Source organism: Haemorhous mexicanus, chromosome 3 (genome assembly GCF_027477595.1).
Source record: "Haemorhous mexicanus isolate bHaeMex1 chromosome 3, bHaeMex1.pri, whole genome shotgun sequence".
Classification (NCBI taxonomy): domain Eukaryota; kingdom Metazoa; phylum Chordata; class Aves; order Passeriformes; family Fringillidae; genus Haemorhous; species Haemorhous mexicanus.
The window spans coordinates 108,710,467-108,998,824 of record NC_082343.1 but is presented as its reverse complement, the minus strand read 5'-3'; the positions used below and the strand labels follow the sequence as shown (position 1 = coordinate 108,998,824).

Genomic DNA, 288,358 nt, shown 5'->3' with positions numbered 1-288,358 from the left:
GTTACCGCAAAGAATCCTTCCATGTACTCCTCCTGCCTTCCTCCCCCTTTGGGAAAGTGGGACAATGTCCTTTGAAACCAGTCCCTCAGCAGGAGATCCTGCTGCCTTGCAGCTTCTGCAGCATTTAAAACCCAGGCAAAGTAGGTGAGAAGTGCTGCTCTCTGGACTGGCAGTTTTTTACATTCACTCAGTTTGCATGCAAATGGCTAGAAGGGGCTGGACAGTGAAGGAGCAAGAGTTCAGAAAGATTTGAGAATTTGACTACAAACCAGGCAGCCACCCTGCTCACCAGCAGCCCCCAGATGAACTGTCAGCCACTGCAGCACTGCCTCCCTCCAGATGTGCTGGTAAATTGGGAGGAGCAGAGTCAGGGACAAACACAAGACAGTTGACTATCAGTGGCCTACTTGGGTACCAATTTTGAAAATTACATGCCACTTCATTTTCACTTTCTAACTCTAATCTGGTATTTCACTCTATAGGTAAAGCCTGGAATGAAAGATCAATTCATCCTCTTTTGTGATCAAACACCACCAATGCTCCTGCACTCCTACAGCACCTGCCCTGGCCACTGAAGCCTCCTTAGCTGCTCTTTGTCCCCAGCAATGCTCAGCAGGGCTCCTTGCAGCCTGGCAAGCACCTTGCCCTGAGGGACAAGAATACAGCTGACTCTGCTCAAAGGTGTTTCACAAAATAGATACCACTCAGGGAGATTTTCCTGCAGTGTTTAATCTAGGAGGAACCATGTGGCTGTATGTATGGTTCTGTGTGTATATATATTTATTTATCTACTGGTATATATTGTGTATATATACCAGTACTGTAAGCAGCACCAACACACTGGCATATGCAATGGCATTCAAACAGCTGCTCTGTGAATTTATTAGGGTACTTCCTGGCATATCTATAGCCCAGGTCATCTAGCACTCTCATAAATTTCTGGGCATGCTCAGGAAGTTAGTAAAAGCCAGGAAACATTCCCAAAATGCTGTTTGTATCTGAAGCCCTGTTCAATAGAAAGACAGAGCCAGGCTGCCAGCCCCTGCCCTGTTGTTTTTATAAGCTGAGGTGTAAACTCAGAGCTCACCTACAAGACAAGAATCTACAACAAAAAGTACAGACCAAAATCATTTGAAAGAGACAGAGAGGAATAACTTTCATTCTGCTCAATCTCTTAATGGTAGAAAATGGGTAGGGGCAATGATCCTTGGAGGATGGGAATGTGCACTATACACCATAGGTGTATAGTCAGCTGTAGGGAATCCCTGCTCAACCATGGTCCCTCCTAGCATAAGACAGTGTGAGATCCTTTATGCAAAGGGGCTTAAATTCACTCATGCCCACTGTAGATTCACACAGCACCTGATTTTTTTACATCACTTCTCAGTGGAGGAGAAGGGATTTGAATCTGTCACACCACGGTGTCCTGATCTGCTGCAGGAAGGAGGGCACCCTACACACATCCCACTTCAGGAGCAAAAACCCCTCTAATTTGTCACTAAAGCCAGAGAGAGAGCACTGTTTCACCAAAGACAACCAAATTATAGATCCTGAAGGAAGGGACTTACGTTACTAATTTTAGAAACATGCAAATGTTGAGCATTTGGCAAGAAAAGGCACCTCAGAGTGTCACAAATCAGGGTCCTCACCCCTGAGCATCACTCTGCAGCATGCCTGGGCACCTTCTCCAGGCTCTGGAGCCCACTCAAGATCCCAAGCTCCTTCAGGTGCTTTAAGAGCAAGAGGATAGTGACAATCTTCTATGGTTCTTAGGCCAAAGCTTATCTGAGATCCAGTCTTTTCTGCAAATATCTCCTAACCCACTTGGATACCCTGCAGCTCCACATATTTCCATAACACATGCTCTAAAAAATGAAGGTCCTATTTCTTTTCTCATTTATGTGCATCTAAATTTGGTGCAACTTCACTGAAACCAGTGACTGAAACCAGCAAAGCAAAACAAACTATAGGAAAAATCAGGCTCTGCATTTCTTAGTTTCAGTTCTTGTATGTGACAAATGATTCTGGGGCCCTGTTTTGGGAGCATCTAACTTGAAACAGCTTTGCACACCAGAGTACTTAATGCTGTCTAACAATCAGTCTTCTGCAGGCACCCAAAAGTGAAGTCTCACTATTGCAAGTCACTCTTAAAAATCTTGGCCATTTTTTCAAAGGATGTGTCAGGGTCTCAAACAGATGCAAAAGCAATGACCACTCAAATAGTTTGGTGTTTACAGGTTCATCAATCAAAAAGAAACACTTTGATCACCTGACATGATTCAAACAACATACTTGATATCTGATACCGGACCGAGATCATACAGATCTAATAAACTTTTGGCTCCTGCAAATTTCTTTTAAAAAATATAAAAGAGGATCAGTATAGAGAAGTTGATTAATATGCACTCTGTTCAAACAGTCTTGAACATCTGTGTATTAAATTCATTTATTAAATTATACCAATCTGTATTTTAATGAGTAAAAGATACTTATTCTGCCATCCATCAAAATAAACTCAGGAAATACTTAACATTATAATCATTTTTCTTGTTTGAACATGAGTTATGAAATATGAATCCCACACTAAGAATGCTGTACTTGCCATTATGATCAAATATGTTTTTACAGGTGCACCAAATATTGTGTTTTCATTTCATTCTCAAACTGTTGAAAATATAAACCATGTTTTATATTTCTTTGGTAGGTAATATTGCCTTTTTCCCCCCACATGGCACCCATTATTAGTGAGTTATTACCATGCCTTTTTTCAAACACACACTACATATCCTAAAGTTGCTTAGTAATGAAAATACAAATTTATGTAACATCTAATATCAAATAACATTTAGGGCACACTTTGGCACTGAAAGGTTTGGGGCACTAATGACTTTCAAGTGCATGTTAATATTGCCAGATAAGGTGTATACAATCTGTTGGGTTAAGTTCAGCCTTTTACCACTTTGCTTTTTTGGCCCAAGGAAAGGTAACTTTCAGGTACATCAGGGTTTAATACATGCATGCACAGAACTTTTCTTTCTTACTGTTCTAATAATTGTGATTTTGATTTCCATTTTCTTGCTCTCCTTTTATTATTAAAAAAAAAAAAAAAAAAAGAGGAAGAGGAAAAAATCCTGGCAGACAGACAGTGAGCACAGCTGGGACAGCAGGTGAGCTAAATTGTAAATTTCTTCCCAGTATCAATTTGACACTATATCAAACACTAAGTATAGTAATTTAAAAAATTCCTTCCTTCTATTTGTACAGAGTGGATATTCTCAAAGAAAACAATATTTGGGAAAGCGCAGCAAGAAAAAGCAAGATATGACTGCAAGGCACAAAGCTGCTCAGCTGGAACTGACTCCACACCCCTCTGGGCACTTCCATGGAGCTGCAATCCAACACAGAGGTTTGGCACTGGGACTGTGATGAACAGGTAAAACTCACCAAATTGGGAATCCAGTCTACAGTGCTACTTTCAGTGCAGAAGTGAAAACCTCTCTGACTTCAGCAGGAGCAGGTACAAACCATGAAAGAACACATCAGCAACAGAGCCAGCACTTTAGAAAAAAAGCAGTCACACTCTGGAAAGCCCATGTAATCACACATTAATCTGGTTTTTTTTGTAAAACATATCAAGAGACTAGGAAATAATCTGGCATTTTTTTGGCAAAGGGGGAAACCCCTTCAAGGAAACCATCACCTCATACAGGTGCTACCACAGCAGAGGTTACCACCATGCCAAAATTACAGCTGGGGCAATGTTAACCCTTTTCACAGGTATGTGGAAACCAGCTGGTACAAGGAAGTTCTATGGTGAGTGACAGGGAGTAGTAATTTTGTCATAGCTGATTGTGTCCAAACATGGCACTAGGAATGAGAAAATTTGCCACTTCTAACTTTAAACTGGTATTCAAAAAACTAATTTTCTTAAAAGACATCATTGTCACTGCATTTATGATTTTTAACTCCCTGTCTAATTAATCCATCTCATATACAGCATTCTAGGTAATTTCTTGTTGAGGAACCCACTATTTTTGTCCTGTACCAACAGTTTATGAAAATTCAGAAAGTAAAGAAAAGCCACTGGTCTGAAAAATAAATAAACAAATAGGCCAAATAACTAATGCATTGTATTCTTAACTACTGTTTGCCTTGACATTCTCCCCCTTGAAACAGCATTCAGTCATGACTGAAAGACTTACAATGATGCAAAGAAGCTATCACATCCTGACGTGTGTTATTACAAATATTAATTGTGGGCACTGAAGAATTTTCCACATTATTTTTAAGCACAATTCATCTAGAATTGTATTCTGAATACTAGATTCCACTGAGAACACGTCAAAGATAAGAAAAAAAGTAAAACACATCTGACAGAAACATAACCACGACTTGGTCTACCAGAAGTATCTGAAAATCAAGCAAGTTCCTATCTATTCCACATCTATTGGGAAAAATAAAAAAAATTTAAAAAAAAAAAAGAGAAAGAAAAAAGGGAGCAGACTAATCCCTCCAGCTGGCAAAGCCTACAAAGCCTAAATCCTTTTTTGGCTATTCTGTACTATAAAAACTAAAATATGGACATATTTAGTTGTGTAAAAAAACCACAAACAGTGGGGTTTTAACCAGAGAAACATTTTTCCTGACTTCTTTTGTTATTATTTGAAAAGCACCTTCCTGGATTGCATTCTATGGACAGGTTGGAAATATTTGAAATGTCACATTTATTGTCTGGTTGGGATGATCAATAGAGATTCATCATTAAATGTAAATAAATAGTTAATTAACTTTTCTCTCCATTTTACTACTTCTAGTCAATGCATCAAGAGGAAAAACTTTGAGTTGGTGGAATGATTTCTGCAATCCCAGATGATTCTAGGAGGAATCCCTACCAACACAGAAGTCACCTTTGTCAGCAACAAACAGGGTTTTAACAGGCATGATTCTTATAAACTTCTCATCAATAAACATATAAAAAAAGAAATGTGCATTAAGAGGCAACCAAAAATCAGTATAGACTGGGCATCCATCAGAGACAATACTTAGTTAAATGCTGAACAAAGCTCGTCAGGAATATTGAGGACGTCTGAAGTTAATTACTTGAGCCATGGAATTATTTCAGGGAATGTCTTTCATTTGTGATCTCTTGTCATTCAGCTTCAGTCTGGACCCTCTTTTTCAGGCTTGCCACGCATCTGAAAATTTGGCAATTCTTTTATTACAAAGCATGAACTCATACTCTTGTATAAACTTGGAAAAGATTGAATAGTTTGGTAATTTCTCCTCCTTGGCCCCCACCCTGATTTGTGAACCAACCAGCATAAACCAACATAACATTTCAGGCTAAACCAGTGAAAGAGTCAGTAAACTATTCCTGGACTATTTCTTACCTGACCAAAATCTGGAAGTTAAATTCTCTACCCTTACTAAAGAGGTTGCTCAACCTTCTGCCATCCTAAGGAAACTGAAATAGTTTCCACGTGTGTGTAGCAATCCTGCTCATATGAAAAATTGGCAGAAAGTTTTTTCTTTCTTTTACTCATTAAGAGGCCAAATGGCTGCAAATGGCTGCAAAAGGTTTTTCATGAGAAGAATTTGTTAATTTAACTAATTTTAAGAGAAATAAGAGAAGAAAATAGCAGTATATTATTCAGTGTTCCACAGAAATACGAACTTCAGTATCTACAAGCAGAGGGATAACACCGGGGTCTAGCTCCTAGTCCCAAACATTCTGACCCACCCAAGGATGCTGATAATAGTATTCAGAATCAAAAATGTGTTTTTCTACTAGTAAGCCTTTTCCTTTGCACTTTATAGGCTATTATAGGTATCTATGAGATATTTTTGTATCTAGTGGTCAGGAAGCAAATGCAAGTTTTGAGTAGAGAGAAAATACAAGCTAAGACCCTTAAGTGAATAGTCTACCACCAAACTATTATTGGGGTTGGAATCTTCTGATGCTGCTGATTATTTTTTTTGCCAAAGAGAATCCACCTTCCTGTGTCCTAAAAAATCCTTCCCCAGACTTCAATCCGAGGTCTTTGGAGAGCAATATATTACTCAAGTTTTCTAATCATTATATATAAATAATAAGTTTTTCAAGACTCTGAATGCATATAATTAACCTGAGGGTGTAGACAATAAAATGCTAACAGATAAAAGATTACTTAGCATGGAAAAACCCAAATCTCTTAGAGAAAATAACAGAACAGAGCAGAGACACACTGTTCAAATTGAAGATACCTAGCAAGAACTAATGCTGGAAAAACTTGGGTATAAGACGCAAATGTAAATTCAGCGCAAGTTCACAAAGTTCTATGGCTTTTATAGAGGCAAATATATCTCTGAACTACATATGCAGGAAAAGGAATGGGTTTTTTCTTTCATCTCCTGGACTCTGCCTTGGTCCTTTCTACCTCAGTGCTTGGAAGCTATTGATAAATTGGAGGGATTACACAGGAATGTACATGAATTGTCCAGTGTTTTATAGCAGTTGATTTAAATGAATACATGAACTTCAGAAGGCTAAATGCTAAGCAGAGAATATAAAAACCAACACATATGTTTTAAAGACCAAAACACAGACCTGTTTAACTATTCTGGCTGGGTAAGTTGCAACTTCTTTTGTCAACATTGGGAGACATCAGTGCCTTACCATTAAAAAACTTGGTTCAGGTGTTCAATTTCTGTATGTTTTCAGGTGTAGAGCTCCCAGAGAGCAGCAAAGGTGATGCACATCTGTGAATCAGCTGAGCTGCACACGCATTACTTCCTCATATCTGAATCAAGGATTCCTGCTGGTTTTGAACCAGCACACTTACCATACATATGTTACCCAGTGTAAGTTCACCCAGAAGTCCCTGAAATTCCTTAGCTGGCTGTCAAAGATGATGTCTGAGATGTCTTCTGCTATTAGTAATTGGACAGTTAACTCCTGGTTGCCTTTCTCTTCCAAAGCAACTTTAGGGGATACATGCTTTGAAGTAACCTCAACTACTTCCTAACCATCTTTCTTCAAGAAAGCCCTCCCAGCTCTGATGGCAAGGAACATTGCTATTGCTGCAGTAGATCAGTGGAAATGTTTATTTTTGTTTCTAATGTCTATCAAATTTACATCTCTCTCTCAGAAGCCATATCTTGTAAAATCTGTCTGCTAATGAGACTATTATTTATTTCCTGTGTGCTGTCTTTTTAAAATACCACAATGAGAAAAGCAATTGACCAAGAGCAGACGCAGCAAAGATAATCCAACTGCTGAGAAGATAGCCATAATTAAAAGCTATTATTTACCAATTTACCATGAAAAATATTTTAAGTGAAACATAAACTGAAATTTTCTCTTGGAGATAGCTGAAAATAGTCCCTTAAGACAAAGGAGTAAGAGATTGTTTATAAGGGCTGGTTCTCAGCAGAGGTTTTGGGAAGGAAATAAGCATTCTTCACCAGTTGCACAGTATATTGCCTTAGGCAGAGTACATTGATACTAAAACAGTTTGTCTTATTATTCATCTCTGTTCATTTCTGCAGTTGGTTTTGGTGTTGACATGAAAATAAATGAATAACAGAGTATCTAAACAAATGTTTTGTCTAATGGAGATCTTATAAATGACATGCCAGTTACACAAAATGTCAGATTCTCTTCTGTCGTTGTGTTTTGCATCAAAACAAAGTATGTGATTTATGAGAAAAACAATTAAATACAACCAAAAGTGCATGGAAAGACTATTTCTAAATTCCACAGAGCTTCAAAATGGATTTTTTAAAAGAAGAAATAAAATTTACTGACAAAAAGCTTTTAACCTCAGAAGGCCCATGGGAATATTAAGAAACTTACACTACTCTGAAAAGAAAGACCAAGGGGAAGTTCCACAAAGCACTTATAGAAGGGGATGGCAAAGCGGCAAAATCTAAAATAAGACATGTAGAATATATTTAGATTAGATTATAGTAATGTAATCCATTAATATTTGGTACACAAGACTACAGTTCCCATAAACATACAAATATAAATGTGAAAAGTTTAAGTGACCAGTGTGTCTACTTCCTAAATTGCATGTTTCTTATGGTATCAACAGAAGGGAATAGAGACTACCCCAAAGAATGCCTAAATGAATTTTCTGCCCTAAATTCTTCAGCAGAGTCTAGAGAAGTACTTGAAGGAGCATGGATTTGCAATGCCTTGTCCAATTGCTTATTCCTCTTGCAACAGCTACAAGAGTAAGCACCCCTGGCTTTTCATAGATTGGCCTAAACCTTTTTGGAATGGTTTTCCCTTCAAATACTTATCAGATCTGAGGTGGAATGGTGCAATTCCCGGCCCTATTTCTTGCTGACTGCTCTTCCCAGGTCTTAATTTCTGACTGGCCACCAGCTGCCCTTACCCACCACTCACTACGGGTTTTACTGATACTCCCAGAATCCTACTCCACTGTGACTGCCCATGGTGCAATTTATCCATTGATTAATCACTGCTTCAGAGGACATTTCCAATTTTTCCACTCTTTTGGGGACTCATGCTTGCCCAGACACCTGAATAGGCTGCACATGATGCGTGTTACAAAAACGTCACAAAACTTGGTGCCTATAGTTAGCTGGCCTGAATTCCTGCTGTGTGAATAAAAAAAGAAATAATCCTGTTGGACAAAACTGTAATTGTACCTACAGATACGTTTGGTTTGTGCCACTCAAGGCAAAGCATACATTTCATTCTGATAAGCTCCTCTCAGGCTCTTTAAAGGAAGAGGACAAGAAGGCCACTGGACCAAGCCAAGAAAACATTCTAGACCAAGTCAAAAAATGAGATCAAGAAACCAGATGCTGGTAACTCTTTTGGGGATGAATTAAAGACTGCTGATCAATACTTCCGTTGGGGCAAATATCCTAGGTTCAAATGTGACTCCACACATCTGGAGTCAGGGTCCTGACTGGCCTCACTTGGGGCTGCCACATTTGCCTCCTGCCCATGGGCCCTGCAGCCCCTGCTCAGGCTGGAGCCTTCACCTCCTCCATGAGCCATATCATAGGTGCACCTGCCTCTGTTTCTGGCCACAGATCCTGTTGGCTTGGACTCAGACCTGTGGACCCAGTTGCTGACTCAATCTTAGACCAGCCTGGGGATCAGTGGACTGTCTCTAATTCTACTTACCATTACCAAAGCTGACCCCTGTCCTGACTCATGCTGTGTCTCTACCCTGGCCTTCCCTGTCACCATGGACTAGCAGGTGATCTGGACTCCTGGCCAATCCCAGCTGCCATCTTACTCCCTTGTTTGGAGGCAGTGGGATGGGGCTGGCAAGGCCTCTGCCCTGCTGGCCACAACTCCCATCCACCCAGCCCTTCGGGAGCAGCTGACCCTCACTTGCATCCCAACACCTGGCCTTGGAAGAGTGATCCCACCTTCCCAGCATAAATTCCTGAGTTCCTCTTGCTCCAAGCTCCAGTCATGGTGCTAAAAGCAAGGTGCTCTTTGTACCATTGGTCAATGGAGCTGTATCAGCCTCCCCCATGCCCTACACCCTGCTTTGCCATACGCAGAATTGCCTTCTATGGGAAAAATCTATCCCCATGTAAAACTCAAGGGGGCTTGATGCCTTTAATCCTCTGAGTTCCAAGTTATCTCCTCTCAAGCAGATTGTTCAAAATTTTCCAAGTCAGCCTTGGAGCTAATTCAATGTACAACCAGGGATGCAAAAGTGCCAAGGCCAGAAGGGCAGAGGAGGGGTGAGCAGTAATTCCCTTGGCAGGGGCACATGTGGGGTACCAGACCCAGTCCCCCAGAACATGCATTGCATAAATGGATAAAACAAATGGAAGGGATCCAGACGTCATCTGTGCTCCCTCTTCCACTCACGTTCTAATAACTAGATGAAGATGAAGATGCTGAAGATGAAGATGCTGAAGATGAAGATGATGAAGACGAAGACAAAGGTGAAGGTGAAGGTGAAGGTGAAGGTGAAGGTGAAGGTGAAGGTGAAGGTGAAGGTGAAGGTGAAGGTGAAGGTGAAGGTGAAGGTGAAGGTGAAGGTGAAGACTGCGTTTGCCTATTTTTTTCTCAAGACATCTGCCCTCATAACCACACAGCCAAACAATTCCAAATTACTTCAACCCTAAGAGGTGAGTTGCCTAAGAATTATAAGACTCTGAAGGACATTCCAGTGACTTAAGAAGACTTTGAGTACCTCTGTTCTAGGAATGGTTCACATGCTCCACCTTCTAAATAACGCTAAGAACTGTAGTTGCATTCAAAGAGAGATGACAAAAATTGTATCACACAAATATAAGATGATGGCCTTCCACACACCTTTAAAGTAACCTGAAACTGCTCCTCAAAGGAAAGAGAATCTGAAGGTTATGTAAGAAGGTGTGGATTATAAATTAATGCATTACCAGCTGTTTCAAAATTTTGTCAAATCAAACAAGAATTATACCAAAATAAATTTGAGTAAATTGCTGGCAGTTATACCTTCCAGTGAGTTACACTGAAGGCAAACAAAATTTAAAAAGCCAAATATAGAATAATTTTTCATCACAAAGTCAAAATATGGATTTGTTTAGCTGGGGAAATTGTGTCATATTGTACTGTAATCACTCAACAATAATGATATCTATGAGGTTTCTAGAAACAAGGTGGTTTTCTTCTTTAGTAATTTCCAAGAACGTTCATTTATTCTATAATCATATTGACCAGAAGGCTTTAACTAAACTTTTAGTGAGCAGCTACAAAATACTGAATACCAAATAAATATGCTATATAATCTAATAACTAGACCTTAGAATAACTGTGGGATTTTGTGTGTAGTGGGAAAAAAATCATGTTTGTGTATTCTTTCTGTGCAAGAATGTTAATTTAAACTGATTTAAGTAGTTTCAATTTCTAATCTTCTGTCATAATACTTTCCTTTGATTGAAATATTTATGGGATTATTGACAGTCCCAAAAAGTCTGAGCACAGTAAAGACCTGCTCACAAACTGAATAAAAATCTGGATGGAAAAGGCCAGATTTCAAATTTCATTTTAGTTCAGAATTCTATAGAATCCGTATAAATACACTTTTGAGCCCTATTATTTTAAGTAATTTGATTTACTAAATGATGTAATGTAAACTAAAAAAAAAGGCCAAAATTTGCTTCATAGTCCTTTTATTTAACTTTAAATTCTGCTTTGAATTCACCACGTTTCAAGTTTCTTTAGTTTCAGAGCAAGTAAAAATTCAATAAATTCTTAAGAAACATGTTATGGATATTTACTTTATTAAAATTCTTGAAGCAGTGGGGGTGTTTTTTACTGTACTTACCCTAATATTTGCCCATTGCACACATGTATACTATCATCTTTTATTTGAATCCATAATTCCTCTTTTTTTGAGGCCTATATATTAAGGAAATAATATTGTTAGGCTCATTTCCACAATCAAAATATACTATATTCCCATTAGTTGTGCATTTCTTTTCTCTGCCTGGATAAGGATTTTCAAATTACCAAAAACATGAAGCAGAGTTTAACAACAAAGTTGTTGTGTATGTATTGTGTATATAAGGGAATCGTGTATTTAAGGGAAATTCACTGTATTTAACACAGTGCCCTGTGTTGCAGAGTGCAATACTAGACTCTTTAAAAAGCTTTCTTACCTATTTTTCTAACAGTACCATAAAAAACTCAGTTACAATTCATCATTCCAAAGAGGTGACCCATACTTTATGGAAACACAAGTAATTATATGGAAGGATATGTTATAGAAATAATAAAATTCCAGTATAAAGGTCAAGCTATGTGAAGCATAAAGCTTTTATTAAAGAACCTCTAGTTCTGACCTGGAGATCCTCAAAATTATTATGATCATCCCTACCTCTGTTAAAATTAAATGGTTAGGTCAAGAAACATATTTTAATATCTTCAGCATAACTTTTACTGAGAACGCCTTGTTGAAAGATCAGATTATTGCAGTATCATGAAGATATTTGAACAAAATATCAGTATTTATGAATAGCAACTGCACCAGCCCATCATTTACTTAATTTTACTCTTCCTTGTACCTCTGGTTCTTTACTTTTAAGGGCAGTTTGGGGCAATATTTAGTTTAGTCTTAGTCTAAAAATTAATGAAATAACTTCACTCTGGAGTAGTGTTTTATATACTGTTAGAGCAGATAGCAGTTCCAACTTTGTCAAACAGAATACCACAAAAAATCTTGTAAAAATCACAGTAACTGTACCAAAGAGCACCTGTCTGAGGCAGCGGATGATAAGTTAATGAGTCCAAAAGACGTTAAATAATAGTGAGAGAAGTATGGGCAGCAATTGCTCAGTGACCATTCATGACTGATCTGCAAAACAGCATGTGATAAAAATAAAAAGGGACCCAAATGTATATTTGAAAAGAACAAAAAATGAAACAGTTCTCTGAGTACAAAGGACAGCACATTGCACACTGTGATATATTCTACATGATTTTACTCCCTCCAATGTCAACTCTTGTGCAAACTAGTTTCAGACCTTTTTCTTAGCTATTATTTTAAATTTTCCTGTTTCACAGTAAAAGGCAAGGTGAAAATATTTGCAATATAGGCTATAAAAATTAAGACACTTGCTACAGGAAAGTGTTGTTCAAACATGATGGACGATGCTGAATGAGGTGGAAGCAAGTGGGTAAGTGAAGAACTGTGAACTTGTACTCACTTTTTTGTTAAGCTCCTCGGAAAACAATATTGTTTATGAAGAAAGATGGATGCCAATGAAGCACACACTGATCTGAAATAGATGTGGAAAATTCAAGGCTAGAAACTTTGACCATCTACTAAAAGGTTCAATGGGTGATGAAATCAATGGGAAATTCTTGCCTCATTTTCAGAACAGGATTTGAAGATAATTTCTTTAAAAGTACTTTTCAACTGGGAATATGAAGCATTTATATGATGGAGAATTAGTCTTTCCATGTTTTCCTGCAGACCTTCCAGGCAGAGATAAGAACATCCTTCCCTATTTTCCCCTTCTCTGAATCCACTTCATTCTTCTCTTCAGTTCATAGACATTTTTTATTAACCATAACCTTCAATTTTTTCTATTTTTTATCTCTACTGCTTACTGTATTCATTAGCAGGTGAGCACATATTTTTATAGAGCATCCATGTATAAAAATAACATCAAAAAATATTTTAAAGTTATATGCAGAAGTGAGAGCATGGCAGAAATAAGCTTGCCCATGCAACCCCAACTGATTTATCTTGAGAATATGCATTTTGATACATGCCTTCATTACATGATCATTAACTTTTTTTTTCCATTGCACACCAGCCGTTTCAGTTCTCAGAGTGGATGGTGTTTACTTAATGAACAGCTGTTCAATATTTACTTCATTGTTCAGTACATGGTCCCATTGTTCAATGGATGGCCTCGTGCCATCTTTGTTGCACACTATTCAAACCCTTCTCTAAGGGACATTAATTAACCTCCCCATGAGTTTTCTTTTATGATGCTAATCAGTATAATTTTGAAAGCTTTACAAATATTAATTATATCCACAGTATCCATGTGAGTTTTATGCACATCCTACAAACACGAGACAGAAGCAGGGAGAATACACTTAATAATAATCCATGAATTTTGAGTATCCTGTCTGACACACCTGGGGTTTGATTTCATTGACCAAAGCTGCAGTCAGGAGTCTTCAGCACATCTTCCAATATGTTTCCACAGTCTGAATCTGTCTACCAAAAATATGAAATACATTTGTTTATCAGCAAAATTTGCAAAGTTTGTTTTAAGTTACTTCCTCAGTAACATATCTAGAGCTGAGATGGGAATTCAGGGTCTAGAATTGTATTCAGTCTTCTTAATGAGGCTCTCCCTTTCTCTTACTAAAATCTTTTGCTCCAGCTTTACATTCCTTCCCAGTTCATCAACAAATGGGTGATGAAGACAATCTTATCTGTGGTACAAACTCCAGAAAGGTACTCTCCATCCTCTCATGGGGGCAGAGATCCTAGAGGTAAAAACATATGGACCTCTAACTAAAAGTTGCCATCATACACAGGAAAATCTTTAAAGCAGAATTCCCTAGTCTTTGATGCCTAGAATTTTAAATGTTCCTAATGTCTCGTTTTACACTTCTGCTTTTCCCTCTTATTGATTCCATACCCAGATAATTGCCCAGTGGAGAGAAACTTGGGAGTGCTGGTGGCTGAGACTGGACATGGCCCAGCAATGTGTGTTGGCAGCCCAGAAAGCCAAATGTTCCTGGGCTGCATTCCAAGCAGTGTGGGCAAGAGGCAAGGGGAGATTCTGCCCCTCCAATCTCTGGTGAGACCCCACCTCCAGTGCTGCATCCAGCTCTGGGGCCCTCAACACAGGCAGGACATGGAGCTGTTGGAGCAAGTGCAGAGGAGGACACCAAGCTGATGAGAAGAAAGGCTGAGAGAATTTGGATTGTTCAGCCTGGAAAAGCAAAGGCTTCGGGGTGACCCAATTGTGGCCCTACAGTACCTTAAGGAATCCTACAGGAAAGAAGGAACAAGGCAATTTACAAGGTCCTGTAGTGACAGAACAAGAAGGAATGGGTTCAAATTAAATGAGAGTGGCTTTATATCAGACATTAGGAACAAATTCTTTTCTGTGAGGATGGTGAGGCCCTGGCACAGGTTGCCTAGAGAAGCTGTGGGTGCCCCATCCCTGGGAGTGCTCAAGTCGAGGCTGGATGAGGCTCTGAGCAGCAAAGACTTGTGCAAAGTGTCCCTGCCCATGGCAGTGGCTTGGAACCAGATGGTCTTCAAGGCCCCGTTCCAAGTCAAACCATCCCATGATTCTATGATTTTCTGAATTTCCTCTCAAGTTTTTTGTTTTCCTTTAGCTCTCCCTTACATCCCTAAGTTCTTGTTTCTTTAGATATATTGTTTCAGTCCAGCCCTTTTCTTTCTCAAATTTAGCTATTGTTTCTTTTGCATCTGAGCACAATTCCTTCTTTACATTTTTGTGACAGAACAAGGTTTATAGCTGAAAACAGATAATTTTCATAAAGAATATAATGTCAGACCAGTTCCCTGCTCTCATTTTAGTGACCATATAAATGATAAAGTCCACCATTTTTGTTACCACTATCAGCTGAGGCACGCTCAGTTCTGTGGTGAGGGATGGTGCCTACTGAGCAGAGAAAGATCTATGGACAGTCAGGCACCTGAGGATGCTTTGGAGCTTTTAATCCATAAAACTTAACGTTTGTTCTCTGCATCTTCACTGAAGCATGAAAATAACCACTGAGGGCATACTTATATTTTACAAACCAGCACCCTGAAAATTTTAATCTCTCTTGCCCTGAGTATAGGGGCACTGGCACATTTCAAAGCCTGGATTTCAAGAACTTCAAGGACATTGGCAAAAATACTTTTTTTTCCTTGCATCATTCCTAGAAATGGCAGAACTGTTTTGGCAGGAGCTTTCCAGAAAAGTACAGCTTGGGACAGCTACTTGGCATGGAAAACTTCAGTCAGAGCAGTTACAGTTTGGCACTATTATAAGTAGAGAAAATCAAAGTTTCATAATAGGAAGTATTAGGTAATTTTAATAATAGGCAGTTCTATCACCTATAAAACCTTTAAACATAAAAAAATATTATTTGTGTAAATAAATATCAAGAAAAGTCCTTTTAAAAAGTGTCCTAGTGAAAAGGAGTAAAAACAAACATACAAAAATGTGAAATATCACATCCTGACTCTGAAAAATAAAGACACATATACTTCTCCACCTTAACACAGCATGTGTCTTGAGCTTTCTTCACCTCAGTCCAAAAACAGAAGAACAAAAAACATAGCTTTAATCTGGCAGAAGATTTTTAAAAAGGGTAAATATTAAGTTAGAGTCCTTGAGCTTCCTTGCTTCCCTGTGTTAAAGTATGGCTAGTCTAGGGCCCAACTTCTGATATTTTCCCTTTAATTTAATTTAATGAATCTCCAAATAACGTATTGAATTTTCTGTGTTCTGCAATCTGGTGAAGCCTCTTTTTTCATCTCTCTCTCATTTTTCCATTCTGTCAATAAAAAATCTATGGCCCTTGATTCCAGTCTCATGGGCCAGGACCTACCTCAAAACTTTAAAATGTCTTTTACTAACTTTTGAACAAATTTATTACAAAGCACTGTCCTGGAATTAAATACACCAGAGATATTTGAGGAATATCAATTGGGAGGGCCTAAGACAGTTGAAAATCACATTTATTCAATAGTTCCTACTTTCTAAAGTCAAAGAGGGTTTTTTGACTGCCTAATCAGTCTTGGATAACATTCTATAAATCTTCCACCATAATTTCTGGAATATTCACATAATTTTTTTACTTGCTAGAGAACATGATTCAGAATCATATTCACTCTGGATGTAAAATCTTCATGTCATGGCAAATGTACCTCATCTTTGGAACAGGGAATTTAGCCATGAAAACCAGACAATCCAGCACCAGCCCTGCATTGAAAGAAAACCCACAAAATCTGTTCTGTTGTACCGAGGGCAGCAAAGGATTGACTTGAATAAAAGTGATCACAGGCTATGTGGATAGTTCAGAATTCATATCAACCAGCAGAAAATCCCTGGGATAAAAAGAGTTATCTAAATTAAAGAGTTATATAGATATATATGATACAATATTACTAGTATATATTGCTTCTATTGTTTACCATAATCCCAGGCAGTAAACTCACAGGACCTTGCTGGTTTAAATAAAATGCAAGAATGGACTGACTGAAGGGTACATTTTAATAGCCCTCTGTCAGAGAGAGTTAACACACTTGCACTTCTAACAACAGCATTTTTATTAAATCTTTATTATGTTGTATTAAAAAAAGTCCCCTTAGCCCTCAGGTAGTTGGTTGATGCTGAGTTTTCAAATGAAATATTTATGAAGTTCTTTGTTTAGAAGTTTAATTGTATCTTTAAATGACTTTCATATGTTTATATGCTTTACCCTCCCATATAAATGCCATATGATGCTCTATCATACTGTCCGGAATAGTCATTATGCATTTCACCATCACAACTGTTACATAACAATAAGCAGAAAAAAAGGACAAAAGGATAACTAAGTTAAACCAGATCTTATACATACTTATTTTGTTGGTAACACAGATTGTATCTCCAGCAAAATGTGTTTCTAATCATGTAACATAGCATAGTGCTGTAACACTTTCCATATTTAAACTTTTGGTCAATGTATAATACTATAAAAGATACTAAAATGTACTCTGGGCTGACCTTTCTATTTCTCTGCCATGGGCAGAGGGAAGGAGAAGACTCTTATGAGAATGGGGCTAGAATGAGAAGACCTAAGGAGTACTCTCTAAATGAAATTCAGTTTTGCTTTTACAAGAGCTCTGGAGATCTATCACTCCTGTGATACAATATTTAAGGAAAAAGCATGGCTTAGAAGCATTCTCATCCTTCCAAGAAATGAATGACAATTTTCAAAACACTTTCCGGATTTATCAGCTAAAAGGACGTTTTCTAAACTAAAAGCACACCAGTGATTTTTGTCACTGCATGTGAATGCAGTGCTGCATTAAATCTGACCCCACTGTTTTCAACAATGCTATTCAGGTGTCTTCTGGAGAGCAGATTTTGGACATCTGGACCAGGCAGTCTCTACTATTATTCCTCAAAAGGTCTAGGCCTGTTAGATGACATGATGGGAGATCTCAAATAAAGGTGTCCACAGCATTATACATGGAAGACATCCACCCATCCACCTGTGCAGCCCTTTTCTGACCCACAGATAGGAAAGGAGATCATGAAACCAACTCAATTTATTGGGAAAAGTGACACCCTTCTCCATGCCTTGGGCAGGCTGTAGAGTTACCACAAGATTAAAGCAAAGGAAAGAAAAAGATCTGAGAGAAATTTGAAGGAATAAAAGGAAATTGTAAGTTCATTACTTGGGATGCTTGCTTGTAGCTGTCAGAAAGGATGGGGAAGGGTATGATATCTGTGGTTTATATGAACCATACATTACTATTTTGTAATCACAGGTTTTAATACAGCTTTAGCTCACAGCACTACTCAAACACCCTCTGCAGATTTCATATTTGTTGTCAAGTGCTACAGAAAAACCCTTTGAGGAAAGTATAAGTTCATGGCTTATGAAAACCAGTCCATTTTCAAAACTGGTATAAAAAATTTCCTGATGATCAAGAGGGCTGTCAGTGCATGACTGAGTAACATGCCCTTTCTAAAATAGCAAGTACTGTCTTGCTATATTTGTCCTCTTGATGACAACTTTCATTGTAACAAATGGCCCCTAAGCTCTGTCTTTTCCATGTAAAGAACCTCATCCAGTTATTATACCAACAGCCAATAACTTCTGAGAAATAATCTCTCTTATTATTTAAGGTAGAAACCAGTGTTTTCCTATATAATCCAATAGAATAGATCTCTGTGTGCAGGAAACTCTAAACAGGAAAAGCTCTGAAAAGTATCTGTAGGGATGGCTGATTTCAGAAGCTTTTTTAAAAGCTGCTGCCAGTCTATAGAGAAGACCACCTGCAAGAACTGACAATTTTGCAAGTTTTGTATAACTGCTCCAACAATCATGCACATAACTTTGAAGTCCCGCGTGTTAACTGCACCTGCTGAAAATTTATGGAACTCTTCTCATCAAAATGCCTATCTTGAAAAGACAAAGTTATAGCTAGATATGATCAAACATGGTAACCTTTTAAGTCACATTAAAAAAAATCAACTGCTGGGTTTTTTCTAATATTTTATAGTGTAAATATAATTCTATGCTATAATTTTGCACCCAATTAACAATAGTATCTCACCAATTTCAGTAATTAGTTAGTTAAATGTATCACACATAAAAGAAATATTTTTTCAATATTTTTCCAATATTTTGTTCTCATACAAAGGCTGGATTTTATTCTAGTCTCATTGATATAATTCTCTTTACTTCACAGTCATTACTTATTAGACCAATGGGAAGAGAAACAGAGCCATTAAATCCATTTCCTGTCGTTTTCTTGATGCAACCTGATGCTTTTTGGTTTACCATGGAATGGTTGCATGGTGAGAGAGACAGATTTGCTTGTGTTTCTAATAATGTGTTCTCTTCAGAGAGACTCAGTATTTGCCCTGCCCAGTTTGACTGGCTTTACTTTAAAAATCCTTATTTTTGCGTTAAAAAAATTGGAGGTGGTAAAGAACACATCCATCAGGACTTGCTTTCATTTGGGAAATGTGACTTAAAGGAATATCCATTTTGTCAGAGGGAAATATATTATTCAATTTCTTTTGTGAAGGGAGCAAGTTCAGCCCTAAAACTAAATAAAACCAAGAACAGGATGCTTGAAATCCCTCAACTCTCCATGTCATACTTCATGACCCTTTAACATCAATTTTTCTTCTTGGGCAGCACTGTCCAGTAGTTGTTCCTTCTGTGTGTTCACCCCTCTCTGATAGGTGTCACTTGGCAGCAAGTGGTACCCCCTGCCTGTTTCTGCCCTGAATAATCTTGGTACTTCCAGTACATTGCATAAAAACTTAATTCCACTTATTGTGCTGAACTTATTCTGCTTTCTGGAAAATGCTTAGCAGAACAGTACATGCTATTCCAGATAAGGTCTTATCAGAGAGCTGAATCAGGACAAATAGCCTATCTTTATGGAAGAACTGTTTTGGAAGTATTTCAATTGAAATTTAATGGAAATACCATTAAGCTTTGTTTGGCTTTGTAAAAGGTGATACAAAATACTCTGAATCAGCGCAGCTGAAAAAATACAATCCTCACTGATGCTCACTGAGAAAAAAATTTTCCCTTTTGAGAGGACTTGGTTAATTACTTTGCTTATTTGTGACCAAAATTGAAAAGAAAAGCAAAAAGCTCTGTCATTACTCATTATGTATGTAATTTATCACAGAATACAGTTCTGTTCCTCTGCTTATTAAGCTCTCCCAGACATTCTTTTGTGTTCTGGGCTTCTGAAAAAGCCTAAAGTAAAACTGATGTTGCCCAACTGAATCACTGCAGTCTTCTGCAAACCTCACTGATGCTTTCTCACTGGTACATCTAAGCTGATTTAGGATTTTAGATATTTAATGGACTGCATGGAAAAAAAAAATTGATCATTCATGAAAAAAAATTAAAAATTAACAGTTTGCACTTCTTGTATTTCATTTCGCTCAGGCAGGAGTCTGCTGAGCCCTGCAGACCCCTCCAATGCAACATTCTGTTAGTGAAAAGGGCATGAAAGGATGAGCAAGGGTGCCACACAAAAAAACACTTCAAAGTGGAGAACCACTTTGACTTTGATTCTTTCTCCTTCTCTGACTGATCTCTCCTTTGAGGAGCTCCTGTGGACATTAGGCAGTACAGTTGCAGTACTCTGCTGCCCCAACAGTGTGTAGGTCTGTCAAAAAGATCCTGGTGGGTTGTGTTGATATTAGCTCAAGAGATAAAGGCCAGTTGTCTGATGATCCTTGAAAAGCATTTGGGAGGAGTCAGCTCCAGCAGTTAGCCAGGAAAGATGGACAGGAAAAGCCTGCAAGCATTTCTCAAAGGAGATCAGTCAGAGAAGGAGCCTGCAGCTGTACAGCAGGGAGGTGCTCTGTTATTGATCTTGCTATTTTTCTTTTTTCTTTCCTTTAAATAAAGTAGATTATTATTCTTTAAGTAAATTAGGCTCCCCCATGTTAGTCCTTGGTTGAGCTCTGTGTGTTAAGCTGGACCACTGTGCTGAAAGTAAGGCCATGATTTTCAAAACTAAGGACTTTGGGCAGACACAACTCAATTAAAGCTGGGATATTTAATGCTGGCACATTTTGAGCGATTTTCACAGTGGTGCAGATGAAATACTTCAATTTTGTGGAGAGACCTATTCAATATCTGAACCACATTCCCATTCCCTGCAGTGCTGCTTCTCCCATGTACTGCAGAGAACAAACAAAAGAGAAAGACCAGGCTGTGCTGTATCAGGTAATGTTCTTCACTCTGTTCCTTCTCCCTCAGTTTCTTCTGTGCCATTGCAAGAGTGAGAGGGAATGAATTCCCAACACCATATCCAGCTAGAACAGTTATATCCCAGTTTTTGCCCATGGTAGACAGGAAAGATGCAATGATAAATCATGGGGTCACAGGCTGAGATCATGCCTGCAGACATGCTCAAGCAGGTTTATGGGCTTTCCTCACCTGGACACTCCTTACCACCCCAGGGAAGCTTTGCCCAACAGCTCAGTCCCACCAAGCTGCACCACTCTGTAAATTTACAGATACCAAGTTGAGCAGGAGTGTTGATCTGCTAGAGGGTAGGAGTGCTCTGCAGAGGGATCTGAAAAGGCTGGCTCTATGGGCCAAGACCAATGGTATGAGGTTTAAATAGACCAAGTCCTGCACTTTGGCCACAACTCCCTGCAGTGCTACAGGCTGGGGACAGAGTGGCTGGAAAGCTGCCAGCAGGAAAAAGACCTGAAGGTGCTGATTGAAAACAGCTGTACAGTGCTTGCCCAAGTGACCAAGAAAGGCCAATGGCATCCTGGCCTGTATTAGGAATACTGTGGCCAGCAGGACCAGGAAAGAGTACTGTACTCAGCACTGCTGAGGGACATTTGGAGTGCTGAGTCCATCTGGGCCACTCACTCCAGGAAGGACACTGAGGTACAGGAACGAGTGCAGAGAACAGCAATGAGCTGGTGAAGGGTCTTGAGCACAAGTCTGATGAGGAGCAGCTGAGAGAGCTGGAGGTGTTCAGCCTGGAGAAAAGGAGGCTCAGAGGGAACCTTATTGCACTCGACAACTTTCTTTAAGAAGGTGATAGTCTGGTGGGAGTCGGACTCTTCTCCCAGGTAACCAGCCACAGGATGAGAGGACATAGCCTCAAGCTGTGCCAGGAGAGGTTTAGGTTGGACATTTAGGAGGAATTTCTCCACTGTGGTTAGACATTGGAACAGGCTGCCCAGGAAGGTGGTGGAGTCACCATCCCTGAAGGTGCTTAATGAAAGACTGGACATGGCCCTTAGTGCCATGGTTTGGTTGTGTTGGGTCATAGGTTGGACTTGATCTCAGAGGTCTTTTCCAACCTGAGTGATTCCATGACTGTGTGACACATCACACCCACTGGACTGTATTTTCCTTAGGAAGAGTTTTGCATGAAGGATGATGGAACCAGACAGTAGTGGTGTCAGATACTGGTGAAGTGCTATTAGTAGAAATAAATAAAATGTAAACATAGGTAGCTTGACTTTACAGTGTCTCTGCCTCCTGCAAGAACTTTTCCTTAGTGTAGGCACCAGAGGCTCCCCCATGGAAGGTAACTGACAGCAACAGCTATTCAAGTTCTAGTATTTAGCAAAATGGCAATGAACTTTCCTAGCTAAACCTTTCATGTCATTTTGGCTAGCCCCAAAGTCCTCTCCTGCCCCCAAAGCCCAAATCTTTTTATCTGGGGGGAAAAAAAAAGCAGGAAATAGAAAGGAAGAAGTATTTCTTCAGATGGGCAGTTAAAAATCATAAAGAAATCTACATGCTAAGGTTCCAACAGAAACAGAGACTTGGCTGACTTCTGTACTCTGAATTTTGCATTAATTAAGTGTTTTGAATTTGATTAGAATAAACTAGCCATCTCATTTGGTCCAGCATTTGCCCCTTTCCAGACTTTTAAAAATACATATACAAGATGATCCAGGATTCTAACTAAAGTAATGAGAAGAGAAAGAGGAGGATGGGGAGTTGAAGAGAGAAAGATAACCAGGACACAGACAGAAAAAAACAGTTTTCATCTCCCAAGGACTTGCATTTGGATTGAATATCTGTTTTACCTTGTGAGACCTATACAGGTAACACTCCTATATTAATCCTGAATTCACATATTTTATATGTGTATTTTTTTATTGGACTGTAATTATTTTCTGAATCTAAGAAACATGAAATAAACATGGTAACAATTATTGGTGCTTTGTTCCTGCTTTTGTTGGATCTTGGAGAGGCACTTGACAACCCAGACCAGGGCTACTTTGACAATGTTTGAAGAACCAGTTCAGCCATAGGTTGATGTCAGCTCCACTAATCAGAACTCTCTCAGTGGATAACTGTATTCATATGTTGCACTGCACTGCTCAGATGTGCGTGGCAAGCTCCACCCATCACACAGGCTACTCAACATCAGCTTTCTTTCCAACACAATTTATCTTGAAACAATTCATTCAGCTGTGGTGTCACTATTTTTTCCTTTAACTACGCCTTCACCAATTCCTGATAACACATTTAGAAGTGTGACTATCTGGATACCATCTGGATGCCATCCAGAGGGACCTGACAGCTTGAGAGGTGACCCAGGGAAAGCCTCACACTCATCAAGGCCAGGAGCAAGGTCCTGCACATGGATCAGGGCAATCCCAAATCCAAATACATCAGGGCTGAGAATTGATTGAAAGCAGCCCTGAGGAGAAGCTCTTTGAGGTGCTGGTGGATGAGAGACACAAATAACCCAGCAACATGAGCTTGCAGCCTAGAAAGCCAAACCAAAAGAAGAATTCTGGGAAGTGATTCTGCCCCTCTACTCCTCTTTCCTTAGACCCTACCTGGAATACTGAATCTAATTCCAGGGTCTCCAACGTAGGAGAGGTAGTGTATCTGAGGAGGTAGCATGGCCAGAGGAGGGGCTCAGAGGACTGGAGCATCTCTGCAATGAAGAGAGGATAAGACAGTCAGGGCTGTTCAGTCTGGGGGAGAGAAGGCTCTGGGGAGATGTTGTTGTGGCCTTCCAGTGCCTAAAGGGGCTACAAGAGATAAAGAGGGCCTTTGTACAGGACAAGGGAGAATGTGCTCAAATTGAAAAGAGGGTGGGTTTACATTAAATAGTAGAAAGAAATTCTTCACTAATAGGGTGGAGGACACTGGAAGAGGTTGCACAGAGAAGCGTGGATTGCCCCATTCCTGGACGTGTTCTAGGCCAGGCTGGATGGGGCTCTGAGCAACCTGGTCTAGTGGAAGGCATCCCTGTCTGTGGCCAGAGGGCTAAATGAAAATAAATGACCTTTAAGGTCCATTTCAACAGAAAACCATTTTATGGTTCTATGTCTGCTTCAGTCAGTGTGAAACCTTGGAGAAGAGCTCATTGTTATGCCACCACAGCCTTGTAAGTAAAGCGCAGGAGCAGAAGGAACAGACCTGGAGTTCAGTTCCCCATTCAGCTACAAGGAGGCTGAATCCTCAGCTCCCATTTCCCAGCATGCTGAACTGCAGGCTATGCACCACTCTTTGTTTGTGCAAACATGTGAACATGTACACAGAGAGAGGAAGGGAAGAAGGTGTTGAAATCTGTCCTGTGACACTGCCAAGAACTCAAGATTCATGGGGCCAGACAGACACTTAACCAAGTCCAATTGTGAAATCTGCCCAGCAACCCACAGTCCTGGGAAGCTGAAGCAGTAGCTGCTAATTTGAATCCTCCATTTTCTCCCTTGACTTTGTGTTCTAAGTTATGCTCCGTGTTGGATTTACCATCACCTATGCACCAGGCAGCTCATGTGCCACATGGAGTTTTTTTGTGCAAAAGCTATGCAGCCTTTTGAGGACATGCTTTCAAAACATTCAGCTGCAGCAAAAGGTGCCTTAAAGCACAGGCAGCAGACAAACTGTAGGCACTTTAAGCTTTTACCAGAATATTTCAGACCTTATAACAATCCAGATATTATTCTTGGATTTAGGTGCTTCACATCAGTTGTGTTCGGGACAACTTTGTATTATTCTGGATCACATCTTAGACATCCACAACATAATAGATCTTTAGCTCCTGCTGTTAATTCATGCAGCACATCAGCGCTTTAGGTTTTCTATTGAGTTGAGCAGAGACATGTCTGAACTGAGTCCAGTAGTTTCATTATTGTGTCACTTAGGATGTATGTGTTCCTGTTCAGGAATTTAAACATTGATAGAAAAATTTGGTATGCTGAAATATTTTGCAGTCCTTTTGATCATCTAGAATATTTTTCCAGTGCTATATGTCATTTGAAGAGCACTTTTATGCTAAAAATTGCTGGGTTTTGTTGATTTTTAATCCCAGCCTGGAACTAAGTACCATGCTGTTGCTCTGTCACTGCCCCTCCTACATAGAGGTGAATAAAAACAGGGTAAGACCCGTGGGCTAGGAACAGTTTAATAACTGAAATAAAATATGATGTAACAATAATAAAAGCAACAATAAATAATATTTATAATTAAAAGAGAGACAATAAAGAAAGAAATAAAACCCAAGGGAAACAAGTGATGCTCAATACAATTTCTCCCCACACACTGACCAATGCCCAACCCATCCCTGAGCAGTGATTGGCACCTCCCAGCCAACTCCCCCCAGTTTGTGCACCAGGTTGGGCATGAGGTTCCTTGGTATGGAATATCCCTTTGGCCAGTTTGGGACAGCTGTCCTGGCCATGCTCCCTCTGACTTCTTGTGCACCTCCTCACTGGCAGAGCATGAGACGCTGAAAAGTTCTTGATTTTGGGTAAGCACTACTTAGCAACAACTACAACATCAGTGTGTTGTTGACATTATTCTCATGCTAAATCCAAAAAACACAGCACTGAATGAGCTAGGAGAAAAAAAAATTAACTCTATCCCAGCCAAAATCAGAACACATTTTCAATGCAAATGTGAAACAGAGAATCTGCAGTTTCCATTTCAAATAAATAGTGAAAGGGGTTGTTGTCAAAAAATTGTTGTTCAGTTGAATTAGGATCTTAGTCATGGAGTTTTATCACTTAAAGATTCATCTTGCGGGAAGCAAAAGAAACCTGTAAGCAGGAGAAATAGAGTATGCTGAGCAGAAACTCATAACATCTCTATTGATTCACCAAGATGCCACCTTGATCCCTTTATATATGATTGTGATAGTGGCAAAGGAATCAAGATTTCTTCGAGGTTTCTGACTCAGCCATGCCTCTTTCTCTGCATGGACCTGGAGCCTGGAACCAAAGTCCATGGTCCCAGAAATTTCAAAGAGTAGCTGTAGTTTAACTTTTACTATTTAATTTAATAAAATATGTATATTTTTATAATACCATGGCTATGATGTGCCATAATCCTAACTACAGTTCCTGTCCTGGCCCAAGGCCCATGTATCAGCAAAGCTGCATTTCGTTCAGTAAGACTTGGGTATATCTCACTTGGAATTTTTTGTTTGCAAGACAAAGCTCACAACACCAGTTCTTTACTTATCTGTATTAAATTACAAGTGTTGTTGCTACACAATGAGGAAAATTGGTATCAGTCAGTTTTAAATTGATTGCTCTAAAATTGTAACAGACCACAGAAAGATTTCTGAACCTTCTGTTTATAGCAACCAACAGAACTTTTGTTTCCACCCAATATTTTCCATGACATCCACAAAACACCACTAGTGAGAAGGCTCAAGTGCTGAGATCACTGTTTGCCATGATGACCAAAATTGCTTTACAGTTTCCCTGTGCTTCCTGTTCCCCCATAACTATTTGTTGTCTCTTGGCTTATAACAAGACAGTAAATTCCTTCAGGTTTCTTTTCTTTTGTTTTTTACAACACTTAGCACAACAGGATCCCAAGGATCTGAAGCATTACAGTAATACTACAGCTAATAATAAAGTCATTGGGGTTTTGTCTAGGGTGGCTTAGTTGCAAACCTGTAAGGATAGGGAAAGATAAGAATTATTTTCAGAGTTCATCTTTTCTACCTCCTTTCGGTATTGTTCACCCAGTACCCGTAACTGGAGTTGGGTTGACTATGTGGTTGGTTCAGCAATACAATTCCCCCAGCAAAGTTCCTTGCCTGCTGTACAAAGCTGAGCTCAATGGGCATTGTTATCAGCAGTGACATGGGATATGGTCCTCTAGTTTTGTTTGTACATTTTTAAAATTTATTTACTTAGTTGAGAATACCCACTCATAATAAATCAACTCCAAGCCGCTCCCAAAGATCCTCTTCAATACCAAAAATATGAGATTACACCTGCTGACTGAAAAGAAAGCATCCCTTAACTAGGAGCAGATTTCTTCATGGAATACCAGAGAACAAGCTAACTGACTCCCTCTCTTCTGCTACAATAGAAATGTCTCAATTCCAAGATTTCAAGAGACCAATGCCTGGGAGGAGAGAATCTAGAAAAGTTCTAAGTTACACTGAGAAGGAAGAAAAGGCAGGTACAATATTTATGAAATATAAACATGCTTCTCCCACTCTCCCACTGCTCATATTAGACAGAAATATTACTGGGAAATGTAGAAGTGACTGCTGTGAAGGAAAAGGAGAAGAAAGCAGGGATGATGGAATATTTTGGCAACTGGATGAAGAAATAGGAAGGGGTTTTGAAGTTAAAATGAAGAAAGTAAAGACAATAATCAGAAAATAATTTCAAAAATCAGGAAAATAATCTCCATCATGTGAATATAGACATTGGTGAGCAGGTGCTATTGCAGGTGCTGACCTGCGGGAAGGAAAGTGAGTCCTCAGGCTTTGGTTGATCCTGCTGAGAGGATGAAATGTTTCACTGACTGCATAAAAAACCAAAGTGAGTCAAAGAGAGGTAGAGGGCCAAGGAAGAAGGCTCTGCAGTGCTACCTGGAGAGCCAGGAGGAAGAACAAGGGAAAGAAGTGAGGGAAGGGGGAAAAAAGAGAGAAGAGAAGAGAAGAGAAGAGAAGAGAAGAGAAGAGAAGAGAAGAGAAGAGAAGAGAAGAGAAGAGAAGAGAAGAGAAGAGAAGAGAAGAGAAGAGAAGAGAAGAGAAGAGAAGAGAAGAGAAGAGAAGAAGAAAAGAAAAATAGAGAAAACAGAGAGAAAAGAGCAAGCAGCTCACCAATCAGTAACACCAGTGGCCTAAGAAACTCACTATTAAAAATCATTCCTGCAGATGGAAAGAACTGAAGAAAAAGGTCAAAAAGTTTCTCAATTTAGGTTTGCTTCCTCATATTTTAGGTCAGACCTTTTTATTATATTTTTTCCATATGCCCAAAATGAGCTTCTTAAATTACTCTGTTTAGAAATAAACACATGGAAACAATAAACATCTAGAACATCAGCTTGCATATTTCCTTAATGTATGCATATTTCTCTCCAATTTTCCACATGAAATGAGACTAATTCACTTAAATTTCTTGGGATCCACCCTCTGTCAAAGTTTCCATGATTTCAGGGTTAGCTCAGTAGTTAGTTAATACCTTTGAGAGCCTTGACTTAAAAAGTTTAAGTCAGCCACTCAGCTTGTGCATAGCAGAATATTTACACCATATTCAAGTGACCTCTGTCAATTTACACAGATGAGAAATTACCCTTTATTTCTTTTCCTATAGAAAACAAAATAAAGACAATATTATACATATAGATCTAAAGGAATACAATCAAGGTTTCTTCAAAGGTTTTTCTACTTTGAGGTATTTTGTGCCAAATTTATTAATATATTCTTTGAAATTTAAATGTACTACTTTATATTCCACAGTTATCTGCAAATGTAAAATTAGTTCACAGTCTTCCCTTGGTTAATACTGACAGCAGAACTTTGTTCAATAAGGGTGTTTTTCTGGCAATCCTGGAGCAAAGAACTTGTCTTCACACTGCTTAACTCTGTTGACCCCAGCAGTGGCAAAAGGAGACTCACATGACAGCCCATGATCATGGTTACTTTCTGTTGCACATGCCCTCCAAAAATTCCCATACCCCCAGGCCAATACATGAATGATGCCAGAAAATGCTTACCTATGTGGTCCTTCTCATATCTGTTAATGGACTGCATTAATTTGGCTAATCCTGCTTTGAATGTGCTGCCACTGCCTCCACAACATCCCAGGGCACCCTGGCGCAGATTTGCATCACCTCTTTTATAAAGAGTAATTTTTTTTCTGGTCTGTTTTCCCTTTTTTCATTACTATGCCCATGACATTTCAGATTCTGTACAGGTGATTCATGCCAAAATCTTACTGACTGCTGCTATGAATTATCTGCCCCAATTCATCCAGGACAGTTTTACTCCTAATTTTGTAGTGGGAACATATTCCCCAGCTGGAAGGAGAGCGTGGCCCAATATGCAGGTAGAGGTAAGAGGGAGAGCATGTAAGCTCAGCAGTACACATTCAGGCACCATGAACTAAGAGAGAAGGTCCTGGGCTGCTGAGGAGATCTGTTGATGTATTAAACTATTCTCAAGGGCTACTTTAATGTGTGGTTGGAGTCAGGAAAAGACAAAAACGCCCCTCCACTCCTACCCCTGCCACTTATACTTTCAAAGACTTCTTGATAGTTTATAAATAAAATATAACATAACTATAAATTGATAAATATAATTTTATTTTATATATATTTTTAAATAAATATTCTATGCTGTTCTAACCCAGTGGTCCCCAGTTTTTACCAGATCATACGTTGTAAAACTGGTTAGAAACTACCTCTGTGTACAAACTCTTTTGGACTTTATGTCTGATTGATTTAAAAAGTTTAGTGTCATGCAAACATGAAAAATACCAAAATAATCTATCATCCTCCAATGCATGGTATTAAGATCTTGTCTGTTTAATAGCACTGGTTAAATACCTTATACCAAGCAGTATTTTGTAGTGGAACTTACATACCAAGTCCCATGGTTTATCCACTGACAACTAGAATCTCTCAGTTAAAAAGACTTCCATTATGTATTTATTTTACATGATGTCGAAGCCATCTCAGTCCTCACTGAAAAACACTCTCTGGGAAAGACATCACTGTGAAAATGAAGCTGCCTACTTCTATCTTTTCCCTGGTCTACCAATTCTGTGCTACTGTATTTTTTCATGCCTCCTCCTTATTACAATGAAGAATGATGCAATATTAATTACTTTGTTCTCTGTACATATGGATGTATTTTAATAAATCTGGTAATTTGGTTTATGTATCACTGAACTCCTTTATGCTTTATTTTTCAAATTGTGAACCATTGTTTCCTTCTTAAGCTTTCTAGTTTAATAATATATGGACATAGGAAATGAAGAGTATGCCAGAAGTTGCAATATTAAATTATTAAGTTGTATGAGTGATATAAAAAGCAGAATACTGTCCCCACTTCTGCTCACTATTTGCCAGTCCCCATGTCACTTAAGGGAGTCCAACACTACACTTCAGTCGCCCCTGGAATAGCTTAGTGCTTGTTGTTACAGATTCATCATTATGTATACAACTACTTTAGCTGGGATATTTATGTAGGAGATTCCCATTGATGTTTATTTTTAGGCATACAGTTTATTTTCTTATGCTCTGTTTTAACCAGCATTTTCTTCATATAATACCTTTTTTTTCTGTGATCGACTGCCAGTGGTCCTCCCATAGAATTTTATCTCTCCACTCCAACATACCCTTAAAGGTTGTTTCATGTAAAGGCTATAAAAATGTCAACATGGATTAGTTACATTCATATTTTTAATTACCCAATCATTTGTGAAGGACCTGCTTTCAACTGAATGGCTCTGCAATTGCTTCATTCCCTTCACTCACGGCTTTTATTAAACCTGACACACTGTAGAGCCTCTTTGACAGCCACACAGGAATCACACAAAAAGGAGACAAGGAACTAACAGAGTTCCACCCAGCTGTTTTGACACCACCCCATCATATGCACCTCTCTGGAATATAGCTATGACTTTCAGGCCTACTGCAGGATAATCAAATCTGGCAGATGATGCTATTTTTCCTGCTGTTACCTACACTGTAATAAATGGAAAAGGGATTTGCTCTTTTTTACTGAGTGAATTTTAACTTGTGCAGATAATAATTTTCTATAACTGAGTTACAGCTGAACTTATGAGAATGATCCCACTATATTTTTATGAGCTTTATAACTTTTACAACTTTTATGTTATTAGATATCATTGTTAATGTCTCAAAATTTAACATTTCAAAAGTTGCCAAGTCCCAAAGGCTACAAGGAACACTTGAAACTTTTAACAGGCAAGCTCTTGTTTGACAACTTACACATAAGTATAAGCTTAAGTTAAAAAATTTAAAGCAGGAAAAAGCACTTGTTTCCAAAAGTATTCACTGGAACAAACTACACAGCGATATGATGTCGGGTTTTGTTCTTAGTATCTTCAGATCAAGACTCTCCTGCAACTGCAGGTTAACCAACCACAGGGTATCAGAAGCAGTAATTATTTGATATTTACCATATCTATTCTGCAAAATAAAATTATATTGATTAATATAGTCATGAACTCCATGAACTTTATAGAATGTACTTTATAGTCTATGATGATAACAATTCTTTATTTTGAAATCCACATGTCATTCTGATGCAGTAATATGTTTTAGAAAGTCAAGCCTAGGAAATCTTGATCTTCAAATTTTTTGGGAAAAATAATCCTACACAAAAAAATGTTGAACTCCTTGACACAGTACAACAATGTTCTGCCAAGATGTCAAGGTAAAAAGAAAAAAATAACCAGCTGGGCAGTGATGCATGAAGCATTCACAGGAGAAAGCTTACTTTTACGACAGTAAAAGAATTAATCAGTTCCACATTTTGAACATTCTATAAAACTACGACCTCCTAATTTTTTTCTAAACTTTTGAAAATACATTTAATATAATTTTGGTCTGCTTTGGTTTTTTTGTCAATCAGATTTATTTATACGCCTATTTCCCATGCAGCATTTGTCTCTGTTCACATTGCTTGACTACTCAAATATTCCTCAGGGAAGTAGGAAGGGGGGACCCCAGCCTTCCACAAGGCCTCCAGTGAGGAAGTGGGTTGATCCATGGGATGTAGAAGGATGGTAAAGGTAGGTCTGTGTTACCGGATGGTCAGAGGGAAATCAGGGCTTCTTTTACTCTTGCAGCACCCACATTTCTCCAGTTTGCAGGGATAGGCTGTGTTTGCACTCAACAGGTGTGGTAATTTGGAAATAGCAATCCTCTCCTGACCTATGAAAGAAGAAGTGTGTTCCCAACTCACTATTTCATGCTCTGCAGACAGTACAGTCTGGGTAAGAGACCCATTGCAATTGCTCCTCCTAAAAGCTTTGGTTTCTTTTACAAGATGCAATATTTACTTTGTGGATGTCAAGAAGGTGGAGAGGGTGGTTTGTTACCAGTGACACTGTAAGACACACACTTGAATCTCAGCTAAGGAGGAGAGAAGGCTGGAGGCAATAAGGGCTGCATTCTTATGTACATCTCAAGGGAACTGCAAACAATACCCACAGAAGTCTGATAAAACTCTACAATCTGAGGCACAGACAATGAATGACTTTTTGCCACCTTCCTCCACACGTAAGTATGTCCTGTTCCACAATCATCACCTTGAAATCAAGCCAGACCAGTGGCTGTGGAGGTACATGGTTGACTCCTGCTGTGTGAAAGGTGTTTGTGATGTGCCATTACCTCCCGCTTTCAATTCTAGCTGGATGTTTCCTTAATTGTTACCACATCACTTCTAGTTTTTTTCTCTTTTCACTATTTTTATTGGGAAAATATGCAGATATTTCCCCTGAAATGGAAGCTGGAAATCAACTTGAGATATGGTGAGGTGAGTCTTTTTCAGCAGTTGATTGCTCCCAGCCCTTTCACATACTCAAAGTAAATGCTGGAGTTGGAATGGAATACTTCAGTCCCACAGGTTCAATGCAAAACAGATTTTAATCTACAGTTTGTATTTTTGCTGGTAACACACATTAAGATACTTGATATCTTAATGAGTTGCCATATTCAAGGCACTGAATCAGGAAAAATAGATTTCAGATGGAAGCTAAGCCCCCTGTAAGCATCCCCAAGCAGAATAGCTTTTCAAACTGTGTGTTTTCCCTTTCAGAGAGGCACACATGCAAACAGATTGTTTAGGGCCTCCTCTGAGGCAGTACATACCTCAGGAACAGCCATGCCTCTCTGCAACTTAATGGCCACATTTACAGCAGTAATGAAAATGAGGCACGACTGATTCTCTGCCCAGCTGACACAGCAGAGGTTTCATCCGTGCAACTGAACAGTCTTACTGCTCAAACCTGGTGGTACCTGCAAACTTTTTGCTGGGAATGAACTCTGTTGTGTGCCACCCATAGGTGTCTGTTTAGGCATCACCTGGGAGACAGCTTCTTGGCACAAGTGAAATGCACACTGTGTGCTAGCAAACAATATGGACAACATGCGGCAGGGCCTGGACCTGCACCAGCAGTGATTACTTTATTGGAAGAGATGGAGTCAGTGTGTGTAGCTCTAACTATTTCACATCAAGCATTAAGTAGCCATGAGAGCCCACTGTGGGATACCCTCAGGACTGGTTTTGGGTGCCTTATACTCTAAGCCTCCAAACAGAAATATTGCAATGAGCACCTACGCCACATCCAGGGACGGCACTCGTTTGTCAGGATGAACGGCCAGGGAAGCTGTGCTTCCAAAAATTTTTCTTGTTGTAAGTAAACCCAGTGGAGCTGTGTTGGTCAAACTAACAGACCATCCATCCAGTTTGCTGCAGAGAAAGGAGACTCAGATGTCTTTTGTCTCTGGCAGTAATTCTTCCATAGAAATACAATACAGTTGAATGGGTGCTTTCCAAACACAGTCTACACCATTCTCACAAGCCTGGAGAGCTTTTATTTATCTGTGCAAGATGTTTGTTTTTTAATTGGACATCACGGAAACTCTGACAGCAACGTAAAAGATGATTAGCAATAAAACAACATATAAACTAGTGGCTTCTAAATTTAATAATAGGCTAAATGTCTACATTCAGACATGGTTAATCAAAACCAGTTTGTAAACTTCATTTTATTCAGGTCAGCCAGTCAACAGTACATGTAATGCATACTATAAAACTGATTTAGGGCTTTTGGACACCCAAGCATCTACATAAACCAAGCAAGCATTAACCAGGTCTGTCTACTCATAAATTACAGCACATTGTTTTTAAGTGACCAGGATAAAAAGCAACATGCCGTGAACCATCTACATCATGTTTTTTTCTCCTTTGACCAATTTCCCAGTTACTCTCTCAAATTATCACTCCAGTTTCTTCTTTGTTCATCCCTGTATTGTTTCCATATAACTGTCCAAACCCGCCTGCAAGGCAACTAATCAAAAAAGGCTGAATCACAAGAACATTGACCACTTGATAGTTTGCCCAGCTTATTAAAAATATGAGTTTGACATCCTGCAGCATGTTTTAACAATTGGTTTGCAAATTACAGAATGGCTAAATACAATTAAGTTCATTCCATTGTACACAATAACTATTTAACATATGCTGTGAATCTTGTACACAGATCAGGACTCTGCACTGTTTTCCTACAGCTGTTAGTCAAGTCTTGTTGCCTCATGCTACAGATCCACCAGTTCTTGTAACATAAACAGACTTGAGCTTGGTCATAGCTTGGTTGCAATTTTAACAAAACTAAATAAAACCTCAAAGCCTCATTCAGATGGTTTTTAGAAGCAGTAATAGCCTTCCATAAGTGAAATTATTCAGTTCCCTGTACTCACTGCAAATCAATACTGGGTTCCCTCACCTCTCTTAGAGGTGAGCCATTCCTAAGTACTGGACCAGTGCCTTGACTCTTTATTTCAAATACCAGAACACAGGCAGAGCTGAAATTACTTATTGGTTATTCCAACAACGGGTTTTGCATAAATTTATATCACTTTTCTTCCCCTTAAAAAGTACATATTTTATCCACTACCATATGCATGACAATATATGGGCTCACATGAGCTAACACGACACAGGATCTGTCCCATGGATATTCCATGTCACTCCGCGTGCATCAGATCTGAGAAGCATGTGATCCATGACTCCCAGGGGATATGAAACACATGTGGGTCTGATTCTCCACGTTGTTATTCCAACTCTACACCCTTGCAACTCTAACAAAGTTACACCAGTGCAAAACTGTTGTACTGAAGTGGAGGATTAAACCCATATGTCTCTTCATATGAGCCAAATTTACAGGACAAAGTTTTTCAAATGCATTCAGTAAACATTCAGACTTCTTCAGAGTTCCATACCTGTTTGGTCCTCAGATGGTACTTTTCCTACTTCAGGAAAAGCTTTATCTTAAGGACAGCAACTGTTACTTGTTAAAAGGTTGTCAGTAAGAATCTGAGTTATTAAGAAAGAAAAAGGCAAAAAGATTGAGAAGTTTGCAACCTACAAAACACTCAAACAAGATGGCATTTCCTCAAACTCAGTCAGCCATGATTAGAACCCCTTTTGCCTGTTTAGATGCATATCTCTTTGTAGAATCACAACCCATCACCTTTTGAAAAGTCTTATGATTTCACTGTGCAACTTTTGAAGAGTTTCTCCTGGCCTCTTTCCAGACAGTACACCTGCAAATTAGTTTAGCAACATTTTACTGCAATAGAAAATTAACTAATTCTGTTTGATTTGGGTTTGTTCACAATTCTGCAAACTTATAAGCTATATGCTAATATACTAAGTCAGATATGGATACACATTCATTAAACAAATATTGACTGTCATGAATTGTAATTTAGGAACAGGGATCTGTGCTGGAGCTCTGAGGGTATATTACTAGATTAATTTAATAGATAAACCAAAAAAAATCAGATTAACTCTCCATATAAATCTTCAGATAACTCTCTATATAAATCTTCCAAAATTATTCAAAAGTTTGAAATTTCCTTCCAGTTGATGAAAAACTATTGAACCGGCTAAAGAATTTTTAAGAGCATATTTTAATGCTATGCAGAAAATACTGAGGAAATCTAATAATGATGACGATAATAACAACAAAAATAATGGAAATAATATGATTTTTAAAATACTTATGTATTTTAATTTCAACCAATTATAGCTCAATTCTGAATATATGTTCTGATTTTCTTTCCTCCAGGAAGTGTCTTTGATCAAGGCAGTTATTTATTTGTTTTGTTAAGTGTTTAAAAATTATTTTATACTTCCCTACTTATACCTGTAATATGATTAGATATAGAAATCAAAAATAAGCTCCATGAACACTTTTATAGTTAGCTATGATAGTTTTACATACTAACATAGTTATTAACATAGTCACCAAGAAACAGTAGTGACTTCAGCTATTGAATACCATGAATAATATTTCATATGAATATCATTCATGGCCTAAGTTAGAATCAGAAGCACATATCTAAAGGTTCTGTGATCTAAACCCCTTTTTGTTTTTAAATAATTATGTACAGACACTTCTTTAGGCTATGATATCTCTCACCTAATCCTAATATTAACAAATATTAGGATGTTGTTTCAGCCACCTAAATGTAGATCTCATATACATGTGGGTCCCTTACTTTGCCTTATGCATTCAGCCCCAGGTGAAGGGGCTGAACGCATAAGACAAAGTAAGAGACCCACAGAACTGACAGCTCTGATGTACCACCAACTATTTTCTGGAGCAGAAGCTGGAGGTCAGTCAGGAAACAATAATATTCCCATTATAATCTGAATTTCTAGTTTAAGCAGTACAGTCAGTGGCACTGAAAGAGCAATTCAACTCACCTGGCACACTTAGGGTAGGATTTAGTTACTTAAACAAAGGTATCTGCTGCTATTGGGAAGCATAAGAGTCCTTTGGGAGTAATATCCATTCATCCCATCCCAGCAGACATATGTACCATAGGAGAGAGGAGGTAATCGTTCCTCTTCATTGAAAATAAACACTGTCATAAAGTTGAATTACATGGTCACTTTTTTGGGATTTCCTTCATTTGCCCAGCTGTGTCTACTGCCACGTTAGGTTTGTTGTGACCACACAGTGATGGATGTTCCGCAGCAGCAGCTGGGAAGAAAATGAGCCAAGATCCTCTGGTGAGATCCAGGCATCAGAAGCCATTTTAGATGTCATTTTAGATATCTGAAACTTCTGACAGGTATTAAACAGAACCTACAGAAAAGCCACACCTTTCACCTGAACTGAAAGTCAGGTGGGATCTCAAATGGTGCCTCAAGAATCCCATTTATACAGTCTATCACCACTGCTCCATCCCTACTCTGGAATTTGGCCTATAGATCAAAGTTTCTACCAAAGTAGAAGCTGTTGGTTGGAGCTCAGCTGTATGGGAATTTGCTAAATTGACTAATGAAGCATTTTCACCTCCTCCTTTGTCTCCTCTGTGCTCTCTCTGGGATCATTCCTGTTTCTAGCAGAATTTTGTCCCCAGCTTTATGGAGTATGACAGGTCACTTCACATGTACTGCTGCTTTCCTGGACATCAGGAACATCAGGAGCATCATTAGATGATATTCTCCAGTATTGTCCTCTTATGAACAAGGTAAGTAATGCTACCAGAAATGCATTAATTTTGTGTAGTTTCACCTCTAAGTCCCGTGAACACTGAGTCCAGGATTTGATTTTGTGGTTCTTTTCTCTGCATTTCCAAGGCTTTAACATTTCTTTATAAGACAATTAAGCATCATTCCAAGCCTAAAAATGTTACAGAAATGGGTAAAGATAGCAAACCTTTGGGCTTAGCCCAGAGAGGAAAAGAGAAGGAAATACTATGAGTATTTTTTCTACATCTGAATATATATCTAACATCTGAATCAAAATAATTTCTACTTGAAGAAGAATTACATTACAGATACCTTTAACAATGCTGCATACAGCATCACAAAATGCAAAAACTTTCATGATGCTTTGGAAAACCAACAGGAATTTAAATGAGATATAAACCAGGCATCTTCTAATCCTTCTTCAAGTTTTGTTCCTTCTTTTCTTCTTGTTCACAATATGACTCAGAAGAGCAGATCCTACCTGATATAAAACAGTCCATCCAGCTTTATCAAAGTCATAGTTACGGTCACACTGAAGGAAAATCTGGCATTATGCATCTAAAGTCCAGATTTAACATTAACTGTGACTAATTGTGAATGTTGTAGATGTTTCTTCCTACGCAGACTTATGTCTTTACCTGATCATCTTTCTGCTTTTTATTATTAGGCCTAAATAGGACATCAAAGGTTATTTTTTTTTTAATCTTCATGAAAAAATGTCTCTCATTTCCATAAAACTTCTCCTTCTTACTTTAATTTGCTTCTGAGGACTTCAAAACATCTTATTGTCCGTAGCAGGAGAAACATCTGTTGAAGTCATACATAGTTTATTGGCTGGAATCAGTGATAAAAGACAGCATAGAGACTCACCAAAACATTTCATTGCTATCAACGTAAAACAAAATATTACAAAAAAACAAACTTTTTTTTTTTTTTGCTTTTTTCACTTTAATAAGAGAAACATGGGGAAAATTTTGCAAGCCAAATACACAAGAAAACTGTGATTTTAATTCATTAAGTCTCACATGACCAGATTTTATATCCCAGCCAGCTGAGGCCTAACCACACTAAAAAACTGTTTTGTAATTAGCTAAGAAAGAGAAACAATTTATGAACAATGGTATTTCTCTCCACAGGATTTCCTGTTTAGAGGAATTGCTTTCTACACTAGAATTGATTTTGCTCTTTCTACCTACTGATCTGTTTTACCACTTGCCTAGTGAAGCCTGATGTAAATTACTACTGGTTTTTTTTGGCATGAAACACCAACAAGGCCCCAACATCACATTTCAGATCTAGGCCAGCCTCCTACAAGTGAGGTGGGAAGTATATGCAATGAAATTAAAACTGCCATATTTTTTCCCTTTTTTATTAGTCTTCCCCATTTCATTAACTCTCTGCCTTAGACACAGAGAATTTGAGAAAGAAGACCCCCTGGCAGGTTTAAAGAAACCTCACTGTCTTATTGGCATGACAATACAAAGGCAAATAACTCAAATAACGCTTCTGGTGATGAGGAGGAAGAATTGCAAGGCGTTACATTGGAAACCTTGTTTCATAAAGTACACCTCTTGTGTAGGAGTAAGGAAGGAAAGAACTGCATCATCAGAAGGAATTGATACTTAGCAAGTGTAGTCCCCAGCAGATACTTTGGCAATTTGATACACTGTCTATTCAATTTCCATGGACTTGCAGGTGTTCAAGCAGGTTCTAGTGCCTCTGCTCAATTATTCTTTACACTTTTCTATTTTACTATTCCATTTCCTTTTTAATGGTACCCTACCTACTTTTTCCTTCATGTTTTGGGTTGGTTTTTTTCTCCCTTACACCTTAGAAAATCAAATTTTTCCCATTTTATCAGTAACTAGTTTCATCTTTTCCTTTTGCAGATTCTCCCTTCTTTCCACCATGTTCCTTACCCTTGTGCATAATCCTGCATGAATCATCTTTACACCCTCCTCATTCCTACTTGTCTTCTATTAGTGCCATCTAAAGCATTTTCTTTTACTTCATGTCCAGTTTTGTCTAGTTTCTCTTATTTTCCTTTTCCTTTCTTGTCTTTTTTTTCCCCAGGTTCTCCATTGTACCTCAGTTTCTGTTGTACACACACATTGGCATTAGGGAGCATGAAAAAAGGCAAAAAATGAAACAAAGTCAGCTGAGGAAAGCACCAGAGGTCTGGATGTCTTTTACACATTTATTTTCTGCATTTCATTTTTACCTTTTCTGCATTTGCCTCAAGCTTGATGACCGTTTTATCCCTCAATGATCTTCACACTTTTCCAACAGCATCAGTTGTTTTTGCTTGAGGTAAGCTTTGTTTATTCAACAAAACATGTCTTTCTTCTGCATATACAATTGTGAAAAAGGCATAACTTAACTATGGATGAACAGATAGGTTTTGCCTTTTTGAGCCAGATTTCTTAATTCCAAGGTCCAGAGGTTTATGACTTGTTTTTTGTAGTTCCAGATCTGCGGTCAGGATGCCCTAGCACTCATCTGGAAGCATCTATGGCTTCTTTAAATATTTTCTGTGTTTTGTTATTTCACAAAACTCTGTAACATTTATGTCAAACATCAGTATTTCAAAAAAACCTATAGTATCCATAAGGATCTTCTTCATAACTGTTTTTTTCAAAGCCTGTAAGCATTCAGTCTCCCTTAAGGAAGCTGCAGACTATTAGAAGGTTATTAAAAATATTGGGATAAATTAATGATTCAGAGCAGAATCTTTACAAAACATATTTTAACAAGGTAAAAAGCAATATGTTATAAATATCTACAAAGTCAAAAGCAGAATGCGCAGTGAAGAGTCATTGCTGCTTGTTCCTACTCAGCAAAGGTCATTTCTGCATTTGGCTGCCTTTAGAGAGGCTGGAAACAGCATAGACCTGCTTTGTTTCTAATCTCTTCCCATATTTGTGGAAAAGGAAAAAAAGCCTTAGGATATTACAGATTTAAACATACTAAGTTTATATTCCTCCTCAGAGATGCACACTATGATGAATCTTGTGTTTTAGGACGCTTCTGGGTACTTCTGTATCATGTATGAGCAAAACTATGAAGATTCATGGAGTCAGAGAATGTAGCTGTATAATAACTTTACAGGGAAATTTTGAAATTACACTATTATCTTTTCTTTTCTAAAAAAACAAGTTTTGTAAGTAAAGCTTGGCATCATAAGCAGTATGTCATGTTTTCCATGCAACTTGTTGAATTTCTATAGATAAACTACCTACAACTGTACTTGCTAAACTGAGCAGCCTGATTCTTCTTTCTATGACCTTATTCTTGCATATCAGAAGTTCCTAAAAATACAGACCCACTATATTTATGGCTGTTATGGTGATTGTCAAGCACACAATGAGCAACAGCAAATAGTTTGGGTCAGCAGACAAAAGGTAAAAAAATGCAACCCACCCACTTGCTGCTGCTGCAAGAGAGAAAGTTTTGCTGAAGAAATCAATCCTGAAGGGACTGTATGATCATAGCAGTAATGGGAGGAGTTATTATAATTAAATGTAACATTCCTTTCAAAAAGAAAAATCTCCACACAGGATCATTTCACCAGAGCAAAGGATACCTGAGAATGTAAACAAAGTAATTTTTGGCTACTCTTTATTGCCATTTGACAGTTTCTCTATAGGCTGTGTAAAATAGAAAGGTGGTCTTAGCCACCTCTTGAGGACTGCAGACCATAAAAATTCCTTTTGTGCTAAATACTCTTTCCATAGAAAATGATCTGTCTCATCTAGCTCTATGGCATCTGGGAGTTGTTAATACAAAGGAGTCCCATGCCATTTCATATGCCTTATAGAATCTTCTCTGGCCTCCAGATGGGTCTATTGTACATTGCTTGCTCCAGGGGGACATTTCGGGTACCACATGTCACAGGCATCAGGAATTTACAGTTCAGCAATCAAACAATTGCCTGCATCATCAGTAAGGGAATCTTAGACACCCTGCTCACATGCAGATGCACAAATATTGACAGTTATTTGGGTTTAGGCTCTGAACTTGAAATTCATTCTGAATTTAAAGCAATTTTCATTCAACCCCTCAAATACAAAGATTAATTTACTCTTCCTGTTATCCTCCAGTGTAAGCACAGGAGGCACACACCTGGCTGTCACAAATCAACTCCTTGATTTCCATTGCCTCAGTATAGCTCCACAACCTCGTCAGGCACAGTAGTGAGACTGACTGGCCTGTAATTCCCAGGTTTTCCTTTTTTACCTTTTTTTAAAACAGGGGTTATGTTTCCCCTTTTGCAGTCAGTGGGAACTTCGCCATAATGCCACAACTTCTCAAAATATAACGGGTAGTGGTTTAGTGATTTCATCCTCCAATTCCCTCAGGACCTGTGGATGAATTTCATCTGTTCCATAGACATGTGCACCTTCAGGTTTCTTAGATGGTCTCAGACTTCATCATCTCTTACAGCAGGTGGTTCTTCATTCTCCCAATCCCTGCCTTTGCCTTCTGGAATTCAGGCAGTGTGGATGGAACACACGTTGGTGAAAACCAAGGCAAAAGAGTTGAGTATCTCAACCTTCTCCCCATCCTAGGTTTTCATGTCTCTCATTTCCTTCCAGAGAGGGTTCACATTTTCCTTAGTCTTCCTTTTATCACTGAGGTACCTATATAAGCTTTGCTTGTTGCCCTCGATGTCCCTGGGCAGGTTTAATTCCATCAGCTTTCCTAACCTGATCCCTGGTCCTCAGAAAATTTCTGTACATTCCTCACAGCCTGCTTGTCCTCAATTCCTCCCTCTTGTATATTTACTTTTTGCGTCTGAGTTTGTCGAGGAGCTCCTTGTTCATTCACACAGGCTTCCAAAGCTTTTGCCTGACTTCCGCTTTGTTGGAATGCACTGCTCCTGAGCTCGGGGGAGGTGATCCTCAAATACTGGCCAGCTTTCTTGTGCCCTTCTTCCCTTCAGGGCTCTATCCCATGGAACATCACCAAGCAGATCTCTGATGAGGCCAAAGTCTGCTTCTTTGAAGCCCAGGGTATTGAGTTTGCTGTGTGCCCTCCTTGCCACCCCATAGATCTCAAATTCCTGTAGTAAGGAAGCTGAACCCCTGGCTGTGGCCCCAGTCCAGTAACCATTTGTCAATCAACCAGATTTGACTGGCCCTTTCAAACTCTTGTGACTAAGTCCTTGTGACTAAGTAAGAGGACTGGTGAAAAAATACCAGTTCTGCAAAGTTCCTTACTGTTATTCCTAGGACTCTGCAATCCTTCCTCATCCTGCTCAGCCTGCTCCTGCCTGTGTCACTGGTGCCCATGCAAAACAACAGCAGTAGGTAATGCTTTGTGTCCTCTGCAAGGCTTGGCAGTCTCTCAGTGAAGTCCCTGATACCAGCCCTCAGAAAGCAGCACACCTCTCTAGAGAGCACATCAGGACAGGAGATGGGTGCTCCTGTACCTACCAGAAGGGAGTTATCTACTACCACAACCCATCACCTTTTCTTATTTAAAGTGGTTTTTGTACAGGGAGCAAATTTACATTTCATCACATCACACAATGCTTGACCAAAGAATTAATAATGTTGTGTTTGATCCAGAGCTTTCAAAAGGAACACTTGCTTATGGTATGCTCTTAAATGAATCTCATGATATTTAAATTCTTTAAATTATTTAATTTTTTAAAAAATAGTTTAAACTAAATATTTAAATCATTCAATTATTTAAATCAGTAAATCACTGACCCTGCTGGGGTCAGAATTATTGCTTTGTTCATGAGGATTTGCTATCGGTGTTTCCTTAATTACTGATAGGTGCCAGCAACAACCAAAATATCACAGGTAGAGTAGTTATTTCTGCGTGTAAAGAAGCTGACAATTGCAGTGCCTTATGCAATGCTGTGCAACAATGTTCTAATATTTGGCCTTTCAGGTTGCCGTGGAATTCAGGGAGGTCAGAAAATTACAGGTATTCCCATTATTTTTGGCTTCTCAATATGTACTTCAAATTCCTACAAGGAACACTAATTAAGTGTTGGAGGCTTATCTACAAAAAGTCTCAGTATTCATTAACCTCACAAATAGCCACTGCAATATTCAGAGCTGAGTAAATACAGGATACATACACAATTCACTGAGTTTACCTCTCTGCTTTTATCAGTATGGATCTGCTTTAAAGTCTACCCTGACTACTGATCAGCCATGTTATCAGGATTATTTGCTTTCTGGAAATGTTAGAGATCAATGAGGACTGAAATCCCCTTACAGCAGGCACTGTGCCTCCTTCCTTTGACAGCCAATCTCTGCAGCAGTGCTTCCAGACTTCAAAGACAAGATCAGCTAACTCTTCTTGTAAAATAGGCCAAAGTCTACCCAGAGAGAGCAAATACGTGTAAAATTGGATACAAACTGACAAGGCCTTCAGATGTACTGTACATAGTGAAAGAACCCTGAAAACCTGAAATATGTGTCTGAGGTTGGAGCCTGTAAAAATGCTGCAGTTTTGCCAACATAAAATTCTCCTACAGACCTGAAAACACTTGAAATTTAAACATTAGAACAAAGATGGATAAAATGAAGAAAAAATTCCAGATTTTACACACTTTGTGGTGAATTATATTTTAGGGTCAATCCAAATGATATATTTCATAGATTATTATTATTATTATACAAGGAAAGGGTTCCTACTCAATTCAAGCAATTAATTAGCCAAGATGGTGGGTTGCCCCTGGCTAGCTCCCAAATACCCACTCACTCACTCACTCACTCACTCAGGCAGCTCCTCTTTCCTATGACAGTGAGAAAGTAGAAGGAAGGTGAGAAGACTCACAGACCAAGTTGATAACAGTTTAACAGAGAAAACAAAGGTTGCACATGCAAGAAAAACAAAGTAAATAATGAATTCATTACTTCCTTTAGGCTTGCAGATAGCCAGCCTCTTCCTGGGCAGCAGGGGCCCTGCACACACAATAGTTACTTGGCAAGACAAATGCCATAACTTCTCCTTCCTCTTCTTTCTGCCAGTTTTTATTTCTGGGCACAACGACATAGGATACGGGATATCCTCTGGTCAGTGGGGATCAGCTGTCCCAGATGTGTCTCCTTGTAATATTTTGCCTTACCCCAGCCTTCTCACTGGGGGTAGGCAAAGGGGGAGAAAACCTTGCAAGCACTGTTCAGCAAAAGCCAAAACACTAATGTGTTACCAACACTGTTTTAGCCACAAATCCAAAGCATAGCACCACACAAGCTGCTGTGATGAAAATTAACTCCCTCCCAAGCAGAGCCAAAGGGAAATTAGAATTTGTCTGAGTGGCTGGATAGTAAATACATAATAAAGACTAATTAAAGCATAACTGGGTTGATGAAATGTGGATGGAGCAAGCATGTAGCAGAGTCACCAACTACCAGCAAATAGGGACTTGACCAAGGATCCCTTTGTCCTTAAAACCACATGGAATCATAGAAAATCTTGTGTTGGAAGGGACCTTAAAATCATTCAGTTCCAACCCCCCTGCCAGAGGCAAGGATACCTTCCACTAGTCCAGGTCTCTCAGAGTCCCATCCAACCTGGCCTTGAACAGTTTGCACAAGCTACAGTGATCCCACACAAACGGCAATGAGGAGAAAGCAAAATGTTTCATGAAGGTGGAGGATCACATCCTCATGCAGTATTACAGAACCAGCATAACACCCATCCTGTGGGGAGAAAAAAAGGAGATGTAATGCAAGAAGCATAAGTAGAAGTGCAAAACATTTTCTTGAAAACACTGCAATGCGAACAGTACATACAAATTCTTTCTTCTGATGAAAAGGGGTTATCAAGCCAGCAGGACAGGCAAGTTATTTCAAAGTTCTTCCAGTTTTGAGCAGTTTCCATACATCTAGACACAGGCCCTGCTTTTTGCACTGCTTTATGAGAGAAAGTGTTGATTTTCTTTACATTAGCATTTCCCACAAACACAACCACAAGTGAGCTCATTCACCCACTTGTGCAAATGGAAGTAGGTTTTCAAACCTTAAGTTTTATACAAAAAAAAAGTTTTGGAACTCTGCTTTGGCTGGAAGTCATTCAACTGTCACTGAGGACAAAAATTTTTCCAGTAAAAAAAAAGACAAAAAAATAATTTTTTTCTTTGACACTCTGTACCTCAGATCATTCTCTTCAAGAATTTGGCTCACCCTGTTGTCAATGCACATTGTTTGGTCACTGTTTTGGATTTCTTGCTATGCACAAGAAGTTTTCACACTATCTTTTGTAAACGCTTCCAAGAATTAATCTGGCAGGGTGCTGACCATTCTGGCCTGATCCAGAAAAACACTTAAGGCTGTCTTTAGGCACCCGAGTAGTTCTAACCAGACTGAGCTCATAATACTATTGTTTTACAAGATGGTGAAATATCTGTTTACTCATTAAAGTCTGAATATTAAGATTCAAGATTGCTTGTTCTATCCATTACAGATGTTTTCTCCTCATAAATGACAATCAAAATTTCATTTGTTTGATGTTTATATCTTTTTTCAGTTTTCTACTCTATTGAATAACTCCTAGTGAAAAATTCCAGGCTCTTCTCAAACAATTTATTGTTCTTTTCTTTTTCTTCATTATTATTAATGGGAAATTCCAAACACTGCAGATAAGATTTATATACACTTTCAAATAGGTCAGAAAAAGAGAATATCAGAAAAGTTTAAAAAGCCCATTTTGCAATTTATGGCTTTATTAAAAAAAAAAACCAACCAAACCAAAAAAAAAAAAAAAAACCAAAAGCTTCAACTGCTTTAAAAAATATAAAACTGCCAAAAACCTCTGTGACTGATGCAGCACAAAGGAATCTGTCTTGCTAACATTTATGTGCCAAACTAATTTTAAGCACATAAGTAGCTTGTATACCTCACTGTACACTCTCATTAATGACTTAAATAATAGGAGACAGAACATGACTATTAAGCATTCAGATCACACTATGAAAAGAGAAATAACAATGTCCTGTTGCAAAAAGATTTGGCTTTATATTTGCTACATAATATTAGATTTACTTCAGTTTTCAAAGGGATTTTTCTTTGGTTTAACTTTTTTTTTTTTCCTTTGGTAATCACTCTCTTAATACACATAGAAAAAACAATAACCCTTTTCCAAGCAATCTATTTAGATTCTCCTGTAATTGATCACCTTCTCACCTTAGTACCATGACTGTGTTCCCGACTGTGCTTATTTTTCCTAAACACATGTAACTTGAAAGATAGTGTTTCAAGCAAGTCAAGCATTTTCTTTCTTCTATGACTTCCTGATTCTCTCTACCCTGGGGATACTCACCATCTATCTCCATGTCAGTGGATTTTAGTGGAAATATCCATATATTTTTTCTGCACTCATGAATATGTTTTGTTTTGTCCATTTACTCAAGGGAAAATTCTTTCATTTTTTTTCCCTGGATCTTCACGTTTATTTTTGTCTCAGGAAAGAACTGAGGGTATTGGCTTCTGGATAAAAAACACTGTGACTTTGGTCATGTACTAATGATAGCCATCACCTCTCTTTATAGTGCATTCAAAAGGCAGCTTACTTGCAAGGCTGACATTAGAGCATAGAGATTAAAACACAGGTCTATTAATAGTGTGGTATTCACAATGATACTTTTTGTTCTAGGTTCCTTCATCTTTTTTACTAATTTTTAAGACAAGGCATGACTTTTTGTAAGACTGCTTAAGATTTTTCTCAAGCTTTTGGCTGTGCCTTTCTGAAAAGATGACTGTATTTGAGCAGAACTACAATAATTTTTAACAAACTTATTATCTAAGTGTGCTGTACAGTCTACAGTCTAAAAGCTTCCAACATTTCCTAGTTAAGAGTTCAAATGGGAAGGAATGAAAAAGATGGAGCCAGATTCCTCACACTGTCACCAGATGACAGGATGAGATTCATTGAAACACAAAAAACTCCATTTCAGAAGAAGAAAAAAACTTTTTTTTTTTTTTTTTCTGCAAACATAATCAAACTCTGGAAGAGTGGTCAAGAAAGCTTGCAGACACTCCATGCTGGGAGATGCCCAAAATCCAACTGGTCACAAGGCTCTGTGAAAGTGGCTCTAATACACCCTACTTTGAGCAGGTGGATTGGACTAAAGAACCTCTAGAGATTTTTGACAACCTCAGCTGCACTGTGAATGGATGATTATGAAACCTGACTCTTCACTGCTGACATTGAAATACCCTTCTAGGATGTGGACAGCTGTCTTTTAAAAACTAAAGCAGTAGAACATTTGGTCACCTTAAAAACTGAAGTCACTCTAACAAGATTGATAATGAAACCCAAAAGCAAAGGGGAAAGAGCACTCTGCTGGGACAAGAGATGCTTACACTGGGATTGTTGTTTATCTTAGCTACTGGGCAATGTAAAACCAGTTTCCATATTGCTAGCAGTGAAAGCTGAGTAAACTTTAAAATCAGGGTTCTTGGTGCTTCCTCTCCTTCCAGACACCATTACTTCCTCTTTTGTAGATACAAAATATTTTAACTTCAACAAGAGAGACAATGCATTAACCATCTTACTGCCTTTTTTCTGTCTTCAGCTGACAGTTTCATGGTTAGCAAACTTCCTCAGACTATGAGATAACTTTTCAGTCCCAATCTTGTTTGTTAGGTACATATCTTAACTATGAAGCTGTGAAACTTCTATACAAAAGACATTGCTGCTGCTCAGTGGGTTCATGCATAGGGGCTTAAGATATTAAAATCCAATTGTGCGCCGACTAAGGAAGTCTTCATTCATCCATGACTACATGTTTAATATCATAGCCAAGTGCTCTTGAGCTTTGTTCTGATAAGCACATAAGCTTATAAATCAGTTAAGGTTGGGGTTTTTTCTAAACTACTTTTTATTAAGTGTATATAATCCAGCAAAGAAATTAAGAGTTCAAACACCAGTCATAGGTAAATGAGATATAGGAGGCATGTGTAAACATAATTATAATTTGTGTCCTGTAAAGATAATCTTTCTTATGGAACAATGAAAACAAACATAGAATCAAAACCACAAAAAATAGGAAAGAAAGGGTAGAGAGGAAAAGATAACAAGAAAGATTAATGCAATCTGCAATATATTAGTCTGCTATCTGATACTCAAGAGTATGCTCTGTAACACTGTACTACGACTCAACTGATCTGATTGGAATAAAGGAGTCAGTTTGTGATGAAAAGGTGTAGGTTTATATATTCAATTTATTTATACTAGGCCAGTCTTCTGTAAAAAGCTTTTAAGTTCTGGTAGAAAATTTTTACATTGCATCATGAACCAGTTCTAATAATATTAAAGGGTTTTATATTGGTAATATTTCCACAGTGCACTTAATATTATTTACAAAAAGAAAAGTAAAATAAAAAGAATACTCAATTTCCCAATTTCTATTTTGCAGGCATCACTAGTATTCTTCTAGCATAACATTTTTCAGAAAATATTTACGTTTTCTGGTCATTAAGTCTACCTTATTCAAGAATATTTGTTAAAACGTGTCTGCCTAAAGTCTCAAGACCCAAGGTGTCAGTTTCCAAAAGGGCTGTGCTGTACCAGCCTGACAGCTTGTTTGGAAACCACTCAGGAATCTCTAGCAGGGCACTGTACAACAATGGCAAAACCTCAGCCTAAAAGGGTTATGTCACCTTTGAAAATAAGGCTATACTGGTGCCACTAGAGCCTCTACCACTTTTTTTTTTTTTTTTTTTTTTTTTTTTTTTTTTTTTTTTTTTTTTTTTTTTTTTTTTTTTTTTTTTTTTTTTTTTTTTTTTTTTTTTTTTTTTGCATTGCAAAACTGTAGTGCAGATAGAGAATTCTGTGGCTGAGAGCCCTGTTATTCTCCTCCTGGAATTTCATAACTTCCAGGATAACAGTCTAATGTCACAATCTAAATGGTATCACCCCAACATATTCTCCCAAGGATCTCAATATATTTCCCTTCCTGCAGGACTCTTCACTGCTACCTCCCCAGCCCGGCAAGGAGCTCCCACAGACCCTCCATCACATCTGCATCAGGAGCCATTGTCTCAAAAGCCCAGGGGCATCTCAGGGGGCAGCAGAGACTCAAGTGTGGACAACTGCATCAAGGCCATATAGTTTGTTCTCTTATCTAGGTAATTCATACTAGCTGTACTGTAGACACCCAATTTAGATGCCTGCATCTGAATCTGAATCTAAATCCCAAACAGAATCTTGACTTGGCATCTAATATTAAGCATAAATTTCCATAACTGGAAAGAATTTTCCAAGTCAGCATATTGACCAGAATTCTGTAACAGAAAGCTTAAAGGAAGTCAGGGGTAAAATCCCTAATTTTTAACTATATACATAGAATTAGACATTTAGAAGCTTTGCAAATTCCAGTGCTGCATATTTATGCACTTCAGTATATTAAGTGACCATTAAATGACCTGATATGTGAGCATTTGCAAGTACAAGACCTCAAAAAATCTTCTGCATTCTTCTGGATAAAATGAATTTTACAGTAAAGTAAATACATTGGCCACAGTAGATGGTTTTGGTGAAATACTTCAGAATTTATAAGCAAGAATACTGACATGATGATTGCACTGTGCCATTACAATATTGCAATTACATGCAAAATAGGGTTTGTGAATCTCAGTCATTATATTAAATTGTCACATTTATCCTTAGATTGATTTAACATGTTTATAAAAATTTATTAACACTTTCTTATAGCACATTAAATTATCCCAGAAAAGACATGTTCATATTTCGAAGCATCAAATTTATTTTGAAAAATTGGTTTCACATTTTAAGAAAATATTTCATTTTTCTTATCACAGTTTAGAGAAGTACATTGCAATAAGAACACTGGGACTCTTCTTCACATGTCAATGGCTGGCCACACTTTTAGTTTTCAAAGCAGAAAAGCTCAAATTAAGAAACAAGTGACAGATAAAAGCTTGCAGAAAAACTGAAAAGGCAGCCCACTGGGTTTATTGAATTTTTCTTAGCAGATTTCTTTGAGGTTTTTTCATTTTGGAAGATCATCACTTTATTTTCATCATACATTCATACTTTAAAGAAAATCACCATGATTTTCAACAGTCTATTTATTGTGCTACACATCACAATTGGTAATTTAGAAAAATTAACAGTTTCTCTAGAACACATTATCAAAGAACATGTATAACTCTTATGTACCAGAAAGATTTTTTCTCCCACAAAATCCACTGATGCACATCCAAGAAACCCCTGGACAGAGCCTGCTGAAGATCTTTTGCACTTCATGTATAAGACTACTCAATTCAAATAATGTGTGCAACGCTGAACCTAAGAGGCATTAATGCCAGAAACAACAACTGCACCATATCAAGCCCAGGAAAAAGTAATGGGACTAGAAAGGGAGATTTTCCAAAAATCAGAGGTTTTATTTCATCTGTAATATCGTTGATAAATGGAAACGCTACCATGCAAAATCTCAGCACTTTTTTGGCCGGAAAGGCACTCATGCTAATATAATGAGTCTGGATTACAGAGGTTTGCCAAGCTTAGATCATGTATAGATTAGTAATGATGCCTTTTAATGTCTTAATGACCTCTTAATGAAATACATTTATAATGCTACAATTTGGTGAGGACTCACTAAACATTTTTCATATCAGAACATGATGTTCAAAGCTAAGTTCTTAATAATAATTAACACATGTATTGTTCTTTTACTCTTCAAAGTGCTTTAAGAACATTAGTAATTAGTTAAAAACCTGTGTGCTGGATGTATGTTATCTGTTTAGGCTCGAAGAGGCCCATAACAATCAAACTGGAGCTAGCCAGTAAAGTCCAAGCAGAAAATAGTCACTTCTTCTGTGTTCTAAAGAATTTTAGATCAAGGCAGGAAAGACCTGTCACAAGATAAATTAAATGCAGGTGGTGGTCACTTCATACAAATAGTATTAGACAAATAATATAAACATAGACTACACTTTTAAAAAATGTACCCAGAATATTAAAGCTTAATTATTTTTTTCTAAAAAGCAGAGAAAGAAAAGGCAACCTCTGAAACAAAAAAACTCCCCCAAACCAACTGAAACCTCATTTTGCTAATTTATGTTCTCAGTATCCAAAGTGAGCAATTTTAGCATAAAAAATGGGAGGCTTGTGGTGCTCATTTAAAACTTGCTAATGCTCACTAACTGTGAGCTACAGCAAACCCCATGTAAATCACAACCCTTTGCTCCTGTGGCTGATACTTGGCAGGGCAGGGGTTAACTGATCAAAGGAGGGACTGCAGCTGGCTAATTTTCAGGGGCTCATCATCTGCCAGATCAGTACAGGTAGGAAAAGAAATCAGAGGTAGTTGTGGCCAAGCAAGGCTCATCTTGAGTACTCAGAGAACCCAGAGAACCCAGATGGCTGCTTGAGAAGAGAGGCTTTCCTTCTCAGGTTCACAGAAATATGTCCCCCAAGCAAGGGAAAACTTTATTCTGAGAACTTTCCTTCAGTGCTAAAGAATTGTATCATACCATTGTACTGCTTCAGAGGGAAGAATTAACTACTGCATAACAGTGTGAATTCAGAGACTTTGCTTTTTATCTATGAATATTATCGAATTTTGATTTTAACAAATAATTAAAATGCATCTCTGAAAACTCATGCAAGAAGCCAGCTATACGTGAGAATCTTGTTCCAGTTAGGGTAGATTTTAAATTGTTTTAATACATAATGCAACTGTTGTGCTTGTTTTCTAAGGAGACACAACAGCAACTCCTACATTCACAGAAATACTGTGAAGATAAACATATAAAAGATTAATCAGCAATGGCATTATGTGCTTAAAATAAATCTGCAGCTAGATTTAGTCAGTTGGAGTTGGGAAAGACTTGGCTGTCTGCTTATGATCTCAGTTTCAAGGAGAAAAAAATGTTTATATTTAGTTGAATTTGAATTTCAGCAGTCAAAAAAGGTGTTAGTTATTATCCTTTCTAACTTCCTTTGCCATTTTTAGCAATGTAAGATTTAAAATAAAGAGTTGCTCCAAGCCTATTTAATTTGAAGCATTATGAAAAAAATTCTAATATTAAACTCAGTATGTTTTAGCAAAACATACTTTTTAAATTTTATTTGAGAATTGAAGAAATTAGGAATACAGGAGAATTTGGTGATTAAAAGAATGGCATGAGATATTAAAATAATAAAGAACTGATTGAAACAAAGGAAACACCTTTAGTAAAGGGCAGAAGCTGAAAGTCTGATTATTTACATATTGCGCTCACTTGGATTTCTTCCAGCCATATGCTGGAATTTCACTTTACCTTATGTTAATTTTTTGGCAAATGGCAGTGTGATGCTTGTGAGGTCTTCAGAAATATGACCTAGAAAAAGCTGATAGCAAATTCTTGAACACACTTGTTCTACTTAAATTATACAGACAGCACAAGAAAGGAAGGGGAGAAGGTTCAAAAATGCTATGGGATCTCAAGCTGCTGACTTCTGAGCCTGAAGAAAAAGTGACCAATTTCCATTCTTTTTCTTGGAAGGCATAGCGAGGCCAAGTTTTATGGAGCAGCCTTGCTCTACCATAGCCACCTCCCTCCTGCCTGCTGAAGAGTCAGTCTCCCCAGTAAAGCAATTCCAATAGACCTCTGAAATTCAAGGCAGGAAATTCCTTTCAGCACTGCTTTCAGCAATGAAAAGGACTGTCAAAACAACCTCCCAGAGGATTACAGGGCTCCTGCCCAGGAACTAGTGGAGAAAGTTCAGCACTTACATGAGTACAATGCCCCCAGCTCCAGTTCATGTGTAACAAGAGCAGCTTTAATGCACGTTTATACTAAGGCCAGTTAACACTTTCAAACTCAGTGCAAGAATGTCACTCCTGTACCCCAGACTGTTAAGAACTTCTAAAAATACACCAAATGTATTCTTTAAGTGTGTGTGCTTCCCAGTTTTCAAATGGAATTGTTTTCTTAATTAAATACTCTTTTTTATTTCATATCTGGGTAATACATAATTTTACTAAAGACCTTTTTATAGTCTTCCCATCAACACACTGCATATGCAACCACATTCCACACGCACAGGTATGCATACATGTTTCTTCTGCTCTCTTTCAAGCACAGTACGTATGAATTTATTGGTAAACTTGGAAATGTTGGTAATTTCAGTCTTTTTAAATACAGCTGGTAAGGTGATGCTGCTCACTAGAATTCAGTAAATGATGGCAGGCTGCCAGGACAGGATTGGGCTACACAAACACCTGAAAGTCCCAGCCAAGATGTCCTAGGGGATGTCATTGTGTCCTGAGATGTTCAGACACCAGCTGCCAGACCAGAAAGAGCCTGATAGGTCCTGTCTCTCCTGTGCCAGACCCCTATATATGTCTTAGGTGCACAAGAACATGTCAAATAGCACTTGCTACATGTAGGCTGTTGAATCCAGTTTCCAATGGCTTTCTAAGCAGAGTGAACAGCAAAACTGGCCACAACAGTGAAACAGCTGAGCTCAGTAGCTCCAGTAACAGCCTAACCCCACCTTTGTGCTATTAAAAAATAATTGTATTGAAAATAGCAACTACTTGAAATGTTACCCCCCCAAAGGAAACCCCAAGAAAACTAAACCCCCAAAATAACAGGTTCCCATAGACTATAATGAAAAATAGCCACAGAACATTACAGAGTATTTCTCAAATGGAATTGTCTGGATTTATTATTTCAACGTACCTTGTAAGTTAATAGGAGTTTGTTGTCAGTCATAGAATCACTGAATAGTAGAGTAGTGTGCGTTTAAAGGTCCTTTAAAGGTCATCCAGTCCAACCCCTCTGCAATGTGCAGGGACACTTTCAACTAGATCAGATTGCTCAGAGCCCCATCCAACCTGACCTAGAATGTTTCCAGGGATGGGGCATCCAGCACTTCTTTCAGTAACCTGTTCAAGCATTTCACCAAGCTCTTCAATAATTTTGTCCTTAAATGTAATCTACCCTCTTGTTTTTTGTCCTGTGCCAGCAAGCCACAGTCTAATATTTGTGTAATTGATATATTTCTGTATTTTTAAACAGATAAGTAGTTCAGAGTAACAGACAAAGACCACAACCTCTGGCCTCCTCCCCATCCTTTCCCCCAGTTATCTAGTAATTGAACCTGCCTTGGACCTGAATAATAAAGCCAGTTGAAGCTGGAGGGATGCATCTGTCTATAATCCAGAAGAAAATTCTGCCATCTTTTAGAAGCCTGGAGAGAAAAAACTGTAGTAATGTTACAGAAAGAAAGATGGAGACTCTCTGCAGAGTCTGTGCCCATGCAGCATTCTGGAGAGAGGCACAAAGGAAAAGCTTCTTCATTACTTCTAACTGATTGAAAATATAATAAGCCAAAATGAGGTTCCCTTCTCCTGCACAGGGGCAAATGACGTCCTGTGAAGTCCAAAACACAAGCACAAGATGAAAAGGCAGAAGAATTTATCAGAGAATGATGGATGAATCATTATAGGTGCTTTCATGGAAAAAGTAAGAAAATCTGACGTGCTGCAAACTGGGAAACTGCCAGAAATCATGGCAAAATATCAACAACTGCTGGGTTCAAATGGCTGTAATCAGTGGCCCCAAGTTCAGTTGAAGGCCACTCACTAACAGCACAGCCAGGGATCGATAGTGGGACCAGCACAGTCTAACCTCTGCATTCAGGACCTGGACAATGGGCCAGAGCCTCAGCAGAACTGGGAGCAGTGGGGTGAAGGTACTGCCATGCAGACCAACCTCGGCGGGCTGCAGAGATGGCCATAGAGGAACATCACACAGTTCCACAAAGGAAAGCATGAAGCTCTGCACCAGGAAAAGGAATAATCCCACACACCCATGCAGGCTGGGGAACAAGTCGCTGGAAAACAGCTCTGCAGAGAAGGACCTGGGGGTGCTGGTGGACAAGTTTTCTGCAAGCCAGCAATGAGTCCTTGGAACAAGGAAGGGCAACAGTGTCCTGGGGCTGGGGAAACACCAGGAAGAGCATTGCTAGGAGGCTGACAGAAGTGATCCTTGTCTTCCACTCAGCAGTGGTGAGGCCTCATCTGGAGCACTGTGTCCAGTCGTGGGATCCCAATGCAAGAGAGACGTGGACTTACACGGGCAAGTCAAGCAAAGGGCCATAAAGATGACTGAGGGATAGAAGCAAGAGAAGGCTTAGAGAGCTGGGACTGTTCAACCCGGAGAAATCTCAGGAAGCTCCTATCAATGTTTAGGGGAGTAAAGATACCTGATATAAGAAAGTAAAGAAGTGGGAGCTAGTGGCATAACAAGAAGAAGTGGGCACAAACAGAAATATGGGAAATAAAATTAAAAATTAAAATACCCCAAACCATCTTTCTTATGGTGAGACTGGTCAAACATTGAAAAAGGTTGCCCAGAAAACTTGTGGATCGTCTATCACTGGGGAGATTCAAACTCAAATGGTCATAGTGGTCTGAGTAACCTGCTGCAGCTGACTGTGCTTTGAGAAGGGGAATTGATCTAGAAAAATCTCCAGAGTCCCTTCCTATGTTATCCTTCCTGTGAGTGTGTGTATTTGTAAGTGTAGTTTAAAAGGGGAGATGAAAAAGCAGAAAAATAACATTTTGGTTTGTCTTTTCTATGCTTAACTTCTAGAGTGAAATTTTAACTACATAGTTACACTTGTCCATGTACTCCATTCACCATCTGTGCTAGACTCAGGAGCAAATGGGTTGACCTCTCTTTCATTTGATGTCTAAACCTCATGTTTGTTTTGGAACTATATCTCTTTCCAAAATCAAACAAGGGAATAGAAAATCAAAGTCACCTACTCTGCCCTATAAAATACTATAACAATATAATGGTGGCAGGGAAAGGAGAACAAAGGTTCTAAAATGTTAAAACTTTCTTTCACGTAACACTGACATAAATTAAATGAAAATTATAAAACATCATTAAATTAAAATTCAGTCACAGATTTTACTTCACCAACAATACAGTTTTAGAGTATAAAGAATATTGCATTATTATCAAAGGTACAGACAAAACACACATGACATTTTAGGGGATTTAATGTAGTTTATTTTATGCAAAAGCTGTTGTAAAAAAACCCAATTTGATACATTTTAAATGGCTGAAGCAAAAATAATTTTAATTTACTTTCTGCATTGGGACTAAAACCAAAACATTACCACAGCAGGTTTTTTGCTGCATATTGACCTCAAGGGCAAAGCAGCTGGTCCCATCACTAACAAGAAGGAAATAGTGTAGAAATGTGTTTGGAAAGTTTAGCACTTTCTAGTGGTTTGTATTTCATTGTTGCCCTTTAACTCTGCATATGGGTATATGACAGCTTAAAGGGAGAAAAGTAATCACAAATAACAGTTCAGAATAAAATTAAATATTCTGCAAAGGCTAAGTAAAAATGTGATCCATGTTGCTGAGGCAAAAGGTAGGGCTAGAAGTGACTTTTTACAAGAGTTCTTTACCTGAGCTGGAGCCTGCACCCTCTGAAACATCAGAAAATCTCTGATGAAGATTCTCAGCCAAACACAGCTCTGATTCATGACTAACAGTTCTCATGGTCAGTTTTAGATAGCAACAGGGGAAGGCAAGAGAAAAAAGAAACCACAAATTATTCAACTAGTTCTCAAATGTACTTATAAATGGAATTTATTTTCTTGAAATTCAATGTTTTATTTCATTTACACTTTGCAACTATTAAATATGAGGCAGTTGCTGTGTGAGTTGTTCCAGTATACACAGCTGCATTAACAGCTAGCTACAAACACATTTTACACTAGTGGGTACTTTCAAGAACCAAATGTCTCTTCAGGAAGTTTTACCAGCAACTTTTTTCATGTGCTTATGCAGTTTCAGCGAATTTGGTATGTTATTTTCCACATACATGCACTTTTTTCTGTCTCTGCTACCTTAAAACTAATTTCCACTCATCTGTGGGGCAACACTAACAACGACATTCCATCTGTTACTCTTCAGGATTTGCTATCCTGTAACTGTTGACATGTAAAGGGCATTTTCTATTTTGATTGGACATTAATTGTGCTTTCTTTGGATTAAGCATTTTAAACTGAACTATGAAACAGCTTTAAATATATAGGTCATAGCAATTATTATGTTATTTATATTACTAAACAAGTCTGCAGCAGATGGCCTCCAGGGCTCTGGCCAGAAGAACCTAACTCCTGCAGATTTATTTGGTGCTCAGAGATACTACCAACTAACTTCTCAAACCTGCTTGAATGCCATTGTGCCTCTCATTTGATGCCAGCAAAAATATTCCAGGCTTATTTGTTTCAGCACCAATATTCCTCAAGGCCTTCCTGGTACCTGGCTATATAAAATGTTCCTACTTGGGCCATGGGTCAGAAGCCATGCCCCCGCAGTAAAACGAAGTAGCACCAGAGACCCTTAGCCATCCAAGAGGCACAGCCTGGCCACACCTACACTTGTTAGCACTTGGCTCAGTTCTCTTTTGGAGCTAGGTGGTACCACTCTGGCCATTAGACAAAGTTGTTACATCGTGTAGAGTTTTTTTTCATTCATAAGTGCCTGAAAGATACAAAGACTGTACTGCAGCCCTCCAGGGTGACTTCCCCATTTCACAAAATGTGGGCTGGATGCATTGTGATGGTATGGGCTGGCTGAGATGCAAAGGCTAGCACTGCTCATGAGGTGAAAAAACATCATTTTTGGTGGAGGCTTTTTCATCCTGACTACTTAACATGGCTTCTTGTGCAAGTCCTTGCCGTGGAATGCACCCAGGACTGTTCATCAGGGTGTTCACAGACCCAGAACAGGGTAATGCTTGACCAATCTGAACAACCAGTGGTTCAGCACGAAAGGACACTCATTGGTCCTGTTTCACCTACCAGTAAAAACATAACCAGGGAAGTAATGCCAAATACTCAGGAAAATCTGACCTTATAAAGCGCTACCCCAAGCTTTCATAACATAAATTTTATTTTTTCCCTATGCCTGAATTAAACGAGCCCTTAAATGTATTTATTGTATTCCACCCTGATCTACCAAACTTTTTTATGCGTGTGAGCCACTTTAAGATCACTGTTTTCCAGGATACGGTTTGTTTAAGCAAGCCTATGCATGTCCAGAAACTCTGGGACCATTGCTCTATGTTAGATCATTCACATGCTCAAAGTTTTGTCTTCGCTGTACTGTGACTTTATATATTTAAAAAGAAGCAAATGAAAGCAATATTATATATATATATATATATATATATATATATATATATATATATATACACACACACAAAATACATAAAATATACAACCTCCAACCAACTTCCAATTCCAAAACCTTGCAGTGGTCTTTTTTAGTCTTCTAATACAGAAATACCTACAAAAATGTTACTGCTGCCATTTATGATATGAACATAACAAAGGCACAAGGTCTGCCTGTACTCACACTATTGGGCACAATGAAACAATCAACACTATGTCAAGTTCATTTTTTTCCAAGGAGATGGGGAATAATGACATTTTCCTACCTAAAGTTTCCCTTTTCTCACAAACCAGGGCAAAGTGCCTCTTCTACAAAGTGAAACAGCTTTTTGTGACTTCATTACAGTAACTTATCAACTGTAGCTCATATCAAAAGAAATACATGCATTCATTATTTTAATATCATGTATGAGCTAACCTGCCACTGACAAACCAATTTTATAAACAGTTTAATAAAATGTACTCTGATCAACAATACATCAAGCACCTCAGTGGTTCTTTTATATATTCGCACATTAGATAAACTGAGTTCTGGAATAAGAAATGACCTGAAGGATTTGATGTGAACCTCAGAAAAAAAGTGATGTTAGTTGCAAATAGGAACATGAAAACTGTATCAGATCAGGACAAAAGTTCTTTCTGTCTTTGACAGCCTCCAACAGTTGTGCCAAGGAAAGGGCAAGCACACTGGGCTACTTCCTGGTGCAAGCTCTGGCAGAGTGACAGCTCTCAGGGCTACCTGAGCCTTTCCAGAGTATTCTCATGTTTAACAGACCCTGAGAGATTTTCTTTCCATAAATCTGCCTTATCTTTTTGCAAATTCCTGTGAAATTTTAGGAATCTGTGACATTTCCAATTAAGTTTAAGACTACTTAAAATACTTTTTGTTTTGAAACTGCTGCCTATTAGCCTAATTTTCAAAGGTTTTCAAAGGTTTTGCATTAGAATCACTGTCCATTCAACTTGGTTTCACAAGCCATTGTCATTATTTCCCCAAGCTACTTTTCTCATTAGCTTGTCTTCCAATTTCCATTTTACTTTCTACTTACTATGTGGAGGAATTTCAGATCTGTGAAAAATTTTGTCACATTTTTCATATCTTTTGCAGAGTTACCGTATCCTTTTTGAGAGATAGGAACTGCAGTCCCTGTCCAAGCAGAGAGCACGCCACCATCACACAGAGTAAGAATCAGGGCATTAACTTCCCAATGGCTTCTAAATATTACCTGATTGTGGAAGCACAAGGCTTTATATTCCATCTAAATACTCAACTTTATCTCACATGTCAACATGTCCTTTATGTTATTGCTCAGTAGGAAGCAAGAAGTCCTTCTGCAACCTGACAATTTTTCTTAAATCTAAATAACTCAGTGTGAACAACAGATTTTACTACTCCACTGTCTGCCACTTTTTCCAGATGATTTATGCCTGTGTTGAACAGTACCGACCTTCAGACAAACTCCTTTTAAGTCCTACCTGTTACACAATCCATTGAAAAAGATGATAATCAATTCCTAACCTTTCTTTTCTACCCTATCTTTCTGCAAAGTACCCACCCATCTGAAAGCTGTAATCTTTATCTCATTGAGATTGTTCACCAGTGCACACCACCAACTCACACACTGAGGTGAAGTATTCCAATTTTTGTTTTGAGTTTGTGCAAAGTAAGGAGCTTGTTAGACACAAAAGGCTGGCTCCCCAGTCATCAAAACTTTACACTATTTATATGTTTTAGCCATCAGCATTACACAACTTTTTCATTAATTAGCACTCACACCCACCCCTTATATGCTAGTTATAACTCTTGTTTCTCATGATAATTAGTCCACATGCACAGTTCTTTCTCCCATTTGAGTTGGGAGTCTGTCTAGAGTAAGTGGTCAATGAGCTGATTCTCATGATTTCCTACTGCTGGACTTACCTTTCCCTCAGTTACTGCTCAGTTCTGCTGACTTTGCTTCTAGTGGCTGTCATCCAGACAGCTCCTTCATCTTGGGATTGTCTTCCCTTTTCCTTAAAACAACTGATTAGCCAAGCATGCAACGTTCACAATGCAACTGCTTAATCATAACTGTCTCATTATAGCTACTGATTAACAACTAAAACAAATTGCAGTTTGAGTCAAATCCTGAGGGGCTCAAATCTTGAGTGGCTCAATAAAACATGACTCCTGAATCTTCTAAAAACCTTTAATGAAAATTCTTGCCCAAACCAGGAGGGCCAAGCATGCCCAGTGTACCACAAATATTGCCAGCCAGTCAAGGGAGGGGATTGTCCCGCTCTGCTCTGCACTGGTATGGCCTCACCTTGAGTCCTGTATGCAGTTTTGGATAACACAATACAAAAAAGACATAAAGGTATTAGAAAGTGTCCAAAGGAGAGCTACAAACAGGGTGAAGGTCTAGAAGGAAAGCCATATGGGAGCAACTGAGGTCACCGGGCTTGTTCAGCCTGGAGAAGAGACTGAGGGGAGACCTCATTGCAATCTTCAACATTATCACGAGGGGAAGCCAAGGGGCAGGCACCAATCTTTCTTTCTCTTGTGATCAGTGACGGAACCTGAGGGAATGGGAAGAAGCTGAGTCATGGGAGGTTTAGGTTGGATGTTAGGAACAAGTTCCTCATCCAGAGGGTGGTTGGGCACTGGGAACAAACTCCCCAGGGCAGTGCTCACAGCGTCAAGCCTGACAGAGTTCAAGAAGCATTTGGACAATGCTCTCAGGCACATGGTGGGATTCTTGGACTGTCCTGTCCAGAGCCAGGAACTGGATGTGATGATACAGATGTGTCCCTTCCAACTCAGGATATTCTATGATTCTATGATTCTGTGTTCATTGGCCTGGTTTGCCTTGGCAGATGAGGTCACTTGGCTCCTCCAAAGAGTCTCACCGATTTCTGAGGCACCATGTCCCCCCTTAGAAAATAAAGCTGATGGTTCTCAATTGCATCAAATCTATTCCTATTTCACTTCCACTTGTTTTTGTTATTCTTCCCACTGATTTGATCAACATGAATACCAACCTTAGGGACTCCTTTTGCAGCTGCTCAGGTTTTGGCTAGAGGCAGTACTTCCCAGTCCTCCAGCACCTCCTGTAGCATGTGATTACACAGTCCAGCTGCTTCATGCCAGAATCCCTGTATAACTCCTGAATAAACACCATCCAGTCTTGCCAATTTTCTACTATTCAATTTACCTGCTACACTGGCTTCAACTGGAAACATCTCTTCCTACACTTCTACCCCAAAAGCAGCATTTTAGCATGAAAAGCTCCCTGAGCTCCTTTCTGATACGCATGGGGTTTAGTTTATTCATTACATTTTCTCTGCGCTCCTTTCACACCTTACCCAGCAGGCATGCAGACTCTGTGTCAGGTTCCTGGTGCTCAGGGAAAAAATTTACTTATTATCTTCACAGAATCGATTAGGTTGGAAAAGACCTCTCAGATCATTGAGTCCAACCTATGACCTAACAGCAGCATGTCAACTTGGCCACGGCACAGAGTGCCATGCCCAGTCTTTCCTTAAACACCTCCAGGGACGGTGACTCCATCACCTCCCTGGGCAGCCCATTCCAAGGTCTAATCATCCTTTCTGTGAAGAAGTTCTTCCTAATGTCCAACCTGGCGCAGCTTAAGACTATGTACTCCTGTCCTGTTGTTAGTTGCATGGTGTTCTTTTTCAAGTTGATCCTCAAAACATAATCTTTTAAAAATTTTTTGGAGTTGGGAGGAATGCGTGTGCTTTAGTGTGTTGCTACAGTCCAGGTGCTCTGGTCCAGTTTCCTCACTTAGATGCAGCTAAGGGAAACATCCTTGGAGGTGCTGGATGACAGCTGGCTCAATATGAGTCAGGAACATGCCATACCAAGAACAATCTTGCCAGCCAGACTAGGCCCTGGTGAGGTTGCACCTCCAGTAGTGCGCTCAGTTTTGGGCCCCTGATTTTAAAAAGGTCATTGACATGCTGGAGTGTTTCCAGGGAAGAGCAACAAGGCTTACGAAAGGTCCAGAAAACACCTCTTTGCTCTCTAAAACCACCTGACAGAAGGTGATAGTGAGGGAAGGGGCGGTCGTTTACAGTGAGAGGACCAGAGGAAATGGCCTTTAACAGATTGGGGGGATCCAGATTACATACTAGGAAAAAAAAAAAAAAATCACTGTTAGAGTGGTCAGGCATTGGATTAGGCTACACAGAGAGGTGGTGGAGTCATCATCGTTAGGGGTTTTTAGGAGGTGTCTGGATCTGGTGCCGGGTTGATGCTGTTCGGTGGTTTGGGAGTTGCAGCAGCAGCAGAGGGCTGATGGTTGGACCGGATTATTCAACCTTGGTGATTCTACAATTCCAGCCTTCAAACATACTGAAGGATAATCCTGTACTTCGCTACCCCCTTCTCTGCCATTTTTCAGGCACCCCAGCTCATATTGCTATTTCAAAACTACCTATTCCTTTTCTCCTTTCCAGAATTCCCGAAGACACCGTGACCTGTGAGAAAGCGTGAATGGCAGGCAGGAGGAAATCCCCAAGAAGCGTGTCCCGGGATGACCGACCTCCCCTCTTGCTCCTGCCATTCCCAACCGGGTGGCGAGCATCTGACGCCGGGTGAGCACGGCTGGCTAGGAAGGGCTGGCCAGGAAGGCCGGTCCCCTCCCTCAGGGGGGTCGCAGCCACCGCCCTCCCGGCGCGGCTGCAGGGGGCGGGTCGGGCCCGCCCTCAGCGCGCCCCGCGGCCCCGGCGGAAGGAGCGGCCCGGCCCCTCCTCGCCGGCTGCTTCCGCCCGGTGTCGGCAGAGACAGCGCCGGCCGCCGCCGTGCCAACGGAGCGGGAGCCGGGGAGCCTGCCAACGGGGAAGGTAAGTGCGCAGCGGCCCTGCCCTGCCCTCCCCTGTCTCCCCTGTCCCTTTGCCGGGTCCGAGAGCCGCCCGGAGCCCGCGGGCCGTCCCCCCGCGCCGTGCGGGGCTGACCCGCAGCCTCGCCCAGCAGGGAGGTGCCGCCAGCCCGGCTGTGTCGGGTGTCAGGTCGGTAACAGACCCCTTGCAGCGAATAACGCTGGGGATCTCTAGGCGTGCGCTTGAGGATGGACTGACACATCCCATACCGAAAGAAGCGCTTCGTGCGTGCTCCCTTGACTTGTTTTGTCATGGAGGAGACTTCATGAAACGAGTCCTAAGTGGTGTCTCCTTTTCCAGAAAATAACTGAGGTGATGCTATTCGTGGTGTTTGTTCTGTGTGTTAGCGCTTGTTCCTGTGAAGCATCTCTGGGAGCTGAGTGATGCTTGTTATCTTGGTTGCGTGTTATAAAACAAGAAACGAGGGAAAAGTCTATGACCTGAAGGGCCTATAAATAGGAAAAGAGGAAAATAAGATTGTGAATTCTTAAAAGCTAGAAGTGAGCTGAGATTTTTTTAAGCAGAAAGAGGCGTATTTTAGTAGAGGAGGTACTGGTTTGAAAAAGCAGGGCATCCTGCAGGCTCACATTCTCTTTTGGGAACCTGCTGTCTGTCAGGTTTGCTGTCACTGCTGATCCCGAGGCATCATCACTGTCAGCACCCACCTTCATGTCTGTGTTTACTACACCGGAGAAGAGATGCCTGTGCCAGACAGGGTGAGCAGCAGGTTCAGGAAACAAGTAAATGCTGGAATGGAAATGTGCGGTGAAAGAAATTAGGAAAAAGATGAAGGGCTATTTGAGGCAAGACAGTTGTTGAGAGCTTTCTTAGTGGTAAAGGTTTTTTTGCATTGCAGAAATGAAGAAACTTATTTTCTTGCAACTTAACTATAATAATAAAGCCTTGAATGACTTGAATGATGGAGACTTTTTATTTTTTTAGGTGTTGTATACTCCTGGCCCTCTGGGACCTTATGGTGCCCAGTTAAGGCCTGAGAGTCCATCCACATGGGCCTGTGTCAGAATCTGGATATGAATCTATATTCTGTGTCCCTCAGAGACTAGAAGCCTTCAGTTACAAGTTGTGATTACTGCAGCTTCCTATTTTCTTGTGACACTTGCCTATTATGTCAATGAGGGAAGTGGTCACACATTTACAGACCTGGGTAAGCAACGACACTAAGAATTTATACCTTCCATCATGGAATTACTGCAAGGTTTATATCAAAGCAGTCAAAGTCAGTGATTTTTTATGAATCTTGGACAGTACCCTAAGCCAATGCCTATGAAAAAGGCAAGCATGTATGGTTCTTCTTACTCAGTTCCACTCTGAGTATCCCCTCAACTTGCAATAAAGTGCAGTCCAGGAACTTTCTGGAATAAATGTGCTGAGGTCTTAGAGAGCCACTGTGGATTTCTCCATCAACTCATCCTTGCCTTTGACCAATAGGTAGCTCTAGTTTTCCAAACATCCAGCCTCAAGTAGTTCTGTGGGTCAAAAATCCACTAACTCTCTAACATTTGTTGGTTTTCAACACACTTTCTGTTACTTCTACATAGCATTATCTATTTAATTTGATTCACAAGGACAATTACAATAAATTGTGTATGTGTAATGGTAAAACAAAATTTCCAATATGACTGGCCAAGCCAAAGAACTTACCAGAAATTTGACAGGATTTACCCTACAGCTTCCTAATTGTACTGTTTTCAGTGCTGTTTTTTGTTTTTAATTGATAGCTTTCATTTATTTTAAATGAAACTTTATTTTCCCATTCTTGTAGTTTGTTGTAATGAGGGCACCTTGTCTGGAAAAAGGGATGGTCCTGATTTTGGATGATGTCTAGGTTATTTTTATTGAGTATTAGAATCAGAATTTCAAGGGTTCAACTTTAGAGCATGCTATACATCCATTTCTACAGAAAAGGTGTTTACAGGATATGAAGGACAGGTAATTTTCACTTACTTAATTCAGGCATGCTCTTAATAGCAATGTGACTCTGTTTTTTCTGCTCCTGACAAACTGCTGTGTAGACACTGAATTCCCAGTGAAATGTTTGACAACACTGGATTCCAGCTTACATGTTGAATGATGACATTTAGATGTCTTGTGAGGCTTGTAAACAACATATACAAGGGGAAGTAAATTATTCTGGTAAAAAATTATTCATAATAGGAAAAAACCGTGTAATATGAAATGTCTGAGCTTAACAATAAAGTGTGAAACAAATGGCAGTTTTCACACTGAATACAAGCCTGAGTACATAGTCACTGGTGAAATGAATGAGAACTGCTTGTTTAGCTCATTGGGGTTGCACAACCATCTCATGTAGTGTGACAGCACCTTGTTACCATATGTTAGGTAATCCTGATGTGCCAGAACAATGTCTAACCAGTGATGTTACAACTTCAGGTTTGGCAGGGTTTCTTTCATCATTATCCTTGTTTCTTTCTTCAGTATTTTTGCTTATTCCTGCTGCTACCATGCTGTTCACTTGGTTCTTTCCTTTTTCCATCTCATCTCTAACTTCTGTTTAGATTCTGTTCCAATTGTCCTTTGTTTAGACCAATTCTTTATTCAAATCTTTAGTTTGAAAAAAAACCAAAAAACCAAAACACATATGATGCAAACTTTTCTCAGAGTCTGAAATTTGGAATGAGTATCAGGTGATAACTAGATTCTTATTTGAAGCTGTGATGAGTGCAGGCTTTGTTCCTGTATGTGTTTGTTCAAAGTCATGAGTTAGCAGAGTTATCTTAATGGGAAGAGCTTGACCCTTGTGCAAAATGCTGCAATAGAGTAACTTCAGAGGTTACTGGTGTGGTGAGGAACAAGCTGCAGTTTTCCCAGCATGGTGAATTGTCTTTGGATCCTCTTGTGACTGGAACTGTTGGTCTGTATGTCAGAGCACTGGTATGTGTTGGCCTTCCTGCTGCAGTGGTTCTGGAGAAACCTTCTGGCTCCTGCATCACTGTGTCCAGCCTGGCTGTTCAGTTCCCTGTCCTGCCCTCCTGATGAGCAGAGCCAGTGCTTCTTACAGGGAAGGACTCGGACTCCAGGCCTCACATCAGTAGTACAGACAATTTTATTGCTGTAGTGACTTGGAAAGGGATCTAATGCTGCTGTTATTCATGTCTCCTGATCATGGCTTGTCCTGTTTGACTTCTATGTCCTTTGCACAAAGCTCTGTAAAGTTTGCTTTCATGTCTCTGCTTGCAGTGCCTTCCTAACCTGTTTAGGTGAGTGGATGAGTATCAGAATGTGCAGCTGCTGCAGGAAACACGAGGAGGTGGTAAGCAGCAAGCACGGGTTGAGGGGTTACTGGAGAATGCAGCTGTGACTAGTGAGTTGGTCTACTGTGAGTCAAGGGGATTTTGACTAAATCTTTTTTGTCCTCATTAGAAAGCAAGAAAACCAGCAGCAGCTGGAGAGCTAAGCTGAAGGTGGGATAAACAGTTGATGTAAGAACATACACAAGTTGAAATAATAAAATGAGAAGAAAAAGGTGTTTTGAATTTGGAGCAGATTTTAAGTTAAAGGAGAATAACTAACATGGAAATATGGAAGAAACAAAGAAATAAGGGATAGTTCAGTGGGGAGATTTATGGTGAACAGCATAGGAAAGGATGGGGGAAGCCAGATCAAGGGCAGTGTGATGCTAATTGTACTTGTTGACTTCTTTTTTTTTTTAATTTGATATCTGCTTCTTGCTAGTATTCATTATGCTCTTTGAACTTTGCATTATTTGACAAGACAAAAGAAAGGGTAGTGCTCTCCATGAAGTGGTGAATCCCGTTCTGATAGGAGGTGGAAAAGGAGTTATTGAACATAAGGTGAAAGATAATTGCTTTCTTCTGCTTTTGCCTGTTATTATTGCTGCTGAAAGATGGACGTTTCTTTGAATGCTTAACTTCTGGGAGCTGTGGTTTCAGTGACTCTGTAGGTTGCCGTTACTTTAAATTGTTGCATTTTTATGTTTCATTGAATGTTGGGCAGATTACCTGTATTACTTAAACATCTGTCCAGCAGAAATGTGGGACCTGTAGTTCTTTTGATGTAGGAGAAAAAAATATGAGTATAGAACATATGGTTGAAGAGGCAAATAGTTTTTTGGCTTTTTTTTTCTTTTGAAAAGTTCTCATTTTCCCTAGGAATAGTAGGAGCCACATGGTAAAGAAGCATCATGTTTTTTTACTGGGCAAGTGTTTTTTTCCCAAACTCTTAGACCACAAGCAGGCTTATTTGCATGTATGTTTCCTCTCTCTCAATGCTATTTTCAGTTTCTTCTTGTCCATGTGTCCTTGATACCCTGTTCCTTCACTCTTTTTTTTCTTTTTTTTTCAGCATATTTTGATATTTCTCTCTGTCCTTTGAAGCAATACCCTGTGAAAGGCCATGTCTTCTTCCCCATAATTCACATAACTGTTCACTTTTGAACATGCTTTGGTTTGTGTGGTGATTTGTGCTGAAGTTTAGAGACCAGGATGTCTCTTCTCTCTGTATCCAAACATAAGCGTGATGGGATGGGTTCTTGTTCATGAAGTATGACATTTCCACCTCTAACTTCAGCCAAGTTTTAACCCAGTCTGTAATCATGGTGTTACATTTCAGTTTTGCCCACTGCCCCCCAAAATACTGATCTTTGACATAATTCTCATAAACAAGTTGCATTCTTTGCAAACCTAACTATATTTGTGATAATTTTTTTCATGCTATCCATTCCACAGTGATTTATTCTCCCTTTGACTTTCTAATGCAATGGGCAGCTGGGAAAGTTTATTTACCAGATACTCCTGACATAAGTCTGCTGTGTCTTTGAAATTTGTTGGTCAGAAGAGACCTGGCATAGTTTTGTTTTTTCCCTGGAAACCTTTCTTACCATGTAGACATTGTACTTCAGCAGCAGCTTTTTATGTTCTTTCATGCGGATACTCTATTTGATTGAGGTTTTTGCTAACACTGCAGTTTAGTCTCAGAATATAAAGTATATTTATTATACTTCCATGTTATTCATGCCTACTACCTTCTGTTTATTCCCCTGTGAGGTTTCAGTTTTAAAAGCCTTGTTTTTTCTCTGGATCTAATACTTTAATGGAGTATTTGGAGGGAAAGCAATCTTTGAAAGTTAACTGTATTTCACCAATAAATTTCAGTAGTGTGTACAAATGAGCAGCTTTTTCTTCCTTTGAGACTAAAAGGTTTCCCAAAAATCCTACACTCTGTTCTGGAAAATGCCTCATATTACACCAAATAAAGCCATCCTATCTGCTTTCATGCAAATGAAACTATCATTACTTCCTAGAGTAGATTTCTTTCTTTAAGCAACAGCTTTCTTGCTCATTTCATTTTAGGTTATGGACATTGTTAGTGTTATCATCAGGCCTGTGTATTGACTGGGAAATTGGGAATTTGCTGGGAGAATAGCTACCACTTTCTTGTAATCTGTGGGATTCCCAACCTTAATTTTGCTTATGAACTTACTTTAAGCAAAAACAAACCAAGACAAAAAACTTGTACTCGTTTGGGGTCATTTTCATGTTGGTAGCTCTCAGCAGTTCGCAAACAGTTCAGTTTTGAAAAAGTGAAAGTTACCATCTTGTTGTGATTAAATAGAATGGCAGGACATGATATGTAGGACCTCTTCCACTGTTTTCTGAAATGTGTTTGATAAAACATACTCCACTTTTAGAAAGTCGTGTCTTTATTCTTTTGGATACATTTGTGGTGTCTGGTATTGTGTGAAGTCTCAGGGACCCTCAGCCACACCAGGGTAACTTCTCAGGGTTCCTCTATGTTCGGTCTGACTCCAGTGCTCTGTGTTTCTAACCAAGTGTTAAACTGTGGCAAATGGAGGAGCTTTGATCTAGCTGGTAACAAAGGACATGGACTCTGCTCTTGGAGCACTGGGCAAGCATAACTGGGTTTTTGTGACCTTTGTTAAGCTGAAGGTCTGTGATTGCCAAAGGAGAAAGAGACCAGGCATCAAACTTAGAGCGTTGTTGCCAGAGCTGTAGTGAAACATATCTGCTTGCCAACTCTTAAGTGCTGTAGACCACCAGCTGATGCTTTCAGAGGTGTGGTTGCTTTCATAAAGGCTTCATAAAGGTTCATAATTGTGCCCGATCCCCATGGAAGTCTTTCATTTGCTTTTTCACCTTCTTGAGAGTAGTGAGGAAGTCAAGGCCAAGAATACTGTAATAGTTTAAAACTCGCAGTGACACACAAGGATTGGTTAGAAGTTGTGGTGGGCCTTCCTAATCCATTTTCCCAGGGTTTTTATAATCTTATCTGTTGAATAATTTTGTGCCAGACCAATGTATCATTGTAGGATCTGAAAATGTTTTCCAATTTCTTGATTCCCTAACTCCAAAACTCTTTCAAATTATTTCAGAGCAAAGCACCTTTTTGAAATAAAGTTGGTGGTGAATACATCTGTTCCTGATTTGAGTCCTCAAATGGATCTTTCTAAGCTAGCAATTTTTTGATTTGTGAGTCCTGTCTTGCTTTGATGAATAGCTGTCTCAATAATTGCTTTTATAATGTTTGGCAGTGACATGTACACCTTGGTGTCTGGTACAAAATGGATACCCAGAAGCTATTTTCCCTGCATCTCTAACACCAGGACTGTGCGCACGTTCTTGGTCATTGCTACAAGATTATTAATGGTAATATGTTACAAGGTCTTGCAGGTGGACCCAGTTCTTCAAACTAGGGTTCTCCCTCCTTAGGTCTTTGCAGGGTCCCCCATATGTTGTCTCTGAACTAGGTTCAGGCTTGAGAAGTGATGCCAGTTTTCATTTTGCACTTCAGCTTTTTATCATTACAACCCTAAACATGAGTAAGCTGTACCCCATTTCCACATGTGTCACTGGTATTTTTATACAGTCTTCAGTGAAATTCTCCCAGCAGTTTTACTCTTGAGGGAATTGCATGGGGGAAAGACACAGGAACAAAACAAATTGAAGGCATTGTATTGCTAGCTCATCAAGGGATCAGTGAAAACAAGGCTTCCTAATTACTTCACTGGTTTTAGAAGAAAGCAGTGTTATTTTGTATAACTATGTTGCTTCAATTGATGTGTCTGTAGTGTAAATTTTTTAGCTTTGTTCATTTTTACATGTTTAACTGCCAAACGGTTTTTATTTACTAATTCAGAGCTAGTGTGAAAGGGACTTGTATATGACTTTGACAGAGAATTGTGCTGGAAAGTACAATGAAGAAATGTTTCATTTTTATGTACTACTGGCTGCTGCTGCTTTTCTTACACAGAATTGGTCAAGATTTGTGACTGATGTCACAACAGCTTGCAAAGTCCTTGGCCTGTGTTTATTGTTTTTCCTGAGAAAATCTGGCATCCATTGTTTGTTGTTTGTCCAGATAAATCTTTTATGAGGTCTGGGCATCGTGTGTCATGTCGTACCTCATCTCTCACATCATGAAATCCTCACTTCCCTTGTTCCTCTTTGCAGTTTTCTTACCAGGTTGCTCTGTCCCTTTCCAGTTCCTAACTATGAGCATGTAGGTTCCAGTCTGCAGATCAAAGAGCTTACGTCAGGTTTGGATGATTCTCCTGTGGGAATAGTGTAGAAGTTGTCAGAGCCTTAGTGTAGAAGGCAGCTGAAGGAATCTTGCTATTTTTCCACCTATTAGGGAAGGGTTTCTTTTTTATTTAACCTGGTACAGCTAATCAATAGAATACATCTACTTTAGTTTCCTATATTTTGAGGGGACTGGTCTCATTTAGATTCCTTTTCTCTGACCTAAATACTTAGTTATTGTCATGGACTGTGTTCATGAAACTCTGCATTTACTAAGGTACTAGAATACTTGTTTGAGTTCCTTGTTGTACCTCCTGCTTTATTTTTTCTGCTGTTTTAGGGCCATAAGAATTGTAAACTGTTGATTTGTGGAAAACTGAAGAAAACTTAGTCCATCTTTCTGTTGAGATCAAAATTACCATTTTGTCCAGCTGAGTCTTAAAAACCTCCAAGAAACATTCTGCTGCCTTGCTAGTGATCATCCATTGCCTTCTTAGCAACTAGTTTTTTATGATGCTATGAAGTGTCAAGACACAACTTGTGGCTGTTGTCTCTTGTTTTACCAACTTCCATTGCAAAGAAAGGTTTGGCTATGCTGCTTTTGCAGATCTCCTTCAAATGGCTCTAGGTTGCTATTTGATTGCAGCATGGGAGACTGAAAAAGCACCTTCATAAAGCTTTTCCTCTAGCCTAGTTATTTACTTGACCCTCCCAAGTTTCTGTTCTTGATCCGGTGGGGTTGAACACTGGGTTCAGTGTTGGAGGTATGTTTCTGATGAAAATCCTGAGTTTTATAGGCACCAGTATTGACCTAAGATTATTTGACAGCTGGCAGATAGCAGTTGATTATCTTTTAAGCTTGTTCAGTTACTTTTCAAACTATGCAAATCAGTTTATTCAGTCTGCATTTCCTTGGCCTAGAAAAGAGAATGCAGTGGGAGACAGTGCCAAATTCTTAATAAGGCAGTGTGCATTACATTTACATATTTTCTTTTATTCTTGTGGCCAGGTATTTTATAATTAAGGGCAGTTGGATTGCTTAGTATGGTTTGCTTGTGTTAGACTGGTCTCTTATTCTGATTAACATCTCTTCCTTTATGTGATCAGAGGGACTTACACAATACATGCTCCTGTGATTTTTCCTGTGGAGTCAGCTGAGCCAGATCTGCCTATAGTGCCTTGGATGCTCTTTCTTGCCTTTTCTGCTGGAAAATGGCTATGACTTTAAATATCTTTTCATTTTTAACCATCAAGACCTCCACTGATTTACAGTGGTTCTTGATAAACAGCGTCCTTGCAATTGACACTTTATGGTGTATCTAGTCCTAGTCCAGTCTCATGAATTTACATGCATCCAACTTTGTAGGTTATCCCTAAAATGTAGTCCAGGTCCTTTCTCAAAAAAGTCAAAGCAGGTCATGTTGCTGAAAACATTGTCCAGTTGGAGGTTGTCCTGCCTTTCAGGGCAACTTGCATTATTTGATAGTCCTAATTGTGTGTGGGGTGGAAAACCTTTGTTACTGGAATTTCCTTCACTGCAACTTTTGACTATTTTTCCTTGTCCTTTGGACATACATCACATGCTTCAGCATCCATACCATCTAATTGGCTTTCTCTAATACATTGGTGTCTTGCTTATCTGAGGAGTCCAAAACTGGACTCAGTTCTCCAGATGCAGTCTTTCCAATGCCAAGCAGCAGGAGATAAAAACATTCCAAGACTGCAGGCTATTCCTTGTGCAGCCTTGTATACACTTGAGCTTGATGGTTACAAGGGCTCATTACTGGCTCATTTTCAGCTTTCTAATCATTTGTGTCTATTTTTGGAAAGCCACTTCCTAGCTTTGGAGCCCCCAGCCTGTGTTGCTGCATTGGGTTGCTGAACTCGGTGCATGACTTTCTGTTTGCCCGTGGTTTTCGTGTAGTTCCCACCCTGCCAGCCTGTCAGGGTCCATTTGGATAGCAGCCCTGCCCTCCAGTGTTTCTGTCAGTTTGTTTTCCTCCCCCTGGCATTTTGCAGGACCCTTCTGAGAGTGGCTCCTGTCCTGTGTGCAGGTGTTCAGTGGAGACGTTGGACATTATTGCCCAGTACTGATCCTTGAAAGACATCTCTGGTACATTAATGCTTGTTTCAAGTTCTTGTGTACAACCTTGAGTGGGATTTAGTTTTTTTCATAACTTTCTGTGAACTGAGATGAGGTTGACTGGCCTAGAGCTCCTTGGACGCTCTAACATGGCCATGGTGGTTGCCTTTTTTTGCAGTTTCCAGACAAGTTTCCCAATAATAGAATTGTTAAGGTTGAAAAAGAGCTCTAAGACCATTAAGTCTGTTAACCCAGCACTTCCATATTCATCACTAAACTGTGTCCCCAAGGGCCACAGCTACACATTTTTTAACACTTCCAGGAATTCCACCACTCTACTGAATAGCTTTTTCTAATGTCATTGTAACTTACCAGAAAGGATAGAGAGTGGCCTCACAATAGCCTTGACCATGGACACCTTGGGGTGTGTCTCTTTATGATTTTGTGGAACCTTTTATGTCACATCTGCTGCTTTCTCCTTTATTTTGGTTTCACCATTGTTTTATGCAAGTTGCCTTTGCCCTTGTGATTATCATTGCATCTTTCACTACAGCATCATGCTTCAGAATAGGTACACCATCCTGTTTGTCCTGTCTTGTGATTGAATAGTTTATATGCCAGATATCAATTTACTTACTCGGATTACATTACATGGTGCTAGTCTGAGTTTGTGATAATTCTTTTACTGAACATTCTTTAAGTGTTGATCAAATTTTGTTATTTCCAAGTTATCTTTGAAATAAAATGTCTAGTTCAACTAATAGTGTAGGATGGAGCAGTTAAAATATGTTATCAGGAAAGAGGCATAAATAGACTGATGCTTGCAAAGTTCACTTAGCTTTATTATCAGCATTTTACTTTGGGGTCAGTTGAACCAAAGATGAAAAGAATTGGTCCTGTCGCAGAGATAATCTGCCTTTTCTGATTAACTCTGTTTCCAGATATTCCTGCCTGAAAAAATGTCTGCAGGTGGCTTCTGGATCAGTAGGGAGACACTTAAATAGATGTGTTGGTTTGCAGGTGTGCGTGTATGTCTTCATATGTTTTTACTAAGGTCTTTGCTAACCAGGAGAGGATTTTTCTAATCTGAAGGTGGCAACCAAGAAACTGATCCCACAGTTATTCCCCTAATCAGTTCATGTACTGACGCCTAAGGCTGTACTGTTACCTGTCCTGTAACAGGAGTTTGTTTTCTGGTAGACACCTACGTTAGGGGTGTGTTAATCCAGAGCTAAAGCCCTGTGAATTGACAGCCATATTTCAATATTCTAACAGAAATTTTGATACTAGATTAAGCACTCTTGCCAGAAGCTGAATTTCTTGTAACACTTTTCCTGCATTTGGTTAGAGAATCTATGTGCAGGGGTTGAAGAGAAGGAAGAAAATACTTCTTGGGATGCAATAAGGTCGGATTTCCTAGGCAGATGCATCTCTCTGAGTCTTGTTACTTTTCTCCATGATAACTTGTGAAACTCCCACCAGTCAAGTTTGTCCTTCTGTCTGCTCAACATTCTTGGAGCTGCTGTGGCACAAATTGTGCTCTCTCTGTGGGCTGACAGAGCCAGTAGGAGCCTCATCTCTCAAAACCTCAGCCTGTTAAATCTGTTTGGAAATTGATCGACCATCTTATGATATTTCATGGGGAAATGCAGGCAATTTGTGCCAAAGATAGATGCCTGTAATAGAAATACTGTTCTCCAAAGCTTCATTTAGGAAGGAGGAAGGAGATCCACAGGTATTTTTGGCTATTACTGATTTCATCTTGAAACAGATCTGAATAGTATTCTGGGAGAATATTCACTATATTTTCCCTGTTTTTCTCTTCTGTCCATTTGTATTACCAAAGGCCATAAAGTTGTATATTAAAAACTTAATAATAAATAAGTAAAAATCCCTCAGACACTACGAAGAGCTAGTACAAAGAAGCCATTTGGGATGGGCAGTTTTTCAAATAACCATTTCTTCTCTAGTATGCAGTCTTCCTTTCAGGTACTGCAACACTGTGTGTTTTTGAAATTAGAAGTTAAGTTAAAGACTCGACCAAAGCTAGAAAAACAGGTCTGTGTGAACCTGAAAATCCTCCCGTGCCAGTCCAAAATGAATTGCTGAGTTTTCTGTTCTCATTGCTTAACTTCTGACCTTAATGTTGCAAAAACTTCTTTTGAATGAAGAGTTGTCAGTGGGATTTCCATTTAGATTTGTTGTGTGAAATCAATTCAAAATGAAAATATGCAACAGATTTTATTGGTTCATGATCAGAAACTTTGTCCAAAACCTACTTTCTTGGGTAGGAACTAGTTACTTTTGCTTCTTGGATTGTAAACACCTCGGAAAAGGAGTGACAACTTATGTTTACTCTGGTTGTTGATGTAACTGGCTTTCTTTGTTGAAACTGTTCTTGGTTTCTTTCAGCTTTAAATAATGAAGAAATGCAAGCAGGGATAATGCATTAAAAATGTTTCATAGTTTGGCAAAATTAACTTTACTTCCATTTCAGTGACTACAAGTTAGATAATAACATGGCAAACAATGAAGTAGTAAAGGTGTCTGCATGATCATTAAAAGAATTTCTTTTTGGGGATGCTGGGATGAAATGGGCAGATGGGGGTACAAGGTTTCATCCAGGGAATTGTGCTGTAATTGACAGCATTAAAGAACATTTCTCCCTTCCCTCCAGAAGTGTTTTCTGTTTGTACTATATTCAGTTTTTTTCATGGTGGTACTTGTTAGTTCGAAACAAAACATTTTCTGTCTTTTCTGCATTAATTGTTCCTTACCTTAAACTTTTCAAAATCCCAGATTAAAAAAACTGTGGAAAGTAAGGAAATGTTGTTTCTTCAGATGTACTTTTCTAATGTTGTCAAATATCATTACTCAAAGTTTCAGTCAGATCTGTTCCTTTTAAGTTGTGTAGCACTGAGAATTTTTCAGTGACTGTTAGTGAGGGTAATGTCCCCCACTTTAACAGTGCAGCAGACCTTGTAGATCTTTGAGGCTTTGGTTTACATGCCTGAAATTTCACAAACTGACTAGGAAATAGAATTTGTGTCCTTGTACTCAAAAGTGAATGGTCCTTTTTCACTAAGCAAAAATAGTTGAAAGCCTAATGTTATTTTTAACTGTGCTTTTGATGGTTAAAGGTCATGGTGTTATGCTGCAATATCCAGTTTTGTTATGAGGTGCACAGAACTTGCAAAGACATTAATGCATTATTCTGTTTGGTATTTTTTCCTTTGTTTGCCTTCAAACAGCTTTCAGATTAATGTCTTCAGTGGACAGTATGAACAAGAAATTTAAAATATTTGCCTTTAAGGTAGAATAGAGCTTATTGTCCAGTTCATCATTGTGTATTTCTGTGACAGAAACTGAAAGATGCTTTCTCTCATATAGTAGCAACATTTATCACCTTCTACAGCCCCTTCAAACATCAAATAATGAATTGGGCCTCAGATTACTGGATATGACAGCTGTTGGGGGAAGGGTGGTTTGGCTGGGCTTTTTGCAGTTATTCTGGAGGAAGGCATAATATAAAAGAGACAACTCTGTGTAAGTATTGACCTGTTATAACAGTGTCTTATTCTGCTCAACAGCAAACATGGGATCAGAAGAGCCAGTCCCCTTACATGAAGAATTTATCTACTGTTGTGGAGCTGCTACCCATGTCTTAAAGTGTGGGCCCTGGAAAGACCTCTCAAAAGATGAAAGCAAAAATCTACCCAGGCTGTTGTTCATGATTATTCCTGGTAAGGGTCTTTGTTTTTTTGTGCAAGTCTAGAAGTTTGTTGATTGAAAGGGGTATGTCCAGTTTCATTTTCAAAATTCTCACTACTTAAGTGGTAAATTCTGGCTCGTGCATGTGGCCAAAATCTCAATAATATTGCAGTGGTGAAATTTCTTTGTTACATTCAATTGCTACTGCTACCTTTATTTTTAACAGTGCCAGAAGACAGCACTTAGAAATTAGGATGCCTTGCTCATTTTCTTCGTGGTGGTGGTTTACTGAGAGCATTGTGGGCTTTTGTTTGTTTTCATTGCTCTTCTATTTATCTCTTGCACCTTGAAGTGTTGCTGCAATGTCAGCTGTGTGCCAACTGACAGATGAAAGTTACAGTATTTAAGGAAATAGTCTAGATCCTGTTGTTTCTTTGGTTTGTTTTTTTTTTAAAGTAAAAGTTTTTTAACTTAGATTTTTACACATTAATTTTTATGCTGACCCTCTTGAACTCAGTGGGTATTGTACAGCTCCTAATTATATTTAAATGTGGCTGTCTTAAAATGAGAGCTCTGAACTTGCCTTTGGCATATGTTAAAATTAATAGAGCAGTTCTAAGTTCGTTGAAGTCTACCAATGGACTGTAGGAATCCTGTCTTTAGCAAAAGTAGAGCTTAAACCTACTCAAGCTGTGACTCCTTGACCACCCTACAGTTTGCAGATTTCTAATGCTTTCTATTGTTTATTTGGATGTACTGGATACTGTTGTTATTTCTCCCAGAATGAGTGGTACAAATAATGACTTTTCTGAGTATCCACAGATTTGGTTCACTGTTAGTGTACCTAGTGGCTATTTATGGGACTGTGGCTATTTATGGGCTTGGTCTTTAGTGGTGAAAGAGAACACAGGTGCAATTTTTCAGGGTTTTTTTTTCCATGTTTTGGAAGGTCCATGGAATATTTTGTATTAGTTTCCTTGGGCACAATGGTTTTATGCCTTTGCCTCCAGGAGCTGAACAGTAACTTCTTAAGCCGGAGACAGTGAAGTTTAAATTCTTTTCTTAGCTGAAAAGAAGCCACCTATGAGTACATCTTGTTCCTGTTTTGTGGAGAATAACCTTCTAAACCAAATACACTATGCAGTATCTCTTCAGTACCTCTCTGGAGGTAAAAGCCTGATTTCATGCTTTTTATTTGCTGCTTTCTCTCAGTTAAGGCATTTGTGGAAGGTTTAGTTGAACAGCTAAGTTTAGAGTTTCTTCTCCCCACAAGTTCTGGAGCTTTCACCTGTCTTCAGACTGATACATTCTATTTGGGGTGATAGTAGAGGCTGTAACAAAGATAAATCCATAAAGCTAGATTATATCAGTATAAAGATATGTAGGAGAGGAGCACAAAAGTCAAACATTAGCACCCAAGGCATGGTACCTCTGCAAGGCATGTAAGTTATTCTGTTCAAAATGTACCAAGGCACATACATTGCATGGGCTCCATATTCATCATAGGAAACTTTTAATGCAAGAAAATGTTTTGGCAGGGCTACATGGAGCTGATTTCCTGCAGAACAGTTCTCTGAAGACTCCTTAATAACATCTTAACAAGATAGATATTCAGAAATAGACATCAGTGAAAATTCAGTCTACTTCTGTCATGGTCTTCAGGCTTTTGCAAGCAGCTGATTTATGGTTTTGCTCTTATTTCAGAATTATGTTGGTAATAAGCTGGAAGTTCTCTCACTGCAGAAACAATTTCAAACCTCAGTAACCACTATAATGCTCTCTTCACTTTAGGTGCCCAAATTCAGTAGTGAATTAAGTTACCCAAGCTTCTTGCTGTGGCTGGCAGGGAGCTTAGTGGGACCCGGCACAACGAAGTGCAGTTTTGCTTCTCATAAAACAAATGGTGGGGTTTTTGCTACTGTTGCATACCTCATTTTTAGCCTTCAAGGGAAGGCTTATCTGACAGTGCAAAAAACACAGGTTTAGGAGAGATCTGGACATCTGGGTCATCTGGCAATGTGTTAAACAGTCAGAATTAGATAGCATTCCCCTTGTGCTTTTGTAACTTCCCAAGTATGAACTTCCAGCCCTTCTGGAGTCCAGCAATTTTCACACTTGAAAGGCATGTATCCATGGTTGAGATTGTTTATGGAATGAAGGAAAGAGGGGCAAAAGTACAGCTTGGTACACAAGTCAAGGAAAGCAATATTCAGACAAGGGTAGCTCTGACTTTAAAAAAGAGAGCATGCACAGCCAAGTGTTGAGTGATCTGAACTGAAGGTAGTTAGTCCTGCTGCATTTGTTACTCTGTTCTGTGAATTAAACTGTTCTGGTACATACTTTTCCAGTCCTAATGAAATTCAGGCATATGATTTTGTTAATATGTAGTCAAACCAAACAGAGTTGTGGGTGGGTATTGAGAAAGATGACAAAATTCTCAGCTTCTGCTGGAATTGAATTGTTGCAGGAGATTTGAGAATAAATCCTATATATTTATTTTCAGTTTGTGTTTTATTCAGGTTACTTCAGAACAGAGAGGATTCCTCTCAGGCCCAACTTAGCTTTCTCCCTGTCCTCACTTTAAAAAAAAAAATAACTCCAAGACATTCTTCTACTCAGAAATCAATGACTTAAAATGAAACAGGATTCTGCCTCTTGAGAACTGATGCTTGAAGCTCACTGTGCTTGAAGCAATTGAAAAACAGAACATACAGCAGGGTTTAATCTCATTTAACTGCAACAAGCTATTTTTTTTTGTTAGTGGCAGTGTGAGTGAACTTATAATTTTAATAAAGCTGTACTGTATTAATTGAAATGTTTAATACGCACTTTGTTTCATAGCATTTCTTTTTGTGTCCACAGAACCTCTGAATAGGAGAAATAACGTGTTTACTAAAGTAATTGCTGTGTAGAAGTTCCAATTTTTCCTTAGTCCAGAATATATGCATATACTTGTTTGACTTTCTGAAGATAAATTCTTTTCTGTTAAAATTGATGAGATTTACTCATGAGAGTAACATTAAGTGTGTACAGATGGAGGATCAGGTACATGGTTTTCTGGATATGTAGGTGTCATGGAAAGGACAGGAATTACTGTTTTTCCTCTTGTGTCCTAAAGGACTGTTTTCGCTTTTACAGTGTTTGTTTAGTGTAAAATTAGCAGTGAAATACAAAATCTGCTACAGCAAATTTAACATGTCTTGTGTTCATTGAAAACCATAATCCACAAAGTGTAATGGAATTTTTTTCTGTTTTAATAGTATCTATTTGTGCCTGTGTATTTATGAAACATTTAGTCTTGTAAATAAATACTCTACAAATTTTAAAACCACTGTGCTGTTTAGCTCATGACATTTTGCTTTTCATCACAGTTTTTCTTGCATTTCATTGCAGGGGTGCATTGGGATACCTTTGTTTCAGGCTTCCTAGTTTTTGTTACCATTGCTGTAAACGAGGCAGTTTTGCTGTTTACAATCTTGTACTTGGGAAGCATATATAATGTTGTGGGGTTTTTTTTTTTGTGGTAAATCATGTTACACAAGTTTCATTCATTAATATACAGAAATAATTTCCGAATCTGGTTCTCTGGCCTCCATTCAGAGTACTCCCTATGCTTTGCCAAGTTTCTTGATCTGCCTTTTTGCAGTTAAACCACTGCTGGGTTTTTGGATCATGTTACTGTTTTACCAACTCATGCTGTCACTTGGTGATGTTTAAGGGCTATGAGGACTTAAACATACACTTTTTTCAAGTATAAAGATATTTCTTCTGAACTAATTCTCTGAGTCAAGAATTGCTTATGCACAACAGAAATTGCATAGTTGGATTCTCATCTCTTAGGAGTGCTCAACACTGCTTCACTTGAAGACTGCTGAACTATTTTTCAGCAGTGAAAACAGTGCAAACAATTTGTCTGGATTATGACAAGTCTTTAGTATACTCTTTCTTGAGATGAGAGTTCGTGTTAGTTTTAAAATCTTTAAATTGCCATTTTTAACTTTAACATAGGGGCTCTAAAAAGCTTTCTGTACCTTATCTGGCTTTGTCTTCACCTGCTGTTTTACTTAACTGTCATCACCCTCAACACTTTGATAAGGAAAGTTATAATAAGAATCACTATGTTATAATACTTCTCAGTAAAACTAATTGTGTAGCCCTGAAACTTAGTTTCTTTGTATTTTGTTTGTTTGGCTCCCACCAAACCAGTTTTTTGAAAGTTACTAATTTTTCACTCTGCTCAGCAGTTACTGGAATGAATTGTTCTTCAGGAGGGTCTACTGTAACCACCGAGACCAAGGGGTAAACGAATCTATTTCCTCATTCAGCAAACTGTGTAAAGCATGCTAAATTCTTTTCAGTTTGGTTCTAGAATGAGCATTGATTTATACAAAATTTATGTGACTGAATGCCCCTGTTGGTACGAAATCTTCCTGTTATAACTTGGTCTGCAACAACTGAATTAGATGTAGTAAGGACTCTCAGTATCAGCAGATGAGCTTGCAGTGTGTAGCTTCTGGCAACCTTAGCCAGGATATAATCTGGAATCCTCTATGGAATCTTGGCACCTCATGTGGGTGGGTCAGACTGTTTATGTGAAGCAAAATCTGATTTTGGAGTCAAGACCATGGAGTTACTTGGGGAAGGGACTTTATCTTCTCAGACGCTACTTTCCAAGTCACCAGCCAGGGTCTCCTCCCCCAGCACATAGCAGTGTTCATGATTTGCCTTTGAAATGCAGCTGGAGGAAAGAGAATGTTGCTGGCAATGGACAGACATATTAAGAGGAAAACAGATTTTTTTACCTTCTGGACAAGGGGAGTTCTGAGTTCTGGGTCATGTATGTTTCGTGCCTAAAGGCACTGACTGAGCTCCAGCAGCAATTCTGTGAACCTGTTCTGTTGAGAACCTGTTCTGTCTGAATCCATTAGGCAGGTTTTTTCCTCTCTAGTTTTGTGGTTGGTTGTTCTTATTTGAAAGAATAGTACAAGAGCATCATCCAGGGAAAAAAGTCTGTCCTCATGTATTCTCTGCAGTTTTGTCACTATCAGCAGGATTATGAGAGCTCTTAAGAAGTTTGGTTTGGTTTTTTTTTTGTTTGTTTATTTGCTTTTTTTTGGTGATATGTTGGGGTATTTTTGGGGGGGGAGAGGTAGGGGAGTGGTCAAACTGAGTCCATGACATGACACCTGGTTCAGAAAGGGCCTCTAAGGCCCAGTTTCATCCAGCCTGATTAAACAGCTAATTCAGATTATGAAGGAAGTAGGATAAATTCCTGGGTAGTTTGTAGAACCAGTAGGTAGGGATGGCACTGCCATGAGCATTTCTGCCTACTGGGGAGTTAGGTGGCTGCCCTGAGATGTGACATCTTCAGCTGTGGAGGTGATCAAAACTTGGCTGTGTGTGCAGCCTGCTCTGACTCTGCGTGAGCAGGGAGGAGCAGGACTCAGATCTTAGACAATCCCTTCCAAATTCAGTGTTCCTGCAAATCTGACCCCTGAACTGGCCATCCAGGCTCTTTGTCCATGTGTGAATTCTGGTCTTGGTTGATATTGGGATACTTTCAAAAGGTAGTAAAGTCTATGGATAATCTTAGATAAATTCTTGATAAGAATTAGTCATCCTTTCAAAAGCTGTATTTTGCCTTCACAGCTGTACTGAACAGTGAAAATCTTAACAGTGAAACTGGGTTTGTTAAGTGTTGGGAATCAAATAGAATTAAAAATTGGTAAGGAATGAAGCATGCTGCTTAAATACAGTATAAGCAGAGGATGCCAGAAGAGGGAGCTGTTCTAAAGATTAGAAAAAAAAAAAAATAGTGTGTTTTAGCCAAGTTACTGCTGTAATATCCATATATACCATACTACAGGCTTCAGGCTCTCCTCTGTATGCACAGGTAAGCATTGAATGATTCTCTACTGTATTCTTATCAGAAAAAAAAAATAATAGTTTTACAAGACTATGACAATGATTAACCTGTTATGTTAGTTGTTGAGATTCATACAAATGCCTTTTATTTGCATTAGCAGGAGTGAGGTAAAGCAAGTTAAATTAAAGCAGAGAATATAAGATTGGGAGTGCTGGGGCTTCTGTTCCCACCTTTCCATTGGATTCCTTCTCAGTATATGGCAAATCATCCTCACAAATTGTGTCCCAAAGGACCATAAAAATCTTCATTCACATTTATAGTATTTCTAGTTATACAATAACCTAAGCTTCTAAGCTAGCATTCATAGCTAACACCAAGTAAATAAATTAACAGAGAAGCACAGCAGCATAGAGTGAGACAACAAATACTTCCTCTCTGGAATGTTTAAATCATTGACCAGCTCCATGGGCAGCTCCACTCTTACTCACTGGGAAAAATTCTTGTACCAGTGCAGGTATCACCTCCAATGTACAGCAATAAATACCCAAAGGACATTAAGGAAAATAACTCATCACATAAAAGTACTTCAGGTCTTTTTTAAGGAATCATTCATTTAACTTTGGATTTTGGGGGTTGAATTAAGTAATGCTTCTACATGGAATGAGAATTTTTAGGTGAAATTCTGAAAGTGTAACTACACCTGTACTTAGGTTGAAAAAAGCTCCAGAGGTCCCCCATTCATACACAAACACTTTCTTAATCCTGTTTCACATATTTCTGGTGACCTAAAGCTGAGGTTGTTTCTTATGTGGATGTTTTCCATCATATTAACATTGTGCTTTATGTGTTTATCTTTACCTACCCCTACTAGTGTAAGGTACAAGTTTTCACAAGCCCTATTGCCTTTCCTCATTTTGATCATACTATCCCAAAGAGAATAGTGCTTCTGTTGTCTGTCCTCAGCTTCCATCCTCAGCTGAAACAATGGAGCAGAGAAAAAGGAAATTTTAGGCGTTCAAAAGTGAAGATATTGTTATTTAACACATCTGGTCCAGAGAATCAACTTAAAAATCTTGTTTGATTGCAGTCTTGGCTATCTTGACAAGGCACGTGGGGGGTTATGGAGCTCAGAATGGCATCTAGTCCAGCTGGCGCACTTGAGTCACTTGTGTCTGATCAGCAGGAACCAAAAAAAGTCTGAATTTTTCATCTGATTTGTGTCCTTATTATATGATGTTCATATACAAACAGCTGAGCAGAACTCCTTCTGTGTGTGCACAGATACTCTATTTAGGAACAATTTCTCTTTTACATTATATCTTAGCAGCGGCATTCATCCATTCTGTGATATTTGCAGGGCTTGAAATTAAACTTAGTCTGCAGATACTATACTTGACTGGATTATTTTCTATAAAACATTCTTCCTTACTGTGTGGAGAGTATGGCCGTGGATCTGCAGTGCTTTCCTGAAGAGAAATGCTGTGCTCTTTTATCATGGCCTCATCTCATAAGGACTGAAACAACCACTTGATCTTTGAATATGTTATTTGCCTGCTGGCCTTCTCATTGCACTGGCTCAGAGAAAACTTCCTGGTGTTCCTAAAATTTTCAACTGTCTTTCCCTGTACTCCACCTCTCTGTATTGTAATCTTACATGATCAGCATAACATAGTGGAAGTTTTCCTGGAAAATCTCTACCATTACCTGATTTTATTAGCAGGTAACACTTAAGCAATTGAACCTATTTTTAGATGTGGGTGGCTATTGAAGAGACTGGCCATTCATATAGCCCTTGCCTTCACACAGTTGTTAGAACCATGAAGTTAGGTGTAAAGCAGATGTTCCTGAGTGTAAAGTAGTGTGGAAGTTATAAACTGTCTGTAAAGTTTCATTAAGACTCACCAGACAATGGAAATCCAAGAGATTAGTGCTTGAAGCACTTAAAAAACTTCCTGAGGCGATTATTTTGCAATTCAAAATGTTTGTCAACAATACTGGCATAAGGTATTCCTTTTCCCACCATGCTGTGCCATTCCACCCCTCCGTTATGCCAGAACAATACTTTGAGAGATCATGCTGTGAATTAAATAAATACATACATTTATTTCTAGGGTCTTTTTACAGCTGGAACAGTTCCCTGTTTGGGTTCACAGCAGGGCCCCCACAGAGCTGTGCCAGTGTAATTCAGGGGCTGGTGAGCCATGGTAGGAGGGTGGGAATGATATTCAGGGGGGAAGGTGGGAGTTCCTTCAGCTGGATTTGTCACAGAACTTTCTGTTGCTAAATTATGCTGTCAGTCCCCAGCACTCAGCACATACATGAGTTCACATGCTCTGTCTGGAGACCTTGGCAGGAGCTGGTGCCCCACCAGCCTCTCCAGGTGGTAGTGATTGGCTGAGAATGCCTCTCCCTCCAGGCTTCTGCTTTTGTTTCCACTGCAGCTCCAGCTGAAGTTGCCAGCTCTTTACATTTGACCCTGAGTTCTCAGATTCTGACATTGAGAATTTGTATTTTACATTGTGATGAACTTTTTTTTTCCCCTGAGTAAAAAAATTGGCTTTCCTACTCTCCAGTAACTGGTATGGGGGATGCAAAAGTCATCACTGAGAACAGACTACGCTGTAGAGTTAAAGGTTTGTGCAGCATAGCAATCGAGGTAGAACTACATAGAGTAAGATAAAATATTTTTCCCTTTCCATATGACTGGTCTTCTTATCAGCAAGTAAGGAAGTAAGAGCACAGTTTTTTATTTCAGTGAGGCATAAACACTGCAAAACAGTTTTTATTCTTATGCTTGTATGGAGTGTGTGTCATTATATTTTGTGTATTTGCACTTTGCACAGGAGCAAAAGCACACACATAAACACACACAAACCAATTGACCCGCCCATATCTACCTGATGTTTCCAAAGCTATGGCTCCCAACTTTTCTAGCCATTTCTTTATCTCTAGTGCAAATATTCATGACTTAATTACAAGATCAGCCTTGTTTCCTCAGGTGGTTGTGCATGTAAGGTGCTGTAAGCTGGAGATGTTTATGCATGAAAATTTAAGTATTACTAGCCACTGATTATTTGGTTTTTTCCTTGTTTATAAAATGTGGATAAGTATCAAACTACTCTCCTCTTTAGTTACTGAGGTAAATAGTTTGACTTCCTGAGGACATTATTTGTAGCAGATAATACTAATTTGTCTGTAGCTATTTGATTTCTGTTTTCAATCCACACAAAACTTTGAATAAGTTAGTGAATTTTCCCCAGGCTTTTTCTGAGACATAGTGGATGCCAAAGGATAGCAAAATAAAAGCTTGGCTAGAAGACGTGCATGCTGGTAGAGTACCCCCTGAAGGAGAGGTGTGTGTTCTATCCCACATTATATATTAAAAAATTCAATTCTTAGGACACTGTTCTTCATTATTTTTGCTGCTTATGGACTACTTGTTTGTGACTAATATTTTAAAATATGCTGACAGTTGAGCTTTGTTTACTGGGTCAGCCCACGAGCTTCCATTGTCTTTAGAACAGAAAAAAACACAGTCTTTCATTAAAAATAAAAACTTCCTCATGCAGAGAGGAGCCTGTATGTCAGATCTAGGCTTGAAATATGCCATTTTTGTTGAATTTCCCAGTGCTCCAGAAGTACCTCTGATGGGGGCTTGGCACAGTTGAGCTTGTTAAGTTTGAGAAGGCAGAGTAATGACAGCATGGTTGAATGTCCAGCTGTGTTTGACAGTATTTCCCTCCACTAAATCTGGGTGGCAGATGGGACTTACTGAAGTGACTTACTGAAATTTCTCAATCCACAGCCTTCTTTTGGTGTCCTCTCCCTACTAATGAAGCATTTTCAGCATGGATCCTTCCTGCCTGGCTGTGTGAGCAGCATCAGGGGAGGAAGTGATCCCTCTCCTGCAGCATGCAGTGGCTTGAGTTGGCCAGAGTTATGGAAAAGTTGTGTTCTAGGGTATTTTGCTTGATTTGAAAATTTTAAAAAGGATCTGTTTCTCTTTATGGGATGTCTGAGGCAGGAGGGAAGAAGAAATTGCTTCGTGAAGGACCTACCTATGAAGGAAATCCAGTGTTTCCATGTGCATCATGTACAAACAAAGCGTTTAAAATGTTTAAAGCTACAGCAGCAGTGTATAATGTACTTCCTGTGTGGGAGCTGATACCAGAAAAACCTGAGCTACTATCAATTTGCTTTGATATTGAGCATTTTGACTTAGTTGTATCTGAAAAGAATGAAAACTAAAAATCCTCTTTCAGATTCTAGTTAACACATGGTCTTACTTCTATCTGTTAGTAACTCTTATGGATCACTGAATCTGTAATAGAAATAAATATGACCCATTATGTTCAATATCTGGATTATGGAAAACAGTGTGACCAGAAACTCAGTCATAACTCTTGCTCTTGTTTTTCTGTTATGGGCATAATGGAAGCTTTTGTTCATTGTCCTGATTTCTATTTTTGTAAACAAACTTTGATTATCCTAGTTGGATTAAAAACTTCTCATAGGAATAAGTAAATACATAGTGATATGAAAATAGTGCCTTCCATCTCTAAGGTTTAGATTTTCTTTATCCATTATCACAGCTTTCTCTTAAGAGGCAGAAACTCGTGGCAATAGATCTTGAATGGGTGATTAAATGTGCTTGTGAAGTGATTTGTTTTTTCCTGAAAAAAATGTTTCATTTGAAGTCTTCATGGAGCGTCTACTTAGGACCAGTATTAATACCCCAACTACAAGGCCTTTTTCCTCACTCAGAAATACAGTGGTGTCAATGCAAAGAGTCTGTCCCTAAGGATGTGAGTTGGTAAATCTTGGTTTAATCATGTTCAGAACAGCCTGTTCTTAAATCTTGCATATCTGAAGACTCAAGGCAGATGCAATGCAAAATTAGTTCACTAAATTACCTTAGATTGTTGGTTTCAAATGCAATATTCTTCACGTTTCAATAAAGAAAAATTGCAAAAACACATTTTCAGTCTGTTTTTCTGAAATTAACTGTCTTGGTGCTCTCTGTTGTCATTTGTTTCCTCTCTGTTACTACCTTGATGAAACAAAACAAGCAATAGCCAAACCTAATAACCCCAAAGCACCCAAACCTGTGCGTTTTCTTTTTGTTTTTTTAATTCTTACCAGTGGTGCAACATAGGAAAATCTGTTACAGGTTTGAAAATACTCTTTTTGGTACTTTTTGAGTGTATTGTTTCCTTTCTCCTTGTATATTATTCAAAAGTGATCAAATTTTCAGAGCTGTGTATCTGCACAAAACAAATAATTTGTGGTTATCTTGAGTTTGAATTCTTTTTTTTCCCATCTTTGTCTTTTTCCTGCTGCTGTTGTCTCATCAGGGCTGTGTTATTCAGATGTTTCATAGGCTTTTTTGTGAACCCATTTGACATCAAGTCTTGTGTTCCTCTTCATGCACTTCCTTTGTTCTCCCTTTTTCTTTCAGGAGGTTTGTTTTCTTCTGGTCCAGTGCTGCTTCAGACCACGAAGCTGGCTGAAAAATTCCCACTGGGAATTCTGGACCCAGCACAGAACTTGCAGTAGCCTCTCTGCCAGCATTGGTTGTAGGATGGTTTGGGACAGACCAACCACCTTTGGGGTGTTAAAAGTAGTTATATCTGTCTTCATCTGCTTAAGAGACTGTGTATGTGTAGGTGTGTACCAGGAGATCTAGCTAAATGTTTTAATTTTTCATTTACCATGGGGAAAACAACACACAAAATTATTTAATTGTAAGCACTAGAAAATTCTGGGTTCTACCATTGAAAAATGTGAAAAATTGGCTATTGCATTGAGAACTCAATTATTTCAGTTTTATGTCTCAGTCTTAACTCCCTTCCAAGAAACATTAGTTTACAGACACATTAAAAAAATTAAAATCAAGGCTTCTTTTGTATTTATGTACCTCTTATGGTTGAGATTGTCAGAAATAATTTTGAACTGCATCTGTGGACTTTATAACCCTTGCAGTACTGCTTAATTACTAAGTTCAGTAGGTTTGCAGTGGATGAAATCTGCATTTTGGACTTCATATCTTATCTACCTGGATAGATGCTGTTAATTATTGTCATGGGAAAACCAGCATATAGCGTCACAATTTTTAGCTGGTAATTTTAATTCACAAGCTTCAGGCATTCTTGTCACTTGGGCAAAAACAGCAGTGTTAGGTTAATTCAGGTTTACCAGACTGTCTGTGGGATTTCTTTAGAGGTGAATGAACCTGCATTTATCCTAAAAGTGGAACAGCATTAGGGAACAACAGACAAGATTATTGGCTTTGCAAAATACATACAAAGAATGTGTATTATAAAATCCTATATGTAAGTTTTATAGCTGTGTCAGACTAATAACAGCGTATGTGTGTAGGTATATATAGGGAAAAAATGTGAAATGTTCTTGAAAAAGCTCTCTAATAAGCTGTGTTACAGACACCTGGCTGAATCCTTCTGAGATTCCTTATTTTCACAACCCAAGCAAATATCTTGAAGTGCTTTCCAGCCAAATTCACTATTCCAGAGTTAGAGAGGATCAAACAGTGTTTTCACATGTGTTTCTCTATAACGTCCTTGTAATGTTTTGCTCCTTGGCTGATGCTGCTCCCCTGGAGTAGGGACTATAAAGGGATACAGGACAAAGAATGCCAGTCCCTGAGACGTGCAAACAGGTGAAAGCTTCATTGACATTAGCTTATGATGGTCACTCAAATGTTATTTGACATGTTTTATATGAAATCCCTTGACCTTGCATGTCAGAGAGACCTGTGCGTTGCCTTTTAAGGCCTGCTCACCAGCCACGGTGTCAGATTCTGCAGTTTTCTCCCAAGTGTGAGAACATCATTGTGTTTTTTGCATGCTCCATTTAAATTCTTCTAACATCTGCGTGGGCTGCTTTCCATTCATTAACATAGGGGAGTTGCATCTACTTCCATGGTGGCTGGTCAGATGCCAAAGGCAGATTAAGTTTCCTTGAGCAAGGAACTTGTCACTGAGGCTCTTCAAGCTGGAGCTGGGAGCTTTGACAGCTCTGTGAAGAGGCAGTGAGAATCATCACCACAAAAATGATTTTTATGTGTCCTGCTGTGCACCCCTGGATTTCAAATTTGATTTATAGCTGCTCTTTTTATTTTATTTTTCTTTTTAGAAGCTGCATTTGTTTTTTTATGCAGGAGAGTATAGTGTGAATACTGCAGCATACCCTTCATTCTGAAACTGTGGATTATTATTTCTAAAATTACACTTATTCTAATTGCTGGCATATTTTCCAGTTCCCTAAAGTTCTCTGTAAACCCACTTGCTGGCTGTGTATTTTCCTTCTTGCATTCATGTAGCTGCCTTTATTCTTTATGGTCCTGCTGAGGTCCCAGAGCAAGCAAAAAGCAACTGCGGGAGAAGTGCATAAAGCACCACGGCTCAGTGCCAGCTGCTGCTCCCAGGGAGGGTCAGGCTCCTGGAGACACCTCTGGAAACACTGGGGAGCGTCTCACAGGACAGTGCATGGAGCCCAAACGCTTGTTGCAAAGCAAGGTGCAAGAAACCTTGTCACTGTTTGGGATGGCTTAGTTACATGGCAATTTTTTATTCACTCCCCACCACTCTTGGCTTTTACTATATACTGTTTAAATAAGTCTTTCTTAATTCAGCTCTCCCTTCCAGAACTGCTAAAAATTACCTAGTTTTATGTTTTAGTCTCAATTTCTTTTGAGCAAGCTGTATATATTTTTGACTCACATTTTTCTGCACAGAAGGCTTCTTTCTTGTTTTGGTCACTGTCTTCGTTTCTAACATGGAACATTTTTTGCATGGGGTTATTTAATGCTAGTGTTCTCTTACCTGTGGTTTCCATTTGACATGAATGTGTTCTGTTGCTGAAGAATTCAAAATGCTTAGCAATTTGTAAGCCATAAAAGCTGTCATTGCTTGTGAGGAATGGCTATGGTCTGTGACTTTAGGTGAACACGATGTGTTTGTTGTTTTCCATTCATAATTAAACTGATGGAGTTGCACTGATGGTGCACTGTATATGAGTTTACATTTGTCAAATCTGAATAATTTCTCTTGTGGAGGTGCAGCATCTCAACTATTAGTATTTCATTTTGAGACAGGCCAAGTTTGACTTTATGATCCATTGTATAGAAAATCATGTGAAATCAGGATAAAGGTTATTCTTTAGAAGTGATATCCTGGGGTAAATATTCTGTTTAGAGAAGTTGTTCTCTCTCCACTGCCTAACTGTCTTATTGAGGAAGCAGATGACATTTAAAATCTTGATTTGATTGAAAAAGCATTAACAGGAAAATGTTTGAAAGTGAAAGGTAGGCAAATGCATCTTTATAAGTCATGTTTGTATTTCTCCTTATATGGATGACGAAAGAGTAGTAGTTCTAGTTCTTGGAAGCCTGTATCTGCAGTATATAGATGTGGAGAATATTTGCCTCCTAAAATAGCTCCAAGTTCCACCTCTGCACTCTTGGTTGTTCTGTACTGCTTTGTGTTAGCTGTGGGTGGAACAGATCGGAAAAGGAAGCAGTGGATTCCCGTCTTCAAATTAAAAATGGAAAGACTTTGTGCTTATTGTAGAATAGCTGGGTAAAATGTCATGTGTTACAGAGAAAAACAGGGAGTGTGGCAGGAGTCCTTTGCTTATTGCAGCCTATGGCTACACCAGATAAAGTGGCCCCGCTGTTCTCATTCTCTATATAAGTTGTCCATCTGACACACTCTTTCCATGAAGTGCTTGGAAATCTTTTGCAAATTAGACAAATCCTCAGTGTATTACAGTCTTGATTCTTTTTCTGTTATGGTCACCATTTACAGCTGTTGTTTAAAAGACTTCTGAAACAACATAAATACTGTTGAAAATCAAGCACAGTTGAGGGTAACTGCTTAAGATGTGCTTCATGCTTCACATGACTGCAATTTGAGATTTATTGGCATGCATGAATGATTCAGCTGCCCTGAGGTGTCTAAGGATTGATGTGGTATTCAAATAACTGGAGAAACCTTCAAATCATGGGGGTTAACACTGTATTTACTTATGGTTTCCATTTTTTGACACTTAGTTGTTGAGTGTTAGAGCATAGGCAGTTCTGGTTTACTGTACTGGGAAATCCTTATAAAGCACAAGTGAGCACTGCCTGGGTGCCCTTGTGATTAACCTGGTAGTTCTTTATCTATAAAATAAAATAATTTAATTGAACCCAGTCCAGTTGCAAAGATCAGCCTAAAACATTATTGATCACAGACTGCTGTACGTATTAAGTCCCAGTTATCTCTATTAGCTGTTACTATTACTCTGTTATATGAAGAAAATCTTAACCAGTCCAGTTTTTTTTTTTTCTGTTTCCTCCCATAAAGTATTTTGACAGCAGCTCAATCAAGAACATACAAAATTACTTTGAAGACATATGAGATAAACATTGTTCAGTCATAAATATTGTAGATGCCAGCTTTCAAGAGCAGGGACTATTAATCTGCATTTACTTAGGTCACTATAAATCTGGAATAACTGCATTGGAATTGCAAGTTCAATAAATAATAAATTTATAGCTGCTTTACACATGGTGATTTTTGCTGTAGAAATTTTCTGTAGAAATTTTTGCTGTTAAAATTTTTGTTGATTTTCATTCCTCTGTGTGCCAGCAGTTCTCATTCATACCCCTTCAAGGCATTTTGAAATGCCAGTAGCAGTTCTAACAGCTCAGACCTCTCAGAATATCTCTTAGCAGGAGCAGATGCTTATGAGGACTGGGGTTTCTTTTGTATTTATGGATTGTCTCTTTTACCTGCCTAAAAAACACACTACATTTATCAGAGGATAAAAGTTTCCCTTCCTGGAAAGAAGTAGTAGATTTTCTTAGGCTTTGTATAATATTTGATGCAAAGTCTCACTATTCTTAAGCAGTTCTTACCTGACTGTTCTTCAGCTGATGACCAAATCCTGAGCAGATTTTATGTGTTAGGTTCACCTGGCTGATCATGGGAAAGAGCACCAAGATGTCTGAGCTGCTGTCATTTCTCCCCATCCTTGTTCTGCGTTATTAAATGAGAGAAAAGTGTAAAGAAAAAATGCTATGATTGAGATTAATTTTGTGATTCCTTGATCTCAAAACTCCTAACTGTTATATTCCAGGATTAAACATAATGCAAAACATTATGATCATTTATACTACAAAAGACACAATTGATTTTGGATTGCTGCTACTTTTTTCTTCTGCCTTGCTGAAAGACAGATTTCCTCTGTGTAACATCAATCCAAGGAACTTGACAAATGATGTCAAGATTATGTTTTATTGTCTCTGGGGCCCTTCATGTTATATATTTTTGATGTATGAAAGCGTGATGCAATTGTATGGATGTGTGAATCTTGTGAATTTTAAATTGTTTTCCTGGAAATCATCTTGCACAAATTTGGTTGTGTTCTGGAGTTTTTACAAAACAGTTTCTTTTTTTAAAGTCTCCTTTAATGGCAAGCTTACGAAGAGATGCTTAGAAATACATACTAACTGATAGTGATGTTTTAGGTTTGGGGATTTTTTTTTCCTGCATCTGTGTACTCCAGTAAAAATAATGTTGTTTTTCTAAGATCACTAGTTTTATTAAGATTTAAACCCCCCCCGAGACACTTAATACATGTAAGTGAGGGGTGAAGTGTGTGAGATGCATTACCTAGAGGGAAAAGCTCCCTTCCTGTGCTCATGCATCATCCCAGGGTGAGCTGTGGTACCACCTCCTGCACACGTGGCTCTGCTCCGGGTGGCTGTGGGTGCCTCAGTGGCACTGGGCTCAGGGAACCTCTTGGGACAGCAGGGAACTTACTGTGTGCTACCTGAACAGCAAAAGGCTGGAAGTGAAACAGGAAAGTATGAAAATACCCAGTGCAGAAAGAGAAGAAGTGGAATAACCCTTGTTTTTATTTCCATACCCGTTTTCACAGGTACTAATTTGATGATAGATCTAATCCTTCTCTGTCACTATCAATACTTGCACAGCTCAGCCTCTGTTATTACAATCGGATGGATATAGAGGGGTTGACAGAATTTGAATGAAGACTTTTTTGTTTTGTAATACACTGGTGTTAATTTGGAATGTTTTTGTCTTAAAAAATGACAGCCTTTTTACACAATACTTTTCATGCTGCCTTTTCCTGTTGATGATATCCAAACTAAGAATTGCCTGATGTGGGAGTTGAAAGGCACATAACTGAGCAGTCCCAGCCATGATGGTGAGCTTTGCTGGTGTCTAAACAATAATAAAAAATCAGTGTAACTACTCTGGAAAATCAATCAATCAATCAATAAATATGAATTTTATATTCTGATGTCTGTGTGGAATTTTAATGCATCATATGGAAATTAGGAAAGTTCTGCTTTGTCTTCATATGAATTTCCTCTCCCATTCACATCACCAGTGATATCCAAAAGAGAAAGAAAAAATGAGGAGTAAGGTATAGAGTTTTGTTTGACAATCCAGAGATCCCTTTCGTAGATGCACTTTTATCTTTGGGACAGTATTTCAGTTTCTACTTCAGCAATGGTATATGACTGTTGATATTTTCCATGTTTAACAGTGGATTTTAGATAAGGGTGGTCTGAATTCCCAGGGCAAGCTTGTCCATTCAGACACCAGCCTTTTATGGGAAGTCCTCAAGCTGCTGGGACACCAGGAGGGAGGACAGATTATCCCATGGTTCTAGAGCAGAAGACTTGAAAAGGAAAGAGCTTCTCCACTGGTGTAGAAAGGGACAGAGAGAAAAGGAAGTTGCAAGCAGGAAAATATTTATTTGGTCCAATGTGTTTAAGATAAAATCATCCTTTCTTTTAGGGTCAGGACAGCCTTTTTGTATAGTAATGATACCACGTACTCTATTTTGAAGCGGTAACACGGAGATATTTGGAGAGCAGGCATCTGGATCACGTAATACATGCTGTAGACTTTGTGATGTTTTCATTTCACATTCCTGTAACTGGATGGGATAGATAAGCAAGCTGGTTGATGTCTGATGGAAAAAGATGTTTTCACTTGTGTTGGACTTCAATTTTAGGTTTTGCAATTTCGAAGTAATTCTATAAAATGCTTCCCATGAGTGCCATTGGTCACTGGAATTAAACAAGTTGAATAGCATAGCCCATAACATTGGGGAAATAAATACTGGAAATGTACTAGAGAAAATAAATTAGCAAATTGCTGTTTAATGCTGTTTAGTTTGAAGCAGATTGCTTGCTGTTGGAAGGTTATTATTGACTGTGCTTGTATGTTTTGTTTTTTTGGCAGGTAACCCTGGACTGGCAGGTTATTACAGGACCTTTATACAGGCCCTTTATTGTGGACTGAACCAGCAGTATCCTGTCTGGGTTGTGAGCCATGCTGGACACTGTAAACCTCCGAGTGGGATGGAAATGATAGAAGGTACAGTACTGTAACCTGTGCATACAATTGTTTGTACCCTTCCAGTGGCAAAACTTGTGCTTATTGAAAACAGATTGACATGATTTTTAGATGTCTCCATTATATTTCCACAGAACAATTTTCAGTTGTATGAGAAGAGTAGTGTTTTAGGTAAATTAGATTTGCCAGACAAATATGTGCTGTTAAGAGAATAAGAGAATTTACTGTTGGCAGTCATTAGAGACATGTTACAGTGAAGAAGACCTAGAATTTGTTTATGTTGAGAAGAGTAGATTAGAAAAGTACATTTTTAAATTAAATGTCCAGTTCAGAGATTGAGTACTTTAGGAGAGATTTAATTATCTCTGAATTTAAAAATAGCTGTACTAAATCAGTGAATTACCTGGAAGCAGTATGTCTTTCTGTGACTGGGGTATGGGATGTTTGCAGGGGAGAGGTTGCTTGTGTATCTGTTAAGAGTCTTTTGCCATGCAGATCTGCAGCAAGAGATGGTGCTCCAAACATAGTTAGTTAGATGGGGGGAGCCTGCAGTGAATCCTGAAGGCTGATTGTTATTGGAAGTCTTCTGGACTTGGACAAGCTACAGTGACGTAGCAGTAAATCCAGCATTCCTGATATTTTCTTCCTATATCACACTGTGCAAACACCCCACTTTGGAGACCACTGATTTAGAGTGTACAGGCATTTAAATTGTGCACTTGACTTATGACTGATGCTGCCCTGTAAAGGGGTCTAAAATGTAGCAAACTATAAAGGAATAATATGCCTGATAAGATTTAGTTCAAGTATATTTTGGAAGTCTAGTAAAGACTAAAGTTTTCCAACAGCAGCCATCAATCACAGACTGCTTCCTAATTGACTGGAGGGATATCACTTAGCAATTTGAACACTGAACAAAGCTACACCTTTCATTTCTACTTCTGTATGATATCCTTCAATTAAGAGAACTCTTGCAAGCCCAGCTCCACAGAGGCACACACCATTAATTGAACATTTCACTGTTCTGCTCCCAGTAATCAATCCACTGTGCAAAACTATTTGAAACTTAATATTTCTCATTGAATACAATACAGAAGTTATACCTCAGTTTCAATGTCCTTATCTTCCTCCTCAGCTTTTCAAAAAACATTTGTTTTGAACACTGCTGTGAACATAAAACAGGCCAACATCAATCCTTAGGTGTAGGCAAAATTACAAAAAAGAGAACACTTTTCTAGTGCTCTCTTATTTTATTTAAAATTAGCATAAAACATATGCATGGACAGCAGATGTACATACATAGCAGTGTTTTACAGTGGTTTATTTCTGTGGACATCTGCTGTGGCTGAATGAGAAAAAAGAAATAGAACATTTCAGACAGAAATAAGTGTAGAATCATGGGATCATTGCATTTGGAAAAGATCAAGGCAACCAAATGCCACCATACCCACTAACCACGTCATGTGCCACATATGCTTGTTTTTGGAATGCCTTCGAGGATGGTGACTCCACCACTTCCCTGGGCAGCCTGTTCCCATGCTTAACCTCTCTTAGTGAAGAAATTTTTCCTGGTGTCCAACCTGAATCTTTCTTGGCACAACTTGAGGTAGTTTTCTCCTGTTGTATCCCTTGTTACCTGGAAGAGACCAACCCCTGCCTGCCTGGCTACAGCCTCTTTTCAGGTAGTTGTAGACTGCAGTAAGGTCCTCCGTGAACTTCTTTTTTCCAAGCTGAACACCTCCTGATTCCTAAGCTGCTCCTCATCAAATTTGTGCTCCAGACCCTTCCCCAGCTTGTTGCCTTTCTCTGGACATACTCCAATGCCTCAGTGTCCTTCAAGAAGATGGAAGGCATGCTTTTGTTTGTCCTTAGGGCTGCCAATAAACTACTTTTGGTAGCAAAGTGAGACTGAGAGTAAAGAAAAATTAAATCAGAATTAAGTTATTAACTTATTTGTTCTAATAGTCTGTGTTTGCCAAGTGCTACACAAATATGGAATGCTGTGATTCATATCTTCATCAACTAAAGAGGCACAATTGATGTATTGAAATGTCATATACCTTATAAGTAGCTAGTCAGCATTCATGACTTAATGATACAATATTTGGTTCAATGATAAATTATATTCAAGATAAATCTCTAGAACTTCGTAAACCATATGGATGAGTATTGAGTTAGACAGTCAAATCAGCAAGGCATGTTTTTCCTTCTGAATGACAGGAAATTTTGAGTGGCATTCTTAATAGTCAATTTACAAAATAAATTTCTAGTTAGATTTTTTTATGTTCTATGCACTGTAGAAGATAATAGTGTGTCCTTAAAATCTGCTTAACTAGCCTTAGTTTTTAGTTCTTGGTGAAAAAAGATAGGTAATGATTGATTTTCAGTCCATCAAAAGAGTGTTTCCACTGCTTGCTCTTTACACAGGGAGAGTAGGGCTTTCAGACCATTTTGAAACTGAATTACATCCTAAGAAACAGTATGGGAAAAGCAGAGAAGTGGTGAAGGAATAATAAATTGTCTGTGAAGACATTGATTATGTGAACCCGAAATGTTAATGTACCATCAGTGTGAAGTTTTGAACTCAAATTAAGTTGTGCATAAAAAGAAATAAATTCTAGCATTACAGGAAAAATTGGAAGTGGTATGTAGCTTAAATTTATTTGATATATTGCTTCTTGGCTGTTGTTATATTTCATCTGAATGGAGTTTGCTTTTGCAGCCCTCTGGCTTCTAATGAAACTGCAGAATTGGCTATGAGTGAGAGTCTGCCTCTAGCTCAAGTGGTATAAATCCAGAAAAAAATGACTGAAATTGTTTGGGTAAAATTGAATTTATACTTCGGCAAGTTAATAATCTTGTTAATTGCTGGCTAGTTGTCCACCAAATGACTGATAGAAGTGTGGGCATGATTAGCAGATATGAGCCGTAAGTTTTTACCATCATGATATGCTGTGCTGGCAGGAAAGATCCTAAAATACTAGCCTGAGCAAGACAAAGAGTGTGGTGTTCTGTAATAAGAGGTTATGAGTTATTTAGGACTGTGATTCCCAAACTGTGATCTGGCTGATCAGATGCAATTGGCACTTTAGCTGCTTTCCACTTGCTAAGTGGAATGAATGGTACCTAAGAATACTTTTCCAATAACACTTCTGTGTGAGCATTTGCTGCAGTGCCCTTGGAGATGTTGTGCCACCATGAATGTGTGGTGCTGGCAAGGAGTGGAATTGTGGTCTGCGCTGCTGCAAACAGGAGAGGAGGAGGTGGTCATGGAAGTTTGGTGTTCCAAGAATTGGGTTCCTAAAAATAGGGACTTTTCCTTGCTGTTGTGTATCACAGAATTATAGAATGGCCTGGGTTGGAAGGGAGCTTAAATGTAATTTATTTACAACCCCCTTGCCATGGACGCAGACACCTTCCACTAGACCAGGTTGCTCACAGCTCCATCCAGTCTGGCCTTAAACATTTCCAGGGACAGAAGTTACACAGACACAGGGACTCTGGATGCATTTGGTAGTTTTTGCTGGCTTGTGACTCATTTATTTTAAGTAGAATAGATCGTTTTAGCAATTGCTGATGAGGGAAAATACCTACATTGCTGAATCAGGTGGATCAGAGATACTGGCAGTCTCTTTGGTCACTACAAAAACACCTCAGAATTAATCTCTGTCATAATCAGAAGTTTTTTAACCAGCAAGTCCTTACCTGTGCTTCAGCCCTGTATGATTAGTTATAACAGCAGATATGTGGCCACACTGGGATATGCAGTGATAGCTGTGTTTAAAAAGCATTTATGTCTTGCATATGTATATATACATATATACATAGGGAGAAAAGCAGTAGGAAGGCAGCTGGGCTGGCATCTCACATGTGTACTTTAAGCTTATGCATATACACATTTTATTCATGTTACATACATTTAATTCACAATAATTTCTATTTCAACATCATTTTCTGCTTCCTAGGCATATCAATTAAAATATCTGAGAGTCATTGAAAGATGATTTACCTTTAATATAAGTTCCTTTGAGGTTTAGTCAGTTATATTTCTATATTACAGATGCAGAAAACTCTGTAGTCATGTTTATGGCCTAGAATACATTAAAATTCTGCTTAATTGTAGTGCAGATTTATATGACACAATGTCTCCCAGTCTAGTGGTATCACACTGTAGATACAATAAAAACCCCAAGTTTTAAGCATGCCATCCTGGTAGAATTAGGCTGGTTTCACAACTATTTCATACCAAGTGTAGTTTTTTATAATGTATGGGGAGGGGGAAGTTCCTGTTCACAGAGCTGGCCTTGGCACTTATGAATCACATGGAGCTCCTCACATGGTATTTGTCAGCAGTGAGGGATCCCAGGTCAGGGTGTGCACAGAAGGACTGGTTGTTGTCACAGGATGGGACAGGAACTGTCAGCTCACTGCAGTGCAGTCCTTCTGCCCCTCATGATCCAGCAACTGCTGCTGCCCAGAAACCTTATTCCTTCCCTGTCTTGGAAAAGGCAGTCTAAGGAAGGAAGCGTGTGTGCATGTGTAAAAGTTATTAGGAGCCATTTAAATTTTGAGGTTTTTGTCTTAGCCTGGTAAGATCTGAATTTGACTGTATGGCTTTAATGCTAAGTGTCTATTTTAAGGAAACAAATGGTCAGTTCATCTTATGAACCCACTGGAATGCTTGAAATCTAGATGTGTGAAAAGTAAGCAGCCCTAGGGATGCTGCACTACTCCAGTTACTTCTTTACTTTAAACCACATTCAGTTAATTATTCATGGAGGTCCCATAATCATGCCCATAATTATGCAAATACATCCTCAGAGTGATATCTTGGCATTTGGCATTGACTTTATCAGTCCTGCTTAATTTTAAGCATGTGTTTAAAAGTCTTGTTCCATTCAAAATCAAAACTAAGAAAATTAAAATTTTGCCATATATGAAGTATTTCTAAGTTGCTCTGTTGTTTTCTTTTCTGGCCATTCAAAATGTTAACAATTTTAAGTGTTTATATTATCATAAATTAGCAGCCATGTATTTAATTATAAAGATCATTTAAACACTATTAAGCTCATTTTCATACTACTTAATATATATCCCATTGAGTTTGATGGAGTAGTGACTAATTTTTGCTGACATTACAAGGAATAGGGCTTTGTCTTTACATTTCTTATGGCTATATGAAAAATAGATTCTCTGCATTCTCTTATTTCTTTCAAGGTTTTCCACTAAGTCTGTTGACTTAATATGTATTGTAATATTATTAAAAAATGTCTATGTGGAGAGCTTTTTAATCTATTCTAGTACCTTATTCAACTAATTCCTTGGTTAAAAGAACCAGAATTTTTTATCTGTACCTACAAATAAGAAAAATATAATTCTGTTTTTAAAGATTTTTGAAAACGGATACAATCTTCTGGATCTTCATCCAGAAAACAAGATGTAAAAAAAAAAAAAAAAAAAAAAAGGCAGGAATTAATCCATTAAGAGAGCACAATGTCTTTACTGCATTCCAGGAAATGGACATTGGATGACATTGGATGTAGGTTTTGAAATTGTTTAAGTGTTATTTTGTGCATTCCATCCCATGACATAGGTACGTTCTCCAGTTGGTACCACCATTTCTGTTTAGATGCAGGTGTCTTTTAGTGGGGTGGGGGAAAGTGTTCAAGAATGTTCTACCTGGTCAAAAGTCAACAGTTCCATCTTCTGGTGTCTGTTTGAAGGCAGGTCACAGTTCCCTGGGATGAGCAGTGCTATGATGTTTCAGAGTAGCTTGCTTAAATATTTGCCATGCTGTTAAAGGGAAAGTAAAAACCTAATGTAATTGGAAAAAAACACAGTATTTAGATGATCAGGTTATTTTCCCCAGGGAGGATATTTAGGCATCTTTTAACACAACTCAATTTGAAAGATATTGTTGCATCTGCTAACAGGATGACAATGAAGTAATCCCACAGCAGGGAATAATCGTTATGTCTGAAGGTGTAAGAGGCCTGGATTTGTTCTTGTAGTTACCTCAAAACGTTTATACACGTCACAGGTTGGCTGCAGAAGGAAAAGCTGATCAATAGTTTAATTTAGCAATTCTAATTTATATTAGGGACCTTTGATTTAATTTTGATACCCACAAAACTTGCAACAAGTGTTGCAGATCTTGATGGGATCAGTCCAGAGTTTAATGACATTTTTATTTTCAATTGATAGTGATGTACAGCTGTAAGAGTGAGAAACCATCATTCCAGATTCTAAAAATAATCAGGTTTGGAACATGGACCCTTTCTGGTTTGGTTTCATTTTTAGGAATTTCCCTTCCTTTGAGGAGCAGTATATGCATTTCAGGAAAATACAGGAAACTGAAAGGCAGTTTCAGAGTGGGCAGAAGAAGTGACTGCAAATGGCCTCATTCTAAATAATCAGCAGTGAATTACTGTTACTTCCAGTGTATCTTAAATCTGTAAGATCTGAGTAGAGGCAGAATGCTTGAAGAAATGATAAAGAACTAAATTATGTGGTACTGTGGATTCAGGTTGAGTGAGTGAGTCTCACTGCTGATTGCTGGATGAAGTTTTTCTTTTTTCTAGTTTTGATAGCATGTGACACTACTGTCTTTCTTTAAGATAGACATATTCTTACCTTTCTAAAGCTGAATTTCAGGTTTTGTCAATTAATACATATATTAAAATAACCTCATTTGCTACAGTTATTGAATTACTTGGTGTGGTCAGTGACTACGTGTTTGCCAAGTAACTCCCCATTGGGTTAAACATTGTAGCAGATAATTAAAATTCTTTGGCACTGCCATTGTAGTGTCACTTTTTTTAGAACAGAACTATGGTTTCAAGCATATTATTGCTGAGCTTGCTGCCACTTCCTTCCATGCTATGATTTACACGATTTGGGAGATTTTTCAGTTAATTACAAAGAGGGCAATATAAGTGCTCCTGAATACACTTCAGTATGAAAATACTTGAGCATATTTGGAGCTGTTTGTGTCTAGAGAGCAGGTAAAACTCAGGTGATGTCTTATTATATAAATCATACTGTAAAGCCTCTGGCAGTTTCAAAATATTTGTATTGAGCTGTTTCTTCAATGTCTGCTAATGTAAATGATTGAGAAAACCAGACTTTACAACCGTGACTCTAGAGCTGCTTGTGGTGAACTGATTTACTTTCCATGAAGGACTTCTCACATGTGCAAAATGAACACCAAAAATCCCTTATTCATCCCCTACCATGGGCAGAGACACCTTCCATGAGATAAGGCTGCTCAAAGCCCAGTCCAGCCTGTCCTTGAAGGATGGGGCATCTGCAGCTCACAGTAAAAAGTTCTTCCTTATACCTAAACTAAACCTGCCCTCTTCCAGTTTAAAACCGTTTCCCTTTTTCCTATCACTTCATGCCCTCTCTATCTTGCTTGTAGCCCCTTTAAGTACTCAGTTTTGTACTGGTGGCACTTCAGTCTCTATTTCACCTATCAGGTTAAACTGCAAGTAGAATAAAGCCATCACAGCGGTACCTTGGGCAGGTTCCCATAGTTGTATGCTGGGCATTTCAGGTGGGTGGCTAAGAAAGAAAGCTTCAGCATTTGCTTCAAGAAGGTTAAAAAGGAAACTGTTATCTTGGTAATGGAGAATTAAATTTTAAACAGTGTAACAGAACACTGGAGAAGAAAAGATAAAAATCAGAATTTAAAGTAATCATTTCACCAAAATGTGTAAAGATACAAAATTTGCACTGAACAGCATATGCAAATGGTTACTTAAAGCATCAGCAACTGATCAAGAAACCTGCTACATTTATACAAAGTGCAAGGTGAAATTCTATTTCCTTTGCCGAGTTTTACCATCGATTTTCATAAATTCAGACTTTTGCAGGTGCTGTTTTGTCTGTTTCTCTTTTGCCAGTGGGGATCTGTGCTGGGAGTCACTGAGCCATGGTTGGTTCCCTCTGATGTCAGGTCACACTCCTTGTGTGAAGAGGAGCTCAGGCAGAGATTACAAAGCTTTTCAAGGCAGGTAGCACTGGGAGTGTTGACTGAGTCCTGTGAGGTGGCACTGCATTGCAGAATATTTTGCAGACGTGCTGTGCTACAGCCCTCAGCACTGCTAGCAGGGGGTCGTGTTCTCTGCTGGCATAAACTGACATAGCTCTTTGCAGTCAGTCCTGTGCTACCAGTTTGCTGCAGCAGGAAATATAATAATTTTAAAGGGTTCTTATAATCCATCAGTTTTGAGGGATACAGATGAAAGATGGAAAAATGTTATGCTTGCCTAAGTAGATCGTTTACTCCTTAAAAAGGATGTTGTTGTTACATGATTTACAACATGAAATTTAACATTTCTATGGACAAATGAACATAGAAACCTACACTTCTCTTTATACTTCTATTGAAACAGTGTCATCCAAGATGAATATTCACAAGGACAAAGAAAAAGACTAAGTTTATTTAATGCTATCCTAATGCCCGTTATAGGAGCTGGTGAAACAAGAAGTACATTACTGTTATTTTAGTATTATTCTGAAGAGTCGTACTTAATTGAACATGTCAGTCTTGGTTGATACCACACTAATGAATAAAATTTTGGGATGGATTTTCAAGAAAAATTGGGACTGACCTGGCAAATTAAAAGTTACAGCTTGAATTCAGTAGAAGCATCAAACACTTCAGAAAATGTCACCCATCAATCTGACCAGTCACTGTGAATTGTATGTAACTTGTATGACTGCCCCTCTCAACTCCCTGCTTTTTCACTTTTCTTTCCCTTAACATCATGGTGTGCACCTTCTCATTTTCTCTTACTTTGAAAATAATTCTTTTTTTTCCTCTCTTTGAAATAACATGGGTTGTCTTCCTTGGCCAGCTGTCTTACTCTGCTCTAAACTGTGGCTCTCCTTTGTTTGCTCTCAGTCCTTTTTTCTGTATTTGTATCTGTTTAAACTTCCCAAAGTTTTGAAGTGCTGTTTTCAATAGGTGTGACTGTTGGACTTGCCTACTGTGGTGCAGCACCTCATTTGTCATCACCAATGGAATCAATGCCTGTGAAGTGATACTCATCTATTTTTGTTCCCTTCAATACTCCCACAGTTTCTACTGTTCTTTCCCTACCATCTATGCTACACCTCCCCATTCTTGGTGGTGTGCAGAACATCATTCTTCTGGTTTTCTTCCATTGCTAATCTGTATAAAAATAAGTTGTGTTGAAGCTTGCAGTTTTGTTTGTGTGGGTGAGTGGGGGGCATTGACACAGCCTTGCACTTGGCTTCAGTGTGTCCAAAACCAAGAAACATAGCATGGACAATCAGCTTCCCAGGGACTCAGACCTCTTTGCTTTTTGTTCCTTGAGGTCATTTATGTTAGAAATTCAGATCTGCTTCTGTACAATGATGGGCCTCTAGCTTATACCCTGCAAATTGTGGGGGTTTTTGTAAGTTTGTTTTACTGTTTGTTTTGTCTCTTCATAATACCATGCTGATAATTCTTACAGATTGCACTTCCTGCAGTTATTCAGTTTACTGACTATAAAGTGCAGTCATTCAAATATAGAAAACTTTACCATATACATTATGTAAATCACCTATATAACATTTGCTTTATGCTCAATTAAGTGCTTGGAATAGAGATGTTGATTGGTGTAGAAGGGCACAATAAAACACTTTTTAATGGTGTTTGCCTTGCATTAGAGATGACCAACAAAATTCTGCTTCAAAGTTTGTACTGTTATTTCATAATTACTTGATAATAGTTACTCTGAACAGAGGGGAGCAAGACTGGAAATATAAAATAAAATAAGTTTCTAAGAGGTAATTTTAAAAGTTCAGAGTGCTCCTGAATGCTTTTAATAAAAATCTGGGGTTTAGTACTTGTCATGTTTATTAGTTCATTCTGTCAGACTACTCCTGCACTAATTTAATTATAATATAGCTTCCTTTGAAAAACATATTAGGTGTTAAACAAGTGTCCCAGCAATAGTTGTGTAGAAAGCAAAGGAAATCAGTAGTTCAATTTGTAAAATAAGGCCTTGTTATTTTTCTAGTAAAGAAAATAATACATATGACCACTTCAGTATCTTGAGTAAATGGCAATTTATTTGTGGAGGATACCTTTACAAAAAGTAATTGCTCTAATAAACACTAATGAGTGGTGTGTTTATCTTAAAAGTTGCATGAACAGTTCCTGAGGGTGCTAGGGCCAGACTAAGGTCTAAGGGTTAATCTAAAACACAATGCTTTAAGACCTGGCTCTTGGTGTCAGGAGGAGTTCTTCAATATTTATTTAACATTCCTTCAGGGTTTCCATCCTATTTCTTTGGCATTTTATTGCTTGCTAATACAAATTATCCATGGTTCACTAATCAAATGAAAGTGAAACAGGCTTTGAGCAATGTATCTTTAGGGGATGCCCATAACAGACCCACAAACTTTATTGTCTCAATTTTTAAGCTTACAGTTCTATTTTCACACTTTCAAATGGCATGATTCAGTTTTGAGGAATTATGGTCTTTAGCTAAGAGGAAAAAAAGCAATCAAATTATTTAATTTCCAGAATTAGACTTTATATTATGCACACCATTTTAACAACTAATCTAAGTAATTCAGTTGTAGTTTCTGCATCTCACTACATAAAGGAAAAGATAAAAACTTTCCAGGTGTTTCTTCATCTAAACACAAGTTGTTTAGTCAAAACTACTGCTGTTCCCACCAGTGTCTATGTGTTTGTGGTGGAAAAAAGAGGTGGTATGTAAAGTCCAAAACACTTGACCCAATATGTTGGTTTTACTTGGATATTTGGTGGAGATGCAGAGGAATTTATATGTCCCTGAACTCCCCCGCTAGTTCAGTCTCCAGACACTTACTTGCCCTTACCCTGCAAAAGGTCCAGTTCTGAAAATTCTTGACCACATGAGTTTATAGAAATGATTGACTGAAGTTTGTCCTTAGATATCCTGCTACCACTTCTTAGAGTCAATGGTCCATGGAAGAGGAAGATAGAGTGCAGGTGGACCAGTGGTTTCCCTCATTATATATAGTTGCAGATCCCTCCCTTTCCCTCATTATAGGTAGTTGCAGATCACCTTTCCTCATGGCTCCTTACTTGTTCAGGAGTAATTTGGAGGCCTTGTTTATGAGCTGATCTTGGGACATACTTCAAGGTCACTCCATGGCAAGTGGAAAAGTGTTCATATGTAATGAGCTCAAATACTCAGTCACCTGTTGTGACCAGGGCAGTTCAGAGTTTGGACATGTAAAACTGTGAAATTTGGGAACTGCAAAGGCGTGCAGAAATTTGAAGATCCTGTTAGAAAGTCAGGCCTCTGGTATCTTTTTGAATCTTCCAGTCAGAAGAAGTCTATGATTCAGCAGACTTTTTAATGAAAGGCTAACTTTTATGAATTGGCAGCCTCAAGTCTGTTCATATAACTGCTACACTTTTTTTTCCGCATAAGAATTTCCCTTGCATACACAGCAGAAAAACAAACAAACACAATTCTCTGTTATTTCCCTGAAAACCAAAGTCCTCTTTCCTAGCAAGATTAACTTGTTGACTAATCTTAGAGCAAACACTTTATTTTAATCTATCATTGTTTTCTGCCTGTAGTTTTAGCAGAGGTTAGAAAAAGACATTCATTCAAGTGATGGCGCATTTGTTTTTCCGAAAGCACACCAGAAAATTAATGCTTTGCCAAAAAAAAAAAAGAAATACAGTATTTCTTTTAATGCACCTATAAATAAAGTCTTAAAATCATGTCTTGGCCCAGATGGGGTGTTTGTAGCATAAGGTACAAGTCGTATAATTTCTACTATCTGAAAACTGCTTATTTGAGCTCTCCTTCAGCCACGGCATGTATTCCACACCTGAGGTGAAGTCACTCTGGGCTCTTCTTTGATGTAGAGCCATTGGAGTGCTGACTGCCAGTGTGTTTGTGCAAGTCTGTTTGCTTATACAAAGAACCCATTTAAGCTTCTCCACCCAAGAAATTCATGTTGATTTTGGATAATCCCTGGGCGATTTTATTCTGTAAAATAAATAAATAAATCTTTCAGACTTGTGATGCAGCCCAACTCTTGCACATTTTGGACTATTAGAAGTGTAGCGTTTGTGTTGGGGAAACATGAAGTGACACAAGGCGTAGGCAATTTTATGTTTGTCCAGATGTCAAATAGGATGCCTATTTCAGTACAGGGTTATGTGACACTGGAGCTTCACCTGAGGAGTGTGGAGTTGGTCCATGATAAGAGTTTTGCATGGGGATAACCAGACCCCACACTGCATGCTCATTTCCCAGTGTGGCTTCTCTGTTAGAGGCTGGATGAGATCGATGTCCCAAGATACCTTGGGATGCTCGGAATGCCTGTGTGGGGCCAGGGGTGGGTCAGGCCTTGGTTTGTGGTGGGACAGAGCCCAGTCCGGGCTTGGCAGAGCTGTCAATCACACAGCAACGCCACTCTGATTGGCTGAGCTGTCAATCAGTCACACAGCAGGCAGTGCTAACCCAACTCTGTTGGTGCCTATGTGTGTGTCTTTCTATAGATCTTCTGTTTTTCTGTTGTTCTCTATTTCTTCTCCTTCTAATCCTACTTAGAATAGTGCCAAGGTGATTTGGTTTGGCAATAAACTACTATTTCAGAAGAAAAGGAAAGGTTGTATTAAACAGCTGAAACAGTTCTCTGCGGTCAACCTTGGCTGTCAGGACTCACTGGCAGTCTCAGAGATGTTCTCTGTGTGTGCAACACAGGCCAGTAGCCAAGGGAATCAGAGCATCCTTGCTCTGAGTGTGTGAGCAGGGCTGCGCTGGGGGTGATTTGGCCCACAGTAGAATGTGTGTCCATGATCATCATCAATCACAACTGACCCATCCATCCAATTAAAAATCGCTTCCGCAGCCTCAACTCTCCCTAGCTCCCTTAAGGAAACACTGGTGCACAGGCTTGAATTGAGTGTTCTCAAGTCTGGCCAAAAGCAGGGAGGAAAAAGCCATTGTTTTCACTTTATTCTGAATTCCCAGCCATGTCCTTCCTCAGGGTTCTTGCTCTGGCAACCCAGCTGGTTCTGAACAGACACATTTCTACTGAAGCCAATAGCTTTGGGTATGTTGGCCAGAATGTTTACACTGCTGTTTATTAGGTAAATAAACATTAAATTAGGTATGTAATGTCATAGCAAATTAACTGTATTTGTCTAACATTGTTAATCTAAATTTGGAAAGTATTGAGATGGGCCTAGACTGTCTCTGCTGTGCTATTTATTAATTTCATGGCAGCAGTCTTCAGCAGCTCTTTTAGCAGATGCTGAATTCATGTACGGAAAAGCCATAAACCTTGTGAGACTGAATAATACAAATAAAAATTTGTCTTGTTTCCTGCTAGGTTTCTGGGGTCTTATGAACCATGAAGAGTTCTCTGTAAGATTTATACACCTACTATGCCTCATTTTCCCTTGCTTTAACTGGAAAATAAGCTGGAAACACTTATTTTCAATAATTGTAATGAAATGTAAAACATTAAAAGACGTGTTGATAAACTACTGAGATGGCAGGGCCAGAGTGAAACAGTACAGAAATGATAGCAAATGATTACAAGGGACAGTTGACCCACTCAACCCAACACTATATATGTTACCAACACATATATATTACAATATGTGTTGTAATGCATATATACTCAATATAACTTACTCCTTCACTTGTTGCTCTATCCAATGGGCCATCATGTTTCTACTGTGCTGGCGTTTTTTGTGTTATATATACCTGTAATTAGACTTGGGATGTAGACAACCTATTCCTGCATGAGACTGAGCTGCTGTGTAATTTAATGTAGGATAGGCAGCTTTTGCTAAAAGTAGAAACTAAATTTAAAAACAGTGGTTTTGCCTTAGGCTTTTATTTAGGGTTTTGGAAAATAGAACAAACTCTTTGTTTTCCATTACATGCAGAAAGCCTAATAAACAAAATATCACTTCTCATCTAATTTTGCATTCCTTGGGTGTATTTTGGTAAACTCTTTTTTTGTTTTGAGTAAATTGCTCTAAATTATGCTGGGATATGATCATCGGTAGTTTTAGCAGAAATACTAGTTTAACTGAAGAACAAGTTTGTTGGGACTTTGATGGTAATTATTTTAACTCAGAAAATATCCATCTTGAGCAATTATTTTGCTTCTAAAGGATGTTTCATACAGATAATCAAAAAGGTGATGCAGTGCCAGCCCACTTGGGCTACCAGTTAGTTCTGTCACTATCAACCTCCCAATAACTTCACTACAGCAGTGTTAGTAATTTTTAGTATTTGAGATTACTGTCCAGTTGCCATGAAATTTACTGTGTATGAATTAAAGCACTGGCAGCCATAATTTTATAAATGCTGTTCACAATCATAGACAGTTAACTTATAGCTACCTCTTGCCTCGAGCAGGTGCAGAACAATCTGAAACAGAACTACAATCATTACTTTCTTGTACAGTAGTTTTTCAATGTATTTCAGGTTTTTTAATGTATTTATCTTTACAGTGTCTTTGCCTGATGGACCCTTTCTTCCACATCTATTTTTCACAGGGTAGACTGTAGCAGAGCTCATCAGAAGACACCAAGTGGGAAGTTACACACCTTACTGGGCCAGTTAGGGCTGTGTGTGCACTCTGTTAGCTGCTCCTGAGTTATTAGAGGTGGGTGGCTTTTGCCAGCAATGTAGGAGCCATCTGTAGGACCATGCTCAGTAACTTGCTGCTCCCCACTGTGTGTCCAAAGTATGCTGCCTGTAGGTTTAGCTTACTTCAGGCATGTCAGCCCATAAGGAGCATAAAAGATCAAAGGTTTAATGTGTAGTATGAAACTTAATCCTGAGATAATAGCACAGTTTTAAGAGATTAAGTGATGTTAGTACCACTCCATCTTGTCTAGATAAGCTAGGGGCATTCATTCCTTCATTCTTTTTGTCTCTTTTCTGTTACTCTTTTTAGTATTTCTTCTTACAGTCATGTCAGTAGAGTAGTCCAGCATAAACTGGAGTGGTGTATCCTTAACTTAGTGCTTAGTTTAGTGGGTAAAGCTCTTTTCTAGCCGATGAAAGAGCTGTGAATGCCCTTAGACTGGGGGACTTCAGATATACACGTCACCCTTGTAATAAGCAAGTTAAAGATGCCTGAATTGTTGTATATTTTTACAGACACCAGTTCAATTTGTCTTGTTGACTGGCCAGGAAGCAAGGAGCCAAGTCCTCATCATGAGGGATTACCCAAGCTCCTTTAGAAGGTCTCTGGCAAAGCAGGAATGAAACTGTACAGTAATCTAGAACCATGAAGCTCTTAACTTGATTTTCTTCTTTGCAGCTGAATTGACAATGATAAGAACCTGCATTAACAGGGATATTTTATATAGATGCAAGTGTTCTGTGTTGACACGTAGCATTTCCTATTTTTCCTTATTCCATGGGACATTTTTGTGCATCTTCAAGACAGGAGATTATGAATATCTGGAGGTTGCTACTGCATGATGACATATATGGTAGCTTGTCTTCTGTGGGGTGGGACTCATTCCTGGGCAGTATTGCTGTTGTAGGTCCTGATCTCTCAATGTAAAGTTGGATTGATTCAAGCTGATCCAATGCCCTGAGTTTGGTCTTGTTCTGAATTAAGGAGATGAAAGATGATGTGCTATGAAATCTCCATGTGTTTACATGTCTTGTGCTGGTTCCCAAGCTACACCTAAGGCTTTACATCCTGTGCATGTGATTTATCAGTCAGTATTTTCCATTGGTGGTAGCTGAAAATTAAATTTTTAGGTCTGGTGAGGGTTTTTTTTTTTTGTGTTTTGTTTAACTGGGTTTTCTAAAATAAATAAATAAATACATGTTTTTATTTCAGCATTCTGCAAAGAAGAGGGACAAAAAGAAAAAAAAAAAAAAAAAAAAAACAAAAAAAAAAAAAACGTGCCTGAAATTTTATTCACTGAACCAAAGGACTTCTTTTCTTTTATGTTTCAGACACAGATATTAAGGAGCTAGAGGATGTTTTTGGACTTAACGGACAAGTAGAGCATAAGCTGAACTTCCTCAAAAAGAATGTATCAAAAGATATAAAGCTGGTACTGATTGCTCATTCTATTGGTTGCTACATCACCCTGGAGATGATGAAACGAGCATCAGAACTTCAGGTACATGAACCTTCTTGAGTGGGAGTTGCTTTATTAGCAAAGCAGTGCACGTGCTCAGCCTATGGCTAATGCCATGTAGCTCCTGTGGAAACTCTATTCTGTTCTACACAAACAAACAAACAAACAAACAAAAAGGCTTGATCCTAGTAACATATAAAGCAGATTGATGTAATTCTGAGTCCGAACTTGGATCTTTATTGCCCTTGGAATATAAATAATTAATAATGGCGAGACGTATATTTATGACTTCCTTGTTCTCATCTTTAAATAATTTACAAGCAAATCACTAGACGTTTGGCAATTGCATTATGTGTTACACTAAAAATTAAGACTGGTTGTGATTTTTATAGTGGTCTCTTATCTTGAGGCGAACAGATTGCCGGTTAGACATGGGAAAGTGTATGGGAATGAATATTATTATAAATTTTGAGGAGTACTACTATGAAAAACATTGATTTTAAAATTTAATGCAAATATGACTGCAATTCAGTCTTGGTTTGTGTAACTCAATGAGAGTGAGAGCTGTAACTGCATGTTCTGTATTTCTGAACATTTTTCTTTGTCCCTGTGAACCAGGACCAAATCCTTGCCCTCTGTAAATAGCAAACTGTGCTCAGTATTAACTGTCTGTTAGTGGCTGATAAATGGAGAATAGGGAGTTTTTATTCTTAAACATTCACTCTTACTAAATCATTGCTTCTTCCTTTACTTTATAAAATCTTCAGTGGAAGGAAGTTCCATGTTAGTGGTGACATGAAGTCTGGGGTTAATATATGCATGTGGTTAATACATGTAATGCATGTGGTTAATATATGCATATCCACTGCTTCATAACCATTTCTACTGCACATCTAACTTTTTCTTTCTTTAAAGGTAAAAGGAACTAAAAATGTGAAACATGATGATAACCTGATATATTTCTACAGACATATTTCACTTTGTGATTATAAACAAGAATATTTTTAAACAAGAGAAATTGTACATATTTTTAGAAAGGAGCATTCTAGAAAATATGTGCATTAATTTGTTCAAATGTGCCAACTTTTTTGGGGTCAAAATCTTTAGTCTTTACTGCTCTAATGATTTTATCTGCTTTCAATTAAACTAAAAATTGTTTAGTAACATTTTTACACCTGGCTCACTGGATGCTGGCAGCTTTTTGTCAGTATTTTGAAACTTAGGGATCTTTGGGACCCTCTTAGACCTCATGGTGCACTGTGTGCATAAAGTTAATATATGGCAAGCTACATTTAAGATGCATTCAACAATAGAAAATATTTGTGTAAGCCGGAGTATTGTGCAATCTTTGTCCCTTTGCCAAAAATAAGTTAACTCTTAGGTTTTATAACATATGAAGTGTGATAATAAGAAACTTGTGTTTCCATCTCTCCCTTTATTTTTACTGGAATATTTGATTCCCACAAGATTTTGAGCACATGTGTATTTTAGTAGCTAGATCATTTGATTTTATATTTGTGTAGTTCTTGGTGATATTTTTTCATTATATGAATTTTGGGTTTGGTCTTTAAATTCTCTGCTTTGCAAAGTGCCTTTCATTATTTACAATTTATTATTCTGAGCTAGAAGTAAATTTGTTGTATTTTTTATTCAAATAATCCAGTAAATATTTATATTTGGAATGTATGTGTAACAGATTTGATTTTTAGAGTCACAGAGTAATACAATACAATTTTAAGGTCATTGAGTCCAGTTTTTAATGCAGCACTGCTGTGTTCAGCACTAAACCATGTCCCCACAGTGTCACATCCACATGTTTCTTGAACATATCCAGGATGGTGATTCAACCACTTCCCTGTGCAGTCTGTTCCAGTGCCTGGCCCTGCTTCACTGAAGAAATTTTTGGTTTACAGTTTAAAGCTCTTCTGTAGTCCATCCACATACAGACTAGATTGTCCCTCCCTAAGCATGCATGAAAAGGAGAAAGTACATCCCCTTCTCTCTCCTCCTTGGTTCCTCTTCAGCTGTCAGTTTTCACAGAATCACAGAATTGTCAAGGTTGGAAGAGACTTTCAAGATCATCAAGTCCAGTCAAGATCATCAGCCCAGGACCACCATATTCATCCCTAACCCGTATCCCCAGGTGCCTTCTCCAGTATGCCTTTTCAGCACTTCCATAGTGCCTCAACTACCTCCCAGAGCAACTTATTTCAATGCCTAACCACTCATTCAGTGCAAAAAAGATTTTTAATATCTAATCTGAATCTCCCTTGGTTCAATTTAAGGCCATTTACTCATATGTTTTCACTTGAGACAGGGTGAAAGAAACTGACCCCCACATCACTGTAGCATCCTTTCACTTGTAGAGGTCTCCCCTGAGCCTCCTCTTCTTCAGACTAAAAAAACCCAGCTCCCTCAGCCACTTTCCATAAGACTTATCATCTAGACCCTCTACCAGCTTTATTGCCCTTCTCTGAACCTGAATGCTGCTGCTATCTAGGGCCCCTGTGCTCTGCAACTAAATGGGGTACTGCATTTTTTCCTTAAACTTGTGTGAAATAATGCTTTCCTCTTTAATTAAAAGAAATGAAATAGGAATTGCCAATTTTTTCCGGCATGAATTCAGTTTTGAAGCCCATCCCCATTTTCCCATTGACTCTCAAGGAGGCTTCCATTGAGGTTCCTTCAGGAGATCCATTAACACAAACTTAGTCTTAGGTTGATGCCTTTAACCAAGTCTGATTAGTAGAGAAGGGCACACAGGTTATATCCATACTTGTAACTACGTGGGGCTATGGCACAGATTTTAGCACTGGGACAGTGATGCTTTAAACTTGTCTTTAAGTGACTTTCTGGCCCAAAGGAAGGAGACACTCCCAGCAGCTCTCTTGCATGGCTCTGGGCTTGGCTGAGGTCCAGGACCATTCCCAGTAGTTAGTTTGGATGCTGACATCCTGTTTGGAGGCAGGAGGAGACTCATCCGTGTGAGCACATATCATCCCATGCCCTCCTGTTTGTTCAGTGAAAGGCTGCAGAATAATTCCTGGCTGCTCTGTTTTCTGGCTCATGAGTAACCACAAACACTTTCCAGTTGTCATGGTGGGCTTCAAGTCTCAACAACATTCACCTCTCCGTGGGAAGTAGAGCATCCAGATTTTGCCAGACTGCTAAAAAATTTTGGCACTTGGAAGGAAAAAACTCAGCCTCACTTTGTGAAGATGGAAAACAGCAGTAATGTACAGCTTCCCTGATACTTGGTCTTAACCTCATAATCTTCTTCGCTCTTTATTCAGACAACAGAACTGAAAAATGAGGCTCTGTGACAAAATTATTTTCGCAGTTGTTGGAACATGCATCTGACCCATAAATATGCTACATCCTCCAGGCATTCTATTCTAAAATGGAAATCCTTACTTGGAGGATTTCCTTGGACTTTACTGGCAACACTGTTGAGTGTTTCCTAAAACACTCCATTTGATCATTAATTTAATCAAAGATTGACAAGTTTCCTTGCTAGTGAAATTCAGTCTCTTATAGCATTAGTCTTTCATTTGCAGTGATGCTTTTGAAATGCTAACACCTTTGTGGTAGTAAATTAACTCTTGTTGGTGAGTACGATTTAAGTCTTGCTCTTCCTGTAAAACTCATTGAAGAGGATGAATTTAAAACCTCTGAGTAGTATCAGTGGAAGCAAATTAAATTTCTCTAATATGTAAATCAAACCCATGCATTGGTACTGTGTCTTGGTGGTGTGAAGAAATATTGAGTATTGCTGGAATTTGTTGATTTCATAAATGATAGCTAAGACCACAGAACTTGGAATAGCTGTGCATAAAACACATTCCTGACTTGGAAACCCTGACGCATCATTTCTGTGCACATACTGATTATTTAGTTTCACTTGTTGAACACTTGATTGTGAGTAAAAAAGGAAAGGAAGCACTTTCATAATGTTAGGAAAGAGAAAACAGCCATGTTTTTAAATATGAGTACTTCTACAAGGAAAAAAGGTTCTTTGCTCTGGAACTACTGGAAATCTACAGGATCTGTGAGATTGAAAGAGGGGGATTTTTTTAACAGTGCAGGAACTACTAAGCATGTCTGACCTTTGAGATAATAGGGAATATTTTCAGCAGGATTAAAGGAAGGGGGGAAGAATATATGAAAGCAGTGATAGTCATTCAGTTTCTGTTTTGCTGAGATTAGAACCTAAATACGTAATCCAATACTCACTATGTCACCATTACAGAAAACATCTGAAAGGATAGCAATGTAGCAGGTTGTGACTAGAAGTTCTTGTGTTTTATGGAAAGAGAGAAAATATGAAAATATAACCACTCATGAGAGAAAAAGGAATATAAATTTTTATTCCATATTTGAAAGTTTCATTTGATATAATAGCATCTGATTCCAGTTTTGATTACCTGAATTAGATGTCATGGTACTTTAAACAAAGTCAGTTTTATATAGCTCTTGTCTTGGTGAATTGACTTCTGATGGTCTCACTGTCTATTATAAAATATGCTTAGCAAGGCATATTTACCTTGAATGCTCCCTTTCAACAGTAAGCTTATCTCAGATATTTTGAAAAGTACAGTGAGACTGCATAAAATAGAGAAATATTATAGAAATATCTATTGAGAGAGGGAGTAATAATTATAGGAATTTTTTGTTGGTTGCAGGCCTAAATGAAAAAGTGAAAAAAATCAGCATAAAAATAAAATGGGTAAAAGACTTTCAGTAACACAAACTCAGTGACAATATTTGTAAAATTATTATACAGGGAAAAAGCAGATGGCTATGCTTAGCAGACTTCACAAGGGAATTGGTGTACATTTCAGATAAATGTGTATCTTATGAAGAGAGCTATGAACTTCTAGGCTGTGATATAAAACTAAACTGAGTCTGGTGTTGTTTTCTTCTTCAGTCCATCCATCCATATAAATGAAATACATATTAAAAGAACAAGCAAATGGCATTGGGCTCGTATACACCCACCTTCATCCCTCTTTACATATTAAGGAAGCAAGAAAAGACTTACTCTGACTCAATTTTGCACAGATTTAAACATCAATCTAAGTTCAGTTGCCTTCAGTGAGATGAGTGTGTTAATTTAACTTTATGGATGTTTTAAGTGGGTCTCTGAGTTTGATTATTTTTATGAGACACAGAGAGAGAGATTTGGCAGTTCTATCAGTTCTTGGTGTATCAAGTCTTTGGAAGCATATACAAGGAAGCCCAGGCAGTCTGAGACAGCCATCAAAATAAAATTTGCTTTAGTTGACAGTTTACACATTACAGAGTCTGTAAAATTTACCTTGGAACCCTGGATGGTGCTTCAGACAGTATCAGTAATTCTGGTGGAGCAGGCAGTAAAGCAGCAATGGGAACGTGCGGCAAATGCAAACTCGCAGCTCGCTCACCTGGAAAGAGAGAAGTAGTGCAGATGATTTATTAAATATAACCAAATAAAATAAATAAGATACTGTATCTTTGAAGCATCAAAGAAGTTGCTGCAAAGATTTGTAGAAAATATTTTTTTTCCTAACAAAGAAAATATGAAAAAATCTTCACATGAAAAGCTAAGGCAAATATAAAATATGCTCGCTGTTCGAGTGGGAGGCTGCACAGTAAAGAATTGGGTTCATGGCAAACAAAGGTTTTTAAGGGAAATAGTAACTTTTGACTGATACACTCATAAAAAGCTTGGATTTAAAATTTCAACAAACCTTGAAAACACCATCGGTAAAAGGCTGATAACTGTGGAATGAGGTTGAAAGTGTCAGCTCACCCAAGAGACTGCTAGCAACCATTATTTTCACTGGCTGATGACAGACCCTAACCCTGAGGGATGCAGTTATATTCTCTTCTACCTTTTCCCTTCAAAAAAAAGCTTTAAAAGTGTAAATGGTAAGAAAATGCAGCAGTCAACAGGCAGACTGCTCTTTTGTATAACCCTCAATGGACACAGCCTTTGTCAGTAGGAGCAGGCACTGTCCCTTGCCATGTGCTGTGTAGGTCTGCTAGAAATTACTTCACAGGCAAACAACCCCACCTTGTAATACAGCGAACAAAAGAATGTGAAGTGTCTCAAGGATGGAAAAAATAAATTTAAAAAACTTAAAATGAAATGAGATAAACCCTGTTGAAGGTGATACAACTCTTAAGATGTGATGTGCCTGAGGAAGGTTTAAATTTTGACCAGTTTGCCATGTGTATCCCTAGTGTACCTTGTGTGGTTCTTGAAGTGGCTGGAGCAGGACGGTATCACATGCTCAATCCTAGATCTTTATGAGGAATAATGGATTACATATACTTCAGTACTCTCCTGAGACAAGAAAATTTGCCTTCCAGAAGTGTTGAAGATGAGATGAGATTGGGAAATTGTAGAGTGACAATTTTTGCAATTAAAAGAGAGGTTTGACAAAATCAGCAACACTGGATCGGTCAGCTTGTAATTACCAAGCAGATGAATGATAGCTTCTGCTTTTAATGCTGATCACATTTTAGGAGTGAAATTCTGAGTTGATAGCAGCATTGCCCTAAGATTTCCTTAGGATTTGGATCATAAGCCTGTGATCAGAAGGCCTGAGAAAAACCTTAATTCCCAAAATTTTCTGTGAAAAATTATGTTTTGTTAATAATGTTCACTGAAACGTCAACTTCTCTCAACTTGTTTGATATACTGTTTTACTGCTCAGTTGAATATAGAAACAATATGAAATGAAAGATTTTGATATGTGATGATTTAAAGAAGTAAAACCTGAAAACAATAATTTTGATTTCAAGAGACTTGATTTTTTTTCATAACGTGTTCATTTCACTGCTAACGAAACATCTGATTTCAAGTGTATGTTGTCAAAATTCTAATACACCTATAAAAATTATTTTTTCTAGGAAGTTAAAAGGCATTAAAGTAGCCAAATGTATAAACAGAAAAGAAAGAAAAATAAACTGAAAAGTGGAATCTGTGATCATTCATCAGGAATCCAAAGGAAAACATAAGAATGAGGCGGAAATGAAGGACTAAAAATAAAAAGATGGTTAAAATGGTAAATGGCAGAATAACAGGATTTACTAAGTACTTTGAATTTTTACAGATTTATTAATAAAATCTTGTTATTTTGAATCTCCAGAAATTTAGATTCATGTTGTAATAACTAATTGAAATTATTGTATAAAAATGAGGGAATTGAAAGCAAGAAGTGAGTTTCAAAAACAATTAGGATTTCTGTTTTAAGAAGAGCTCAACTCAATACCCTTCTACAAGCCAGATTTCCAAAGAACATTTTATGCTGAGAGGTGAGATCTTTTGCAATTCTGCAGATGTGTGCACATAGCTCTTGAAAATCAGAGAGTCATCTCTTTGGAGAATTGGACCAAATGATTGGAATTCAGTATATGTTGGGCATAGCTTGAAATTTTTTAATGTATTTATATGGCAGTTAATGTCCTTTTACAGAAGACAACAGATCCAAAAATATAACAGTTCTCATGCTGTTTTAATAGTAAGTGAAGGAGAACATAGCCAGTTAGGGCATAGAAGAGTTGTTCATGAAAGGAGCAGGTGAAGGGATGTTGTGGAGTATTCGAACATAGACTTTGCAAACATAGTTAACACTTTGAGCTCAGCTTTAGCTCTAGTTACAATATCTGTTCTTAGGAGCTCTATATTAAAATGGAATTTCACTGCCAATTTAGAGCCCTCAGCAAAGAAGTTGAGCTACTTTCTTCTTAGGAATCCCCATCTGTACTCTTATGACTTAGGCTGTCTTCAAAATTAAAAGTAATAGAAGTCCACTTCATTTTCTATTTGTTTCAATGTGTAAGTGTTTGAAATACTTAATTTCTGGTGTTTGGATGCAAATCTACTTATCTATGACATTTTGTGAAAAAATCTCATTGGAGTTTGCTCTTTTATATGGAATTGAGTGTTAAGTATACATTTTAGCAGAGGTCCAGGAAGGACAATATATTTAATTAACTTATTACCTTTGAAGTCCTGTAAGAAAGTTGAATTGATGTTAATGAAAATATGCTTTTAATAACTTTGTTACAACATTTTTAGTCACTGGAAAATTTTAAGAACATTCCGCTCCATTTCAAATTCCAAAACAAAGCATAGTTTTGTATAAGGAACAGAATTCACTGAGTCCTAATTGTTCTTGAAACCACTGAATTTCTGCTCCTCTATTTTAAAACAGTAGTATGACTACTGCAAGTGTATCTTACTGAAATGGAAGGTACAAACTCCAGTTCTCAATAAATACAATTTAAATTGCGACCTTTACTGGCAGCTGGCATGACTTTTTACCTGGCCCTGGCAATTGAAAGATATTCTGCAAATTCTTGTTTTCAGTTGCACTAAAATCCTTACTTACCTGATGACCAGTTTTATTTGTGTAATAAATTAGATATGATAATTTTTCTTTCTTAGCAGATTCCTGCATATATTCAATTTGGTATAATAATTAAGGCTAGCAGTAGTCTCTAGTATTGCAAAGGAAGGAATTTTCTATTTTTCCCTTACTATTTAAAATCCTTACAGTTCTGGAAAGATGAAAGCAAGGATGGAAAAACGAGCTGACTGAGAGAATTCCTAACTCATTTCTCTCTCTTTTTCGCTTTTTCTGATACCTGACAAGAATTTGGGATATAGATTCTCTCTCAAACCTCAAATATTCATGGTTTCTTTTCATTCTCTGACAAAAATAGGAAGTTCTGCTCAGTGTATACTTCTGACTCACTCCTCCTGTTTTTCCCTGATATCACAAGGCAGAATCTTACTGTTCTTCTTTCTCCAGGGTACATCATTAAGCCACTAAACGACTTTAGTTAAAATGGTAGTGGCCTGAACTTCCCATATTCAGTACCAGCCTAGCTTGTCTAACTCCTTACCCTTTGAGCTGAGAAGAACTATGGATCTGGTTTGACTGGATGCCATTTTGAGGGCTAACTTAAGTGAGTGGTAAAATAAACCCCTTCCAAATGTCTTGAGTGGAGCACTTAAAAATAGAAGTCTAGGGATCTCAAGGCACTGATGGAAAATCATGGCCTTTCCTTTTCATCAGCAGAATGAGATTATAATTATAAAGCTGGTTTCTCATTTACTTTGTTCAGCCCCATTTCCTTAAACTGAATGGATTGTCATTGAGATTTATTGGTAGGTATGGCTGTACATCTATGGCTGTGAAAGCAGTTGGTTCAAGACAACACAAAGTCTGATTCTTAATGTGTTTTTTTTTTTTTAATTGAGCCACCTCTTCACTTTAAGGGCATATTGCTGGTTCATCCTAAGTGGTAAATGTGCCAGAGCATGTGTACAAAGGTCACATTTGCCAGTCCCTGTGCCATAAGGGTACCTGTAGATAAGTGTGGTGATCTCATGGGAGTTCTACACTGAAAAAAACCCCACCCTGTTCTTCCAAAATGAAAATGGAAAGAATTTCTGCTGGAAAGTGGCAGCTGCAGTCTGACATTCATGTAATGGGAGCAACTGAAAGCTTTATGGTGTGTAACTGTGACACTGCATTCCAACATAAGCTTCTCCCTGCCCTTCTTCCAACCAATAAACTATTCTTCCTCTCTATTCACTCTCACCCCTCCTAATCTTCTTCTGTTTATATGCTTTAATCATAATAGCAACAAATCCATCCCTGCTGGTATTATCACACCGTTGCAAATTTTGGCCGTCTCCTTTGGCACTTCCCTTGTAGATGGAATGACATTGCCCACTTTGATGGGGCTTAATTCTCTGTGTAAAATACTGCCCTGTCAATGAATATTTTCTCTATTAAACTATTTTCAGTCCAACAATAAGATACAGATTTTTGGGAGAACAGTTTTCTCATTATTACCTTAACCCATAAAAAGGCAATTTTTTTTTTTTTTTTAATTCAAACATTTTGGGCAAGTTTTCAGTTACCCAAATATTTGTAGTACAGAGTAATTTGCATTTCAGCCCTGTGAGACTTATAAATGTAATGAACAGTCTGTGTGTTTAATATTTTTTATATTTTTAATAATTTGCAAATAGTTCAGTATGTAGAGCTGACCTGTTGAAAAATAGTTTGCAGTGTCTGTAGAGAATACTTCTGAGACTTTTGTGTATTTAACAGAATTCTGAGCTTCAGCTGGAAAAATTCTAGGAGTACTTCTTACTGGAAAATATTTCAAGTAATGTGAAGCAACAGATAGTTTTTTCCTGTGCCATGACCCAGTTGCAAGGTGAGGTATGGAAAGTCCCTCTCCCATTGCTATAAAACGGGTTTCAACATTGGAAGTAAAGTACACAGAAAATATTGATACCTGCTGAAAGGTGTGATTGAAAGTGTATTTATTTCTAAGGAAATTGTCAAAGGTCTCAATTCACTTGTCAGTCCAAGAGATTAATCTCTTAACTACCATGATCAGTGTTTTATGGCAGCTATGATCTTCATCTGTCTACTCAAGAATAGATAAACGAGTCTTGGTTTCTAGAGCTGGGGATATTGTGTCTTTGGTCATATCTACATGGAGCGTCGGCTGTCACATTTAATATCCGGGAAATAATCCTTTGATCAGAATTTTTTCATGGGGCAGAATTAAGACATATTAAATTTTTGAAAATTTTGCCACTAGTTTCAACAGGAGCAATATCACACCCACCTGTACTGTAGGTGCAATCACAGAGCAGCAGGAGTACTCACAGGGACATTGGGCACAGTCTCATTAGGGCTCTTCCTTTTGGTTACTGTGCTTGAGATCACTGTTGTCAAAGGTGATTTCTTACTCTCAGCAGCTGTAGCTGGATACTGCTGAGATTTCCATGCCTCTCACTTGCTTAATCTCAGTTACCTTGTCCCATTTCAGTTCTTTTGTAATTAAACTCTGCAGAGCAACTTCTAGTGTTCTCCTAATAATACAGCACAAAGTTAATACTGTAGAAGCCTGATGGTGATTCATGTTTTAGCAGGACTCTTCATATGGAGAGTCCAATGAGTTTGGATGCAGGACTCCAGTGCATAAGCTCAGAATCAAATTTATGCTAAGTCAGTGGAAAGTGGCCTTAAAGTAGACATAAATTTAGTCACACCTCACCTTGGTGCAAATGACACTCAGATCCACATACCTAAGGATGTAATCATTGTACCCAGCACTGTATTTGTCATTACACTGGAGATCACGGTTTCAAATACAAATACATTAACAAAAATGCTGGTCCTTGAATTTTGTTTCCATCCAAGTGGAACTGCCAGGAAGTACTGGAGGCTTGGGGTCTTATAGGTGTACTTCAAATAAAATTGGATAATGTATGTTAAATAAAAAAGGTGCCAGAACATGGAAAAACCGTGTGATCACTGTAGAGCATTTTAAACAAATGCAAATTTTACCTGCTATATATATCATCAGGTAGAAGCTGAAAGAAAATAGTAAAAAAATAAGCAAAAGTTTTAATCCATTTGAAAAAATGTGTGGACTGTATATATTTTAAAGTAGTAGGTCAAATTCAGATGTTGAAGGAGGTATCATTTATATGATAATATTTGATATATTGAATGTAGGAAACAATAAGTTAAATAACATAAAAATTCAGTTTGTTGTGATCCATTGTAAAGGAAGGTACCAAAAAAGGAAGATACCAAAAACCTTATGATCAGGAAATATGAATCAGCTTACACAAAAAGGAAGTTTCCCTTAGATTTACGTAACTGTTTCTTGACTTACATTTCTGCCATCTGCAAATAGTGCCTTTGTGTGATATCACAGAGGTCAGCATTGCCCATACAACTTAATTCCCTTAAAAAAAAAATCCAAATATGACCTTATATTTTGCATCAGTTGGTTCCATTGTAGAACATTGCGAAGTTGTGAGAACTGAGTTATGCCCAGTTTCACAAGATGGGTCTCAGTGTGCCCTGTATCTTTCATTACCTTGTATCTTGAAGGAAGTTAATGCTATTGAAATGTTTGGAAACAACATATTTCTGAGGTTTTCAGGAAGATTTATATGTATGATTTTTTCTTAGAGAAACCTTCCAGGAAGTATATATCTATGTACACTGTTTCCTGAAGAGCTGATACAGCTGATACTTCGTGCATAGGTCCAGATAGGAATAGCTAAAGCCATGGGATATGTGGTTATATGAATTTGTGTTGTCCTGAAGCCAGCCTGTTGTAGTCTCTGGAGTTCTCTCTTTTATAAATCAGAATGATGGAGACCTGTCTAAGTTGACCACCTCCCTTAAGGTCAGTAATAGTGATGAAGATTTTTAGAGGTGAGAGGGGTCTGCATGGGCTGTACCTATGATGAAACAGAAACAAGAATGGTCTCCTCCTCAAGCTGAATTGAATATCCCAATCTATTAGAGTATGCTCTAAGTAATTTTAACTATAAAGACATGAAGTTAATTCTGAAAAAGGGAGAGTGCATCAGACCAAGAGGCGGAGACATCCTTGACATCAAAGGTAAATGGAAAACAGCACTTGGACAGGAAACAGCCCTTGTCACATAGTCAGCCTGAGCTTAGGATGTGAGTAGTTAATGGAAAAGACTGTAAAGAAAGCTAAGAGAGTACATCTGTTATGGTGGCTGTAGATTTACACCACGTAGATATAGTAAATATCATATCATATATATATATTTTTATTATTATTATTATTATTATTATTATTATTATTATTATTATTATTATTATTATCATACCTATGCTGTATATGGACTTTTCCATAGTCCACCAAATATTTTTTTGTCCTGATGTTAAATATAGCTTCTGTGCCCTCATTATCAGATGATGGCCTCATTTGCCTTCCTTGGAAGCAGTAAAAGATGACCACAGGTAGAGAGTATATTCAGTGTTCCCTATAGCACTGTAAACCTTGTTTACATGCTCACAGTTAAATTCATCAAGTATTTAAAGTCACAAAAGAATTCTCTATCAACACTGATCTCTGTGTTTTGTTTTGGTAGCATTTTCTCTAGGCTAAAAAAAAAAATCCTTTCCTGGGCTTTTAAAAATATTTTAATTTAATGAGTTCCATATTAGAAAAGGGGGCCCATGAGAGTGATAGTGTTGTGAGTCTCCTATCTTCTCATCCTGTGCTTTATCATCAGTTGTGGGCATTTGGATCATTTTCCAAAGCATCATAAAATATGTCATTGGGTGCTGGAGGGTTTCTTACAGTTTGATGGGAAGGAAATAGAGAGTGGTTGTGGACTGGGTTTGATGATCAATCTTGTGCTGGAGTGTTGAAAAGTTCATCTTTTTAACAGAGTACTTTGAATTATAAATATTTTTCCATAGTGTTCTCAACTTTACTTTTTTTTTATTTTTTCCTCTTTTTTTTTTTTGGAGGAAGGGTGAAAGCTTTAGGAATAATGTGTGATTGGTTTTCTCCTCCTGAAAGGATATATTTCTTTCCTGATTATAACCACTCTGCAGACATTCTGCCAGCCTGCTGTATAACTGAAACATAAATACATTTTTAATTGTTGAACGTGTTAAACATTAACACGGAAGAAGGAAAGGAGGGGGAAAAGCCCTCACTTTTTAAGTGAACGCATTTGCTTTTCATCATTCATTTAGTCAACATCTGTAATATGCAGTCCCAGGACAATGTACTTGCATGAGAAAAGTTGAATATATAAGTAACATCATCAGCTTTATGTTAAGTAGTTTTTTACAGCTCCGTGACACAAGGTTCTGGTTTGGGAAGTCCAGGCTGTCTGTACATCTGTGTAAGGGGGCATTTATCTTTCTTGCACCATTCCTGCTGGTAGCAGTTCAGCAGCTGGAACACTATACTTTGATGCAGCATAAAAATTTGTGTCAATACAGGCTCCTGCTACCTGCTTTAGCATTTTAGATTTTTCATTTCTTTCCATCACATTTACTTATGTCACTTGTTTCACCCAGAATATTATTGAGTATCCTTTGCATTTATAGCCCTTAAAAATTTGTGTAGGTATGATTCTCCATCCCATTACCTTTTTGCTCCCATTTTGCCATACAATTCATGGGTTTTTTTCTCTATATATAACTTCTTCGAGAAATTTTATCATCAAAGCCCCTTGTTAATTTTAGGCTGTATTTGTGGCTCGCTCTTGGTTGAAATCTTTCCATTTAGGATGTAGAGCACAGGATGCAATCTGCATTATCTCCCAGAGGCAGAGCTTCCTCTGGCATTTGTGATGTGTTTTCTCACTGTGTGTAATGTGAAGTTGCAGAGCTTCTCTCTTGTTTGCTATCTGCACCATATCATATTGCAAACTTTCATCTCCCACGTGTCTTTACCACTGTATTATATGCCAGGATTTTTGCTACTCATTCATGCTTTAGATTATTTTTGCTTAGCATATTTAAAAATAGTAGTAGCTTTGGAGTTTGTTCTGTGAGCTAAATAATTAAAATACCAAATTTAACTTAATCTCATTATTATACCACTGCTTTCCAGTTCAGGAGTGGGGTTGAAGGTGGGTGTTGTTTTGGGGCTTTTGTTGGTGGGCAGGTATTTTCTGAACTTCTGCTTAGGAAAATTACCTTAAACCAGTGAAACAGACACCCAAGCTGGATCTCAGAAAGGTTATTTGGCATGTACTGAAGCACCATGTCCATGGAAACTGCAGTCTAGCTACAAAAGTAGTGACAGTCAGTATGAAATACCTCTAGCTTCTTGTCTTATACTGCCTATCTGCAATTTGAAGATCAAATCTTCAAACATTCACCTGATATCATAATTAAAGCATATTTTCAGTTTTTACAAAAGTAAGTAATACATTCTGGTCTTCTTAGATTACCATGTTAAGGGGCACCAGTGTATTTACAGTGTTTTCAGTGTTAGAGCTCATACACTGCTGTGGACGGGCCTCTTTAGAGAACACTTGCTCAGATACTGCTTAATGGTAGCATTTTGTTTCCCTCAAAATACTGTTTAGAAGTATGCCCTGCTGTTTCTCCCTGGAGGAGGAGTCTCATTTCGTTCTATATGATGAAGCTCCTAGTTAGAAGTTCTAGGTCTTCTGTAGTTAGTGGGAAGCACATAATTCTACTAGAAAGTAGTTTTAGATCACTTGATATTTTTTGAGGATCTGTCCATGACTCAGTTGGGAGTCTTGGGTGGTTTAACTCCTATCTCAGGCACCTCAATTAAGAACCAGTAGTGAACTTGGATAACACTGAACCAAGATGGACTCTGAAAGGGCAGAGGTTTATTCTCAGTTATTTTCCCACCATTTCATGGTGCAATTTCAGCAGATACCTTTAATATCTATGCTTGTAAACACATAGAGTTAGTGACGGGCCGTTCTTTCCTTGCTGAGCATCTGATGAATGATCCCTTGATAACAGATGGGAAATCTTTATATACTTGCCAAGGTTACCCCACAGTGTGTTTAGAACCTCATGTAGACAAAACTGATTATTCAATATCACTGAAAAGGACAAGGTATTTCTGATTGATTGAGGTAAATATGCTAAGAATTTTATTTAAATTCTTTTTTTGTATAAAATATACCAGGGCCCTGACATACATATATACCTGTGGCTCCTGACAGCAAATGGCAAAATACAGCTTAGATTCCAGGCATGAATCTTCCGAGACCCTAACTTGATTGCTTCACAGACATCCTGTATTTAGAAGAATCCCTGGTCTGCACTGTTTTCTAGCCTGTGCCCAGATGTCCAGCTGGCTTTGGCCAGAATCCTGCCAGAGAACATACTAAAAGGTGTTGGTCTTGGAGCCTAGGCCCTAGCCCAGTTTCACTTACCAATTCTGAGGTCACGATGCAGATTGGAAAACATGGGTTTTATCACATATTAGGAGATAACATTTTTTGTACTGGTTTCACCTCTTTCTATTTACAGAAGACATACAAGGGGGAAAACCATGCTAGCTTGTCAGTAATAAGTGCCTCTGCTGTGATAAAACTCAGGTTATTGCTGTAATGACAAAGAGAACTGTTTCTCATACTGCTCTTCTGGCACAGCTCAACTGCTCTGTGCATGTATGCATGCTTTACTATAGTTATGAATTTGCTCTTTTAGTGTAAGATGTCATTAATATTCATGTAACCAGAGTGCTGGGTAGGGATCTCTAGGTATCGCTGTATTTATTCAGGGAAGAATTAGAAGCATGTACCTGGGTATGTGCACGTATGTGTGTGCATGTGTTGGACTTGGCACATGCCCAAGGCAATGCCAAGGCCTAATGCCTTAGAGGTAAAGGCACTGAAGTTGTCAAGCAAAATTTAATCCAAAGTTTATGTGGGAAATGGATCTATGGACTGCTTGCAGGCTTTTATTCTTAGTCCTTAAAAGTTCATTTGATTTTACATACTCAGGTTTTATATCTTTGGCGCTATTGTTTGGGTGCATATGTGTCTATGTAAAAGGAAAATAGCATCCTGACCTTGTAAATCATGTTCATTCTTAGGATCATTGCTCTCTGCTGCTGTCCTGTTGCCTTTACACTGCTGTGCTCTTACCTACATGAAAATAACTGGGTCATGTGTGTTTAAAGATGGCATCTGGTAGTTCTGCTTAACCGTAATATCTTCAGACACTCTGAGATAATTTCTGCCTGTGTGACTGTCTGTGCATCCTCCATGTGCCTTCACAGCCCTGCATGTATTGATTCCCTTCAACAATTCAATCCCTAGCTGGATCCTCAGTATGCCTATGGAAACTCTACCAGAAGGTCATCAGTCCTGGATCCTTGATTCAGTTTGTTCTCAAACTATGAAAATTCAAATACCCTTAGTAAAGCTGAGCTGACAAACATGAACATGATGCTGTTGGTGGCACTCAAAAAGTCTGTTTTTGTAAGGGAGCAAGAGTTCCTTCAGCCCGTCAGAGAATTTAAGAGTGTTATTTAATTTTACCAGCATGTTCACAGAGTTGCATATACTAACTGTGCATTTGTTTGGAAAATAAATTCAGCTCTTCAGGGAGCATGTTATGCACCTCATAGAAGACATTTTGTAGAAAATTTAAAAATCTTTCCTTCTGTCACTTAACCTCACAGATTTTATATAATGGAATTAGAAGTCTGGAAAGAAAGAAATAGAAAAAAATAGAATGTGTCTGATGCCAGGACACACAGGGAAAATTTGGGCACTAAGAAACAGGAAATATAGAAAATTTTAAAGGAAACTTTGAAATCAAGTGCACTTTCCTCTGCCCTGTTCTATAACCCCTGTATGTTGGGAAGGGTCCATAGAAGATGTTAACAGAAGATTCTCTTGCACTAAGCAGCCACTAATGAACTAAGCCACCATGACATTATTTGTAACAAAAAATACAAACTTTCCTAAAATGTTGGTTATTTACAATTTTTTACCTTTTTGTTTTACAGAAACAGTTTGGTTACCCAGAAAAGTAACCTTCGGTTAGAGCAGAGAATTGTAATTTACCATACAGTTATTTAAAATATTCCTGCTTTTGCAATGTATATTTTCATGTGGAATCATCTGTCTTCACAAATTTCAGTTTATTTGTCCATAAAAAGCATGCTAACACTGCTCTCTGGTCCTTAATTCTTATAAAGCACTTCAAAATAACAGTTATAAGATCTTCTGTTAACTGTGTTTGAGATATTTGTTTTCTTACCTCTTTGATATGCCAAACATTTGTTTAGAATTACAGGAGATCCATAGGGTGAAGTAGAAGAAAATGCATACAGTATGTTTTGACTTCACACCAGGGAAAAAAAAGTGTTTTGTCATTTGTGTCCATTCTTTAGCTCTTTTGCTGTCATGAAATCCTGTGGATTTGTTGATATTGAGCTGTGACAGAGTTCACTGGTACAAAAACCAAATGACATCTTAAACAGACGAAGCAGAAATTATTTGAGATTTTAAAGTAGAACTCTATATTTTACATATTAAATTCTATTAATGAATGAGCAAAGTGAACAGGCAGGCCCAGCAGGTCCTGCTGTGGGGTGAGGACAGCCCAAGCCAGCCCTGTCTGGTTTATCCTGTGTGTTTTCTTGGAAATCTGCTCGGCACAGCTGTGGCAATAAAGCACAGAATACTTCCCTGATCCTCGTTGTTTTGCCTGCAGGTTTCTGCATACTGAGAAGAAGAAATTGTGTGATTAATGTGGCATTCTGTGTCAAGGGTAGACTGTAGATTACCGTTAAGTGCATCATTATGTTATCTTTGAGAAATTTACTAGGTATCACCTGGCAGATAATAGCTTTTCTTCTGCCCACACAAGAGGGGAATAACAAACTAATACATGGGGTGACCTAATATATCTAAAAAGAAGTGCTGCTTTTGACAGAGAAGCAGCTCTTGCTTTCTGAAGGGTTTTGAAGGAATTTTAAATTAAACTTCCTCACTTGTTTTCTTTCCAGAGCTGGCTGTGTGGGTGCAGCACCATGCTTGGGTGCTCCATTACTGAGCACCGGATGGTGCAGTGACTCTGATGTAACACATCATGGATTGTTTCCTTCCTTCTGCCCCCTGATTTGAAGTCTGAGTTCCCTTTGGGCTCTGAAATGCATAACTGGTGTGGGATCTGAACCTTGTGATCTTTCTGGTGGTGGTTATTGTATTAACCATTTCTGCCATCCTGGTGATCAAGAACAGGTTATGCAGCAAGAGCAAGTGCTTTCCAAAAACTTCCCTGCTCAAAAACCAATGAGAGCCTCCAGCAACCACTGCTTCTGTCATTAAAGCAGAGTGAACCACTGATTTATTTCTGAGGAGGTTTCACTTCCTGGTCTTTTCTTCAGTGGACCAGAGTCCTTTTATTTTATGGCTCTGATAGAGATATCTGAGCATATCTGTGGTCTGTCATGGGCAAGGTGGTCTGTTCATTGAGATCCAAGGGGCAGGACTGAGAAGGCATGGCTGTAATTAGTGTATTCATCTACTTGGAGCCTCCTCTAAAAAAAAAATCTTTGAAATGGCTCTTGCTCTTTTCTGTTGGTCAGTGTTTGCCTTTTTGCATCCTGACTGCTTTTCTCTCCTATTTTATTTCTATTAGCAAAATGTCTCTCTGTATTAAGAGCAGGTGGCATGGTGTGACAGCCCTCTCTGGGCCCTGGCTGTGTGAGCTCAGAAGGCACAGACCTGGGGGCCTGAGTCTGCAAACAGCATTTCTTGTGTAATCAAAAATGGCTGATTTAAAAAGCATTGGCCTCCTGTTGTTGGCATTGAAGGACTTAACTGCTCTGAAAATTAAATCACTTTTTTAAGTACTGGTTGTAAGTGGCATCCAGTTTTCAAGCATGATTTTACATTCTCAGCACTGTCATTTACCAGTCCCTTAAACAAGTAGTATTACCCACTCAAACTTCAAATTGTAGCTAAAGAATATATTTCAACTCATTCAGTAGAAGGCACTAGTGGAAAATATTACTATGGGGGTGTTTTTAACTTTATCCAATTTGCATACTTGTACTGTTTTTATAAGGAAATCATTTAAACATTTTACAAAAATCCTTTGCTGGTGTGGTTGAGACTATTAAATTGTGCAGTGTTAAACAGCAACTTTTTGCAAATTTAATGGTTTGGCTTTTTTGTACTCTGTTCTCATTTTAATAAAAAAAAAACAACTTGCAACTTTTACTTCAAATCCAAACCCAAGTTTGGACATAACCCTTGTGCAGCGAAGCTGTGAAAGTACTCAGCTGTCATTTTGTCATCTTGCTTTGGATAGATTTAGATAAAAGCTCAATCAAACGCTTGGATGTACAGGAATGTATGTGTGGACTCTTGCTAGAAGCCTTTGCTTTATTCTTTAATATTTATATGGACCAGTGATCATGGGAAGTGAATCATATTCATTGGGGATCCTTCCTAAACAAAGCACCTTGGTCAATACCATGCTGTTACAGAATGGTATTTAATATTCCTTATTTTCAGAGCTCACTTTTCCTGTAAAATAAGTAGTTTCTCTTCCCTCTGTGTTCTAAAATTTACTGTGCAGGTCATACATTCCTGAAGTTAATGGACTGATTGCTCTAGATGCAGAAATATATAAACAGTGTCAAAAGGGAAACTCCCAAAGTCCCCATGCCTTCCTCCTGTGGTGTGTGTTGAAAGAATCAAGAGCAGAACATTCTGGGCTGGTTTGTTCTCTGGATGCATGCTCAGGCCATGCACCATTTCATTCTCTCTGTGATTCATACACACTGCTAGACGACAGAGTAGGAGCTGCCTTGGCACCCACGTGAGTTATGTGAAGAGCTTGCAGGTAATATTAGCTTTTGGTTCTTAACAAAATATGGAACTTCTGAGACACTGCATCAGATTGTACACCCTTGGACCAGTCGGGGTTTGAGCCCTGTGAAATGTAGAGTTAAAAATTAATGATGAAATAGAAGCAGCTGCCTTGGTGACTAGCCAAGAGAGCATCTATGCCTTGAATAGTGAACTTCAGTGTAAGTGCTGTCCTGAGTATTGAAATCTTGCAGTTCAATAGCGTGATAAGTGAATAACTGATAAATAAATTGACCAGTTGTACAAATGCTGTTGATTGTCACAATCATCAGTAGTGACAATTACAGTGTAATTTAAGTGTACTTGTACTGTTTTAAGTGGGTTAACCAAAGCAGAGTCAAGGACAGGTGGCACAGCCCTCAGCCACTCCTGGACACGAGGTGTGTTTGCCTTCAGTCGAATCACCAGCCAACTTTCTGTAGTCCCTGGATCCACTCGAGTCTGTTTCCAGAGTCTCCTCTTGCTCAGCTCTCTGCTTTTCCATGTGCTTAACAGATAAATATTACTGGACTTTGAATTGGGGGTAGTTTAAACTAGGTGAATCTGAATGTTACTCTCTAATATTGTTAATATTTGCGCATTATATCTAAACTTAGATATATATGTATGTATATACTCTTTTTTTATTATATAAATAAATATTTGTCATAATTTTTGTATTTTGACTGATGGTTATCTGAAGAAACTTAAATGAATTATGAGAAAGGTTCCCATAAATAAGAGGATAATTAACCTCTGCACATTATTTAATGGTATTTATGTGTCATTCATAGTTGTGACAATACGTGGTGCTTTTGATAGGCAGTGTCCTCCATTTTCAAAATAATTGACTTTATAATAATTCTGAAAATTTTAACTTGAATATAATTCTGTGTCATCTACCTGATTTCAGCTAGTGTAAACTGTTTATAGATAAATTTCAGGCATTTAAAAAATAAAAAACCCAAAAATTATTAACTGATTGTGAGCATTTGAATATTATTAATTTCCTTAATTTTACCTGAATATTTCTACTTCATTTATTTCTAGACACAAATATGACATGCTGTTTTATCATTATATGTGTTCATTATAACAAAATGGGTTAAATCTTATATCTACACTTCTGTTGCAAAGAAGTTGAACTAAATCTTTTAAGCAATTTTGCAGCCAAATGCACATTTCAGGATCATGGCTTGGGAATTCAGCAGTAAATTAAGAAATAGTGGATGAATGTTTGAAAAATACAAATTTTACATTTCTCTGTTATTGTCTGCAAAAGGTTTAAAAAAGAAATTAAATAAAACTATCGTCCATCTTTTAAAATTGTGGGTCATTACAAAATGCAGGAATGTACAGGACAGGGTAGCAGCTTTCTTGGTTTCTCCTTTTTCTGCCAAGGTTTAGCAGCTTTGTCTGTGGTTAGTACAGCCATCCAAGCAACTAATCCTATATCTATAAACTGCAATGTCAAAGGATTAAAGTGTGCCTGGGAACGCAGGTCAAATCTGCTTTAGATCACAACAGTTTGGGTTCAGCTCCTAGCTGAAATATCACAAAACTACCATGTAATTTAGTACAAGTTTTGCATTCCAATACTTCAGCTGCTGGTTGCCTTTAATAAAAAGAGGCCCAGGATTGATTTCCCTGAGAAGGTATTTTTCTTTGTCTCAAACCAAAGTAGTATCAGCTGGAAAGCAGAAGGATTTATTAAAATAGTTCTGTATTTTTATATAAATAACTCTTTCAAATTCTGCTTTTAAAATTCTGTAAGAAGTACAATTTCTGATGATGGATGCATGGCATAGGTTTCCCTTCCCTCTCTCTGTCTGGCTGAACACAGTGACTTAAGAGACAGGGGGCAGTGGTGACAAGTTCCTGCCTGGCACTGCCAGTGTCTCCCCTCTGGGACTTCTCCACCTCTCCAGGTGCCCCAGAGTGACAGCTGTGAGGCTCTGCAAGAACAGGAACCAGAACAATGGTTCACCTGGCTTGAAGGTGTTGCTGATGTTGTCAGTCTACAACCTGCTTCCATAAAAGCTGCTACCATGAAAAAAAAAGACGAGTAATTTTCCAAGGAGACTCCTTCTGAAGGAAACAGACCCACTTCTTACGGAAGCCTGCTGCCTCCCTGAGCCATGTTAAAGATGTGAAGAGAAAGTTTCCCATCATCCCACCCTGGTACAGCTCTTGGATTATAATCCATTATTGATTCTTCAGGTAGACAGCAATTAAATTTCAACAAGCAGCCCAAGGACAATCAAGAGAGACTTCAGGACCTTGGGACAGCTGTTTAGGGAATCAGAAGCACAGACAGTATTCTCTGTTTTTCCAGCCGCAGGGAATGATGAAGGAAGATACAGGAAGAGCCAGCAGATCAATACCTGACTCTGACCAGTTGTTCTCTGAGTATCCAGACATGGACAGTGAGCAGAATGAAGCCCCCAAAATCTGAGGGGAAATGGTTAGTGACCTGCCCAGCACAGACACACAGCTGTCGGTGACCAGCAGGATGAGGGCCGTGATTCTCACCCTGTTCTGGGCAATGTCGAGGCCCTGCCTCGAGTGCTGAGTTCAGTTTTGGGCTCCTCATGACAGGAAAGACATTGAGGTGCTGGAGTGTGTCCAGAGATGGACAAGAGAGCTGGGAAGGGTTCTGGAGCACAAGTCTGATGAGGAATGGCTGAGGGAGTTGAGTGGAGAAAAGGAGTTTCAGGAGGAACATACTGCTCTACAGCTACCTGAAGGAAGGTTGTAATGAGGTGGGGATCTGTCTCTTCTTCCAAGGAACAAGTGATAAGACAAGAGAAAACAGCTTGATGTTGTACCAGGGGAGGTTTAGATTGGAAAAATTCCTTCACAGAAAGGGTTGCCAAGCACTTAACTGGTTGCCCAAGGGAAGTTGTTTATTCACCATCCCTGGGGGTATTTAAATGATGTATAGATGTGGCACTTCGGAACATGTTTTATTTGTGTATGTGGCAGTGCTAGGCTAACAGCTGGACTCAGTGATCTTAAAGACCTTCTCCAACCTAAAGGATTCTGTGATTTTATTATATTTCCTGAATTGTTGCAGTTTGTTCTGTTGCAATGCCCAGATTGTGTAAGCATCTCTTGGTGGCATTCCCTGCCTTCCATTGGAGAGCTGCTGGGACCAGGGGTGCTGCATGCAGGTGTAGTGGCGTACACCAGCTGCATCTCATCTGGGAGTAAAGAAAATTATCATAAAATATATTTTACAAAGATAATAATTAATTTGCACAACACATAGAGTGATGTGCATTAAGCAGACATAGGAAACTACATTTATTAATATTGAGTTACCAAGAAAGCTCAGCTGTTTATACCTTATTATCTACCAGTGCAATATCCAGATCCTCTCTTAATTATTTTTATTGATACTTCTGTTAGGTAGGGCTGTGTCTCTTTGAGGGTTACTCCTATATGAGATATTGCAATATATTTTTACTTCCAGAAAAAAGTTGCAGTTACTCTTTTAGAATATTTGCTTGATGTTAGCGTTGAACTTTAACTATGAGTAAATGTATTAACTCAGGTTTGATTAGTATGGGTGGGTGTGATTTTAATTAATTTCTTTGTATTTTAAAGATATAGTGTATTATTATAAGATAAATTACTACCTTCAGAATGTCTATTTCATTACGATATAAAAAGCAATATTTTATGCCAGTGTACCCACTGTAGTCGAGAGGCTGTATGCTTCTTGTTCTGACCAAGTTTACCTGTATTGAGCCGCAAATTGAAAACCCTGTGTGTTGTCAGTTTTTAAAGTTACCATCACAGCAGCTGACATTTTTCAAATTTGTTTGGTTGGTTTACTTGGAGAAAATCTTTTACCAGGTGAAATGAAAAGCAGTGTACTTTTCCCGACATAAAAAGCCCGCCGGGACTGAGCGGAGGGCTCCTGCCTGCTGCCCTCTGCTGGGGCTACTCCTGCTGGTGCTTCTAAAGGCCACTCGCCTCTTGAGTTTCTTATCAGAAAACATAAGTTTGTAACCGTGTATTTATTTGCTTCATGTTTTAAAAAATTGAATCTGGGCGCATCACACACCTTTGGGGCAATGTGCCTGGAAGCTCGATGTCATTGCGATGGAGACTCGTGTAAAGCTCGTGGCTGCAGGCTGGGCTGTGCTGCCGTGCCCTTGCTGACGGTGCTTTCCCTGCTCTGACAGGTCCTGCGCTCCGTGCTGCTGTTCCCGACCATCGAGCGCATGGCTCAGTCCCCGCAGGGCAAGCTCATGACGCCCCTGCTGTGCAAGCTCCGCTACGCTCTCTACATGCCCGTGTTCCTGCTCTCCTTCCTCCCCGAGGGAGTCAAGGCCTCCCTGGTGAGGTTTGCACTGCGGGGGATGAAGACCTGTGACGAGTCTTCAATAACAACCTCCATAAATCTCTTCAGTGTCGACTGCATTGGTGAGCACCTTTTCTGTGTTAAACCATCTTTTGTATTTTCTCATTTAGTAAATGTTGATTTAGTTTTTTAGTATTAAAGCATGAGTTTCTTTTCTAAAATTAAGACCATGGGTACAGGAAAGTTTCATTAAGAGTAAATTTAAAAAAAAATCTTAAAGGCAAAATAACCAAATATTTTCACAAAGAATATATATTTCTTAAGCAAACTGACCTAGACTACTGACGTGATTTCTCATGTGATTAAAACACGCTTTTTACAATCTACTTTATGTGACTTACGTCTGCTTGCTTTTTACATTTCATTCATATTGGATGGTGAATGTAAAGCAGTAATCAGTTTCACAAAGAGTTCTTTGCATATGTTTTTGTTAAGCTGTTTTAGCCAGCTGTATAGACTCTGTCATCTGAACTGGAATATTGGTAAATGCAGAGAAGGACTTTCAGCCTACAAAGACTCATAGAAGTTACTTTATGCACTGAATTTCAGCACTTTTTTAGGCACAAAGAGAATGATTAACGCTCCTCCGGTGCATATTGTACATATATTTTACACATTCTAGCAAGAGAAACAACTTTAAGAAGCAGAATAATTTCAGATATATTATGTTAAGTTTAGAATGAAAACCAGAACGTGAATTGTGCTATACTCCAGGTATTTTGGTAAGCTAATAGTTTAAAACAATTTGGAATTGAATTGACATGCTAACGCAGTAATAATAGCAAGAAGGAAGTTTTGATTGCATTAATAGTTGTAAAAACACATTCCTACATTTCCAGTTGGGCTCTGTCTTCTATCAGTTAAATTTTACTTACTAATCATCCAAACAGATGTGCCAGAGTAACTGGGATTGCAGTGAGGGGCTGTGCCTTTCATGGATCTGTGGCTCTGTGTGGGAAGCTCCTTGTAGGACTGTACACAGACCAAAAGCAGGATGGGTTTGTGCTGCCAGCCTGGGCAGCTCCACTTTTGTTGTAAAGACTGGACATGATGACAGTCACTCCCTTGCAGTGCCCTGTGCCTGACAAAAGCAGGCTCCTGCTTGATAATACACATTTCTGATTGAACTCCTGTAGTTTGTTGCTTGAGTTCCTATTAATTGATGACAGTTTTGTGGTGACCAAGAAGAAAGCAAGCATGCAGTTATACCTATATGAGGTGTTCAAGTGTCTTCCTTTGATAGTTTTGTCTCAGAAAAAAGTATGTGGTGGTCTGTGAGGTCACATCTCCACAAGCCAGGAATCCTTCTCTGGTCCCCACAGATAAACTTTTACCTCTAAAATACAGGTTATACACAGCCAGGGCTGCATTGGAAATGGTCCTTGGCCTGTGTTAACCTCCAAAAAAGCAGGGCCAGCCATTGTTTGTATGTGTTGTTTGGCCCAGACCACACGGCAGCGGCAGGAATAATTGAACAGAACGGATTTTGTGTTCTGCTGTTGGAGGCTGACCCTCTGAGCTCTTTAGTCCCCAGGTAAATGAGCCGGGTTGATGTGTGCCTGTCAGCCTGTTGCCATTTCCTCTGTGTACCAGTGTCTGACCTGTGTCCTAGCTGTAAGGTAAATGGAGGCAAGACACCAGGCTGAAGGCTCTTCACTCATGGGATGTGTTCTCTGACTGTGTTCAGTTTGTTGCCTGAATTAATTCTACCAGAATGAAAACCCCTGGGATCCAAAGTCTTGTAAAACTTGCATAAATAGGCCTTATTGATGCAACTAGTCTTTTGGGCTTGTGATAGCATCTCTCTCAAGTATAATTCCCCTTTGGTTTGCATCTTTGGAAACTGATGGTGTTTTACAGCCCAGTGACTCAGGACCACGTGTGGATTAATAATCTTTGAGCATCCGGATATTGCCTGTTAACCTTCTCTTTTATTGTTTGAGGACAATAGAAAATGTTACCATTCAGCAAAAATTTGCTAAATCTAGCACAACAACTGAGTGTGTCTTATGAGACTGCTCATCTGTGAGTTGCTGAAGCCTCTGAATTTGTGGTAGATGCTTTTCTGAACATTTCCTTTTCCTCTAATAAATTACTAGATATAGTTCAGAAACATTCAGCAAATGAGGTTGTTTCTTCTCTCCAGGAAGGTTGCATGTCAACTCATTAAAAATATGCATATTGCCTTTGGCATGTAACTGTTGCATTACTGTAATTGTAATAAAAGCTGTGATTAAGGGCAGAAAAGATGGTAAAAGTTTCCTTAAATCTAATACGTCCGTTAAAACAAACCAACCTGCCAGGGATTTGTTACCACATCCAAAGCTTAGTCACAACAATGTTTTCTCTCCTCTGAAAGGAAATGAGATTTGAAAACTTAATTAGAACAGAACTCTAAGACCAAGTGCTTCTCTCATTGACGCTGAGAGTGAAAAGCTCCATTTGGTTGCTGCAGGATCAGGCCCTTGGCTGAAAGAATCAGTGAAGGAAGAATTACATTACCTATTATTGCCCCACTGTTCCAAATTATGTTTGTTCCTGCTTCTTATCCAAATACATCTTTCTGTTGTTCTAACTCCATAGTTGATGATATATGGAAGGCCCAGTTACACAGCAAGAGGAATTGTGATGACACTGTCCAGAAAGGGAACATAATAGAATGTCTTGTCCCAAAGAGGAAACAGCCCAGAAGGAGAAGAGACAGCAGGGACTGTAAAGAAGATGGATTGTAAGGAAGGAGGGGAACATACGGTGTATAAATAATAAAGAACCTGTAAGAAACAAGCAAAAGGGGCTGAAGGGCCGTTGCTTACCTGCTTTAACTTCTAGCAAAGATATCTTAGGACAGAAAAAGCATTACAATGAGCAAACAAGCATTTGGGTACTTGTATTTATGAACTTAGGAGATGAATAGACAGAAATATTGAACATTAGTGACCCTGACTTATCTGAAACATTGTCACTCTGTTTATTCAGGCTTGCAAAACAAGGCTACCCCTATCTAACAAGCGGTGGTGGTTCTACAAATCAAGTATAGTCCTGAAGTGCTGGAATACTTTGGCACTCCAGTGCCCTGAAATTTGTAAACATTTTTTTGGTGACAGATGCCAGTAGCAGACTTACAGTGACAGTAAACCATTCTATCTACATGGAACAGGATTTATTGTCCTGCCGTTTGACTGGCAAACTTCCTCCATTTGTTTCTGTAAAATTTCCACAAAAGCACAGACATTACATAATGGGTAAACACTGCACAGCTTTTTCAAGGGGCAGGCTCACAGGTCAGAGGTTAATGTCTGGATGACAGGGAAGATACAGATAAGCACAATAGCAAGAAAAACCTCTAACTGGCCCAGATGAGGTGGGTCCTTTGTGATCTTGAACCTGTGACTTCCCTGGAGGAATCTCCCTGTTTGTTTAACCTGGTCGGGGAGCAGGGGAGCACTGCAGCCTGGGGCAGGGGGAGGTCTGCTTTGTACTGTTGGGGCAGGTTAGGAAGGAGGGGACTCAGAAGCCTGAAACAAGGCATTCAGGCTGTCACATGAGTGAAAGCTGGAAATAAGAGATGCCTAGTTAATTTAAGCATCCAACAGAAGTTGTAAAACAAATAATTAAGATAAAACTCCAGAGTTGTGTTTCAAATTTTACCTTGTTCCAAGTGTGGAAACGTTCAGATTTCATGTGGAATGTTTAAATTTCCCTTGTTTTACAGAGGAAAAAGGGGCTATGGCAGTTTCAGGCACTCCATAGGACTGTAAAGGAAGCAAGTCCCAGCTGAGGTATTGAGGCTTGTCTCCCAGCAGTAGCTGCTTCTCCCTGTCAGATGTACAGGATGACAAAATTAAATCCCTGAGGTGCCAGAGAGTATAAGGTTTTATTGTGGGATAAATTTTACACAACTATAAAGTAGCATCTTTGAGATAAATTTACATCAAAAGCCAGTAAAATGTAAGCTTCCAGTTGCTATGAAAATGGAACAGAAGCTTTTATGTTGACGACTCAAGTTATTTTAAAAGTTTATTTCCAGGAAGCCAACTGGGAGGTAGCATTCTGGGTTTGAACTACCCAGCCTCAGGAGTTATCATGGCTTGAGATTTGTTTCTTTTCCAATTCTTTTTATTTATCAGAGAGATTTGAAATGTGACTTTATGGTTGGTCTTCATCTGATCACTATGAACATCATGCTGGCTGAGTAGCTGGCTTTAAAGCAGGAAAGGCGAATCACACCCTGCCATGACTGATGCATTTTACTGATCACAGAGGACTCTCTCTACTAGAAACCAGAAGCAGAGGGAGATAAATGCCACTCAGAATCTACTGACTGTTCTTTTTGCTTCAGATACCAGAAAACAATGTGTTCCAGATTTTCTATGCAGCTTTTACCCTTGCTGCTAGGACATTCAGATATCTCATACTTCAACTGCATTAGAATTTACAGCTGCTTATTTCTAGTGAGAGTCCTGTTGTTTGGTTCCTGCCTTCTTTGAAAACTCATTTTACATTTTCACCTCAATTTCCTGACAAGTAGGATAGGAAATTTTTTGGAGTTTTTTTTCTGGGACTGAAGTGCTGTGGAAATACCCATCTAATCAAAATACTAGGGTAAGGACAGTGCATCATGTTGTGTTCATGGAACTCAGTAGCACCTCCACATATTCTGTTTGTATTTTTCAGATATAAAAACCAGTGCTTAAGGTATTAGGTAAGCACTTGATAAAAATCTTCACATGAAATGGTGAAATAAGAGGTTTTTCCCCTGAAAAAAAATGTTTTAAAAAGCTATGTAATTGCACAGCTAAAATTTAGTTTACTTTTCTTTCTTGCTCTGCTTTTTAAATTAAAATGCAACAGAAGTTATGATGAACATAGAAGGCATAGTTCTATTGATTTTTATTTTGTTTTGTAGAAAAAAAATCAGAAGAGTTCTGCCTTCCATGCTGAATGGAACAAAACCCATCCATTGAGGCATGCACAGTCAAGGACCGTGCAAGTCTTTTTTAAACCACCATGTTTAAAAAAGAACCCAGTGTTCAAGACAATGGATGAGCTATTGGCCAGCATCACACAACTGGTCAGCAGCAGAACTCTATATAGACCTGCATCCCAGGGCTGCAAGTTGATCTACTGAACCTGCCTAGCCACTAGTTTAACCTAAAAATTCATATATGGATGTTAGTCATGAGCAGCTTCCCTAAACCACACTGGCCAGACAGGCTGGTGCATACAGTACATTATAAAACAGAGACAGAAACTGATACCACAGAGGATTTCAGGTAGCACCTTGCAATCTCACACCTACATCTTTACCATCCTACCATCATAGTAGGCAGGAGAATAAAAGCTTTCCCTACACTCTGGGCCCTGGGTAACTGGGCAGATCTTTGAACCCAGACCAGGACATTTTCAAGTCGGTTTTCCAGGCTGATGGAAATCCAAGTCCTGGTAGTAAAAAGTGATTGCTTTATTTCTTCTGATGAATGTACATTGTAGATAACTTCTGGCTACAATGCAGAAACCATTTCAAGGATATTTTATATTTAAATATGTGTAGAATTTCAGACATGATGGATAGCCAGACAAAATTTCATGGTGAACAGAAATTACTGACATGGTACATAAATTCCATCTACATAAACTAAACCATGCTACATCTGTGCAGCATAGTGCAGTATATCACAGGTGGGCAAAAACAGTGGAGCTCAGCAGGTCTCCTCTCTTCTTATGTGCATTCTTTGATGCTCAGTGGGACAGAAAGAGGCCAGAAATGATACAACAGATAGTCTCTCCCTCTTCACTAACATCTGATTAATTAGTGTTCAAGAGAAGTCTGTCCTGAAATCAGCTGTCTCCTGCGAGATGTTTCTTGTCTCTCTGAATTTGCTCTACCAGAAGGCTGCTTTAGGTAGCCCAGCAGCCTGGCCCAGTGTGCAGAACCCTCTGGTCCTGCAGCGTTTCTCAGCAGCCTCTTGTGTGCTGTCACAGCTGAGTCCTATCCACTTCTGACATTTTAAGTGATGATCGTAATATGTGTTTCTGCAAAGTGTTTAAGAGCGTGTTTCCTTACCTGTGGAAACACAGTAATATTTTATCACCTGCTTCACAGGAAAAGGCGCCAAAGAATAACAGTCTTTAATATTTTCATGTTTCCTTTGCTACTGTTTATTTTCCTGTGTGATGCCTGACTAAAATGTTTGTTTAATGTAGTCGGACAACTCACCTTACCAAGGCAGCACTTCAGCTGATGGAAAAACTTCACATCTGCTCTATTCTTTTTGTGAGTGAATAAATTTTTCCTTATTTCAGAGTAGGATGCTCATATTAAATTACTGGAGGAAGGCAATGACTTTTATGTATTTATAGTCCTATTTATTTATTAATCTGCTTCATAATTTACCCCATTTCCAAAAGAAAGAAAGATGTTTAATGAGGACTTTTATTACTTGCAACAGCTTTTACTTTCCTGTGAAAGCCTTATGAAAATAATAGTAATAATGTGGAAATTTCTCATTTGGTCTGTTTCTGTTAATTATTCCTCTCTTTCTTCTTGGGGGGAAAACCCAACATAAAAACTCCCATCATAAATATTACTCATAAGGCGTGAATGTTTTGATAGTGGAACTGCTGATCATTTCCATGAAATGTGAGGCGCAGTTGGGATTTGGTTGGGGAAGGGGAGATTGTTTATCCACCCCTGGTGAGGCTTCATTCCCCAGGGACATGATTTACGCCCGAAAATTTGCAGTGAGTCTAATGATGTGTTGCAAATGGCATGAAAAAGGAAGAGGTAACATCAACAAAGCAGAAAGGATGTTGAAAATAAGTATATGCCAGTGAAGTGCTACCAGCTACAGTTGCTTTGTGTTAAACTATGCCAGACAGTTATCTGCAAATTGGCACTTTATTTTTCCTGGGCCAATACAAACACCCCTGAATTCAGGGGAAGGACTCCCTTCTGCAGTAGGCTCATGCCTTTTGAATGAGACGTGTCTGCCAAAACTCCCCCAAGGAATATCTGAAGTAGAATTCATGGCTCTGATATAACTTGTGTTTACTGGTTAGAAATTTACCTTGATTCATTGAACTCCTTCATCATGCAGTACCAGCAAAGCACTTAAACTCATGCTAAATCCATCCCCATGGGTAAACTCTAGACATTAGTGTCTTGTAATAAGTTTTTTTTTCTGAAAATGACATTTACAAAGCTGGTAATTAATTTAGTACCTGTTATTCCATGTGACTGAAGGGCACACGGGCTTGGATTTAATTCCTATGATCAGCTAAAACAATATGGCAATCCACTTTGCTGCTGCTCCTTGTCATGAAGATGTCCACCAGCACTCAATAATTCTATAATATGACAATATTGACAAGAAGAAAATTCCTACAGAATCTTCATGGATCTGGGAAGGAAATGCTGGCTTTTCTTAAGCAAACCCAGTGGCACAAGAGATTGCTTGCTGCTTAGTGCAAAGGTCAGGTCTATTTAAAGTGAGCTTTAAAAGTAATGGATTATATTTATGAAGTACAAAGTGATATAGCTTTGACTCTTATGAGTCAAAGCCACTCCAGTTGTAAGAATGTTCACCTTTTTCAAAGGATGCGTGATCCAGATGTTGAATTTCATGAGGCTTCCTCAATAAAGAATCAGGATCAGGTCCCAGTCCAGAAGGTCACTTAAATTGACCTCCATGTAGCTACTCCCAGGCTGGACCCCTGTCTAGCAAAGCAGGGTAATCCCATAGAGCTCGGGCAGGAACGACAGGGTGGAGATGCTGAATTGCTGCAGGCAGTGTCCATCCTGGCCATTCCCTATGGACTGAGCACCACCTACAGCAGACCCTTCTGTGTCCCTCTTGCAGTGTAAGAGCAGACACTTTCCATAACCAAAGTCTGGACGCTGGCAGAAATCCCATCATCACAGCCATCTGCCACGGTATGTGAGAGCTTAAGCTGGAGATGAATTTTTCTACCTAAGGGACAGTTCTATCATTTGAAGATGGTGGGAGTTGTTCCAAAGTAACTTCAGGCAGTATTAAGCCTGTGGACACTTCAGTTTTCCATCACATATGCCACTTCATCTGCACATGCTTCATCACACAAAGTAAATGAGTGTTTTTCACACTCCCCAACAAAGCATCTATTGTTTGCAAAGCACCTGGGTGTAATTGTTGAATAACTTTTTATTTTTGCCTTTAGCCTATACTCTGCTTTCTCAAACACAGCTGACTGATTTTCTTGTATAGTTCTGATCTTCCTGCAACTGTAGCACCAAGCAGATTGGAGAAGCCCGTCCATAACAATTGCAGCTGTTTCTGCCTATTTGTGTCCATCATGGTTATACATTAACTGCTGTGTTTGCATTCTAAATTCAAGTGTAAAATTAAGCAGACCCCAAAGTCAATATTTATATCTTGTAAACCTCTAAACATCAACATTTTATCTAATGTGTCTGTGCATGTGTGGAAGCACATGTTCCTGCATTAGTCATCCTTGATACAAAGCAGTTCCTTCTGTTTGATGTTTTAAACAATAAGTTATACGATATTTCCAAGATTGCTGTTGGCAATAATTACCGGTAGAAAATATGTTTTCCTCATAGGAAATTACAGTGCTGTTTGGTATTATTAGTTCTTACCACTGTTTTCTGACTCCTTCAGAGGAATGACAGAGATTGCTTCCTCAAGAGCAAAGGATAAACTGGAAATGAAACTAATGTTACACTTCACTGAAGAACCTTACAGTAAGACAGGCAACTTACCAGGAAAAAAATGTGATCAGATAGTAGTATTTTTCTTGAGGTAAACTTATTTTCAAAAATTCAGGCAACTCTTTGCAGATCATTTTGATACAAATGCAGCATTTAAGAGCTGTATTGCAGCATGTCGAAGTTCAGATGAACTCTGCAGCACATGAAAATCACAGACTCACAGAGTGGTTTGTTTTGGAAAGGACCTTAAAGATGATCCAGTTCTAACCCCCCTGCTGTGGGCAGGGACACTTTCTATTAGAAAAGGCTGCTCAAAGCCCCATCCAACCCATCCTTGAACACTTCCAGGAATAGGGCACCCACAGCTTCCCTAGGCAACCCATTCCAGTGTCTCACCACCCTCACAGTATAAATTTGTTGCTAATATCTAATCTGAACTTGCTCTTTATTGATTTAAAGCCATTCATCTTGTCCTATTACTTCAGACCTTTGTAAAATCCCTGTCAGCTCTCTTATAGCCCCATTAGGTATTGGAAGGTGCCATAAGGTCTCCCAGAGCCTTTGCCTCTCCAGTCTGAACAGTCCCCACTCTCAAGAGAGAGTCCTTGGCAATAATTGTCCCATTAAAGTCAGATTATTTTATTCTTGTACCCTCTGCATGAAGTCCCTCAGAAGGACAAAAAAAACTCTGTGTGTGTATCTGCAACTTGATGTTCAGCAGTAACAATTTAGAAATAAACTGTAAAATCCGTGGAGCAGAAATGTTATTTTTCCTGATAGCCTAAGTAGCCTCTGAGATGCTGAAGCCAACTTGACTGGGGCCTTTTGCACTCCCATGCAGTATAACTCTTTCTTAGATGCAGAAAAAAAAGATCCAGTCAGGCACTCAGGACTGTTTCCTTTTACTACAGTTCCTGGAAAATTATCAATTTAATTTTATATTGTCCAGTTTACCTTTACAGAGGCCAGGGATTGGAATTTAAAGCTGTCAGTGTGCATATTTAAAAATATTTCTGAAGCATTTTGTGATAACGGATTGTTGTGAAATTATTCTGCTGTGAGGCAGATTTGCTAAGGGAGGCATCAGTTAAATGTTCTGGAAGAAGGAGACTAAGAATTTGTGGAGGTTTTGTGGAAGTCTCTTGTGTGACAGAAGAAAGCATCATTTCAGGCTTTTCCATGTCAGTATTGCCAGCACCTGACAAAAGATGTCCCCAGTCTCTGCATGGTCCTTTGCCAACACAAACAACAGTCTGAAGTAATAGCAGTAATAGAAATTAAATGGCAAATGGTGAAATAGCAGATTCATTCTGTGAAAAAAAAACTGACTGTAAATGATAGTTGTATAAGGCAGAGCATCACAAGTGTCCTGGGAAGCTGCAGTGTCAATATGGAAAAGAAAGATGTATGGAAACAAACTGTAGAGAGCGAGAGGCTAATGACAGGGTAATGAGGTTGCTTGTTTTTCACAGGGCATAAGACTTGGCTGTTAAAATCACTCTGCTTCCTCAAAGGAATATTTTCAAGTATGCACAGTGGTTGGAGCACTTTCAATCAGACCAGTGTCATGGGAACTTTGGCTTCCTTAGCCATGAAAAGGTGATTAACATTGAAATATTTAGTAAAGGATGCTTGATGATGAATTCAAGGGAAAAGATAAAAAAATCCCTCTGTAGATCACTGTGAGCAAACTTGTGCTCTTGAATGATGTGAAATGATGGTGGAGAAAGAAAATCATAAGGGAGAAAAGGACTACTGGAAGGTGGTAGATGTGGTAGGTGATGTGCAGGTCATGTAAATTTCTAAAGTAAGGAAAATAAGATCACATTGCAAACCTTTAAAAATCATCAAAATTATTAGTTAATTGTCTTAACAGACACAGGTGAGAGAACTGACAGAGCTGGGATTTCAATATGAAGGGACCTAACACTCTTGGGAAAGAAGAGCAGGGAGAAAGGAGGAGGATGCATATGCTTGTCTTTGCATCCACATATTAAAGACAAGAGACCTGTTGAATATTACATCCACCAGAGCTGACAGATGGATTTAAGGGACTTCTACGAAAATTTGGAGCTATCTAAAGTGCAATATGTAATATGGTTGATGGTTGTAGAGGAGGGAATATACTGTTCAGCTACTTCTCACAGTGCATTGTTTTACATATATATTTATATATGTATAAACATATATATATATTAAAAAATATATGTAATAGAGCAGAAAAAGCAATTGGCAGAGAATATATGGCAGTTTGATACAGAGCATTTGAAGTTGAGGCAGATTGGCTTCATATTTTCACAAAAGGGTAACACCTGTGCTAGAGCAGAAATGCTTAACACATTTACAACGTAAAGCTTTATTCACTCACTTATCCCCTTAAAATCCTGCCATAGTCAGTGGAGAAATAGGTAACACTTGGCTAATCTGTCTTGGTCAGTATTTAAGGATGAGATGAACCATGTGCTTTCATCTGACTGTGAAGAAAGAAAAAGTAGGTTTTACATACCCACGTTTAATCAGGTGAATCCTATGACAAGTATAAAATAGAGTTGTTTAGACTGAACAGGAGACAACTGAAGAACATAGAAAGAGTTTTCAAGTAAAGGGCAGTAATTTAACTTACATGTTCATGGTAGATGAGGTAGTATATAATGGAGTACATTGCAAGAAAAGTGAATCAGATTAGATTTTAGTTAATGATATGAGCAGAATTCTAGATGGGATTTCCTATGAAGATAATGAAACTTTCATCATGAGTGCTTCCTAATGACAGGATGCATAAGTACCTGCTGAAAATGACATAGTACCATTGATTCATCTTAAGAAAAAGACCAGTGGAGATGCCTTCCAGCCCTGTAATGTCATAGATGCTGATTAAATAGACAAGAGTAGCATTGAGAATTTCAGAACCCTTAATGAGGGACAGTTTACCATAGAAGAACCAAGCAAAACAGGTGAACAGATGCAACATAGAATGATTGAGGAAACCCAAATAAAGGTGAAGCATGCCTAATGTCAGACATTAGTTTAAAGAAAATATAAAAGTTTATAATGTGACTGAATTCTGGTATGGTTTCAGCCTTCTCCAGTTCTCCAGCTATTCAGGCTCAGTTGAGTTAGCATTGCCATGCATCGTCCCCATAAGCAGTTTGAGTAGGGGAAGAATCTAATTCTGTGCAAACAAGCCATTCTATTCCACTTGGCCTCAGGGCCTCAGAATAGTTTCTGGGTCCATTTCAAACAGTGGTGCAGATACAGCCTACATTTGAACCTGCAAAAGCAACAACAGTCTGATTGTTGGAAACAGAGTCTGGAAGTTTGACTTCACAATTGTCAAAGCAGAAGCTGGGAAGGTGCATTTTGTGTTGGCAGAAGAGTAAGATAGACTAGGAAAGGCTTTTTACAAATCTGTTGATCAGTGAAGGGACAAAGGACTATCAAAAGCAAGCCAATGTGGAAATATGTACTTTACAGCCTGGCCTTTATGGAACAATTTAGTAAAATTTTCAATAACCAGTGAGTACTTGATGAAGGTACAATGAAAGGCACCATCATTTTCCAAACCATCAAGCCATGTCTGGGAGAACTATACTATGCACTGGGTTTAAGAACAAACCTGTAATGCTCTAATGTCAAGAAGGGCAAACTAATAAAGAGCTTTGACCAGACTTCTATGTAAGAAGTGTGGAATAACTAAGTAAATTGTAGCCACTCTTCAATTTTTTATTTCAAGTCTAGTAGAACTGATGTTCAGTACTTGTAATAATACACTAAACAAGAATGTTTTTTTAAGAAATAGTGACAAATATTGCTGAAAAATTAGCTCAAAATTAGATGAATATAAACACCATCATACTGAGATTTACTGTTGACTTACACAGGAAATAACAGCTGGAAATGAGGTCCAAAGTCCATCTTGCCTAGTCTCTCATTTCCAACAATAGTCAGAACAAAATGCTTCCAAGAAATAGGCAAAAAATCTGCAGTAGAAAAGTCTGCCAGTTAGTAAAGGCAATCATCTTTGAGGTAAAGGCTTAAAGACCTGAGGCTTTTGTAGTTGCAGTATATAGCTCTAAATTATCGCATGTTTAGAGAATTCTAATTATTTCTTGACTTCCAATGTCGTTGTCCTCTCTTGCTAATTTCTTGGCCTTGAGAGGTTCTTACTGTAATGGTTCTTACTGTAAAATTACTTTCATTTCACATGTTGTTCTACTTCTTAATATTCCTTTATATTACAAATGATTTGCAAAATATTTTTGAATAACTCAAGAGTTCTCTACTGAGCCTGGTTGCACATCAGGTTTGTGGCTTTTAATCAATAGTGAGCTGTCTTTCATTAAAAGACAGCAACAAACACAAGGGAGGACAGAGACCAGCCGCAAAATATTGTTTTACTGAAGAATAAATGAATTAACTGAGTGACATTCAACCTGGGAAAATAAAGCTAATGGAATACATAGGAAAAATTTTTTCAGTATGTAAAGCATAGGTTCTCTGTAGATGAGGAACAGAATCAAGGGCGCCAGAAGTAGTGGGTGGGTGAGCATGGCTAGGAAGGGTCTTAAAACTTGTTGTGATGCAGAGTCTCAGAATACCCTACAGAAGTACTGAGAATACCCACAGCCTGCAGCACAGTCACAAGGTGGTCACTGATCTCTTACAAACCCCTTCAGTTCTTTATTCATTTCTTGGTGAAAAAAAAGACAATATCTTAGTATGTGTGACCTTCACAAAACAGTGTAAGGTGTCTCTCCACTCTCTGTATTCATCTGCTTGAGGAGCTGGTTGATCTGAGTAGTGGCACCAGATTTTCATTTTGGAAGCATCATGAAAGCAGGGCCATGCTCTTCTTTTCCTCTGAATTTGTCCGCTCTAGAAACTGTTACAGTATGTTCTTCCAAGGTTGATGCTGCTGAAACTGTACTATCTGGACCTTGAAGTAAAAATTGGGCTTTGTGTTTCTCCCTGTATCCATTGCAGAGCATAGCTCCTACTAACTTATAAAATAGAACAATATTTTGATGTGTAGGACTTAATAAATTTACACCTACAGCTGCAATCTTGTTGATAGAGTCAACATAATCTAAAGCCAGCAGCAGTGGGGAAATGAAGTGAGCTCGGGTAACCCTTTGTAGTCTTATGTTTGTCTGATGAACAAGCTACTAAAGAATGTGTGTGTGCATCCATTTAGTTGTCTAGATTGGGGCTATCTTCACAACCACTCATTTTTGTTGGAAAAGGAACTATTTTGATGATTTCCTGAAAACTATTAGCCATTGAAGTTGAAAAGGATTTTTTCCCTTTGTTATTTTCACTTGTTTCATTAGTATGGCATCTCTTTCTGCCTATTCTTTCTATCACACTTAATTCATTTCCTTAGCCCAGCAAAGAACACAGTATCATTTTTATGTAATTAATATACAGGAAAATTTATATTTATGTGTAAATAATATTTAAATAATAAAATAATATTTATGTAATTAATATACAGAGAAAACCAAACAGAATGAGCTCTAGCCACAGCACTACAACACAGAGCTATTTTTAAATTAATCTAGGGCATGTATATCTCTAAAAGTTTATCAGGATTAAGTCAGAAATGCATAACCTTTTGTATTTTATGGATACATGCGCTGTGTTTAAGTAATTTTTTTCAAGAATTCCTTCCATAAAGACATAGTTCCAGATCATCTCAAATTTTCTCAGGCAACATAGTGTGACCCCTCAGTTTTTAGTGTGAGTTTATGATTAATTTAGCTCTAATCTAATCTTTTTTTTTTTTTTTTTTTTTTTTTTTTTGCAAATAAGCAGGCAAATCTTCTTTGGCTATTCAATAATCAAGCAAGATTTTAAAGACTTGAGGAAAAACACATAGTTCTGTCCAAGTACAGGAAACCTTTATTGCTTCAAGAATCAAGTGTAAAGTTTATCTGTCCTGAGTAAGAAATGTGTTTCTTCCCTGGAATTTGCACAACTTCCCAAGTTCTAACATAGATCTCTTGTTACCCAGTGAGTCAGCAGATGAGAAATTAGTTTTGAGTATGGTTCTAAAATCTTTAGAAAACAATGATAATAATTCTAGGCATACATTTCTTAAAAAATCAGGAAGTTTTCTATTTCACACATGGTTTGCTTGGCTTCACTGTGGCTGTATCAATGTGTTTGAAGTTTAGCTCAATAGCTATAGGTATCCATCTAACAACTGGCTGCTTGAATTGGAGATTAAAGAACCCGAAGCATTGAAAAGCTTGATTGATTTCAGTCATTACTGTTTGTGAAAACTAATAATTTAGCTGAAGGATATTAAGTCCTTGCTGTGACACTTTGCATTAAAGAGCTACCAATGATATAAAGCACTCTATTCTTTTCTGGATCCTTGATTTGAGTCCAATCAGGGTTCCTCTATCACAAAACCCCAACAAATAAATCAAACGCATTTTGGCACAGTTTGTCGTCTCTGCTTAGCAAATGTATGAGACTGAACTGACACTGATCCTTAATCACCTTTAATCCATGGAGAGGGAATGATCCTACCAGGGCAGGAGAAAGGTCACTGGCAAGATCATGGGGAGAAGCTAACTTGGCAGTAAATTTCATAAGCCTGACCTGGGAATAAATGAGGAGCTTCCATTTTCAAGGTAATATGTGTGTATAAAAGATCTGCAAAAGTTACAAGATTTTAAGGTATTTATGTGTTAAAAACACAATAAATATGGTATTTGTTTAAACTTTGATTCACTTTTAAGCTCTTAGGCCTAATTGTTTATAATATTTAATTAACACTAGCTTTTTTTTGTTACTAAATCTTGGTAACCTGGTTATGAATTGCAAGGGGTATCAGCAGCTTGAGATGGACTAGAACATAATAAAAACACTTTGGGGTTCTACAGCTGTCACCAGGTACCTTGGCCAGTTTCTGTAGGTTTGCAACCACATTTTTCTTTTAGTTTTGTAAGAAATAAACCTAAATGAAGGAATATTTACAAAGGCCATGATACTGAAAAAATTCATGTCATAAGCTTCACTTTCTGTGCTTTGGATTGTCCCGCTGACTCAGGCTGACTCATCATGCATCAGTTCAGTATATGCAAAAGTACACATTTGAAGGAGTGGGATTATACCATGAAAATTAAGAACAAAGCCCACTCAAATTTGCTTTAGACTGTTAAACCAGATCAACATACTGAATAAGTAAAAAGATGTTTGCAGGAAAAGCTAAAGCTATATTTCTTTTCGTAGAAATCCTTGACTGATTCAAAGCCAAATTGTTAGGAGCCTGTTTCCTAGATAGGATTTGAGAGTGCAAGGGCACTGGACTTTTGCCTTCCATGCAAAGGATAAGAAAAAAATAATTTTTGTCCCTTTCTTCTAAACTCTTTTCAGGAGAGAACTGCAGTTTATGTATCCTCAGCAGGTAGGGAGATGGCTTTATAAGTCACATCCCTGCAAGACAGGATTTAGAATTTAACTCCAGCCTTGATACTGCAAACCATTCTTGCCCAGTAAAGAGCTTTCAATCCACTGTGTGTGTCGTGACTGGAGTTGTGGAGCACTCACACTCATGTCTGTGAGAACACCCTCCTCATTTCAGGGTCTGAATATCCAGGTTACCAAAAGCACTGGTGTAAGTGGTGTTCATCTCATTTACACATCCCATCACAGCAGTGCTGTGATTCTTCAGACTTCTACTGATTGTTCTCATGGTTTGTCACTGAGTCCCTCCTTGCTTTTGGGAGGAAGCTCTACAAGAGCACAACTTCTCATAAAGCTCAGGCAACCACAGGGTACACCTTCATTTTATGGCAGGATCAGCTTATTTCAGTTGAACTAAATATCAGTTAGGGACTGGTGGAAGATGCACAAATTTCAAACTACAGGACAGTTCTCATCCTTCAGATATTTAACACTGTCACTTCAAACATTCCTGCTAAAAGTAGAGGCAGCACATCATATGCAGAAGTGCATGGGTGCAGTATTAGGTCCTCCAGACCTTTGGTGTTGGCTTCACTAAGCCAGTTCAGAGAAAGATTTTAAGTTCAACAAGCACAGTTTTCTCATGGAGGCATGTTTTGACTTTGGGTACTTTCAGACTAACCTTTGGCTCTGTTTTTGAAGTTTTCTTCATCAGATAGCTGTGAAGATTTTGTTACTTGATCACTGTGAAAAGCAGCGTTCAAGGTAGTGGTGAGCAATTCTAAGGGAATATGATGAATTTGGCTCTGTAATTTTCGCTATTGATAAAGAAATATATTTTTCAAGGACTAATTAATAGACATTTTTACACAATGTTTTTCACTTGCAAGTATTTTTAAGACAGTCTACAAAACACACTTCATTGTCATAGCAGCCTGAAGCGTGTTTTTAAAATGAGAAAACTGAGACATCAAGATTTTTAATTTGCACTGGGTCTCAGAGGATTTCAGTGATAGTTCACAAAAATTCCAGACCTCTTGACCTTTCGTCCCACAGTCTTATCTTTCACTTGTAATGATTTTTCAGAATACTAATTTCAGTCTTCTTTTACCTTTACTGAACCCTGGATATTTGTGTCTTTGGTGATGGTGTGGATGCCAAACAGATGGAAGCTACACACTCACCCTAGCCCAGCATGGACACTGAGGTCTCAGCTCCAGCAGAGCTTCCACACAGGCCATTAAGTGCATTTCCTACATTTGCATTTTGAGCCACAGTCCTGCAGGGTGCTGGATGTGCTTGATTTTAGTGCAGTGAATGGTTCTGCAGGTTTGGGTGAAACAACTTCACACAGGAAGTTCAGCACGTGGGCTCTACATTGCATTTTATATTCTGCTTGAAATCATGACAATAAAACCCAATAAATATTTTTTCCAGGACTCTTGGTAATGATTCTGGGATTCTAGAGATTTCCTGCTAAAGCAGGCATTGGCACAGGTTGGAAATCTTTCCAGAGTCTGTAACAACAGGTAGCAAATGCTGGGCAGGTGATCTCACAGTTCAACCTCCCTCTTCAAACCCAGTGACAGATTTTAGACGCCGTTCATTTTTTAAGTGTCAGCATCTGGTTGTGCCCAGTTCATAACCTGATTTTCAGAGCTTCTGCAAAGCTCAAAGTAGCAGTCCTTGAGAGCCTTTTGAGATGGCTTTCTAATTGCACACAAAAGAAGTAAGTTCTGAGTTATTTCCTTAGCAAAAGCCACTTGATATTCATGAAATAAGGAAACAGAACAAGTTTTTTTGAAAAGGAAAGAACTAAATATTCAAAAAATGCCAAGGTTAGCAGAGTATAGTATCAGGAAATAGCAGAGAGATTTCTCCCTGAACTTGTGACTTAGCTTTTGAGAAAAATAGCTTTTTTGAAGAAGCCCAGATTGACATTCCATAGCAGCCAGAGAGAAGGTTACTGTTCCTGCTTTATAATGGTATAGCTTTAAATATAGCTTTCCCCAGACATTAAACATCTTACAGTAATGTGAATTAGAGGGAAGCAGTGGATTTAGGTTATTTTGACTTTAAAAAAATGTTTACAGTGTCTCCCATTATGTTCTAACGAAGTTTGGGAAATATGACATACCTGACAGCACCTACTAGACAGATGTATGACTGCCTGGAAAATGGGATTCAGGAAGATTTTGAAACTGGAAAGATGTATCTAGTAGGATTTTGTGACAATCTTATCTTCATACCTTTAGTATTTGGTAGCTGTTCCCTATGTGACCAGCAGAACACAGTGTGTGTGTTTGCTGAGGTTACAGAAAGCACCATTCTTGAACAGGCTGCAGATGTGCTGGAGAGGGACAGGATCAAAGTGACCTTCACAAGCTAAGACAAGTGCTGGGGGGCAAGGAGAGGGGAATGCTGTCATTCCTCAGAGAGCCGAGTTGTTCTGTGTGTAAATTTCTTACAAGGGTGGTAAATTACTGGTTAAGGAATAGTTCCACAAGAAAATATAATGGGAATATTGTGTGTCAGAAGTTCATGTGGGTTAACATGTTGTAAAATGAGGCATGATTCTCATACATATGAAGAGGTACAAGCGCTGAAAGAGCTGCAGCTCTGCTGTTGAAGAGAGGGAGATTCACTGGCATGAGCTGAAATTCTGCATCAGTAAAATTCAAGAGAGAGATGAGCCACTGGTCATATCCACAGAAAGAAGAGTAGCAGATGTAGAGAATGGTATCTAAAAGGTGAGGTTGATGTAACTATAAGGTATCTGGCCTTTGTAGAGATTTGCCCTAAAATTAATTTTCTAACTGTGTTTACAATTAGAGGAGCTAAGGGCACCACACTTATAGTGAATGTGTCAAATATGATGCAGATCAGTTTCCTGTGGCAGCAAGGTTCATAATTAATTGCATATGACATTAAAAAGTATTTCCTTTTATTGTTTTGTATTTAAATGTTTTGTGCTCTAAGAGAGGGGAAACCAGTGTGTCGTGAAATATCACGAACGTGATGGCAACAGATCTTTAATTGCATTTCTTTGATTGTTTTCCCCACCATTCTCAGTTTTGCAGTGTCCCTCAGGGGTTGTGGCTGTCAGCATACAGAATAAATGGTTCTTCAGGTGTGGTCACATGATGTGATTTCTGTAGTGATACTGCAGAATTCTGCATCATCCTCCTCCTCCTACTGTTTAAGAAACTTGGTATATGGTCTGATTGGACTTTAGAGTAAATGTGGATAGTGAACACCAGTCATCTAGAGGATCTCTGGATTCCTGTTATGTTCTTTGCATTGATTATAAGCTTGTAATGGAAAAAATACTCTGGGTTTTTTTTGCATGTATCCTGATTTCTTTGATTTGAACTTCATTAGTGCATTGATTTTTTTTTTCTCTGTTCTCATCGAATCTGTCTCATTCTCACCGCCTGTTCCTCACTACCTGACTAACATCATGTCCTGTGTAAATGCTGTCAATAAAGGACTTATCTGTTTACCAGATCATTAAGAAATCAGGTACCCATTTGTTTTTAATATTGACCTGGACTAGAATCTTTGGCCAGGATTCATTCCACCTCAATTTAGTAATTTAATTCAGATTAAGATCCAAAGGTTTTATCAGTAAAAATAGAGTCATCTTGAGAAGTGATTTAATCCATAGTAGAAATGATTAATTTGCCAGGTGTGTTCAGTAATTATTTAGAGATTTTAAAACAAAATTTCAAATTGTATTAATTTATTAGGACTTATTTACATTTTGTTATTATAAATTTATTATTTTTAAAATTGTGATGACTCTAGACCTTCTTTATTGTTATGAAGACCAGATTATCTAAGCCTATTTTTTTATTTGTTTCCAAACTCCTTATCATATTACAGCCTTTCATTTTATAGATGTTTAATTCTAGTCAAAGTTTGTTGTGTCATATGTGAGTTTTTTAAAGACCTGTAAGTTTTGTCATCAAGTTATTCATACATCAGAATTTAAAGATCAGTAAAACCCTATTTTCCTTTGTAAAATCAGTAGCAATTAGATAGTTTTTTCTACTCCTAAAGACATAGGACATAATCTTGTGTAGCAAGATTATTATTAACTCAGCAATTCTCCATTTAGAGTTCTTTCAAACCTTAAATATATCCTGTGTTCCCTCCCCACTGTTGTTACTTCTCGATATCTCACTACTCGAAGAGAAATTGTATTTGCTCTCTATATTCTTTTTCACCAGAAAAAGAATATAGAGAGCAAAAACCTCCTGAAGGTATTGAACAAGAAAGTTGGATACCATAAAGGAAAGTCATTTATCTTCCAAACAGCATCATTATCCTCTTTAGCTGCTCCCTTAGCCTATACAATTCTGTTGTAGGCCTCTTGTTTCTGATATACCTAAGGAATATTTTATTGTTTATTTTTAAATCCTTTAATGTTTGTTCTTGGAAACCTACTTCTGCTCTTTGCAATTTCCTCTTACTTAACGTCTGCTGAAGTTTAAGTTCCTGTTTATTGGTTCCCCTAGGATCATGTTTCCAAAATTTGAAGGATTCCTGTTTGGTTGAAATAGACTCTTGAACCTTGCTGTTCATCCGGTTTAGCTTAATCCTGCCTTCCTGGTTCCCTTTCTTGCACAGAACCCAAACCTTCAGAGACATTTCCTTTTGAAGTACTGCCCTTACTGCCTTTGCTGTCTTACAGTTTTACTTTTAGTATCTCTGTGACTAATCTCGACTTACTACATGTGTGAATTTCACTTCAATTCTTATTATTTACTGAAAAACCACACAAGCTACCCAGAAGTATGAGCAGAGTGCACCAAGAACAGGAGGTAGGACAGAGGAACCAGGAAGATGGGAGAAGGGGAGCAGGACAGTACTTCTGTTCCCACTGGATGACTGAACTGGGGGTGGAGCGTCCCAGTAGTGTTGAATCTGTCAGGTTCTGCCCTGAGGGCCACTGGTGTTGTCATCCCTGGCCTCCATCCACTGCAGGTACTGCAGGGTAACGCAGCAGCTCTGACTGCCTGTGTGCTGTCTGCTGTGGCCTGCTAACAAGAACTGCATTCTGGGCTGGAAAGTAGAAGTCTTGACATACTGGCGCCAAACATGGTGTTTGGTACAAGTGCTTTTGCCACAGATACCCTGCCAAATCCAGGCTATTGCACTTAGTGCTTTGTGAAATCCTCTAAATCCAGGGAGCCACCTTGGTCACCTGAATCACCAGTACTTAAAGTAGCAAGGGCTGCTCTCCACATCCTGCCTCTGACACAGAGCAGGGCTTTTGGCAAACAGCTTCAGTTATAGGTAATAGTTCTGAGCACTAAGTCATAGAGTTACCACATTAGAAACAGAACTCAATCAGAAATTAATTACATACCTATGGAATTCCTCATTGTGGACTTACTGAGTGGCTTGGATTGGAAAGGACCTTAAAGATCATCCAGTTCAACTTCCCTGCCATGGGTAGGGACACCTTTCACTAGACTTGGTTGTTCAAAGCCCCATCCAACCTGGCCTTGAACACTTCCAGGGCTGGGGCATCCAGAGCTTCTGAAGCAACCTGTGCCAGTGCCTCACCATCCTCACAGTAAAGAATTTCTTCCTAATATCCAATCTAAACCTGCCATCTTTGATCTTAAGGCCATTTCCCCTTGTCCTATTACTCCATGCCCTTGTGAGAATTCCTTCCCTGTCTCTGTTGCAGCCCCTTTGGATACTGGAAAGTGCTATAAATCTTGCCCAAATCCTTCTCTCATCCAGGCTGAACAGCCCCAACTCTCTCAACCTGTCCTCACAGGAGAGGTGTTCCAGCCAGCCCTGTGGGCAGTTTAGTGACTCTCCTCTGGACTTGTTCCAATTGTCTTTCCAATCTCTTGTTTAAGTTTTTCCTGGATGATTTTTGAAGATGCATTTGAAGATGTACATCCTTCTGAAAACAAGGTGTATAATTCATCAGTTTGGACCTGAATTGAGAGGACAACAACCAGTGTCAGGATATGAACTCAGCAATGCTGTTGATGCACAGATTTGCCAGCTGCACCACAGGATTGGATGGCTGGGTTGCTAGAAGTGAAACTGCACAGAGACCCCTTTTCCCAGCAGAGTAGGGTGGGACCAGCAGATTTGTTGGATTGTATATGACGACCCTTCAATCTTGTCAAGGAAAGGAAGAACTTGCACGAGCTGCATTCAAGGTTTAATTGAAGAAGGCAGAGCTCTGCAGGCCTATAACTGAATTTCATCTGCTTTGGCTGGCTCAGAAGTAAATATTACTTTCTAGGATTTTTTTAATTCATTTGAGAGCACTGGCTTTTCTATTAACATTTGATCTCCAATGGCATCACTCGTCTCTCCAGTGGCAGTCTGTTTCCTTAGAGCACTGCTGGAATTCAACCAACTCCATGTTTTGGTCACCACCAAAGAACTGTGTGATTGCCACTTCCTCCCCTGTCCCACAGTGTGAGGATGTTTTACTCCTGTCTCAAAGCAGCATCAGATCCAGCACTGTCGTTAACTACTCGTGCACAAAACTTCATTGGTTTGGATTTTTTTAATTATCAGAGTCTTTCCATTTTCTCCTCTTTTTCAGGAGAAGATTTAGTATCTTAAAATACTTTCAGTTATTCTGAGACCTAGAAATTGAAATGTTTTTGGATAATTTAACCACGTTGGTTTTACAACTGGTGAGAAAGTAAAATATTGTCATTTGGTCCCATATATGGGTTATGAATGTCTCTGTGATCAGAGGTCAGGAGAGGCTTGGCCATTTTATTAGCCCAGTAAGCTAACTGGTCCAAAAAAGAGTTTAAAGTGCTAATTCTTTAGCTAGTTTCACATTTCTTCAGTACAGCATGATGATGACAGAAATGGGTAGCCCTTATTAAAACACCCTTTGAAGATCTTCTCATATTCTGGAAACATAATGTATGGAGCAACTCCTGATTCTGCAGTTGAATACAAGGTGTTTTCTAGCAGCAGAATTCATAATCTGCAGTGCTTGTTCAAAGCCAGACTTTGGACTGTATGTTGAGCTTCTGTAGGTTCTGTTGTATGAGAAATCAGGCTAGGTGGACAGTGTGTTCCTTCTGTGTCAGGATGTTTAAATTGGTGAATACTTAGGCATCCAGAAAAACCAGCCCACTTTTCAGAAGAGCTTAGTTGCTGTCTAACATATAAGACACATACCTGAACTCAAGACTTCATAAAATTAATTAGGTGTCCAAATGTTAGACTCAGTCATTTATGTCTCTGAGACAGTATCTTGCAGATCAACTCAAAACAAGTGCATCAAAAATAGCACTAAGCTATTTTTAGTACTTTACATTCCATAGAGCTAAGGCTTAGACATTTGGTGTCCAGTCCAGTCTTGACTGGACACGGCCGTCAGTTTTATTAAGGACAATCACATATTTGTAGTTGCCATTGGTTTTTTTTATTTTTTGTGTTGAATGATTGAATGACTTGCATAATGATATGTCAATAATTTAATCATCTACTGATCAATAATGCCTTGTAATGTATGTTTTGTATTTAAATGTCTTGAAAACCCTTCATGGGAGATTTTCTCGAAAATTCTTTACCTTTCTAAAAGCTCATAGTGCAAGCTAGTCATTAAATTCTTTCTCTGGTCAGGAGAGAGAGTCATCACCATGGGCTGATCTAGAAGTCTGTAGGATAGATGGATAGAGTTACAATCAAAAAATCCTTTCCCTTTCCATTAATTATGAAATTAATTAATAGAAGGTGAGTTAATTCAGTCTGTATGCCTTTTTAATCATTTGTTTAGGTGAGATAAGCTCTTCTCTTCCTGTCAGTGGCATTCTTTACCATGGGATTGTCAAGCTGATGACTGCTCTAGTTGCTCTGCTTTTTTGCAGAGTTGTGTCTGTATTGTTCTTTCTAACAATTTTGCTGTGTTTTTACATTATTCCCTGTTTCTTTTTCTGCAGCCAACATCTTGTACATGGCAAGCCAAGAAATGATGAAGGTGGTGGAGAGAGACAGTACAACCATAAAGCAAAATTTAAAGAAGGTAACTGTTTAATCCTCAGTTTTCAAAGGAAGCCCACATACATGTGGAGATGTTACACCCAGTTACATTTATGCAAAACCAGAATTTCAGCAGGCTTGATTCTGCTTTTTTTGTGAGTGTCATTCCATTAAAGGGATCACTGATTCTTAAAATGTGTTGATCCACACCTTGGTAGATGTAGCATTCATCATTATCAGATGTACCAACCCATCTGGTTTGTTTTCCTTGCTGGAGGAGAAGCAGTTTCTGTTCTGGCTGGGCATGAGATGTGGTTCCCAGTGGGGCCTGTAGTTACCTGGGTTCTGATCACACAGGTGGGGTGTCAGTTATTATCACGGGATTCTGCAGGCTCAATCTTCCATGGCCTCAGAATGGAACAGAGAAGAGTCAGCAATGGCTCCACCATTTCACCCCATTGGACTGTAACTTAAGAGAAATTCCTCAGAGGCTGGAGCTACTGCTCTACAGGTGAATTAATTCATTTCAGGGACGTTTCTCACACTGAGATTTCTTGTCTGTATGGATTTATTGAAAGAGATTCTGTAAAGTTATTATCTGGACCAGTCACATTTTCCCAGACACGGTTCAAGGGTTGGCACCTTCTAATTGCAGTTCTGATGTGGTCACCCTGTGGTCACCATGTTTTGGAGGCTGAGATAATTTAATAGGGTGACCATGGTCAGACAATTCCAGATGGGTTATGAGCCAGAAAACTGTCACATTTAATAAACTTTTATTGTGATAGCCCCTGTGAAAGTAGATAATCAGGGTAACATATTCTACTGTGTTCCTTGTCTACATTTTTCTGTATCATGCCTCTCTTTTCTGGAAGAGTAATCCTAGCAGTTTGCACTGGAAAAGATTTTCCTCAGAGAATGGAGTTTTCTAGGACAGAGGTCCTAAATCTCTGTAAAATTACTCTGCTTTTTAAATAGAAATGGTATAAAGTTCATTTCATAAAACAGTCTTTCTTTTTGTGGCTGAAAATATTTCTTTTTTAGTTAACCCATTTGCCTTCTCTGCACTTCAAAAGGTATATTCATATTTTAAAGGGGTTGAAGTAGCACACATTAACAGGGAATCCCTGCACTGTACCTGACATGTCTGGGCCTTCTCTTTTTTGTTGCAGAGCACTCAAAGTTCTGCACTTTGTGGGGAATCTCAGTGAAGAGACTGAAGGGCTCATTTTGCAGACTGCAAATACTCCCATTTTCTTAAAAAAAACTTACCATGGGTTGGTCCAAAGCCCAGTGAATTCAAGGAGTATGGTTGATTTTATTGACTGAATCACTCCTCCAAGTGTCAGGGAGCTGCAGGGTCTGCCTGTTCCCTGAAACGTGGGCCAAGGCTGACCCCACACAGGCAGTGCCCTCTCCAAGCAGGATGCAGTCCCACAGCACCTGAGCAGAGCACAGGAGCAGGCTCTATTTACTGTTCCAGACAAGGCAAAGCAATGTAACAGGTCCAGCATCCCTCCAGAGAATCCAGTCAGGAGCAAAAGGGGACAGGGGCAGAGACAGGAGTGGAGACAAGGCTACAATGTGGGTCCAAAGTCTATCCAGGAGGGATTACCAAAGGCATGGTAGAATGGAAGCTGCAAGGTGGGAGCCATCCCAGTGTCAGGCTGTGTACAGTGTAGATCTGATGTTGGTCTGGGACACAGGGCCTGGGCTGCAGTCACTGCACAGTGTAGCTTGGGAGGCTGAGACTAAAGAAGGACAGAGCTGGAGACCCTGGAGCCCTGGGCAGGAAGTGTGGGCTGGGGCCAGGCAGGGCTGGTGAGGGCTGTCAGTGCCCTGAAGGGTGGGACTGCAGGTCCCTGTGTTGGCCAGGGTACCAAGTGAGGAGTGCAGGAGCAGAACTCCTCGAGCAGGACTCGAGGAAATGTCAATCACAAGCACATGTGCTTGAAGTCAAGCAGGAATGCTTTGTTGGGTGGGACAGTGGTGGTGACAGTCAGCTGCAGCTCCAGTGACTTCAGGCTGTCGATCAGGTGAAAACTCTGATTTCTTGTACTGAATGAAGGCCCATAGCTAACAGTAAAGCTTGCAGGTGTCCTAGTCTGCTCCATCTGTGCTTTTGTTGACTCTGTCAATCTAAGCATGGCCTTGGCAGGCAGGGGCTGTTTTAAACCTGTGTTAACTTTCTTTTATTGATTCTTCTGTGACCTCATACATGTGTGGCAAACACACTCAAGAAAACAAAAAGCTTGTAAGAGTTACCTAACTGAAGAAAAAGCAGGTTTAAAAGTGAAGCTAAACCCTTCTCTTTTTTCATCTTCTAGTAATTTCTGGGAATGTAAGAATTAAGGGAAAAATTTTCAGTTGGCATCATGTTAAATTTGAAGAGTATTGACAACAAAAATGGGCTTAACTTATAAAGGTTGGAAGTTTATAAAAACAGGAACTATAGTCCAAGTTGCTATAGAACTGGCAAGCTGTTACTTCAAAAAATTTGTACTGTTTAATAGTCACTGTGATCATATGGTAAAAGCCAATCTTAACACCTGACTTTGCCAGCTGCTGTGGAATAGAAAAGTTATTTCTGGATCTTATTTGCATTCTGTGATCTGAAAGAGACACAAAATTATTCCAATCTTTCCATGTCCAGGTTTAACTGTAATTAATACTAGCTAGGGAGCAGGAGAAATTTTATCACCAGACTGCAGATTCTTAGTCTAACAAAGTTAATTGCTAGGATTTATGTTGAAAGGATGGGAGCTGGAATATTGTTTGGATAATTAAGTGAGGTTTTTCACTTAAACTCTTTTAAAGTCAGGACTTGTGCACATTAAATAGCAGTGGAACTGTATGAGGAGGATGGAGACCTGTCTTCTAATGAAGTAATATATGGTAGAACCTTAAAATATTGTGTAAAACTGTTTGTCCAGATCCAGCAGTACGTGGATGTACAGGAATTTGAGCTTCATATTGCAGTGACATGGGGGGTTGTGATAAACCAGAAAATCCAAACAAATAAGGTAAGGGATACTGATAAAAGATTTCCTCACATCTGGAGGTTAATTATTAGCTGATCATGTCTAAGCTCAGCTACCTATGTTCTTTCACTGTAATAACACCAACTCCCTTTCCTAACAGAAGCTGGAGGCAAAGATACTACTGAACAAGAGGAAGTTTATTGTAATTCCTGCACAAAAGGAAGTGGGTGTAATTCCATGTTCTTAGAAGATGAATCAGCACTAGGCATCATGAAGCTTTTACAAACCAAATTAAAACAATTTAAAAGGCAGAGGGAAATGGATGTATTGGGCATTCACTAGCATGCCTGGAATGGACAATGATATTTCCTTACAGAGGTTCTCTACAGAACTTAGCTTTTTAAGTTTGCATCATGCCCTGCTCATTGCTCTCTTTTAAGACTTAGCCTTATTGACTTTTTTTCTAAGCATATAAACCTGTTATAATAAATATAACCTTATATAAATCAAGAAGATAATTGCATGAAAGGGTAAAATGAGGTGCTTACAGAGGAAATTCTCTTAAAATAATCACCACTCAGATTTTGTATTTATTGAGAGATATATCTGGTTCATTGGTCCATGTGTAATACACAATAGTCCTATTTTGAAATGTAGGATCTGCTCCAGAGCCCTTTTAAATCCATTGAAGAGCTTCCACAGGCTTCAGGAGTTCTTGAATCAGTGAACTTTTGTAGTGGTTCATAATTTTTTAAGATCATAAATCATCTCATCCAACTGCAAATCAGGATTCTTTTGATTGGCATGTTTATCCAAAAACATTTATATGTTCATTGAGTTTTTTGCCAGTGGTCTGATGTAGCAGTTGCATTGATTGCATAAGGAAAAAGACAGGAAACATCTGAAGTAGAGATGCAAAGATGAAAGTTACAAACTGGAAATTTATTGACATATTAACCTATTTTCACTCAAACTGTGGACGTTTATAGTGTAGGTGGCTTATAGACCTTATAGATGATTAAGTGGGGAAGAAGTACAGTTTTGAAAAAATTGAATTAATGAAGTCTATGTTTACTACTTTGTGCTTATTCCAATGGTGTATTTAGAATTTAAAGCAGTGCAAGTTTATATCACACCAATGATGCCATAGATAATATGTTCTCCAAAACTATCAACTAAACAGTGACATGCAGGGATTTGGAGTAAAGGCTGAAGAACTAAGTATTTCCTTTCCACAGAGAAGTGCTAGGCTTTTCGTTTGCAAAATTGTCCTTGCTAGAGAAATTGTGTTAAACTAAGCAACCAAGAACTATTTTGACCCCTGAAGCAACTGTTTTGATGTTGCCTAGTCTTTTTGTTGGAGTCTCTGTAGATGTCCATGTGGGTTAGTTGTGATTCCCAGTGACAGGAGCATGATCTGAAGATACATGCTTAAAAGAATGTTACAAATACTTTGCCTGCCTACAGCCTGAGTGAGGTGCTTGCCTACATTTGTGAAAAACCTTCCAAAGACTCCTTCTGAATAGGTGCAAAGTGTTCTCTGTAGCCAAGAACACCTCTTTTTTTGGCTGGTCTCACATCCTTTTTGGCTTGCACTCCCTGGAGGTGCAGAGTTGAAGCCAGGGAATTTGCACATCTGCTTGGGGATTTTGGTGCCTGTGTCATTTAACCACAAGAACAAGCTTTTCTTTGAAGTGTCCAGAATGCCTAATCAGGGATCAGCAGCTTCTCTCCTTGGAGGAAAAGGATCCCAGTGAGCATTTTAAAAAGTCAGTGTACCACTATATACTTAGCTGTGATGTTTCATTTACTCTGTAACTGAGTGCCTGTTACCATAATTTGTGCTGTGTGGTATTCTAGTAAAGAAGTGATGACAAGAATTTCCAAAATTTTTGGGGTGGGTATAAGGTGTGTGCTGCACACAATGAGCAAAGATAGCAGTATTTCCCCAGCCTTCTGAAGAATATTTAAAAGTTACCTTCAACTCCTTACTACCCCTTTATTTCTTAGTTCCCACTGTGCACCCCACTGGGGAGCATTGCCTTTTACAGCCAGATTCTGATCCTGCTGTTGCAAGAGACATTTGACTTACATTAAGTCCTACTGAATGTAGACTGTGTCAGGCTGACACTCAAAAGGAAAAACTGTTTGCAGTAAATACAGTTGGAAGAATCTGTCCCAGCAGTAGTATTGCTTAAATAAGGGTTTCAGGTCTGTTTGTTTTTATTTTGGTATTTATACAGACTTGACTTCTGAAATGTTCATGTTCCTGACACATCTAAATATATACCCTCAAAATGCTTTTAAGTCTTTAAAAGTAACATAGATAATATAAATAAGTTAATCATCCTGATTTGTTGATAAATCCTGTGCATCCTTTTTAAAAGCACAGTTTTATTTTGCGTTGAGTTTGACCCATCATTATCTGTGAGAAAGTGGAAATAAAAGTGGTCTCTGTTGATCTCATGGGTCTTTGTGCAGAGCAGCCAGTAGTGTTGATAATAAACTGCAGCAGAGTTTTCCCTTTGTTGATGTACCAAGTCTCAACATTGATAAAGCAAGAAAACTGTGAGAATACTTGACACTGGGGAGAGCCCTCACACACCTGGAATCCCATGCTAAATAGCCACTACATCAGGCCCTATCTAAGAGATTGAATCCTAATTTTTCTGATAGTAAAATATTTCTTCACCTCCTTTCCAGACAGGGAAGCTGGTTTTGTTTTTTATTTATGCTGGCTTAACAGCACTGACCACCATTATGTTAAATAAACTCTGCACAAGGAACTACCCATTACACCTTCACTGCAAGTCCTACAGGTGCAGTAAAAGAGCATCAGGACCCCAGATTGTCAACTGCCTTTTCTCCAAACAATCCCAACATTTGGTTTCACACTGCCCTTGGAAAGCTGAGAAAACCCAGTTCTGGTAAAACAAGCTGAGAAGCAAGTTCCCCAGGACCTTACCATCAAACTGGCTGATCTCAACCATGGCAGCATCATGAGGGAAAGAGATGGTACCTCAGAGAGCCATATCCCAAAGCATTTAGGGCTTCGTAAGGCAGTGCCAGCATTTTGAATTCCCAGAAGCCGAAGTACAACTGAAGCAAATCTTAAAAAAGTATGTCCCAAACCAGTCTGTTCCCCTGTTCTTTTGGCAGGATAAGGTGGAGACACTTTCATAATTGCAGAGGAGCTAAGTAATTTTCTATAAACCTGGGTTGAAACTAAAATTAATTCTGGGATAATGCCTTTTAAACTAGTTTTCATCCAAGAACAAATGAAACTGGTTACTGTTGAGAGATGTCACCCAGAGAGAAGCTGCTGGAGCAGCCAGTGAATGCATGTGGGAGTAATACTGATAAAATGTGAATGTATCAGAGACAAGGATTTCAGCAAGGACACTGGGGCAGTCCTGCTATTGCATTTGTGCCCCTCCTTTATATCCACAGAGATCAGTCCTTCACTCTTGGCTATCAGCTGCAGTGGTGCCTCCCCATGTAATAAGATCTTAAAGTTGTTATACCATGTACCAAATTCCAGAGAAATAGAAAAAAATCAATTAATAAGTTTGAACTTTTTTGATTTTTTTTCAGGGCTGGTCTTTGACAGTTACAGAAGAGGCAGAAAAGAAATCTCTCTGTAATTCACTTTCTGTGAACTGTCATACACACTATGACAAGTGCCAGTGGAGTCAACTGCAGGAAATCTTTATTATTTTCTTAGAAACTCTTTAAAATGTAAACATCCTGTTGATACAAATCTCAGATTCTTCTGATGTTTACTTAGCAGCTGCCATCATTGTGCAGTGTCAGAGTACAAATACCATATTACAGGGTATGAGGCTGACAGAGCACTATTTGGACTTGTGTTTTATTTTACAGAAGCTAAGGCTGAAAATACTTCTGAGCCATTTAATGATAAATCATCATCTAAGAATACTGCTGTTATTTTAAAGCTACTTGGAGTTTAGAAATTGCATAACTATTTCAAATGCAGCATTGAAATGGCTGGCAAAGACAGCCAACGTCCTCTTCACTGTGCCTTCAGGATCAGCAGATCCTGAAGGAGGGCATGTTTTAGTCACTCATAGCAAGCAGGCTATTGCATCAGGAATCATAAAGTCTTGTCATGTCCAGTGGTAGGTGCCATTTCCCTTCTGAGTCAGGAATACCTGGAAGTCTCACCATTCAATATTGAAAAAGAATAAAAGATAATCCTCTCACCCTTATGGCAGAAAAGTTTAAAAAGATGCAAATATTGGAATGTTTAAGCCCACAGCAAAACCAGAAAAAACTTCCTATTTATTGTTTTGCAAATCTGTTTATTTTTAAGCTAGTCTAATTATTTTGGGGGTCTGACTCATCATTTCTGAATGCTTAGATTGGCAGCAGCTTTCCATTGCTGGTGCAGTGGTTGTGCTGACTCAGGATGTCTTTACAGCCATCCACCAGCCACAGGAAAATATGCATTTTACAGATCCATGCAGGCCATGTAGTGCATGCCAGTGTTCCCTACACTAATGGAGATCCCATGTGCCTCTGGTTACACATGGTTTGTTAATTATTCCTGCCTGCCTGCTGCAATAGCAAAGCTCCTGATGTTAAAATTAAGATGGGAAGATGGATTCTGGAAACTTTTATTTAAATATATCTAAAATTGTGCTGCTTAAATGTATTAGGAAAGAGGGTGACATTTTAAAGTCTGTGTATTTCATGTCTGTGTGTGACACAGGCAAAGAGCAGATTCATGTTGTCATTCAAAAGGAGATGGTCAATCTCATAAATGACAGTCAAGTAGCTGTCAGGTTTCCTAGGCCCTGTGCCAACATCTGGATCACTGAAAATTTACACCTTGGTTGAAGTCTTGCTCTTTCTCATAATCCAGTAATAAGGAAGAATTTGAAATTAAAAACCACTTCTGTTAAAGTTTTTCATGTGCAGGCATGGGCACATGGACAGAGTGCACACACCAACACCTGCACGTGAAATAAGCAGGCAAAATAACTGCAGCATCAAATCAAGTTCCCCAAATTTTCTGTTTAAAAACTGTTCTTAGTTGGTTATAACAGACCCAAACCTTACTTAGTTGCATGTATGACACAGGTGTCTGTCCTACCTTGACTGGTTTTATTTCAATCCAAAGGATTCTACAATGTCTACAAATAAAGCTCGGGGAAAATGAATTATTTTCTCATGGTGGCAGTTCCGAGCTTGGAGAGGGATGCTTCTCATTCCAGTGAAGAGGAGACACATGCTGAGCTAGTAAAGAGGTAACTAGTGAGGGAGCAGTAAACAGAGAGGAGGAGGAGGAGGCAGGAAGAACCAAAGGTTCTGTTTGTTTGGCCAAAGGAAAGCTTCTGGTGCCATAGGAGGTGGTGGATTGGAACTACCCAAGGAAGGCCATCTTTCCTGAATGTGTGATGGAAATTGGGGTGCCTGGTACACGTGCAAACACCACACTACAGTGACCTGTACATAGATGGTTTTATGCTCAACTGAACCAAGTCCTGCTGACAGGAACAACTGCTACTCTGAGAGGTGCTTGAGGAACAGTGCTGGGAGTAGGGGCTCTAGAAAAAACAACTAGGGTTGGAGTTGGGACTCAAAATGAGATAGAGGACCCAGGAGACTGAAATCTGGACTTTGCAGGGCAAGAATGGCAGACTAGAATGGAAGCAGAGGTAGCTGGAATTGGAAATAATGAGATATGGAGAATAAAACTGAAATAAAGAACCAAAGGGGGTGTAGGACAGTCTTGAGACCAGAAAGGGTCTCAAGAAGTCATACCTGTAAAGATTGAGCAAATGACTGGGCAACAAGACCAGTAGTTGGTAAAAGTTCTGCCCTTTTCTGCTTGGAATGGAACCTAAATTTCCAAAATCTTATTGTTCTTGTTCTCGGCAGATGCCATTTACTATGTTTGCCTTAAGAACAGAAGCAGAACAACATAAGAGAATTTGTAGAGATGGATAGTAAGTAGAGAGGACCTGGTGTTCCTGGTCCTGAGGTACCTGGAGGTACTTGAGAGGGTTGTTATTTTGGCCAACAGTTGACTGAATGTCCATTGGTGACTGGAGCTTTTTAAGTGTGATCCTGAAGAGCAGCTTTGCTTTAGTTTCAGTTGGAAGGACTCCATGTGGTCCAAAGTATGGTAACCAAAGTATGGTAAATATGGACAAACTGGACATTTGCTTCAAAAACACACCATAGATTTTCAAACTAAATCATCAATTTCTGTGCTGGATGCCTCCAGTGTGACACCAGCAGGAAGGTGTCCCATGCTCCTCTGGCCAGAAGCTGACAGTTCTGCTTCTTTCAATTACACCAGGACCTTAAGGAACAGAGGCCTAAAGCAGCAAATCTAGAGGTGTTGACACTGTTGGCAGTACTTGTAGGTGCCACATGTGAAATACCTGGGGTTTGGTTTACCTCCTCGAAGCCCAGCAGACTGTACACACAAGTTCTGCTAAAACCAGTTGCATTACCAAGCATTTCACAGCTGGGGAGCACTGACCTCAATTCAGACACCTTTTGTGTAAGTATGCAGTGCTGATCTTTCATTAAAACATCCCTTTTCCTTTTTCTTCTTTCATTAACCTAAATAGCTGTGTAAAGGAGGAGACAGAAGGATGTACAACCTCATCTGTGGCAGAAGGGGTAAAATGCCTATTGAAATGAAAGTGAGTAAGTTGATGTTAAAGGCACGTGAACTGTGAAGAGACTAGGCTCTTGGTGAAGTCATCAGTATTTGTCATAGATAGTCGCAGTTTGTTCTCATTTTTCTGAATATCTCATTTATGACCTTGAAATGTGTATTACAGACAGATAAACAGTGTTTCAGAACACCTGCAAAAGCAGTCCAGGAGTGCTGTCCTTTGAGGACAGTCAGTACTGTGTAAGGCTGCATAAGCTGGAAAACCAGCTCAAGGTGTTTCACTCTACACTACATGCTTTCATATTAATAAATGTAGTTTGACATTAATTTCTGTGCTCCCCACCTGCAAAATGAAGATAAAAATTGCCACTAAGGTGTTGCAAAACTAAATTAATAAATGTGAGCATGTGAATCCTGTAGTAGTGCATGCCAGAGGAATGCAGAGCATAAAGAAAATAAATCCTGTCTGTAAACCATGAAATATGTAGTAAATGAATCCTCAGACCGCACACGGAATTTAAAATGAAAAATACTATCAAATAGCAGCTCATCAGCTGAACATCATCCTGTCAGTGGATTGAGTGAATCAAGGATCCTTTGGATCATGCAGTGAAAGATTAAACTGTAATGCAAATATACCAGAGGCAAGCTAAGAATGCACATAAATCTTCTATTTAGGCATTTTCAAATCTGCGAGTTCTCAAGTTTACAACCCTACCTGGAGAACAGCCCATTTTATAGCCCATGCAGACTAAGCCAAGTATTTTATCCACCTTTGTAAGTGTAAATGGCTTTTCATCTTTTTCTAAATGATCATGTGATGAGTCTCTGAGACTTGCCTTTCAAAAAAATCTAACCATTTCAAGGACTACTCCATTAAATTGGAGTTGCTCCATTGCTTTTTTTTCCCCCCTCACTTTCATAATCTTTATTTCTGTATCTTGGTAATGGAGCCCAGGATTAAACATAATTTGGTCAGATGTTTTGCTTCCAAAAGGCTTGAATGCATCTTGACATTTTACCTTGGCTTTTCTGAAGAACTTTTGCTAGTGTGATATCTTGTGATTGATGAATTGAAGGCAAAATCAAAAGAAATTTTCTGCTAGAGCGAACAACACACACCTTGTATTCAGCAAGTAGCGAGTGACAAAGGAAACCAATAATGTTTGTTAACATGGGATGGTTTATGTTCTATGTTTTGCACATAAATAGAAGTATAACTGGGGTTGGTGTCTGTGCAACTGAGATACTGTATTTTGGATACAGCCAATAGTACAGTATTTGGGCAAACTTCAGCAAGAGAAAAGTGAGTTAGACAAAACCTTGTAATAGTTTGTGAAATGCAGTCTGGGCTCTTAGCCCACCTCTACCCCTGTGGGTCCATTTATTTATATTCCACATGGCTACAAAAATGATGGAACTGAAGATATTTGTGATGAAAGGAAAACTTCTTGTCCCCTAATTTATGTTAGCATTGCTCAATTATTCACTGAAGTACAGAAATGAAATATGAAACAAATGTGAATAATGGAATTGGGCCAAGCTGTGTGTGATGTGTTGAGCAATCAGCATCCTTCTGGTACCTGCATTCAAACATTTTAGTATGAAGAGTGCTCCCCATTAATCTTGTTCTTGTACAATCTGAAATCCATAGGTTTTTACTGTCTCCCAGAAAACTACGTTCCCCTCTTATACTTTGTAGAAATTGTAAAGCATAGCTGTAGCAGGCAAAGTTGAGATGAAAATGAGGAGAAACAATGACTTGGGGACAACGTGACATTCACTGCTTCTAAGAGAGAGAAAAGTCACTTCCCTGAAGATGGTATTTAACTGGAATTTACAACTTTCGTGTTTAGGTGGGCTGTAGGGCAGGTAGCACCTGCTTCATGTATGCCATGAGCCAAGGTTATTTGGGCAAGATTGAAACAAAATGGACTTTGGCAGAATTTTAGTTCCATGTTCCAACCCAGAAGAAAGTTGTTTGTTGGTCTCTGGGAGGTGCCTGCACTCCACACGGGCAGCACTTCACAAGGGTAAGATAGAGAATTGGGACAGTTCAGCCTGGAGAAGGGGAGTCTCCAGGAGACTTTAGAGCACCTTCCAGTACCGAAAGGGGCCTGTAAGAAAATCAAGAATGTGAGAAAATTTTTAGCAAGGCCTTTTGCAATAGGACAGGGGGCAGTAGTTTTAAACTGAAAGAGGATCAGTTCAGACTAGCTATCAGGAGGAAGTGTTTTCACAATGAGGGTGGTGAGACACTGGCACAGGTTGCCCAGAGAGGTGGTAGATGGCCCAGCCCTGAAAACATTTAAGGTCAGGTTGGATGGGGATTTGAGCAATGTAATGTAGGTGAAGATGTGCCTGGTCATTGCTTTTTTTAAATAGCTGGAAAGCTAACACAGAAAACTGCTAACAGCTATAGGAAACACAACAGCTGGGCTGCTTGGGGTGAACTCCATGGACAACTCGATGTTTTCAGCCATAATAAGAAATTCACTAAGTCAGCCAGGCTTTCATCTGCAGTTTTCTGTTTTCAGAGTTTAACTTATATTGTGTTCCACAGTTTTGCAGGTGAGGAAACTGAGTTGCAGAGCATTTAATTGTCTTCATCATACCTGCAGACCTGGAAACAACCAAGAAGTACCAGTCTGCTGTTCCTCACAGTGTATCTCAGGATTTGATGCCTTACTTATTTCCAAACTATCGTATTGGTTGCTCCATCAGTAACATTCCACACTGATTATTTGATATGCTTTCCTTCCTAGCTGATTTTTTACTATGGAACTGGAGACAGCTGGTGTCCACAGCACTACTACGACGAGATCAAAATGGATTTTCCCGACGGGGACATTCGGCTCTGTGAGAAGGGGCTCCGCCACGCCTTCGTGCTCGATGCCAGCAAGGAGATGGCTGCCATGATCACAGACTGGCTACAGGATGATCTGACCAAATTATAAACACTAATTCAGTGATCAACAAGAAAATGGTGTAATTATTTTGTGAATGTGTAAATTTTTTTTGTGAGAGAGTCTGTCTTATTTTTTTTCTGTTTACTATAGTTTATGGCTTGTTTTCTATTGAGATGTTTTAGAGAAAGTTAAAGAGAGACTGGCTGGTCCAAAGTATAGTTTTATTGACTCAGTGCTTATATAGTTTCATCCTGAGTCTTCAGGACTCTGGAAGACTTGGCAATGGGTGGAATATTTACTGTCTGCTGGCGCTCTAGACAATGCTGACACAACTGTGCCTGAGCTGCTACCACCCCACTCTCTGCTGGACGTGTCAGGATGTGGCTGGGTCCTGGCAATGGGTCCTGCTATGCTGTGAAAGGTCTGGTCCTCTCCTCGTGTCTCACCCCTCTGTGTAAGCCAGGTCATGGCAGCCAGACCAGCCCAGGGCCCTGGACAGCCCTGATGTTGTCTCCTCTGGGTCAGAGGGGGTCAGTGGTCAGGCTGAGTTTGGGATGGGTTCAGGGAAGATGTGGAGATCAGGTGTGCAGTTTCTCCAAGTCTCACCACGGGTTTGGGGCACTGCCACGACTCCGCAGGGTATTAGAAATGCTGTAAGGTATCTGTGGCTGCTCAGCAAGGGAATACATAAGGATCTCTTACCTGGAACATGGCCAAGTGTTTCATTTTTCAGTTGACTTTAGAGAAGGGAAAGTACACTGGTCAAAAATGCCAGCATTTAAAAGTTAAAATGGATTGCAGAATCCATGTATAACAACTTCTAGGTGGCCTAGCTCTCCTAATGAAGTCCATGAGAACAGTGCTTGCTCAGCAACTTTAAAGAATTGAACCACTTTTGATGCATGTCTAAATTTCAGTTCTTTGCTCTAAGGACTGAAGTATGAAATTTTCTGCCAAGCCACAAATTAGGTACATTCACCATCAGAAAACATCTGTTACTGTGCCATGGCTGCACCCATGACATGGCATGAACGTTACTGTTGAGAACCAGACCCCTTGCATGGTGCTGACAGGTTGCCTGTTCTTCACATTTGGTGAACCCTTTCCTTTACAGATAGGAAAAAAAAAGAAAAAAACTTCCTACCAGTTGTGATAACAAAAGAAGTTGCAGGGAATAGCTAGAAATGAAAATATTGCAAGTAAGGGGAACAGAGCCAAGTGTAATCAGGAAAAGCTTTCTAGCCATGAACCTGTGAAATAGTCTCCCTGTGGAGTTCATAAAGACATTTATAAATAAGCAAAACACTACAGAGTGGTCAGGGGAGGTCCTGCCCTTGCAGAAAGATGAATTTAGATGATGCACTGAGTATCTAACTTACATGATTTATTACCAGTTTTGATACATGTGAGAATGGTATTGGAGAATGTTCTCTGTGATGCAGAAAGATCAATTAATTGCTTTGTTTTCTCACACAATTATACACTTATATGCTCTCTAAACCCCCCTTGAACCTTTCACTAATATTTAGAGCAACTTGTAATAGAGTTCAGTTCCTGGATATTTGGGACTAGTTTTCAAACCTGCAGACTGACACTGGATTTAAGTGACCTTCTCTGTATCAGAAACTGGTTTAGGTTTTGAGACTAGCCAGTGGATTTTCCAATTACACTGCCACCTAATGAAATGGCCATGATGAGTGGGGCAGAAATGTTGGGAGCACAGTTTCAGCAGCGTGGGGAGGAACCAGACACGTTCAAAGTGAGGAGACTTATGCCCATGCAACTGATTCTGCTTACTGGGGAGTCACGGGACTTTCTGTCTTTACAGGTCCATATTCAGTCATGATCAAAACAATCCTTGTGCTCCCTGCAGAAATCCATAGTTGTGTCTGTGTGATAGCCCCCAGGTGCTGGGATCATCCCAGCTGGATGGCCTTGTGGCAGATGCTCCCTGCCTCTGCTGGCTGAGGTGCTCCCTGGGGCAGAGCCGGGAGGACGTGCATGTAGGTGGAGATACATTAATGTACACACACATGTACATGTGCACCTGTCTGTATGTCAGCAGCATAAAAACCACAGCTCACTTGGTTGGTTTGGTTTGCACATTGGTCTGGTTGAACAAAACGTTTGTTCTTCGAAGTATGTGGAGTCAGGGAATGGACAAAGACATAGCTTGTGGGAGTTCAGCTGTTGTAGTGGATCTCCTGAGACCAGACAGATTCTTGCATTAACCAAAGATGACAAGCAACTACTACAGCCTGGAAACTGAAGCACCTATGAGAAGCAGTTGTTTACAGTGCATTATGCGTATACTTTGTATGAGGAATTAATTTAGCAATACTTGTACTTGACTTGTGTATGCCTTTTATACAAAAGTTAATCCATTCTACTAAATCCTAACTGCATTAAGACCTAAACTGAGATTAGATCTGGTCACTGATGACCAGATCTACTGCAGAAGAATGCCTTACAATTTTCTTAAAAGAATTTTCTCTAGTATTAAAAATAAAAACCATATTGATTCAATTGCTACTTTCTGCCTAGAAGCTGTTACTGTAAGGCAAAGATCTGAAAATTTGCTACTCTATTCATTGCTAAAACACACAGGCCTACTTCCACAGCTGTATTTCCTGAGAGGAGCAGATCCCACACAGTGAGAATCCAGCTCCTCAGAAGCCCATGGTGTTCATTGTCACCCCAGGCAAAGAGTGTCAAAGTGCTTGTGATCCAAATGTGCCAATTTACCATGAAAACACAGTGTGGTTTTGCCTATTTTAGACTATTTAAGAATTCTTGGAAAACCTATCACAAATATATTGACTGTAAGCTGTAGCACCTACTCACTGTCGTTCACATCTGTGCTTGATTCTCACCACACGAGTAACCCTGCTAGTGCAGTGACTTCGGCTCATGTGCAAGTGTTTTGCTAGATCGATACCTTTTAATAAAAGTACACGACTCCAATGACAAAAATAAAGAAATTTATGGTAAAATGTAACTTGATTCTTTGTTTTGGTAACTTGTTTAGTTCTAGTTCAGCTCCTTTATTACTTCATGCATACAAAATCTACAAAAATACTTTCCAGACCCCAAATTTCACATGCAATGCAGACATCTGCCAAGTGCACAGAAGATCCGTGGGTGGTAGGCACCTGACTCGCTTAAGCATTTTTATGCAGAGTCTCTCCAAAATAATCAATCAGTTTCCCCTTGCTGCTTCCAGCTCCATGTTTGCTGCTCTGAATGAGCTATAGAGTGTGTGGATCAGTGAGGCTTGTCCCTTCAGGAAGCTGGATGAGTGCTTGCCCAGTGTTTATGGTGAAGAATTTGGAGTTGGACTCCAAGCTAAACACCAGATTCTTGACTCACAGAGACAGATTGCATACATGAGCCACAGCAGATAATCTCTTCTCTGCAGCTGAGGTCATTTATGTATTTATTTTACAGAAAATGGGTTTGTGTGTGCATCCACCCCCCGTCCCTTTCTTTGGTCTAGCTAATTGCCAGCGACTTTCAACAAGATGTTCAGTGTTATCATTTGAAAGTCACTCAAACTATTACTGGGTTTGGACAAACTCACTAGACCCAAGAGATTTGTTTTACTCTGTGTCACAGGTCATGCTTAGACTCCCAACTACAATAAGTTTCTGAGTCTCTTCACTTGCAGGCAAATGTTCTCTTTCCTGGCACATGTACAAAATAAGGATCCAGAGAGCGTTTTTGAGTGACCAGGAACTATTAGAACAGCATATATTTCTGGAACAGCTGATGGGGGTTGAGCACAAGCAGCAAACCCAGCAGTACCAGCACGAGCAGCTGCCAGGAGCGATCGCTGCTCTTGGTAGCATCACGCAGAAATTATGGAACAGGCTGGCACTCGTGCTCAGAGGGGACAGGCAGGGAGGGATTTCATTAAAAACTCTTTCAGAGTACTTGAGCTGATAGTAAAAGGCCTGGGTTTTGCCCATTGCAGGAATGAATGTGCTTGCAGGAGAATAGTTGTGTTGCAGAAAGTAGTTTGCAGCAGCTAATAAAATACAGGTGTTTTTTAAACATCTGACTGACTGTGCCTGACTGCAGGGTTGCCAGTCAGACACTCAGAGATCTTTTCCGTCCTGTTTGAAGCAATTCCCACTGAAGGAGGAAATGAGGGGGGCCTCCTGCTCTCCCCCTTTGTGAACATCTTCAACAAAGCCCCCAGACTTGGAATTACTGTGCTTTATACACTGAGAAGGAATCCATGGGATGAGATAATTTAGGATTAGGAAAAACAGGCTTTCCAAATGCCAGGACTCATCTACTCCTCTTCCCTAACCAGCACCCTTAAAATTTGGAAAGTATTCCACTGTTCTGATCTAACTTGTAGGACGCAGGAATGCCATTTTCAGAACATAAATGTTTTGATGTCCTAACATGCTCTCATCATGAAAGGGGTACGGCACATCATTGGTGATTATAGGAAAGAACTTGTATTTTTGCCCACAAAATAAACCCATGGGATTTTAAGTATCCAGAGTGGTTCAGCCCCAGTTCAGATCATGTTTTACCAATGCTATGCATTTTCTTCTATTGTATTCATGTTTGACCTTGGACATCTCCTCTGTCCTTGCTGTGCCTTTGATTTCTCTTCAGTTACAAACTGCCTAGTTTATGTTGTCAATCACTTGAGTAGTCTGCAGTGCTGTGGAGTGAAAACCACTGAACACAAACCCCACCACTCCCACTGGTTTCAGTGAAGACGTGGTGCACAACCATTTGCTCACCCTTCACTGCTCTGTTGAAAGTAGCTTGTTACAACAGCACATGGCTGTAAAACTGCTCACAGAGTGGACTAGGGGCAAAATGCCATCCTGCCTCCCTGCCCAGGGAACCTTTACCAAAAGATCTCCTCTTTGGCCAGTGTCACCATAAAATGGGGATGTGGGGATGCAGAACACTGACCAAAAGGTGGGTCCTGCTTGGTGAGTCACTCAGTGTGCACTGGGAATAGAAATGACCATGCCTCACTCCAGTTCAGTTCTCCACGTTTCTTCTGGGTCTTGAAAGCTCAGTTTGCTTTGCTATGTCTAAAACACATACCTGATGCCTTCCATGCCTCCAAAATGTGCCTTACTCCACATCTGCCTGTTCACAGTACTGTGTGCTTAGGGATGTCGGAGAGAGTCACAATCCTTTTTGCCTTCACTCTCTGTCTCCAAGGCACCTGGGGGATGTCCATTGCAGGAGCAGCTGCTAAAGCACCTCAGTCTCAGTCCAGCCTGTCCTTGAACAGGGATGGGGCATCCACAGCATCTCTGGGCAACCTGTTCCAGTGCTTCACCACCCTGACAGGAAGGAATTTCCTGCTAATATCCAATCTAGATCTCTCCTCTTTTAGTGTAAAACCATTCCCCCTTGTCCTATCACTATCTGCCTAGGTAAAAACTTGCTCTCCCACTTTTTAACAAGCCCCCCTTTAAGCACTGAAGGCCACAACGAGGTCTCCATGGAGCCTTCTCTTGTCCAGGCTGATGGAGTCAATGGAGGGAATCCTGTCTGGCTGGCTGGAGCTGGATGGCTTCTCATCACGGCAGGTGAACACTACTCAGAAACACAGGGAAGAAAAAGGATGTACATTTGATGATAAATCCATCACAAACACTCACTGTTCTATGACTTTATTTATTGGAAAATACCTGTGGCTTCCCTGGAAGGCAGTTTAAAATGAATGGGTATTTCATTTTTGGTTTAACGCCTTAGGTCGCCCTGGGAATAAAGGGGGTTTACAAAGGCTGCTCTTGACATCTGGCTTTAGGACACAAGCACAAGTCATCAAAAGAAAATCTTGCAGAGGTCTATTTATCAATAAAATATTTAATAAACTTATCTGTACAAAATATTAAAAAGGTTATTGAAGAGTATACAAGAATATTTATTTAACAAATATATACTGCTATATAATATATTCAAGAAAATATAGATTGCTGTTTACAGTTCATTTACAATCCCATATGTACAATCTATTTAAACTTTAGATACATACAAACAATGCATTTACACCATCACGTACAGAGCTATCTTCTTTAGAGATATTTCACACACCCAGACCTGAAAAAGCTGCACAAATACATGGATAGTTCAGAGGCACACACAGGGATACGAGTATTGCTTCAAGAATTATAACTACTAGAAATACAGCTATTGGAAACTTTTTAATTTTTTTGATATTTTCCTTTCTAATCAAAGAAAAGAACATATAAATAAAACCATGACTGACCAGCAGAGAGGTTTTGTCAGAGGAACTCCAGAACATGTTGACTTGACTCCAGAAACAGAGAACAGTGATGGGATACAAAGGGACTGGGCAAACTGGATCAGCATTGCTTCCTGCTTCATCTGAGACAGGGAGCAGCAGGAGCAGAGCAGGTCTGTGCTGCACAGATGAGTGTCCATTTCCTTTGAGCAGCATCTCCACCAGCTTTTCCAGTGGGAGCTGCAGAGCAAGACGGAGCTGGTGACTCCAGGTGGGCACAGCCCCTGCCTGCTCCTCAGGCTGTGGGAGCTCCATTTGCAAAGCCACAAACGTGGCTTCAGTGAAGCTGAAGTGTGGGAGCTCTGGACCTTCAGCACCTCAGGAACTCAGACCTTTCTTTAAAGGCTCATCACTCACAGCAGGTGGGATGGATGTAGGCAGGATGCTCACCCCCCTCCCTGGGCAAGGACAGGATGAGCTGCTCCTATGAAATGCTCCATCCCAGCTGATCACTTCCTACACAGCAACTTAAGTCTGGCACCTTCAAGGACCAAAGCCTGGCCCATCCCTGTGTGACCATCCCTTTTCCTGGCCTGTGGATGCTGTTCCACACTGCTGCTGCTGGCTGAGCTCCTGGGAGCCCCTTGGTGCTCAGTAGTTCCTGGCACACAGCTCCCTGTGATGAACAGCTTGGGAGCAAAGCAGCCCTAAACTTTGCCTCCTGTTTATTTCCTACTGTTCTGCTCCCCCTCTTCACCAAGGCAGGATGGAGGAAATGAATGTAACACCACAGGGAATGCTGCCATCTCTCCAAAAACAGACCAATGCCACAGCTCCCAGGGAGGCTTGGCCCAGCCTCTGGTTCTCATTCCTCTGATGATGGAGACCAGGGTGGCACCAGCACAGGTTGGCATTGTGGCAAAGAGAAAGGGAGGAGAGACCCAAACACTCCCACGTTCCACCAGAAAGGCACTTGAGTGTGTGACCCATTGTGAGCAGATCCCCTCCTCCCACCAGCTTCAACCCTGCCAGACCTGTCCCCTCTCTGTCCCCTGCCCAAAGGGGGACTGACTGCACCACATCCTCCTGCTGCTGAGCCTCAGCCTTCCCTTCCTCACCCTCCTCCGCCCCAAACACCACAGCAATTCTCCACACTCCCCATCCAAAGCATGAGCACAAGTATCAAAGCAGAAAAATGAGCTCACAAAATGTATGACTGAACTATTAAGTGGTGATGACAGAAAAATGGAGAGCAAAACCTGCTGAAAAAACATTGAAAATGTGTGGAGTTCTGGTTTCATCCATGGAATGACTGGGGATGGATCAGCCTTTGGTTTAAGATTTTTCCATACCAGCTCCATGCAAATGCTCTGCTGCCCAAGCTTCCCACCCTAGTCCATCCACTGAGCAAGAGTCAAACATGGTGCATCCATCAGCCTGCCAGTGCTCCTTCCCACCACCACCTGTATCAGGCTCCTCTCCAACATGGAAAATTCAGGGGCTGTTTGAGTACTGCAGTCAGGAAAAGTGAAAAGCAGACACAGGGATATTTATGTCTGGAGGAGCAAAGATGCAAAACATCCTCTAAGATGTAGGGTGGGCTCCTTGATCAGTAGGCTACACCAGCACAAATTCCAAATTTTTTGTCATTTTCTGAAGGCCCAGATCACTGTCTGGTAGGACATAAAGTGATTTTCAGAGACATCTTTGCACCTCTATGTACCTTACAACACGTTGTGCTAGGAACAAGAGCTTAGAAGGACTGAATGCAGCTGGTTTTACATTGGAAGACATACCCCAGCTTATGACAAAATTGAAGGTGTCACACACACCAGCCTGGTGGAACATCTTGCTCTTTTACCAGCCATTAATTCAAAGATAGGAAAGACAAAAAACTCTCCCCCTCCCACACAAATTCACAGGCTCTGACCATCAGCAGCACCCCACCCAGAGAACAGGTACTCCCCAGCTCCTTTCCTCACTGTGTTTTCATGGAGGACACACTCCCACAGTGGGGACACTGCTACACTCTGCTCCTGCCACCCTGCATCTCCATTCTGACCCCACATAAAGGGATCCCTGAGGCCAAGGGAGCTGCTCTGAGGATCATGAGTGGGACACACAGCATCTGCTGGTCATGAGCAGAGCCACACTGCTCTCAAAGCTGAGTCACTCTGCTCTCAAAGACTTTGCTTTTTCCCACACAGGTTTTCCCATCCCCTCACCTACCCAGACCACGATGTGAAGAGAGAAAAACTCACCCCACAACTCCAGCTGCACGCAGGACAGGGGACACAGGAAGTGATTTGATGGAACTGCCCATGGTCCATGGCCATGAGATAGCCAGGTCCATGAGACAGCCCCTTGCTCTGATCATCTGTCACACTCAGTGGCACACAGCCCCATTTCGGGTGACAGCCTCGGTGCAATACCCAGGCTCTCACTGCCATTGCCCCAGAGAGGGTTTTTGGATTTTCCTCCCTGGCACATGGCCCTGCTGCCCCAGCACAGACAAAAGAGAAGGCACTTGGATTTCAGAACTCAGCATGCATTTCCATGCCCAGCAGGAAGCCATGGCATTTCCCACCAGTTTTAGTCCAACACAAGTATGAGCTGGGCTGGTATTTTGATGTATTTGCCCCATTTACATGGGTCCTGTGGGTTTGGATGTAACTACAAACACTGCTACTGATACAATCATGCAAGCAGAAGCTCATGACAAAACTCCTGTTAAGGCTGGAGAGCAAAGCCATGGCAGCCCCTCAGCATCCAAGCTGCTCGGTTCCTTTTGCCCAGATGCAGCCCGTGGCATCTGCATTCCCAGGGGCTCCCAAGGGATGCCCCAGCCTGTCTTGTTCCCTCCCTGCCAACAGCAAGGTGTGTGTGTGTGTGTGTGTGTCTGCTGCTCCATGGGGGCCAGCACAGGTGACTCTCCCCAAATACCACTTTAGTGCCTGTGGGATAAGGGCTTAAAACTGCAAAAAGAGCTGTTTGTTTTGTGATGGAACAATGACTGCCCAGTGAAAGCTGTGCAGCCAAGGGCTGGGTTAAAACCCACGGGGTGCCAACACACTCAGGAGCCAGTGGCACTCAGACTTGAGCAGAAGGCTCAAGGCTTGGGGTTGGCTTTTAATCAGAACTGGTGCCTTTGCAGCCTTTTCCTCGTGGGTATGCCAACCATCAGCCAACAGGCAAAGAGGATGTGGCTCCATCTGCCAAGGCTGGTCAGAAGTGAGGCCACTGGGATCAATGCAGCAGTGCCAGGATGAAGCTACATCAAGCCCTTTTCCATATGAATCTTTCTCTCTGCCAGAGAATACTGATTTCCCTCCTATCACTGGATTTGAAGTATGATGTAAAAAAAAAAAAAAGGGGGTGGGGAACACATGGTTAGAAAAGCCACCTATTTTAAGAGAATTAAAAAGCAATTATTCCGTAAAAATAAAAAAAATCTGTGATTCTTGAGAAGTATTTCTAGGCCAGAAGCACCCCTGGTGACCAGGGTTAAACAGGGCATAAAATAATTTTGCTTCTGACTGTTCCTGAAGGCAATGGCTTGAGCACAAGCTCACAGAACCCCCAGATAAGGCACACACACACCAGTCTGTCCCTGTCCCAACTGGGCAAGTTCCCCCAGATCCCAGCCCCAGTGCTTCTAAGTCAAATGAGATCACTCTGCAAGTTTCCCTACTCCTGTGCAATTTCATTCCCATGCCAGAGAGGAGGGAGCCAGTTAAGCATGGATACACAGTCCTTTTCAAATGCTTAATATTTCTAGTTTCACTGTAATTATATCCTGCAGATAAAAATGGTGCTCAAGGTCAAACAAATCCTCCAGGAGAATATGCACTGCATGGAAACTGACTGGGTTTTTTTTAACTGGAAAGGTTGTATAAATACTGCAGATTGAGAACCTATAATTATCCATTAAAATCACTCTGAGACTGCTGAATTAATATTTGTCCATGTTCAACCTCTAGTCTCATATTTATAAAGTTTACATGTGCCCAAAATTCAGCTCAGGCAGGAGGCAACTGATCAGAAATACATTTTTTCTGGGCCTTTCCTGTGGCATTAGAGCATGATGTTCTTTGGAGAAGCAGCTCCAGGGATGAGGGCTGGGCTGGGCCACCACTATCCTGCAGCCAGTGCCCCACCAACCTCTCTCCAAAGGCAGAATTCACTGCTCCATGCCCTCTACAGACACATCCCTGTGTTATCCCAACAGTGCAGGGCTGCAGCCACTCAGCTGAGAGAACCTGGGAAAGGCTTTCACACCCACCACCCCCATTTAGAATCATGCAATCATGATGGAAAAAATCATGTCCTACCATCAACCCCACATCAGCACCAAATTCACCATTAAACTGTCTCCTCAACTACCATATCCATACAGTTTTTGAACACTTCCAGGGATGATGACTATGCTTCCTTGGGCAGAGCTTTACCACTCTTTCTGCGACTTTTTTTCCAAATATTTAACGTAAATCTCTGCACATTTGCAGAGGCTCTGATGGTTGTTGCCCAAGACTAAGACTAATCCCACTGCTTGGTACAACCTCCAAATCTGCCTGGGGATGGAGATGCAGCCCTTGCAGTTGTCATGCAGGGGTTCATAAAGGGGACAGTGGTGGCTTTTGCTCTGGAATTACTCTGGGAGCAATGAGCAATGTGACAGCCAAGCCCTGCAGCTCACTGGGGGGAGCAGCACAGTTCCCCACCAGAGCCCCCAGCTCCACTCTCCTCCAGCCCTGCCCTGCCCATCCACAACCCTCTGGAGCAACCCCAGGCAGGGAGCTGCCTCCCCTGACTCCTTAGAGAAGCAGAAAGAGGATTCAACTCCATCCTTTGCCCTCCTGTTGTCCTCCAGAGGTTGTTTGCCCAGGAAAGGAACAGGAGGCACTTGGCACAGGCCCCAGCACCTCTGGGCTCATCTCGGGGGGATGAGGTTTGCTCCCCCACCAAACACTCCTGTTCAGTGGTGCCCACAGCCAGGGGAGCCAGGTTGGGTTCCCAATGGGTGAAAGCATGGACAGCATCACTGCCAGCAGCAGCAGCCTCTGTGCTCCCCCCAGATCTTCCCCTCTCATTTATCCTTGTGATCCAGGCCACAGAACTGCAGCAACTGAGCCACTGCTTTTGTTCCCAGCACCAGCAAAGCCATCGTGGGGCTCAGGACAAAAGCCCCAGCAGCGGGCACTGCCCCAGAATTGGGGTTGGGGTGAAGAGTTGCAAGACCCAACCTGTCACCCTACTCTCCATCAGCCACCTCCAGACCCAAGGTGGGTGACATCTGTCTGTTCCCTGCAACTCTGGATGAAAAATACCCACAAGAACTGGGAGTCACTGGCACCCCTTGGACACAGTACCACAGGAGCAGGTCTCAGGACACCTTTTTGGTGGAGGCTCACAAGAGCCACCAGCCAGCAGGGGCTGCCAGGAGCTATATATATCTTGCTTGGATTTGAACTGCCCATGAACCTTCACCACAAATATCTGGAGGAAGGGGAGGGGGTAAAAGAAACAAAAACATTTTAAAAAATGGTCTCAGCAGTGAGAAAAACTATCAAACAACCAAAGGCAATTGAAAAATTAGGTACCTCCAAAGCTTGGTAACTTTATAACTGATGTGGAATCTGGCAGCTGGAGCACTGCTGCGCCAACCTCCTTCTCCAACCAGCTGTGCTGAAGCCAAAGGGCAGAGGAAATCCACAAACCTTCGTGCTGACCCCTCCTCACCCACTCAGGAACCTCCCCAAATGCTGACAGGGAGAAAACTCATGGCATGGACCTGATCCTTCCTCTTCCCCCCACCTCCATCTCTGAGCATCTCCCTGGACCCCTGGAGGCAGGTACATCATTAGCATATATTTACATGCATGCTGAGGTAGGGAGATGGGTTTTCCTCTTGGATGCACAGATGTAAAGCCAGAGGAGCTCTGCAGGTGTCAGGGGGGTACATGAGACTCATGGGCACCACACTTGCTCCCCTGAGCTGCCACCTGCCCCAGCCTGAGAATGCAGAGCAGGCTCCGTGGGTGGGGATGGAGGGAGGCTGGGGTGTTATCCCAGTGGATCTGTCGCTGTTTTCAATGGACACATTCACTTCCTACTGATGCACTTGGGCGGAAGGGGCTGTAGAACCTCACCAAGGCTTTTCTGATCTTTGAAATCATTTGGATCTCAGTAGAGCTCTTTGAGGTGACCCCCTCTCTGCCCTGGCCAGGCTCAGCCCTCCCAGCAGAACACCCCTGCCATGGAGGACAACTGGATTTATGCAGGAAAAATCCCATGTTTTCCAGCAGGGATTTATCTCCTCCAAAAGCAAACTACCATCACTAATAAGCACTGATGCTTACCCTGGGCACAAGAAAAAAACAAACCATCAAACACAAATCTGTGCAAATGCATCTCTGGTCTAAGCCAAGCCACCCAGCCAAAGCCAAAGTTTGGTACCAAAACCCACTGAGGTGCAGCAGAAAAGCTTCCCAGCATCCAAAGCACACCCTGGCATGGATGAACAGCTTCTCTGGTTTAAAGGTAATTTATTAACTCAGCTCCTGAGTTACTAAAACCCTTTCAGCACATGTCAAAGCAGCCCACTTCATATAGCAGTCCCTGAGGGCAGCACTAAGGGTAGGACTGAGCCCTCTGCATGGGAAAGGTCTGTTCCTGGAGGATCCAGCTCCCTTAATGGAGCAGGGAGCAGCCAGCACTCCAGGGAGGGACACAGCTCCCTGGGAAATCAATGCCAAAGGAAGACAGGGTGGAGCTTAGTGCTTTTATAGAGATTATTTGGAAAGAGAAGAACCCGAGCGAAATGGCTCTTCCCTAGGGAACCTGGGACCTTTGTTTCTCTCCAGACGTGGTCAGGATGGCTGTGTGACTTGCAGGCCTGATGCTGGGTTCCAAGTATGCCTTGGAAACACAGATTTGTGCAGGAAAGAGAGGGGACTCACCCACCAGTACCTCCTGCAAGACACAGACAACAAAGCCCGCGCTTTGGACCATGTGGAGTGAAGGCATCTTCAGCTAACACCTCCCAGGGCCACTCCAATCTTTGTAAGAGCACAAGCTCTGCTTCAGACCTGACTCTTTTAAGCCTCTGGTTCTTCTTCTTTCCTTTCTCTGCCAGCAGACTCACAAACCTGTCCCCATTGCAAACAGGCCTGGACCAAGTGATACAACCCACACCAGCCACAGGTTCTCCATCCCCTGCCTTCCCCCAGGGATCCCTTATTTTTCCACAAGGAAGCCCAGGGCAGCAATTTGAAGACTGCCAGAAAAACTCCTTTAACTCAAAGAAAAGAGCATTCCTACCTCACCTCCATCCCACTGCCACAGCCAGAGGGTGATGCTGACCTGATCCCTCTGCTGCAGACACCACTCCACCTCCCCCACCCCAGGTCATCATTCCGACCAAGACAATTTTGGCTAGACATTTTCCAAAACCTTTGGGAAAGAAGTTGTAAGCTCCACTTAGGCAAACCAAGTGTATCAGGCAGAGCTCAGAGGCCGAGGAGACATTCCCGAGGCACAGAGATTGTGGCAGCCTCGGTCTCAGAGGGACACCCCCCATCCCCTTGGGGTCATGGCCAGGGCAGCCCAGGGAAGAGGGGGGACACCTGCTCTGAGTTAGGCTTTTGGGAAGGCACACACCAAAATGTGTATGTGTGTATATATCTATCTATCTATGTATATTTTATATATATATATATTTATATTTTTATATATATATATATAAAATGGGCAGGGCTGCTGAGCAAGGCCAGGAGGGATAGGGAGAGCTGCAGAAATTGCTACCTGCAGCCACACGTCTCCACGACCATGTCCTCATACTGTTTGTAAACCACATTGTTCCCAGAGTCTATGTAGAGGATGCTGATGGGGCTGAGCTTGGAGGGCACGCAGCAGCTCGGGGGGGTGGACTCGGGGTCCATGGAGTTCATCAGGGTCTGGATAATGGCGTGGTTGGTGGGCTCCAGGTGGGAGCGCAGCGGGAAGTCGCAGACCCCCTCGCAGTGATAGGCCTCGTAATCCAGGGGGGCGATTATCCAGTCATCCCAGCCCAGCTCCTTGAAGTTCACGTGCAGGGGCTTCCTGCTGCAGCGAGTCTTCGCCTTCTTCCCGTGGCCTCTGCCCCCAGAGCGGGCGGCAATGGTGGTCCTCCTCTTCCTCCGCCTGAGGTACGCCTCCTGGCCGGGATCGGGGGGCTCCAGCAAGGGGGGGCTGCCCAGGGCCTTGATCTTATCCCGGATCTCCTTGAAGAGGTTCTCCTTCCTCTGGGTGCGGGAGAAGGCCACGAGCAGGGCTCGCTCGTGGGGCTGTGGCCGGGGTTTGCCGAAGCCCAGCTGCCGGGGGGGCAGCAGCTGCCCCGAGCGATCCGACACGATCCTCAGCAGGAAGCACAGCAGCTTTCCCGAGAGCGAGCTCTCCCTCTGATCTCGCAAGGCCTTCCAGACATCAAACACCTCCCATCTGGAGGAGCCCGCGTCCAGAATGTCCGCGGCCCTGGAGTCCAGCAGCCGGGGCTCCTCGCCGTCCCGGCCGGGGCAGGTGGCGAGGAGGAGGTGGTGGAAGGTGCCCTCGGGGGACAGCGCCAAGCTCCGGTTCTCAGGCAGGGAGCGCAGGATCCGCAGCTCTGCGCCCGTCACCTCCTCTGCCTCAGGCAGGCTGGAGATGTCAAAGAGGTATCGCTGCTCCGAGGCGGACGGGGAGGCATCTGGAAGAGATAACACAGAGAAAAAAAAAAAAAAGGAAAAAAATATTTAAATATCAGCAAGCCAAAGCCAAGCTCTCATTAGGGAGGTGCGAGGGACGCAGAGGTAATGAGGGAGATCTCGCTGGGCAGCACGGCTACCTGAGCATCCCAGCGGGACACAGGCTGTGTGTCCTGCATCCAGGAACGCCGCTCTGCCTGGGGGCACCAAAAACTAAAGGGAAGAAGGTACAGAGTGAGTGAGGAATCAATTCAAACAAGTGAGTTCTCATCAGCACTCTTCTCCACATCCTGAGGAGGCTTCTCTTCTTCCTCACAGGTGTTCCACTGACCCTAGATGCACCACTGTTCTGTTTTGTCACGGAAGCCACACCAGAACCTGTGCAGCATATTACCACTCCCAGTCAGCAGTTCGTCACCTATTTCTTCTGCCTCAAGTGTCACACACATACACATGCTGTTAAAAATTCCACTTTCCCCTCGCAGATAGGCACAGGCACACTGATCTAAAAGAGGCACCCACAGCGGCTGAAAGTTATCCCAGCCTCAGTTTGGCACTATTTTTAGTGGATCCAAGGACCTGACACAGACTTGTGCAGTTTCTGGCACTGAATAAATATATTCAATGTGAATTAAAAAAAGAAGCACCAAAGGAGGTGGAGCTGGGAAGAAGAGGTGAATTGAGTTCTGGGAGGGTTGTTTTTTTGTTTTCTCCCTCGTTAACGAGAAACCTGACCTGGGCATGCTGCAAACATCTCTGCTCTGCCCGGAGCGCCCCGACCCGCTGCCGGCAGAGCCGCTGGGTGCAGCCTGCACCGCCCGCCGGGCGGAAACTTCTTTTCCCTGTCATTTGCTGCTGCTGCTGCTATTATTATCATTAATAGTACTATTATTATTCATTATGGTTATTAAAATTACTATTTGAAAAGCAGATCTAAAATTCCTATGAGAAGCAGATAAGAGCAGATAAGGAGATCCCTTTGAAGAGTTCATCTGGTTTCGTTTTGCGCTGAAACTTCCCAGGACCTGTGCTCAGTTTTCGCCCAGCTCTCACAAGCCGAGCACTGCCCACCCTCCCACCGGAGCATCCTCCTCCCGGTCCCGCCTCGCTGCCCCGACGTTTCCCCATCAACTTCCAATAAACCTCCTCCCGCAAAGGCTGCCGGCAGGATACGGCCCCTTCTGTTTGTGGGAATGGGGCTGGGGGGGGCTCTTCCACAGGGGAAGGGGTGGGGTGCGGCTGGCTCTGCTTTTCAGTTTGCCTTTTCATTTTATTCGATCGGGAATGTATTTTTTTTTTTCCCCCAGCCAAGCGAACTTGACCGACAGGGCGCGAAGTACATATATACATGTATTTGTTAAAAGTATATCATTAGGTGCGTATATGCATTTGATTATTGTTACTATTATTATTAGATTCGGGGGTATGAAGAGGGCAACAGAGGGCGAAGAGGGAGAAGAGGACCGCGATACCGAGCTCAGCCGGCGGCGTTAGCGGGAGTCGCTCCGGAGCGCCGCGGCCGCCCGGGGCCGAGCACCCCCCGCGACACCGTGGCTGCGCTCCCTCCCTGGCCCGGCCCGGCGCGTCGCGGTGCCCTCAGGAGTTTTTCGGGCTGCAAAGGCTCTGGCAGGACGGGGGATGCGGCGCGGAGAGGCTGCTCTCACAGTGCGCCGCACGCCCCGGCCCCGCATCAGGTGGCGGGAGGTCCCGAGAGCCCCGGACCGCCGCTCACCCCGTCGTGTCCGGCTGCACCTCGCACCCCGTCCCGAACTGCATCCTCAGCACCAAGCGCCATCCTTGATACCGACTGCGTGCCAACTCCATCTCCACCCCAGCCTCCCGCTCTGCGCCACGCTCTCCGCCGGCAAATCCCTTCACCGGTGCCAGGCACAAACCTTTTGCTGTCCCCATCGTCAGCCCTCCTAACCGTACGCTCAAGCACAACCCCACTCGCAGCCCTGTCCTCGGTCCCACCGCCACGCTCAGTTTCGCGCACGGTTTCGTTCCCGTTAAACAACCGGGATGCGCAGCCCCTATCCCGTGAAGCTCCATCCCCCGCAACCACTCCGTGCGGAAACCAACGCACAGTCCTATCCCGGGCACATGCGGGCATCCTCTCCGTGTGCCATCAGGTCCCCAAACTCACGCTCAGAGTGATGCACAAGCCCGTGTATCCATTCCCACATCCACACAGGAGCCCGATCCCCACAGCCGCGCACCGTCTCCATCCCCAAGCCGCATCTCCATCCCCAAGCCCATTTTGAAGCCCAAGCATCGACTTCTCTCTCCCGCCCGACGGCGGAGTCCCGGCGGGGCGGCCGGTCCACACTCGCCCGTCCGGCCGCGGCTCCCCCGCACTCACCGCTGCGCGCCCGCTCCGCGAAGCCCGTCACGGTGTCGGCGCGGCGGCCGGGGGCGCGGCGGGCGGCCAGGCGCTGGTACAGGGCCACCATGTAATGATGCGGCACCACCGTGCCGTTGCGGAGAGCCCCGTCCCTCCGCGGCGGGGAGGAGAAGGGGGAGGCGGCGGCGGCGGAGGAGGAGGAGGCGGAGGAAGGCGCGGCTGCCGAGGGTCGCTGGGGAGCGGCCGCTGACGGGCCGCGCACGGCGGCGGCCTCCAGCCCGCGGCGAAGGCGGCAGGCGCCCAGCAGGCAGAGGCAGAGGGCGGCGGCGGCGGCGCGGAGGCGCATGGCGGCGGCCCGGGGCTCGGCGCGGAGCTGCTGCCGCCGCCGCTCCCCGCCCGCTTTTGAACATCGTCTTCGCCCGCCGCCGCCGCCGCCGCCGCCACCGCCGCGGCCGCGGCCGCCCGCCGCCCGGGGGCGCCCCCTGCCGGCCGCTCGCCCCTCCCCGCCCGAGCGCCGCCCGCACCCTCCCCGCCCGCCCCGGCAGGTGAGAGACCCCCCCCGGACTCTCCTCGGGCTCCACCCCGCCCGCCCCGGCAGATGAGACAGCCCCTCAGACCCCCCTCGAGCTCCGCCCCGCCTGTCCCGGCAGGTGAGATATCCCTGGATCCCCTCTGTACCTCGCCCCGCCTCCTCCGCCCGGTGAGGAACCCCCGCACCCTCCCTCAGATCCCGTCCCGTGTCCCCCGGCAGGTGAGAGATCCCTCAAAGCTCCGGGCCCGCACACGGTGAGGGCACCCGCACCCCTCGTTTGGCGGGGGGAGCCGCGTCCCACAGTCCCGTGCCAAGGCGACACGCCAGCCTGGCTGTGGGGTGCAATGGGGTTGTGTTTGACTTTGGAAGGCGACCCCAGTTCGGATGGCCGGAGGTTGGGGGGAACCACCGCCTCTGTTTGCAGGGGTCATATTTGGGAGCGGGGACTGACCGGGAGACCACCGAAGACTGGACTGGGAAACTTCTCCCCGTATTGGAGCGGGTCACTCACCACCCCGTACTGGGATGGGGGTCTCGGTCCTACACTGGAGATGGGGCTGTCCCGGCTCTGTTTCGAACGGAGGAACCGCCACCCCATGTTTCGGGCAGACCCCTTTTCCCCTACACTGGCCCGCGGGGGTGATGCCGGCGGCGGGGCCGGGCCAGGAGCGGCCGGGGGAGCCGGAGTGACCCGCTGTGGGGCGGCCCCGGGGCCCCGGGCTCCGCCCGCACCGCTCCGAGATGCCCCGGGCTGCCCTGCGTCTCCATCGGCCCCGGTAATTCCGCCTCGGGAGTCCGACACCGGAGCAAAACAAAGACCCAGCCGGGCTGCGGGCTGATGTTTTCCCTCGCGCGGAGGGTTTCCTTGGTAAAATTCAGATGTTTCCTTGGGTCTCGATTAAAATAACAAAGTGGGGTATTTACTAGGATGTTATTTCAAGTCTCTTAAGTCCCTGGTTATGTCTGTTGCGATTTCTCCGCAAATACAAAAACAAGCGCAGCGATGATTTATTTGAAGGAATGTAGGTGTTTCGCCAAAACAAACACGGCTTTTTTTTTTTTCTTCTCTCCCCCGAAACAATCACTTCTCACGAGCATTTGTCACTGCAGCCTCTTGGATTTCTTTCTGCTGTAATTTTACAGGTGTCTTGTCACAGCATTGTGAGCAGGTTTCTAATGCCAACCAGCGGCTTTGCTCGGTATGTACACACACACTGTGCAGAGACACGGACAGCACTCCCTGGACACCATCCCCAAAAAAACCCATCCCAACAAATTCCTGTCCCATGCAGCCCTGGATGGCCAGGCCTGAAGCCATTTGCACACCTTGCACATCACTTGTAGAGTTTGCACAGCCTTTGCTCAAGGCTTGCACAGCCTGCCCGTGGGGTTGGCATGGCTTGCATGGCATTTGCACACTTGGTGTGCTCACACACCTTGCACACACCACTCCCCAGCAGTTAGTGACCCCCTGGAGCCTAACTCAGCTGGGGCAGGAGGCAGGGGAAGGGCTCGCAGAGGAAGTCTTCATTAACTGTTATTCTTCTGTCAGTCTCTTAATAAATCCAGCCTGATGCTGTTCAGATATTAAAGGCCATTTTTAAAAAACCATCTGACAAGATCTCCCAGCCCTGAGGCCTCGCTCCCCCCTGGCCAGGGTGCTGAGACTCCACTCGGGAGCCCTCCCAGAACCAGAACATGAGCAGGGCTCAGTGCTCAGGGCATCTGTTCCCAACGATGGGAATGCTGAAAAGCTCTGTCTGGTCCTGTCCCACTTTATCCCACCTCAAAGAGCAGCCCCAGGCTCCAGACTGTGCTCCTGATGCTCCCGCTGCAGCACATGGCAGCACTCAGTGCTGCCTAAGGAAGGGAATCAAAAGGGTCAGGAAAAGGATGGAAGGATGGTGGAGTGGGAAGGACTGTTGAATGGGCAGACAAGTCTATCCATAAACCTCCAGGCTTCTTGCAATGGTTTCTGGAGCATCCTGCCTGGAACCATTTCACACAGTCAGTTTCATGGGAAACAGTGAAAGGTACAAAAATGGTGAGTGTGAGCCCCAGTCCCACAACCTTTCAGCCTCAAGCCCCCAAGTCTGCACATTCTCCTGCAGGTGGGGTGCATGTAACTGCCACACATGTGGAACCCCAAGCTTCCCCAAATTCCCTGGGACTGGAACTCACTCTCACTGCATTTTTTTTTCTGTGTGTTTCAAAAATTAAAGTTACATTGATGCAACAGACAGCTGTGCCTCCTGTTTGTTCTTCCCTCACAACTTTTTTTGCCCACAGACCAGTCCTTTTCTCAGCCCCCAGTGTGGGCACCAGGGCCAAATCCCTGCCTGCTGCGAGCTGGCAGAGCTGAGCAATGGGTTCCTGTGCATCAATTTGCACCACACCATCCTTGTCCCTGTGTGCAGCTGTCCCCATGACAGAGCCTTGTGCTGCTGGGTGACAAGAGGCAGATCCCTGTGTTAATTGTCTGTATGCAGACCCAGACACAGGCACACAGACCCCCACACAACCCCAGTGACATGGGCACACATTTGTGAGCACCGGAAGGCACATGAACACACACACACACATGCACACAGGTACCCCAACCCAAGCAGCAAATCCTGCCCAGCTGAGCCAGAGGGTAATGTGAAATCCCACAGCACATCCTCCCAACCACACAGCATCTATCGAGACACACAAGCACTGACTTTCCCATCTGTTCTCCATTGCAGCCTCATTTAAACCCTTTTGGGCTTTCTTGAATTTCCATCAGCCCAGCCCAGCCCAGCTGCAGGACCTTCCCAAGCCTCCAGAGCCCTGCACAGCAGCACAGCAGCTCCTGCCCCCAGTCCTTCCCTGTGCTGGGGATGGGCTCCCTTCTCTCCCACTGCAAAACTTTTGTGCATAATTTCACCCTGGCAAAAAGCCACCTTCTACCAGCCCCCTTCCAAACCCAAATTAGCACGCTGCTGCAGCAGCAGAAATTGGAGAGGAAAGGCTGCAGTTTTATTTTACAACTCAATTAGCAAGTTTATACAGAAAAAAACACCCACATAACTGAGGGAGATTTTATGTCCGTTCAGCTGAACCAGTAAATAGACTGGTTCCTCCTGAGGGCACTCCCCACTGCTGTGGGCACAGCGATGTGCTCCTGCCCGTGGGGCCCCACAACCCACGTGCTGATCCTGGCTCCAGCCCTGCTCACTTGCTCCATCTCTCTTTGCTCTTGCACTAAAAAATCCTCTGAGTATCTCTATCATGGCCTGAAAACACAGTTTTGAAACTGTCCTGACACCCTGTTCACAGAGTATTGAATCGGAAGTGTGCCAAAACCTAAGATGAAGATAAAGGGCCACATTTGCCTCTATTTCTTCCCTAAGAACCAGTCCCAAGTAACATGAAGCCAATGGCTGTATGCTCAGGAGGGATCCTGACTCCTGAGACAGCTTGCACTATGTCCCACTACATGTCCCTTCCTTGACCAATAGACCCTTCTGGTCAGGTTTCTGGAAAGAAAGGGACAATCTTCTCACTAAGTCAGTTTTCTTACTGGGAACATTTTTTGCATGGTGATTGCTTCAGGGTCAGGAAGGAATCATTCTGCATGGCTGACACTTGAGCTTGTCCCCTCTGTTGCTGATCTGAGCTCCCCTTCCTGAGCTCCCTATATTTGTGCCCAGCACTGCCCTTGTCCTTCTGCATTGTCCATGGAGGCTGGAGACCTTTGTGTGTGGAGCACAGAATCATCTCTGTGCTCAGGGGTTGAGTCCTGGTCATTGTGAATCACCCTGCCATGGCTACCTCCTCTTGTACAGCTGTGGGCAAGGTCCCAGCCTGGCAGAAGGGCTGCCCTACTGATGCTCTTCAGCTCAGGAATGAATTTGATTTAACTAGAACCCCACCAGGCATGGAAGACCACTTCTCAAAGTAGGAAACTGAGGCAGAAGGGAAATCCTCAAGGAATAACCACGTGCCTCCTGTCTCAGCTACATTCCCAGAGCTCTGCACCTCCACCTCACCTTTCCTGTCACCAGCCCTTTCTGATGGAATAGAAATAAGCTGCAGTGACAAACCCCTTCCACACTTCAAAACTGGAGGTGTTTGCAGCTGTTTCTGTTAGCTGAGCCAGTGGGGCTCCACCAGATTTTCAAGTCTTGAGCAAGTTCAGTGATCAAACCATTGATGCCAGTGGCTACTTGGAAGAGTATGTTTTCATGCAGTGACCACACAAGAAGCCTCTTGGGGCTTCACTTAACAAATGTCTTCTAGTGAGATGGCTACAAGTGACAGCAGGGCCAGCTCAGCAAGTAGCTAAGCAACAGCATCGTTTTCTTTCCAAATCTTCCAGCAACTCCTTCCAAAACTTACTTAAACTGAGGCCAAGCTGAATTCTTTCTGATTGTCTGCTCAGGGATAGCCAGGGAAGATAAGGCAAATCAAGGTACAAAACTCCATGCGTGAAACATCAGATGGATTCAAGGACCCCGAAGGCTGCTTTGCTTCAGGCCCAGAGACCTGACGTCAGCTCAGTCTGGCTGCCTAAAGCTGTGCTTGTCTCACATCACTTTCTATTTGAGCAATTTGAGCACTGAGCTCTAGCTAGGGGACAGGAAATGCTTTGCGGAGAGTTCAATCCTTCTGGAAACAAAAAAGCTTCTTGAAAAAGGCTTTCCAATATCCCCTCAGGGAAAATTGTCCTATTCAGCATCTGGTCTACAGGGTCTGGCATAAGCCACCTGAAAATAGTGAGTCAAAACACAACTGAGCACTCAGTCAATTTAAAAAAAAAAATTAAAAGCTGACTCTTGTTTTTTGAAAAGTGCAGAGTCAGCAAGTAATTTGTCAGTGCACCAATCACAGCTGCTGGATCATGGTGATGGCTCACCCCAAATGTCCTCATGGTGGTAGTCCAGGCCAGCATCTGGTTGGAAGGGCTGGGATTTGCTTCCCTTCATTTTGGGCTTCTCTTCAGTCTAACTAACCACCTTCTTCCCATTACTAATTCCTGGAGGGAGAGCAGTACATCCAGAAAGCAGTTCCTACAGCATGAACACAGAGCCCAGCTGACACAGCTGTCACAGAGGTCAAGAAAGCTGTCAGCTGTCTCCTCCCCACCCCTGGATGAACATGTGAGATGCTATGAGGAGGAGCATTGTCCTCAAGTTCTCCTCAAGCTCTGCTCCATGATTCCTTATTCTTATGTATTAAATCCTTTGTTCTCCACTCAGTCTTTTTTCCTCTCATCAGTTTCCTAATTCACATCCTCCTCAACTTCTTGTCCTCTAGTTCCCAGTCCCTTTGTCAAGGCTTCTCAGATTTGGGGGCATCAGGGAGGAGAAGGGGAGACCTGGCTGGGAGAGTATTTGCCAGCAGGTGCCCAAGGGAACACCAGAAATTAACAGAGTACCTCACCCCGATCTTTCCAGTTCCCAACTCCGCCTACAAGATTCCTTCTCTGCCCTCTCCCCATACCTTCCAGCCAGTGCTGCTCATGACTGTGGTGTCAGGCTCACTTCTCTGCCACTTGAGACAGAATTTCTCCATACAAAACCCAAGTTCTTTGCTTTCCATCGCAATGCAAAGTCTTACCAGCAACTCCAGTTATGGGTCATAACTCCAATAATAACTCCAGTTATCTCACTCATGACTTTCTGGGTGCAGCTGTTCACCACTATGAACATGGAAGGAAGGTGTCTGGTGGTTTTTTCCCCCCTTTAAGTTATCTTCCTACCCTTTAGCATTGTTACCTTTTTTCTCTCATTCTCTTCAGTGCTCTAATCCCATGCTTTTATTTTCTACCACAGACCTGACAAATGGAACTAAATTCTGGCAAGTTTGTTTCCCTGGACAGTTACTCTGGGGACACCAACAAGCCCTGGGGGTTAGCTGAGGTGTGCAGATGGCCAGAGAAGACCTGCTACCCCTCAGCCCCAGCCCAGCACTCCTCCCTTCACTCCTCTGTGCCTGCTGCTCTGCTGGGCTGTGAGGAGGAGGAGGAATGGAGGAAAGTGGGTAAGGTGTGTGGGTGGGGGAAAAGATGTGGTGCAAAGTCGTGTTTGATTGCAGTTTTGCACGATCTGCATCACTCCCACCAAAGATTGCCCCTGACCTCCCTGCCAGGGCATCATGTCCATCCATGACACACATGGGAGGTTTGGCTCCCCAGGAGAGATGAATCTCACCTGAGAGGCCCCACGGACACCAGCACACACCATGGTACAAACTGAGCAGTTCACAAACTAATTCTTACCACTGATACCTCCTGCCCTCCCACCCAGTTCTGCATTTGAACCCCACGATTTCTGCTTTCCTTTTCCATCTTGTCTGTTCCAACTTTTCGGTTTGTAAACAAAAATTCATACTGTGGGTCTCCTTCTCCTTCAGCTGCTGAGCAGCATGAGAAGCTCGGAAAAGAACCCATCCCACGGACCCATCACCCAGTCCCAGCTCAGCAGAGGGGCCGGTGGCCGCGGTGGGATCGAGCATCCTCTGGAAGCGGGCGAGCCCTGGAAAGGGCTCTCCCAGGGCAGGAGCACCATCTCCTGGAGAAGGGATTTATAGCACTGCGGCTCCGTAGAAGGTGTTTTCCGAGGCGCGGACGGAATGTGGAAGGCACTAGCAGTTCGGAAGGCACCCACTCCGGTTTCTCTCCGCGTAGGCTGTGAAATACTCATAAAGCAACCCAGTACAAGTGTGTCCTGTGTAAAAAGGAGGGAGATGGAAAACTGGCTACAAATGGGAACACATTTTATGGGCACACCCCTTTTTCTCTGCGCTGTGCATTAGATAGACTTGAGTGTGAGTTGCAGGATCAGGTGTTAAAGTTTTTACTTATGGGTGTGTCAGGTGAAGTTCCATTTTATTTCACATTTGAGACTCTGTCTCAAAGAGTCATCGAGTTAATACAAAGAGCAATTCACATCTTGCTTAAGGAAGGGTCCTTTGCAAAGTTTTGAGGTGTAACTTAGAACAAGCTTTCTGCCTATGTATCTTGCCATTGGTAAATGCAACAAAAGGAGATATATGCAATGTAGTACATCCTGCAGCCCCTGCAAATTTATTTAGTTCTCCCACAACGTTAAAGGCATGCCTCTGGACAGGGACAGCTGCATGGATGGAGCCACTGACACACATCAGTGTGGAATGTCAAGTGCCCTATTAGGTATGACCTTGATTCCCTAACACTTCATAGTGGTGTGTGTTCACAACTGTCTATCTCAGCTCTCTGCAGACAAGCTGGTGTAGGCTGACATCAGTATTTGGGTAGCATCTGTTTCTGCCTCAACAAGAAAGGCACAGACCTGTTATTTACAGTAGGACACAAAGATGATCCCGGGGGTGGAGCACCTCTCCTATGGAGATGGGCTGAGAGAGCTGGGGCTGTTCAGGCTGGAGAAGACAAGGCTCTGGGGAGACCTCACTGCAGCCTTACAGTACTTGAAGGGGGCTTACAGAAAACAAACAGAGCCATTTTTTATACGTGTAGACAGAGACAGGACAAGGGGGAATAGTTTTAAACTACAAGAGGAGAGCTTTAGATTGGATGATAAGAAGAAATTCTTTATTGTGAGGATGGTGAGGCACAGCCACAGGTTGCCCAGAGAAGCTGTGCATGTCCTATCCCTGGAAGTGTACAAGGTCAGGCTGGATGGGACCCTGAGCAATCTGATCTGGTGGAAAGCATTCCTGCCCATGACAGTAGGGGGGGCAGAACCAAATAATATTTAAGGTCCCTTCTAACCCAGGTCTTTTTATGATTCTATGATTTATATTTAATGCCGGCAACACACTTGCTTTGCCTTGCCCACTTGTCTGTCCTTACCCACCAGAACACTTATGCACAGGTTCAGGCACCTGAGACAATATCAGATTCTTTAATGTGAATATATGGTGCTACCTGAGACATCCAGACCTCCAGCTGCTGCCTCAGAAAAGAGGGGGGCCTTCTAACCTTCTGCCCCATTGACCAGCACAATGTCTAGAGACCTTTTCCAGCCTAATGAGTCTGTGACTCTACAGGGGTGTCCTGAGTATCCTGCAGAGAAACCCCAGGTACTTATTTTAGCACCTGAGCATGTGACCTTATGAAAAAATAATCAAAATTTAGTGGGAAAAAAAATAAAATAAAACTGATATTCTGATACTGAAGACATCCTTGAAGAACACAGCACTGTGTGTAGGTCATTTCAGCAGTGTACAGGGAGCTCTGCTCATTTCTGTGGTTCACCCACTGATCCCACTAGGTTAGTAAGTCAAAATATGCCATTTTGACCTCCTTCATCTGTGTCCAGAAGAAAAGAGCAGCTCAAAATACTTAATATAACTGAGTCCTGTATGAAATGAAATGAAATTAAATGATTGTTGGGAGGGCAGCTGCTGATTTGCCAACCAGCACTTCACACGTGGAACAAGGAGGTTAAATTCTGCCTCTGTCCTTACTGTAGGGCCTCACCCTGCATGCAGATTCAGTCTTGGCTGACAGTTTTTATGAGTCAAAGGCACAAGGACAGATAAAGGTTGTCCTGGGCCTTGATGAATTACCACTGTGGAAACTGCAAGTGAACCCAGATCTGAATCTTCTCTGCAGCTTTTTCCTCTGAATCTTCTCCACATTTTTTTTCCTCTGTACAGTACTGGTTTGTGGACACAATGTTTATAAGAGAGGTTGTGAATATAAAGACTCATGAGCTCTTCAGGCAGACGTAATTGTGCAAGGAGAGGTAGCCACTTGGGCCACATCTCTACATGTACATGAAATGTTTGTAGGAACACTCATTGGTACCAAGGTCACGCGCTATGGATCAGCCCATGTCCACATGGATAAATTCCCCTCATCTCCAAGACTGATGGTCCTGTACAAGTTGTCAGCTGAGAAAGGTCCCCAGCCTCTGTTAACAACTGAACTGCCCCAGGAACTCTTCATCAGGGTCTGAGTGCAAAAACACACCAGAGACCCTCATAACTGTGACAATGCTCAGCTGGCTCCCTGGCACTTTTTATTTTTCTTGGGTAAATGAAATGCTTGGAGAAAAGCTGGGTAAATGGAGACCCTGGAGATCAGGGCGGGGTATCTGACAGGCTTGTGTGTAGAAAACCTTGGTCATTGGCAGGATTGTCTGTGGCCCTGCCTTCACTCCTTCAAAAGCTCATTCCAGCATGGCTGGGCTGAACCTTAGCCAGCCAAGAAACAGTGGCTTTTCTTGTTGGAAGAAAGGTCTGGGCCCTTGGTATTTGGTGGGGAGCTGAGAAGCTGGCAGCAAGAGCAGTGAAGAACATTGCCTTGGGAAGGGCTGGCTGGGACCCTGGGACAGCTACGCTCCTTCACATCTTAGTTTTTCCCTCTCTTTTGCAACAGGTCCCTGACTGCTCTTGTGGGTAGCCTGGGAAAAGGATTAAGGAAATACTAAAGTTTACAACCTTGCACAGGATTGGAATGGATGTTCCTGCTGGAGTGTCAGGAAGAAAAAGCACCTTCCATGCAAACAGCTTCTTCTCAATTCCTGCATTTCCCTTTTTACTTCCCAGTTCAGCACTGTCCAGACCACTTCCCCTGACTGTGCAATGCTCGGGTAGCAATTACCCTTCTGGTTTTGTAATTGTAGCTTTGAATGCCCCAGTGACTGATTCCAGCTTAGGCTCCATCAAATGAACCAGGAATAAAAACAGCTGGTGGTAGGACCAGCTTGAACAATGTGCTCTCCCAAGGAGACTTCATTTCCATTCTCCTCAGACTGATTGTTTCTCTCACCAGGTGGTGGTTGCTTCTTGCACTACACAAAGCTGAAAACTTGACTCATGAGAAAAATATCAAAAATGTTTGCTACACTACTGTACCATAAAAGGATACATCTCTCTCTGGGGATGTTTTATTCCACTGTCTTTCTGAAGCACAATCACCCACTTCTATAAAATCTCCAACACCCATATAGTGCCACTTTAGTATTCACTGTTTTGGAGGAGTGTGATAAAGAAGTATTTAGGGTAGATTCATTTCACTTGATCTACAACATGAGATTTGTTAGACACACATCAGCTGTGCCACTCTTTGGATCAGAATTTTTCCTTTTGTCCATTGACTACAAAGCCAGTCTACCAGATCAGCACAGAGCAAGATGCTGTGCAGGTCAAAATCTAATTAAAAGCAAGAATAATCTCCCTGTGTGACACTAGATAGGCAAGTAGTTACTGCTTCATAACACCTTTACAATTGCAGCCACAAATATCTTAATTAAAAACCCATGAATGTAAATACCCATGTCCATGACCTGGGGAAACCCAGAATTTGTTAGCCACTTTCTAGGTAAGCATCAGAGCATCTGACTCAAAATGCTTGTTGTAAAACATCTGTGAGCTAAACTCAGCTCCTGAAAGAAACAGCAATGACCTGGAAAGATGTTCACCTTCCTACCCCAGCTGTGTATGAATGACTGGTTGATGAGATGGGTTGTACTGATTGTGCTATGAGACAGAGGCATCTTGCAGAGCTCCTTGGACAACTGGGTCACTCTATCCTGGCTTGCTGTCACCTAGAAAAGGCTGGGCCATTGAAATGGCTCTCATGGCATCTGCCAAATTAGTTATCTTGGCTTGAAAAAAATGCAGCAGAAGCAATGTGACTCAGTTTACCAAAAGGCCTGCATTGTACTTGCCTTTTATTTCCATCACATTGGAGGTATATGAGAAGTGGCTGGTGAGCCAAATCAAACAGGTATCTGCTGAGTTTATGCCTCAGTTTTTCCCTTAGAGGGACACAAATCCTGGCCTCTCACCTACTGAGCTGCCAGGTTTTTACAGTGGTTGGAGAAGCTGAAAGTTGCCCAGCCATTTCCTCCTGTGTTGTGCTTGGTTAAAATGGGTCATTGAGTTACTGCAGTGTTTTTCAGTGGGGAGCAGCCACAGAGAGTGGCAGACACAGGGACCAACAGAGCAATTGCACACCCCTGTTTAGGAAGAGGTGCTGAAGAATAACATACTAACACCTCTTCACCTCCCAGCCCTTTTTGTTTTACTTGCTAATTCCTAAAGTTGAAATTTTTCCTTTTGGGAGAATTTCAGTCAGGTCCAGAATCACTCATAAAATGGAAGGAATTGCTCCAACAATGGCCCTGAAAGGTTTCCTAATTTTAAAAGGAAATCCAGGAAGAAAGCCTGGCCTGCTCTAACCAGGATGGTTCACACTGTGCTCTGGTGGGTAGTTCAGCAGAGAATCCTGGGTCTCCATCACTCAGCCATTACACTTACAGTCAGGAATCTGCATAAAGGGAGTCACTTCCACACTTTCATCTGGGTAACGAGCAATCAGGAGCCAGCACCAAAACCAAGCAGGTCTTGGGCTCTTGCTCATCTCCAACTAAATAACTTAGCACAAACATAAACACCTCCAGAGCTTATTTGGTGAGAGTGAGGGAAGTGATGAAAAAATCCTTGGGCACCGGCTTCGGTCAGGTGTGTGGTGAAGAAGGACTTGAAAAACTTGGCAACATATTTAGGAGGAAACTTGTGCAGTTATTGACTGTTCCTTTACTTTTCCTGGATTGGGAAATACTTTCCATCGCTGCTATGTAAAGACTTAACTACCCAAAACCTATGGTTTCTTTGGGGGAAAAAAAATTAAAATCACTGTATCTCTCTACTGTAGATATGATTTTTGAATAATACAGACAATTTTCTGCATTTTCGGGTTTAGTTTTATTAAACTGAGGCAAACCAGGAAATCTCATCTTTTCTTCCTCACTGGCTACCATGAAACTGATCTGTGATTTACCTAGGACCCCCAAACTTAAGAGAGGTGGAATTTTAATTCCAGGGCTGCAGCAGGTCAAGAGCCAGGCTTATCTTTCAGCAGGGATTACCTATGGTTTATACTAGATTATTCCTGACATGTGGCTCATCACATTACAGGTTAAATGTTTAAAGCAGGGAGGAAAGCATGAGACATAATGAATAACAGCTCTATAACTCTGCTCCCTTCTCTCCAGAATAAATCTATACTGAGCTTAGGAGGTGTGTAGATTAAAAGACTGCCATGACAAGCTATCAACAACCTTACCACATCATATAACAAGAGTGAACTTTAAATCTACCATTTTGGCTACCTTTGAAACTCACTGAGAAGCCCAGTCCTAATATAAAATCTCCTAGTGGTTCACATCTGGGTTTTGTAATTGTCATCTGAAAACAAACAGTGTTAGTGATCATCTCACTAGACTCTTAGTGCAGCCTTTTTCAGTAATGAAATTATATTGCATCTCTCCCAAATCAAGGCTGGAAAAAAGTTCCATGTTCACCTTTTAAACTGTTTCCATAGCTGATTTATTTTGTTTTTAAATATGTTCCTTTGCCCTTGCTTTTTCCCCCACATTTTATTTACTATACCCTAAGCAGGTCTCTGATTTCCCCTCATCCTGCCATGACTACAGTTAGAGTCCTCTGCCAGGGATTCAAAACTTGGTGGACAATTTCCTTTGGGCTTATAAACTCACTGTTGTTCTCCTGCTGCTTTGAGGAGATGAAAAGCAAATCCATGAGCTGCCAAGAATCACACCCAGGCAGGGATGCAGTGCTGAAAGAGGTGGTCCCTGCTCAGTGTACAGGAGACAGACATGACCCTGGGATGAGTTCATGGGGTCATACCTTGACCCTGATGGAGACCCTTCATCTCCCCGTGCCCCTGTGAAGAACAGAGAGGGATTAAACTGTAGGGCTGCAGTCCGTTTGCATGGAACAGAATGAACAGACCCCAGCCACAAATCACTCAATATTCTAACAGGCTCTGAGAGGTTTTTCTTCCTTGCTTTAACCCTTTGTGGGACCTCAGTGCCTGCTGGAGATGGCTGGTGAGCAGTCCTGGAGCACAGGTGGCAATTATTCCCCTTTTTCATACCACTAGGCCCATGCTGAGGCTGGTGGCTGAGAAAATCCCTCTGGGCTGTGTGTCAGTGAAAGTTAACTGTTGGGAGTAAATTGTATATCAAAAGTAAATACAGACAACAGTCCTAACTGCAAACACATCTCTAACTGACTTCAGCTCTGTAGAAAATCCCAGTGTAACTGGTCCCAGAGTCAGGTTTTGGGCACAAGCTGAGGGTTACCCTGGAGTTGGTGGGATTGTGTGTGTGAGGGAATGGTGCCAAACAGGGGCTGGGCAGTGGGCTCCCAAAAGGGGAGTGTCAAGGTTTAGCAGATGCTATGAAGAAAATTAACTCTACTGCATGCAAAACCAGCACTATGAGGCACAGCTGGAGACTGCAGTCAGCACCAGTGCCCATCCCGTGTCCATAGGTGGTATTTGAGTGCTCTCTAGTGGACAGAAAACGGATCAGAGGCAAACAAAACTGATGTGCTGTCCCTGAGCCAAAGTCACCCTCAGCTGAGTGTCTGAGCATTGGGTCTGTAATACCCACACACCATAGGCCTGTGCTGAGTGTCTGGAAGCAGGATTTGGGAGGGATGCTCAAAGCCAGGTCTCCCTGATCTGTGACACTTCAGGGCAGAGGTTTGATGAGAGAGCAGTGCAGGGTGGCAGGGGATGCCCACCTCGCCTGGTAAGAGCTGACACACAAGCACAAGAACCACCTCAACCCCTTTACACTATTTTTCAGTGCCTTTCCTTGTGTTGAAGGAAACACCTGCAGTTGCTGCTCCTGTGTGTAGTCAGCAGTTAGAAGAGCAGAGGTACTGTGGAAGGAGAGTAGAAACATTGGTCATGGAAGGGAAGAAAGAAGTGGGGAAAAAATTATATTAACTCGTTTCCCAGCTGTTGCTGAGCCCCCAGGAGCCCTTTGCTCTGAGAGCCCTGCCAGTGCTGAACAAAGTAGCTCTGAGGGAAAATATTCTTGTTTAATAGCACAAAGTGATAAGCAACTGAGTAAAGTGGAAACCTAGACTATGTCAGTGTAAAAACAAGGTTAACAAGAAGTCAGCTCAGGACACAAGCCATAAAATAGTTTTGTAGGTAGGTACTCCCAGACCAGCAGAACCATACTGCTGAACCCAAATGTTCAAAAGGTGTCCCAAAATCATGACATTTATAAGGATATTGTATTGCAGTTGGGATTTACTTATAGTAGGTATCTGAGTTTTGAATTCTAAGAATAACTCATTTTCCTTTTGCTTCTGTGAAATGACAGCTAAAAGATTTTTTTATGATGGTGGTAGTAAAACCACAGCCACTTGACTCATGAAACAGCTACACCTCTAGTTAAAGGGGTTATATGCTCTCCCCATAAACTCCTTGTTTAAAACCTGGCTTCTCCATTACCTCTCTGTTGGGAGGGATTTTGTCTTAGCCTTCCTGGACAATACTATTTTCAGCATGAATTCCTCTTACATGGACACTTCCCAATGCTCAGACATCTTGAAGACAACAAAAACCTCCTTCAATCTCCTATTGAGCTTAATTACTTGTCTCCCACTCATTCTTTTCCTTCACTTTCTAGAAGCTTTTGACTGAAATCAGACTTACCTTTTCTTTGAGTATCTTCTCTCACTTGCAAAAGTCATCTTTGGCCTTAGCCTCATTTATGCAGAAACCACAGAGGGTCTAGTACAGTACCACACATACCTGCAGTAAAAGAACATGCATTTGTATTTAGGCAGTTGTTCTATGCAAATTAATTAACAGTTTTACTACAGAGGCTATGAATAAATTAGGCTAGTAAATACAGACTGCATGAATATGCTGATTCAGTTTGTTGAGGGTATGGAAAGAAAGGGAAAAAAAAACAGGGAAAAAATGGATAAAAGTAAGTCAAGCAACATACCATACCAGTATGTACTGCAGAGCTAAGAGGCAGGGAAAAAAATCCATAAATCCCAAAGAAAATTGTCCTGAAACTTCAGAGAGTTTCTTTCTCTTTCCTTTGCTCATAGAGAATTTAACTGAGGCAAAGGGGACCATGAAAGAGAGAGAAACAGCTGAGGGTAACCCAAGTAGTAGGTAGGAAAATGTAAGTTTATAAGTGATGACTGTTACTGGTGTTGGTTCTCAGATTCTTTGGACATTTTCCCATAGACTTTCCCCTGCAGGTTTCCAGTGGATAACAAAAAATTGGTTCAGTGGAAGAAATTTTCTGTGTAGCATGAAAAGCAAGCTGCGAATCAAACTCCAAATATTCTGTGAGGTTGCTTCTCAAAGAGGAAAGTAGATGCTTAGTTCCTGCAGATAGCTCTACGGGCGTGTTAGTTTTCTCCTGACAGACTTGATTTGTGTCCACCTTTTATGCAGAGATTCACTCTTCACAGTCACCAGCTGAACAAAGACCCTGCCCTAACCTCATGGGAAAATCAGCTGATTATCTCCACAACTTCAGAGGTTAGCACCACTGAGGCACTTGTTTTGTTCATATGTTATGATGATGTGGGCTGTGGAGTTATCAAAATGCCATATATGATAAGACTTGTTAGGAAATCAGATAAACAGGCAGTGCTCAGACTTCTCCACGAGACACAGCACACACAGCCTCTCCAGGACAAAGCATGGCAGCTCACTGGGGCCAAGCACTTTTGAAGCACCTTCACAAGCACTTGGTAACACCTGGAAGGACACTGCTCAGCGAGCATGACAAGCTTCAGTGGGAACTCATGGGCTCAGGTGCTGCTCTATTTTTGCTGCCTCAGACAGCAAACTGCCAGCTGCTTACTCCTTGTTACTATCTGAATAAATTGCATTATCCAGGAAGTCAAATGAGAATAAAAATGCCATTAGAGAAGCAATTTGTTTAGCCATAGAACTATTCATTATATTCTTTCAGGAGCTTCACCCCAGGGGTTTTTAACCCTTCAGAGCCCACATGAGAATGATTCATGTTCCAGAAGCACTTTCTGGTGACTTGCAGCACTTCTGGAAACTGCAACTCCTGTGCCAGAAAGGCTGCAGCTGGGTGGTGGTGTTTACACTCTGCTTAACAAAAGGTTTGTAGTGGCAGAGAGAATGTGGATTTAGGAAGGAACCCCACCTATGAAGTCTCCCCTTTTTTTGCTTTGACTCGTGGGTTTCATGTTCCAGATTTCTTGTTTCACCACAAGCATCAAAAGGTTGTTCTGTGTCTGCAACTTTGGACCTCTCTTGATTTTGACATTTCCATTACTCCCGAACTCCTCCAGCTGTTCCTTTCTGGGGTGAAAAGTCTTAATCCACTCACTAGGTCATCTTCGAAGGGCTGCTCCTCTCTGAGGACACTGCTGCATACCCACTTGAGATGCTGAGCCTGTTTGGAGGCAGTGTGAGCATCTGGTTTTTATCACTTTTATAATATTCCCTGGCTGTGGTTTCTGCCTGTCCAGAGAAGGATAGCACAGCTGGTGAGAAGGGTCTAGAGCAAAAATGCAATAAGAAGCAGCTGAGGGAGCTGGTGGTGAAAGGAGAAAAGGAGGCTGGAGAAAAGGAGGCTCAGGGGGGAACCTTATCACTCTCTACTTATCACCTCCTGAAAGGAGGGTGCAGCCAGGTGGGGGTCCGTCTCTTCTCCCAAGTAACAAGTGACAGATGAAGACACAGCCTCGAGTTGCACCTAAAGAGGTTTAAATTGGATATTAGGAAAAAATTCTTCAGTGAAAGGGTGGTCAGGTATTGGGACAGGCTGCTCAGGGAAGTTGTGGAATTTATTGCAGTCTCTGGAAGTGTTCAAATAAACATATGGCTGTAGCACTTAGGGTTATGGTTTAGTGGTGAATATGGTGGATGGGTAAACGATTGGATCCCATGATCTTAGGTCTTTTCCAACCATAATGACTTCGTAATTCCGTGATTCCACGAAGCTGTGCCCGGTGCGAAGCTCTTTTCCCAAGCGCTCCCTGCAGCAGCCGTGCCCAGCAGCGCAGGGAAGCCGCGGGATAACCAAGGGCAGGGTACGCCCAGCAGCCCGCAAACTAACCAGGGCTGCCCAGCGCTCCCGCGGGTGCCTGAGGGACAGCTGAAGGACCAGCTGCTTCCTTCTTCTTTCCCAAAATAAACTTCGGGACACACAGCCGCTCCGAGGTGTGTGCCCAGGCTGCGGGGTAAGCAGCGCCGTGCCCATTGTGTCAGCGGAAGGTGCGTGCGAGCTGTTTCCCGTGAGGAGGAAGAGAAGCGCCCGGGGATGCCCCGAGGCTCGGGGGAAATTTCGGTCCCGGGAGGAAGAAGAATTTCGGAATGAGTTAGTGGGGCTCATGTGGCGGCAATTCCGCCCGTCGGTGTAGTCGTGGCCGAGTGGTTAAGGCGATGGACTAGAAATCCATTGGGGTCTCCCCGCGCAGGTTCGAATCCTGCCGACTACGAGCCGCGTTTCTCTTTTCCTCCCCGTGCCGGACGTTTTCTTTCCCCCTCTCGTTTTGCACCGGAGCCGCCGGCGCCTGACATCCGGCAGGGCGGCCGGTCCAGCCCCGGGAAGGGAGGCGGGCCCTCCTCCCGCGGCCATGGAGCAGCGCGGCGCGGCGCCCGCCGTGCTGGCCACCACCAGGTACCCTCAGGGGATGGGCCGGAGAGCGGCCCCGCGGCCTCGGCGGGCGGCCCGGGGGGGGAGCGGGCAAGGAGAAAGGGAAGGGAAAGAAAGGAAGGAGCGCGGGGCGGCGGAGGCTGAGGGGAAGCAGGGTGGCGCTGTGTGAGTTTGCCCGGGGCACTTCAGATGTTCTCCAGTTTTCCTGCATTCCACAGCCGGGGGGATCCCTGGCCCGTCCTGTGTGCCCTCTCCTCCTGTGATAGCTCCGCGTCGTTTGCCGTCCGCTCTGAGGTGCTGTCGCCCTCCGGACACATCCTTTCCGTGTCGGTGTTTCGAGGTGGGTGGGCAGGAATTAGGATTTCTCCTGCGCTGCGGGCGGTGTCAGCAGTGCTTCGGCTGGTGCCCATGCCCGCTGCTGTGCCCTGTATCCCGTGCCCCTCCTGGTGTCCCCTCTGGCTGGCAGCCCAGGGACGGGCAGAAAGAGTTTATTCTACTTTCCCACCTCCTCGAAGCTGTCCCCTGCATGGTGCAGAGGCGCTCTTCTTCTTTGCATTAAATTGTTAAACCCTGTTTCTTCCTAGGTATGGTAAAGGAATCCTGATGAGAAACACTTCAAGAAGAAAATGCTTATGGCAATCTTTTAATAGCTCTCTTCCTCTTTTTTTTTTTTTATCCCCATGAGATATTTGAGACCACATGAAAGCAGTTTCCTATGAGATATGAGAAGCAGAAGTGTTGATTCAGCAAGGTCCTTACCTCCTAAGACATAAATAATGAGTATTTCAGTTGATTTAACTTCAAAGTCATTATTTTAATCCTTAAATATTTGCTGTATCAGGGCTGGACTTTCCTTGAAGCAGTGGCCTTGAACCTTCAAATGTATCTAATGTGACTACCAGATGTTTTGTAGGACTGACCTTATATTAAGTTTAGCCTTGGAAGTGGAAATTGGAACACCTGGATTAATTTTACAGTTGTTAGATTGAAAAAGACCCACTTGCAAATTGTCCCACTGAAACTGGAATGCTTTCAGTGCTAAAATTTGGTATATATGTATGTGTGGGATTAAGACTTTAGCAAGTGAACATACTTTCTAGCTTCTGAGGAGAAATAGCTGTATAGTTGTGCCCTTTTCCACTCTTTTTTTCCCCACATGCTTGTTTCGGGAATAGGATTCCTAGTTGCTGTGGTAATATAAATCATGGAATCATAGAATATGATGAGTTCGGTCATTGAGTCCAACTCCTGGCTTGGCTCAGGACATCCCAAGGATCAGACCATGTGCCTGAGAGCATTGTCCAAACACTTCTTGAACCCTGTGAGGTTTGGTGCTGTGATCACTTCTCTTGGGAGCCTGTAAAATCTGTATGCTTGTAGTTAGACTATACAGAGAAATAAATTATTTGATGAGTACTTTGCCTTCACTTAATAAATAAAACTAGTTGTACAATTTTTTTCTCCTTCTGTTATGACCAGGGATGTGACAGTTTGGTCCCCTCTGGAGAGAGGTTTTTGGAGCTGGGTACTGCTGGCAGGGCTGAGTTTATCAAGGCAGGAAGCACAGACTCTGCCCTCCTGGCCATACAGATGCTGGAATAAATGTTTCTTTGGTCACAGCACTTGCATCTCTTGTTTTACTTTCTTTCTGGAGGTGCCTTTTAGCCACCCCCCATGTTGGCCTTTCAGCACAGAAAGCAGATTAATTAAAATACAATTTAATTATGATATGCAAATCAAAAAACCAGGAGTGAACACCCAGCTCTTCTGTGAACTGTGGAAGCTGCTCAGTTCAGCTGACCTTTATAGTCTGCACTTCCTCTGTTCTGGGCCAGTCCTGCATGATCTGATTGTGCAATGCTCTGATTCACAGCAGTGTTGCTGGCATGAATGGTCTCCTTGTATTTGGGCGAAGTGATTCCTGTTAGGAAGGTTAACCACGTGCCCAGGTCTCTGGTGAATTGTCTGTTTTGTAGACAGAAGTGTAAACTGGAGATAAGCTAGATTCAAATAAAGAATAGAAGCAATAAACCTGTGTGTCCAGGTTAAACAACTAGTATTGTCCTTTTGCTGCTTTTTTTTTTAAAGCTACAAGTGTAAAAATAATTGGTTTTTTGTGAAAAATTCAGTGAAACTATATTCTGTCTTGGAGTTTGCAGGTGCTGATTCTGTTTGAATAACAATACCAGTATTTAATTAGTTAAAACATTAAGGCTGCTTATTTTGAAGGCATTACAAGAACTAGGGAGCACTTTGGATAGTATGCTCTGTTTGGTTCAGCCTGCCTGCTGATTTCTATTTGTTTAGAATCAGTTTTATATTTTAAAAGAAATCCTATTGCTATAGAAGATAATAGGACTGGGTTTCCTGTAGGAGATGATAGTAAAAGTGATCATAAGGCCTAAAGCAAACAAACAAAGATGTAGCTATTTCCCCTCCCTCTAATCATTTTCCATGAGATTTTAGCACAGACTTCTAACAACTTTAAAAGAACAACCCTGGGTATATATAAGGTACTTACTAATTTCATTGCAGTTTCAGAACTCTAATGCAGCAGCTCTTACAGTGAAATTGTCATTGTTTCATCTCAGAACATCTGTATATGGTTGCTGGTTTCAGCTAAGGGCCATTGAGGATGCTTCACTGGTCAATAATCCTTTTATTTATATTAGAGGTGAAAAGCAGGTTAATTAGTCATTTATACTCCAAGTTATCAGAAGTAGAATCACAGACTCATTTGAGATGGAAAAGACCTTTAAGATCATCAACTCCAAGCATTAACCCAGCACTGCCATGTCCACACTAAACCCTGTTCCCAGGTGCTACATCCACACATCCTTTCAAGGACTGGTAATCACACACTTCCCTGGGTTAGTAAGTCACTCCTGAGTGTGAGTGACAGACCTTTTGGCTGTCATAGCAGCAGTCACAGACTGAGTGACTGTACATCTGGAGCTGTTAAGATCTGATTATTGTGATTATTACAGAATGATGCTTCTACCCAAATTAACATGCAAATGAGATCATATGCTAAAATCAATAATGCAGATTTTTATTAAGTAAAATATGTGAGACAAAAGGACACAGAAAAGAGGGTGAGAGGAAAGGCAGAGAAAGAACAATTAAGTAGAAAGATCATCACTAGCCTTGTGGATCCAGCAGTGTTTAGTTGGTCCTTCTTCACCCTTTTTGGTGGTAAGGGTCCCACAAAACATAATGTTAAATAGGTTAATATGCATTCAGGTATATGTGGGCACGCCCAAGCACCTCCCCTGCAGGGTGGAGTTATGCACTCTTTTGCTACACTGAATCATGTACAATCTTCTGATGGCCCAGAAATTAATCTGGGGGTGATTTGGGTGACTTTGCTGGTTTATGCACCTTTTTAGACATGACAGCTGCCTCTCATGCCTGTGTAGTTGGGCCTGTTATGGCCCTACAGAAGGGATAAATACCCTCAGGTCTACATGGGAGTGTGGATGTCCTCACTCAGCGTGTCTCTTATTTTGAGTCAGTGGACTATGGTCTCCTCCAGTCAAGAGCTGACCTTCAGCACAGCTGCTGAGCTCGCCTTCTCCTTGCAGTGTTCACTCTTCTCCCCCACTCTTGTTTACCTCTCCTTAGGCTTGAGATAACTTGGACAATAGTACTCCCTTTATCTTATCTCGAGTCTCCATCATGTGGCTTAATTTACTGTCCATATTTCCAGGAAGCAGGGGCAGATTTGGAATGGAGGCATCGGTGGTTGCAGATGAGGAGTTGCTTCTTTACACAGTCTGCCAGAGTGGGCAAAGTCCTTTGGTGATCTTAATAGTGTTTAGGGCTATTGTGAGCTGTAAATCTCTTCTAAGAGCATATTCTCTGCTGCAGGTATAGTCTAAAAAGGTCCAGATACAGCTGGTTTTACTGGCAGATGCCCTTAGAGTCAGCATTTTGGCTGCTACTGAAAGAGGCAGAGTTCCAGTTGATGGTTGTTACTCCCAGGTCCCACAGGCTGCTGTGTGAAAGCCAGGCACCTGTGCATTCACACATAGGCACTACTGGTCTTGTGTTTTAGAGCCAACCACCTGTAACTGAGAACAAAATTTTGTCTGGATGGGTAAAGTGAAGTCCTTAACTGACAGAGCATGAGAACAGCATCGGAGCAGACAGAATAGCATCATTAAAACACTGGAGATGGTAGAGCTGTTATTAAAGCCCTAATGCTATAAACATGGCTTGCAAAGAGGATTGAGTACAAAAGTGGGTCTGTGTCTTTGTTTATTGTTATCCTATTTATCAGGAACTCTCAAGATACTCTCTTTAAAAGGCTTTTTTTCAAGCTTTGAATTAGAGATTCAGAGGTTGCCTTCTTGGGGAAGCTCAAGTTTCATAAGAACTGATCAAGTTTTGACATGATGAGAGGAATCTTTTGAAACTTTGTTTGAAACTAGATTGTTTAAGCCTCTTGAAAGTGTATATTAAGTTCTATGCATTGTGCATCCTTAGGTGAAAGGGCACCTGTGTGCATGATTCTAAACTTCCTGAAGGAAGAGGTTAAGAATTCCACAAGAACTCTGAAGTCTGCAGGAAATCCAGGGAAGATGGAACTTGATAATCCTCATGGTTAAGGTTTAAAAAGGCAGAAAAAAAATTTAATAATTCTAGTTTGGTTTTCTTTTAAGTGGTCCCTTCTGATTTCTCTAAAAAACATTCACTCGCACATAGGAAAAATGTACTCAGAGATGTGTTCAGAAGGTATTCAGTGCTCTGGATGGTGAACTTCTGATTCTGGCAGAATACTTGGTTCCAGCGACAGTGAGTGCTCTGTGGCTTGGCATAGGGTAACTTTGGGGAAGGGATCTTTGATCAGTTTTAGTTTTCAGGCTTCTGAAACAGACTGTTTATTTCATTAAATGTACTGATCAATGCTCCAACAGCAACTGCTTGGTCTTACTCTTGATGTGTGAGCACTCTAGTATGACCTGGCATTCCTCTTGCAAAAATGTCATAAATATTTTCAAGGGGCACTCCAGGGGAAAGGTGGCACCACAGTTCTGTGGATCTGAAGTGGTCAGGAGGAAAAAAAACGCATTGAGTAAACTGCAGCAGCAACTCCCCTGTTGCATTTCCTCCAGGGGGAGCCATGGGTGGTTATGACTGCTGGCAGCTCTCAGAGGTTAATGCTATTTAACTGGGTATGAAAGGACAGGTAGTTCTGTTTCCAGTAGGATCTTCTGTGGGAAAGCCAGTATGTTTTGGCTAGTGTGCCCTTTAGGCTGTTTGGCAAGAAGACTGTGTATCAGATAGTCAAAACCAGAAGGCAGCTCCAAGGGATCATGTCCTCCTTCAACTTGCTCAGTCCTGATGTTTGTCTAATTTTCCTCAAGGATCTTCACAAGTGGAAACTGCGATTGGCCCATCAGTCTTGTCCAGCAGCTTCCTTGGCTTTAATCCACTTCCCTGGTTGGCTCTTCACAAACCTCAAGTTGTCCCTGTGCTTCAGGGAGCTCCAGCTTTCTTTCATGGCATTTTCAGTTATTGTCTCTGTCATTTCTGGGAATGTCCTTAGATAAAGTAGAGGTGGGTAGGGCTTGTCACAAGTCACTATGAAGAGACCTTTGTCTCGAAATAAGCCTGATGAGAGATCATTGGATCTTCTCACCTGCCATGCTGGGCTGAGAGAACTTTCAGCTCCTGCAAGTGAAGTCGCTTTCTGAATGAATCCACATCTCTGCACAGAAATGTTGTGTTCCTGGCATGATGCCTGCAGTGGCTCATGGCAGGTGCTTTGGGATGGAATATAGGAAACAGGACATGTCCCAGTTAGTCTTGTTACAGAGTAGGAAGTGTTGGGGGCAGAGTCTGTGTGATGTCCAGTTCCAGTGAGAGTCTTTGCATCGATTTTCCTGGGCTTGTAACTGGGAGAAGAACAGCTAAAAGTCTTTGTACCAGTGCCTGAACTCTGTGTATTTTCTTCCCTAGGCAAATTCAGAATAGGCACACGGGGCTGGATTTGTCCGTGCCAGAATACCAGGAAATCCGTGGGAAGATGATGTCTGGCCATGTTGAGTATCACATTGTCGTTGTTACCCGACTGGCTGCCTTCAAATCAGCAAAGCACAAGCCTGAAGATGTGGTTCAATTTATGGTAAATATTTCATCAGACCTGTGTTAGTGATCACTTTCTTAATCAGCTTTGATTATTTCTGTCATGGTGCAGCAGATGCTTCATCATCAGTCACAGCCTCTCCAGGTCAAGGTCCTTGGTAGGACAACACAGTCTGTACCATTTCTGTAATTCCTACTCCATTATGCTGTCATGGTCTGAGCCTGGTGAAATGCCAGTGCTTCCATGAGAAAACCTCTTTTCCTGGTATCTACTGTGAGATGTGATCAGAGACAGAGAAGAGCAGGCTCTAACTTATGATTGAAAGGAAAAAAAACTTTATTAACATAAAACTACAGGGAAAAAACACACAGAACACGGGATGAAAACCTTCCAAATTTCCTCCTCCTCCTCCCCCCACCAAATTTCTTAATTCTGTTGCCACCCTTTGGATAATCAATTCTCAGTTCTTTGAGAAGAGAGGAGTCCCTCTTGCACTACAGACTTCACCCAGGAAACAGTCGAAACTTCTCGTGTCTCTGTGTCACGTGTGGCACCGCCCGGAGAACATTTTGCCATCGTGACCTCTTCCTTCCATGTCCAGTGCTCTCACCACTGCACATGGACCAGAGCTGCTTCTAGGGTTTTTCCCTTTAAGGATGATTTGTCCAGTTCCAAAAAAGAGCACAGTCCCTCTCCTTTTGGGACACCTGTCCCCGCCATGTTTCACCCCCTGGGGCTGAGGGGTCTCTCGAACAGAGATCATCTTCCTCTTCTTCTTCATCAAAGACGGAGGGCACCACCACAACCCCCCTCCACCCTTCGTCTCTGTTCACACACCTTCACATCACCGCACTCTCCTGGCTCTGAGCCATTGCCTCCCCCTAGGATGCAGTCTCTGTGTCACAGGAACTCAAGGGTTCTGTCCATAGCTATCCAAGAAAAGTCCAGCCAAAAGCCACTCCATCATCTCCTCCCACCTAGAATTCTTCTCAACTTTTTCTCAATCTCACCAACTCCAGGAGGAATCAGCATTTGCAAGGTTTCCATCGTCCCAAGAAGGGTTAAAAGTCCCAGGCTCTGCCGGTTTGGTTCATGAACTCCCACGGCTGGCTGCCCTGCTGGGCACCCCCTCCCTTCTCCTTCACTCCAGCCGTGCTATCACAGGCACAGGCTGCTCTCTCTCTCTCTCCCTCCGGGGGGGGAATGGGGGATGGCTGCCCGAAGCCCTGGCAGTGCAGAGCTCCTCCACCCTTCGGCCCAGGCCTGGCCTACCTCCCTCCGGCCGCATGGCTCCCCTCCCCCCTGCCCAGCTAGGAGCTGGACAGGGGAGAGGTCTCCTTTGGTCCAGGGCCGGAACTCAAAAGGAACTTCCAGTGGGAGTTCACAGCTTTTAACCCCCTGTGTTCTCAGAGGCGTATCCATGCCCTCAATGGACAAACCAGGTGCCAATATTAAAATCTGGACACCGATTGGCGTGACCACACTATCCCAAAAAAACCATTTCCTCTCAAACCACGACATTCCACCCTTCGCCTCTGAGAACACATATTTCTAAAAATATTATCAAAATTACAATAAACAAACTTCTACTTAAACAATAAAACCTCTACTAATCTATCTTAACCTAATACACGCTTTGCTCTTATTCTTCTTGATCACATCTCACAGTTTACCTTATCACTCGCCCAAAAGTCGATTTCCCGGTCAGGGAACCAAAAAATGTCATGGTCTGAGCCTGGTGAAATGCCAGTGCTTCCATGAGAAAACCTCTTTTCCTGGTATCTACTGTGAGATGTGATCAGAGACAGAGAAGAGCAGGCTCTAACTTATGATTGAAAGGAAAAAAAACTTTATTAACATAAAACTACAGGGAAAAAACACACAGAACACGGGATGAAAACCTTCCAAATTTCCTCCTCCTCCTCCCCCCACCAAATTTCTTAATTCTGTTGCCACCCTTTGGATAATCAATTCTCAGTTCTTTGAGAAGAGAGGAGTCCCTCTTGCACTACAGACTTCACCCAGGAAACAGTCGAAACTTCTCGTGTCTCTGTGTCACGTGTGGCACCGCCCGGAGAACATTTTGCCATCGTGACCTCTTCCTTCCATGTCCAGTGCTCTCACCACTGCACATGGACCAGAGCTGCTTCTAGGGTTTTTCCCTTTAAGGATGATTTGTCCAGTTCCAAAAAAGAGCACAGTCCCTCTCCTTTTGGGACACCTGTCCCCGCCATGTTTCACCCCCTGGGGCTGAGGGGTCTCTCGAACAGAGATCATCTTCCTCTTCTTCTTCATCAAAGACGGAGGGCACCACCACAACCCCCCTCCACCCTTCGTCTCTGTTCACACACCTTCACATCACCGCACTCTCCTGGCTCTGAGCCATTGCCTCCCCCTAGGATGCAGTCTCTGTGTCACAGGAACTCAAGGGTTCTGTCCATAGCTATCCAAGAAAAGTCCAGCCAAAAGCCACTCCATCATCTCCTCCCACCTAGAATTCTTCTCAACTTTTTCTCAATCTCACCAACTCCAGGAGGAATCAGCATTTGCAAGGTTTCCATCGTCCCAAGAAGGGTTAAAAGTCCCAGGCTCTGCCGGTTTGGTTCATGAACTCCCACGGCTGGCTGCCCTGCTGGGCACCCCCTCCCTTCTCCTTCACTCCAGCCGTGCTATCACAGGCACAGGCTGCTCTCTCTCTCTCTCCCTCCGGGGGGGGAATGGGGGATGGCTGCCCGAAGCCCTGGCAGTGCAGAGCTCCTCCACCCTTCGGCCCAGGCCTGGCCTACCTCCCTCCGGCCGCATGGCTCCCCTCCCCCCTGCCCAGCTAGGAGCTGGACAGGGGAGAGGTCTCCTTTGGTCCAGGGCCGGAACTCAAAAGGAACTTCCAGTGGGAGTTCACAGCTTTTAACCCCCTGTGTTCTCAGAGGCGTATCCATGCCCTCAATGGACAAACCAGGTGCCAATATTAAAATCTGGACACCGATTGGCGTGACCACACTATCCCAAAAAAACCATTTCCTCTCAAACCACGACATATGCATATTCCATTATCCACACAGTAATTAAACTTTTTATTCCAGAAGCTAAAAGTGATGATGATTGTTGTTGCCTTTAAGGCATTTTTCATTTTGGCTCAACAAATAGAAACCAATTAAACTTTTTCTAAGTTCTGCTACAAATTAGTTTCTCTAATATATGTATCAGTACTAGACTTTGTAGAGAAACATGAAATAAATATATAGTAGCTTATTTGGGTCTATTACCTGGACAGAGCTTTTAAAATCCTTTGTAAGAAAGGTTTACAAGGAAGTGTCCATATAAAACATTATTTAGCTAGATTGTATTTTTCACTATACCTGCAGAGAAAAGGTTTGAAAGCACAGCACATGACTTAAAAGAGGTGAAATGAAACTCATCTATGGCACGTCCACTTAAGCTGTTGCCTCTGGGACTGTCTGTCAAGCTGAGTGGAAAAGGTGCATTTAGGGTGTTCTGTTTGATCTTCTTTAGCTGCCTGCTGAACCACTCCCAAGAAGTGCATTTCTCTGTCCATTGACCATAAGGGGACACACCTTGTTGCATGCTGTGACCATCTGCTCTTTTCAGATGTTTTGGCAACAACTGTAATGTCAGGGTGATGTGAGTGTGTGGTTACCTGGTAGACCATGGCCCTGTAGTGTAACTCACATTTCGTAGAAGATAGCTGATAAAGGCCTATTTAGACAATCTGATTTGCAGATAAATATCTGGCAGTGTTGTAAAGAAATGCTTCAGAACAAATGAGATCTCCATTTATTGCACACCTTGTGCTATATATAACTATGGTAAAAGCAGCAGTGCTGGCATAGGAGTCTGTTCTGTTCACCCTCCTCATCCCTGACTGCTTGTTCTCGCTCCTGCAGTGTTTCCTTTTGTGTGCCAGTGTTACGTGGCTATTCCATAACATCAGCTGAGGAGCTGCTCCTGGCTAAAAATGGGTATTTTGGGGCTTGTTATTCAGTACTGATTTACACATGTTCCTTGAGCCTGTGACTTGCACAATATCATTAAAGTTTCTTTTAGGGCAGGGAAGGGCCAGACAGGGGCAGATAAGAGACAGGGATGTGCAGTTGCTTTTTTTCATGCAGCAATGCCTGCTTATATTATGTAATTTTTCCACACAGCTCCGTGTGGAAGAAAGAATCTGGCTACACCTGAGGTGTTAAACTGGGCTGTTGTCATCTAATTTCATTTTGCATCATTTCAGAATAAGTTGATAAAATCAGCTTGTCTGTAAAGAGGAGAAACAGACTTTGTACTGCAGCCCCTCTGCTTGCTTGGTTGTCTGTTCCCATGTCTCTCTGGGAGGATTTTCAGCACTCAGTTGCTCTTCTCAAGTGAAATGAACCTTCCTGATTTCTCCTCTGGTGAGGTCTCCTGACATTTCATTCTTAAGGAAGAAGAAAACTGGTGGAGCCTGATGAGAATAACATTTATCTCATCAGTTACATTTTTTTCAGCTGACTAAATATGATATATTGTATAGTTTATTGTGTGAGAGTAATTTAAAACCATGAGCTGGGAGTTTGAGGATGGATGCTTTCCATCGATTCATTCCAATGAGTCTTGTCTGTGTGTGTTACTGGAGGGAACAGAGGGATTCACCTGTCGTAACTTATCTCTCTCTAAGTTGGATATTTTAATCCGAGTCTGTCCATGCTTATATGGTCAGTGGGGAGGAGGGGAATGATGTGACTCATCCTCTGGAAATGTCTCTCTTCTTTGACCATAAAGGGAAAGTATCTACATTGTAGACAGCTGCAGTGGGGGGCTTCAGCTCCAGGCTGAAATGCTTGAGGGTCAGTAGAGTTGCACACAAATCACTCTGCACTTGGAGGTGCCCTGGGATTTTCTACTTGGCCTTCAGAAGTTGTGGGTTTCCTATAGATCTTGTGTGGTATTAGCCTGCTGCACAGAAGCCCTTTGGATACCCCAAAGCATCTCAGATAGCATGAGATGCCTTTTTCTGAGCAGAACAATCTGCAAATGTCTGTGTTTGGTTTTCTAAACTCCCATCCTCGTCAGTGCAGTGCTGTTGAAAAGGATGTAGCTGAGCATCTGTGGGGTGGGGGAGCCCACTTTGCATAACATAAATGTCTTGCACCATTTGAGAAACCCTGAATTACTGTAGGTGTGTGCACAGGGCTGGCAGGAGTGACAGAGGACATAAAGGCATTGGCACTGCCCTGAAACAGCAAGGAAGATCCAAGGTTGCAGCCTCTCTCTGCGGCCGTGGGAGCTAGACGGGTGCCCGGCTGGGTGCTCCCGGATCCGGCCGAAGCCGGCCACACGATGTGCCACTCCCGGGTCCCCTCTGGCACCTGGGTAGTGGTTACCGTCTGTGGGGTGGGTGGCGCAGGCGGGATCGTGGCTACGAAGTCCCAAGATAAAGGAAGGAGAAGTGGACACCCGCATAGGTACCAAGAAGCTTTAATTTTCCTGGCGGGGCAAGGGACGGGTGTCAGGGAGGAGGTCTCAGGGGGGTGCTGATAAAGGGAGTGGGTGTGATAGGAGGAGACACAAAGCTTACTAATAACGAGGACCCAGGGAGGAGCGTGGGTTACAGCTAAGCCACTGAGGATCACACAGGGGAGGGAAGAAACCCCGGGGCAAATCATACATCGAATAAGGGATGGTTGACACAGAGAATTCTCGAGATAAGGGGGGTGGTTACCGTGACAGACAGGGGAGGGGGGGCCAGCTCCAGAAGGGAGGAACTGGGAGGGAGAAACCATTGTGAGGGAAGTCCATGGGGGGAACCGAGGACCAAACCATTTTGTTAACTTACAAAGGGAATAACCAATTATAAAAACACACGATGTCACACAAGGTGCCACTGGCTGCCTGTGTTCAGGCGAGTTGAGCGTCATTCACTTTCACCAAAATCTCATTTTACCAATGACTGTCATGGGAGCTGACACATCCTGTGTGTAGGCAGATGGCTTAACGTGGGGAGAAGTGCCTGCTGGGAAGGCAGGTTGCACCCACAGTGTCTGTGCGTGCCCTGTGCTGCTGGATGCTGGAGCAGCACGAACAAGAGCTGTGACCCTTCCCCAGAGTTTGCAGTGAAGTGTGAGAGAGGTACCTGAGGAACAGCAGAGAACGAGGCTGCAATGGGCTGCAGATCTAACACATCAAATTTGTATCACAAAGCAGAATGAGATAAGACATCTGAAGGAGGAAGAGGAAACTACTATGTGCCTGTTCTGGAGCAGAATGGGAGAGGGGACATCTTTTTTTGCTTTTTTTGAAACTGCCAAATTGGAAGAAGGAGTCAGTGTCACAGCGCTGAGGTGACGTGTTAAGAGAAGGCAGGCACGTGTGGCAGGATTTTCCTTGTCTCTGGATGCTGATTTTTGGATTGTCTTTGTTTTGGCCAGGTGAGGAGCCAGGTCTGTGTTTTGTGGCTCCTCCTTGCCCTGTTGCTGTCCCTGAGGCCTCAGAGGAGCAGCTGCTCCCGCCCTGGCTGCCGGGCAGCGGAACCAGCGGCTACAGCAGCTCCTCTTTTCCCTGGGAAAGCCTGGTGAGGGGTCCTCTAAGCTAGCTGTGGTTTCCAGGATTGAATCATAGGATCACTTGGGTGGGAAATGGCCTTTAAGATCCTTGACCCAGCTTTTGACAGATCATCACCATCAACGCTAGAGCACCAAGTGCCATGTTAGGATGTTTCTTGAACACCTCCAGGAATGGTAACTCCAGTGCTTTCCTGGGTAGTCCATTCCAATGTTTAACAACCATTTCCATGAAAAAATTATTTCTGACATCCAGCCTGAACCTCCCCTGGTGGAGCTTGAGGTTCTGCCCTACTGTCCTGTCAAGATCAAGAGATGTGTTAAAGCCCTATGACGAAAACCAGATGAACATCAAAAAGAGATTTCAGATCTGACCTGTGAAGCCTTTGCTGTGGGACCAAACGATCCAGAGTGCCCTATTCCCCAGCCTTAACAGGACTATGCAAAATCAGCTTCACGGCATCTCTAATTAAAATGTTTGTGAAGAATTAACGGAATAAGAAATTCACTCCTGTGATGACATTCTAAATTTTTAGAAAGTGGAGGGATTTTTTAATTTTAAAAAATGTTAATTGTAAAATAGGACAGATGGGTTTTAAAACTGCATAACCTTAAGGTTATATTTGGTAATTAAAGGAAAAGTCAGTTGCATTTCTTTCAAAGGTCAGAATATTCTTGTACTATCGAAAGAGGGAAATTGCTTTTCTCTTTGGTACTGCTTCCAAGATGATATTTAATTATTGCCTGTAGATTTGCCATTTTCTGTGATAAAAAGAAAAGGCTTTGCTTTTCTTAAAGGCATTTCTTCTAGCCACACCTTAGCTTTTTTAGCAATTAACTTCTCCCTTCCCAGCCTTATTAAAAATCCACCCAGCCTTTAGTACTTTCTCTTTGGATCTGCATCCAGTTTGATTGTTCTGTACAAGTTATTTGTTAGTCAAGTTTTTTCTTTTTCAAAGCTGAACAAATAACTACTTGTGTTTGACAGGCGTAACACAATTTAGGGAGGCATTTACTATAAAACTGTCTTCCTCTCTTAAAATGAGGGAGTGTATGAGTACGTGGGTGTGTATTCATTTATGTTTTCATCATTGCCTTTTTGCATATGTTGGCCTTTTTTTTGTTTGAGCCTCAAAATCTGTGCACTGGAGTTGGGTTTTCCTGTACAGGTATGTTGTGAAGATAAATCCCTTCACCTTATGGCTTCTGTGATGTGAGAGGAGGGGAAAAAAATTCATGCTCAGTGTAGCAATAGATTCAGGAGCCACTAAGGATTCATGCTGATTAAAAAGAAATATTAGAGTTCTTGCTCTTCTGCTGGGCAAAACAGATGAGGAGAACAGCATGTGGCCATGTAATTAAAATCTACCATAGTGCACACCCACCGGGTCACCAAGCAACATTAATTCTGGTAGGGCTTGAATTGGGAGCTTCCAAGTGAAAGCTTGGGTTGTGCTGTCTGGGAGAAGGGGTGCTTTTGACTCCTGTACCCAAAGCTAGTGCTTGTTTAAAAGGACAGAAATGCTGGATCTCCCTTTTCTGACAGTGTTAAGAAGTGGGCTTTATAAGAAGAAAGTCACAATAGCCCTGGTTTTCAGGAAACACTCTAAAATCAAGCGTGCTCTTTGTTGGTGTGTTGTGACTGGCAAAGGGCTCGAGTTAGCTCAGAGATCTCCATTTTGTTGAAATCCTTGCAGTAGATATAAAGCATATGAAGACAAGTTAGAGGTCACAAATGGGGGAGTAAAAGGAGCTTTGAATGGAAAGGAGGCATTAAATAGCATTAATACTGAGTGGGATCAAATTCTGCACACAACTGCAGGTGCCAGGCTCATATCCTGCAGCCATTCCCATGTGTGAGGCCCTTGGGAAGAGGGGGGCAAGGCACATGCATGAGATTTGAGGGATTAGTAGCAAACTTCAGACTTTCACTTTGAACTTCATGGTGGTTTTCTTAACCTTCTAGCTATACTTGATCACATTCAACTTATTTATTTGTTCCCAGTGGGGAAAGAAAAAAAACATTCAACCCATCCCTGTCTGTCTTTTAAGTTCTGTGTTGGATGTTAATTGTTACAGGCAAATAAGGTCTTGACCTGGCAAATGTGCACATGCTTTGCTGTATTTGCATGATTAACTCTTTTGAAGTGAAGCAGATTGAGCCTTTGATATTGTGACTTGACAGAACTCCTTGAAGTGTGTGCACTCAGGCTGACTTACAGGTGGTGGGGTTTAGCTCCACAGAGTTCAGTCAGAGGCATGAAGGGGGAGAGGATAACTGCAGGATCAAGACCTGGAGGAATTACAGGCAGCTGAAGAAAAATATTTGAATATTAATCAAATCAAACTTTGTTTACTTAATAGGATTGATAAAATGGGGCAGTGCTTATTTTCTTTCCTGACATTTTGGGTCATAGGATCCATCAAGGATTTTCAAAGGGCTACAAGGGATAACCAGGAAAGGCAAGATGTAATTTTGTTACATGCTGATGCACCTTGCTCCTGGAAGGCTGACAGAGGATGTCAAATTGAGAGAGTCCAGAATTGTTGCAGCAGAGCAGTGCTTGCTGGCTAGAGAGGTGTGAGAATGCTCTGCGTCATGTCTGGGATTTGCATGAAAAAATACACTCTGTGGAACCTGTCTGTCACTTGTGTAAGGCCTCTGTGCTGCTGCATCCAGCTCTGGGGTCCCAAGTACAGGAAAGACATGGACCTGTTGGAGCAGATCCAGAGGAAGGGTACAGAAGTGGTCATAAAGCTGGGACAGCTCTCCTGTGAGTGCACTGAGAGAGCCTTTTCAGCCTGGAGAAGGCTCCAGGGTGACACTAGACCCCTTCCAGTACCTGCAGAGGCTGTGAGAAAGGAGAGGGACTGGTTACAAGGACCTGGAATTGACAAGGGGGGATGGCCTTAAGCTGAAGAAGGGAAGGTTTAAATTAAATGTAAGGAAAAAATTCTTGATTGTGAGGTTGCTGAGCCGCTGGCATAGGTTGCCCAAAGAAGCTGTGGCTGCTCCATCCCTGGAACTGTTCAAGGCCGGGCTGGGTGGGGCTCTGAGCAGCCTGGTCCAGGAGAAGGTGTCCCTCCCATATTGAACAGGATGATCTCTGGGGTCCATTCTAACCCGAACGGTTTGGTGATTCTCAGCACACCAGTCTGGGGCTGCTGGGCTCAGCCAGCCTTACCACTGCATTTCCAGCACCAAACCCCAGGTAAAGCTGGCAGCCGAGCTGAGCGAGGCTGTCAAGGAGCCCATGGCTGCCAGGGCTTGAGGCACAGGGACAGTGGGTGAGGAGCCCGGCTGGCAGGGGCCAGCACTGGGCTTGGGTAAGCGGGGAATGGTTTTGGCTGGAGGGCTGACACCTCGCTGGTACAGCAGGGTGTTCCAACAGAGGGCTGACACTTCCTGGTACAGCAGGGTGTTCTGGAGGGCTTACACCTCTCTGGTACAGCAGGGTGTTCCAGCAGAAGGCTTGACACCTCACTGGTACAGCAGCAGGGTGTTCTGGAGGGCTGACACCTCACTGGTACAGCGGGATGTTCCAGCAGAGGGCTGACACTTCTGTTCTGGAGGGCTGACACCTCACTGGTACAGCGGGATGTTCCAGCAGAGGGCTGACACTTCTGTTCTGGAGGGCTGACACCTCTGGTACAGCAGAGTGTTCTGGAGGGCTGACACCTCACTGATAGAGCTGGGTGTTCTGGAGGACTGACACCCCTGTGGTACAGCAACAGGGTGTTCTGGAGGGCTGACACTCGCTGGTACAGCAGCAGGGTGTTCTGCAGGGCTGACACCTCTCTGGTACAGCAGCAGGGTGTTCCAGCAGAGGGCATCCCGGCACTGCAGGATATCGGCCTGCGCGCTGTGCTGCGGGCTCTGGGAAGCACATTAGTATGCTTTGGGGACAGTGCTGTCACACTTGGTATTCCGTGTCGCCTGTGCGTTCCCGGCGTTGTTGTTCAAAGCCCACGCAGATCCACAAAGGCGCAATTAGCGATGGGATGCGAGGGTGTGCGTTTGCTTTAGGTTCAGTGGTGTAATTAGACATAAATTGAGATTTATGAATAATTTACAGACTTTGATAGAGGAGGAATGAAAATTAAGTGGGGAAAGAAATAAGTTTGTGTATCTCCTTTCAGTGTTAGGGTATTTTTAAAAAACCGTTTTGGCATAATCTTGATTGGCTGCTGTCTTGTAATGCTTTCAGAAATTAATTTGGTAGTTATTATTGAAATTAATTAAATGTTAAATGTTTTTCGCAAATCAGACTTAATTTTTTTTTTCCTGGGTGGAGGGTAATGATGTTTACTCTTTCGAAAGAGCACCAGTGAATTCCTTACTGCCCTTATATTTGTGCTTACATAGTATTTTTGGGAGGGGCTCGGGCATCCTACCCTGCTCAGAGTGCTACTGGGAGCTAGCAAACTAAAAATGTACAGCAGTTCAGAAGCTCTGGAATTGCTTTCCCTTCTCTTTTTGGGGGTTCTTTCAGAGGGAAGATTGTGATGTTCTGGAACATCTCTGTTGCCCTCTCTTTAGTGCCTGCTTGCTGAATGGCATTTCAGATCTGGCATGTGGAGCACAGCGTTACTCACACTTTACCTTTGTTGCTTTTACAAGACAAGTCTAAAATTCTTTATTTTCATTCCCCTGTCGACTCAGGTTGGGTGTTGTGTTTCAGATCTTTGTTACAAACCTGCTTGCCTTTTGTGCCTGGGCACTGAACCCACAGTGAACATTGTACAGCTGAAATGCAAATGCTTTTCCAAATCATCTGGCTAGGTTGATAATTACTGCGAAAGGCGGGGAAGCGTGAAGCTGAGGTGGTTATTGCTCTTTGTGCCCACATCTGAATCAGTGAACTGGCTGAGGTGTGCCTGTTACTGCCAGGGCCTGTTCCCTGGCCTGGAGGGCAGTTCACACAGTTTGGCTGCATGCACAGCATTAAACTTCCTTACCATCTGCGATGGGCATCAGTGCCCCAAACTGGCTGATCTGGGGTCTCTCCACTGGGCCAAATCTTGGACTGAAGAGTTATCTGGGAGCATGCTGGCTGCCCAGAGTGTAGGAACTGTGCCAGACATTGTCAGGTTCCAGTAGACATTGTAAATGAGGTTTCTAGTAGGTGCTCTCAGGTTCCAGTGGCTGGGAATATAACAGCCTGATGCTGTTTAGTTTGCTTGTATAGATGCAGTGTAGGGATTCTGCACTGATGTATAACTAATTTCCCTTCTGTGCTTTTTGTTAGGTTGACTTTCTTTATCCCTGTGTTGGTGGGAGAACTCTGCATTACTCCATTCCAAGATGTGGTGCTTGAGTCTCTCCATCTTCTATATCCATCTCAGTATGTGCAGTACTGCACATATTGCACTGCTAATTAGGATTCACTCCTCTAGAGTTCAGCAAAACATGTTACAGGAGGATGAGAGCTGGACCCTAAAAGAGTATCTGTGCCCTATGCACTCCACTAGCACTGTTTTTGGGGCAGTTTTTTAATCCCTGTATTAATTGAAACAGTTTGGTAGATTATGGATCCATGGAGGGCCTTGACATATATATTATCTGTATAACACCACAGAGCAGGGAAGTCACCCTCCTTGCATCTCTAATGTCACTTAGAGATAGTATTTTGTTTGTGTGTGGGTTTTGTGTATTGGTTTAACGTACTGAATTCAATACTTAAATGTGGCATAAAAGTCACACCGGCATTCCCATAGCTATTGCTTTCCTTGTAATATCTTGAGCCTCATTTCTCCTCAGGCTTCCTTTCTTTGTCCGCAGAAGGAATGACTCCATTTACTGTTGACATCTTCTCCCTGTATGAGAACCTTTTAGGCCATGGCCAGGTTGTTGATTTTTATTTTCTCATGGATGGCCTGAATAGTCAGGGGTCAGCTGAGGTCTTTGCCCTTAGGTTTTTCTGTCATATGCTGTTCTGGGCAGAAAATGTGACAATTTTTTAGGCCTAATCAGCCAAAGAGCACTGAAGCCACCAGGAGTGAGGAGTGGGACAGTGGTGCAAAGATCTATGCAGCTTTCTTCACCATGCACCTACCAGGCAGGGCTTTTCTTCCCTCCTGTCTTTCAGGACTGGGCATCACTTTTAGTGGACAAAGATTACTGCTGTCAGAAAAGTATCTGCAGCAGTGACCTTCCCAGTATTTCATTAGCTGATGAGTCAGACAAATGGATTCTGGCAATGAACTTTAATTCCATTAAGCAGTGGATTTTTAATAACAGAATTAGAAGACTAGCAACAATGCTTAAGGATTCACTGGGTACATAACAGGCTTTTGCTAGGCCATGTGTAAAGCTCCTTGCTCATACATGGTTTTCCACTTCCACAGTTAATGTTTCACTGCACTTCACTGCTGCTTTGCTGCTTCTGTCTCACCTGTAAAGAAATGAACCCAGGCAACACATTTCCATTGCAGGTTTCCAAGAAGTACAGTGAGATCGAGGAGCTCTACCAGAGACTGACAGCACGGTATCCCCAGGTCTCTCTGCCACTCCTGCCTAGAAAAGTTCTCTTTGTGGGGGAATCTGACATCTCTGAGCGAAGAGCTATGTTCAATGACATCATGAAATTCATCTCCAAAGACGAGGATCTAGCAACGAGTCCTGAGTTACTGGAATTTTTAGGTAACTAAAAGATGTGAGTGTCCCCTGTCCCAGGAATATGCTTTATGGAAATGTTAAGTTCTTGACTTGGGCAGCCAAAAACTAGAGAGTGCCAGAATAAAGGCTGTCACTGAAAATATCCTCATGTGCATTTACAGTGCTGCACTGTCATGTTTGCTGGAGTTTCTCCCTCCTCTCAGTGGACACCTGCCTCATTCAGAGATGTTGATAGGTACCTTCAAAGCAAGCATTGTGCTAAGCCTGTCCCTGATTTCCTACTGTACTTCAGAACATGTAAGTTTAGAAGGCTAAATAGTCATATGTTGTCAGTGAGGAGATGGACCCTAAAGGGACAGTGCAGGGTCTCCCTCAGTGAGCAGCTCTTCCATGTTTTGTCTGGTTTTCCTGCAAATTATTGACTCTCAGAAAGATTTTAATGGAAGACAGATTCTTTATTAGTTAAACACATTCTCTGGCTAGCTTTGTTTTCTTTTTAGTTTATTTTAATTTTTTTTCTTAGCTTTCCTTAGCCTTATGTCCAGCTGCTGTCTTGTCTAGTAATTCATGTTCTTTTCTTATGTCTCTTGGGCATAGCAGGGAGTTACTGAATGAGTGGAATGTATGAGTTCTCTGCTTTTAATTCAGCTGAGGGCTGCTGAGGAGGGAGTACTCCAGTCTGGTGCTGTGTAGGATTCTTAGTGGAGGGGTACTTTTAAGTAAGTGAAGTTGCAAGAAGCTAACAAGTGTAAACAGACGGTTAGCAACAGCTAACAATTCATTTTGCAGAAGTGTCACGTGTAGCCAGATTAGTCCTGTGCCACTGGAAGCTTCCTAAAGTCAACGGGGGCAAAGCTGCTTAATGCATGGCAAAATCCAGGTAGTAAGATTTTGTTTGGGCTTTTTTTCCCCTGAGCAGTATTCTCTTGAAAGCAGATCCCTTGCAGAGATAATTCAGAATTCATGTTGGTTGATCCTTGCTTGCTGGTTAACCTAACCATGGTGCACATCTGCAGCTAAACTAGGCTGGACTGCATTCTGTGGGCAGATTGGGTACAAGTAATGTGAAATCAGAATTTGCCTTAGAATAATATCAGTCTTACCCTGATTTGGCAGATACAGACATGAAAAGCTGGGTGAGATAAGTCTCCCATGCCATGTTACTTCTATAGTCAAAATGGTGTAACCATGAATTTTATTCAGCACAGCTTTCAGTAGCCTTTTTTTTAGCTGGTCTCCTGATTTTAAATTGCTTCCCTGGACATCCAGAAACTCGCCAACAAGGAACCATTTTCTCCTCATTCTGCTGCCCTTTGCATGTAACAAGTGTGGTGAGAAGACTGTTTTATTTTTCAGTTGCTGATCTGGATGCATCTTGCATACTGAAGGGTGTTAGAACTTCAGGCTTCATTTTTCAGTGTAAACTGAAAGGCTGCTGTAGAAACATGCTGTCCAATGCTCTAATTTTAACCCAAGTTAGTTAAATTGTATCAAAAAGAGGATTTTATCTCTACTAGCTATGTGAAAGTTAGCTACCTACATCTATGCAGAGTATTTACAGTGTCTCTGTAGCCAGTAGAAGAGAAATATGCTCTTCAAAGAGAAACTCACATGACTTCATTTGGATGGGATGAATCACCATGTGGAAATTCTGTTGTTTCTGTTGACTGTAGAAGGAACATAAATAAGCAGATTTGACATGTGCTGCTGTGTCTCAGATAAAGTTCATTTCCTCTATCTTTCTCTACTTAACTATTTTGAATCAGTAAACAGATCAGACACATCATGACACATAGTGAATAAGGGAACAGTGGGAGTGTTTTGAAAGAGTTTCACAAAAGCTGATCATGTCCTTTATTCCTTAAACAAAACTCTCAGGAACAAGTGCAAGGTATAAAAAACCTGTAGTTTTTATCCTGTATACTCAGTTTTGCCTCCATTACTGTGTTTTGCAGGAACAAAATCTTCCAGTGCCATTGACTTCAAGGGTAAAAACATGCCTGATAACAGGGAGGAAGAATATGAAGAAAATGAGGCATTGGATTTTTTCAAAGAGGAGAAGACACCTGACCTAATCTCACAGCTTTTATCAGTGAAAGATGTCAAAAAAGGGGAGGAAAAAGAAGGAGGAGATGAGGAAGAAGAGGAAATTTTAGACCCTCTTGGTATAATCAGGTATGGCTAAAATCCTGTAAATTAGGTATTTAGACTTCAGCCTTTCTGAGTAAGGCTGTTGTATGTCACTGTCCCCACATTGCTAAGTTTCACAGCGGAGGAGATGCCTCTGCAGTTCATGAATGAGGTGCTTTGATAAAGGGAAGAGACTTTGTAGTGCATTTTCAGTGCATTCCTCAGGACATTGAGGTGACAGGGACATCATGAGTGCCTTGGTAACAGTCCCAGCTACAGGAGGTACTTTGCAGGGTTCCACCACAAAGCATCAGCCCTCCAGCATCCAGTGGATGTGCCTTCTGCAGTACAGATGACACTCTGATTACAGTGTCTGGAACTGCTTTTGAGGTCACTGTGGCTTTTCTTTCCCTTTTCCTTTGTTTGAAGGTGTCACATGCTAAATGCCACTAAGGCATATGCAGTAACAGCTTGAGAAACAGTAATTGGGTCAAAGCTTCCTGATACTGGTATCTGAGTATGTTTACCTGTCCAGTAATTTTCAGTCAGTTACTCTTTTAATTTCAAGATGGAATTTCTCACTGAATTCCAAACTGATTTCTAACTACTAAAGTCTGGAAGCAAATTAAGGTTTTTTGTGCTGGGATCATGAGTACAAACTACTCTTTAGGGTGTCTCAGGCTTTAGATGTCCAAGTGAAGAATGTGTAGCTGTTCTTGATCTTCAGTAAGCACTGACTGACCCAAGTGGATGGTTTCAGCCACGAGTAAGTGTTGTCCTGGATCTAGACTGTGCTTTCAAAATGCTTCTGCATAGCAATAGGCAGTAACTGAGAGTAACAAGCCAGACCCCTCTCTTGGTGTTTCCCAGTGGCATTAAATCATTGCTAGGGGATCATTCACTCTAGGTCTAAGCTGGAGGCTCCTACACTAGGTTTGGTCAAATAAGATGGATAATACTGGAAGCACTATTTGGACTTTCCTCCTGCTATTATAATCATGTAATTGTGGATGCCCAGATATTGTCCTTTTTACCTGAAGTTTTTAATCCTTTAAATCAGAAAAGATTCACCATAAAAAGATCACCAGAAAACACTTACTATTACTCTTTTGACAAAATATGCTGAATTACTCAGCATCACAATTATTCTTTTGTTTTAGGAGAGTTTAAAAATTTAAATAACTACAGTGAGAAGTTAGATAAAGCAATACTTCCCACAAAATGGTCCTTAGTTTGTATTTTTACAAAAGCAATAGTCCTTTTATGGATAGGAAAATGATCTATTGGATTATCAAATGCAATGTTATATTTTCCAGCTTACAACAAATAGAAGCTGTAAAAAGCTTGCTGTGCCAAAACAAGCAAGAAGTTTGCTTTCTCCTCTGCACAGCTTGATATAGCATTTGAAAATCTTGATTATTTTGGTCTTCTAATGCCCTGAAGGATGACAAGGTCTGGTATTTAATCCTCATTTAGTTTGTTGCTTCAATTCCTTCCAAGTACAGAATTCGTACTTCATTTATATAAGTATGGTCTTCATTGGGACAGAGCTGCAGCTCTGCAGCAGCAGTTATGCAGTCAGATGTTTTTCACTCTAAAGCAGTGGCTGGCTATCTATAAAAGACATCTCCATATCTATTTATTATTGTTTTTGCAACTCTCACATGCACAGTGTTGGGGCAGAAACATGAAAGTGGAGACAAGAATTCTGAGGTGGATTTTTCATTGTCTCTGTTCTCCTGTAACTCATCCTGCTTCCATGGGAGTTATTTTCAGCTCACATCAATGGAGATCAGATTGTACATCAGCACTGTATCCCAGCTCTGTGCCACCTAGTAAGAAATGTCTAGGTGAGAGGCCAAAGTCAGGAGCTTAGTGGTCAGTGGATAGGCAGCTCTCAGGGGACATTTTAGGGTGTCTTCTATGCCTGTTAAAATGTTTGGTGCTTGCATGCTTTGAAGAGAGAGCTGAAGCCCCACAGCTTTAGTGCTTCACATGTGCTTGAAGTTACTTTGGCATGGAAATTAATAAACAGGAGGTGAAGCAGATAGATAAATGTGTTTAGTATTAAATTGTCCCCTAGTGCCTAGTAAATTCAGGTTTAAAAGGAAAAAAAATCCATGTTCCTTTCCCCTCTGAAAAACCTTTGGAAAGCTGTAGAGTCAGCACTGAAACAAGCCAGTCCATTTTGTGAAGTAGTGGTGTCCAGAGTGCTTTGAGCAGCAGAGCTCCAAGCTAAATTGAATCATGTGTTTGGCATAATCTTACAGGTTTTTTACTTTCTGGATGAGGATGAAACCGCTCCAGTAGCACAGGCCTCCATATGCTGTCAGCATGCTTCGTTTGGTAACAACTTCTCCTCCTGGGCCAGAAGGCTGTGAATTGGATTTGGCCCAGCACTGCTGCTGTGCTGCTGAACCACCCAATATCCAGTTAAATATCAGGCCTTAGGGGTAAAATGCTAAGCTAGGGGCCTTTTTTTCCTGGTTTTGTATCGCTGGTGTTCACCCGGGTGGAAGCTCATAATGGGCTGGTGCCTTTTGCCTGGAAGAGACATCCCAGTGGTGCTGATTGTCTGCCTTGCTTTCAGGGCTGTGTCTGAGTTGCTCTTTGATGTCAGGTGGGCAAACTCACTTGCCAGTTCAGCTCCTCATCTTTTGTGGGTATTAATGATGATCTACAAACTTTGTGTTTCTCTGTTGTATGGTTCTTATGCCTCAAAGCTTTCTCTCTATGTTAGCAGGGTGATTCTGGGATTCTTAACAACTGAAAGACTTGGGGTTTTGCTGTCCAAACCAGGAACATGTCAAAAACAATACATATTTCTGATTAGGTTTTCATCTTTTAACATGCCTCCTCCTTTATATTTTTTTACCCTAGAAGCCTGGTTCTTCCTAGAGTAAAAGAATTAACTTTTATTTGTGGGATGTAGTGTTGAAATTCATTGAAATATGTTTTCTTCTCTTCACCCTCTGCCTTTCTTGATGGTTTGGAGCATTGGTATTTCAGTGTGTTGTTACCAATTACTCTACAAGTTTTCCTGGACATTTGTAGAAATCTTTTCAGCTTTGGACAGAATATACAGATTGTGTAAGAAAAATCACTCCTAATACAGAGTAAGATATCAGCTGTGCATAAGGGAATGAATTACAGTATACTCACTTTTGTAGCAGTGGCACACTTTTAGCTCTATTTCATTTTTCTAAGCACTTTAAGTATTGAGTGACTTGTAAATCACTGTAAGGCTCTCACAGCATTTTTTTAAAGGTTCATCTCTTGGGTTTGGGTTTTTTTTTTTTCTTTAGCCACAATCATTATAAAATTCCTTTGTTAAAGTGTTTTAATTCCCTGATAAGTCAGAAATCAGATACGTAATTAACTCCCCATTGTAGGGACAATATTAGGTATATTGACTTAGCTTTGTCAGCACTCTTTATCACTCTTCTTTAAATCCATAGAGCTCACCATTTGCAGATACATATTTTTAAATCCTTGGTAGGCTACCATGGTGCTTTGGTGTTGGAGTTTGTAAAGGTGCAGCATTTTTTAACAATGTTTTAAAGGATTTTCCTCATAAATCGCAAAATAGTCTCAGTTGCAGGGAGTTCTCCAACTGGAATGCATTTAGGAATGAAAGAAACAAGAGCAATGGATCTGAAAGAGGCTAATTCCTCTGAAGGACAAGGCCTGGAAGAGAACCACAAGTTGGATGAGCTATTCACCTGAACTTGATGGTGCTGTTGAAAATTCTGCAATGGAAAAAAGTGTGATTTGCCAGGGGTTTGAGGGGAGGTTGGCAGGGAGTGAGGGGAGCTGTGTGCAGCAGGGATCCAGAGCAGCAGCAGTGCTCAGCCAGGGCTGACTGGGCAGTGTCTGGCCATGGCTGTACCATGACATTCTCCTGTCCTCTCAGTGAGGTTGGCTGTGTCCAGAATGTCCTCTGCAAGTGCCTTCTGGCCTGGGCTGCCTCCTGGGCTGTGATTGGGATGCTTTGGGAGAAGGCAGGTTGTCCCATGCCAGGGGGTACCAGGGGCTGTTCTGACAGCTTGAACTGTTGAACTGAGCTCCTGTGCTTAGGCCCATGCTGTGAAGGAATTACTCAAAAAATCAGTATGGCCCCTGTTCTTCTACCCACAGAGCTTTCTGCCTGCTGCCATCTTTGCTCCACTCTGTCCTCAAGCTACCCTAGGGCTTGGCTTTTTGTGGACAGGTCAGGCATCCAGTTTGCATGCTTAATCCAAGCAAGATCAAGTTCACATTTCCAGGTATTCTTCTTAAAGCAAGTTAAAAACACCACACAGTGACTGAATTGAGTTTTGTCTTCTTCCTCTGTGGGTGAAATACAGAGTTCTAATGTTTATGTTTTGAAGCCAAGAGCTTTTGCATCCCTCTCCTGCCACTCTGTAGTCACAACAACTGAATTTAGTACTTGTATTCAGTTAATTCCAAAAAACCTCAGACAGCAGCTGATAAAAATGACTGTGAACCAACTTCTCTGAACAAAGCAGCATCAATTCTGCAAAAGGAGTGTGGCTGCCTCGTGGGTTAAAACATGCAGCAGCGCTTTCAGTGCATGCATTTCTTCAGCTGCAATTATCTTCTGAGGTAATATTTGTTCACCACTTGGGGAGAACCCACCTTTTCCTGAGCTTTTTTTCCTGTCTTCATCAGCTCTCTGCAGCTCTCATAGGAGCCTCTCCTCCACACAGGGTTCCTCCCTTCCGTCCTTTTTCCTTTGCCTCCCTAAATCTTTCAGTGACAGCATGCATTTCCCCAGGCATAGGTTTTTCCTGGCAAACTGCACAGAGGTGAATATTCCCTAGGCAGGAGTTCTTCTGTCTCAACAGGAGCTGCTGTGCTCCTGGAGAGTTTCTGTCTTGACTCTGTGCCTTTACTATTGTTTCAGAGGATTTCCATATGACTTCTCCTCATCCAAATTTGTGCCTCTCCTGAGGAATACAGACACGTGGGTAGGTGGAAGCTTTGCATCTGTTGTGTTTAGACACAGATACAGCTGAGTCCTGACAATAGTCAGGAAGGGGTGGGGCTGGTGAGGGCTGATGTTTTGAGTGTCTTCTGTCAGGGTTTTTTTAAGTCTTTGTAGCTGGTTGTTGCTGGGGTCAGGCTCAAGCACGTCCAGTGCTAAAGGTTTGCTCTTGCTGGGTTTAGTTGGTAAGGAGATTATTAAGGCACTCAGTGCTTTTCCTGGCTGCAGATGAAGTAGGTGATGGCTTGGAGCAGCAGATTGGCAGGGAGTGAACAGCCCCGAGCCAGCCCTGGCCTTGCCAGAGCCTGTAGAGCCAGGCAGGCTGCAAAAGGAGGTAGGTTGGCACACAAGCCAGCAGTTGTTTCTGGGTTGCATCCTACACCTTTGTGTTTCCCAGCCCCTTAGTGGCAGTCAGGCTAGAGCTTGACTCCTGAGCTGTTGATCCCAGTGCTCTCTTTCCTTTCTTCTTCTCTGTTGTGGCAGAAGAGCCTATAATGGCCTGAGCCTTCTGCCTTTGGGGAAGAAATGAATTTGATCATGCTTCCTCTGCCAGAAACCTTGGGCAGCTGAGAGTGGCTGATGGAGAGGCAGAAATCAGCTTAAGGGCAATCCTGCATTCAGCATCTTTCCAAGTGGTTTTATTGATGGAGTGCCCAGAGCTGCAATTGGTGAGGGCAGTGTACTTGCTCATGGATTTTCCCCTCCAAGGAAGAAAATTTCTGCAGGCTGGAGTGGTGTTGTAGCACAGCTGCTGTCTGCTGGACAGATGGTCTGGAGCAAACTTGTCAAAATGTGTGTTCAGCTGCTGTGCCTTCTGGTCCTTGGCTGGCAGGGTTGTATTCCTGCCACTCCTCAGGCATCCTGCTCCTCAGCCACTCACAAATTCACAGCTGCCTTTGGTTCCAGCCAGGTATGTGTTTGATTCCCCTCTGAATCCAGTATGATTTATACACAGCATAAAAACAACTTGTCTGTCTGTCCTGGTCAGCTAAAAGAGAGTGAAGGTGTCAAAGCCTCAAAGAAGAGTGAAGATACAGGTTATTTTTTCTTTAACAAAATTCAGATAGTCAAAACAATGAATGGGAAAATAGAGCTTTGTTTTCCTAGCAGTGTGTGTATCTGTGCTCACAGCTGTGAGGCCTTCAGAGATTTAAACAGGCAAATCTCTATTTTCTGTCAGTTGTTGAGTCACAAGCTTAGGTTGCAAGGCATGTTTGACCATCACTTTGCCAAGTGACACAAGTATTTGTCACAGTTCCCATCCAGCTGCTGTCAGATTGGCAACTCACAGCATCCCAGTAAACAACCCCGTTGGTCTTCTACTGACAGATGAAATTTTTCTGAAAACCAAAGCTAATAGTCTGGTGTAGTGTTCTTCTCCATCAAAGAGAGAAGGAGAAAAGGGAGCCAAAATTCTGTATTACCTACCCAGTTAGAAGATAAGCCTGCCTCACTTTTAATAAATTGTCTGGTCTCAACCTTTTTTAGGGGTAACCTTGTAGCCTCTCCTCTCAGTTTTAACTGAGTGTCTAGGGAGTAAAGCAGGTTGGCAGGGATGCTCTCCTTGCAGAAATTCTGTCCCTTCAGTTTATCTCCTGAATATTTTTGTTCTTGTAGGTGCTTTTTGAGTGGTGTTTCCTATGCAGAGGGCTTTCCTTTCTTTTCTGCCACCAATCCCATCTCCTGAGGACAGCTTCCAATGTGTTTCCTTACTGAAAATCTTGCTTTCCCCCCACAAATGGGAAGTTGAGGGTGATGGGAAGAAAACTGTGGAAAATGAAACCACGTTTAGCTGCTGTATCTGACAGAATCACCCATATTCATTATGTTTAAAGTCTTCTGAGTGGCAGAAACCTTTTCTTTTGAGATAACTCTACAAAGGCTTGTGTGGCTCCAAGTGGTGGAACTGAGACCCTTTCCTAGCTATACTTCCCAGCCAGGGAAATGGAGTTGTATGTGTGAAGAACTTGACCCTCTTTTCTCATGGCTTTTCTTTGGGAGGGCAGACTGAATGGAATTATGCTCAGGAAAACTGTGATTTTTGTGTACTCCTGGACTTGTAGTTGACATATATTCTATCCATATATATTCTATCCTTCAGGAGAGTGCATTGCACAGGTGGTTGCTGCTATGTCTGCACCTGGCAATCAGAAAGAACTGCACTTTGGGATCAGAGCTAGGGCACTCCCACTGTCAGAGAGGTTTGGAGTGGATACACAAGTCACAGCTCTAAAGTTGGCTGCTCTGTGTTTTCTTTTCTTTTGGAAATAGTCATTTCCTTGACCTAATGAAAACTTGTGCGAGTCCTCCCTGTGCCAGCATTGTCCTTATCTGCATTCATATTTCCCTGTCTAGTGTTGGATTTTTGGTCCCATGAGATTATGCAGTCATTATTTCCTCAGGTTTTTAAGCAATTGCCTGGCTTAAAGTTCAGTGATGAGTTTCTGTCATGACTGGCTTGAGTGATTCCAGTACATCCACAGCTGGAACATGAGAATCCTCTGGGAAAGAGTTTAAGTAATTATTTTAATGTGCTTCATTTTCTTTCTGATTAGAACACTGAATATACTTTAATGGGTTTTATAAATAGTTAATTTGTGTTTATGCCATCATCCTAAGCCCAAAGGGCTGAAAATAGCTCTCTAGTCTGTGTAGTGTTACAGCTGTGTACCATCCAGTGGTGTTTCCAAGCAGAACACAAATGTAACTTCACCTGGGGTGAAATGCAGCAAGAACTTAATTGCTTCATGCAACACTGCATTGCAGCACCATAAATGAAGAACACTTAATTCAACTGGAAATGCAGAGAGAATTACACCCATGTAAATGCAAATACCCAGCTTGGAATTTGACCAGATTGACAAAGTATATTGTCTCCTTTTAATAAAGATGTCACAGGATTTTTAACAGACCTGGTTCATTGTTTACAATGTACTAAAGGAATAAAACTTAACATGCACTTTTCTGTATACAGAACTGTAGAGCCAAGTAATATCAGGGAACTGGAATGAAATGCAATTGCCACTAGCTGGTACCAGCTTTCAAATAATTCAAACAATTCCCATACTCCTCTAAGTGAACTCATGGCATTTGGTTTCCCCCTCCTGTTTGGCAGGACATGCAGGCATTGGTAGCAGAGCTAGGCAGCACTGAAGGTGTGCAGGAGCTGCTGTGAGCTGCTCTGCAGGCATATCCAGCAAGTCCTTACTTAACTGAGAAAGAGAGGAGCAGGAGGCAGGAGATCCTTTAGAGAGACTACAGCATAAATTGATGAGTGCATAGAATCAAAAGCGTCTTTTTTTTTTACTTTTCCTTTGGAAGAGGATTGAACATGATGTAATTGGGTAGATTTAAACATGTTTTGTTTCATGGACTTTACAATAATAGGATGACTCAAGTCCTTAATTAGAATAAAAAAGCATTACCTCATCGATGAGCCTTCTCCTTTCACCAAGGCAGGGGAAATCTTTAATCGGCAGATGCAGGGAACTGCTCATAGATGAGACAGACTGCTAATGAGGGCTGGATTCAGAGCTGCCCTACTGCCTTACTGTGCACTGAAGAAGCTGTCTGTAAGGTGACTGTGGGCTCAGTTTAAGTCGAGATGGGAGACTTGTTTTTCCTTTCATCTGATGCTGTCAGGTTCCTAATTCAGCAGACTTAATAAAACCATTGTTCATTTTCCCCACGGACTTGCTGCGGACATTTCTGTCTTCATTTCAAAGGATCAAAGAATCAGCTTTTGGGAGACCATTTTTGAAAGCAATCTGAAAAACTTTGCCAAAAATGCATGATTTAGCTGTATAACTATAGGTTGGTACTAATTAACACACCTGGGGATTACATCTTTTACTGCTGCCCCTTGCAGCATTTGGCCAGGTCTGGAATCATCTGAAATGTCAATTAAAAAGGCCCTAAGGACAGATGCATCTGGGACGCAGCAGCTCTTCATTCTTCACTTGAATTTCTTGGGTCATATCACAGTACTTAAAAGTTAGATTTCTCCATTATCCCTTTAGTAAAAGGAATAAAACTGATTTTATAGATCTGCCTGGGGAAAAGTTTCCCTTTGCACAGAAATACGGCATTCAGATAGATAGTTGTTAATGACATTGTCATTGAAACAAAAGAAATGTTTTTCATTACCTTCTGTACATTTTGGTTAAGAGTCAAACCCTTTTTTTCCATATTGCCTGATACGCTCAGTCATGTCCTAATCATAGAGGGAGTAAGATTCATTATGAAAGTGAAATACACAGCTGTGGTAGGTGGTTTGACTGTGGCTAAACTAGTAAATAAAAGCAGGCAGGAACTTGCAGTGTTGCTTTTGCCAACTAGAATAAAGTAGCTTCTGTCCAACAGTTGAATCCTTCCGCTCCCCAGAGCAAACTGGCCGTGTCCAAAACAGAAAGGGCCCTAAGCTTGTACTGATCCCTAAACTTTGTCCAGGCATTATTTGGTAAAACAATAATTGGCCTGGTCCAAATTCATGCTGGGGAGCGTGCTAAAAACTTACAAGGCTGTTACTGTGCACCATTATCCCAGCCCATGCAGTCACCACATTAATTTGCTGTTGTTGGCCTTTTGTTGCTCTCAGGGCAGCCTGAGGAATGTGCATTTTTAGGAATGAGGATTGGAGCTGTTGGGGCCCTGTAAGGAGGTGCAGGCAGTACTGAGTGTATGCCTGGCACCTGAGGATGCTCTGTGTCCATAAACTCCCAGGGGCATTGTGCAGCAAGGATGACTGCTGGCTCCTCTCAGCTGGCACTCTGTTGGGTGGCGGCACAGCTCAGGAACTAGCCTGGAGCTGGATAGGTGCAGCCTGCCTCTTTTAGGCTGTAACAGAGTTCAGCCCTGTGGATGTGAGCTGTGGTGTATAACATGGCTTGGAAAAGATCTTGATTTTCACTAATACAGGTTATTTTCTGAGTTCTGCTCTCTGAACCGTAATTTTCTGTAATAACCGCTCTTTATTTGTCATGATACACAAATGCATTGCAGTGGCTTGAATGGAAGACTTCTAAGTTTCTCTCTTCCTTGCTTTATTGCTTTTTGTCTGTAATAGCATCTGAGGCATACTTAATGGCATCATTAAACACAAAACACAGTGTCATGCCCTCAAAACCATCTTACAGAATCACTGGGTTCAGAGAGACCTTCCAGATCATTGGGTCCAGCCCATGCCCTTACACTTCAACTAAGCCATGGCACTGAGTACCACATCCAGTCTTTTTTTTAAACACATCTAGGGATAGTGACTGTACCACCTCCCTGGGCAGACCATTCCAGAACTTTATCACTCTTTCAGTAAAAAACTTTTTCCTAATATCCAACCTATATTTCCCTTGATGCAGCTTCAAACTGTGTCCTCTGGTTCTGTCAGTTGCTGCGTGGAGAAAGAGACCAACCCCCACCTGACTACAGCCACCTTTCAGGAAGTTGTAGAGAGTGATAAGGTCACGTCTGAGTCTCCTTTTCTCCAGGCTAAACACCCCCAGCTCCCTCAGCCATTCCTCACAGGGTTTGTGTTCCCAGCCCCTCACCAGCCTTGTTGCCTTCTCTGGACGCGCTCAAGAGTCTCAACGTCCTTCCCAAACTGAGGGGCCAGAACTGGACACAGCACTCCAGGTGTGGCCTCACCAGTGCTGAGTACAGGGGTAGAATGACCTCCCTGCTCCTGCTGGCCACACTATTCCTGATCCAGGCCTGGATGTTCTTGGCCACCAGGGCACTCTGCTGGCTCAAGTTCAGCCAGCTGTAGACCAGCACCCCCAGGTCCCTTTCTGCCTGGGCACTGTCCAGCCACACCATCCCCAGCCTATAACATTGCTGGGGTTATTGTGGCCAAAATTCAGGACTTGGCACTTGGATTTATGAAACTTCATCTTATTGGACTCTGCTCATCCATCCAACCATTCCAGGTCTCTCTCCAGAGCCCTCCTACCTTCCAACAGATGGACACATGATCCCAGCTTAGTGTCTTCTGCAAATTTACTAACGAAAGACTCAATCCCCTCATCCATGTTGTCAATTAAGATATTAAACAGAGCTGGCCCCAGCACAGACCCCTGAGGGACACCACTGGTGACAGGCCACCAGCTAGATGCAGCACTGTTCACCACCACCCTCTGGGCCTGGCCATCCAGCCAGTTCCTAGCCCAGCACAGAGTGCTCCTGTCCAAGCCGTGGGCTGCAGCTTTTTCAGGAGTGTGCTGTGGGAGACAGTGTCAAAGGCCCTGCTGAAGTCCAGGTACACAACATCAACAGCCCTTCCCGTATCCACCAGGCAGGTCTGATGGTCATAAAAAGAGACCAGGTTGGTCAAACACAACCTACCCCTCCTAAACCGCGGCTGTCTGGGTCTGATACTCTGGCCATCCTGTAAGTGCTGTGTGATGACACTCAATATAAACTGTTCCATTTTACTGGGTACTGAGGTCAGGCTAACTGGCCTATAATTTACAAATATATTTGTAAAAACATCTTTTATTATCCTTTACAAAAGTTGCCAAATTAAGTTCAAACTAAGCTTTGGCCTGCCTATTTTTTTTCCTACATGCTCTAGCAACTCCCTTAAATACTTCCTGAGAGACCTGACCCTCCTTCCAAAGATGATACACCTTCTTTTTATTCCTAAGTTCCTCCAAAACCCCATCCAGACTGGACATTGCCTCGTCAGCTCATCTTTCAGCATATAAGGACAGTCTGTTCCTGTGCCCTCAGGATCTCTGTTTTGAAGCATGTTCACTTTTCCTGAACTCCTTTGTTTTTAAGGGCTGCTTCCCAAGGAACTCTCTGAATAAGTCTCCTAAATAGGCCAAAGTCAGCCCTCCAGAAGTCAAATGTAAAAGTCTTATTGATGTTCCTCCTGATTTCACCAAATATCAAGAACTCTTTAATTTCATGATCACTGTGCCCCAAGTGGCCTCCAACCACCACATCTCCCACCAGCCCATCTCTATTTGCAAACAACAGATCTAACATAGTCCCTCCCCTGGTGGGCTCCCTCACCAGCTGTGACAAAAACTTGTCCTCCACACACTCTAAGAACTTCCTAAACTGCCTCTTTTCTGCTGTATTAAGTTCCTAGCAGATGTCTGGTAGGTTAAAGTCACCTACAAGAACAAGGGCTGGTGATCTTGAAACATGCTCCAGCTGCTTGTAGAATAAGTTGTCCACCTCTTCTTCCTGGTTGGGTGGATGCTAACAGACTTCCAGTAGGATGTCAGCCTTGTTGGCCTTCCCCTCAATTCTTACCCACAGGCATTCAACATTAGTTTCAATACTCATGGCATCAAAAGCCTCCCTAATATAAAGGGCCACTCCTCCATCTCTTCTCCCTTTCCTGTCTCTCCTGAAGAGCTTGTAGCCATCCAGTGCAGTGCTCCAGCCATGTGAGTCATCCCACCACGTTTCTGTGATGGCAATTACATCACAGCTCTGCTGCTCTACCATGGCCTCCAGCTCTTCTTGTTTGTTGCCCATCCTGCAGATGTTGGTATACATGCACCTCAGCTGGGCTGCTGATACCACTCCTGACTCAGGCTGACAACGCGTGGGCCTGCTTCCAGACAGCCCAGCTGCATGCCCTTCCTCCTTCAAACTTAGTTCAAAGCCCTCTCAGTGCGTTCCACCAGTTCATGAGCTAAAATCCTTCTGCCCTTAACAGAGAGAAGGGGCCCATCCAGTTCCAGCAGGCCAGGTGATGTAAAAGTTGCCCCATGATCAAAGAACACAAAATTCTGCTGATGACACCAACCCTTGAGCCACTTGTTGAGAATGTGGCCTCTCCTATTCCTTTCATCATTTTTCTCTGCCGCCAAAGGGACTGAGCAGAACACTCTCTGTGCTCCTGCCCCATCAACCACTTAACCCAGTGCCCTCAAGTCCATTTTAATTGCCCTGACACTCTTCTTTTCAGTCTCATCACTGCCAGCCTGGAGTATCAGCAGTGGGTAATAATCAGAGGGCTGAATCAGCCCAGGGAATCTCTTGGTGATATCCCATACCTGGGCCCCAGGGAGGCAGCAGACATCCCTCTGGGATTGCTCCAGTCAATGGGTCATGAGGCCCTCTGTTCCCCTCAGAAGGGAGTCACCCACCATGATTACCCTTCTTTTCTTTTGGTGTTAGAGGGGGTGATCTGTCTGACAGATGAAGCGTACTTGGGGGCCTCACTGTGCAGATAATTTTCTTCTACATCATCTGGTTGACCCTCTAGACCCAGGCCCTCATACCTATTCTGAAGTGACTCCTGCATAGGTGATGGGGGTTTGGGAGGAATTTTTATTACCTCCCTGAGTAGGGACCCATTTGCACTCACCTTCATTCACCAGGTGCCCTCCTATTGCCTGACAGTGAGAAGCATGGAAGTCCTCTGACTCCTGGTGGGCCTCCCTCAAGGATGGAAAGGCAGAACTCCAGCAATCTATTTCCCTTTCACTTTCCTTAGTACTCCTTAGTCTTTCAACTTCCTCCCTAAGCTTGGCCACCAGCAAAAGGAGATTGTTCACCTGTTCCCACTGCAGGCAGGCTTCTTCTGCAATACTCCTTGGTACCACTGATAAGCTCAAACACTCTGCACAGGAAGGGGTCTGGACAGATGTATCATTTTTGGAGGGTTCTGTTTGGCTACATAGACTTGCACTAACTGCAGTTTTTGATAGTGTAAAAACCATTACTAACAAAAAAACCCAAAACCAACCAATGAAAACACAACAAACAACAAACTGAAAACCCCACTATCAGGAGGAAATCTGCAGCCCTGCCTGTGCAGAGCCCTCTTTCAGTCACCGTGCCGCTGGCCGGAGGAAAGCCATGCCCTGTGCCTCTGTGGCTAACGAGAACTCACTACATTATCCAGACCTGTTTGGAGCAGACATCTCGTTTTTCATCTGTGTGATGGGTTATCTGCCAGCATAGGCTGTCGTTGTGTGTTAACAGTCTTGTCCTGGAAACTTATTCCTGAATCATCTGTCTTTCTCCTCTTGGCTATGAGTGGCAGAGCCGTGGCCCCAAGTGTAATATGGAAAAAAGCAAATGTGTTCTCAAGAGACTTCTGAGGGTTAACCCTCACTTCATCCCTCAGGGGCTGTTAAAAAACCCTGACCTCACTGGAGTTGTTTTTATTTGTTCAGTGATGCTGCCAAGAGACAAGGGCAGTGCCACACAGTGCAGGATGCTGGAACAGGAAGGAGAAGCACGTGGTCTAGAACTGTGCACCAAAGTCTCAGGAAAATTTGTTTCAATTTTTCATTTCAAAGACATCCTGTTTAGGCTGCAGATAGCTTACTTCTGGCTTTCAGGACCAGATTTTATTCTTGATCTACAAAGAAGCAATGCTGGCATGCCCTGACATGCAGAAGTGCAAAGACACTGAATTCTGAAAGGCTATGAGGTGTTTTGGGGCTATCCAAACATTGTGGTTTGTTGTCAGTAAGTATTGGTGCTGGAGATGTTACCCAGCCCATTGTATCCCTTACTCTGATGGAGGAACTTCCGTGGTCTGCCAGTCCTTTTCCAGCTGTTGGCAGCACAGCACCATTGCTCACAGGAGGGATGCTGCCATGGTGCTGTTGTGTGCATTATGAAAGATGCTGAGGTGTTCTTAAGCCCTACAACCAAATGAACACCATGGCAAAGGACAGCAGTCTCCTTTCTGCTCCCTGCTTATCACGTCTTCCTGAAAGGGACTGGTGCCCAGGAGCCCTCACAAGGACCCTTTCTAGAAGGTGACATGGACACCAAGCTTCCCTCCATATACAGTCCTCTGGCAGCATCACACCAGCCTTTGCTCCTTCAAACACCCCCATGTGCCTTTGTTCTGTACCCAAAGCATGTCATTAGCACCAGTTCAGGCTGTGACTTTGCAGAGCTCTAGCACAACCCTCATGTCATTTCAAGCACTTTGAACTTTAAAACAGTTGCAGAACAAACATTAATTCCAGAATGCCACAGAGAGCAAGGGAAGACCAAGGCCAGGTGTTTCAAAGGGTGGGTACAGTCCTGCACCAGCCCTCTTGTTCAGCAGGGTAGGTGTGTGCTGCCTCCTGTGCTCATGGCACCTCTGCTGTGGAATTCAGTATTAAAATCTTTCCAAAGCCACTCCATCACTGCTCCCCTCAGCTGCACATGGGAGAGAAATAATAATGACAGACTCATGGGGTGAGGTAAGGACAGGGCGAGATTATTCACCAATGACTGTCACAGGCAAAACAGGCTCTACTTGGGGAAATGAACTGAATTTATTACCAGTCAAATCAGAGCAGGACAATGAGAAATGAAATTGAATTATAAAATGCCTTTCCCCCACCCCTCCCATCCTGAACTCAGCTTCACTCCTGCTTTTCTCTACCTTCCCACCAGCAGTGCAGGGGGATGGGGGCTGGGGTCACTTCATCACACGTTGTCTCTGCTGTTCCTTCTCCTCAGGGGCAGGACTCCTCACATCCTTCTCCCTTGGGGTCACAAGTCCTGCCAGCAAGCCTGCTACAGCATGGGTTCCTCTGTCCAGGGGCCACAGGTCCTGCCAGGAGCCTGCTCTAGTGTGGGGTCTCCACAAGGTCACAGCCTCCTTCAGGCATCCCTCTGATCTGGGTTGGGATCCTCCACAGGCTGCAGGTGGATCTCTGCTCCCCCATGGGCTGTAGAGGCACAGCTGCCTCACCAGGGGCTGCAGGGCAGCTCTGGTACCTGGAGCATCTTCTCTGCCTTCTTCACTGCCCTGGGCATCTGCAGAACTGTTTCTCTCACATTCTCATTCTCTCCTGGCTGCAGTTGCAGAATAGTTTTTCCCCCTTACCTGTGCTATCACAGAGGCACTACCACCATGGCTGATGGGCTCAGCCTTGGCCACTGAGGAATCCCTCTAGGAGCTGGCTGGCATTGACTCTGTCAGACATGGGGAAGCTTCCAGCAGTTTTTCACAGGAGCCACTCCTGTAGCCCCTGCCCACTACCAAAACCTTGCCATGCAAACCCAGTACAGGTACCAATGTCCCTTCTTGGAAGAGCAAAGGAGGATGAAGAGGGACAGGAGTGGGGCCAGGAGCTGGGTGGGCAGCATGAAGGGGTTGGCTACAGAAAGAAGTCAGCCCTGTGAATCAGCATTTTGACCGTATCTGCTGTACTATATGTTTAGAACCATGTTCACCCTGTGGTGTTTGTTCTCTGTCCTCGCTGTGTGGCATGTGAAGGGTCTGCTGTAGCATTTCTGCTTATGGATACAAATCCTGAAGTGCTCTGGGTCTGTGTTTTCTTTCTGTAGTGATCATTCTTCCTCCAACACTGCCATAGCCACTGTAACACGAGGGAGTAAAAGCTCAAAACATTGTGCAGTTATTTGTAATTGCTACTCCCCTGCTCTCATCAGCGTCATTTCAGCACTTTTCCAGTCATCCCTTCTACTGACAGAGATCAGTGATATGATTTGTGTTCCCACTCTGTGTTCAACCAAAGATCCTCCTTTACCAAACCTCAGGTAATTTCTCATGTCTCCAACCTACTAGATGGTACAAGATTCTTCACAGCATAGAGCTTTAATGTTCTTTGAATGAATTTAGGATTTGTGAGCCAGCAAACTGACCCAAAGGATCAACTTAGCTCACAGGTGAGTGACCAGTAGCTAAACCTGGTTCACACTTTGAGTGACCAGTAGCTAAGCCTGGAAAGAGCTCTCATTGGCTGTTGGAGCTCTATGTTTGTTGCTTTTTGTCCCCACAAGAGCCTGAGATCTCATGTCATCTGGGGTATGAGAGCCTGAGATGTTTACCAGCATTTCTGCCCAGTCTGTGGGTAGAAATGTTCCCTGATCCATTTTCCCTGCTGCACCCTTTCAGCACAGGAATCTTCAGGCTTTAATACAGCCATCTCAAGGGGTTGGTGGGCAGGAGCAGATCGTCAGGTGGCTGAGCAGGAGCAAGGATTGGGGTCTGCAAGGAGTCACTTGTGTGGATCTACAGGCTCGTGTTTGTGTCAAGTCATAATCCTCTGGGGATGTGAGATGCTAGCTGGAGGCCTGAGATCATCTATCTGCCAGCTCTGAAGAGTGCTGTGGGAATAGCAAGTGTCCTCTGGCTCGGCTGAGCTCAGAGATTTTTTGCCAGTAGGAGGGGAGTGAATTTTGTTAAGATTTTGGAATATTGTCCTGGCTGCCAAATAACACCAGCACTGAGTTGGATCACATGCATAAGCCAGAGCACTTGTGAAGACTGCTCATTTCTTCTTTAGTCACATAAGGTGGCTTGCTGGCACTTAGCAGGTTCCAGTGTTTCAGTGCCTGGCCCCACTGTGCTCCCCAAGGAGTTTGTGGTGCTTCCCCACTGCACCCCCCTCCAGCCTGACAGGCAGCCTGACAGCACAATGAGTTCAGTGCCAGCCCCTGGAATTACTGACCTTGCAAAAGCTTCTCTGCTGAGAAATCAAGCTAGTTAGCAATAAAATCATAAATAGGAATCCAATTTAAAAAATGCAGAATTTTGTCAGCTGTTTTTTGCTTACAGCAGAAAGCAGCCCCTGGGCAGCTGCCTCTGCAGAGCCTCAGTATCTGGCTTAGGAGGGAGAGATTGTGTTTGGGGTGCTCCCTGGTGTGACTGTTCCTACAGTCTGACCTCCAGCAGTGTTTGCAACATCACAAGTGGAATTGCTTCATGCAATGGGTATATCCATGGCCTAGGCAATATTTCACCCAGAGCAATTTAATCTTACCTCTGTATAAAAAAAAAAAAAAATCATCACAAGAAACCCGTAGGCAGGAAAGCAGTGTTCTGTGTTCTCTTTTCATGGAAGCTGTTTTGATGTCATGATCAGCAGGAGAGGCAGCAGCCAGAGCATGGCACCGTGTCTGCAACAGCAGTGCCATTTAGCTCTGACAATGTCTCACTGTGTCCTTCTCTCTTGTAGCTCCTGTGGAGCCGTCTCTGAGTTGTGGTGAGAGGTCTGCTTTACCTATGGCACAGCCAAGAGGAAAAAGTGACCTCTGTGAACAGCAAGATGTGGGGGAGGGAAGGCAGTGGGGAACCAGGCTCAGCCCCATCATCCCTCCTGGAATTGATGCAAATCCTGCTCGGCTACTGCTGGAATCTGCTCACTGCCTTGGTAACTCGAGCTTCTCATAAGCTCTTTAGATGTGCTGTGGCAGGTATGTCAGACAAAATGTTAGACTCAAGGTTTTCTGTAGGCTGGGGGTTGGTCTGTGCAGGTACCAGGCAAAGAAAAGGAAAGGTACCCTTCAGACTGAGTTTTATATGGAGCATCAGGGATTAGAGAGGCCAGAAGTTTTTTATGCAAACATCCTCTATCCTATTTGAAGCTTTTTCTGTTCACAGACAGAAAAATTAGAGTTGAGTCTGCAGTCTGGGCTCTTGTACCCCTTCTGCTGTAGGATGGGGTGAGGAGGGAATTCAGGTGAGGCAGCAGCAAAGTGGAAATTATCTCCTGAGGAGCACAGGATGAGTCTAGGGGGCTGGACTGCATTCTGTTGTGAGGAGGTAAAGATTAAATAACCCAAAATTAAAACTTTATTAAATAGAGGTAGCAGTTGCAAACAGGCTGCCTGTCCTTGGAAGGAGGCACCAAACAGTTGCTGATTAGACCTTGCCAAGGCCTGTAGTGAGACAACACTTTATAAAACTTTAGGTGTTAGCTGAAAAAGGGCAGGTTTAGATGAGACATAAGCACAATAAAGGTGTTGAGACACTGGCCCAGAGAAACTGTGGATGCCCCACCCCTGGAAGTGTGCAAGGCCAGGTTGGATGGGGCTCTGAGCAGCCTAATGGCAGATGTCCATGTATACAACAGGGGGTTGGAATAGGTGACGTTAATGTCCCTTCCAACCCAAACCATTTTGTGACTCGACTGTTCCATGAGGTGTGAGTACCCAGCACATCTGAAAATGAGGTATCAGCTCTTCACATGTTCTCTGCTTTTTCAGAAAACAGATCTAACAAGAAGCTACAGCAGTGTGTTCATGTCAGGAGGGGAGCAGGTTTCACCATTTCAGTGTTGGAGAAACATCACCTCTCCAAAATGGTTGCTATTTGCATTTGTCACTTATAGCTGCTACTTGTAAGAATTCTCAGCATGACATTGCATACTTTTAGTACCTTTAATTCCCTCCTTGTGAGGCCTTCTTTTTAAGTGTTTGCTCCCAAATCTGTTGAGAGGGTGGCAGAAAACATGCTTACTAGCACTTTTTTTTCACACGCTGTTTCAGCTTGGGTGACTTGGATTGTGAAGCTTCTCAGGACGTTTGTGAAGAATGTCTCATAAATGGATGATGTTGGGAGGTTGATTTCATTACAGTGGTCAAATTTAAATTCTTGTGGCACATTTTATTGCTGAGGTATACTGCATATAGACATCACTTTACAGGCAACACAGTACTTAACTCAAGAATTTGTTCGTTTTGGAGCCACAGACCTGCAGCAATCATTAATTAATGTAAGAGAATGGATTTTTTTTCTTAGAGTGTAATTTTCATAGGGTTGAAAGAAAGTTTCCTGAGAAGTAACTCCTGAAATGTAACTGTTCCTGAAAGTAACTCCTTCAGCTTGAATTTTACTGTAAAGGAAATAAACCAAGGGATAATGTCTTGCTGAATTTTTTAAGTGCAAACTGTTCTCCCTCATTTTATTTCCTGATAAAGCTTTGTTTCTTCAGAAAGATTTTGCATTTATTTAAGATTTGACATGAAGTTTGCCTTTTATTGAAAACTGACTAGTAAATATTTATTTTTAGAGACTAGTACTTACAGCTAGTTATCATTTGTGATCAGCTTCAACCTCTCCCCTTTCTCTTGTTTTGCCTTCTGTTACCTCTGCTTAGTTCTGTCCTTTTTTTTTCCCTTACCTTTTCTCATCTGCATTTTCCCACTTTCCCAGTGAATTTCCTGTTTCTCCTTCAGTTACTGCCTGGGGTCTTTTTCAAAAGTGTAATTTGACCAATGATAAGAATCTTTAGGGTTAAAGCAGAAAAAGAAGAGTCCAGAACAGAAGTCTGGAGATTAAGAGGTACATGATGTGAAGAAGGGTGTTCAGGATGACAAGGAAGCCTTATTGTCAGTCTGGAGGGTAAGGCAGCACTGCAGATTCTGGAGTTGCAGCAGGAAAATGTCTGATACTGGCCAGAAACATTGGGAAAATGAGGAGGAAGGGTGAAAAGGGGAAAAAGGATGGAATTTGGCAGAAATTGTAAAGGCTGGACATAAAGAAAGAAAAGGTGCACCAGAAGGGGGAAGGAGAGCAAAAATCAATGCTTCTCTCCTTTTATCAATTTGAAATCAAGTCCTGCCAGACATACAGACAGAGAAAGAGAATTAAGGGCATGATAAAAGCTGGTATGCATCAAGCCCTGATGCTGCCATCATCATTTTTGCCTTGTAGCTCTTTTACTAATTCATAGACAGACATAATATTCTCGTGTCCTTGTCCTACCAAAGAGTGTTGTGGTTTTATCCCCTGTTGCTTGTGGCATCTGAGTGTCCAAGTTAATGCAGAGATGGCTCAGGATCTCCACAGAGAAGAGGTTCCTGCAATGATGCAGTGAGATCATTGTCTGCAGGACCCAGAGGAGAGAAACTTCCATTGCCCTGCTCCTGCTTTAGAAAGAAAAGATGGGAACTTTCAGGATTGCTGTGTCACACCTTGGGTAAGATACCATTATTAATCAAGTCTGTAGGTTCATGGAAAGAAGATAGCATGACTCTGGACAGATTTTAGTAATGAATGCTCTTTTAATTACTAACTGGTTATATCTGATAATCTGCCTTTCCATAATTATACTGAGTGTTAAGGCAGTGCTCACTGGCCCATGCTTATGTTCTACTTTTTTAACTTTTCTCATTTCTAAAATAGCTTTACTTTTAGCCCTCTGTAACTTCCCTGGAGTTCTAAACTGTGTTGAGTAGTTACATCCAGGGTGCAGAGAATGCCTGGCCAATTTTTTCCAAAACATCTTAGTTCATGTTATCTGGTATTGCATATCTGAAAATGTTCATCATTAGCATAAGTATTAGGATAAGAAAAATTTCATTGTTGTCAGAAACCCTGAAAGTACCATTTTGCTGCTTTGCAGATGAAACTCAAAATACTAATGAGTATTTTTGGCTTTCTCACATCATTATTGACAACTTTATTATGATTCTCTTGTTCTGGACCACTGTGGTTTAATTTAGTCATGGTTATGTTTTGAAACTTGTCTTTTGTTGTTCCTTAACTTGTTTCAGCAAGTCTTACACTCTGGCTTAGTCCAGAAAATCAGAGGAAAATTATAAAGAAATTTCCTTTATGTTAATTTTCCTTCTTTGCAATCTAGTCTCTAACCCTAGTTCCCTTGCCAGGCTTATGAGTGCTTGAGTGTTTTATTATTTAGTTGAAAACATTTTAGGAAATGTTTCTCTATTATGATTAGTTCTAATGAGATGTGTACTAAACAAAAGTTGTCCATCTGTGGTCTTCTCATCTGCTTTCAAATTACATCGGAAAAGGATATAATCAGAAAACTTGAGGACTGCTTGCCTTTGTTTAGGAAGAACAGGTACTCTTGAGTTGTGAGCCCTTCTGAAAATTCTCTCCATAAAAGCAGGTCCCTGAATGGGAGCTGAACTCTTGAAAATCTGTTCCTTCAGGCTTGCTTTCCATCTGTTGCTCTGCTGGAACAATAATCCAAGGCTGAACTAATCTCAGAGCAGCAGCAGACAAACTTTGCAACTGGATACTCTCGTTCCAAATGATTTCTAACAGGAGATTTATTCCATCAATTACATATTATCTTACTTTGGGACATGCCAAAACCATTTAAAATACTGTAAATTAGCATGATGTACACAAGAAGAAGATTGCTGTATGAGGTGCAGTATCCCTGCAGCCAGCACTTGTGGTGGCAGCTGAATGCTTAGGATTGAGGCTGTGTGAGCTGATGGGCTTTGAGTTTCTATTGGGCATCCCTAGGCCAGAGCAATTGAGAATGACCCCTTTTGTCCTGTCTGTTATTATCAGACAGCTCTGGAAAATGAGCACTGTTGAGTGAAAAGAAAGCAGCAGATGACATTTTGTTTTCTGCACAAACTAGTGTATAGGATCTTTGTTTTTCAGATGTGGTTTTCAAGAAGATGTGCAAATATTGCTGCTATTCTAGCTGTAGCTCTTTTGTTCAAGCCTGAACGTAGATCTGTGGGAGTGGGGATGTCCATTTATATTAGTGAGCTCTTCCCTTGTAAAATTCCATGGATACCTAATATATAAGTATGTATATTCTGAATAAGTCTTTTTTTTTAATATTACTGTAGCACTCCTTTTCTGAAGCATAATTTTACTTCTGTAAAAAAGAGATGGTCATATTTTCAGAGTAACACCTGAAGACTTCTGCCTGTGTGCTGAGATTACATGTGCTCCTGATTACAGCACTCACTGTTTTTACCCAGCAGTGAGCATGGGGCAGGGATGCCTCTCTATAAAGAGACAGTAGACACTGTGATTTAAACCAGTGTCACCCAGCATTGGATCTGTAGTTCCAGTGTTTCACAAACACCTGTCAACACAGGTCTGGAAATCTTCTGACTTTGAAGTGCCTTAGTCATCCTCGTTGCTGTTTTCCACAGCTGACCAGAAAACTCTTGTGCATTGCTGCTGTGCCAGTGAGACCTGGAGGCTGCCAGATGAGTGACCTACATTGTGGCAGTAAACAGTAACAGGAGGACTGTGCTCACTAAGTGAGTGAGGTTTGAAAGTCTGCATACAGGGTTTTGTTGACATTTTCATGGGTGATTTGAGGATCATATGGGAGCCAGGAGTCTCAGCTGCACTTTCGAGTGTTCCAGCAGCCTGACTAGGTGGATTCATATACTCTAATTTTTGATCATCCAGTTTTGGTCCATGTCAGTTAGAAGGCCAGTCTTTATGTACAGTCACTTAGGAGGCTCTTTTTTAGTCAGAGCAGGAGACAGGAGTGTTATTTGTGTTATTCTCACAGTGAAGACATCAGTAGGCTCAGTTGGGTAAATAGTTTCTGCTGAACAAAGGATTACATCATCTTTAGGGCTGGTTTGATTTTTGTTAAGGTTTTAAAAGTCACTAGAGTGATGCTCCAAAAGTTCACTTGTTTCATAGATGAAGAAATAGCAATAACACGGGTCATCTTCTGCCAGCTGGATGCTGGTATTTCAAAATGTCAGCTGCCAAGGTTGTGAGTGTGATGTATGAAGAAGGTGCTAATGAAGTGCAAGGTTTGAGTTCAGTAATACTTTGGAAGACTTAATGTTCCTTCATTTCTGTCTTCTCCAAAGACACTACATTCCTGCACAAGTCGATTGCACCCTGATACATCATGATCATTGAATTAGCTGTCCTTGCAGCTTCTCCTCTGCATGCCTGCTAGCCTGGGGCTTCACAATCAGCTTGGCTCCAGCACAGTCCCTGGGCCATGCTTATGGGGAGGTAGCACCAATATACAGAGAGGGGATGGGTGGGCAGGCAGATGCAGCCTCAGGCCAGCTGCAGAACCTCAGACAGTCTCTTAAACTTCCCACACCCCCTTTCTCATCTATTAACCTCTGCTCAGCAGTGCAGTCTGGACTGGCACAGCTAAATACAGAACCGTGGGAATCCTGTTTCCCACTTAGGGACTGACCTCAACAGTGTCCCTGTATGGATATGCTGGAATTACTTGGCAGTCCAACAGTGGCTTCCTTAGAAGGGCAGTGAGGGGAAACAACTTGAAGGCAGAAAAACAATTTCCTCCTGTTCCTACCAGTACCAGTCAAGCCCAGAGGGTCTTGCCCTGTGCCCTGTAGCTGCCAGGGGAGTCCCCTGGCCAAACAGAAAGTGAGCCTGTGTCAGTGGGCTGGTTTGGTGGCCAGACTACACAAAAGGTCATTGCCAGGACATTTCAGTTCCATTATTTCTGTTTTACATGCTGTTCTGTATGATGCTCTTTATTAGTCTCTTCCCTTTCTTTGGTGTTTCCCACTATTCTGGTATTTTTTACTGCAAAAACTTGAGCTAGCAGTAAATTCCTTGCTAACTTCACTGAGGTGGAGACCTGTTGCTTGGCAATGTACTGGCTCCTGTATATAATGACCTGTGCCATGATGGGCTCTTATGCATCAGGAGAGCTGTTGTAAATCTAAATGGACAAGAGGTCTTGTCAAAGACTTTTGGCAATCTGTAGATTGGCAAATCCTCACCTCTGTTGTCATTCATTTCTCAAAGAATACTTTGTGAGGTGTGAATTATGCAAATAAAGGTTGCTTCTTCCATAGTAGATCCGGATTTATTTGTGTTTGCTAAATCTTTTTTAATGGGTTTTTCAACTCTGAATGACTCAGTCCTACTGTTCTTCCAGTTTTGTTGTTGTTTGGTTTACCTTTACCTTTAATACTTAGGGTCATTTGAGTGATAGATCCCTTACTATAGTTAATAAAGCAATGAATCTGAGTTTGTATACATATTATAACTTAGGTTTTGACAGGTTTTGGAAGAAGGGTCTTCTGCAAATGCTTCAGTTTGAAGCAGTTCCTTAGAACTGTGCTTTCAAAAGTTGCTCATATTCAGAAGTTACTCGAGGCATATCCCTAATGAATATGAATGCAAAAAAAAATTATTAAAGTTTCTGCTGCTTTAAAATGAAGGTTTTTGTCATTAATAGTAGTTGTTGTCACCTACAGATCCCTTTAGAGTATCACATAGGGTATATTTCCAAATAAAGCAATATTTAGGTTCTGCATGGTGCTTGCTCTTAGGCTGCATTTGCCACAAAATGGTGGTGGCAAGATAATACCATCTGTGAGTTCCAGTTTGTTGATAATAAACTTGTGAAAATATCTGGAAGTAACTGGACTCTGCTTTTGTGTGCAGCTGTAATTGGAAGAGGATTTTACAAGACTCTTTAATGTAGTTGGAATGTGTGTGTAATCTTTTGACCTTGTTCTTAGTTTTTGATGAGTATGGCATGTTAAGTGCTGATAATTGGGTTTGCTCTAGGCTGAAACCTGACCTGCTCTCTGCAGAGAAGATCAGATCTTCTATTGGAAGGGGCACTCAAAGGGGCTACCTTAGAAATTGCAGTGCCAGAGCTGCTGAGTGAAGATCTCTGAAATATGGCAATTACTTTGGAAGGGCATGTTGTCCTAGGGACTGCTTCTCTTCCAGCCTAGTTTGAATTGGACTTTTCACCCAAAGGTTATTGTCCTCTAAATTTTCTTTTCTGTGCCATCTGGTTTGACTCATAACTCAAGCCCAATTATTGTGAGAGCTGCCTTGTAGCTTCAGCTGATGGAATGTGAGTCCTGGGTATGAGAGCAAGAGGCAGGTGCTTTTCATTTTGCTCTTGGAAGGGGAGTCAACTCTCTTTGTTTAAGCCATGTGCAAATGAGGGGAGTGTCTAATACCTTTGTGAAAGGAGTGTGCAGCAATCATAAACAGCAGCAGGAGCTGGCAAGGAAACGGAGCCAAAGGGTTTTTTTAAAACCTGTCCACAGGCATCAGTGCAATGGGCCAACTTGCACTTTGTATTTTAAGCCATCCTTTTCTGTCTGTGTCAAACTGTGTTGATGGAACTGATCTTTCTTATTTTAAGCTTCTGTGTGGGAGCAGTAAAACTGCTTAAATGTTTCTGAGTAGTAGTTTGCACAGTGCAGCATTGTTAGCTCTGCTTTTCCCATTCCCCTTGGACTCCTTGACATATATTATGAATACACAGCATGTGTCCAGCTAGAGAATGCCAGACCAACTGTCCCTCCAGGTCAGTATCCCGTTCCTGCCAACAATTAACAGATGCCTGGTACCTTTGCCTAAACCTTTCCTAGCCTCCTACCATCTATTTTCAGCTTATGAGACTTTCTAGCCATAAATCTTGCTTGTTAAAGGAAGAGTTGCAGCTAACTTTCTTTTCTCTTATGTTTTAGAACTAAAAAAGCAAAGAAGACACCTGCTCCTCCAGCCAAGGAAGAGAAGCCCAAATTAACCATTTTTGAAGAGGAGGTGGATCCAAATGAAGGACTCTTTGGCCCAGAAAAAGATTTCTCATCAATTGGTCCCAGAAGAAAGATTAAAGAGAGTAAATCTGTTCTATATTTGTATATACATGGATTATTTTATCTAAAGCATGTGTATAACTGAGCCTTTAAATTACAGTGATGCATAGTATGCATCACAGGCTAAATAATGTCTTGGAAATGTTAAGGCAAATCTTCAGCTGAGCAGAATCATCTAGAATCATTCAGAAAGAATGAATGAAACCTGTAGCTCTCATAGCTGTTCTCTGTAAACATTTTGAACTTGGATATTAAGGTCTGTGGGAGCTGCCTGTCCCACAGTCATTCATGCCACACTAACAGGAGTAATGTGACCTACTTTTGAGTGCAAGGAAAAAGCAGATTTACCAAGTCCTTGGAGTGCAAAGTATCACTGCACTTTGTGGACTGGAAGTCTTTGGAAGAAAAGAATTGTCTGCATGATCTGTTTTTTCAACCCACCTGGCCAGATTTACTAGGTAGTGCAGGCCTTGTGTTACATAGGATGATTTAAATACAGCAGCTTCTGATTCCCCTTTCTAGATCTGAAGTTATTTGAAGACCCAGACCTCGGTGGGGTGGTGAGACTGGGTGACTCACTCCTGCTGCCAGCTGCCTGTGAGCACAGCAAGTATGTGCTGAACAGGGATCCTGAGGAGGACACTGAGGAGCTGCTGAGGTACTCCTCTCAAATCTGTCATGTGGGATGAAGGTGGTCTGATCTATTCTGATCTATTTAGATCTTGAAAGAGATGAATTTGGGGACAAAGCTTAAATACTCAGAATGCAAACTGTGAATCAATACTTGTATCAACGAGTAAAATGTAAGACGTGTGTCATGGAGCTTGGACATCAAAGACATTAAAAAGGAAATTAGGAAAACCCTTTGAGAAAGTTGGGGTGCAAGGGATTATTCTGTGACTCCAAAGGAAGAGCCTTGAAGGCCCAAGGTGTGCTATCTTATTCTTGTTTTCTAACATGACACTTCTGCCTTCTGCAAATGATCCACAGGGAAACTGACCTCCACTGTGAAAAGTGGGGAACAAAGCCCAGAGATAAAGAGCAGTTCAGCTTCAGGGTCCTGAAACCAGGGGCTCTTGCCACAGGAGGAATGATTTTCATGCTGACTGCTCACAGACTTCCGTGCATGTTTCCAGGAGGGATCCTGTGCATACCTCCACAGCCTCTTTATCACCCTGTGTTTAATTTTTAATCTAGTGGGAAGGAGGGCTGGAGCTCAGAGTTGCAGGAGGGTATTATGTATTGCTTCTCCCTTGGTAGTGTAGCACTGGAGCACATCAGCACACCATGCATTTATCCCTGACACCTCCCTCACAGGGTGGGTTTGCCTGCTAATCCTCCAGAGATCGAGCAAGGAACCACTGCTTGGAGAGACACAGGGAATCTGTGCTGCAGTAATGAGTCAAATTCATTCCTTCTGGGTCTCAAGCTGGCATCTGAATGATGAGGCCAGCCTGCTTCCAGTGCTAATTTGTGTCAACCAGCTCCTGTTAGAATGTATGATTTCCACAGCAGGTACTAAACCCAGGAGAGAGACTCTGTGTGTGGTTTCAAACCTCTCCTGAAGCAGGCAATTCTGCAGCTTTTGCTTTCTACTCATGGAAAAGTGCTGGCTATCTCAGCAGTAATACCTGACTGACTTTAAACAAAGGTTAAATTGGGCTGGGTGCCATCTTGCATTAGACCCTGACAGCCCACCTGATGTTTGTAGAAGCTGATGGGGCAGGACATGACCTGATTTCATGCTGTGGTGTACTGAGAGCAAACACACGTGTGCTTGCAATATTTTCTTGTCTGCTAGGGATCTCAGCATACAGCACTTCGTCCAGAGTGTTCATATGACTAGAGGAGAAGGGCCTGTTACCCTGCAGTCCTTGCATTTTTATCCACTAGAGAGAACTTCTCCATCTGTTGTGTTATTGTCTTTGGATTATATATGTTCAGGGAAAGGTCTCTGAAGTCTGCTCTGAGACCAATAGACCATGCTTTCAGATCAGTTTGGGATCATCAACAGCAGCAGCACATGCAGATGGTTTTGGGAACCCATGGGAAAAGATGCAATTTCTTTTAAATTCCAGTACATTTTGTTTATTCCTGATTTGTCTCGGTGCTTCCAACAGTTGATAAGTCATCCAGGTCCAAGTGGAAATGATTACCTGTAATGAAGCAGAAAACCATGCAAGTGGTCCAATGGGAAAGTTGCTATGGGAATCCAGAGGCAACTCCTGGCTGTGCAAGAGGTATAGGCAGATAGGTCAGGATCTGTTGACCTGTTCAGGTGCCTAACACCCTCTGAAATTCCCCTGGTAAACCCAGTTCATGGTGTTATCTGCATATCAGAGTGGGCTGGTGAACTCAGTGCAAGGCAGTTGAGGGTAAAGGAGAAGCTGCTGTCCAAGAGGAGAGGAGGAGTGGCAGTACTGTTTTAACCTAGTGCAACACTTCACCTCCCTTCTGTGCAAATTCACTGCAGTCACCTGAAATCCAGTGGTAGGGCAAAATGCACTTTGTTTTCTGTTCAGCTGGAAGCCTCAGCAGAACAGACAGGTCTCAGAATGAAGAGGCAGCATTTGAATCCTCTCCCACCTCCCCTTCCCACCAAACTGTTAAATGTTCCTGCAGGGCAGAACCACAGGCTATTTTCAAGGCAGTGACCGTTTGTGGAGAGAAGATGTTGAACACAAGCTGCACTCTGCTATCTCCCTGCATGGGAGCTTGAGCTTATTTTGAGGCCTAAGAATAAGTCTTGCCTTTGCCCTGTATGTGTTGACAATTACTCTGCTTTCCCAAAAGGGACTGAAGAAATCTCTCTGCAGCCCTCAGGTCAGAGTAGGAGCTGTGACAGCCCATTCCTTTAGCAGGCTGGAGCTGGATACGCTACTAGAAATGGAAATGGAAACCTCTTGGTCTCTTGGACAAAGTCAGTTCTATCATACTGAAAGTTTATGCGGACACATTTTGTTGAGATCTAGGGCTGTCCTGAGCTATGATGCACCAGCAGGTCTGTGGTAGGTCCAGAAAGCTGGACATGTACACTGCACTCCAGTGGAGTAGCTGAATAATGCAGATGTGTGAGCTCTCCACTGGTGAGTCTGCTCTCATGTGTATGGTAGATTTGAGAAGTGTCTGACTCACTCTGAATCATGGGCAGAGTTAGAAGAGAGCTGCCTAAGGCAGAGGAGGGCAGAACCTTCTTCCAGAGGGGGATGAGAAGAAGATAAGGTCCAGAGCAGAACACAGGAGCAACCAAATCCTTTGTGATCTTTATGGTACCTGAGTGGTTTAGCAGCAGTAGCCCAGAGCAGTGTCAGCACAGCAGTGAATCCTCAGCAGTGGCTGTAACTCATGAGGCAGAGGCTGTTAGGGAGACAAATGAGTCTGCAAAATGTGCGTGGGCTGGGCTTGTCACAACATGAGGGAGAAGAGAATCTGATGAACATTCTCACTGCAAACTGAAGACTGTGCTCTCTGTGGATACTTGCTCATATGAAATGAGAATTACTATTTTAAATAGAATCACCAACTTGACATTAAGAAGTGCTGAGCATTGAGAAGAACCAATTGCATTCTAAGTGCAGTGGGAGATTTCATGGGCTTTATCCCATGGGACTCTACAAAGCAGATCCCTGAAGAGGCCAAAGTTTGCTCTCCTGAAATCCAGGGTTTGCTGAGCACCCACTGCACTGCCATGAGAGATTTAAAACTCCACCATTTCATGGTCTCTGCAGCCCAGCTGCCCTGGAACTTTACATTCCCCACCAGCCCCTCCTCATTGGTAAGAATAAGGTCCAGCCTAGCACCTCTCCTTGTTGGCTCCTTTGTTACTTGGAGAAGTAAATTGGTCTCAGTGCATTTGAGGGACCTCCTACATTGCTTAAGCCTTGCTGGCTGTCCTTCCAAGAGATAATGGAGTGGTTGAAGTCCTCTGTGGGGACCAAGGTTTGTGAATGTGAAGCTGCTCCTGTCAGTAGAGTACTTTATCCACTCACTCTCCCTGGTCTGGTGGCCTGTAGCAAACCCCCACAATAATGTCACCTGTCCCTGCCTTCCCTTTGATCCTGACCCCGAGTTCTTGGATGGCTCCTCAGCTGAGGCTCATGGCTGAGCTCTGCACTCCAGCTGCTCACTGGCATAGAGGGTGACAGTCCTTATGTCCCCTGCCTGTCCTTCCTGAAGAGCCTGTATCCTTCCATTCCAGCACTCCAGCCCCAGGACCTGTCCCACCATGTCTCCATGATGCCAGTGAGATCATAGCCCTGCAGGCATGCACTCTTCTGCCTCATTAATCTCAATCATGCCTGCCTGGTGTGATGGATCAGGTTTTTGTGGAAAACCAGTGCTGGAATTGATCCTGTGAATGCTGCAGCAGCTCTGTGTGCCCACAGAATGACATAAATTATCACACATCCTAGCCTGAAATAATTATCACAGCTGTCTGAGCAGCCTTTCAGGAGAGATTTAATTAGCTTCACCTTTGATAATGAATAGGAAGCTGAGATGGAAGGAAGCAGCTGTGAGCACATTTGTCTTTTTCCAGTGCTGAAAAAAAGTGTCAGCAGCAGGATCCCAGTTCTAGCTCCCTGTGATGGCAGATGTGGTATGTTCCTTCTTAGGATTACATTGATAACCCTTTCAGGAGCATTATACTTTTTAAGGCTGAGACTGCTTGTGAAACTGCACCCCAGACACTGTTCAGCCCATTGAGCTTCTTGAGCAGGTTCATCACCTTCAGGTTTGCCAAGGAACTGTTGCCATCCTTGAAGCAGAAAATGTTTGTGTGTTCTTTCAGCAGGCATTAGCAGATGCTGAATTCAGAGAGTAACACATCTTCAACCTATCCAGGAGTCGTGTGGAGCAGCATTTCCAGCACCAATGCTCACTGTCCTGAGAGTACGAGAACAACACTATAGTTGGGAAAAAAGCTTTGAGAAACTCCAGAGGGTTTATATGTAGATCCTTTGGGGAGAAGATTATTTGGGCAATGTACAAGTGGAAGAGAAGGTTGCAATAACTGAGTCAGAAATTTCCTGACCACTCCAGGGCAGTTTCTCTTGCTTGCTATGACAGAACTGTGGGGAAAGGTCCTTGATTTGGCTGCAGTAGGTTACAGAAAAACAAATTCTTCTGTGATGGTTTTCAAGAATATCTTTATTTCATTCCTGTGATGTATCAGGATGCTACTTACAAGCATTAGAAAAGCTATAAAGAAAACTTGCCAACAGAACAAATAGTTTTTTGCTAGACCAGAAACATTAATCCTTTCCCCACGCTGAGGAACATGAACAGGTTGTGTAGAATAACGTACAGAGGCAATGTGGGGTCCTAGTGCAGCAAGAGATGCTTTTGCTGGGCTTGAGACCCACCAGATTTCAACCATCTTGCCCCAGGCTGTTTGCATTTTTGACAGACATCATCAGCTCAAGGGGCAAAAGCTGCCTGCTCTCCCCTGCCCCAGCTGTGCCTTTGGCTGGTGATTGGGGAACTTTCTAGAGAGGCAGGAGAGAGAGGTTTAAACTTTTTTAGGCTGGAAAAATTGACTTTTCTCATTTCCAAGGTGAGTGATGTAACCAGCAGGCTGATTTCCTCAGAGGGCTTCTTGTGGGACTTACCTGCACTAGTGAGCCTGTTCTCTGGCACTCAACCAGGCAGCAGCACAGGCTGCCTGCATCCTGCTGGTGGACTCTGCAGCTGCAGGACAAGGGCACTGTGTGCAGCTGCCTCCAGGGAATGGTCACTGTCCCACTCCAGCTTCAAGCTGTGCTGAAGAGGTTTTTGGAGGAGGGCTAATCTCTCCCAGCCCAAAGCCATGCCAGTGGTTCTTGTAGCATTTAAACAATACAGACTGTCACATTCCAGTGTCCAGACATATTTCCTGGCCCTGGTTAAAATACCATTGTGAATTTACCTGTAATGGATTGCAGGGGAAAGCTGAAGCAGGAGGAGAGAGATCTTCACAGCCCCCAGTGCTTGGCATTCCTAGGAGTAACTCCAGCCTGTATCTTTCCCTGGGTCTTGCTGGACATCACACTGTCTCTCCTGACCATAGCAGATGTGAGGGGCATCAGATACTTTGAAGTCTCCTGCCTATTTTTGGGCACAAGTCTTTTCCCAGGTTATAGATGGGATGTCACAGCACTCCCCAAGACTTCGCCAAGGTATCTCTCATACTTTGAATTAACACCAGACAAAATAAAGAACATAAGATGGCAAAAGATTGAAGTCTGTTCTGCAAGAACTGCAGTTAGTTACACAACTGAGCTTCAAGCATGAGCCTTTTGGATTCTTAGCAAATTATGGGGGTCTTTGTCTCTTGCTTTCATTACAGATTCTCCTCATTAAAGCATTCCCAGCAAGCAGAGGTCACTCTCCCCATCATGTTGTATGTGCAGACAGTCATTCCTGTCCCAAAATTCTGGTCCAGAGAGGAGGGACAAAGTCCAGAGAAATGGCATCTAAAATGTTGATGTTCTTGTGGCAGCTGCATCTGTCTCCAAGTCAGAACTCATTTACTGTCTGGAAGTCCACATGCCAGCAGTCATGAAGGACCTTGTGACAGCCTTTCTTCAGTAAGGGCTTTGATTGCTTTCTTTTGGAATTCTGAGAGAATTTCCACCAATAGAGTCAGTGAATCAGCACAACAATATGGCAAGAATTTTAAACAATGTGGTGCTGCTTTTCTTTTACAGAAATAGAAAGAGACTAATTAAAGAATGATTAATTACATGGACTCTCTGTCTGATTGTCTATAAAAAGATGGGGTGGGAAGGTTCTTCCTTTAATCTTGTTTCAGAATAATTGCTTGATTTTTTTTCTTCCTCCTCCTGGCCTGGAGTTAAATATGGTGGCAGTTATGCACTGTAACAATTCATTTGCTTTCAAGAAATAGAAGTCCTTGTTTCTATCTCTGCCTGAGGCACTTTGCATTTTACCTCTTTAGTTTTGCAAAGACAGTTGTGTCTCACATGATCAAACAGCAGTGGATCAAACAGCTTGCCTAGCACTGCAGTACTGAAAAGCAGGTTTTGAGACAAAGACCACATATTATCTGCTGTGTTCTCTCTAAGAGACTTCTGTCTAACCAAGGTCTTGAAAAAATCCAGGACAGAAAAAGGAAATTACATCATCAGCTTCCAGACTTTCTTCTGCAGAATCTTTGGCTTAAAAGCAGAACACCGAACCCCCATCCCCTAAAGACCCCCACAACCTGCTGGACTGGATCTTTTGGGGGTATGTTTTTGGCTGTGCTGAGTGGTTTTTTTGCTGTGATTAGCACAGAAACCGGAGTAGAGAACTCATAAGTTTTATCATCAGGTTAGTGAGCTTGCTGCTTTTTCTGGGTAGTGCACCTAGTTCAAAATTCTGCTTCCTCCATATGGTCTCTATGTATTGTGCATTGTTCCTCTGTTTATTATCTTTTCTGTTATTTAAGACCAAAACTTTATGACATGGATGCTGATTCATTCACTATTTGTTTATGCCAAGAAGGGAGGCTTCAGAAATACCAGCCTTAACAAGTTTTGTTTATTACAGAGCAAAGAGAACAAGAACATGTCTTGGCAGTGTGATCACAGGTGTGATACCTCTTGGATATCAGAGTTTGCAACAAACAGAAAGGCCTAGGCTTAAATGAAATTAATTTCTTTGTAGATGAGGAATTCAGAAATACAGTGAGTGTGTTTTGTAAGTTAAGTAGGATATGTCACCCACAAAGAATCATGGAAAATAAAAGACATCAGAAATCTTATCTAAATAAAAGAGAATATAATCTCCAGAGTTACTTAGAGGATGAAATTTGAGGTGCTGCTTGCTGTAATACCAGAGGTAGAAAGGTGCAGAACTCTGGGGCAGTGAATGGCTCTGTCTGTCAGCTGGTCTGTTCAGTTTTAGATATCAGTGTTCATGCTCTTGGTTTTACAACAGCAGCCTTGGTTAAAAGTGATTCTTTCAAGTTTCCCTTTGGGAGTCACAAGAACATCTGTCTAACTTGAGGAATGGTTTTACCTTAAAGATTTCTGACTGTCTCTACACCAGAAAATTAAGGTTAATCCTTATTGACTTCATGGCTGGTTCATGGTGGGTGTAGTTTGTCTCAGCCTGGGCAGTAGTGTTGTAAGTTCCTCTCAGGTTTTAATGAAGATGAACACGAAAAAGAAATCCTTGAAATCATGCAGTGTATCTTAGTAGTAGTGAGAGCCTTAGCTGAGGGGGCTGTAGCTCTTGAAATACCTATGGTTTTAACATTCAAACACTAGTCACTGGGGACGGAGGAATAAAGTGTCTCAGAGATGTTGGTTCTTTGATCATGTTCCTGGTCATCCTGGACAGTTGCCTCATCAGTTGCTTCCCAAATTATGGAAAAGCTGAGCTTTACTTCAAACTGTCTGCAGAAAGCCCCACCAGTTGTACTGCTGTGTGGTAGAGGCATTTACAGTACCTCTCCTGAGGCAACTGGTGAACAGAGAGAGAAAGGGAGGAATCACTGTCCCATTTAGAAAACAGAAATTATCCCCAGGGTTTCACAGGCATCTGGGTAACCCCCCAAAATGCCTCATTGCCTGGCAGCGAGGAAGCTATAAACTGGATATTAGGAAAAGGTTTTTGACCCAGAGGGTGGCTGGGCACTGGAACAGCTCCCCAGGGCACTGGACACAGCACCAGCCTGATAGAGCTCAAGGAACATTTGGACAACTCTCTCAGGCACATGGTGTGACCCTTAGGATGTCCTGTGCAGGTCCAGGAGTTGGACTTGATGACCCTGATGGGTCCCTTCTAGATCAGGATATGTATTGGTCCCATGATTCTAACTACAAAAGGCAAATGAGAGGAAGAACCAAAAAATACATGACTTGAAATGATTTATTCATGCCATAAGGACTGCCTACCTATGGGTAATGGAGAAGAAGAAACTAAAAATGCATCTTCCTTAGACTTTAGTACCATATCCTGTTCCAGTGAGTGGAGCTGCTGAAGAGAATCCTTCTTTTCCTTTACTCCATATTTTGGCTTTCCAAAGGCACACAGTTCTTGGAGTCACCAGAAAATCTATGATAAGGGCTCTCCTAAAATCTTCTAACAGCTCATGTGGGAACAGAGTTGGGCATGCACAGCCTGCTGCATATCTGATAAGATCAAACAATGCAGGTAGAAAATACCCTGAACTATTTGAGGTGTTCTGGGTTATTTCAGTAGGAATCAGCAGCAAATTATCTTCAAAAAGAGTTGTCATATGTGGTCACAGATTGCAAAAATTCTTCAGTGTCTCAGAACTAAATATGAACATGGAATTTTTAAATCCATGTGTTTGCAGTTTCTCATGATTGAGCATGGGGATGCTCAATCTCAGTTTTGGGTGATGGGGATGAAGAGGAAACAGAGTTGAATGTGGATACTTTCACTTTCCCATGAAAATTTATGGGGAAGCAAAGCATCCTGTCACAAATACTTTTTTTTTCCCAAACTAAAATAAAGTTTGGTGGTTTTAGTATTCACTAATTGCCTTTAATTTAGACATTTGAAAACATGCTGTAAAATTTACTTGCATGACCACATTATAAAAAATATGGTTCTTATGGAAACTTCTATGGAGAGAGAAATTTATCAGAGTAGATCCTTTCTGCAGAAAGTTTTGTTTTGAAAGATTGCAATTTCTTACAGTACAAAAAGCAGTTCAGAAATTCCTAGGATGTTACTGATGTTTTCTTTTCATTCCAGAGTTGAAGATGATTTTGAGAAACTCTTAGAGGTTACCTCCAAACCAAAACCTAAGGTCCCACCAAAACCACCTCTGCCTCAGAAGCCAGCAGTTGCCCCCAGGAGCACTAATTCACCTTCAGTGGCAAAGCAAAAGGAAAACAGGATTCAGACGATGAATGAAGTGGACATTCTCCAGTATATCCAGGAAAATGAATCTATCAACAACCAGGATACCAGTCTTTTTTGAACAGATGTATTTTCAAAATGTCCTGATGGCTTCTTGGCCCCACCTCCCAGTGAGCTCCAGTGACAGCAGCAAGAACTGACCAGGTGCTTCTGCTGTCACAGCGCTCATTTGTGTACCAGGACACAGAGAGCAGCAGGTTTGAGCAGCAGAACCTCCCTGTGAGGTTTGCAAAACAGTGCAGCTGTGATTTAATGTTGCCTTAGATTTTCAGGGTTTCACAGGGAATGTGAACAAGGATGTAGCACTACAGGTTGTCTACTGCTATTTTAATACCAACATTGTACAGTTTTGACCAGTTGATTGAAAATGGTGAGGATGTTGTACACATGTCAACTGTGAGTAACGTCCAACAAATGGTCTCAGGCATGATAGGATGCTGTTCCTGTAATTTTTAGATAGTGTTTTTCAGCTCAGTGGAAAGGCCATTTTCCTTTTATCCAGTGTGTTCTTGTAGCAGCTTTTTCCTCCCTGACTTGTATTTTGGTAATTTTTAACAGGAACTGCTAAATATAGTTAACAGTTCCTCTGTCTTTCCATGGAACATTGAAATCCCAGCTAACCCTGACAATCTGCTGCCTTAATTGCTGCACAAATGCCAACTTGTAAGAGAACTTTAGGCCTGCAAAGACCATGCTATGCATCTCTGATTCCCAGGGAGAATAGCAGATGACTGGGGATGGCTAAGAACACTCTCCAGACATAGATGGAGGTTGCAGTGCCTAGGAGGTTTGGATGGTGTAGGACTCCTGTGAACTCCAGATTCACAAGGGCTAATTTTTTCCAGCCAAGTCTTCCTGGGTTTCCACTGTAGTTAGTGAAGAGAAATGATCTGGAGAGGGGCCTCTCCAGATCATTCAGTGCAGATATGTTAATGGAGGAAATCTGAATTGCTCTCTGGAGTCACTCTTTCCTGTTCCTTCGCTTCTCCCAGAATTTTTAAGAACCAGCCATGGTGGTTAATTCCACTGAGCTAAAATGAGTGTGTGTGATAAGATGGTGATCTGTTCTTTACCATATGATGGTTAAAACAAGTGAGGACAAACTTGGCATTATCTAGAGGAAAAAAATAAGAAGAAAATAAACTGGAGAAATTTTAATATGCAAGAGAAGACAATGATTGTAGAATAGGTATCCAAGACTCCCTCTTCTTGTCAAACTCAGGCATTCTGATTGAAGATATTAAATTTACACCTAATGTGGGTTTATACCTGCTGTCATGCAGTTTCCTGAACTCATTCCATGTGTGGTCTAGCTAGAGATTAAGACTAGCTCCCCAGAGGGAAAATTTTAATATATTTAAGCCATATCATCATCTCAATATTTGCCTTTCTAATATAGAACAAAATAAATAGAAAACACTATCTATTTTTAACAATGAAATTATTTCTATTAGCATTTCTTTTCTTAAGCCAGTGGGAAATATTATAAAGGTATTTTGCTTTGATGGGACAGATAAAATATAACCATTGGTTCTCCTCTGTGTATGGTATGTTTTACTATAATAAAACATTTTGCTAACCTGCAGGTGTTACTGTTGTTGCTGTGTTCTCTGGGTTGTACAGTAGCAGCAAAGAATCGATTCCATTTAGCTCAGGAGTGCTTTGTGGTGTTAAAGTGTAAATAACTATGAAACTGAAAATATAGCTGTGCTCATATTTCCTTTGAGAGCAGCTAAAGGCAGAACCAAAGGTACTACCTGGTCCTGTCTGTCCCCCCAGTGTCCTGGTGCAATTAGGAATAAAAAAGGTGAATAAAAGCAGTGAGGAGAAAATAAATGCCTTGCCCAAGAACAGGCAGGGAATAGCAGGTAGGAAAAATTAATTCAGGGCAGCCTTCCTGTTGCACTCCCTGCTGTCATGAACAACCACTATATTTAACTGAGGGCTCAGGGAGCATCAACTCCATTTTACTCAGCACTGTTTGGGAACACTGCCTGCATTTCTGTATTTTTGGACCACAGCCCACCCATCACAGCCTGAACACTGCTAAAACTTCCCAACTGCGGGCCATGGATTTAATGATCAGTACAGTGAATGCAGTTCTTCACCCTCCTTAAATGGCCAAGGAATATTTTGCCCCCCAGCTCTCCCTAAAATTGTCAAATTACCTCAGCACAGGGAAGGAAGAGCTGTTAATTGTTTCCTGTGCTAGATTTTTAAGATTATTTTGAGGTCAGTATTTTACTTTAAAAAAAAAAATCTAGCATTCCTCTCAAGAAACTAATATAAAAGGATCCTTCATAAACCCTGGTGTTATGCTTTTGTTTTACAATGCAAATGTCTAGCTGCAGTCATATTTTTGGGCACTAAGAGGTGAGTTACAGTCATTGAATACATTATATATAATGAATCATTATTATACAAGAGAAGAATGTCAGACAAAGGTAGCCGAGAAAAATTGAACATACTATTAGAAATGACACAGGGAAGATATACAACATACTTTGCATCCTGCCAGAAGAGAAGTTTAATTTTTTTCTTTCTTTAGTATTTTACTTCTAGTAGCAGCTATTTGATTAGCCTGCTCTTGACAAGTCTTGAAATTCAGTTATGGACTCTAATGTAGTTCTTGGCTGACAGTCATCACCTTCCAACATCAGTAATAGAGTTCATCAAAAGATTTGACAAGAGTTACATTTAAATCCTTAGAAAAGATGAGGAGGTTAGTTAGAACTCATAATAGATACCTCTATTGCCTTATAAGCAGCTTCTTGTTTTGCATAACATTCTGCTTGCTCTGTGGTACAGCACTAATTGACAACTAACACTGTATTCTTCATTATTTGGGTCACAGTTAAACAAATTATTTCCCCAAGCTGCGTATTTCACAGATGAGTTGTGGGTCATCTGCTCAGGTCTCTTCAGCTGCTGAATTTTTAGGAAAGCTAATTCCCATGTAGCACTTAAGGCCTAGTTCTGTCAGTGACAATTTAGGTTAAGTTGTAAAACAAAATATTAATTGAAACCAATATTTCTGCTAATTTTTGCCCAGATGTGAGCTTCTGCAAAGAAGCTGAGCTGGGTACAGCAGAATACACAAGTCAACCTCTGATTTAGGGTCATGAAAATCCAGCATGCTCAAGGGCATTACCCACTGTAAATGAGCAATCCCTGAGGTTGTTAGATTTAATACTGAGTACCAGAAAGCACTGATGTTTCACTTAAAAATGTGACTGTCACTAATTCACCAAGGAGTCTTGAATCTTTGTGTGTGCATGCATCAACCACATTTCATCTCAACTGAAGTGATCACACATTTGTGACAGTTTAAATGTCTGTGGGTCAAGAAGATAGAAGGCTTTTACTGTGAAGTTTTATCTGTATTTTTTTATCTGTATTCTTACTTTTCATCTCAACATCAAAAACTGGAGTAAATTAAGTCACTTGCTTTCTGTATTGTGCCCATTTCTCCATTGATTTATCTTTAAATCCTCCTGATCCAATTTTTTTCAGCACTCACCATATCACTGATTTTCATTTAAAGTCTCCTGTATATTGTTATTTCATGTCATGCATTGAACCTAATGAAGAATTCAAGTGATGGGAAAATCTTGTGCACTGCTTTGAGTAAAGATACTAGCACTGCAAGGTGGTAAATTAAATTAATTGTCAAATTAAGTGCTGCTGTGAGAATTCAGAAGTCAATAAAGCTGCTTGAAGGATTGATTAGTTCTAGATATTTATGGACTAAGTTTTATTCACACCAAGATGTTATGCATGCCTAAAATTTAAACGGGATCAAGGAACCACCAGTTAGATTAATGGAAGAAACATCAGTTGATGGTTATGCCACTCAGAGCTTGGAAAGTCCTTCAGCTACAAGTTACTGGAAACAAGGAGAATACTCAGCAGCCAAATATTGCCATATTTCCCTAGAGTGATTTGGTTTTGGCTGTTGTAAGGAATACTGTTCTGGGCTATCCCACAACTCACATGGAATGAGCCACTCAGGGAGGATCTGATGACTGAGGGAGCAGAACATATTCAGTGCTTTATCACCCTGCTTCCCAGCACCCTCCATAAGATCCCTCCACTGGCCTTACAACAACAAAGCAGGTTCTCCTGTTTACTCAGGAGAAAGTCCTGGTGTCAGTGGAAATTTTGGTTTCCAATCTATACTTTTTCAAAAGCTGTTTTTGACATTTAGTGAGCAGTAAAAGTCCAGATGTTATCAAAGGAAGATGCCAACAATTCTTGAATGCCCTTCCAGATCCAGATCCTCTGCTCTAGTGAGGATTCCCCATCTGGAATATGACACAGTTCTGGTGTCCCTGATATAAGAAAGACATGGAGCTGTTGGAGCAAGTCCAGAGGATGACATGAAGTTGGTGAGGGCACTGGAACACCTCCTGTGTGAACACAGGCTGAGAGAATTGGGGTTGTTCAGCCCAGAGAAGAGAAGGTTGTGTTCAGGCCTCATAGCAGCCTTCCAATGTCTGAAGGAGGCTACAGGGAAGAGGGAGAGGGAATCTTCTTCAGGAACTGTAGTTGATAGGACAGGGGAAGGGGCTTCAAAGTAGAGAGAGGCAGGGTTAGATTAGATATTAGGAAGATATTATTTACTGTAGTGGTGCCCAGACACTGGAACAGTTTCCCCAGCAAAGCTGTGAGTGTCCCTGTTAAGTGTTCAAGACCAAGCTGGATGGAGCTCTGAGCAACCTGGTCTAGTGGAAGGTGTCCCTGCCCATGGCAGGGGGGTTGGAATGGGATGATCTTTAAGGTCCCTTCCACCCAAACTGTTCTATGACTCTGATGCCACCCTGGATGGGAAGGTTAGGATACACTACAGTTTGCTCAGGATGTCACATACAGGAGGTTTACCAGAGTAACCTGGCAATAAATGGGCATCATCACAATGCCATCAAATGGCAGTGGAACACCCCCTCAACAGAGCAGCTGATGTTATGTTATGATCTTTTTCAGCGAGATGCTCAGGAACCTCAGAGTCTGAAGTCATCAGCAAAAACAAAAAGACCTCACAGCCCACTGCCCCCTGCTGCATTAACAGCTACCATGGTTTCTTACCCTCAGATATATTGTTTTTATTATCAAGTACCAAGGAATCACAGTATTAAATTGGAGATGTGGAGCTGTTAAAGCCATGGGGAAGCATTATGGTCAGGTGACATCTTCCTTGTGGTCCTCCAGTCACCAAAAATCCTAAAAATATATGAAAACCTATCATTTTGTTGGGTTTTGGTAAAAGAAATGCAAACCAGTCTCTCCTTGAACTCATTAAATACTCTCAGAATGCAATTTAGCTATTTTCTACCAAAGGCAATGTTTCTGATCTCATCAAAATGTTGCTTCCTGTGACTGCTGTGAGGGTCATGCTCTCAATCTAAGCTGTCAAAACCTTGTGCACATCAGTGGAAGCCTGGTTGTGCTGATGCTGGAGAGAGGAGGTAAAGGAATGGGATGTGACACCACTGACAAGCTTGGAGGGCACCACTGAGAAACAGGAGAGACAGGGCAAAATGAAAGAAGGCATCTGCCTGATTTATACACACAGCTCCAGAGCCATTCAATTCCCCTGAAATATCACAGCTGTAGGGCTGGAATCAGCAATTAGTTTAGTGATTCTGTGGTGAGAGGAGCTCCATGGTTTTTCAAATGAAGGTAAAAGAAAACAAAATTATAAAATTCCTGGGGTATTTACAGAGTACTTCTCTTATTTCTCTGGTAATTTAACTGCCTTTTAAGTCTTCCCAAAGATTTTGTCTAACAATCACAAATTTCTCAGAATTTTTTTTGGCAATAAAGATTTAATGATACTGATTGTACTCCAGAAGAGCTTAATGAAACAGTCAATTTGGTAATGTCTGGGTATGTTAACAAGTTCTTACTGTGAAAAAACCAATTATTTATTTACATAGGATGCTGAGAACCAAAACTACCTAGCGCTTCCCTCCTGTCTTAAGCAGTCAAATCTGCAGGCTACTATGATTTCTTTTCCTGTTTATGCCTTCCCCATCTCAACTTTTTATAACTTACTTACTTAATCTTGTGTACAGTCCCCAAAAGGAATTTTTTATGTCCAGAACTACATTCTAATTATAGTTGCAATGTCTACCTAAAAAAAACAAACAAACAAAAAACAACAAACAAAACTAATTTACATGGAATTGTGTGGAAAATTTATCTTTTTCATGAGGAATGAGAAAAGAAATCTGAGGCTGTCTTCATCAGTGGTTTAGTTCAGCTCAAGGGAGTGTTTTCACAGCCCATCTGGTTGGCTCACCTAACCCTACTCTGGTTCCCATCACAGAGCTGCTGTGGCAGCAAACCAGACATTTGGGTCCAGAGGATCCACCCAAAAGTAGAAATAACCTCCCCCAGGTGTGGGCAGTGGGGGCTCACCACCAGCTGTTCCACTCTGCACCTGGTGATAAACTGAGCCCCAAATCCCCCTGAACTCAGCCAGGTCCCTTCCAGCTCTGCAGTGAGGGATTGAACTGAGGGAGCAAAGGGAGGGAAGGACAAAATCTTAGGGAGGTTCAGGTGTTCCACGGTCTGCAGGTGCTGGAGTGGGTTTCACAATACCCAGCCAGGTCCCCTCCAGTAACAGCTTGGTCTCTGGTCATCTGTCTCTGCTGTCCAGGCTGTTTGTGAGTTTTGTATTAAGCAAACATTGGCTCAACTAAAGGAAAAAATTGTATTGTGTGGGGATGGCAGGAGAGAAAACAAGTTCCTGCATCTCCTGCTCTCAAGTAGATATCCTACTTGCAGTAAAATCTCTGGTTTTTTCTTCTAGGAATCCTGTTTCTTTTTCTTCTAGGAATCCTGTTTCTTTCCAGTTTCAGCTGGGAAGATAATGCATGATTTTGGCACTGCCTTGGTTCTTGTTTTTTTGGAGAAAGGGAAATGAAAGTCCCTGCGGCTCAGAAGGGCAAAAGGCCTTTGTGTCTGCCCTCCTGGGTGAGCAGGCAGTGCACCAGGGAAAGTCAGAAGAAATAAAAATTTCCTTTTTATTTAACAAGAGAGAAGACTCAGTCCCAAGCCTGGCTTAAAAACCTGTCCCTGGGGGTCACTATGAGATGCTGTTGCTTTCTCCCATTTCTAAGCTGGCACCACACAGGCTGGATGGGCTGTGTGTGCCAGCTCCCTGCCACCCTGAGGTGTGCCTTCAGCTAAGGCTGACAAGCAAAAAGCTGTTCTGAATAGTGCTGCATTTCCTCGTGTGCCAGCTCCACTTTGCCCATATTTCCAGGTGTGTGCATGACAACTGGGTTTTGTAGAGCAGCCATGAGCTGACCCATTTCCAATTAATGCAGTAATTAGCAGATTCACTGCCTTCCCCTCCCAGGTACTGACCTGCAGTGGCCCCTCCCATAAATTACTGCAGGTGAAATCTGTAATGTCTTTATTTACCACAGCTTTTTTTTTTCTCCCCCATTTCTGTTGCTGTTTATTTATTTTCCTTTTCTTCTTCTTCTTCTTCTTCTTTCCACTTGACCTGCAGATTTTCCAGCTTTGTAAAAGAAAATCACGGAGTTTCTTTTGTTCAGCCAGATGATGAGAAGGAAAAAATGGGGAGTTTAGTGGAAAAAAAGAGAAGTTTCCCTAGAGCCATGTCTGAATAACAAATTCCATGTAATTCTAGCAGAGATCCACACAGGGAAGTTCACAGGGCAGCATTAGAATCCAGTAAGAAATCCCAGGAGATGGCAGGTACCAGTGCTGCCTGCTGCCTCACCTGGCTGGGAACACTCTGCTCCTTGGCAGTGACACTCCAAAAGGTGCTGGAGAAGGGTGACAGCACCATGCCCCTGCCCTGGAGTTGGAGTATTCACCCATGTGACTGTCAGAGACCTGCTGCCCCCTTTCCTTTTCCTGGGGCTATTTTAATAACATGCAAACAACTCAGTTATTTTCGACACTTCAGTAGAGACTGGGGTTTAAGGCTCAGGAGTCATTTATAGACCCTGTGTTCCTCTCTGTCTGACAATATGTAAATATATAGTACATATGAGAACATGGAAAAATCAGAGAGGCTCTTTAATCTTCCCACAGTTAAAGAGGAACTCTGTAGCAGAGCCAGCAAAAGATTTGTCTCGTTTCATATCTGGCCATGAACCTCAAGGCTAAACTAAAAATATAAACCAAACAATCCTGTGAGTTAAGGGATTTTCTGATTTTTTTTCACATTTTTGTGATGTGCTTAAGGATGACCTGAAATATTCACCCTCTGAAAAAAAATTGCCTGCCTTTTCTCTGTTTTGTTAGAAATTTGGGGATATGTTTTGTCTGCTGGACAGAGAGTGAACTGGTCCCATTGTGAGAGATGAAAGAAGGGAAAACTATCTCTTTTGGTATTACAGGTTTTAATTTCTTTTCCAGTTGATTTTCTATTTCATTTAAAAATATGTAACAATATTTGTGAGAAAAACAATGTTTGTTAGGATTGCTAAAGAATTTTCCCAACACTAAGGGTGTGAGAATCTGGGTTTCCTCCTATTTTTTTCCCAATAAAATATAAAAAGGAAATGACTGACCTTTAAAAATGAAAGAGGAAAAGCTTAAGTGTTTTCTTTATTTTGTCTGAAAAACAGGCCCAAACTCTAAATTACTTTAAATTTACTTTATTTATAACTTTATAAATTTAATAACTTTAAATCAGTCTCAAGTCCCTGAACCAGTCACTGTTCAGTCACCACAGCCTGCCCAGAATCAGGACAAATAAAACTTCTACTGGATTGGTGTCAGAACACCGTAAGACAAAACTTCTTAGTGAAACTTTTCCCTGAACTCATAAACCACTTGAGACAGCAAAGCCCGGAGATGCCTAGAGAGGCACAGACACCAGGAAGCTGCTTGTGTGGCTGTCCCCAGGATGAAGCACTGCAGACCTTGTGGTTTCTTAAAAGAACAGGTCTCAGGACTCTCGCTGGTCACAATGACCCCGAGACACATCAGAAAGTCTCTTTTCCCAGCCCAGCAATCGAAGGAGTCAGAGCTCTTCATTTCTCCGTCTCAAGGTTGTTTATTGTATCTTAGCTATAAAATTCTTTCTCCTGGCCTGCCGAGGTCCGCTCTGCAGGACAGTCCAGGGCACTCTGGCCGCCCTCGGGGCGGTGTTATCTTTTTATACTAAAAACAACGTGTACAATATTTACAATTACTTTCCAATACCTATTACCTATGTTAGACAGTGAGCTTCTACTTTAAACCAATCTAAAAGTGCCAACATCACAGCAGAAGATGAAGGCCAAGAAGAAGAAGGAGAAAGGCTGGACACGCCCAGATTCCTCCATCTTGCCCCCAAAACCCCCATTCTAAAAACCCCAAAATCTACTTTTTCACCTGGTGACAAACTAATTATTATTCTACTTATACTTTTGTGGCTTGCAGATCCTCATAGAAGGTTGGTAACTTGCTCCATGGATCATAATCAAAGTCACAGGCGTCTTGGGCTCTGTGCCAGGGTCTCTGAGCCCCCTGGCAGGGATCCAGGCAATCCAGGACAGCCAGAGGGATGTCCTGAATTCCGACAAACAGGTACTGGCTATGGATGTGGGATAGGCCCCTTTCCCTGCAGCTATGCAGCGTTGCAGGGGCGGCTGCCCTAAGAGCAGAGCAGAGCAGAGCCGAGCCGAGCCGAGCCGAGCCGAGCCGAGCCGAACCGAGCGGAGCCGAACGGAACCGCTGCCCTGTGGGCCGAGCAGAGCCGAGCGGAGCCGAGCGGAGCCGCTGCCCTGTGGGCCGAGCGGAGCCGCTGCCCTGTGGGCCGAGCGGAGCCGAGCGGAACCGAGCGGAGCCGAGCGGAGCCGAGCGGAGCCGAGCGGAGCCGCTGCCCTGTGGGCCGAGCGGAGCCGCTGTCCCGCGGCGCGGGCGGGGAGCGGCCCAGCCGGGGCAGCGCTCCCGCTGCAGCCCCAAAGCCCCGCAGCGACAGCGGCAGCCCCGCTCCTTGGAACCACGGCTGCGGGAATGCTTGCAGCGTGAGGGAATGCTGACTAACCGGGCACCGCCTGGCACTGTGACTGTGCACTTCTCCGAAAGGGAAAGCAAGGTCAGGGACTGAACCCAGAACCTGCCGGGTCACTGGCGGCGACGGGCGCGGTCAGCGCACCCCGTTCCGTGTGTGGGAGGGACGGGGGACTGGCAGGCAGAGCGAGAAGTGAGGTCGTGGAGTAGGAGTAGAAGCGTAGTTTCCTGGGATCTGAGTTGTTTCTAATCACAGGATGCTTCCTGCTATTATTTCCCTATTGATTGCATGTCACAAATGAGACAATAATCCCATTTGGCACCTGGCTAAACCAATATGAACATGATCCTTATTAGTATTAAGTGGCAAATTAGTCCTGATGCAGATAAACACTTCTAGCCATTTCCTTTATGTTTTTCTTTCCTGTTTTCAGTTCCTTTAACTTTACCAGGTTTTATTTGTTCAGGATAACATTTCACATGCCCCGTTATTTGGTTACACTAGAGATAATAAGAATGCTTCAACTCAAACAGTTTATGAGTCTTCATATGAAGTAGTTGTAGGAAGTTGTTGTACTTATATATATTTTTTTTTTAACTGTGAGTGAGAAGGCTTTATGGTCTCAAAGCTTGAAAGAATGGTTTGGGAATCAGCATAGAAATCACTTGGATGTCAGAGTTGTTCCTTTTGGTTTATTAATCAGAAGCAGACAAAACCCACATCTTCTGAAATTTGTGTGTATGATAAGAGAAGAAAAAAGAAAAAAAAAAAGAAAAGAAAAAGCCCGATGTATAAACTGTCAGTACTGAAATATTATGGGCAGTTCTGTACATTTTGCCACGAACATGGTCTCCCCTGTCAGTGCCCATCTGCAGCTGGCCACTGGGCACAACACCTCTCCTCCAGCAGCCCAGTGCAGGAGGATGCTGAGCAAGACCTCTGCAACTCTTGGCCACCAGTGTCCTGCTCTGGAGTGGCTGTGGCGCCTGGTGATCAGCCTGGATTTGGGGACGAGACAGACCTGGTAGCAGCTGCAGGCCCAGCAGATATTGGACATCTGTGCTTAGGCAAATGAACCAAACCTCAAGGATGGTGCATCCCATCCCAGAGCTGGCAGCTGAGAACCCTTTTATAGTCTGTGAAACAACTGGTGTTTCCAGGCTGCTTCAGCTGACCTTCATCTGATCCAGGGTGAGCTGACATGGCCTCTGGAAGTGCCTGATCTCCTCTCCAAGGGACTGTGGCCAGCTCGCTCAGCTGCAGGATGGGAGCATCTAAACTTAGGTGAAAGGGATCCTGCCCGAGGAGCCTTTCTCCCAGAGTCATGCTGGGTGTCCCTGGGCTGTAAGCAGAGGAGGCAGCTGGCTCTCAGGAGGCTGTTCCAGGCTGGGACCCATCAGCTGGAATCATGCCATGAGCATTATTTTGGCCCTGTTCTGCACATGTGCTCGGGGTCATCTGTTAACAGACGAGCCAGCCTAAGCATGCACTGGCAGTGGGTACACAAGGGAAAATGGAGAGACAGTGGCTTGTCCCAGGTGGGACTTGGGTCCTCTCAAGCCATGAAGGTTCATCTCCTATGGAGCAGAGGTCTGGCCTTGTGTCAAAAGTACATTTTCACAGGGAATCTTTAAAAATTGCTTCATAAATGTTAACCTGGGAGGGCTATAGAAGTGTTGGGGTGGACACTTAGAGCATCTCCCCATTAAGAGGGAGGCACAAGTGTGCACATTTCCCCCAGCAGCTGCCTGAGTGCTGACCTGGAACATAAAACACAGCCCTGGGCACATTCTCCCCAGACATGTGTTAAACACAGTTTGTTCCACTGACCAGCAATAAGCAGCTGCTTGAGAGTCCGTGTGGTGCTGGGCTGGGCTGTGGGCAGCAGGAGCTTCTTGCCCTCTCTAGTTCAGCACACATGAGCTGCCACACTGATACTTGACTACTGCCCTTCTGACACCCCAGTGAAATAAATTCAGCAAATGGGAGCAAAAGAATCAAGAGAACCTGAAACCTCTGTCTGATTTAAAAAAAAATTTCCACAGATATTTTGATCTTAAAGGGATTACTACCCTGAGGCTTTTGTCCCTCAAGTGATTATTTGACATTGTCTTCATGTCATGTAGGAAGGATTGGCATTTAATTTAAGTATTTGGGAGTGTTGAGATATTTCTCATTACAGAAGCTAGGGTAACCCCAGAGTCCAGGTGCTGAGTTTCATGTGGACAGACACAATACTTGTGTGATCTGCACCGTTGTGCAGTAACAATGGCAGGGGGTGACTTGCTGGGTATTACTATTGTTCATTTGCTCCTACAGCCAACTTCCATTTTCCCATAGGAATAGCTAGCAGGAGAGAGTCTAATAGGTTTCCAAATGTTTCCCCGCTCTTCAGGGTAAAACTGCTGTGTGTAGAGTTAGGTTAAAAGACTCAAGAAATTGCTTCAATAAGCTGAAATTTCTGTTGATAATGAAACCTTGCAGAAACCTTTGCTTCAGTTGGCCAATTAAATTCCTAGTCTGAGTAACTCCTCCAGCACTGGGATTTAACAGACAAAAGGTCAGGCTGAGATGAACGTGCTCTCTCCTGATGCTAACAAAACACTCAGCTCCATGGCTGGCCTGGGCCCACACATCAGCCCAGAGCTGGGGAGCTCTGAACAGCCAGGGTGCATCAGCACATCCCTGGGATAGCAAATGCCACTGCTGCTGTGTCCTGGGGACCGTGGCAATTGGTGTCCCCAGGTGGTGCTGGCACCACCTAATCACCACCTCATAAACGTGTTCTCCTTCAACATCCCTGCTGTGACTCCTGCTTCCTGCCCCCTTTTCGTGGCCACATTCTTCATCAGGTCTGGTTGCCTTCTCCTGGGGAGCATCATTCCCACACTACATTCTCTAGAACTCCCACCTGGGATGGTGAAATCCAAGCCTTGGTCTAGGAAAGCCTGACACAGCGCTGTGAGGCTCAGACATGGTGTGGGAGGTCACACACAGCATTCCATGGCACTCCTCCTGCCATGAGAGGAATGATCCCTCTTGGCCCCCAGCAGTGCTGCCCAACCTCTTCTTGCCACAGCCTACTCACATCCTTTCTCTGCTGGCCCAGGACATGCTCAGGTGTTCATTAAAAAGCAATCACAACTGGTAGCTGGTTCCCTGCAGGAGCTCCAGCACTGACACCAGTTGGCACAGGGGGATCACACTGCTGTAGGAGTGGTCCACGGTGTGAGCTGGCCCCAAGTCCAGGGGACACCATCAGGGCCACCAACCACCTTGGTGTCTGTGAGAGACTGAAATGTTAAGGGTTAATGACTCAAACAATTGACCATTTGTAAAAGCAGCAGGGTGTGCTTTGCTGAGCCCAGCTTTGCACCCTCAGCTGAAGGGGAGAATGAGACCTGTGGGTGTGTGGTGCTGAAACCTCTGATGTGCACAAGCACATTCATGTGCAGAGGGATTCACTCCCACCACTGGAGGATGACCATGACAAACCAACCTTTGTTTGGCAACGCCCTGATTTTTGAGCCAAATAAGAGAAAAGGCTGATAAGAAGCAGATCCACCCCTCGATGGATCAAGACTGCAGCCATCACTTTGCAACAATCAAGTCTCATTGCTGATCCATGGGTGATGATAGCTTTCCTCTGTACTCTCTACTCTTATGTTTTTAGTTCTGTCTTACTTTTCTTTATATATTTTCTTAAGTGATGCTTTTATACTTTTGTATTGTTATATTTCTATAGAGAATAACAAAAATGGCTACACACCTCCTTTTCATTGCAACCAAATTGTTCTAAAATAAACCTAAAAAAAATAGATATGTGTATACCAGTCATTCAGTGTCATTTCAATCTAATCCACCCCAAGGGATCTATCAAAAAGGACCATTGTAGCATCACAGAAAAAGTCCTTCTGGTGTCTGGCACTCTGGGCCACTGCAGGCTGACTTTCCCCAAAGGTCCGAGCCAAGCTTGGGGACTGCAGCTCTGCTGGAAGTCACAACGTGAGGGAAGAGCATGGCAGTTCTCAGAACTCCCTCTTTTCTTGATGTGCTACATGAGTTTTTTACACATGTTCAGTCTCAAGGAGGATGCTTTTGAAATAAACTAATTCCCAAAGTAGCCTTAACTTCCCAAAGGATGTTAATAAAATCAATATGTTCTCAACATAACAAAAGATGACTGGCAAGGACATGCAGAAAAAAAGTAAACTCTTAAGCAGCACATGAGCTCAGAAGGAAAGAGCTGTTTCCCATTACACAGACCATTTCCCATAAATGTTAACTTGAAGCAGTTACTTCAATAGTGCCAGCCAGACATTTGTTTTTCTCTGTTCAGTTTTGAGTAAATCATGACTAATAGGCCCAGCCTCACTGATAAGTGCACAGAAGGCTCCCTGCCCATGTTTTCCACCAGTGTAATTAACTTTTACGGAGTTGCTCCCAATTTGCACCCATTAAGATGCTCTGACACATGACTGCAGATTGGCAGGTTATCACACAGCTCCTCAGCAGCAGCAAGTGCCCAAGTGTGATGTGAGGCTCTGGCAGCAGAGGCTGGGTATGACATCATGTAGCTCGCAGTGAAAGAGGATACAGCTGCCCCAGATTGCCTCATATCTCCTGAAGGCTGAAATGTTGGTCCAGACAGCCATGACAACTCCCACTGCACGTGGGAGGAAACGTGTCTGACTGTCTTCCATGCAGAGTATGCTTTCCATGATTGCCCCAGGCTATTTTAGGCTGTTGTCTCCACTTACATACAGCAGTGCTGGATCCAGCCAAGCTCCGTGTCCTGCCATGGATACACCAAGTGCTGGAGCCTTGTGCTGGCCAGTGACCACCAAGGTCTCCTGCCATTCAGCTGTGTCAGTAACTCCACACCTGCTGAGGATGTTGGCCTGCAGCCACCAGAGCTGTTTGACACATGGGGTGGCAGGTGGGATTGCTGTGCACCGGCTGGACGTGCACCGTGTGGTGGCACTGCCTCCCCAAAGATCTTCACCACCAAAATCCTCACTCAGCTCCAGCTGCAAATAAGGACAGGATGTTCCTGCTAAAACCCAGGTGCCCTGCAGCAGCAAATGACAACATTTGGAAATGAGGAAAAGCCACAGAGGGGCAGAAGAAGGGGAGAGTTTCCACCCCTGAAGTCAGTCAGAAATCAGCTGCTATGGACTCAGCCCACCACTCCGACTCTGCAAAACCTGCTTCCCAGTGTGCTGACCCAGCCCCAAATGACCTCCACCCAGAGCTTCACCTTACATGTTGGTGTTGGATACCAAAACACTGCACTGTCTGTGTGCTGACCTGCCAGGGACCTTCCTGTCAGGCAAACACCTCACCCAATTAAAAAAAAAAAAAAGCCCTTTTTTGTTGAGCTGTAACCTAGAGCCAAGGTATATTTAGTGCTTTTTTTTCACCTAGATCAAAAAGTGGTTGCTACAAGCTTGGATGCAAAGAGGAAGCAAGAGAAGCAGCAAGGGTGGTAAGGAGGGAGCCAGTTAAGCTCCTAGCAGGCAAGGGAATGGTTGATAGAGAAACATTGAATTTTGGAATGTTACTAATAATTAACATAGTTCAAAACCTTCAGCAAAATAAAATGTTTAAGAATGCTGTATGTTTCATGAAGGCTTTATACATGGCATTTTTTTCCAGTGGTCCCAAGTGTTTAATAAATCGTATTTATCTCCCCTTTAATCTGCCTTTTTGTTCATGAACTAGCTAAGTGAGGTCAGAGAGAAAGAGTGAAAGAGCACTTTTGGCAAAGGGAAGCTTTAAATATGTCACATTTAATAGAAGTAATAAATGCACAAAATCCCAGGATTTATAAAGGGCTTTGTGGAGGGAGGTTAATTTGCATCTCTATTGGGTATCTTTCCCTAATTATCTTTTTGTTGCTGATGTTCTTACTTCCTTTACCATATGGATGAGTATTAAGGCATTTCCTCTGCCATTTAGGGAATGGTTGACACAGTTCACTGCAGAGCTGGGACTCTTGAGCACAGACCAGTCATGGAGAGTGCTGCAAGCTCCATGTCATGCCAGGAGTGAATCATTTGGAGAGATGCTCACAGGGACTTGAACTTCTTTTTCCCTGTCTTTACACTCACAAATTTGTTATTGCCCACGAGATGACCCAAGCAGAGGCACGCCAGAGGTTATTTGTGAATCCATGGATGAAGTTGAAACACAGGTTAGCATCAAAAATAATCCTTTGGTTTCCAAGGCACCCTTTATCTCTGAAGCATTTACCAGCACAGCCAGGCCAGAAAAAGTCTCTCTCACATGCAGTCTTTTCAGTGATGATGTTGTTTCACCATATCTTTTAAGGATTGAGACATTTTCTCATAAAATAGGAATAAGCGCCCAAAGCCTGGAGGAAGCAAATGTTGCTCCTATCTTCAGGAAGGACAAGAAGGATAACCCAAAGAACTACAAGCTGATGAGCCTCAACTTCATCCTTGGAAACCATTTCCAGGTACATAAATGACAGGAAAGCCACTAGGAGCGGTCAGCACAGTTTCACTAAGGGGAATCCATTCTTGACCAACTTTACAAACTCCTGTGAAGACATGACTGGCCTGGACATGGAGGAGGAGTGGATAGTTTCTACCTGGATGTCTCCAAGGACTTCAATGCTGTCTCACATTAGATGCCCATAGACAAGCTCTTGATGTGTGGGTGTGTTGAGCAGACAGGGGAATTGAAAGCTGAATGGCTGGGTCCAGAAGGTGGTGACACAGTTTAGGGGGAAGCCAGTGATTGGGAGTTTGGGGTCTATACTTGGTGCAGTCCTGTTTGACATCTTCAGTGGTGGTCTGGATGAGGGGGAAGTGTGTACTCTCAGCAAATCTGCAGATGATACAGAACTGTGAGGAGAGGCTGATAACACAGGGCCACACTGCCATCCAGAGATCTCAACAGGTGGGAGAAATGGACCAACAGGAACCTCATGAAGTTCAGCAAGGGCAAATGTGAAGTCCTGCACCTGAGGAGGGAAAGCCCCATGCACCAGAACATGCTGGGGGCACCCCACTGGAAAGCACCTTGTTAGGAAAGGATCTGAGGGTCCTGCTGGGCACCGAGTTGAACATGAGCCAGGAGTGTGCCTTTGTGAGAAAGAAGGCAAATGGTACCATGGGCTGCCTTAGACAAAGAATTGCCAGTAGGTCAATCTCCTTCCTCACAAGCACTTGTGAGGTCACATCTGGAGTGTTGGGTCCAGGTGTGGGCTTCCCAGTACAAGAGAGACATGGACATACTAGAAAGACTCTGGAAAAAGCTGATGAAAAAGATTGAGGGTTGGAAAATCTCTCCTGTGAGGAAGGGCTGGGACTTTTCAGTGTGGACAGAAAGTTCAAAGGGAATTTTATCAAAGCACATAAATACCTGAAGGGAAGCTGCAAAGAAGTTAGAGCCAGGCTCTTTTTGGTGGTTTCCAGTGACAGGACAAGAGGCAATGGGGACAAACAGAAGGTTCCCTCTGAATATTAGGAAACACTTTTTTACTGTGAGGTTGACTGAACATTGGCACAGTTTGCCCAGGGAGGTTGTGGTGTCTGCACTCTTAGCCCACAGTGGTGGAAGAGTCACGTATTGAGGTATTGTGATGGCCTCTGTTGAAGGCAATTTCTTATCAACCCAGCTTCCCAAAGGGCTGGAGGAAGAGCAGTGAATTTCCACCTTACTTGGTGCCCACCAATACTGGAGTATTTCTGTGGAAGCCAAGAGGACTGAGGACAGGATGTAACCTGGGGTTTTACATCATTTTGGCCATTGTGGCTCCCCAGAAAAAAATCCCCAGTGTTACCCAGATTTTTGTCCTGCATGCAAAGGCTGTTTGTCATCACAGGTCTCTCCACCTTCCACCCAAGCCACCATGGCCTGTCAGCTTGCACTCAAATCCCATGCTGTATATCAGTGTACTTATTTCTGTGGAGAAAGGTGAATAATTTAATTAATGCCGAATTTGAGCTCATAAGAAAGCAGGAAGCCTCACTATCAGATAAAGGTTAATGCCAATCCTCTCCCTTTCTCAAAACTCTCTTCTTGGCTGGTCTGACTTCTTGCATGGATGCAGCCTGCATGTTTGAACAAGGAGCAACTGTTTTCCAGGCATCTTTAGCTCCTGCTGTGCTGAGATCTCCATTGTTCTCTGCAGCACTGTGGTGATTGATAGATCTTGCACCCATGCCAGTGCCTGAAGCTAAAAAGCTGAGGATGCTGGGCAGGCTGGAGCTGGTGAGCTGCAGAGACACCAATGAGCTGCTCTTTAGCACCCTTCAGCCATCTAAATTAGGAAAAGGAAGAAGCACAACAATGAACTCTTTCTGAAATACTGAGACCAACAGTTTAAATGCTAGCTGCTACTCAGCAGCAGAATCCCCACTGCAATTTGAACAAATGAACAATCATCCTTTGGCTCCTCACACTGTGCCCACATTGCAGCCCCAAGTCAGCTGTGAGCCAGAAGTGATATTTGGTGTTGTATGAATGGGGAAATCCTGAGCCCAGGCCACCCAAAAGGCCCATCTTGATACCCACCTGCAACCAGTTGGAGGGACTGTGCTGCTCTCACCACAGTACCACTGCTGAGCCACGAGGTACAGAGAGGACTCCCCTGCCTTCTTAACCCCTTCTCAGAGAGGAGCCTGGGGTCAGCTGGAGCCAATCTCAGCCTCTCCCTTTGTCAACAGCTTAAGTAACTCCCCCACCCCCCCACCCCAATTGAAAGATGTCCAACCAGATACATTTACATAAAATGAATTATTTATTATGAAAAATTATTAGAAAAAAGATCTTAACTGGGATTATTTACAACACAGTATAAAAGCTAAAAGTACTAGTAGTGTGTAGTATAATAGATGGACCATATTAAAGCAATTATATTACTGCTGACAATAAGAAACTACTTTTTAAGTAGAGTCTGATGCAACTCACCAAAATCAATGTTCATGGGCAGACCTCTTTCTCTTAACCTCAAGGAGAATCTTTGTTGGGCATCCCCAAAACCCAAGGATTGTTAAATATGTTGAGATTCATCAGTCTTTTAGTTTTTGCTATTTTATCTGTAGATCGTTTGAAATAGTTAGCTATATTATAATCATACCTTATACTTCTATATACAAAGTTGTTATAAAAATCAGGTAGAATTTAGTTAATAATATTAAATGGAACATACTATAGAATTAGCTATTGATTCTGGCAAGAAACACTGTTATTATTTTAATTTATGTACTTCTGGAATCATTAGTATCCTCATTTGTTGGATTAAGTATCACGCTCTTACATATAAAATATATAAAAAATGATTACTTATAGAAACCAGATTCTGATTAATAATATTATAATAATAGGGTGTAACAATAAATTCAGAATGCCCATTGTGGTTGGGGATCATCCAAACAAGTCATACAGTGACATTCTGTATCCCTTTTCACTCTCTCTAGGACAACAGTGTATTTTTCCACATCATGGTGAAGAGTGATTAATGATTTTAAATTATCCTTTTTCAGTTGTACAAGTTGGTGTAGATCAGGGTGTTTCAACTGTTTTTAACCAGGGTAATGTTCATTCCCAGAGGTGCTGCTGCATGACAACACCACCTCCAAGTTGTAGAGGGACCCTTGTAGGTAGGTACCTGCTGGCCCATGAGATCTGTAGTGTTTGCAAGTCCACACTTCAGCAGCCTCCAGGCTGTTTGAAGGATATTATCCACTGGAGTGTTCCAGGTGATAGCATCAGGATGATGACCAGAAGCAGCCATTGGTCTGTCAAATAAAACAATATATATGTCAGCAGCTGTGCTGGATAGGATAGGTTAATTTCCTTAGTTCAGAACGTGGGAATTATCCATGAACTGATTCTGTGTTGGTGGCCATTAGAGTCTGTAGCCACCCAGGCTAATGGTCTTCAAGTGTCCATTAGAGTCACAGGTACAATCCCAGCTGGGGGAGTTTGACCTTGACAGGTTGGAACACCTTTAGGTTGTCCTGGAAGGCTTGACCTTTGGCATGAGCTTTGATCCATTCTATGTGGATTGGTTGGGTTTGAGCCTGTAAAAACATCACTTCCAATCGTCCTTCTGCCACACCTCTTTTCCATTTACCTGCCAAACTCTTGTTTTCCATTGACACAATCACTGGCACCAGCCCAGATTGCGTAACAGTCAACATATATTGTCTTTGCTTTCTCTCTTACTGCCAGCAATACAGCTTTTAACATTCCCACCTGTGCACTTCCCATTCTTTTTTCTATTGCTTCCATTCCTCTCTGAATGTTAAAAGCAACCTGTCTGTACTTCCATTTACCATCAATGTGTTTGGCTGACACACCAACAAACCAGACATCTTTAAATTCAGAGTCTGATGAAAATGCAGGAGCATCAAGTACAGGACTAGGTTTATATGGCTGTTGCAAAGCCAACATATCTGGGGTCACAGCTATGTAACTGTGCAGGTTTTGTTGTCCCTTCAGTTATATCCATCTGATCCTTGGGTCCTGAGACATGGAAACCATCTGTGTACTGTTGGTCTTTGTGCAATCCCATCTCGTAAAGCACTGCCCTTCTTAATACTGACTGACAGGTTAAAAGGTCCTTTGGCTTCACAGGTTGATGCTGTTGAATTTTTCTACTTGTTAAGAGCTCAGATCAGAGATAATAATCCCTTTTTCCAATCAGTGTGTCTCATATCAGTATCCTTCACTCCTGTGGAACTCAACCTTAATGGTTGTTTGGGTATATGTGCACTTTTCTGGAACATATTACAATAAGTCCCATATTCAGAAAAACCCCATTTAACTATTATAGGATCACTGGAATGAACAGGACCTAGTGCTTGATCTGTTTTTAACTTTTCTATCAGTGTTTGCAAAGCCTCTTTGTGACTATCAGGCCACTCCCAGGTCTCTTTTTTCCTCATTAATGTGTGCAATGGTCTTTCTATTAGAAAAAACCCGAAAACATTTCTCCAGTATCCTAAAGTACCCACAATCATTTGAAGTTCCTTTTTAGTAGCAGGAGTGGCTATGGCATCCAATTTTGTAATTGTTCCATCTGGGATTGCAGCCTGACCAGCAAACCACCAGGTTCCTGGGAATTTTACCTCTTTAGAAGGGCATTGTCTTTTAGTAGGAGAATTTCTATCCCCTTGTCATTTAATTTATTCCATATATCCCATGCTGTTGTTTTTACTGCATCTCCCTCTTCACCTTCTGTCAACACATCATCAGTATATTGATAGATTTGTACTCCTTCCAGGATTTTCATTTGTTGAAGGAGTTCAACTAAAGCATTGTGTGCTGTGGTAGGTGAATACTTATACCCTTGGGGCAGGCAATTAAAGGTGTCTTGTGTTCCCTCACAAGTGAATGCAAATCTGGGTTTGTCTTCTTCCTGAGGCAGAGCCATGAAGAACATGTCTTTTATATTAAAAAATGCCATCCATGTATGTGCAGCTGCTTGCAGGGCAGCAGTGAGATTTGGGACAGCTGCAGTGAGTGGTTCTGTGTTAGCATTAAGTTGTTGATGATCAGTTGTTAAGTGCCAGCTCCCATCTGGTTCTCTTAGCAGCCAAACAGGATTATTTTATGGGGAATGTGTCCTAAATATATTCCCCTTTGTTCTAAATTCTTAATTAATTCATTTACTCTTTCTTTGGCTGCAGGAGGAATGGTGACTGCTTGATATTAGTCACAGCAGAAGCAGGCAAAACTAGATAATTTTTTAATAGATTAATTTTTCTCTTTTTTCCCCAGAAAATTTACTATATGGAGGTTTTGTGGGCCCAAATGACCTGACATTCCCACTGGGCAATTGCCAAACTTTTCCTTTAAGGATATCGCATCCTGATATGTTTACTTCATGATCTGCAATTGCAAATGTTTGTGAGGTCATTCATTTTTCCTCAGATAACCATAAAAAGACTTTGGCAATATAATATATAGTAATTTGTACATTGAACCCTCTTCCTCATAGGCAGATTCTTTCTTTGAAAACTGAAGTTTAATTTTTAGCATCTCTGGGGATGATCAGAGATAGCTGAACTCCTGTGTCACACAGCCCTTTTTGAAACACAACATCCTGCAACACTGAGGCATCAGCTCTCTGAAGGCAATGTGCAGCAGACATGCAGGAGACACATAGGTCTGCAGTCACTCTTATGCCTGATAGCCCTGAGTGGCTCAGTAAAGCTGCAATATTCCCTCTTTTCTGCTCCATCCCTTCTGCTTCTCCTCAGGAATATCTGAAAGCAAATAAGAACTTATTTTGTAACTCAAAAAGCAGTGAGAGGATTAACTCTTCTCTAATCCTTCATTTCTAAGAGGGGCTGAATCAGGCAGACTGCAGTTTGACTGCCTTCACCCTGACTAACCCTCTACTTCAACATGCTTTTTCCTCTGTTTTGTTTCCTTCTCACCTCCTGTAAGTTTCTGCAGTTGTCATGACTTTTCAAATATGCTACCTGCCTTCAAATGGGCCTCATTTCCTCTTCTTTAACTGTTTGAACTTCAATATGGATTTATTAAGCCAAGCCTTATTAACATCGCACAGCCCAGAACAAAGGGACAGCCTTGATATCAGTGCAGCACCGTCAGGCATTGGATTCAAGAGAGTGAGGAGCCATTGCCACTCATGCTCAGAAAGCAGCAGTGACACATCGGATGCTAAAAATTGTACAGCCATAGTACTCACCTGAGTACTGCCAAGCTCCCTGTAGAGGGAGAGACCAGAACTTCCAGAGGATAATTCAACCTTCTTAAGATATATGTTGTTTTCTGTTTGTCTTCATTTTCTCAGTCTTACCTGCCTTCCTAAAAATTTCTGCAGAATTGTAATTTTGTTCAAGGTGGCATTTAAGGTAAAATATCCATGCAAATTAGATTAGTTGTGGATGGTTTGATCCCTTCCCAATTTCTGAGCAAACACTGTCAACCATTTTCAGAAGTGCCAACACCTGATGAAAAAACCCCTGTTATCCTTGCTGTTGCAGACTTGTCTCCTGAGATGTAAGCACACAGCCAGCATTATTTTACACCAGCTAAATAACCTCATTTCACAGGTAATTTACACCAAGGGAAAGCACGTCAACAGATGTCTTAATATCTGGAAATATAATTTCCAGTTTGGAAAAGTGAGATCTTTAGGAAGTGGAATAAGGAAAATGTCATTAATGCAACTAAAGTGCACTTTGCCCTGAATTTTGGGCTTAAACTCATAGAATAAGCAGTTGTGGGGCCCAGACTACTTTTGGAGGTGACACATGATACCAGGCTGCTGACACTGCTCCATGTTCCCCTGCATCCAAGGCCTCAACAGCAGCCACACATGCATGCCTGGCACAAGTGTGTAGCTGTCAGCATTGCTCATCATAGTGCCATGTCTGTGCTCAGGAGCTGATATTCATCCTCTGCTGATATTCATCCTCTGCAGGAGAGTAGTCAGAGCTTTTGCTTGGGGAAAAGTCCTATTTTCTCTACTTCCTTTGTCCCTACACCACAAAACTTGCACCTGCAGCATCTGTATGCAGGAATGCTCTAATCCTCAACAGTATGAGGTTATTCCAGGTGAAAAACCTCCCCATGACTCCCATGGCATTATAAGGCTGGGAGACAAGGCTTTAGGCTTGTGAGTGATGGATATCTTCAAACTGCTGACTT

The 288,358-nt window shown here is 41.6% G+C and overlaps 3 protein-coding genes, 1 long non-coding RNA gene and 1 other non-coding gene across 7 annotated transcripts; 3 read left to right on the top strand and 2 right to left on the bottom strand.

Moving 5' to 3' along the window:
• Positions 1-63,124: 63,124 nt before the first annotated feature.
• Positions 63,125-175,189, top strand: LDAH (lipid droplet associated hydrolase). 2 transcript variants are annotated; one of them, XM_059842953.1, is made up of 8 exons: positions 63,143-63,246; positions 64,225-64,447; positions 76,494-76,646; positions 94,762-94,896; positions 110,850-111,019; positions 135,359-135,599; positions 159,607-159,689; positions 172,048-175,189. In XM_059842953.1, exons 3-8 carry the CDS (start codon positions 76,499-76,501, stop codon positions 172,237-172,239), a joined length of 969 nt encoding a protein of 322 aa, XP_059698936.1. In that variant the 5' UTR covers positions 63,143-63,246; positions 64,225-64,447; positions 76,494-76,498; the 3' UTR covers positions 172,240-175,189. The 2 variants fall into 2 exon arrangements, with proteins under 2 accessions (XP_059698935.1, XP_059698936.1); XM_059842952.1 differs by lacking the exon at positions 64,225-64,447 and having other exon boundaries at positions 63,125-63,246.
• Positions 175,190-185,190: 10,001 nt separating this feature from the next.
• Positions 185,191-189,833, bottom strand: GDF7 (growth differentiation factor 7). Its single transcript, XM_059842951.1, has 2 exons — positions 189,506-189,833; positions 185,191-187,145 (listed from the first exon to the last, which is right to left on the bottom strand). The coding sequence occupies exons 1-2, from the start codon at positions 189,831-189,833 to the stop codon at positions 186,223-186,225; spliced, it is 1,251 nt and encodes a 416-aa protein (XP_059698934.1). The 3' UTR covers positions 185,191-186,222.
• An 11,904-nt stretch (positions 189,834-201,737) lies between these two features.
• On the bottom strand, positions 201,738-207,159 carry LOC132325532 (uncharacterized). The gene is made up of 3 exons (XR_009485978.1): positions 205,970-207,159; positions 204,478-204,576; positions 201,738-203,690 (listed from the first exon to the last, which is right to left on the bottom strand). It is a non-coding gene; the product is annotated as an uncharacterized LOC132325532 (long non-coding RNA).
• A 28-nt stretch (positions 207,160-207,187) lies between these two features.
• TRNAS-AGA (transfer RNA serine (anticodon AGA)) lies at positions 207,188-207,269 on the top strand. The gene has a single exon. It is a non-coding gene; the product is annotated as a tRNA-Ser (tRNA).
• Positions 207,270-207,320: 51 nt separating this feature from the next.
• On the top strand, positions 207,321-266,296 carry HS1BP3 (HCLS1 binding protein 3). 2 transcript variants are annotated; one of them, XM_059842948.1, is made up of 7 exons: positions 207,321-207,451; positions 213,392-213,557; positions 226,505-226,712; positions 228,644-228,863; positions 254,704-254,855; positions 255,355-255,490; positions 264,544-266,296. In XM_059842948.1, exons 1-7 carry the CDS (start codon positions 207,408-207,410, stop codon positions 264,770-264,772), a joined length of 1,155 nt encoding a protein of 384 aa, XP_059698931.1. In that variant the 5' UTR covers positions 207,321-207,407; the 3' UTR covers positions 264,773-266,296. The 2 variants fall into 2 exon arrangements, with proteins under 2 accessions (XP_059698931.1, XP_059698932.1); XM_059842949.1 differs by lacking the exon at positions 207,321-207,451 and adding an exon at positions 207,646-207,767.
• The last annotated feature ends 22,062 nt before the right edge of the window (positions 266,297-288,358 follow it).

Excerpts from the sequence above, each read along its gene's own strand:
- GDF7 (XM_059842951.1), bottom strand. The coding sequence starts at position 189,833 with ATGCGCCTCCGCGCCGCCGCCGCCGCCCTCTGCCTCTGCCTGCTGGGC. Across the intron at positions 187,146-189,505 it reads CGCGGAGCGGGCGCGCAGCG|ATGCCTCCCCGTCCGCCTCG; the intron begins GTGAGTGCGGGG and ends TATCTCTTCCAG.
- LDAH (XM_059842952.1), top strand. The coding sequence starts at position 76,499 with ATGGGATCAGAAGAGCCAGTCCCCTTACATGAAGAATTTATCTACTGT. Across the intron at positions 76,647-94,761 it reads GTTGTTCATGATTATTCCTG|GTAACCCTGGACTGGCAGGT; the intron begins GTAAGGGTCTTT and ends TTTTTTTGGCAG. Across the intron at positions 159,690-172,047 it reads TAAAGCAAAATTTAAAGAAG|CTGATTTTTTACTATGGAAC; the intron begins GTAACTGTTTAA and ends TTTCCTTCCTAG.
- HS1BP3 (XM_059842948.1), top strand. The coding sequence starts at position 207,408 with ATGGAGCAGCGCGGCGCGGCGCCCGCCGTGCTGGCCACCACCAG. Across the intron at positions 213,558-226,504 it reads AAGATGTGGTTCAATTTATG|GTTTCCAAGAAGTACAGTGA; the intron begins GTAAATATTTCA and ends TTTCCATTGCAG. Across the intron at positions 228,864-254,703 it reads GACCCTCTTGGTATAATCAG|AACTAAAAAAGCAAAGAAGA; the intron begins GTATGGCTAAAA and ends CTTATGTTTTAG.